The 288,358-nt window shown below is 41.5% G+C and overlaps 1 protein-coding gene and 1 non-coding gene across 2 annotated transcripts; one reads left to right on the forward strand and one right to left on the reverse strand.

Moving 5' to 3' along the window:
- The first annotated feature begins 11,818 nt into the window (after window positions 1–11,818).
- Window positions 11,819–177,003, forward strand: LOC126252177 (carcinine transporter-like). The gene is made up of 9 exons (XM_049953047.1): window positions 11,819–11,884; window positions 33,670–33,929; window positions 39,122–39,361; window positions 88,377–88,534; window positions 121,077–121,245; window positions 124,474–124,695; window positions 138,318–138,532; window positions 160,230–160,417; window positions 176,815–177,003. The coding sequence occupies exons 1-9, from the start codon at window positions 11,825–11,827 to the stop codon at window positions 177,001–177,003; spliced, it is 1,701 nt and encodes a 566-aa protein (XP_049809004.1). The 5' UTR covers window positions 11,819–11,824.
- Window positions 177,004–269,980: 92,977 nt separating this feature from the next.
- On the reverse strand, window positions 269,981–270,055 carry Trnap-cgg (transfer RNA proline (anticodon CGG)). Its single transcript has one exon. It is a non-coding gene; the product is annotated as a tRNA-Pro (tRNA).
- Between the last annotated feature and the right edge of the window lie 18,303 nt (window positions 270,056–288,358).

Consider the following 288,358-nt stretch of genomic DNA (forward strand, 5'->3'; position numbering starts at 1 on the left):
TGAAGTAATTATAAGTTTCAGAAAATAGATAGTATCAGTCAAGAACCGTTCAGTCGAGACTATTGCAATATTTTGCATTATTTAACATAGCTCAAAATTCCCCATGTATTATGAACACAGAACCACGTGTTGTCTTAGGAAGTAAATTTTGTTTATAATTCTTGGGAAGAACCAAAATGATATAATATATTTACTGAAACATTTTCATTCAAGATGATTGGTGAATGTGTAATATAATATACATTACGAAGTAATGTCGTTCATTATGGACAAAATTATTTGAGTTCCAATGTCTCTCCCGTCATGTGCCTATGTTACAAGTCCCTGACAAACATATTTAGTCTATATAACACTATATGTTTGAAGACATGACACCGGTGGTCCGGGTTTTGTGTCTCCTGACAATGGGGTGGTCAAACACGGATATCATTCTTACACATGTAAGTAGGAGTAATAATATAGAACTTGAGTTTTCGATTGGAATTATCGCGGCAGTCATCTTAATCGAAAAAAGGAAAAAAAAAAGAAGTAAATCGCATTGGCTGGGTGGTATGTTTCCTCGAGTGTCAGTTCAATTTTGTATCCAATGTGCCATCACTCTTCATCTTACATTTACAATTTGGTTGTAAAATATCTACTTATTCCCGAAATGCTAGTGATTAGCACTGTAAATGAGGAGAACGCCAGATTCGTGTACTGTACACTAGTGAGCCTGGACCAAGTGTCGATATCTATGACGACTAACCTACGGCACGATGGGGCAACTTAATCATCAGCCAATAATTACCACAGGCGAACGAATTTTTTTTAAAAAGCTTTTTTTACGTTGATAGCTGATCCTTATAGACTTTTATGAACTGAATCCAAATGTAGCCTTAGTTTCTTTGTAACATCCATAGTTTTAGAGGAATATGCTTTTTATTATATAGTACAATAATCCTATGCTATGCGATAAACAGGACCATTAATGAAGCGCTTCGTTACAACAGAAGCGTGGTTTGTATTTACAGTAAGCTACTTATAAAAATGATATGTGTTAATAGAGGTTTTACTTGTCAGCTGGAATAGGTTTGTATGTTCTTTCTTTTTTTTTTGTTTAAACTACTTGTATTGCTTTTTCTACGACGAGTCACTTGCTGAACTCATAGGTGAAGTGACCAACAGTAGCCCCGCATCATGTTTGTGTTCCAGCGGCCTTGGTAGCATTTTTCCATCACTTTATTGTCCTGGTGGAAACCCTCTCCGTGCTCCTCACTAACATCACTCATATCGTCCGGGAAGTAATCAAGGTGACTGTTCAAAAAGTGAACTTTGCGGCTCATCAAACATCCTAAGGCTTTAAACTTCTTCAACATTGTAGCTATAATGATAGAAACAGATTCTGGGTCTTTTTCATGTCGTAATAACTTTCTAATGACTAGCGTGAATGATACCCATGCTTTTTCTCATTTAAGGTCGCTGTGGATTCAAAGTTAATATCGAACATGAATTTTCTAATGTCAGGTCCTTCTTTTATTTTAGCGCTGAAAGATGTGGAAACTTTTGGCAGTGATACTTACTCCTTGGTTCATCTTAAGGCAAAGCCTTTACAAACTGTTTCATTAGGCCTAACTTTATATGTAGAGGTGGTAGGAGTAAGTTTTTTGGGTCTACAGGGTTTTTATGTAGAATGTTCTTCTCACAAGGTTTTAAAGACTCCCTCACAGTCCAGTTCTTTCTGCAACAGTGTTGATCCCTAGCCCTACTGTTCCATTCACACGAGAAACATGGAAAGTTGGTAAAGCCACCTTGCTGACCGAGGAGCATGCATGTTACCTTTAAATCACCACATATCATCCATCCATAAGCAGAACAGTCTATTTTATTTAGCACTATTTCTAGGTTTTCATAGCTGTCTTTCAAATGTGCAGAATGTCCAACAGGTATAGAGGCATACATGTTACGAATGGGTAATAAAACAGCCTTAAAACTAGTTTTGGATGAATCAATAAACAGCCTCCAGTAATCCTTTTTGTATTCAATACCAAACTTATTCATCAGACCAGGAATGTCTGAGCAGTACACTAAATCACCTTCTTGTTGAAAAAGCTTCGGAATTAGTTGCTCTCTCTTTCTATACATGTATATGCTGGTTCCAACTGCAAATAAGTTCATTTAATCTAAAGTCAAGCAATTCAGCTTTTTCTTTCGTTAGGCACAAATCGCTAACCAAATCGTTAAGCTTGTTCTGAGTAAACAATCTGGGCTCTAGACTTTCTGCATTACAATAGAATTCATCACCATCTGGTTCATTTACATCAGAAAATACTTCTGTTGGAATAGAATTTAAATAATCTGGTAGTTCAGCAACCGGCAAATCTATACCATGCCCTTCTGGTCAGATGGCAGATGAAAGGTTAGGGTAGCTTATTACCGTCTTATTTTTCAAATTATGACCAGTAATATAAACACTGCGAAAGTAGAAATCATCAGAATGATTTCTAGGCTCTCTCCACTTCATAGGAACAGCAAATCTAAAGGGCATCTTCTCAGATCTTAAACACACACATAACATACCTTATATGGCGCCCAAGATTTATCTTGATCTCGAAGTTTAGATCCAAAGTATGATAGGTAAACCTTTTTCATGAGGTCTGTAACGTTTCTTTGGTGTTTTTTAATCACAAATTCACCACAAATACAACAAAACCTGTGAGCAGAGTTTTTATAACCACAATTAAACATTGTACTGATCACATGTACAGGAAACGGGAAAGTGAGGTTAGGTTGACAGTAAACAAAACACTATCTGTTAAAAAAAATAGAATCGTTCTTTTTTTGCCAGCAGATGCTGCCAACGTCATCTACATTCATTTCACCTCTTTCTCAAATTATTTTAACTATATAAAAGCTGTTAAAATCTTTAAAAATCGCTTAATTTAATGAATGTAACTGTAAAATTTGAGGAAATGGTGGCTGATACAGGTTTTTAAGTATCATATTTGGATTTACCACCCTAAAAGACATAAGAATAAGGTATTTTCAACAAAAATTAATTAACCGTCCAGTCCATTCTTTGTCAATGTTGAATGGGTTTTTAATGCCAGATCATTAAGCCCTAATTCTTTAGGGAAATATCAGATACTACAGTTGTCACCTGCTTGTTCAGAACTACAGTCTTCCCTACAAAGCAGTTCAAAACATCAGTCAAAGGAAAATCATAAGCAGTGTTCACTTTGGCAATCTACAGTCAATTGCACACGATATCGGCCTGGAGGTTTGATGTGCAAATGAGCAACGGCTTAACCTTATAAACGTAAGAAATTATTCATCTCATCGACGACAGTATCAGTAGAGAACCATCAGCAGTTGCTTTAGGCAGTGGAGAGACAATAAACACCCGATGTCGGTAACGTGTGGATGGGTGAATGTAACATTAACAAAGCCTTAGAGAAATTCTGGAGCTGGCCTACGTTTCTATCGTACTTTTGGAGTAAACTTCACTCTGGCAGTGTCATAGTTAGCTCAGCTGTATTTCATGAAGAAACTTATGCTATAACGCTGGAAGAGGTAACAGAAAAAAGTTACTACACTGTGCTAGCTAATTTGTCTGTGATTACAGAGTTAATGCATCTGCATTCTTCAGAACGTTTGTGAAGTATCTCCATTTCAATATTAGAAAATTAAGAGATGAAGGAAGTTTTGGAAGATTCGATTCATGATACCAATGAATCAATGATATAGAATACATATTGGCTGTTGTGGAAATGACTTCAGTTACAATGTTATCTTGATTCTTGGTTTGCATCAAGTCATGGGTAATTTACAGGTTTAGGCTTGAAAGTTGAAAGTGGGGAAGCTATGTACGTGGGAAGGACTAAATTACTATTATTGCTCGATATACATAGCGAAATAAGGAGTAAATGTTTAGTGAACCGTATTTTAAAAATTATATCTATTCAAATGTCGCATATGATAATCAGTCACTTGTATAATCTTGCTTAAAACTTACATTCACAGCCTTTCTTTAGACTGTGATTTTACATTTTTACGATTTTTATGATGTCCAGTGTGGGGCCATGCACAATTTAACTAGTAGTTATTCTTGACACGAATTTCATGTTTAGATGTCCATTGGGTGCTGTTGAGAGGTACTCAGTCGTTTCATAACTAGGCAAAACTGATTCTGCATTTGTGACGCAGCAATTGTTACATCTGTTCGACGATGAGAAAATATTTAAGCTAAAATACTCGTCAGACGATATTCCATACAACTGCGTCCCTTACACTGAACCGTGCGCCGGACCCTATCGACACTTGATGACAAAGGTCGAGGACTGTGTTATTGCAGTGCGATGCGGTAAATTTCTTCACGGTTGTAACACCGCACGACGAACGGGTCAAGTTCTTCCTCGGCAGGTCTTCCACTGGAGCTCTTCTTTGGTAGACCACCTTGTGTGGCAAGACGGCAGACAAGCCAATCACTGCAGCGGACAGATAATACTGGTTGCGTACCAGGGTACGAGGCCCATTGATAAAATGGTGTTACTGAACAGTTTCGTCCGGCAGCGTTTTGCGTCGCTTACATTGAAGATTTCTGCCAGGGAAGGCTTGAAACCTGTCGGCAGGTTGCGGAGACAGTTTCAGTTGTGATTTACGGCCATCTCTACGAAGCAGGATTGTGTTGAATCTGGAATGCCTTCATTTGTTAATATGAAGCATGTCGTCCTGCTCTTGGCGAGACCTCGTTTAACTACTCGTATATTGACAATGTCAGCACTTGGGCGATAATTGAAGTATTTCTGTTGAACATAGTTTTAAGTGCCTTCCTTGCGGTGGACCAGTTTGTATTCTGGTTAGTTTCCGGAACTGTATTAACGTAAAGTACGAACCAGCTAAACATTGAATTGCGTGAACTGGTAACATTTGTGCCTTCACATTATGATGTCCACTGTGGGGCCACGCACAACTTAGCTAATAATTATACCCGGCACGAATTTCATGCGTCAATGCCCACTGGCTGGTTATTTCTGTCACTTGCCCAAGTTTATGGCATGTGTGTAACTTTCCTTTCTGAGTAACGTAGTCAAGTGACACACTGGGGCTAGTAGCTTTTGTAACTTGTAAGGCACACACATACCACCTGTTGGAGGGAGCTTATTTAGTGTCTTAATTAGGGGCTCCTGCTATAAAGGAACAGATTGTGAATTGATATTACCTATAAAACGTGTCTGTCCATCGTTCCTGCCAGTATCCATGTATTTAAAGCTGTGATTGAAACTCCTCTTGCTGTAACCTTAATGGTCATGATGTGTACTTTAATTTCCATTGACTGTTGAATCGGAGTGTTGAATTAACTGGATTCTGTGTTTAAAAAAACTTGTACCAATTTTCGTCATTGGACAACTCTGGAAAATTAAAGGGAAACTGGTATTAAAATCTTATTGTGCTGCAGCTCATTTCTTCCAATCCCCTGCTCCATGCAGGTGCTACGATGATAATTATCCTTCTCCACATAAATGGTAGCAGAGTTTGTTTGCATTATAGGAAATACAAGGGACGTTTGGCCAACATTGGAAATTAGGTTAGTTGAGTTCTATTGTTTGGTACTGTTCATTGGGTAGTGTTACAGGTTATTCTGCTGTCAAGAAAGGAGAACACGCAAGTGATTGTCATCTCCCATTCAAAAAAGGAATTTGTCTAAAATCGAAAACGAATGATGGGCCAAGTACAGTCTGGAACCGCGTGGCCGCTACGGTCGCAGGTTCGAATCCTGCCTGGGGCATGGATGTGTGTGATGTCCTTAGGTTAGTTAGGTTTAAGTAGTTCTAAGTTCTAGGGGACTGATGAGCTCAGCAGTTAAGTCCCATAGTGCTCAGAGCCATTTGACCCATTTTGACCATGGGCCAAGTCTCAGAGGGATGCTAGACGGAACTAACACAGTGTTTGTGAAGCGATTTAGACTGCCTGTTACAGTTGAGTAAACAAGACTTAAACGAGGTAGGTTCGGCTCCTCATCTATGCTCGGAACACCTTTCCACTTTGCTAGCCAGTATTGAGATGTTGCAGGACAACCGCTATTCCTGTACGCAAGTTTTGCCTATTTAAGCTCAGTTAAACCTCTTGACTAATCATGTGCAACATCTGCTTCAGATTAATACGGCGTGTGTACATATTCTCATTGGAGAAATATAGTAGGGGGGGAGAGACTGATGGAACTTCATAACTTGACTAATGGCTTGCGGGAAGTGTGGGAAAACGCTATTATCCTAAATGTAGACAGCAGGGTTCGGGAGAAAGGTGGTCATATGGGAGTGGAGCGTTGCTCTGATATGCTTCGAAACCTGACAGAGGGGAGTATGTGGTTTTTGTGGTTAACACTTAGGTCACAGCGCCAAGCTGACGTCTTTCAATTATCGCACCTCCTGACATTTCGAGTGATTTACGCTCTTGCTAGGGGTCGATGGAGCAGACTTGTTGAGTAAAGTATCCGCAAGCAGGAATCTCGGGAGAGATTGCGCAGAATGATTGTTCACTGAAACCTCTCGAGCAGATGTAAGAACGTGTGAAATAATAAGTATTATTTTAGAGTTCTGGGAAGGAAGGAAAATTTTATTCATTAGGTGGAAAATATCCATTGACCTAAGCCTGCGCTGCATTTAGGAATTATAGAAAGTGACAATGTTGGCCGAGCGGTTCTGGGCGCTACAGTCTGGAACCGCGCGACCGCTACGGTCGCAGTTTCGAATCCTGCCTCGGGCATGGATGTGTGTGATGTCCTTAGGTTGGTTAGGTTTAATTAGTTCTAAGTTCTAGCGGACTGATGACCGAAGAAGTTAAGTCCCATAGTGCTCAGAGCCATTTGAACCATTTTTTTGAAATTGACAATGTTAATAAAACTGTTAGAGGCATGCAGACAGAGGGCATCTCAAAAAGGTTTCGTGAGAATGCCAAAGAATTTTTCGGAAAGTGATCAGTCAGTAGTCTCTCTGGGAAGTTTTCGTGCAAATGTGGACAGTGGATGACAACAGAGTATGAATATTCAATGGATAGGCCAGTGAATCTGGGGTGAAACGAAGGAGGCCAGGCCCTTTTCTCACGGATAATTGCTGTCGATACAGCTTTCGGAGGCATACGACTAACGATCGTAAATTTTGCAGAAGATTTTCTAAGAACAGTCGAAGGAATCGGCAAAGCAGCGGGCCACCGAAGTGTTGTAATAAGCTTATGTTGCATCTAGCCTTCCCTTCCTTTGCGCTACGATCAATCACAAATACGTCCATAGTTTATTGCATTCGGGGAGTAGATGTTCCTTAATGGATTATCATTCGTAAAAAAGTCAAAGGTCTATTTGAAACTTCCATCTTTCGCAATCTGTTAATAAGAAATTAACATAGTGGATGACATCAGAAGAAAACCCCAATCAGACCGTCTTAAATCACAGAAGTCTCAGGATAAGTTAAATTTGTTGGATCAATTTCCTGACGTTTACTGACTAGCCGTCACAAACAAGAGTGAATATGACAGTCACTTAACCGATCGAGTGTCAGTAGGGCAGTCGCCTTGTAGTCTATCCCCGCTGGAGTTGAAGCAGATCATCAACCAGGTATTAGAGAATGAAGTCATTAAATCACGTTCTTTGCCTTATGAGCCTTATATGCTTTTATTTCCTATAGGAGAAAGCCAGGGATACTGACCAGTAGTAGGTTATCGGCTTTTGAATCAGAAAGTTATACTAGAATCAGTTGTATAGCCGGATTTACACCACTGCATTCCTTGGTTTATTTCATATTACTGCATTTGAATCAGGCTCCTTATCACACATCTATAACCGAAATATTTCCCCGAATAGCTTTCTGTACTGTCTAGTCTGTTAGAATTTACTAGACCCATTTGGCTTGACAACTGCCTCTGCTGTGCTATTCTGTTTATTGGATTCCATCTTGGGAGATTTAAAATTTATTTGGATGACGTGGTATTCTAAAGTCGGACATCTTCAGAGCATCCAACTCACTTAAGGCGGATTTTCGACCTCCTAAGCGAGGCCAGTCTCACAGTGAAGCCAACTAGCACTGATTTAGCTCGTCTGTAAATTTCTTGCCTGGGAAATTTGATTACAAAACGAGAAATTAAAATCAATAAAGAGTGAAATACACGATACAGTAGCCAAGAAAAATAAAGAGGGAGTAGCTCGATTTACCAGGATTATTAACTTCTCTCACAGATTCTTCACAAGGAGCACACAGACATCGGCACCGTCAATTATATCTGTAGGAAAGGAAAGATTTTTTGTTGGTTTGAGAGCCGTTAGGCGGCGTTTGGAAAGATAAATCTGGCTTAAATAATGTGCCAGTCGTACTGATCACAGATTTTGGGAAGGAATTTGTTCTACAAACAGAAGCATTCGGTGCCTGGGTCGCTGCAGTTCTGTTTCGGGATCAAGAGGGACAACGTCGGTCTATTGCGTATGGAGCTAGGTCCTTGTCCATTCATGAAATGCAATACTCCGTTTACGAAATGGAAGCTCTCAGTTATTTGGATTATAAAAATTTCACTTCTGTCTCGAGCATGTACGCTTTATATTTGAGAACGATAACCACGTACTATTGGGTGCTGGCGATACCCCAGAAAACAGGAACGGTAACCCATATGTTTGTTTTTGAGCTTTCAGTGAGAAAACCAAGAAGACAGTCCGTTTGTCAGCCCGCATGTTTGCATTTAAGTTTCCATTTTGGCATATAAAAGGTTCAGATAATCAAGTGGCAGATGCCTGAAGTCGTATGATCGAAATTGTACAAACAGTTACTGACGTACCGGGAAAAAGAGAACAGATATCATCGAATGTTGCGAGCCTAACAGAGATCCACTCCTTGTTCGAAAATTTATAGGAAAAACAGGATTAAGATGAGGTCTTAGGGGCATTTGGAGGCAAACGAAGGAAGGCGGCTCGTTAAGTGGATAATAGCTCATTAGAAGATTCTTGTGCAATTGCACCTGCTATAATGGAAAGCTGAAGATTTTTTTAACACAAGCAGCTTGTTGCAGCAGATTTAAGTATTTCTATCGGTCAATGTGTGGGGGACACTTACGGAACCATTACAAAAATTAAGTAGCGCCTGTTGTGGGCCACATTGAAACCTGATGTGGTACAATTAGTTGCTCAATGTTCGGAAAGTAAAGAGGCAAAGAGGAACCCTAACATCTTTAGAAGGTTCTTGAGTTCTAAGCGGGAACAGAAATCCATAGAAAAGTTGTTCGTCGATTACTTCGGTCACTTTCCCCAGACCAGGAATGGGAATCTTGGTCGTGGTAGACGCCTTTAGCCATGTTCTCCGTATTCCTCCTAACAGGGGAATAACCACTGCTAAAATTATTTCCTGTTTTAGCCCACCAATGATGCCGGTGTGGGATAACGCTCCTACATTTACTTCTAGGGAGTTCCCCAAATTTTGTATTGGCAATGTGATATGCATGTCACCACAATTCCCTACTACCCACAACCCTAGTCTGCAGAGTGGGTCAATCATAAATTAAAATCTCTACTGATCATATTACACAGAAAGCTGGGAACTGCTTGGGATATGTCTTTGCCATGCATTCGGCGGTCTATGTGACCCACAAGACTATTCCATCAAGTCTGATGTTCACGAATCCATTTAATTCTACAATAAAATGTAAGTGGAATATGTATTATACGATTCCGACGATCACTGATGCTGAAATATTAAAACAACTGGTCTAGGGCACTCAGAAACATTCGGCTTCCACTCTGGAGAGAGGCTCCATATTATAATCAGACGAGACAATCTGCCTCGGTGGTATTCGGAGATTTACTTTGGATCAAATTTCTTATGACCAAAGTAAGAGTGGCGAAAAAGTTCAAGGGAAACCACTTCCGAATATTGTTGGTTACTATTAAATTTACAAGGTCGTTACAAGTATTACCTTTGGGTGTAAAGCACGGCCGTGGGAAAGATACAAAGAGTTCATTTAAGACTAGCTAAAGATGGAAGAATTCAGACTTAGAAGACGTTTATACTGATGACCTCCCCCAGGTATCACACTAGGATGGGGAGGCTGAGCCACGCACTGGCTCCTATCGATACCTGATGAGACAAAAATGGTGTTGAAACTTCCTGGCAGATTAAAACTGTGTGCCGGACCGAGACTCGAAAGTCTGAAAGGTAGGAGACGAGGTACTGGCAAAAGTAAAGCTGTGAGAACGGGTCGTGAGTCATGCTTGGGTAGCTCAGTTGGTAGAGCATTTGCCCACGAAAGGCGAAGGTCCCGAGTTTGAGTCTCGGCCGGGGAACACAGCTTCATTCTGCCAGGAAGTTTCATATCAGCGCACACTCCGCTGCAGAGTGAAAATCTCATTCTCAAATATCGTGTTGCTGAACAAGGCATGTTGGTATTCGACGCGGTTCCATACGAGAAGCTTGAAGAGGAAAAGTGTGAATTTATTGCTGCACAAGATGGAGAGAGATGTGATGCTACCCGGGTTTTCCGCTGCAGCTGTTGTTAGCTACGCTGCCTGGTGTGAAAGACAACACAGGCGCCTCGCACTGCAGCGGAGGAGTTGTACCAGATGCTTATCGGGGTGTCATGCAGACAGAGAAATGACGTCATCGAGCAGTTTCGTGCCACAGCGCGTTGCATTGTTGCATTGAAGATTTCTGCCAGACAATTCTTCGAACTGGGCGGCAGGTTGCGGAGACCTACTAGCTGGTGATTTACAGCACTCTCAGCTGTGCAGCAGGATTGTGTTGAATTTTGTGAAGCTTCATTTGTTAATCTGGCCCAGCGCATTCTGTTCTGTAGGAGAACTGTTTGAATTTTACCGCCCCTGTCCGCATTTTGCCGATATTACAAGTATTTATGTTGAACACTAAGTGGCTTTCTTGAATGAAACCAGTTTGCAACCTGTTTACTCTCTAGAAGTTTATTAATGTAAAAAACGAGCCAACTAGGCATTGAAGTTACATAAAGTGATGGTATTTGTGTCTTCGGATTTTCAAGTATAGTGTACTTCCATGTATAGTTTAACTAGTAATTATTCTTGACACACGTTTCATGTTTAGATACCTATGAGTGGTTATGTTTTTCACGGACTGAAGTGCATAGCTTGTGTGTAACATTCTTCTCTTTATGCCGTAGTTAATGGGTCCATTGGTGATGGTGGATTTCGTAGCTAGTAAGGCAAACATGATTTCTGTTGAGAGACGAGTTTCTTTGGTGTCTTAACTAGGTACTCTTGCTACAGAGGGGCTCATTAAAACTTGCTATTGCCTTTGAAACCTGCCATCTATGAATGTTGACGCTAAACAAGTATTTTAAAGATATGAATAAAGAGCTTTACTTTGTCTTTTATTACAAAAGTGCTTCGATAATTATGATAGCGTTGATAAATCTCCAAACTTAATGGTCGTGATGTTTAAAACCATTTTCACTTAATTTCAAAGTGAATCTGATTCTCAATGCTTTGTTTAAACTGTACTAAATTAACTGGTATTTGTCATTTAAGAGACTGTGCCAAATTTCCTCTGTGAAGACCTCTGGAAAAGAAGCATTATTGTTTGAAGTGCTCACCCCACTGTCGCTCACTGCCTGTATCTCCGTACAGATACAGTTGCTACAATCGTAATTATCCTTCAGTAAATCATACACCCTGCGCATTCATACCTTATCATCCAGTCACTTACAATCACCTGGAAGAACATTTCCAACCTGTGGTTATCTACTTCTTACAAGGTTGTTAGTGTGTCAAGAGATAAAGTTCCCTCATTGTAGCTGCTTACACCACAAGGTATTCGCACGAGTCGTGCCACAGTCGTGAGTTTCTGACATGTCTTTCACTTCGGCAACTGTGAGTGATTCTCTCTGCGTCGAGCAGCACGAGATGGAGGTATGAACAAACATTAATATCAGAAACGATGTGTATTTCCCTTATTTACATATACTTCTGGCCATTAACTTTGGAATTCCACGGAGAATTTCCAGTAACCAACTGTTACTTTTTGCCAATATCCATACGACTATTTTAACGCAAAAGCAACTCTGTCTGTTACGATTTCAAGACTAAACCGCCCAACCCATTTCTTTGAAGTTTTGTGCATAGTTAGCGTGAACCCAGTTGGAGAAGACAGACCACTTTATAAAGTGTTTAGTACAACATATTTACTGCTTTGAAGAATATTGCGCCAATTAGGGATAAATATGTACGTTTTGAAAATTCCATTTTATCTGTGGAATTGGAACTTAATGATTTTGGTCAAGCTTCTTTTATCTATATGTTCTACGCAGAATGATTCGACATAAGTAGCACAATGCTTATACAGTGCCGACCGTGTTTAAACCTTGTTTCAATAGTAATATTACTAAATGGGAACGAACCGTTCTGTGTTATGTTTTCACAACTAAACCGCTGAATCCATTTTGATGAAAATTTGTATGGAGACAGATTGAAACATCAGAAGGAACTTAGGCTAGATTATAAAGTAAAGGAAAAAAATCGACCCCCGAGAGGGTCAAGTTGGGAATGGAACATTTTGTTTTAAATCAGTGAACATAACCCATGTTAAAAGGTTATTAAGTTCCTTGCATAATGCGCACATTATGTAATGTGTAGCTGCTTCAATAACTCGATGATAACTGAGCGCTGCTAACCCGCAGCCCCGCCTCCCCGCTCCCACACTATAAGTTATGCTCACCCCAGCAGGAAGAGAGGAGCTGATGTTATTGCATATGCAGTAGCTTATTTACTTACCATCACTCATCATAACGAAACTAGATATATATGAGCAAAGCGGGTAACAGCTAGTAGTAGTATAACTAGTAGGACGAAAACATTGCAGAATTTGTTGGTGGACTGAGGGTATACAGGGTGCAAAATTGCAACTGTTACCTCTGTATCTACAGATCTACATAAATTTTTCACTCGTCAATGTGTAGTTCATGGTGGAGGGTACATCGCACCGTTGTTGCGAACTTCATATCCTATTCGGTTTGCGTACTGAGCGAGGGAAGAGTGCCTGCGTAATATGTATGTAAGCGAACTAATCACTCATATCTTTTGCTCACAATCACTACAGCATGTATACGTTGGTGACACACAAATTGTAGCACATTCACAATGAAAACGTGCTTTTGAGTTATTTCAAAGTCTGTTTCTGCGGCTACTCCAAAAAAGAGAACAATATTCTAGAAGTGGTTTCACTAGCTTCATTGATGAAATTTTCTTTACAGATTCACCATACATTCCAAGAAAACGTTCGTAAGAGTCTAACTCATCCGTTCTTTGCCCTAATATTGATTTACCGGTTTCATTTCATTTCATACCACTTCCTAGTCATACAATGTGACCAGCTCAAGACGTTCACCACTTAACTATACCGTTCTTTCTCTTTGTCATAGGCGTTATGTTACACTTATCCCCCTTTATAAAGAGCTGCCATTAGTTAAATCAGGTGCAACTTCTGTCGAAGTTATCCCGCAATTCCTTACGACGGTGATAATTTTCCGGGTCACAACTCCAGTGTCACCGGTACATCAGTCTTACCGCGTGTTATACTCATATGCGAGAGTAAGATGTGCTTACATTGCGCTAAGGACAGAAAAGTATGTGTAAATGAATACATGAATGGAATCTATGATCTTTGATACTGCAAGCAATTTTACGGTCTACTCGGAGAACATATAATCGACCTTTGTGATTTGTCATATGGAATGAGCATGCATGTCTGGATGGTAAGCACTTTACCACACTAACTTGATATACACGGTGAACATTAATAAAACCAACAAGCTGCGAATCGAGTAAGAAAGGTTCTCTGAACATCTGTCGAGAAACGCATAGTTGCCACACTAGATGGAGCTTACCTACAACAGTTTGACCACGTGCCTTGGGTTCATCGCGTGATAGCGGCTATGTGACTGACACACAGTACTGCATGCTGCAGAATGGTCCGGTATTCACGTCGGGCACAAGACGAGGTGGAGTACGGCCAAGCAGATGGAAACGGTCGAGAGGCAGCATGGCTATAACAAAACAAGTACGCTCACAGACACCAGACACATCGCACAACAGTTCAAGCCTTTTTGTAGTTTGTGTGATCATGAGTCCTTTCAGACAAACGAACATGCAGGGAGATGGTGGACCGGATCTACACGATATTGAGACGAACTGTAGTAGAAGTTTCAGGCAAGTGGCCCACCAACATGGTGTAAGCTAAGGTACGATATGTGTATCCTGCATGAGAACCGCAACTATCCGTATCACCAGCAATCCCATGGAGGCCCGCCTGAACATTTGTTGTGACGTGGATGCGCTGCAGATCCCTACTGTGTTCCTCGACGATTTGTTGTTGTTGTTGCATGAACACATCCATTTGCAAACACAAGTTCGTAGGACCTTTCTTCTCTATTCCAGTCAGGAATCCATCAGTGCAGTTTGTCGTATTTATTAATGTATAAGGTGTACAGCAACAACGTTAAACATAATATGATAGGCAGAAAGCTGTATTGGAGTGTACATTCCACTTTTTACCCGACAAGCTATAAAGCAGGTGCCCAATGTTCTTGTCGCAGTGGTTAAACACGTTCCCGTCAGATCGCTGAAAATAAGCGACCTCGGTGTTGGTTAACAGCTGGAAGGGTGACCGCTTGAGTCCGTCGAGCGCTGTTGGCAAGCCAGCTGAGGATTTATTTGGTTGAGAAACAACGGCTCCGGTCTCAAAAAACTGTCAAGACCAGGAGAGCTGTGATCTGACTACTCAGCCTTCCATATCGATATCCAGTTATCGGCTGAGGATGACACGGCGGTGGAAATGTACCACTGGGCTTTCCGAGGCCCGCTGAGACGGAGTTTACATAGCATGTAAAAATAGGAAAAGGTTTCTGCAGTTTTGTAAAAACTTGTGCATACTGAAGCTTTTTTTTACATTAATCATCGTTTCTGCTGAAAGCAGAATACTGGAATACTGATTAAAGCTCGTCGTTGAAATTACGTCCAGTTTAGAAACTGAACACAATGGCCTGTAGGTAGACGGATCATTAGACAGGAATTTTATAAATAACACGGGAATTAAAAGAATTTGTAGATGCTACAATGAAGTTTGTGATAATTTTGACCCAATCCAAAACAAACGAGTACAGTGGTCCCGGTGTGGACCTTGTGCTGTACAAGCGGTCCTTTGGGGAAAGAATTGAACAGTCAGAAACTCCAGATACATCAGAATATCTGAACATATTTAAATAAACGAGAGTATGATATAGTCAGTATACATAAGGTACCGATAAACGAATGAAAAATCGATACTGTACCATGCCCATCGATAGCTAGCTGCTACACTGGATAATGGATGTTAAGTTTGAGCATGAGCAAAGGCTCATTTATCATTCTGGAAATTCTACAGGCATATATCATGCCTAGCTGCAAAATGCAACTCTCACACTTGCCACACATTACTTTAGGTCGTTGCGTGATTAGCTAACAGAAAGTAACTTCAAAGGAAGCTGCCATAATAGTAGTCAACAACGTGTAAGGACCAGCCAAGAATACCATCGAACCAGAGCAACTGGCAGAAAGCTGACTGCAAACAGTTAGGAAGAGAGAGGTTAGTGACTGAATCGATAGGGCTCACGTACATAACAAGCGGCCCTCGCAGGCTCCAAAGCATACTGAACGATGTGTTCGCGATGTCCTGTTCCAGTGGGAGCCACAATGCAGTTTTATTCGCCATCGCTCCGTAGGGATAATATGGAACAGTAGCTAATGTAACGTTCAGTTTGAGCGCGCCTTACGTGATTCGATTAGAAACCTAAAATCCGCTGCTTTCTTTCCAGGTATGGCGCCTAACCATCTGGATCGTCTAAGTGGTACAAGGCGGCAAAAAATCCTGTTAGTTGCACACAAGTAATTTATTTAAAAGTGTAGTAAAACGTATGTCAATTTTCTACAGTTTCTCCAGAAAAAATTCGGGACAATGTTTTTAGACAAGGAGAGACCATTGACCCAGATAAGACAAGACCTGTTTAAACATTCTGTCCAGTGGACTGGGAAAATTAATTAAACAGGATCGAGACACTACGGGATGCATGTCCCGCCCCCTTCCCCAGCACAGGTGCTCTTATGTAAGGAATCGATTCATATTATGCACCGCCGCGCGTATTAACATGGTGAGTATGAGTCGCCGGCACAGATGATGGTGATGTTTAGTTTGTGGGGCGCTCAACTGCGCGGTCATCAGCGTCCGTACAAAGTCCCAATATTTACAGAGTCCTACCTAACCACTGTCACAGGTAATGATGATGATGGTGATCTAATGTAAGACAAACACCCGGGCAGAGGAAGTCCCCAAATCGGCCGGGAATGCAACCAGGTATCCAGTGATCCAGCCATTAGACCACGAGATGCGGCCCTAACACATATGCAACTAGAGCCTGGGAGCATGAGTCATGGCAGTACGTCGATCGTCGACAGACTTCGAGTGACCTGTGCAGACGTTTCTACAACTCAGATAACGTTAGGATGCACAGGAGATCGCCTATCGCTGGATTAAGCGATTTTCAGTTAATTTGTCGCGAAGCAGAAAGTGTTGCGTGGGCAGCTGCACGAATTTATATAGGACGCTTCCAACACTTCGCACGATCGACATTTGTTTCTGTTTCCCAAAGTCTCTGGTTTTACTCGATTATTTTTCAATTCATTCGTTACTAAGTACAGTAGTTATCTTTATCTTTTTACATTTAATTCTGTATGCGAAATATATTGTCTATTCTGTTATGCTTTTATTTTATTATGAAATAAAATCACAATGGAATACAACTTGCGACTTCCTATAAACTCGCATACATTCAGAGATACTGACTGTTTACTGCCCCACGCAGAAGACAGAGGTGCATTACATGAAGAACATACCATGGAAGCTGAGAAAAAAATTCCGGACCGCATCACGAAAGTACCACGCACAGTCATCACCTGCCAAGTGAGTGCCTCGGACACTGTGGTTTATCGCCCTTTGAGAGAGAACTGTCTGCGGCCTTACCACTTTCAATTTATTTATTTTATTTATCGTATGGCAATACACACACATAAGAAACAAACAGACAAATCACTAATATAACAAACGTTAATAATTGCCAACCAACATTACTAATATAACAAAGTTTACGGATTACAAAGAAACATCAAGTCTATTAATAAAATCTATCGACTGGAGTTGCGAGCAGGAAGTCGTCGGGGCTCCCATTATAGGCTCTTCTGGAACACTCTTCAACAATGTGGCTGATGGTCTGACTTTCTCCGCAGTCACACTGAGGGGATGGTATTTTACCCCATTAATACAGGGAGTAAGCACATCTGCCATGACGAGTTCTAATCCTATTTAGAGTGGACCACGTTTTGCGCGGTAGGTCAAAACCAGGTGGCTTTTGTGTGATGCAAGGCATGTTATGATTTTTCCATGCGTTCCATTTTTCAGACCATGCGTTTGTGGTACTGAAACCTTCTTGTACACAGTTCCTTGCTGTTCTTGTTGGCGGGTTCCTAGATCGAAGCCTATTAGTGTTTGCAGCCTCAGTGTCTTGGTGGATTGGCAGGCCTCGATTTCCCATGATGTTTTTGTATTCACGTACAAGGGCGTCAGTACGTCGCAGGTGTGGCGGCAGGATGTGGCTTAATATTGGGAGCCATTGCGTTGGAGTGGGTTTAATTACTCCTGAAATCATCCTTAGGGTGTTATGCAACTGGACATCCACCTTTTTTACATGTGGGCTGTTGAGCCAGATCGGAGCACAGTATTCGGCAGCCGAGAATACAATTGCTAAAGCGGAGGTGCGGAGAGTGGACGCCGCTGCTCCCCAGGTAGTACCACAGAGCTTTTGAATAATGTTGTTCCTTGTCTTTAATTTTTCGGCAGTCTTTGTTAGGTGCTCTTTAAAAGATAGTGTTCTGTCCAGCGTCATGCCCAAGTACTTCGGAGTTTTGTTATGCCTGAGAACAGTGTTTTCAAATCGAATGTTGAGTTCCTTTCCAGCGAGTTTGTTGTTGAGATGGAAGCAACTAACCTCTGTTTTGGAAGCATTTGGTTGAAGTCTCCATTTACGGAAATATTCACCCATTATCTTCAGGTCTTTCGTTAGGATATCCTCAGATGCTTCCATTGAGCTACATCTTGTAGCGAGGGCCCAATCGTCAGCATACCCGAACTTTCTTGATTGTGTTTCCGGCAGTTCTGCAATATAGAGGCTAAACAGCAGTGGTGCAAGCACTGATCCTTGTGGTAAGCCATTCTTTAGTTTTTTGATGGAGCTGTAGTCAGTGCCCATACTTATTAGGAACACCCTATCTTTGATCATGCTGTCTATTAAGCGTTCTATAGATTTGCAAGGAATTACTCGTAGAATTTTGTACATGATATCTTCTCTCCACACAGTGTCGTAAGCTGCTGAGAGGTCAATAAAGGCGACTGATGTTTTCAATTTTCTCTGGAATCCCGCCTCAATGTAGGTAGTGAGTGACAACACCTGGTCAGTACAACCTCTTCCTGGCTGAAAGCCTGCCTGTTCAACTGGGATCGCCCTGAACAATTCTGGGCTAATTCTGTTATATATAAGCCTCTCTAGTAGTTTATAAATTACAGACAGCAGAGCAATTGGTCTGTAGCTTGTTAGGTTGTCAGTTGGCTTCTCAGGCTTTAGAATAGCTATTACCTTAGATCATTTGAGTTCTTGTGGGATATTGCCAGTTTGCATTATGTTTGTGAAAAATTGAGCCAGCCATACTTTTGTATACTGGCCACAGTTTATTATGAATTAAGAGTGAACGTTGTCGAAACCTGGTGCCTTTGTTGGTTTGACATCTTTCAGAGCTTTTTCTATGTCTTCGCTAGAGAAAGGGCGAGTGAGTTCAGTTTCTGTGGCTTCATGTTTTAAGATTTTGAGTTCTCTCTTCACTTGGAATGTATGAGTTTTATCCTTTGGTGTCCTAGACGTGTTAACTAGATGTGCAGCTATAGAATTTGGTCTTACAGCTGCTTTTTGTCGTTGTGCTAGTGGGCTGCTACCTAGTTTTCTCAGCAGTGACCATGCTTGCCTGCTAGATGTTTGGAAATTGAGGCTTTCTACAGTTTCCGTCCACTTCTGTCTTCTGGTGGCATCCAAGCTGTGAAGCAGTTCATCCGCTATTTCCTGGTCTCCTGATTCAAGGAAGCTCTGGTATAGTTCTTCGCAGGATTGGGACCATCCAGGGATGTATTCTTTGCGGTACCCTCTTGGTATGTGCTTCTTGGCAGTGCTTCTCATGGCACCAACAAATCTTTGGTAATTTTTGATAGTAGGTTGTATCCATCCCAAACATTTGTCCAGATCTGTGGAGAACCCAGTCCAGTTGGCTTTTTTAAAATTCCATCGTGGGCGAGGAATAGAGGTAATTAGGGGAATTTGAGTTCCTACCTCTATAATGATTGGACGGTGTTGACTGTGCGGAAAGTCGGACAGAACTCTACGCAAGGCCTTGAGAGGTTTGTCTCTGTTGTTGGACGAGACGAAACACAGGTCAGGATTGTATTCCTGTCTCCAGGCAGCTGATCTAAACGTAAATCGATCCTTAGCATCGAATGCATGGTATAAGTATTCGTCTTCTGCCCATTTTGCTAGTGCTTCTCCATTTGCATCGCTGTCTTTATACTTCCACTGTTCATGATGACTATTGAAATCCCCAACGTATGCAGCAGGATGTGGCTGAGTTTGAAGAGCGTGGGCTGGCCAAGGTGTAGCAGGTGGCTTATAAATTTTGGAGACAGTAATGCTTCCGATTTTTGTGACAACGTTATGAATGTCTTCGTTTGTGGATGTAGAAATTAGGAAAGTGTTTTCAATATCTTGTTTGACATATGTGGCCACTCCATAAGACCTATGATAGGTCGCTCCCAACATTTCATAGCCTGGTATTTTGCCCCTTTTATTTAGTTGTTGGACTGTATCACAATGAGTTCCCTGTATAGCAACCAAGTCAATGTTGTCATTTTTTTATAGTTTTGATAGAAACTGGCACTTAGAATAGCTTATGCCTTCTATGTTTATGTGACAAATTCGAACCACGGGTCCGAGTTTCCTGGTCAGAAGGACCTGAGAAGGGCCGTTTGGTCTGCCTGGTGACATAACTCTTACTGAAAGTGTCTTATAGTCAGGTGATCCTCAGATTGACTGCCAGTATGTGCTAGCTCATTTAGTGTTACCCAGGGTGCACGTGTAGTGTTGCACTACGGACGCGAACTAGCTTTCCACCCCACCACTTTCAATGCATGCAACCGTTGGAAGAGCCTAATTTCCATCCGCAACGAGGATTCTCACAGTGATTTTATTGCAAAGTGCGCAGCAGGATTTTGTAAGCAAAATACTCATCACAGATGAAGCGTGTTTCACTCGCACAGGAATAACTAATTTCCGTAATATGCCCTCATGTAATGTACACAATTAGAGAAAACACATTTTCAGCACCGCTTTTCTGAGAATATCATTTAGTGGTACAATTGTTGATTACATTATTGCGCCTCGTGTTACCTGCACGAGTGACTTGTCACAATTATCGAACATACCTAGAGACTACATTGTTATATTTTTTTTTAGAAAATATTCCGTTGTCTGTGCGTCATAACATGTGATTCCCCTATGATGATCAAAGATTATGAAGATATTTGAATAGACAATTTCCAGGACGATGAACAGGACGCTATGGACCACGTCGGCGGTCAGCACCCAGTCTTGATTAAAACCATTGGATTTTTACTTTTGGTGCAATATGAAGGATTTATTTGTCCTCATCAAGTAAGAAAACAATGGAGAAACTTACGCAGAGGATTTTCGATGTTGCCATTCAAAACAAGTGTGTATGTGTGAACTAGTGCGATGAAATTGGATTCGCCGTAAATTCGTCTCGACCCTTTGTTGTAGTATTGCCGTAAGAATAAACACAGTATTGCCTCCGTAGCGTAGCGGTAGCGTTACTGCATACCAAGCAAGGGACTGGGTGTCGTGTGTTCTTCATCATCATTTTCGTCATCATTGACTCGCAAGTCGCCGAAGTGGCGTCAACTAAAGAGGACTTGCAATACGGCGGCCGAACTCCCCCGAATGGGGCCTCCCGGCCAACAATGCCACACGAACATTTCGTTTAATATTTTTTACAAAAGGAAAATAATCTCAATTCAGTTTTGTTATGGTATGTTGTAATAAGAGAAAAATGCTGATTGTAGTTAATGTACAACGAATTACGAAGTATTTGGTTGATTTTCTGCCCCTCATGATATCAAAAACACAGCATCATACAAATGAAAATGGCTTTTGTTATATAAGATTTAAAATTAATAGGCTCGGTTGGATACTTACCGTATGTCGTCGCTACGGTAACTGACACAGTAACCGAGCGGTTCTAGGCGCTACAGTCTGGAACCGCACGACTGCTACGGTCGCAGGTTCGAATCCTGCCTCGGGCTTGGATGTGTGTGATGTCCTTAGGTTAGTTAGGTTTAAGTAGTTTTAAGTTCTAGGGGCTGATGACCTCAGCAGTTAAGTCCCATAGTGGTCAGAGCCATTTTTTGACACAGTAACAGAACCTATATCGTCACACCTAGTAGACACGTCTATACTTGAGTAATCAAAGAGAGTGACACATTAATTACTTGATGTGGAGTGTCAGACATCTGTATAACATGTTTAAGATTCAGAACCCGTGGAATAAGGCTAATTTAAAAGTTGACATTTTAACGAACACCTTTCCCAGTTTTATAGTGCTCATGAACATGTATACTGAAAAATCGTGGGCCTACTAAGCTACGGTTTGGTACACCGTACGTTACTATCGTTTACGTGAAATATTCGCCGCCAAGTGAAGCGTACTGTCTTTTGTTAAGAACATAATATTTTCGGGGCTTGGATTAGGTTTTATCATCCTGAACTTCATGCACATGTGATATTTACCTATAACTCTTTGCATCGCTCCTACTTCAGTTTCAGATGACAAGAATGAGTGTACTTTTTCAGTCACACATACACCGATCAGCCGAAGCAGTATGAGCTTGGATACAGACTGGTGGCGTCTGGGGCACGTGACGCTGTAACAAAATTCTGTAAGCTGAGCTGACAAGGACGGGGGTCACACTAGAGAGGACGTGGGTTTCAAATGGGGAAATTCATTAAGATAAGCGATTTTCACAAAGGGAAGTTTTTACTACGCAGTCTTGTGAACGAATATCTCTAAAACGGCAAAGGTGGTCGAATGTTCATCCGCTACTGTTGTAAGCATCTACGGCAAGAGGTAGAAGGACAGTGAAAATGACACTGGACATCCACGGATCTTCACTGAACGAAGGGTTTGGAAGCATATCTGCTCTGAATAGTAGGCTGAATGCTGGTCTGTGGCATCTCTGCCTAACGAGTACAATACTGGTGCACTCCCAAGTATTTCGGAGCAAACTATTTATCGAACATTGGTGAAGATGGAGCTCTGAAGCAAGCCACTCCTATGTGTTCATATGTTGACCCCAGGACACCGTCAGTTACAATTGCAGTGTGCACCGGACCATCGGGGTTCGACCGTTGATCAGCGGAAACCTGTTAACGCTTAGGGTGAATAAGATTTTTTATGCACTAGGTCGATGGTCATCAGAACAAACACCATCATCGATGTGAACGGCTGCTCGAAACGTGCAACGCGCTACAGACGCAGGCTGGTGGGAGCAATATCATGTTATGTGGGACATTCTGCTACACTTGCGTTGGACCTGTGTAAGAGTAATCGAAGACACAGGTGCTAACCATCTGATGTCTTCCCCGACGTCATCTTTCAGCAGCATGAAAGTCCATGTCTCGGAGCCAAGTGGTTTCAGCAGCATTATAGCGAAATCACGTTGATGTCTCGGTGACCCAGTTCGCCTGGTGTAAATCCTACGGAACCCATCTGGGTCGCTATCGGGTGCCATCACCGCCTACGCAAATCAGTGGCTCGTTATTTACGCGAATTATATGACCTGTGCGTAGACATCTAATGTTACATACCTACACAAACCTATCAACAAACTGTCGGATCCCTGATACGCTGAATCAGTGAAGTATTTCGTTACCAAGACTGACAAAAAACTATTAAGCAAGTGGTCATCATAATTTGGGTCATCAGTGTAGCTGTTAGTTGCGCAAGCGTTTCTCGATAATTATGAGCTACGAAAGGAGCCAATTCTGTCGCGTATTTTGTGAAAGATATAATCATAAATCCATCACAATCACGTGCCTTTTTCGCTTTCAGTTGTTTGATTGTCTTTCAATGCCTGGTGCTAATATCGATATGGCTAGTTTGAGGGTCTATGAGGCGGTCGAATATTGCTACTATAGTATTGCCTTGCATCTATATATTTTTAAAGGTGGAATCTAAAACTTACACTTGTTGTGTTTAGTTTCAACGTCTGATCGATCCACGAGATATTAAAGGAACGGTTTAATCCTATTTATTGACTTCACATACAACCTGAATTTTTTAGAACTTCTTCATTGTCGAAATTATTGTAGACTTCGTGCCTGACAGACTTCACGGTGGAATGAGCTGCTATTAACTTTCCTTCTGTCAGCATCCTTACAATATCTCTTACAGCAAGAGTATAGTAACGTCTGTTTTCAAAACATGTTCTAATCGTACCACGGAACCAGTGTGGTTCTTCACCGTCTTTTATTAAATTACGTGGAACTCACCCATGGCGTGACTTATTCTGTCTTTCCACTTTGAGCACAGTTTTTCTGAATTTACCAAATCTGTAATAAATGTTGCTATTTATGCAAAATAGTTTGATTATAAATCTCCGTCATATCGACCAAACACAAATACCGATTTCGCTCTTTTGATCAGCTTTCTCCCTTTCGCAATCATTGTTCCTATGAAAGCATCATTGTCGTTGATTTATCTTCATTTGATGATATTCTCGAAAAGGACGGTCTCTTTGTAACTGGTAAGTATAGAACATTTCTTGCACTCATGGGTTGTAGGGGACGTTGTTCAAGGCAGCTGATGGACATGACTCTATACAGATGACGTACGTACAGTTTTCCAAGTCATTGACGCACAACATAAAGTTATCACCAACTGCTGTCGTATGTACGGGGTATTTCAGTGCTCATGTGACTGCAACTCGTGTATCTAGAAACACACAATCATTAACCCAAGTGAACTCAAGTCCAAGAATCACGGCGATTCTCGTGCTTACTTATTCTAAAACGGAAATCACTAGAATTAATGCTTCTCCTTGTCGCAACAAAAATGTTTCAATTCATTAAAATGTTTCTCTATTTGGTGCTGCGACATCTTATAAAATACTTAAAAAGTTAAAATACTAAAACGAATCGACATTTCATCATTGTTGCAGTGGTCATCCTCAGGAAAGAGACTAATTTGCTGATGAGCCGGTGCTTCATTATAGCACAAACGGTGTTATTAGCCTGCCGACAATACATATGTAATACTTTACACAAGTGCATTTGTGGGTGTTAGAAGAGAGACACAGAAAGAGAGATAAGGGACTGCTGGCAGTTGGTAACTCGCAACGAATCAACAAGAAGCGCCTGCAAGCCCTGTTTTAGTAAGGTTAATTGAGCAGAAACGGAGCCGCGGTCGCTAGAGGATTTGATTTCTGAGAGCCAGGACGGAGGGATGCCGAATCAGTTTTTCTTGTGATCAGCCTGATTCAGGATTTCGATTGCCTCTACTGTTCTGCGTGCCTTCCGGTTTCCTCGGTGAAGGCGGCGCCTCACGCACACTGTATATTGTGTACGACAGCGGCGTTGGCAACATTTTCTGTATCATTAGTGGTCCCTACCGAATCCTGTATTCTGCCAACACTGTCCTAAACTTTTCTGATGCATCATTCCTACCCGATCACTGTTGCCCTTGACGTAAGGTAAGTGCACGACTAGTAGCTGATCGATTTGTTTAGAACCTCTTCTTGTTATTCTATTGCATCCGTGGCCTCAGAAACTGTTATTTACCTTTTTCAATTCTTATTTGATACAGTGTTCATTACAGATGCGGTGGGCTCGAGAGGTCAGCGTGCCATAGACTGAAAACCTCTGGGCCCGGTGGTGGCGGGTAGGTTTCCTGCAGACATTTTGTCCCACATTTCCGTTGGAAGTTCTCCAGACTTCCATGTCCAGGAATGGAACTGCATACTTACTGTTCGTTCAAGAGTGAACTTCTTCTTAGGAAAGCTCTGCTTCTTCAAGTAAATAACGGAAGTGTAATCCACATATCGCAGCCAACAGCGTTGGTGGAACCGCGCGAAGCCGAAGGCAGTTGACCCAATGCTTGCTTGAAGATGTCTTATGCAACTGGAGAGAGGAGGGATCACATATCTACTTCCCAGTTTGCACATTTATTTAGAACGTCAGGTGAAATAACTTAACTGTAAGCGTAACGGCACCGGGTGGCCGGCCGAAGTGGCCGTGCGGTTAAAGGCGCTGCAGTCTGGAACCGCAAGACCGCTACGGTCGCAGGTTCGAATCCTGCCTCGGGCATGGATGTTTGTGATGTCCTTAGGTTAGTTAGGTTTAACTAGTTCTAAGTTCTAGGGGACTAATGACCTCGGCAGTTGAGTCCCATAGTGCTCAGAGCCATTTGAGCACCGGGTGACAGATATCAGGTAGTATGCGTTCCTGAATGTATCATGACTGAGCTGACAAATGTATCAATCTGCTGCACATGCTGCTCCTGCATAGATGAAACGAAATAAGTAGGAGCCTACGCATACGATTCTGTATGCCCCATTTTGGGTCGTAATTAACCAGACACTTCTCCAGATTTCAGCTACGTTCGTCGGTCCCGTTAACAATAGGCTTGATTGGTCATCTTTCGTTATGGATCTTTGGTGGCTTAGAAATTATTGGAGACATTGCGATTGTGGTGATAAGTCTACTACTGTGTCATGAACGTTTCTGGAGTGCTAGATTAAGGTTCGCGTCTTCTTAAAAGTCTTTTCGCCGTTCGATCACTCCCACAATCTGATAAATAATTTCGCCAGATAACAACATAACCCTTATGGGACACACAAGAAATTTTGCTTCGTACTAGGTTCCGAAGTATAAAGACACACCATGTTGCACTGCATGAGTTACAGTTAAGTAAGAACGTGGGCGACATTAAGAGCAGATTCTAAAAAAAATGGACGTAGTTCGTTAACAGCCAATATCGCAGAAACTGTGTCCTTTATGCATTGTCTATAATGCATTCGTATACTTTGAAGAGACGTTAGTGCAGCTTATGCGTCGCATTTTGAGGCTTTGTTTCTCTGGAGCCGTTACCAAAGGTCCGAATATGAATCATGCCTCGACGTCTAAATTTATAGGGAAATCAATGTCATTTGTACAAATTTGCGTGACACACTAAACCGGTTAAAAATGTGGGTGACTTAGACAATGCGCTACACTCACGTTTATTCTTGTATATCTCATTGAAAAATTCAAAGTAAACTAATGCTTTATGGATATTGCATGAAGGATAAGGGGTGTGAAAGAACTTAGGCCAATTCTTTTAGAGTGTCTGTGTAATGCGTGTCACGCTCTCACTTAGCAGGCTGTACTTAGCCTACTGAAATTAGAAGAAAACTTCTGACAGTCAATGAAAATGAGAAAACGAGAGCCAACTCCCTTGTTAGCATACATAGAGAAGTCACTAATTCCTTACCGAACGAGGTGGCGAGGCTGGGCAGTGGCTAGCACACTGGACCCTCATTCGGCAGGACGACGGTTCATTCCGCTTCCGGGCATCCTGATTTAGGTTTTTTGCGATTTCCCTAAATCGCTCCATGCCAATGATGGGATGATTCCTTTGCACGGCCGACTTCCTTCCCCGTGCTTGCCTAATCCGATGAGACCGATGACCTCACTGTCTGATCTCCTCCACCAAACAACCCAACCCCAACCCAACTAATTCCTTCAAAGCAATATTCCCTCGATAGTTCAGGACTGATATGCTACTTTAACATCAGAGAAGGATAGAAGAAGATGTGAAGCACCCCTAAACATGTGAAGGGTTGCCTTACGCGAAGCCTCAGCTAACAAGGATGACGAATTCAGCGTTTGAAGAAATCTTGAATGGCCATGAGCCAGCTGAGAGGAGAAACGTGCCAGTGACATTGAGATGTGAAGAGTACATCATAATCCCCTGTAAAGGTGTGGAGAGATGGAGTAACCTGTACTGAAGAGAATCATATACTATATATCATAAAAAAATGGTGGATGCCCCCACTTCTGAGTATGTAATCTCGGCTGGACGCATGCAGTGATAGGATAAGGGTGTCATAAACCTATGAATCCTCTCCTGAGGTAAGCTGGCCCTTAGTTATTGCAACTGCCATTGATATCCTGTAGACTGAGCCTGGGACGACGATGGCTGCGACCTCGTCCCACAGATGTTCTGTCGGGGACACCTCTGATTTTGTTGGCCGCTGGAGCACCTCATAACACGCAGGCAGTTCATAGACACACTTATCACGTGTGAATGAGCATTGTTCTGTTGAAAAACGTCTCCAAGATACAGGCTCTTGGCAGTTAACACCTGGGTATGTTCGTGAAAAACAGCTGTGCCTTAGAGTTCTCCCGGTCATTATCAGTCGTGACCTAGGGTCATACCAGTTGAATCGCCACGGAGTGACCCGAGGAATAACATCGTTGTGCCTTTCTACGACATTGGAAGACTGAAACTTCTTCCCAGGTCGCTGCAATACTCTCAGGATTAGTGTAGGAAGCTGATTCATAGCTGATCAAAACACGACACCGTTCATCAGCATGTCCGTACATCCCCATCGCGGGATTACTCCTAACACGGCCATCTGACTTGTACGAGGTGCGGCTAGAAAAAAGCCGGACTGATGCTGGAAAAAACATTTATTTACAATTATTTACAATTTCATGTTATCTCCTTCAATGTACTCTCCTCCTCGGTCTCTACACCGCTCCATACGAATTTTCCACTGTTCATAGCAATGCTGCAGATCCTTTTCGGTAAGTCCATACATTACTTCCGTCGCTTTTTCTTTTACTGCTTCAACAGTCTCAAATCTAGTTCCTTTCAAAGCTGACTTGACTTTAGGGAAAAGAAAAAAGTCACAGGGGGCCAAATCAGGTGAGTAGGGTGGATGATATAAGATGGGAATGTTGTGTTTTGCCAAAAACGTCTTCACTGACAACGCACTGTGAGCTGGGGCATTGTCTTGGTGAAGGATCCATGACTTTTTTCTCCACAAATCGTTCCGTTTTCTCCGTACTCGCTCACGTAGGGTAGCCAGGACGCTAATGTAGTAATGCTGATTCACTGTTTGTCCCTCTGGTACCCAATCAATATGGACAATCCCTTTGATGTCAAAAAAAAAAAACAATCATCATTGCCTTGAATTTCGATTTTGACATTCGTGCTTTTTTTTGTCGTGGAGAACCAAGAGTTTTCCAATGCATCGATTGGCGTTTAGTTTCGGGATCGTAAGTAAAAAACCACGATTCATCGCAAGTAATAACATTTTTTAAGAAGGTGGGATCACTTTCAATGTTTTCCAGGATGTCAGAACAAATCATTCTTCGGCGTTACTTCTGTTCAATTGTGAGACACTTGGAACCATTTTTGAACACACTTTGTTCATGTTGAAACTTTCATGAAGAATCTGCCTAACACTTTCCTTGTCAACTACTGTTAACTCAGACACTGCTCTGATTGTTAAACGGCGATCTTGTCGAACAAGTTTACCGATTTTTTCAATGTTTGCATCAGTTTTTGCTGACAATGGTCTGCCAGTGCGAGTGTCATCACTGGTGTCTTCGCGGCCATCTTTAAATCGTTTAAACCACTCAAACACTTGTGTTCGCGATAAACAATCATCGCCGTACACTTGTTGTAACATTACAAACGTTTCACTTGCAGATTTTCCTAGTTTGAAACAAAATTTGATGTTAACACGCTGTTCTTTCTGTACACTCAACATTTTCCGACGCACAGACAAAACGTCAACTACTTAAAACAGACGCCACGGACAGACTGAGTGCAGGAGGCAGATGAAACTCGAGCAGTAGGCGGAGCGAGAGTCACGTGACAGGCCACGCGACTTTCAGCCTTATTGCATTCGTTTTATTGTTTCACCAGTACTAGTCCGGTTTTTTTCTAGCCACACCTCGTATTGTTATCTGTGGGTTATGGATGAGACAATAAAAAACACTAGTTCGACCAAGGGTGCGGCATGACAGGGAATGTAGCGGGAAGTTCGCTACTAGTTGTCGGTGGTGCATACTTGAACAATAGTCTTATCTTGTGGTCAGACGTGCTCGATCAGGACTTTCAGAACGACTGTGCCATCCCTCGCATTCCCATGCGGTCTAACATCAGCCCACTGCCACAATTAACTACTCGACATATTTGGATATTGTATCATTTAACCAGCCTGTCAACTAGAAACCCAGTAAATGGCTCTTTCAAACAAAACACGCTGTCTCTCACAGGTATGCGACACATACGTGTACTTCACACTCAACATCTGACGCTATTAACGCCCCGAAGAGATCTGGTGACAACACCAATAACACCAATGCACCTCTGGTGGACATTTAACTTGCCAAAGAGTGTTTCAGCTCTAATCATTCACGTATGCGTCGTTGGTTTGTATGTGAACAATATTACGTTTGAGCCGTAGTTGTGTCCGGCTCTTCGAAAAGCGCGCCAGGCACAGTGCTTTCCCTTTGCGTCTAGTGTTTGCGGGGGCGCTTTCGGTTTGGCGCGCTGTTTGGATTGCTACCGCCCTCTGGCGGGAGGTGGAGCAAGTGTACGGTCGCGTGACGATCGAGGGGTGCGTACTGGGCGGTGACCGAGAGAGGTGGTGTCGCGAGCGGGGCTCTGTTGTTGAGGGTCGTCAACTGCTCGCCACGTGCTTTGCCCGACTTCTTGGTTGTCAGGGGCTAAGTCTGCCTTACCCGCATGTACGTGGCTTACGAAGCTTAGAAGCCGTGGTGCAGGAGATCAGCGCGTGAGACCGTACGTCTTCTTATCTGCCGATGAAACCACTGGCAGCGGTTGGCTCTGACGAGCATTTGGAAGTGCAACGTGTTCGCGGCGCTGTGGAGGAGTGTGAGAAGTTGAGTACTGTTTTTATGTAAAACGGGTTTTTCAAGTTCTAGTGAAGTGTATGAGTTTCTTCACCAGTGGTTCTTTTGGGGTCTTCCCACCACAGTTTCGTTTGCCTGTCCGCGGGATTGTGGTAATTGCTTCTTTGTCGGGCCGTTTCATTCACACCTCGATTTGGTGATTTATGGTCGGTGCCGCGTGTCTCTGTGGTTCGGAGCCTGTGCAGGCACCGCCCTTGGTGCATCTTCTGGTTTTGGGTAACTCGGGGAGGTGGTGGTTTGTATTGGAAGTTTTGGGGCTGATCTGCTGTGGCCCTGTGGACCACAAATAACTATTCCGCGTATTGTGACTTGGGCCCCTTTACACGTGTCACTCCCTCACCGAGCTGCCTATAATGTGAAACTTTGTGTGCTGGCTTATTCACATTTATCTTGTAACAACTGACAGGTGTAATACAAGTTACTTAACTGTAGAGATACAACTATTTTAGCTTTAGTACAAACTAGCTACTTAAAGGTGTTTTTTAAAGGAATTGTTCTCGTCTATATATATGTGATAAGTGTAAAATCGTATTATTGGGAAGTTGTTAACGTCATACCTTGCAATATTGTTTACATAGAAAAAATTTGCCAGCTATTTAAAAGAGCTTTTTTTTAACTTTTGTCTTATATATATATATATATATGTCAAGCTTAAAATCTTATTATTGGGAAGTTGTTAACGTCATACCTTGCAATCTTCTTTTCATAAAGAAAATTTGTCAGCTATTGGAAATTGTTTTGAAATCGTTTTCTTAAAAAATGCCTGACTTTAAAATTTATTATTGAGAAAGTCTTTTAAAATAAAAGGGTATGATCAGCCGTGTGTGTTATTTCACCAGCACTTCCTGGCCCCTACTTCCACGGTAACGTTTTGGTATAACATGTGTACCTGAGTTGTTGTTTGTGAACCGCCATAATAAATGGTTCAAAGTTGATATCCCACCACGTCTGCCGGATGCTTCATTTTCATGACAGGCATTTTATGAACAGTAAATTTTGCGAGGACAGTGTTTATAGTGAGTTTAAAATAAGTTACGACTTTTACAGGGGAGCGTAGTTGCCAGCGTGTGCTGGATGCGTTAGCAGACGACCAAAATAGAATGGTAGGCCTACCCGGCACGGAATCTGGCTAACTAGCTTGACTGCGTAAACAGCAAGCCGCCCGATCTTTCTCAAGCGATGTTAGAGAAACAAGTTGGTGATAAACTTTTTTTCTCGCACATCCTATAGCTGAATTCGTTACTTTCACGATGAACCATCAATCGTTACAAATGGTTCAAATAGCTCTAAGCACTATAGGACTCAACATCTGAGGTCATCAGTCCCCTAGATTTAGAAACACTTAAACCTAACTAACCTAAGGACATAACACACATCCATGCCCGAGGCAGTATTCGAACCGGCGACCGTAGCAGCAGCGCGCTTCCGGACTGAGGCGCCTAGAACCACTCGGCCACTGCGGCCGGCGCCAATCGATTCGTAAATGGTCGTAGTTACTGTGATACTTTGATAGTAGGTAACTTCTCAGTTTGAAGTGAAAAACATGTGTCGCTTTGGATTTGTATTTCATGCGTGTTAGGTTACATGTTGCTGGGAATTAAATGTAGATAATATATTGAAGTAGTCTTTAAACTTGGAACGGTATCGCTGTCTGTTTTATGTCTCTAGAAAATGGAATTTGTGAATCCTCTCCGTCAAGAATTCGTGCGTGAGTGAAAAAACTAGGATGAAATATTCATAAATTCCTCGTCTCTCATAAATTATATGAGATATCGAGACGAGATTCTGGCTAATGATAGCGCGCCGAGACGAGAGTGTTTTGCTATATGATTAATAAGCGAAACTTCCTAATCTATAACGATGTTCAAGAGACTACAGATTTTTTCAGGTAAATAATTTAATTATTGAGGACCATCGATAGCTGTTGAAACGAGAACTGCGTCTGGTAACAATATACGTGAAGAAGTGAAGAAGTTACAAGTTTATATTTGTGCTGAGAATGTGCTGCATCATAAATTATTGACTTGACTTGCATTCAGTTCTTAGCTTAATAATGCACTGTTTTAGAATTTGGTCACAACTTTAACTGCATTAGAACATTAGGGAGATGAATAGTTCTAAGCTCTTCTATGTTTTGACAAAAGAAGCGGATTTTAACACACGAACAAGAGAAGTTACGTATTCGTCGAGACTCGTCACAGTCTACGAATCAAAGTCTTCTTAACTAAGCTGTAAGTATGGCCGACAACTCGAGACCAGTGCCGTTAAGTAACATTTGCAGTGGCGTCTTATGTCAGCATTTCAGCCTCAATGAGTGTAAACTTCTGTTTTTTTTTTTTTTTTTTTTTTTTTGTCACATTACCTTTCACTTGGGTGTATATATTCTAGGTCGGATTTAATGAGCATCATACGTAGGAAGCCTGATGAAAATATGCCCTTTACCATTAGCCAGTTCGTCGACCTGGTATAATGAAATATTGGCTTGTACAGCACTACACTTTCCATTAACATCGTCTTATACGTGCTAGGCTCAACTTCTTCTTAAGGAGTATTTCATTGTATCCAGAGCAAAATATCCGCTTTCCCGCACTGTATTGTAAGAGCTTTATGCATCACAACACAGTGACTTGGAGTTTTATCCATTACTAGATTCCGGGGAATAAAACTTTTATCCATTCTGGATTCATGTTTGGCACCAGAACGAACATTCGCACGCGCCTATTTCAGTTCCTTGGCACTGACAAGCAAGGCCCTCGGAAATGCTTAAGAGTTGCTCGGGATAGGAAGCAAATAGGGCGCGATATATCCTTATTTAAATGCAGAAATAATGAATATTGTGACGGCACAAATAGGGCCATTACTGAAAGTAAACTACTTGGAGTCTAAGTTTTGACTCAAAATCAGGCGTTATGTAATTCTAAACTACAATTTCTACGACGGGAGAAGTAAATCGAAAGTGTGTGTTGCAATTCTCGATACGTACATGGGATTCCGAATTTACTTACGTACTTCACGTATTAGGTTGCACCTGAATGAATAGAAATGTAAGGTGAAGAGGAACATTGCTAACTACAATACATTCAGAAATTTTAAACGTATATCACTGCAGATACTGATATTGACGTTAGATTTATATGGCTTTATACAACGATCTGCATAATACTGACAGACGTGTGAAACAAAATGTGAAGCTTAGTTCTAGTCCAGCAGTTCTTGGCCATTTAGTATAACGACTTTGAAACTGGTAAGTAGGAGGATAATTTTATTTCTTATTCGTATAACAGGTCACCTTCAGTGGTTGAACTGGAATAACGGAGTCTTTTAAAATGATGAGTGCAAACTCACTTCTTTCCAGTGTTTGGTGAGGCAATGGAGGTAAAGCTTGAAACTTTTTAGTCATCAGCTTTGAATATTTCTTCATGTTAGTAGTATATTTACACATTATAAAACTGACAAATATATAACTAATAAACATTATTATTGTGAGTCTATAGACGTGCTGTTTGATTACAGGAAAACGGGGAAATTTCAACCAACAGAAGAAACCCCAAAGTCGCGCCAGCATTTGAGGAAGTGCTGGACTCCATCGGGTCGAGAGGAAAATTTCAGACGAGGCTCAATATTGTTTTCAACTGCGTCGGCCCATGTCTCAATATGTTGAGTATAAATGTTTTCTTTCTAGCAATGCAGACGCCTGATCACTGGTGCCATGTTCCTGGCAGGGAACGTGCCAACCTGTCGCTGGAGGAGTGGAAGAATTTTACAATTCCGAGGTGAGACTCACTTCAAAATGTGCTTCATAGCATTATAAACACCGCATGTATCACACTCTGTACTGCAATAGTAATGGAGGTTTAACGTGCCATTCCTTCTGAGCGTACCTTCCTAAAAACACGGCTCTCATTCCTGTCTCTTTCTCATTTCTGGTAACTCCATGTATTTTCCCAAGTCGACACCTAAGCACATCAGGTAGCACATACTCATATTTTCTATATCCCTGTGACCCAGGATTAAAGAGGGAAAATGATTACCATTCTGGTCATGATCACTCTTTCCATGTGAACTGTCATATCAAAACTCCTGTAATAAGCTTTTGAACTCTTCGAGATTACGTCGTTCAGCGAGAATGGTTGGATGCAGCTACATGAACGATATTTCATAACACAAATGCCAATCAGTTCAGTAGTACCGTAGGAATTGCACCAGAACAGATCCTTCAGCACCATTCACACATAAAAGTGAGCAGGATTTGTGAAGTTCGTCTGGCTAAAATTATTCGTGATTAGTCTACTGTAGTTTTTATCACATTATTCTACTTCAAACAATTTCGCTGGTATAAATAGACGTCGAAATTCTTAAGATATTTTGCATGTATGAGATGAGACACACATGTGCGATACATTTCACTATCGAAATAACCACACAAATTCAAGCTAAAAACTACAAGCCCTCATTGGGGGAAGTTGAGATTGCTCTAGTCAAGTCTGAGGATGAGTGCCGTTTGTTGAATTTTTAAATACTTGAACTATCTTGAGAGATAGGAAATGACTGTCATCAAAATGTCAAAATTCCTCAAGAATGTAAAGACCACCACGATTAACCCTAAAAGTTCACTTAACGTCTAATCATTTTTCTCAATATTGACCATAATCTCTTTGAAACTCTTTTGTATGCCCAGTAGTAATGTAGCATGACTTCAAACTGGTGCACGGATTTAAGTAACCTCCTCCTGACCAGTTACCAGCTCTAGCGCTTCTGAGAATGGTTTATTCGACTCACATTCTCCCCTTAAATGTTGAAAATTATTTTGTAAATTGATTACCTCTTCAAAAAAAAAAAAAAAGAAAAAATGAAAAAAGACTGAAACTGAGTCTTCCCTCTCTCAACAGTAGCAAATTTCTCTTCAACAGTAGGCAGTCTGTTATAAGACTCCCCACCTAACTCTGCACTTAACCGTCTACACAGTTCAGTAAGGTTCCCCCTAAACGGCTTTGCTAGTAGACTTTAGGCTCTGTATTTGCACTTGTCTTGCACTAATACTGGATTACTGCTCCTATGAAACACTTTCGCCCCGTTCCTCCTACTTACATGTACATGCTTTCTCTTACACTCTCTTTTCTTTTGTAAATTCTTAATCGATTCATTATTACCGTTTATTAATTTTACAAATTACGCTTGTTGATTTTGCTATGAGAATGAAAGAGCATCAGTTTCTCTTGGGATATTGCTTAGTTGCATGTCACAGTCCTGCTGTTTCCCTTGAGAATAAGATAAATTTGTGCTAATAGAAATTAATGTTCCACACTAAGAAAGACTAAGGCAGAAGTCAACTGATCATGTTACACGTGTAGCGGTCTAATAAAGGAATATTGACGTCACCTAATTTCATTGTATAGGCTTCAATGTAACCATCGTAGACGATGTTTCTACCCTATTAATAATGCATCGCATTACTATCCTACAGGATTATGCTTATTTCTTCCACATGTAGTTATTTATTTACGAGGGTTGAATGAAAAGTAATGCCTCCACCTTCGTTAACTGGATATGGGTGGGAATATTTACATAAATCAAACGCAGAAATAATCCTTAGAATGTGATCTTTAATTACCAATATTCACTTTTCCACATAATCACATAATACATTTCTGCCAACGATGAACAAGTTTTTTTAAGACGTCACGGAAGAAGTCGACACTCTCTTTCCGCAACCACAGTCTCACAGTTCTCTCAGCGTCTTCGTCAGAAGCGTAGTCATGTTATCGCAGATCGTCTTTGATTATCGGGAAGAGATGGAAGTGAGACAGTGCTAGATCTGGACTGTTTGGAGGATGCCGTACAGTGGTGAGATTCAGTCTCTGAAGTTCTACTGTGGTGGCACGTGAAGTGTGTGGTTTGGCATTGTCATGCATTAGTGTGACCAACACGTTCTTGTGAAATGCCGATTGTGCTTCCAGTTTCTCTCTGAGTGATATGACGATCGTCCTGGATCAATCTGTCAACATTTTGCTTGTCAAACTTGGTGGTTGCTGTCACAGGACGTCCAACTCTTTATTTGTCATGCAGGTCCGATGTTGTTCCCTCAACATCTTTAAACTTACTCGCCCAACGACGCACAGTACCCGCATCAACACTATCACCATAAACTGCTTTCATTATCTGATGAATCTCCTTTGCGGTGTCACCTTCTGCTGTCAAGAATTCAATGACTGCACGTCGCTTAAGTCGCATTGACCGACCGTCTGCGCTGGGTACCACATTGTAACAACACAACCGTTCAATGCTAAGGCTTCACGACAACTGGAGCTGTATAGAAGAGGCTACGTAAGATGCCAGTACCTGCCACATACCAATGCTGCCAACTGTTGAAGAGTTACGAAGGTGGAGGCATTACTTTTCAGTCAACCATCGTATTTCATACTTTGATTTCATCAACTTGTTCTTCCAAATGAAAGTTTGATGAATACCTGTTATGGGATGTGGGATTCAAAGCGACGGTGCACTGCTATTCCCGACTGGCTTCAGCGGGCTAACCTGAAATTTGAGTTACCCACACCAACGTCTCACAATAACTACTACTACTATTTATTAATAATACTACTATAATTTTGAAAAAAGGATACTTATGCCATCAACTGTACAATTGTATGATTTTTCTCTAACGGATTCATTGTTACAATCATCTTCACTGGAGAAAAACTGTTCATCAGTGGTTCAAAATGAAAAATAGACATGACTGTTCCATTACTCTAGTTGTCCTACGGCACAGAAATCTTATATCGAGTGTGTTCAGACAGACCCTTACGACAGTTCGTAAATTCTACTCTAGATTGGGTGATATTTGACAAAAATGTATTTTTGACCCATTGATACACACTGCCTCTCCTGTGCGAAGATACTTGTAATAACTGTAGGTAGCGGATAAATGTACAATTGTGCGGCTGATGGCACAAATATGCTTCTCTTTTTAATTAATAGCCATAGACAGTCACCTACGAAAAGTTTAATGTCATACTTATGTTGCTTCTACTAATAACTACTTCCTGCAGGAGTGCAGCATCGAAATTATGATCATTTAAGAACTTTTCCTAAGACTTATCATTTGGATGAGGTGGTGATAACCGAGATACGATCGTAAAAAGTCTATCGATCTTTATATGTGAATTGATTTGTTATGAAGGGACTAAATTTCCAGTTCCAAAGGAAGCAATCTTTTGCTCCGCAGCCGCTTGTAGCATGTCATGAAAGTTTTGGCATAAAAATAAAAGTATGAGTTCATCATACTCTCCTTTTTATGTTTTCTGATATACGGTACAGATGTTTGCATTTCGTTTCTCAGCTTTCACTCGTTTTGAATTGTCTGTTTTGAATGCGGTAGTGTTGTTCTTTTGTAATTTGCAGTGAAGAGGTTGAAGACTGTCGTAGAGAAGTAGAGGTTTTCTTATTGCCACCATCTTCGAACGATTTTTACAGTATGGTAATTACATATGGCATTCCCAAAACAGCATGTTCTAATCTTTCTGAAATTTTATTCGCATTCATGAACGCTTCCTACAATTTCTTCATGCGCTTTCACTTTCGTACGCGCCTTCTGACGCGCCTCTTCACGTGCGTCATCAGTGATACCAAGCTTATCGATTAATTAATTGTCGGAATTATAGTCCTCCGTTCCACTCACTGGCTCTTCGGTGATAATTTCTTTAACATCTTCATCCACATGTCTCTTCCGACAGGGCTCTGATGCTCGTATCTAATGTGGGGTCAGTCAATCTTACACAACAGCTGCATATGTCGATGCTCCTGGTTAACTATGTTAAATAGGTAATTGTACAAGAAGACTATAGTTGCCATTTTTCCTCAGATAATCATCAGGATTGCTTACGGAGTATGTACGGTGTTGGTTTACACGCGCAAAATACGCCATATGACGGCATACAGTCACATTAAGAGGGAACGTACTTTTGTAATTCTACTTTAGCTATTATACTGCCACTGAACTTTCCACAAGAGACATTTTCAGACCATACTTCTTCTCTGACGCCGTAAACCTTCTCATTTAAGCTATGCACTTGCTTGGTATTTGCAGGCGGCACTTTGAGCAATCAATTACTGACAAAATTGCTACAATTAATTGCTGACTTCGGCTGGTAGCAATACTAAACATGTGTATGTTAGTAATACTGTGCTAACAGAGCCATCAGTATGATTAAATTTTGAATAATCATTAGTTTTCCTCACTATTCCCACAAACACTTGCTTCTCCGTACATTTAGCATTTACACAGTGCGCAGTATATTACATTTGGGGACCTGTCACTTCATTATTAAGCAACTTTACAGCGAGGCGAGTATACTCTCCTTTCAGAACCAAATTTTTAAATTTTTCTCCTCAAGGAAAACATGGTACTTACAGTTCACGTGACATTGCACATCAACCTAAATAGCATTCCGCAGTAAACACATGCTCGAATTCACAAAGCCACTCCCCTATTACTCGTAGAAATACTTCACTCAATTACGTCGTTCAACTCTGACAATGTACACTAACGGAAAAAAAAGTATCATCGTGGTTCATTACCCACGTTTAACTGTCGGTCTTCTACAGCTGGCTATATTAAGTCATCTCCACAGTCCGATGAAGGCAACGGCATACCGACTCCAATAGAACGATGCCTAGTAAATCACATGCAATCCAAAATGATGTACGAGCTGATGATAGTTTCGCGTTTTTTATGTTTGGTATTGTGTAACAGTTTGTACGAATTCAAAGATTCATATGTAAGTGGATTCCGTTAGCCCATAGTGGGTACTAGGAAGTTGCCTGATTCATAGAAAATATTTGTTTAGAAATTTTATGCTTGTTATCATTCACTAAAATTTCACTTTAGCTAATTTTGCTTTGACTGCAGTGTTGTTATTTTAGAGCTTTCTAGCTACTTGATTCAAAAATATCTGACCCCACACAGGGCAGGCAAGTCGTTCAGCAAGTGCCTGATGTATAACCAGAGCGATGGAGTCAACTGGAACAGTTCAGAACCCGTCAAGTGTCAGCACGGCTGGGATTATGACGACACGTGGTTCTCTCTGACTGTCCCCTCCCAGATGAATTGGGTCTGTGACAAACAGCAGTCCGCCAATGACGTCTTGTTCTACGCACAAAACATCGGAGTGGCTCTGAGCCTGCTATTCGGATACATAGGTGACATGTAAGCCATTAGTCTGTTAGATTATAGCCGTCTTATTCATTTTACCTTTGTAATGTAATATACCAGCAACGAAAAAATATTTTAAGAACATCACTTGGTGGGTATTAAGTTATTAATAATTTTCGCTGTGTTATGTGTGCCTCAGAAGTTCATGACGAAAGAATTTTATATTAACGTAAGTTATATTTTTATATAAAATAAAAGTTAGATGATATTAAATTATAGATTACGGTAACGTATTTTTCAGTCTCAGATCAAACAGATACTTCAGTAACCGGATGAAGTCATTTTAGGTATTTCTATTACGTCTGGTTCCGTAGGACCAAACAGAAGAGCATATCTCCATGTACAAGGAACGCGTCTGCACGTGTAATTAACATAAATAAGATATAATGCAGATAAACCCAATGCGGATGACAAGTTGCGAGTGTGCTGGATGTTAACTAATGTTTGGGAAATCTCTGAGGAATTGGCAGAGGACGTAAAAAGAAGCAGATATACATATGTTCAATTATTTGCATTTTATTATTTAGACACACTTATTCTGTTGTTTCATCTTTGCTTCGTTTCTGGCTTTTCAGTTTTCCAGTGCTGTTCGGCAAATGTCTCTTAGCAAAACTTTCAGCATACATCTGCCTGGCTTCAGACTCATTGCCATTCCATAGATCAGGTGCGTGCCCGTCATGTGCCGATCAGAATAAATTTTAATTACAAATATACAGTACACACCAGTCCGATAAGAATGTGGCCGAGCAGGCGTCACGCCACTGACTGAAGTCAGACTCAACACGTCGCTCTCCAGCTGAGGTCGCTAACACAGGCTTATTGGGTTGTGCGTCTCTCTGAAATAGTCCATTCGAGGACGAATAATATTCAATACACACTAAAAACTACCCAGTAATAACTACAGAGCAAGTTTACACTACTGATGCTGTTATCAATACTAAACGGATTTGCGCAATTACTTGTATCAAGGCAGCTAAGGGGAAAACATGAAAATCTCAAAACAAACAATATTTGAAAAATAGTAATAGATGTAAAAGGAAGCTAAAAGTTCGAAAACATGAAGAATACAAACGAGGCAAACGTGCAAACACGTCTCTCTCATTAAGAAAAAAGAATTGAGTATTTATCTGTATTTTTCTGCTCCACTGTAAACCATCTAGTCATTCCCACACCCAGTATACGGTCATAATCAATTAAGTAATACAGGAATTAGATAAATTTATCTAGAAACTCTCCGACAGAGGAGAAGAAGTTATCCTGAGGAAATTCTTCACATTACCATTGAATGTGCGAGGATTACTGCTAAGACTGTTTAATTCCTGTCGTAAGCTACTGAAGAGTGATGCTGCAGAATTCTGCTCGCCTGTCTGTACAAGAATCAAGGAAGTGCGACCCGAATGTAGACTGGTTTTTTGCCTAGCGTTAACTGAGTGAAAGGTACTAAATCTCGGAAAGAAGGTGTTATCGTCAACAGCAAACCACGCAAAATGAAATACATTTTGAGAGGCCAGCGTCAGAATTCCTAGACTACCGAATAGAGGTCGACAATAGCTTGAAGAACTCAAACCAAATTTTCCTCTAACTGCACTGTTTTGAGCCAAAAATCCATTTTGTCAATAGGAACTTTTACCAGGTATTATAATGCAATAAGACATAAGCGAACGATAATACGCAAAGTAAAATCTCGTGTTGCACGATCACTTACTGCAGATTATGCTCTAACGGTAAATACACAAACATTCCGTCCTTGAACAAGATCCCGAACATGGGCTTCCGTGACAGTTTACTATGTATCTGAACACCTAGAAAATTGAAATGTTCGGACTTACTAGTCATACGCCCTTTCTGTATAATGACAATGTCAGTTTTATTTAAATTGTGTGTCATAAACTGTAGAAACTGATTCCTGCCATCACTGAGCAAGAATTTATTTTCTACAAGCCATCAACGTATCTTTTGACCTTCATTATTTGATACATTGACTATGTTGCACTCACTATCATTCATCATTCACAGCCAAGCTTGTGTCACCAGAAAACAGAATTATTATGGAATCGACTGTCTTATTAGAAATCAGAACGTTTATATACAGAAGTTAGTGCCATCAGCAAACAGTATTAATTTAGAAACTAATATCATATTACAAGGCATAACATTTATATGAAAAAGAAACCGCAGCTGTCCCAGCATACTTTGTGTGCCGTCCGTTGAACAGTTCACCAATCAGATGCCACCTCATAACTGTTCTCATAAATCTGGAGAATGACGTTTTGCTGTTTGTTCTCCATGTGTGAGGAGGACTAGTTGTGAGCTACTCCTCTCATTTCACAATGATCTGTGGTAACAGTTTGTAATCCGCACTATGGAAATGAAGATGCCTACTGTACGCAACTTTTTTTCGATTTCATTCAGCGTCTAACTGATAAGAGGGTATATAGCGTGAACTGTGTTGATAAATTACGCTTCTTTATCCAGACTTTTCACATCCGTTTTCAAACACTAGTGGCATAGAAATAGGTCTAAAGTTATCTATATTATCCCTTTTTGCTTTTTTATAAAGTGTTATTGCTATTGGGTGCTTCATGAAATTGACCATTCCTAAAGGAAACAAATGCAGCTAACATATGCAACAAAGTGCTTTTCTATTCCGCTAAGTATCACGCCATACGCATGTGAGGTCTCGCTCTTCAACACCGTAATTATTGACTCAGTCTCCCCATTGCCAGTATCACAGAGTTGTGTTTCAGAGTATGGTCTAGGGCAGCCACTCTCCATGATAGCTATACGGGATCACTCACTACCTATTGCCAACAAGAATAGCTCCGAAAGTATGATAGGAGTTGAAACGTTTGTGGGACAAAAGTTGCATGGGACAATGGAGACCATAATATGGAATTTTGTTGCTAGAAGGGATCACTTCAGAGATATGAAGGTCAATTTTTTTTAATGAGATGCTGTAGTTTGGTACTTATTTTCTGAAAGCAGCTATCGAGACGATTCCAATGATGTGTAACAGTAAGGTCCTTCTAGGTCAACGAAGGTCACAAAGGAGGCATGAACGTCCATTTACAGAAGGTGTTCAAAGTGATGACCATTGGTATCAATGCAGTGCTGCAATCTCCTTATCATGGATTGAGTAGTTTTCCTTATCACATCGGCACTTATCGAAGCACATGCTCTGTAGCTGGAACGTATTTATAAACAACGTCTTTTACGAATCCCCACAAGAAGAAATCCAGAGGCTTCAAGTCTGGCGAACGAGCTGGCCACGACACATCTCCTCCGCGTCCACTCGAACGATTTGGTATTGTCTCTGTAACTCATTTCTAGCCATCAGCGAAAAATGCGCCAGATACCTGTCGTGTTGATACAACATTCTGTTCCTTGTTCCTAAAAGTATTTCTTCCAATAACACACCTAGTGTTTCTCCCAGGAATGTGGTGTTCTTCCTACGATTAAGATTTCCTTCGATGATTAGGGGCCTATAATTCTGTCCTCCAGAGTCCCACACCATACATTCACCGACCACGGTTTTTGGTGTGGAAACATGGATTTTCAGTTGCCCAATAATGCATGTTATGCAAATTAACATTTCCATGGTTCGTGAATGCAGCCTCGTCAGTAAATAAAATCAAGCTAATAAATGGGTCATCCCTCTGATTCTGAAGTTGAGCCCATCGGCAGAATTCCATGCGATGCATTTAATCCGTAGCAGTTAATTTTGGTGGAGACTGATATGGTAAGGATGATATTTCTGGTGATGCAAGACATGAACAACACTACTCTGGCTCAGTCCAGATTCCCTTGCGATTTGACGCGAACTAACACAAGGACCTTGTACCACAGTGGAAAGAGAACTAATTTCCGTTTGCTCATTGGTAACTTTCCTTGGCCGGATAGGTTTGGCTCTGATCACTATGGGACTCAACTGCTGAGGTCATAAGTCCCTTAGAACTTAGAACTACTTAAACCTAACTAACCTAAGAACAAGACCCACATCCATGCCCGAGGCAGGATTCGAACCTGCAACCGCAGCGGTCGCGCGGTTCCAGACTGTAGCGCCAGAACCACTCGGCCACCAGCGGCCGGCCCGGATAGGTTTCCGATGCGTTAAAGATCCAGTTGTTGTCAATTTATCATACACATATTTAAATGTAAGATGTGTTGGGCGGGAATGTTGAGGATATCTTTCAGCCTATAAGTCTCTAGCTCTCACTGAATGTCAGTGGCATTCTCCGAAAATGAGAAGCATTTCGACTTGTTCTTCGAAGGAATACGTCATTCATATTCGCCTGATTCGACGATACTAGTCTTGCCGATCCTATTAGTGTTGTATTGCGAAACCGTCGAATGGTGTTTACATGTCAATAGCACATTAGATAGATACGCCGTATTCGGCGAATATTTACTATTTATACGATATACGAGAGTGACTTGTCAGAGCATGTGCTTCGATAAGTACTGAAATGATATGGAATACCACTTAATCCACGGTAAGAGGACTGCTGCACAGCACTGCTACCAGTGGCCATCACTTCGCAAACCTTCTGTAAATGTACGTTCACGCCACCTTTTTAAACTTCGTTGACTTTCAAAGACCTTGCTGTTACACATCATTGGATTAGTCTCGATATCCGCTATCAGAAAATAAGTACCTAACTATAGCATCCCATTAAAAAAAAAAGTTGACCTTCATATCTCTGAAGCGACCTCACCTAGCAACAAAACACCAATGTCATATTATGGCCCCCATTGTCCCATGCAACATCTGTCCCACAAAATGTTTTAAGCTACCATCATAATTTCGGAATTTTTTCGGTGACAATAGTTAGTGAATCACCCTGTATGATTCCCTGACGAAACTAAATTTTTGTTTAATTCATCTGCTAGATTCAGAAATTTTTCATGAAATACTGTACATCCATCGGAGATATCGGTAATAAAACTAAATCTACTCCCTCTTGGCTATGTATGGTTTGATGATTTGAACATGTATCATAACATTTCGTCAACTGATAGATCAAAGCTTTTACCTCATCTGATGCTGAAATACATTTAAAACGTCGGAATGTTTCATACTAACAAGTGGTAATTGCTCAGGAAACTATTTTTATGATATGTGACTGATAAAGGCCATAAAATAATTTCTTCGTGAGCCGCTTACTGTATTCCAATTAGGCAGTATGCATTTGCTATATAAAAAGAAAAGTACAGAATAGTGGAATACAGCTACGACTCCGATACCAATTTGTAAACACATACTTATGTTTCATATTTTACTGTGTAATCATTACTTGTCTTTTACAATCGAGTCATGGTCATTTACTTTGCTCTGTCTGGAAAATCAAGCTGTTGACGTGGAAATTTCTAATCCTGAAAGAGAGATTTTCATCTGAAACAACCTTGTATATATATATTACCTATATTTCAGATAGATGTGTAGAATGTTGAATGACTGGAAAGATTTGCTGTTTTTAGACAACAATTTTAGAAAAATGATACCATGGCAATAAGGTCTTACTTGCATATATAAACGAAGTAAGAACGTTGTTGATAATTAAAAGGAAATCAAACTCCAATTAAGCATAAACAGAGCGAGAAGAACTCAATGATTATGAAGTTGTAGTTTTCCAATCGATCGGACTAAGATCTACCATGGCTTTTATGTTACGTATAGTTGATAAACGCATCAAAATTACACTTTTAGTCATATAGCAACCACATTACCTCTGAAGTGTGCTGCCTGCCGCCGTTGGATAAGCAGCTGCAGCAGCAAGTCGGATACTCTTAGCTCACTTAATTGTTACATAGGTTAATTCTTAATTTCTTTGCGTGTTTTTGGTATTTGCGTTGTTTAATTCGTAAATTTCGGGCGTATTGTAGTATTTGAGAGTTGTAGCATCGCGTTTTAGTACCTGAATAGTGTAAAATCGCGTAGTCTCCTTCCGCCGCCGAGCAATGTGTCAGCAGTGCGCAAGTAGCAGCATTACTGCATTTACTAGGCAATCTTGTATTTTAATAACCGTTTAAATTTTGTGTCGAATTGTTTGTGCTCTCTGTAGTTTAGTTCAGACGTTCTTTGCACAACAGTTTTTAGCATGGATAGGGACTGCAACTGCTGTTTTCGGATACAGGCTGAGTTGGCATCCCTTCGCTCCCAGCTTCAGGCAATGTTGGCTTCGGTCACACAGCTTGAGGCTGTTGCCAATGGGCATCACTGTGGGGGTCCGGATGGCGGTTTGCGGGGGACGGCCAGCTCGTCCCACGCATCCCCCGATCGGACTACGACTGTGGCTGCCCGGCATACTGCCCACATTGAGGCTGATCCCTCACCTGTGGTAGAGTGGGAGGTTGTCTCAAGGTGTGGCAGTGGGCGAAAGACGTTCCGGAGGGCTGAACGGAACGCCTCTCCAGTTTGTCTGACGAACCGGTTTCAGGCTCTGTCTCAGGCTGATACTGATCTTCGGCCGGACATGGCTGCTTGTCCTGTTCCAGAGGTTGCCCCTGAGTCTGCAAGATCCGGGCGGTCACAGAGGGTAGGCTTGCTGGTAGTTGGGAGCTCCAACGTCAGGCGCTTAATGGGGCCCCTTAGGGATATGGCAGCAAGAGAGGGGAAGAAAACCAATGTGCACTCCGTGTGCATACCAGGGCGAGTCATTCCAGATGTGGAAAGGGTCCTTCCGGATGCCATGAATGGTACAGGGTGCACCCATCTGCAGGTGGTCGCTCATGTCGGCACTAATGATGTATGTCGCTATGGATCGGAGGAAATCCTCTCTGGCTTCCGGCAGCTAACTGATTTGGTGAAGACTGCCAGTCTCGCTAGCGGGATGAAAGCAGAGCTCACCATCTGCAGCATCGTCGACAGGACTGACTGCGGACCTTTGGTACAGAGCCGAGTGGAGGGTCTGAATCAGAGGCTGAGACGGTTCTGCCACCATGTGGGCTGCAGATTCCTCGACTTGGGGTTTCGGGTTCCGCTGGATAGAGGTCAGGAGTCCACTACATGCAGCAAGCGGCTACACGGGTAGCAGGGGTTGTGTGGCGTGGACTGGGCGGTTATTTAGGTTAGATGGCCTCGGGCAAGTACAGAAAGGGCAGCAGCCTCAAAGGGTGCGGGGCAAAGTCCGGACATGCGGGGGCCAAGCAGCAATCGGTATTGTAATTGCAAACTGTCGAAGCTGCATTGGTAAAGTATCGGAACTTCAAGCGCTGATAGAAAGCACCAAAGCTGAAATCGTTATAGGTACAGAAAGCTGGCTGAAGCCAGAGATAAATTCTGCCGAAATTTTTACAAATGCACAGACGGTATTTAGAAAGGATAGATTGCATGCAACTGGTGGTGGTGTGTTTGTCGCAGTTAGTAGTAGTTTATCCTGTAGTGAAGTAGAAGTGGATAGTTCCTGTGAATTATTATGGGTGGAGGTTACACTCAACATCCGCGCTAGGTTAATAAATGGCTCCTTTTACCGACCTCCCGACTCAGCAGTATTAGTGGCAGAACAACTGAGAGAGAATTTGGAATACATTTCACATAAGTTTTCTCAGCATGTTATAGTATTAGGTGGAGATTTCAATTTACCAGATATAGACTGGGACACTCAAATGTTTAGGACGGGTGGTAGGGACAGAGCATCGAGTGACATTATACTGAGTGCACTATCCGAAAATTACCTCGAGCAATTAAACAGAGAACAGACTCGTGGAGATAACATCTTGGACATACTGATAACGAACAGACCCGAACTTATCGACTCTGTAAGTGCAGAACATGGAATCAGTGATCACAAGGCCATTGCAGCATCCCTGAATATGGAAGTTAATAGGAATATAAAAAAAAGGGAGGAAGGTTTATCTGTTTAGCAAGAGTAATAGAAGGCAGATTTCAGACTACCTAACAGATCAAAACGAAAATTTCTGTTCAGACACTGACAATGTTGAGTGTTCATGGAAAAAGTTCAAGGCAATCGTGAAATGCATTTTACACAGGTACGTGTCGAGTAAAACTGTGAGGGACGGGAAAAACCCACTGTGGTTCAACAACAAAGTTAGGAAACTACTGCGAAAGCAAAGAGAGCTACACTCCAAGTGTAAACGCAGCAAAAACCTCTCAGACAAACAGAAGCTAAATGATGTCAAAGTTAGCCTAAGGAAGGCTATGCGTGAAGCGTTCAGTGAATTCGAAAGTAAAATTCTATGTACCGACTTGACAGGAAATCCCAGGAAGTTCTGGTCTTACGTTAAATCAGTAAGTGGCTCGAAACAGCATATCCAGACACTCCGGGATGATGATGGCATTGAAACAGAGGATGACACGCGTAAAGCTGAAATACTCAACACCTTTTTCCAAAGCTGTTTCACAGAGGAACACCGCACTGCAGTTCCTTCTCTAAACCCTCGCACAAACGAAAAAATGGCTGACATCGAAATAAGTGTCCAAGGAATAGAAAATCAACTGGACTCACTCAACAGAGGAAAGTCCACTGGACCTCACGGGATACTAATTCGACTCTACACAGAGTACGCGAAAGAATTTGCCCCCCTTCTAACAGCCATATACCGCAAGTCTCTAGAGGAACGGAAGGTTCCAAATGATTGGAAAAGAGCACAGGTAGACCCAGTCTTCAAGAAGGGTCGTCGAGCAGATGCGCAAAACTATAGACCCATATCTCTGACGTCGATCTGTTGTAGAATTTTAGAACATGTTTTTTGCTCGCGAATCATGTCGTTTTTGGAAACCCAGAATCTACTCAGTAGGAATCAACATGGATTCCGGAAACAGCGATCGTGTGAGACCCAACTCGCTTTATTTCTTCATGAGACCCAGAAAATATTAGATACAGGCTCCCAGGTAGATACTATTTTCCTTGATTTCCGGAAGGCGTTCGATACAGTTCCGCACTGTCGCCTGATAAACAAAGTAAGAGCCTACGGAATATCAGACCAGCTGTGTGGCTGGATTGAAGAGTTTTTAGCAAACAGAACACAGCATGTTGTTATCAATGGGGAGACGTCTACAGACATTAAAGTAACCTCTGGCGTGCCACAGGGGAGTGTTATGGGACCATTACTTTTCACAATATATATAAATGAACTAGTAGATAGTGTCGGAAGCTCCATGCGGCTTTTCGCTTATGATGCTGTAGTATACAGAGAAGTTGCAGCATTAGAAAATTGTAGCGACATGCAGGAAGATCTGCCGCGGATAGGCACTTGGTGCAGGAAGTGACAACTGACCCTTAACATAGACAAATGTGATGTATTGTGAATACATAGAAAGAAGGATCCTTTATTGTATGATTATATGATAGTGGAACAAACACTGGTAGCAGTTACTTCTGTAAAATATCTGGGAATATGCGTGCGGAACGATTTGAAGTGGAATGATCATATAAAATTAATTGTTGGTAAGGCGGGTACCAGGTTGAGATTCATTGGGAGAGTCCTTAGAAAATGTAGTCCATGAACAAAGGAGGTGGCTTACAAAACACTCGTTCGACCTATACTTGAGTATTGCTCATCAGTGTGGGATCCGTACCAGATCGGGTTGACGGAGGAGATAGAGAAGATCCAAAGAAGAGCGGCGCGTTTCGTCACAGGGTTATTTGGTAACCGTGGTAGCGTTACGGAGATGTTTAGCAAACTCAAGTGGCAGACTCAGCAAGAGAGGCGCTCTGCATCGCGGTGTAGCTTGCTCGCCAGGTTTCGAGAGGGTGCGTTTCTGGATGAGGTATCGAATATATTGCTTCCCCCTACTTATACCTCCCGAGGAAATCACGAATGTAAAATTAGAGAGATTCGAGCGCGTACGGAGGCTTTCAGGCAGTCGTTCTTCCCGCGAACCTTACGCGACTGGAAAAGAAAAGGGAGGTAATTACCGTGGCACGTAAAGTGCCCTCCGCCACACACCGTTGGGTGGCTTGCGGAGTATAAATGTAGATGTAGATGTAGAAGCAGAAGATGAGAGACCAAAGTCCAAAATACTGAATTATGAAAAGTGTATCAAGCCGAAAGATCTTTGTGTCGGTCTTACACGCGAACGTCGAAATTTCAGGTAATAGAAGTTGTGGAGGAATAGAAAATCAATTAAAATCACTAACCTAAGGTATCAGTAAAAAATAATCGTTCATTTGACGTTCCTCCTTTCTGTGCCACTACCAGTTACATTTAGGTTTTTAGAACAATGCTCTCTTCAAATAGCAATGTATCTCTCTTGATTGCTTACTCAAAGATATTTCGATACCTGTCATGTTCAGAGAGCCTGATTTTATTTCTTTAGAAATGTTATACAAGATCCATTGTTGGTTAGGTGTTTTAGGCGTAGAAACTTGTTTCACCATTTGAACTGCTCACCTGAAACTACGTCGTTGTGTAAACGAAATTACAGAGATTGACTTGGTTTTGTGGGTTTATATAGCTTACCAGCACGTCATCTACAAAGTAGTATGATTACTTTGGTTAAATAGTTATTACTTTTGAATACTTTTCGAGAGGAACTGTAGTACATATTATGTACTCATTTTGTCTTCCACTTGGTATAACAATAATAAGCTGCCTTTCTTCGGTGTGATTGTTCTTCTTACCTTTCACTTCCTATCAAGAGGTGTATAATTCAGTAAGGCATTGTGGGCTTACCTGATAAACAACAGTGCCAGCAGAGGCTAAGCATCAAATACTTCCAAGCAGACGGAATTCCTTTTTGTGAACGAAAATCGGACTTAAAAATACAGCAAGTAAAATCAGCATAGTTTGCAAAAAATTGATTTTAGAACTAAGAAGCAAGGGTATTTGTAAATACGTTTCATTATGGACCACTGATGATGTTTAATTTCAGTAAAACGAAACCACATTAACTTTGAGTAAAAACGCGTCCGGTCACATTTTTTCCGTGTTTTATTATATTACACGAAGCATTTCGGGCTTGTGGGTCCACCCTGACTTGTATATCCTCCAATACACAATTTTCATTTGCCCTTGAGTGAGGTGAATTTCAGTTTCCTGTTATGAGAACGTCAGATGTTAATTTAGATGTTTTGTGAATCGAGTACGGAAATATGTCAGAAATAGTGGAGTAAACAATGGAGAACTGATGGCAAAAACAAGGAAGAATATGTTTAACCTTCTGCGGACAGCGTACATTGATTTATTGATATTGTCGTAGCACATCACGAGAGTCAAGGCCCACATTTGCTTACAACTTAAAAAAAACACTTAACTGATCTAGTTTAACGTGATGAGATCAAAGGTGAAGGTTATCAAAGAGTGTAAATTTAGGCTCTCTGATTTTGTGGAAGTATATTTCCTATTGTTCTAAGAGATGTATGATCTTTCCATAAGCTTCCCTTCATCATATTACCAAATTGCTTCCTATCTTGCTGAAAATATGTTTGGTTTCTAGAATATGAGGCGAAATACCTGATTTTTGAAAATGGTTGAGTCTGAAATTTCTGCATATTTTCCCTACATAAATCAGTTAGAACAGTTCGAAACAAGGTCTGAATCTGAGTTAAATGAACAAACAGATTGCATTAGCTATAGCTCTTTTAGTCATTTTAGAGACCTGTTTAAATTTATTCCTTGCATCTGTCAACTACTTAAAACTCAGATCTCTGACAATATGTGATAAACGTCATTTCTGCTCACTTAAGTGCAAATTAATTCTGTGAAGCGTTTGTGAAGAGCTGTAAAAATTGAGCACCTTATGGGACGACAGTGTGAATAAACAAAGTATGGTGACCGCAAAAGGTTAAGGATGTTTTCCTTGTTTTTTCGGTATAATTTTCACTGCACTATTTCTGTTTCTCTTACATTTCCGCACTCGATTCACGATATGCGTAAACTAACATCTAACATTCTCGTAACAGGAGAAAGCATTTCCTCTCAATCAAGAGCAAATTGAAATTATGTATCAGACGATTTGCATTTGCAGACGAACCCACTGGGTACAAAATGCATCGTGTAATTTCATGAAACATAGAAAAATTGTGACTGAACGTGTTTTTATTGAAACTTCCTGTGTACTGATTACTGCTACATTCGGAGCTGCAAAGTGGAGAAAATCTCCAAACCCAGCTGGGAATCGAAACCAGTCCCACTTGCATGGCAGGTGAGCACTTTACCACCCAGTTATGCAGGCAGACATATTCCTAACACATAGTAATCATGTGTGATTTAAATTATCGTACAGTATAAAAGTTATCATTGCTCGAAGATGCATTCTCTAACACAGTAAAATTACATGTAAACATCAAAATATGAAGTTCATATTATTCAGTTTCTGTGATTGATAATTAAGAAAAGATTTGTGTGAGTGAACATGCTATTCCTTCTTATTCATGATAAGAGACTTGACCTCCAGACAACATTAGCTGGTAAGGAATGTCATTTAGTATTACTACATAGTCAGTTCAGTTTCCATCACTTATTACACATTCGATAATTATCACAAGTACTTCCTTTTTATTGCAGTACAAATATTTCATTCCTCAAAGTCATACAATGTTTACATGATGATCATCAGATAGGAAATTGCAAGTAGCACAGAATGTCAGTATCGTCAGATGTCAAGTGTCAACTTGTCTTTGTGTGGAGTCAGAAATGTATGGCCATATGTAGTTCAACACTAGCAAAATAAATATCACATTCAAAAGAAATATCTTGTAAAGTAACTGATAAAGACTTCACCTTCTCCAAGATGCAACAGAAAAAAGGTTTATCCCCAAACTGTTCAGTAGCGGCTGAAGTAAATTCTTATTAACCGAAAATGAAGTAAATAACTTCTCTTGAGCTTCAGTATTGAAAGAAATCTTCAACTTACAATCATTAACTTAAGGGCTAGAATCAGCATTCCATCACTGCTGCAGCGTTACCTTCATCTCCAATCTTCATCATAAGAGAAATTCCGAAATAAAGTTTTTCAAGAAGAAAAACGGTAAAGTACTGAAGTAACTTATTTACAACATGGGTAAAAACGTATCACATAAACCTGTTTTGAGGTGTAAAGATACTATAAGCTGAAAACAAAAAGTGGTCAACATACATATATATCTACGAGTCATGGATCAATGTCTTGAGCGCGACCACGTTCTTCTGGAGTGCCTAGTTCATGGTAAAAGACCACTGCAACATTTGAATTGTTAGAATGCAATTTACTCACTACGTACTTTCCATTTTTAGCTGAAAATACCGTTTAGTTAGTACAAATGAGTACAATTCTGTGTTTTTTCAATTACATTTGCAATAAGTTAAAATTCAATTATGGTCATGATACAGACTAGACAAGTACTATAACTGCAAACAGTAATCAATTTGCTGAGACAAATTTCATTCCACAGCTTCACAAAGCTAGAAAATTCATCTCACACTTACATCACATAATTCAGCAATAGAGGACAAATCTTGGGAAAGCCTTTCATGCTCATTACTCAAGAAATATAGCCAAAAAATCACTCTCATGTCCAAGTAAGTGAAACTAACGTGTCATCTGCAGATGATTTCATACAGGTTAAAGTTTGTTATTATCTAGAGTTTGCAATGTATATAGCAGATATGATTGTTATCCAAACTGCAGTTCGTGTTCTTTCCCTGAAAGATGGCACTTAATGTCACATACACCTCGTCAGTAGCAACAAAACTTAAATAGTACAGTCCTTTAAGAAAGAATTTTACAACAAAATAAATCTATCTTAAAAATATTTTACAACAAAATAAATCTATCTTAAAAACATAACTATGACTCTATATTTGAATAAAATGAACACAAAAAGAATTTCCACATATCTAGTAAAGCTGTGGGTTGCTTCGTTTTTGGAGTGTACAGTCATTACCTTACCTTGTTCCACAGATAGCTGCAAAAATATGCTTCCTCGCTAAGTCATATGTAATGACCCATGTGTCTTCCTCTGAACAATGTATTTCAGTAATCTTCAGCATAACATCCTACATATCATAGTCCACTTCACATGATATACCATAATTTCACCACAATTCATCGTGGTAGCACCATAATAAACCATACTACCATCATAAGCCTCACATGGTAGTCTATAAGCAAAAGTCCTCATCATCTCCCATATCCATATCCCACAGTATTCCATAGATTCATCATCTGCAGGCACACAAGTCTGAAATTATCTCTCTTCAAGATAAATAGCAGAACAGGCACTATTCAGAAACTTTCCTAGTTAAACTACTGCCCATCGATATAGCTTCCTCAATTAAAAAGTTTTACACAATCTCTTATCCAAACTACAATCAGTGGTTCCCTATATCGCTAAAACTCATGACCTACTTCACAAAATTTGTACCTACAGAAAATGTCATCACATGCATTTTCGTAGAAAATAGCATGGTATTCTGTCTGGTAAAGGTAAGCAAAAGATTCACACCACAAGTTGCCAAATTACCATAAGTCACAAGGAATTTCTCCTCAGAAAGAAATGATTACCATAGAACCTCAAAATAAACTCTGCTCTGCTACACCAAGATCTGTAAAGAAAAGTTCGAAACTCATGAAATAAGAAAAAAACTGTATTACATTTCAATCACAGTTCATGAGTAAACTCAGAATAATACCAGAGGAATAGAAATTGTTTACAGATGAATTACTATTCCATGCTGACAAACTGAATAATGTGGATGCAAGGAAAATTGTCTATTTCCACTGAATTATCCCATTGATAGACTACACTTAGCAAATTTAGAATACTTTTCCTCAGATAACACAAATCATAAATCATCACTAGTCACAAAAAATTCCCTTTGAAGTAGACTGACAGTAAGAGATACATTAACAGATATATAGATTATTATCAAAAGTTGGCACACATCGTGTAGTGGAGATACTGAGTTGCTGATAGGCCAAACCAAAAGACTGTCACAAATAAAGCTTTTAGCCAGAACGGCCTTCATCAAAAACCGACCATTGACAAACACACACACACATACACACACACACACACAAATGCAAGTCACAGAAACACACGTGACTGAAGTCTCTCAGAACTGAAGAAATACTGTGATCAGCAGCACCAGTGCATGATGGGAGGGGCAGGTGGGTGCGGGTAAGGGGCTAGGGTGGGGAGGAAGAGGGATAGTAGGGTAAGCGGGGCAGAGACTGCAGTGCTGTTGGGGAGCATGCAGGAATGTGGTGGGGGAAGGCTTGGGCAGCTATGTACTGTTGGGAGGTTAGACAGAGGGCTGAGAAGAGGTGGGGAGGGGGACAGTGGCGGAAAAGGAGAGAAGTGAAAAGACTGGGTACAATAGTCGATTGAGGGCTATGTAGTGCTGGAATGGGAACAGGCAAGGGGCTGGATGGGTGAGGTCAGTGACTAACGAAGGATGAGGCCAGGAGTTCTATGAGAAAGTAGGATATAGGAAAGGCTTATTTCAATAGTGGTACAAGTCCATTTTTTTCATTGTGAGATACAGAGTCCTAAAATTAAATGAGCGCTGAAATATCTGCAGTTGACATACTAAAAACATTCAAGTATAGATGTGAATATTTCTGGTATGTGAACTGCAGATTTTTCAGCACTCATTTAACTTTAGGACACTGTAACTCAGAATGAACAAAAATGGACTTGCACCACTACAGAAATAAGCCCTTCATATTGGGTGGTGGGGGGGGAGATTTCCCAACTGTGCAAGTCAGAAAGGCTGGTGTTGTAGCGAAGGATAGGATCCATATGGCACAGGCTGTGGAGCAGTCACTGAAATGGTGTAATGTTTGGCAGCATGCTCTTCAACTATGAATGGCTACTGTGGTCTCAGCAGGACATTTCACATTTAAGGGCACAACGAGAGGTAGTCAAAACCCTGGTGGATAACGTAATTCAGTTGCTACAGTTCTGTGTGGTACTGAGTTGCGAGGGGAATGCTCCTCTCTGGCTGGACAGTAGGGCTTTGGGAGGCGGTGGGAGACTGTAACGGCAAGGCATGAGAGATTTGGTTGTGTACAGTCTGTGAAGCCTTCAGTGAGACCTTAGTATATTTCGAGACGGACTGACCATCACTGCAGATGCAATGACCATGGGTGCCTAAGATGTATAGAAGGGTGTTCTTTGAATGGTATGGGTGAATGCTGTCGAAATGGTGGTATTTCTGGTAGTTAATAAGTGGTATTGATGAAGGTACTGATGTAGCCATCATTGAGGTGTAGGTTAACATGTAGGAAGGTGGCTTGTTGGGTTGAATAGGACCAAGTGAAGCAAATGGGAGAGAAGTTTTTGAGGTTCTGTAGTGTTCTCATCCTCGATTCATTTGCTATGCTGTCATCAGTGAATCTGAACCAGGTATGGATTTCAGGATTCTGGGGTCCTAGGAAAGATTCTCTAGACAGTTCATAAATTGGTTTTCATAGGATGGTGCCTCGCAGGTGCCCATAGCCATACGTTGTATTTGTTTGTAGATATTGCCATCAAAGGAGAAATGGTGGTGGGTGAGAATACAGTGGGTCATGGCGACTACAAAGAAGGCTGTTGGTTGTTGGTTTGGAATCCCTCAGGCATGGGAAAGATAGTTTTCAATAGTGGGAAAGCCACTGAAATTAGGGATATTAGTTTAAAGGGATGTGGCATCAATAGTGATGAGCAGAGCATTGTGTGGTAAAGGGATAAGACCGAGGAGTGTCAGTGGAGGAAATAGTTGGTATCTTTAGTCTAGGAGGGTAGCTTCCAGAAAATAAGTTGAAGGTTTTGGTGTACAAGAACAGAGGTTCTCCCAGCAGGGACACAGTTACCAGCCACAATAGGGAGTCCTGGGTGATAGGGTTTATCGACTTTAGGAAGAGTGTAGAAAATAGGAGTGTGGGGAGTGTTAGCAATAAGAAGAGAGATGGACTCCTGCCAGAGTTTCTGGAATGAGCATAAGGATTTGAAGAGTGATTGGAAATCCTATCGGATTTATATGATGGAGATACTGTGAAAGGTTTGTAACCAATGTGTCTGACAGCTGGTGGAGTCTTTCTGCCAAATTATTCTTGTGGTTCAAAACAACTGTGATGGAGCCTTTGCTCACAATTAGGATTATAAGGTCGGGATCAGTTTTTAGATGGTACACTGCAGTTCTTTCCGCAGATGTAAAGTTAGTTTACATGTTGAGGCACCATCCTATGCCAAACTTCTCATGGACAATTTAGATGAATTCTTCATAAACATCCAAAATCCTAAATCCCATACCTGGTTCAGATTCATTGATGACATATTTGCGATCTGAATCAAGGAGAGGACACTAGACCTCAAAAACTTCTCCCCCATTTGCTTCACTTGCTCCTACTCAACCCAGCAAGCCACTTTCCTAGAAGTTGACCTACACCTCAGTGATGGCTCTGTCAGTACCTACATTAATGTTACCTATTAACTACTAGCAATACCTCCATTTCGATAGCTGTCACCCATTCCATACCAAGAACTACCTTCCATATAGCCTAGGCACCCATGGTCGTTGCATTTGCATTGATGAGTAGTCCTTCTCAAAATATACCGAGGTCTCACTGAAGACTTCACAAACCCTAATTATTCTCCCAACCATGTGCACAAATAAATTTCTCATGCCTTATCATTCTAGTCTCCTACCACCACCAAAAGCCCCACTGTATGGCGACAGAGGAGCGTTCCCCTGGCAACTCAGTACCACACAGAACTGGAGCAACTGAATTACATTATCCACCACGATATCAATGTCTTCTCGTTGTATCCTTCAATGAGAAATGTCCTGCCCACTCTTGTTCTAATCTCTTCCACAGTGGTATCCCGCTGCCCACCGAACCTACATAATATACTCTTCCGTCGCTATGCAACTCCTGCTCCCAACTATCGCGGCACATGGGTTCTTTTACTTATCGCTATACTAATTGAAAATAAATATCTGTTAAATACTGCAATATCATTTACTTTCTTAAATATTGTAGGCTAGCACGAGACTTTGAAATAACGAAATACCACGATAACGTATGTACGGACCTCGGCTATTCCGAAGTACATAAGGAGTAATATTTTAAACACAACACGTGACTCACCGTCCTCTAATAGATAGTTTGCGGGAGCGCTGCTATTTTGAAAAGAAAATGTGGGTGCTTTTACGCAACCTGTAATAATTAAATTGGTTTTGAGGGTGCTACTGGTCATTATGTACCAACCTCCATAAAGTAACTGAGATATTGTTATGCTCGTTGAATGGCTGACCAAATGCTGCTAAAGGAGATGTGCTCCTTGCAACATAAAATTCTGAAAATAAATTTGATAATTATAATTAATGATTAGTACCATGTGAGGTGCCCACTAAATCAATAATACACACTTTCTCATAATAACTATAATTATATTTTGCTAAAATACAGCCAAAATTACATTAAATACCAGAAGGCTGTATAGCGGCGGCCTTCATCTACACAAAACAAAATAGGAGAGAGAGTTCAATAAAACAATAGTCCCTGGTCATGTTCATTTTCATTACACAGAGATTATAAAAAAAATGTTCTTTGTTAATCACATCGCTGTTTGTGAGGTTTGGTTGTAATAGTTACACTTTATAATATTTATTATACATCGCGAAAACATACACAGTCTTGAAATAATTTATAGATCACACATCACACAAACAAATACCCTTTTCTTTTTTAAAATGTCAATTTATGTGATATATGGTCACACAGCCCCTTATCTCATGGCTCATACCCTTGCAGTAGACCTTGATGCAAGACCTGCCCCATGAATCCTTCCCGACCACCTACTCCAGTCTCATCACAGACATCACTTATGTCATCAAAGGTATTGCTGCCTGTGAAACCAGTCATGTGACCTACAGGCTAAGCTGCAACCACTGTGCTGCGTTCTATGTTGGTATGATAACCAACAGGCTGTTGGTTACTGCATTCCACATGAATGGCCACCAAGAAACTGAGACCACAAAACACGTGGATCACCCTGTAGATGAGCACGCTACCAAACATTATGTACTTCATTTCAGTGACCGCTTCACAGCCTGTGCTATATGGATCCTTCCCAACAACACCAGCTCTTCTGAAATGCGCAAGTGGGAAATTTCACTGCTATATATCCTACTTTCTCATAGGACTCCCGGCCTCACCCTACGTTAGTCATTGTCCTCACCAATCCAGCCCCTTCCCTGTTCCAATTCCAGCATTACATAGCCCTTATTTCACTATTGTGCCCAGTCTTTTCACTTCTTTTCCGCTGCTGACCACCTCCCCACCTCTTTCCAGCCCTCTTTCTTAACTTCCTGACGGCACATTGCTGCCCAACCCTCTCCCCACGTCGCCTGTGCACACTCCTCAGCATCACTGCACTGTCTGCCACCCTCACACTATTATCCCTCCCTTTCCTTTGCCCAGCCTCCTCACTATCCCCACTCAGCCTCTACGCCCATCATGCACTGGTGCTGCTGCTGTCAGTGTGGCTTCAGTTTGTCTCAGACAGCAGTCATATTCAAAATTCTTTATTAAGTTTTTACTTACTTGGACAGAAATGACTGAGAAGGTGACTCTTCTAAGATTAACTCTGAAACTGCTGAGTGAAATTGAATCAAACGAACCTGTTAAACTGCTGAGTGAAACTGCTTGTCTTTATCACTTCATATCTGACCCACAGAATTTTAACAACGGCGTTGGATACAGACCGTCCAGTAGCTTTGCCCAGCAGTTGAAAGAAACAAATTTTGAAGTAAGTTCAAAAGCGACTAGAATGTACGAAAATCCTTTCAGTGTTTTGACAAGTGGCCCCAGACGATCAACAGCATCACATTCTTCTAATCTAGTAGCAATGATAGGTAACAACGGAGCACAGGTGTAAGATAGCAGATAGTTTAGCTTTTTGACAAATTTACAAATAGACAAGACTCTCCTACTTTTCCATGTTGTTAAAATAACAAGTCATTCGAAGAATATAATAGCATATTCGTGGATCAAAATGTGAGTAGTTGAAATTAGCGTACCAGATGAGGTTCTTAACAAAATCGTCGGGAATAGAGAGTACCCATAGCTTGTCATCAACAGTGAAACGTTTCAAGAGTATGTTGTTTCTAACCAGATTATAATGATGAATCTGCGTGAGTGTTTTGTCATGGCATTTGCTTTTGATATATTTCCAAATCGGATCCTTGTTTTGTTCACAAGCGATGTCCTTTAAAAATGTAGAAACGAAGGCTACTTTTTGAATGTATAAAATACTGAAAATTTCTCAAGGTTAGCTTCTGTGTTCCTTTTCTCAAGGTCAGCCGGTGCACGTGACAGTGCGTACACAACACTGTTCTCCTTGCTGGGAATGTAGACTGGTAGCTATAGTTCCTCCCATGAAGCATGGACCTTGCCGTTGGTGGGGAGCCTTGCGTGCCTCAGCGATACAGATAGCCGTACCGTAGGTGCAACCACAACGGAGGGGTATCTGTTGAGAGGCCAGACAAACGTGTGGTTCCTGAAGAGGGGCAGCAGCCTTTTCAGTAGTTGCAAGGGCAACAGTCTGGATGATTGACTGATCTGGCCTTGTAACAATAACCAAAACGACCTTGCTGTCCTGGTACTGCGAACGGCTGAAAGCTAGGGGAAACTACAGCCGTGATTTTTCCCGAGGGCATGCAGCTTTACTGTATGATTAAATGATGATGGCGTCCTCTTAAGTAAAATATTCCAGAGGTAAAATAGTCCCCCATTCGGATCTCCAGGCGGGGACTACTCAAGAGGATGTCATTATCAGGAGAAAGAAAACTGGCGTTCTACAGGTTGGAGCGTGGAATGTCAGATCCCTTAATCGGGCAGGTAGGTTAGAAAATTTAAAAAGGGAAATGGATAGGTTGAAGTTAGATATAGTGGGAATTAGTGAAGTTCGGTGGCAGGAGGAACAAGACTTCTGGTCAGGTGACTACAGGGTTATAAACACAAAATCAAATAGGCGTAATGCAGGAGTAGGTTTAATAATGAATAGGAAAATAGGAATGCAGGTAAGCTACTACAAAAAGCATAGTGACCGCGTTATTGTGGTCAAGATTGATACGAAGCCCACACCTACTACAGTAGTACAAGTTTATATGCCAACTACCTCTGCAGATGACGAAGAAATTGAAGAAATGTATGATGAAATAAAAGAAATTATTCAGATTGTGAAGGGAGACGAAAATTTAATAGTCATGGGTGACTGGAATTCGAGTGTAGGAAAAGGGAGAGAAGGAAACATAGTAGGTGAATATGGATTGGGGCTAAGAAATGAAACAGGAAGCCGCCTGGTAGAAGTTTGCACAGAGCACAACATAATCACAGCTAACACTTGCTTTAAGAATCATGAAAGAAGGTTGTATACATGGAAGAACCCTGGAGATACTAAAAGGTATCAGATAGATTATATAATGGTAAGACAGAGATTTAGGAACCAGGTTTTAAATTGTAAGACATTTACAGGGGCAGATGTGGACTTTGACCACAATCTATTGGTTATGAGCTATAGATTAAAACTGAAGAAATTGAAAAAAGGTGGGAATTTAAGGAGATGGGACCTGGATAAACTGAAAGAACCAGAGGTTGTACAGAGTTTCAGGGAGAGCATAAGGGAACAATTGACAGGAATGGGGGAAAGAAATACAGTAGAAGAAGAATGGGTAGCTTTGAGGGATGAAGTAGCGAAGACAGCAGAGGATCACGTAGGTAAAAAGACGAGGGCTAGGAGAAATCCTTGGTTAACAGAAGAAATATTGAATTTAATTGATGAAAGGAGAGAATATAAAAATGCAGTAAATGAAGCAGGCAAAAAGGAATACAAACGTCTCAAAAATGAGATCGGCAGGAAGTGCAAAATGGCTAAGCAGGGATGGCTAGGGGGCAAATGTAAGGATGTAGAGGCGTGTCTCACTAGGGGTAAGATAGATACTGCCTACAGGAAAATTAAAGAGACCTTTGGAGATAAGAGAACGACTTGTATGAATATCAAGAGCTCAGATGAAAACCCAGTTCTAAGCAAAGAAGGGAAAGCACAAAGGTGGAAGGAGTATATAGGGGGTCTATACAAGGGCGATGTACTTGAGGACAATATTATGGAAATGGATGTAGATGAGGATGAAATGGGAGATATGATACTGCGTGAAGAGTTTGACAGAGCACTGAAAGACCTGAGTGGAAACAAGGCCCCCGGAGTAGACAACATTCCATTGGAACTACTGACGGCCTTGGCAGAGCCAGTCCTGACAAAACTCTACCATCTGGTGAGCAAGATGTATGAAACAGGCGAAATACCCTCAGACTTCAAGAAGAATATAATAATTCCAATCCCAAAGAAAGCAGGTGTTAACAGATGTGAAAATTACCGAACTATCAGTTTAATAAGTCACAGCTGCAAAATACTATCACGAATTCTTTACAGACGAATGGAAAAACTAGTAGAAGCCAACCTCGGGGAAGATCAGTTTGGATTCCGTAGAAACACTGGAACACGTGAGGCAATACTGACCTTACGACTTATCTTAGAAGAAAGATTCAGGAAAGGCAAACCTACGTTTCTAGCATTTGTAGACTTAGAGAAATCTTTTGACAATGTTGACTGGAATACTCTCTTTCAAATTCTAAAGTAGGCAGGGATAAAATACAGGGAGCGAAAGGCTATTTACAATTTGTACAGAAACCAAATGGCAGTTATAAGAGTCGAGGGGTATGAAAGGGAAGCAGTGGTTGGGAAGGGAGTGAGACAGGGTTGTAGCCTCTCCCTGATGTTATTCAATCTATATATTGAGCAAGCAGTAAAGGAAACAAAAGAAAAATTCGGCGTAGGTATTAAAATCCATGGAGAAGAAATAAAAACTTTGAGGTTCGCCGATGACATTGTAATTCTGTCAGAGACAGCAAAGGACTTGGAAGAGCAGTTGAATGGAATGGACAGTGTCTTAAAAGGAGGATATAAGATGAACATCAACAAAAGCAAAACAAGGATAATGGACTGTAGTCTAATTAAGTCGGGTGATGGTGAGGGTATTAGATTAGGAATTGAGACACTTAAAGTAGTAAAGGAGTTTTGCTATTTGGGGAGGAAAATAACTGATGATGGTCGAAGTAGAGAGGATATAAAATGTAGACTGGCAATGGCAAGGAAAGCGTTTCTAAGGAAGAGAAATTTGTTAACATCGAGTATAGATTTAAGTGTCAGGAAGTCATTTCTGAAAGTATTTGTATGGAGTGTAGCCATGTATGGAAGTGAAACATGGACGATAAATAGTTTGGACAAGAAGAGAATAGAAGCTTTCGAAATGTGGTGCTACAGAAGAATGCTAAAGATTAGATGGGTAGATTACATAATTAATGAGGAAGTATTGAATAGGATTGGGGAGAAGAGAAGTTTGTGGCACAACTTGACCAGAAGAAGGGATCGGTTGGTAGGACATGTTCTGAGGCATCAAGGGATCACCAATTTAGTATTGGAGGGCAGTGTGGAGGGTAAAAATCGTATAGGGAGACCAAGAGATGAATACACTAAGCAGATTCAGAAGGATGTAGGTTGCAGTAGGTACTGGGAGATGAAAAAGCTTGCAAAGGATAGAGTAGCATGGAGAGCTGCATCAAACCAGTCTCAGGACTGAAGGCCACAACAACAACAGCTATAGTTTCCTATTCAGTGACGGAATAATTTTTTTTTCAGATTGTGTTAGCATGCTGCTAGCAAAGCGATGGTCTTCTGAACAGTAATGTAAATTTCTATGGCTTCTTCAAATAAATGGGCAGCAAACCAACTTTAGAGGTATTTGTGCTAAGGTATAAATCTTGTGACAGATCTGGGTGAGCTAAGATTGACGCGTTAAGTAATGATTCTTTAAAAAAATCAAATTTCAACTGTGCCTGTTTGTCCCAGTTCCAAATAGTGTATTTGCCAGTGAGAGAACCAAATTTTGATGGTACAAAGATTTGCACATTCAGGAAAGAAGGGTAGAAATTCAAGCGGCCTAGGAAACTGCGAACTTGTTTTCTTGCGGATGGAGCTGGAATGGCTCTGATTGCTTCCAACTTTTCAGGATCCAGCTGAAGGCCTTCAGAAAAATTGACGTTCCCAGAAACTTCACCTTTGTCCTATCGAATTTAGATTTTTTTCAAGTAAACTGTAATACCAGATTCTGTAAAACTACATAAAGCACTGTTGATGATGCGATTATGTTGTTCACAAGAAGCTTCTGCTATTAAAACGTGTGAGGTGATGTGTCGTTTTAGGAACTCAGGTAATACGGAATTTAGCAGAAGAAATTTTCAAACCTAAAGGAATTTTCCGAAATTGATAACAAACGCCGAAACAAAGAATAACCTAATATTTCGTACATTCTGAATGAAGCTCAATTTGATAAAGCTGGATCTGCGGTCAATAGAAGACAACACTTTAACGCCATTGAAATTTGGAAGAAGTTCTTCCAACGTTTGCGGTCTGTCTGTTTCAGGAATGATTAAGGTATTTAATTGTCTCGAATCTAAGACAAGCCTGATCGATCCGTTTTTCTTCTCAGCAATGTGTAATAGATTAATATATGAGCTTACTGATGGTTCAATAATGTCCTCATGAAGCATAGATTGTATTTCTGTTCTAACTTGTTTTCTTGCGGATGGAGCTGGAATGGCTCTGATTGCTTCCAACTTTTCGGGATCTAGCTGAAGGCCTTCAGAAAAAATGATGTTCCCAGAAACTTCACCTTTGTCCTATCGAATTTAGATTTTTTGAAGTAAACTGTAATACCAGATTCTGTAAAAATACATAAAGCACTGTTGATGATGCGATTATGTTGTTCACAAGAAGCTTCTGCTATTAAAACGTGTGAGGTGATGTGTCGTTTTAGGAACTCAGGTAATACGGAATTTAGCAGAAGAAATTTTCAAACCTAAATGAATTTCCCGAAATTGATAACAAACGCCGAAACAAAGAAAAACCTTATATTTCGTACATTCTGAATGAAGCTCAATTTGATAAAGCTGGATCCGCGGTCAATAGAAGACAACACTTTAACGCCATTGAAATTTGGAAGAAGTTCTTCCAACGTTTGCGGTCTGTCTGTTTCAGGAATGATTAATGTATTTAATTGTCTCGAATCTAAGACAAGCCTGTTCGATCCGTTTTTCTTCTCAACAATGTGTAATACATTGATATATGAGCTTACTGATGGTTCAATAAGGTCCTCGTCAAGCATAGATTGTATTTCTGTTCTAACACAGTCCCTGTAATGTGCCAGAATTATGTATGATTTGCGTATAATTGAGTATGCTCAGGAACACAAAATTGGTATTGAATTCTTTTAATTGTTCCTGTTTTATAAGTGAAAACTGTGTAATGTGCTCGTAAAATGTCAAAAAGATCGTGCCTATCAATATCACTACAGCTCTTAACTGTAAGAATTTTTTTTGGAGTTACAACTTTAATATTTAATACGTCATCAATATCATATCTATCAGATCTTGCAAAGTGATTATTAGTGTCAAATTCCGTCGAAAGTTCCAAATTATGATCTACCGAACGGTAAAGCCGATTGAACACAAAATTGGTATTGAATTCTTTTAATTGTTCCTGTTTTATAAGTGAAAACTGTGTAATGTGCTCGTAAAATGTCAAAAAGATCGTGCCTATCAATATCACTACAGCTCTTAACTGTTAGAATTTTTTTTGGAGTTACAACTGTAATATTTAATACGTCATCAATATCATATCTATCAGATCTTGCAAAGTGATTATTAGTGTCAAATTCCGTCGAAAGTTCCAAATTATGATCTAACGAACGGTAAAGCCGATTGATTTCCTCGTCACAGTTTGAAGGCAATCTTCAAATTTTGAAGCTATTTACTTACCTTTTTTCTATAATGTTATTTCAGGTTCGTGAAAGCTTAAAATTGCCTTATAATCATTCAGAACGTCTACACCCAATATATACTCCTTCAACAATAATGGAACAAAACCAAAATTGATAATTCGTCTGTGGCTTTGACAGAAGAATTATAAGTTAGTTTGTTCGCATACATCTACAATTTTTCCAAAAATTGCATATTGTAATTTAATCTTATGTACAGGAAGTGTGGGACAGTCCTTCGATTTGTTGCATTTACTGAAAGCTGTTTCACTAATTACTGAGGTAGGACTGCCAGAGTCAAGTACTGCCACAAATTTAATGTCATTTGCTGTGATGTGAATTACAGGATACCCAATATTGTTCTGATTCGTGTCATGATCCTGGAGTAAGATGTCCCTAATGTCTGCCATTTTCACATAATTAATCATCACTGCAGCTACGTCAGAAGCTTCAGAAGTACGTTTTGTGGCTGCCTGGGGTGTGAGTCATTGTGTACCATCTCTTTGTTGTCACGCATCGTTACTGGGATTTGGAGGTCTAACCTCTACAATTTGAACTTACCGAGAGGGCCCTGACCTATTTGAACCACGCCAGTTCTGATTACATTCAGGTCCGTCGTCATGTTAATAGTGTCTGTCGTCATGTTCGTAGTTTCTGTAATTTCTTCCTTGTCGGCTGAGTGGTGGAGAATTTCTCTTGTAATTATAATTGTGAGGTGGACGATTGGGTCTGAAATTACTTTGTCCCCCTTGATAACATTTGGTGTGGTTCCTATATCGTCTGTTTCTACAGTTACCTCTGTCGTATTTATTACCACGGAAAGGTGATCTTCCCCAGTAACTATTATTATTTAGCCAACTATTGTCATACAGGTGGTATCTGTTTAGTTCACGATTTACGTTACAAAAATAGGCTTTTCATGCCCCGTTATTATTTCTATCGTCACGGAATAGATATTTATTGTTGTTGTTTTCCTGTTTTAACATCATTTGACTTTCTGTATCAATTTCAAATTCTTGCAACAGTCCCTGTGAAACTTCGATGTCATCTTTACAACGTCAAGCTAAAATCATATGTCTTAAATGTTTAGGCCATTTGATTAAGCAAATGCGGATGAACTCCGAGATGCTGCACAGGTTTGACAAGTACTGGATCTCGTGCAACATATCTTCAATATGAAACTTCCTGGCTGGTTCAAACTGTGTGAAGGACCAAGACTCGAACTCAGAACCATTGCCTTTCGCGGGCAAGTACTATACCAACTGAGGAACCCAAGAACGACTCACACCCCCGTCTTCACAGCTTTACCTCTGCCAGGACCTCTTCGCCTAAATTTCCAAACTTTACAGAAGCTCTCCTGCGATACCTGCGGAACTAGCACTGCTGAAAGAATGGATATTGCGGAGACATGGCTTAGCCCAGCCTGGAAGATGTTTCCAGAATGAGAATTTCACTCTGCAGCGGAGTGTGCGCTGATATGCAGAGTGAAAATCGCATTCTGGACACATCCTCCAGGCCGTGGTTAAGCCATATCTCCGCAATATCTTTTCATTCAGGAGTGCTAGTTCTGCAGGGATAGCAGGAGGGCTTCTGTAAAGTATGGAAGGTAGAAGACGAGGTACTGCCAGAAGTAAAGCTGCGAGGAGGGAGCGTGAGTCGTGCCTGGATAGCTCAGTTGGTACAGCACTTGCCCGCGAAAGGCAAAGGTCCCGAGTTCGAGTCTCGGTCTGGCACACAGTTTTAATATGCCAGGAAGTTTCATATCAGCGCACACTCTGCTCCAGAGTGAAAATCTCATTCTGTATATCTTCAAAATATTTTACCAGGTATGAAAATGCAGACTCTTTGAAATGTTTCATCTTTATAATGCTGTGTTTTCTTCGATATTGAGTAGCCTGACACGAGTATATAGAAAGGAAGGCATGGCAGAAATCTCCTTCACTGTGATAGTCGCGAATAACCGATCTCATTCCTATAGCTGGTTCCTTTTGTAAATAGCCACACATAAATTCTAATCTATGTTCTAACGACCAATTAGGAGGAAAGCAAAGAGCTAACTGATGAAGCCAAGCTTGTGGATGAATGTCATTCCAGGAATTCTTGAATGTTTTAAATTTACGCATAGTGATGAAGAGCTTATAGCCGAAATCATCATGACGGCGATTTGCAAATCGCTCATTGTTACGTTGTGTCGGCTGTTGCATCGCAAGGTTTGGTGCACCTTACAAACTCCTTTCAAAACCTCCATAATACCCAGTGGTATTACTTTGTGACCCTTCAGTATTTCCAAATCCCATTTCCTGTGTCGTAGCGCGAGTATCCTATGAAATAAATAACTCTTGTATCACGTATGCCAACTGATCTTGTACTTCCCACATTTCTCTTTTGTGTTGCGTATTGATTTATTTCTGACCTGGTTTGAATTTCCCAATTTCTTCATACTCCTCTGTATGAGAAAAGGCTACCGGTCTTGTATCATTGTATAATGAGTTATTTTCGTCCTTGTGTTTTTCTGAACCAAATTTTAGAGTGTCCATTTGTGTCGAAATCGTATCTACTGTGTCCTTTAAGTTTTCCTGATTATTTGCAAGTTGCCTAACTGTATCGGTAGATGAAACTTAGTCAGTTTTGGCCTGCAAGGTGTCGTTATTTTCGTGAACAATTATCTGCAGTTCTTTTATGGCTGCTTCATGATTCTTTAATGTGTTTTCATGTGGCAAAATATAGCCTGAAAATACTCACAAATTTGTGTTTTTACATCTTCAGAAATCTTTTGATATTTCGATTCGATTTTGAGTAGCTTAGCAGTTAAATCTTCACATGTTTGTTCAAGTGTTGTGTCTAACTTTTGAAGACGGAGTTCCGTTTGATGTATTATTTGCAATAACATTGTATTAGTGACTGAAACATGTTCCTCCATGCTTTTCAGCAGTGCATTTGCGGTGGCAATATTCGTATTTCGAAAATCAGAGAATGTGCCTTGACTTAAATGAGGAAAGTGTGATGATGCTAAACCTGAATCGATGGTATTTGCAAGATTTGGTACTGTCATTTCACATTCATGAGGCGATCTGTTACTGACCGATAGATTGACAATTCTTCCCTGTTCATTGATTGTTTCAATGTCTACACCATGATTTACTGCGTGGTGTATGTCCCTATGCTCTATTACCACATTACTGTATTGAACATTTGTTAGTCCATTACTAGGTGATGCTAACAAGCTACACTTGTCTAAACTGTCATATCTCAATTTACTTTGGAGCCTGATTTCTAGTTTTTCACACGCCATGATCATCACAGTATTTCATAAATACTCTAAAATACTCTAAAATAGCACTGAAAATAATACACAACTAATCAATTACAAAAATTACTGTGAGATACTTGGTGGAAATCCATATGCATGCCGCAACTGCATGGTTCGTTACAGTACAGTACAACAATAAAAGAGTACAACTACAGAGGAAATACTCTATACAGAATCAGAAGTTTCCAATCAGTTATCCTGGCAGGGTCACCAGGTGAGACATCTTTATTAACTTTTTGCTTACTTGTGCAAAAATAACTGGGAAGCTGAAACTTCTAAATTTAATTCTGAAACTGCTAATTGAAATTGAATCAAGTGAACCTGCTTAAACTACTGAGTGAAACTGAACATGCTGTCACCTTGCTTGTCTTTATAATTTCGTATTTGACCTACAGAATTATTCCTGACAAATCCAACTCAAACTCAATTTGACTGCTCAAAAAATTAACACATAAGAATGGCCCTGCATACGAAGAAATCCTATCAATATCCTACACATTTCATAAGCCACCTCAAAAAAAAATTCATTACATGAACTACAGAGATACAGCAAGCATCAATACAGCCAGATTCTAACTACTGTAGGCTCTAAATACTAATAGGCATGTGGCTAGCAAAGGAAAGATTTTGTTGCAGAGCAAATAATGTATTTCGCAAATCTTACCTTAATAAGGTGACATACAAATAAAAAAATTATATAATCTGTGACATCCAGTTCCAAAAAAATTAAATAATCGACCACAATCTTACATTTCCATGATGGACACACGTCCAGACCGTCCACTCGTGCTAACCCTTGAGACCTATAACCTCCACCACTGCTAACTATTAACTTCTAACCTCCATCACTGCTGACTACATACTCCCAAATGTGTGTTCGACCAGCCACAGAGAGTGTTTTACAGAGGGCGCACAGTGCTGTCATAGTTATTAATACAGTGTGAGTTGCGTTTGGGTGCAGTCATTTTATTGTGCCTATCAGCGACTCCGCATCTTACTACATGTTGAGTGGCAACTTTGCTTTCCATAATATTATTACACTGCATCTTGGATTTTACATTCTTAGATATACAGATTAGTTGCAGAGTACGAAATAGTACTGAAAGCTAAAGTAAGAACACGCACTGCAACAGCTGTGACCCGTATGCTCGCTGCTGCTTATGTTTATATAAGTACAGTACACACCCTGTGGTATTTTATGTTCGATATGTGATGAAGAACTCTTGATTTATGTGTGCATTTGCTTTCAAGTTTCAAAGTATTTGCATGCGCGATTCACCCTATGCGAAAAGGACTTTCACACGCCAAGAAAGGCTTACTACTTAAAGACTTTCCTTTGTGAGACAAACAGTGCGATCTAAGTAACTCTTTCTGACCTACTTTTAACCTCTTCATTCTTACTTGAGGGTTCTGTAGCTTCTTTCTTTTCTCTGCGGTTTTTTTGATGTTTTACAATGCTAAATAGATTACTTCAATGTGTCTTCAGTATCGTTTTGCAGGGAAGCCTATTAATTGTTTTATACGATTTGGTGGCGTTTTATACTTTCGTACAAGAAATGGAGACAAAGCTGTAGAATCATTTGTTAGTTCGTTGATGACATTTCTAAAATCCGGCAAGCGTGAATCCTAGTGTCTGTGTTGACAATAGCAATACAATCTACGAAGTTTACGTAACACTTTCATAAAGCGTTGAGAAGGGTTACAAGATGGCTTAAAGGTAGGTATAACTTTTCTATATCTCACAGCTTTTAGCCATGTATTAGAACGGAAGTGCGTGAAATTATCAGAAATTACTTTGTCAACATGTACTTCTTTCAGAAAATTATTTAAGAATGCTAAGACTTAAATTTGGCAGTTGCTTACTGTAAAAGTGTGAATGACATATTTAGAGGTAGGCTCAACAGTTACAAAAAAGTATGAATGAATATGTTTAGGTGGTTTAATAGGACCAAAAATGTCAGCAGGAGCTAGGTCTCTTAGTTTCACAGGAATGATCGGAAATAGTGGTGTACGACGAACTCGCTTTTCCATGTTGTCGAAGGAACATGTAACCCATAATTTCTGAAAATATTTCTTAGCAGCAAAGTGTCAGTAACTGAGATATGCGTACCTAATGAATTTGTTGACGAGTTCGTCTGGGATGTAAAACACCCAAATAGGAATGTCAGGACATTTACATCTGAATAAAATATTATTAAACACAAGATTAAAAATATGTTAACGCAGTATCTGATTTGTTTTGGCACTTCTCCTTTATGACTTTCCACATTTTTACCTTTCACCTGTTCATGAGCAGTACCACAAAATGAAGATGAAATAAAGTTTGCAAAGTCTACTTTTGGCACATGTAGCAAACTAAAATTATTTTCTTCGAGATCTTCCTTGTAACTCAGAACTGAACCAACAGATGCACGTGAAAGTGGATGAGCAATAATGTTTTCAGTACCCGGAATTTAAATCACAGTGAAACTAAATTACTGAAGCAACGATCCTAACGTCTTAAACTATCATGACTTAGTTTAACTGTCATAAGACACTGAAGTGCCCAAAGCATGGTATATATGTTAGTGTATTTACCTTGTAGAAGTTAAAGATGTTTATCAAATGCACAGACTGTGGCCACTGCTTCCTGATCAGTGACAGAATAGTTATGTTCAGCTTTGGTTTAGACTCATCTGGGAAAAGCTATACTTTTCTGTGTAAGAATTCCATTGTCTTTACATCTTCTTGAAAGACGTGTACAGCGAGATCATATTTTGAGCTATCAGTTGAAAGGTAAAAATCAAGAGATAAATCAGGGTGTGATAATATGGGTGCATTAAGCAGTGCAGTTTTAAGATCATTATAATTGGCGTGGGCAGAATCATTCCAGTCTCAAAGTTACTCTTACCTGTGAGTTTACAAAGGTATAGATAAGCTCTGTAAGCCAATGAAACGTCAAAAAAATTGAACAGGCCTAATAATCCTGTAAATTGTAGGTTGTTTGTAAGTACAGGCATTTCTTCAATTGCTTTCAGATACAATGAGGATTTTGTGGATACAATGTGGCCAGTAAATTTAATTTGCGTTCTAACAGATTCTCACTTTTCTAAATTGACTGTAATGCCTTGATCAAGAAATGTCTGTAATAGTTTGCTCAGTACTTCATTGTGTTCTGTTCACAAATTTTCAGCGACCAAATTGTCATCAGCACAGGTGGTGATACGGTCTTTTAAAAGGTTTGGTAAGATACTACTCAGGCCTCGGATAAATGATGAAACATTAAGGCAAAATGGTAATTTTCGAATTAGGTAGGATTTTCCAAAACAAATTGGAATTGCCAAAAGGTGGTTTGTACACTTAGAGAAGACGTTACCTTTACACCATGAAGTATCTGTAATAATTCGTCTAGTGTTTGTGTTCGATCAGTTCCTCGTTCTAATATAGTGTTTGTCTGTCTGGAATCGATAGTAAGTGTAATAGAATTATCCTTCTTTTTAACAACATTTAATAGACAATTATATGAACTCACAGGATGCTCAATTATTAGCTGATCTGGCATCGATTGTATGTTCACCATATGTCAATGGAATAATAACGTAAGGTGGTACACAAATTAATTAATTTCCTTAGCTATGAATTTATAAAGAAAATTTCGAATAATTCATGTGTGTCTGCATCAGAATCGACTTCATCTCTGATTACCTTCTTTTTAATTAACTTTTATGTTCTAATATATTGTTCAGTGTCACAGTGAAATGTTTTCATGTCGTTCATGTAACCATCAGACAATCTCAGTGAGTGTTGTGCCTTAAGTGGAATGAGAAACCTCAAACAGGTGACATCATCATCTTCCTTTGCCAATCAGTCTTGATGTTTAGGCGTTACTGTTACTGATTTATTTGGAACACTCTTTCACATCGCAAAAATTTAACACCTGTTTATATTCATGTAAGAACTCTACACTCTATATGGCTCCTGTTGACAAAAGAGGAACTATCAGAAAATTCGCAGAAAACTTATGACGCTGGCACATGAAAACTAACTAAGTCTGATTACGTGCATCTATGCTCTTTCCCTTCCATTTACTTCTAAATAGGGGCAAAGTTTAACAAACAAATGACTGAAGTTATTTACTTAATGCCGTCTCACTAATCACATTAACAAGTTCAGTGGAAAGTAGAACCTTTCCTACGGAAGTTTTTACAATGGGATGTACAGGTGTCATTTTCTTGTAACAATGTGTCTCTAATGTCATGAAAATATACGAAATTAATATGGTTTGTATGTAGACAGCCGGCAACTGTAAACGTTTCGTTTTGCTTGGAGTTGTTGCGTGGGTTGGACAGACTGATTTGTACAGTTGCCCCACGCTCAGAATTTGAATTTTTACGATAACGCCAATTCAGGTTTGGTTTGTTTAACAATTATTTCGTCTTATATCCCGGAGGGTAGGTGCACTGATTTCTACAACTTGAGCACCATGCTCGAAATCAAACTTGTGCAGTCACGCAAATTTCGATTTACTCTTTCATTACAATTGCGTCTAAAATTATCCTCAGTACCGTAACGTCTATGTCCATGAGATCCGCGATCCCTATTCCTGTACTGATAATTTCGACGGTCATGGAAATCATATGTCGAGCGCCTGTAGTCAGCAGTGTATAGGGTTGATGTCTCGTATCATGCCTGTCTTCGTCATGTCCCTCATCATTCCGTTCACGCTAAACCCGTCTATGTTTTCGGTTACGCCGCTGACGGTAATTTTATACACTTTACTTAATTACTGAATGTAGGCGTTCCACTTATGGCTGTTGAAAATATTTACTGCAATTGAACTTTTGACATTTTCAGCATAATGGAAGCAAAATTTATCTCCATATGAAGTTATCTGGCATTAAAATAAAGTAAGAGATAGTTAAAATTGAATATGTACACAGCACTTACATGGGATGTTGAAGTTCACTACACAACATTAAGTCACGACATGCTAAAACATGTTTCCAGAACCCTGAATGTATTTATGTATGGATTCATGCGACTATTATAGTTTCCGTGTATGTGATATTTATTGTCGAATTCAAGTTCTTGCAAAAGAACTTGAAAGGGTTGTAAGTCATCTTTACAACGTCCCGCCGAAACTATGTGGCGTAATCTGATAGGTAATATAGTCAAACAAATGGAAATTAACTCCGACGGACTGTACGCATTAGTTAAATATCTGTTGATGTGCATTATCTTCTCAAAGTACTGAACAGGAGTTAAGAAATTCGATTGTTCACTATTTTTCATCATAATAACGATATTGAGCTGTTTCAGACCAGTAAGCGGACAACAATCACCATACGTGTGACATTCACTTGCTATCGATTTCATTCTTGTCGCAGGTTGTCCTTCGAGATAACTGCAACTAAATTCAAGTAGGTGGCCAATTGATCAAGTTGATGATAAAGGATAGTGAAACTGTTGTAACCACTCCCTTAGGTGAATTTCATTGCTGGCACTGCGAAAAATTTTAAAATTCCGTTACTGAGTAAATGTTTGTAATTGAAATCATCGCTTTTGTGAACGGATGAGTTTTCTCTTATAACGTAACTTGCATTCCAGTCTTTTCTTTTATTTCTTTTTTTCTGAGCTATCAGTCTTCTGATTGGTTTCTCTCCTGTGCCAATCTCTGCATCTCAGAAAAGCACTTGCAGCGTGCGACTTCAATTATTCGTTGGATGTATTCCGATCTCTGTCTTCCTCTGCAGTTTCTGCACTCTACAGCTCCCCCTAGTACCACGGAAGTAATTCCTTGATATCTTAGCATATGTCCTGTCATCTTGTCGATTCTAATTGTCAATGTTTCCCACGTATACCTTTTCTCTCCGATTCTATGCAGAACCTCCTCGTCTCTTACCTTGACAGTCCATCTAATTTTCAATATTCGTCTCTAGAACTACATCTCAAATGCTTCGATTCTCTTCGGTTTTCTCACAGTCCACGTTTCATTGCCACACAACTCTGTGCTCCAAACGTACATCCTCAGAAATTTCTTCCTCAAATTAAGGCCTATGATTTATAGTAGTAGATTCTCTTAGCCAGAAATGGCCTTTTTATCAATACTAGTCTCCCTCCTCCTGGTTATTATGCTGCGTATGTAGAAGAACTCCTTAACTTCATGGACTTTTTGAAAAAAGATCCTAGTGTTAAATCTCCCGCTGTTTCCATTCCCGCTACTTATAATTACTATCGTCTTCCTTCGATTTTCTCTCCATCCGTTTTTCTTAATCTTTAGCTTATTCATTCCATCCAGCCGAAAAGTAGTTCTTCACTTCCACTCGGGATAGAAATGTAGTAAGCTAATCGTAACACTGATGTCCTTTCACACTGAATTTTAAGTCCAGTCCTGCAGGTTTGTTTTTATTTCTATCACTGCTTCTTTGATGTACAGGTTGAATAGTAGGGGCGAAAGACTACATCCCTGTGTTACACCCTTTTTAATCCGAGCTCTTCGTTCTTGGCCGTCCACTCTTAGTATTCCCTTTTGGAACTACTACTTATTCTATATCACCAGTCTCTCCCTAGAGCTTACCCCTCTTCTTCTGACAATTTCGAACATCCTGCTACATTTCGGATTGTTGAACGCTTCTTCAAGGGCGACAAGTCCTTGAAATCGTCTTGCTATTTCTTTAGTATTGCTTCCATTATCAGCTGCATTGTCAGAATTGCCTCTCTGGTACCTTTATCTTTCCTAAAGCCTAACTGATAGTCATCTACTTTATCCTCAATTTTCTATTCCGTTCTTCTGTGTATTTTTCTTGTCAGCAACCTGGAAGCATGAGCTGTTAAGCTAATTGTGCAATAATTCTCGCACTTGTCAGTCAAGTATTACTTCTTGTACCCATGGTTTCTTCGCAATTACCCTCTTTGTACCTATAGTTTTGTATCCAATTTGTGTGATTCTCCTTTGCAGCGATGCCCATTCCTCTTCAACTGCTGTGCCTACTGAGCTACGCTATATTGCAGTATCTATAGTCTTAGTTAACTTCACGCGTGTCTCACCACTCTCTAGTATTTCCGCATCACTCTTCTTTGCGTATTGATTCATCCCGAATAATCTCTTAAACAACAGCCTACTCTTCATCAATACTAAATTGTTCTCTGAGTCTCTATCTGCTGCTGGGTACGCCTTACCATTCAGTATCTGATTTCGGAATCTCTGCGTGATCCTAATGTAATCTAACTGAACTCTTCCCGCATTATCGGGCGTCTTCCAAGTATGCATCATCCTCTTTTTATTCTTTAACTTATTAATCGCTATGACAAGTTGAAATTTATTACAGAACTCATCTAGCCTCTCTCCTCTCTCACTCCTTATCCCGAGCCCATATTTTCTTGTAACCTGTCATCTACTCCTTCCCCTACAACTGCATTCCAGTCTCCCACGACGATTAAATTTCCATTCCCAACTACGTACTGTATCACGTTTTCAAATCCTCAAATATTTTCCTATATTTTCTTCTTCAGTTTGCGACGTCGGCATATATACCTGAACTATCGTTGTCTGTGCTGTTTTGCTGTCGATTCTGACAAGAGCAATCCTATTACTGAACTGTTCACAGTAATACACTCTGTTCCCTACCTTCCTATTCATAACGAATCCTACTCCGGTTATACCATTTTCTGTTGGTGTTGAAATTACCCAATACTCATCTGACTAGAAATCTTCGTCTTCTTTAAATTTCACTTCACTGACTTCTACTACATCCAGACTGAGCCTTCGCTTTTCCGTTTTCAGATCTTCTGGTTTCCCCACAGCGTTCGTGATTTTGACATTCCACGCCCCTACGTGTAGAACGTTATCCATTCGTTGCTTGTTCAATCTTTTTCTCATGGTTACCTCCCCTTGGCAGGTCCCTCCCGGAGATTCGAATGGGGGAGTATGCTGAAATTTTTTCCCAATGGAGAGATCATCATGACACATTTCCAGTTACAGGCCGCATGTCCTATGTTGTCACGTTATGTGCCTTTAATGGAGTGTTTCCATAGCCTTCTACATCCTCATACCGTTGATCATTGCTGATTTTTACGCCTTCGAGGTAGTTTCCTACCTGAAGGACAAGAATGTCCCCTGAAACTCTGTCCACTCCTCCGCCCTCTTTGACAATGCCGTTGGCAGAATAAGGGTGACTTGTTACGCAGGAAGTCTTCGGACGCCATTACTTATTATCAATCAAAATTAAAGTTGTGGCCTCGTTTCGAACACTGGAGCCAGGACCTTTCCATTTCTAATCAACGACGCTACACGTAGACTATAGTTGCTTTTTCTATGGTCGTAATGTTCATGCCCCTTATAAGAGTCGAGGGGCATGAAAGGGAAGCAGTGGTTGGGAAAGGAGTGAGACAGGGTTGTAGCCTCTCCCCGATGTTATTCAATCTATATATTGAGCAAGCAGTAAAGGAAACAAAAGAAAAATTAGGAGTAGGTATTAAAATTCATGGAGAAGAAGTAAAATCTTTGAGGTTCGCCGATGACATCGTAATTCTGTCAGAGACAGCAAAGGTCTTGGAAGAGCAGTTGAACGGAATGGACAGTGTCTTGAAAGGAGGATATAAGATGAACATCAACAAAAGCAAAACGAGGATAATGGAATGTAGTCAAATTAAATCGGGTGATGCTGAGGGGATTAGATTAGGAAATGAGACACTTAAAGTAGTAAAGGAGTTTTGCTATTTAGGGAGTGAAATAACTGATGATGGTCGAAGTAGAGAGGATATAAAATGTAGACTGGCAATGGCAAGGAAATCGTTTCTGAAGAAGAGAAATTTGTTAACATCGAGTATAGATTTAAGTGTCAGGAAGTCATTTCTGAAAGTATTTGTATGGAGTGTAGCCATGTATGGAAGTGAAACATGGACGATAACCAGTTTGGACAAGAAGAGAATAGAAGCTTTCGAAATGTGGTGCTACAGAAGAATGCTGAAGATAAGGTGGGTAGATCACGTAACTAATGAGGAGGTATAGAATAGGATTGGGGAGAAGAGAAGTTTGTGGCACAACTTGACTAGAAGAAGGGATCGGTTGGTAGGACATGTTTTGAGGCATCAAGGGATCACAAATTTAGCATTGGAGGGCAGCGTGGAGGGTAATAATCGTAGAGGGAGACCAAGAGATCAATACACTAAGCAGATTCAGAAGGATGTAGGTTGCAGTAGGTACTGGGAGATGAAGAAGCTTGCACAGGATAGAGTAGCATGGAGAGCTGCATCAAACCAGTCTCAGGACTGAAGACCACAACAACAACAATGTCCTGCAAACTTATTATGTACCCGAGAGAAGTGATCGTCATTTCCAAAATTAGTGCATTGACTGGGATTTCTAACATGATAATTATTGAACCTATTGGCATCATTATCACAAGCAATCTCTTCTTTGATATTGGCAAGGTGTTCCAGTATTTTCTCACGTTACGTTTATTTTGCTGATTAATTTTCTTCTGCCCTACTTTAAAACAGTCCAATGACTGAAATTCTTCGGTATCAGCGATGAGAACCGTCTGAGTATCGCCTGATATTTTATCTGAAACATTGTTCGTCTGCGTCTCTCTCCCGGATAAGTCTTCGACTCCTTTTGCAACAGTCATCAACGGATTTTTCGTCTTCGAAGTTTCAGAATAGTCTGTAACTGTAATGATTCTATTTTATGCACTCTGATTATTTACAGTAATGTTCAAAATATCTCTGACTACAGCACCCTGATAAGAATTTTCTACAGTACATCTCAAATTTTCCGAAACTTCATTTGGAGCTACTTCTACAGTCTTGTCTGATCCTGCCTCCGCTGTAGTTGTCATTGTCGTAGGAATGATAAAGTGACACATAATGCAAAACAGATGTCTTAACACAAACTGTTAACTGTTACTAAATAATCAAACAAATTCTGAATAAGGAAACTGTTGAAATTAAATGTTTTTAAATTAATGTTGAGTAGCGTGCAAGCAACAAAAATAATTTGCAACGACTATTGACTAACTACTATCGGATAAAACTTTGCAAATGCAGTAGCAAGACGAGGCATGTCCAACTGCGAAATCATCCAAAGAAATGATATCTTGGCAGGGTCGCCTGGTGAAACTTTATTTGGTACATTATTTGAAATTATTATTGTACTAGAGAGAGACGTGTGGAGGTGATTAAAGACCCATCTCTGAAAATATTAGTATTCCGACAGAACAAGAAACAGAAATTTAATAATCTTCCCATAAATCAAGAAAAATCAAATTCTTTGGTGTCTACCTGCGATTATACAAATATTCTGTAACATCTCGTAACAATACATTAATGCTCCTGTACACAACAGACAGTTCACTTCATCTTGCAGCTGCAGCTGCATCTAGCAACATATTGAACTAATGAAAAAGAATTACTGTGATCCATGCAGAGTACAGTGCATGCCCATAACTACTGATACAACTGCTAGCATTTCTTTGTGTAAAAAGTCAGTGATCAGGCGAGGTTTGGTCAACAAACGTTATGCAATGTAAAAACATGAAGGAAACCAAGAAAAATTTTTATTTTATTTATGCAGAAAATTTCAATTTAAGCACTGACAAACTTTACTCAGACCCTTCATTCTCTTTGGCAGATACAGTAGCAATAACTTCAATTATTCTACAATGTCTACATTGAAGAATCTCGTGTCTGATCAGAACAAAGTTACCAGTATTTCTCGCAGTGTACTCCTACACGGATGCCACAATTCCCTGCAGTGCGCAAGCAAGCAACAAGTACGTGCAACAAAATGGAAAATTTAAACTTCCTGGCAGATTAAAACTGTGTGCCGGACCGACATTCGCACTCGGGACCTTTGCCTTTCGCGGGCAAGGGCTCTACCAACTGAGCCACCCAAGCACGACTCACGCCCCGTCCTCACAGCTTCACTTCTGCCAGTACCTCGCCTCCTACCTTCCAAGCTTTACAGAAGCTCTCCTTTTTTCAGGAGTGATAGTGCTGCAAGGTTCGCAGGAGACCTTCTGTAAAGTTTGGAAGGTAGGAGGCGAGGTACAGGCAGAAGCAAAGCTTTGAGGACGGGGCGTGAGTCGTGATTGGGTACCTCAGTTGGTAGAGCTCTTGTCCGCGAAAGGCAATGGTCCCGAGTTCGAGTCTCGGTCCGGCACACAGTTTTAATCTGCCAGGACGTTTCATATCAGCGCACACTCCGCTGCAGAGTGAAAATCTCATTCTGGAAACATCCCCCAGGCTGTGGCTAAGCCATGTCTCCGCAATATTCTTTCTTTCAGGAGTGCTAGTTCTGCAAGGTTCGCAAGGAGAGCTTCTGTTAAGTCTGGAAGGTAGGAGGCGAGGTACTGGCAGAAGTAAAGCTTTCAGGACGGGGCGTGAGTCGTGCTTGCGTAACTCAGTTGGTAGAGCACTTGCCCGCAGAATACAAAGTTCCCGAGTTCGAGTCTCGGTCCGGCACACAGTTTTAATCTGACAGGAAGCTTCATATCAGCGCACACTCCGCTACAGAGTGAAAATCTCATTCTGGAAATGGAAAATTACTAAAAATCCTCAGTTATTACTAAAGTCTCCTCTGGTGCTGCTACCACAATCACAGCAGTCTGCGACCTCATCTGTCGCATGGCTTCTCTCCACCAGAGGCTGCTTTCAACTGTTAGCGACTGTTTACTCCCTACAATTCACGACATTAATATCTCAGACTGAGAGTGTACATATGCACACCACAGTAGAATCATTGGCCTACTTTCCGAAGAAGTCTTAACGTCCAACTTTCAACATTGCACCAGTGATTTTATTTCATTTTGGTCGAAAGCTGAAATACGTTTTGAAAAGTATTAACCATCTCTTTGTAGGTAATATTTTTTAAAGTTAAGGTAGATGTAATGTTCATTAGGCAATTTCTACATACTATCAATTAAATAAGTTTTTCGATGTGGTCAATTGTCCACTGCTTCACTATGCCTGTAGAAGATAAAACTTGATAAGACGTGAAAGCCACAGCAAAGCTCACGGACATTCTGAACGTGACCCTTCACAGCAGGTTTGGCGGGAGCACCGGCTGCGTGAACCGCAGATAAAGCCAGCGCCTGAACGTGATGCAGAATCCAGCGGAAATATTCGTAGCCTGTCACTAAAGTCTTTTTCTACGTGGCCAGCTAATCGCCACTAGACAGGTTGAGCACACCCACTGTGCTCTCTGTCGCCTTTGCTCGGACTGTTGTTACCAAATAAGGAGTTGCAAGTGTGTCGCGCACTCAGGTGAAGAAAGCCTCTATATGCAACTCAGACTTCCAGTTCCGATTGTTCAATGTGGAAGACCTCTCGAAATTTACTTGAATTTACAGAAATTATTTTCTGTATTTATTGTTCAGCGCTAAATACATGCGAATGTGTTGTTATTAGCGTTTATTCTCACTGTTCAATTACTTGACGACGTCTTATCCTGGGCGATATCCCCATGCCTCAGCGGCCCAATAAACGACATCCTTCTTATTAATCTTTTTATTTTGTTCACTAAAGGAATGCTATAATCTTAGATCAGCATTCTTGAAAACTGTTTACTGTAAATCACTTTTAATGTTTGCAGTACGCCCTGGTCCATCGGCTGTAGAAGTGGTGTAACATTCGGCTGCAAAAACTTCGCCATAATGTCTCCATCACATCAATCCTCAGTGCTGCCGTGGTGAGGTGGCGCGTTATCAATCAAAAAGATTACACGGGGAGACAAATTATTCTCCTTAGGAAACCGTCGAACGAAGAGAACAAACTGGCCGTAAAACCATTCTTTGAACAGCTTACCATCCATCCATGCTTTTTTATGGTTGAGATAATATACGGGCAGGCACTTCATGTTGCAGTTTTCAAAAGCTCTGGGCCTAGCAGATTTGCCGACCACCAGCATTAAAGGCTGCTTGAGATTACTAGCAGTGTTAGTGCACTCTAATAAAGTCATACGATCTGTGGACATTTTAAAACCAGGAGCATGATCTTCTGCTTTTGATGCCAGTGTTTTTGTTGGCAATGCCCTAAAATTAAGGCCAGTCTCGTCAGCATTATAAATTTGTTGGGGAGAATACTTTCGCTCTATCATCATTTTTGGCAACTCAGCCAAGTATTCCTTCGCTGCATCATGGTCTTAAGAAAGCTTCTCTCCAGTAACTGTTAGCTGACGGATTCCATGACGTTTTTTTTGAATCTGTCCAACCAACCTGTACTTTCACTAAAACTCCTCACCATTCATTAACTTGTTCAGGTAAACAACCTTCTCCTAAACCAGTGCTCCACTCAAAGGAGTTCCCCTGTCTCTTTCCTGGGTAAACACAAGGGAAAGAGCTTCATCACTTTATCGTACTGGGACTGTTTCAAAGTCTGCCGAATTTCGAGTGTTTTCCCGAAGACGTTGCACAGGACTGTTCAAGCTTCACTCGGTTCTTCTTCCAATCACAAACGGTTGCTTTTCCAACACCCAGTTCCTTCACCAGTTTAGATACATTCTCACCATTATCTATCCGCTTCGAAGCATTCAGTTTTTCTTTGTGAGTTAACGTTGTATGTTTACGTTTACTCATTACGAAAACACATACACCACTACACCTGAACGAATACAACGCTTAGCGTGCCGACGATCGGTAACTAAAATAACCAAGCGCTTTGCGAGCCAACTGGTATTGAACTGAGCTCAGACACTACAAAGGTCTCAACAATACACATCAACAAGGGCAGGGAGTGAGAGTGAGCCATTGTTCCCACACCTGTCCCATTTATTACCATGGTGTACCTACTTATCTGCTTGATATACTTGATTCTCGAAACCCGTCACCGTAATTCGCGGCTAATCCGAACAAATCGGTAATCCGAACAAGGTTCGGTCCCAATTAATTAGGATTAACGGGACGCTCTGTATTAATGTATCAGTGATTCATGCCGGCAAAACATCAGGATAAAATCCACAGTCTATTACAACGAAGCTACAGTAGTGCGTAGAGTAGTGAAGTGCGTAGAGGCACCTTCGCATTTTCCAGAAGGTTGTCGCACTTACTAAATTAATTGAAATAATTCATGCAATGCTTGATGTTATAAAATATCTCTGTCAGGAGTGAGTTTGTTCGGTTTAAACAACTTTTATAAGCTGACCCTGACATGTATCTTTCCTTTTCACTTATTTCCTGTTCACCGATATTGAAGATTATATTTTCGTGTACCACAGACAGAGTAAGACGACAAGAAGACGGATAAGAGAGGAAATGTGTCCCCCACGCGCATTAAAACGTCGAACCAATGAACCCTGTCCAGTCCAAGCGATTGGCATTAACGTCCGGCCGACACCGAGGTCATTACAGACTTAGCACAAGCTCGGATTGTGTCAAGGAAGGGAAAGGAAATCGGCCGTGCATTTGCCTGGAACGATTTAGGGAAATCACAGAAAACCTAAATCTGGATGGCTGGACCCGGATTTGAAACGTCGTCCTCCCGTACGTGAGTCCATTGTGCTAACCACTGCCCCACCTTGCTCGGTGGGAGGCTCCGAGAAACCAAAGAAGTGCGACAGTGTGTCAGTTCAGTGCACGCACTTAATACTGCCAGCTCTATCTTCACTGTTTTAGGAGTGCTAGATAACTACCTTGTTTGTCACCCGATTACTTTCTTTGGTTGCATATTGGATTTTTCTATCCACTGCTGTTGGGCTTTTTGTCATTATTGCGCCGCCGGCTTCTTTTGCGCCTCATTGCAGTTTACATTGTTTGTCCTTGTTCTACCGTGTTGGCTTGTCCGTAGTCTGTCTGTCCTGTTTCGCTGCCGGCCATTAGTTTGAGTCACTCTTCTGCGGGGCACTCTCTTCCCTGGCAGGTTCCTTCGTTTCTCCATATCTGTCGGGCTCTGACAGTCGCACCCATATCCAGGTACCTGCGGATATTGCACCAAAATGAGCACCAGAAGAGCTATGACCACTTGTTTAATAGAAGAGATGTATTTGACGGTTGCATTGATGAACACGAGCTCATAGCAAGTAAGATACGCACTCTAGAGCCACTGTTTACTAGGCTTTTCTTTATTGTTTTGGTCCTTACTACCTTCTCCCGAAAAAACGCAAAAAAAAAAAGAAAAACAGATAGGTGGAAGTAGAAGACCACTGTCAGAGATATCACAACAATTTTCATTTATTATGTAAATTAAAGGTGAGGAGGGGGGCGGGGCGCATAAAGGAAAGAAAATGGAATAAATAATAATGTCAGCTGCATCGCAACTTGATGCGTTATCGGCGGCGACGGGTGAAAATGTGTGTCCGACTAAGACTCGATTCCAGGATCTCTTGCTTAATGTGCCATCCGGACACAGTGTTTATCAGAAATACGCAGACCGTCAAGGCACGCTTCACAGACGACTCGCATTCCCACCTAGCGCCACCTATTCGGAATCCTCGTCTATGTCCTCCATGCGTACTAATTTTAGATTCCGTTCTGAAGGTTGTGAATTCATTGCTCAAGTGGAGAATCATTCATATGAATGCAGCTGATATTATTAGTTGCTCCCCTTTTTGTCATTTCAACCCTCTCCACCATAAATTTACATAATACACTACTGGCCATTAAAATTGCTACACCACGAAGATGACGTGCTACAGACGCGAAATTTAACCGACAGGAAGAAGATGCTGTGTTATGCAAATGATTAGCTTTCCAGAGCATTCAGACAAGGTTGGCGCCGGTGGCGACACCCACAACGTTCTGACATGAGGTAAGTTTCCAACCGATTTCTCATACACATACAGCAGTTGACCGGCGATGCCTGGTGAAACAGTGTTGTGGTGCCTCGTGTAAGGAGGAGAAATGCGTACGATCACATTTCCGACTTTGATAAAGATCGGATTGTAGCCTATCGCGATTGCGGTTGATCGTATCGCGACATTGCTGCTCGCGTTGGTCAAGATACAATTACTGTTAGCAGAATATGGAAACGGTGGGTTCAGGAGGGTAATCCGCAACGCCGTGCTGCATCCCACCGGCCTCGTAACACTAGCAGTCGAGATGACAGGCATAGTATCCGCATGTCTGTAACGCATAGTGCAGCCAAGTCTCCATCGCTGAGTCAACAGATGGGGACGTTTGGAAGACGACAACCATCTGCACGAACAGTTCGACGACGTTTTCAGCAGAATGGACTATCAGTTCGGAGACCATGGTTGTGGTTACCCTTGACGCTGAATCACATACAGGAGCGCCTGCGAAGGTGTACTCAACGACGAACCTGGGTGCTCGGATGGCAAAACGTCATATTTTTGGATGAATCCAGCTTCTGTTTACAGAATCATGATGGTGAAATCCGTGTTTGGCGATATCGCAGTGAACTCACATTGGAAGCGTGTATTCGTCATCGCCATACTGGTGTATCACCTGGCGTGATGGTATGGGGGCCATTGGTTACACGTCTCGGTCAACTCTTCTTCGCATTGACGGCACTTTGAACAGGGGATGTTACATTTCAGATGTGTTACGACACGTGGCTCTACCCTTCATTCGATCCCTGCGAAACCCTACATTTCATCAGGATAATGCACGACCGCATGTTGCAGGTCCTGTACGGGCCTTTCAGGATACAGAGAATGCTCGACTGCTGCTCTGGCCAGCACATTCTCCAGATCTCTCACCAATTGGAAACGTCTGGTCGATGGTGGCCGAGCAACTGGTTCGACACAATACGCTAGTCACTACTCTTGATGAACTTTGGTATCGTGTTGAAGCTGCATGGGCAGAAGTACTTGTACACGCCACCCAAGCTCTGTTTGACTCAATGCCCAGGCGTAGTAAGGCCGTTATTATTGCCAGAGGTGGTTGTTCTGGGTACTGATCTCTCAGGATCTATGCACCCAAATTGCGTCTAAATGTATTCACATTTCAGTTGTATTATAACATATTTGTCCAATGAATACCCTTTTATCATCTGCATTTCTTCTTGGTGTAGCAATTTTAATGGCCTGTAGTGTATGTATGACAGCTGCGGATATCGTGTGGTGTCTGCTCTTTTGGATAAGTCGGATAGAACAGACATCACGCATTCATATAGCTTTCACTTACATAACTTTCGAGCCTTTCATTTCCACTCTGGAGTCCCTTACCTCAAATTTATACATAGGCAGATGAGACGGAACATTATGATCAGCGGCCTACTATCGACATATAAGCCCAGGCGATAGCGACGTCACCTAGCGAGGAATGAGTGCCACATTGATCCAAGCACGGTGCATGATGAGCTTGCTGCCCGTCTGCTGAACGAGGACAGCACGCGATCCATTTGAATTTCACCAAGGGCAGGTTTTGATGGCAGAGAGACTCCACATGAACAATTGGAAAACTGCCCGACTTGACTGCTGTGATGAGTGTCTTCAATGCATGGCGAAACCAAGGTGAAACCACATCCAGACGTCGTGGAATTGAGCGGCCACCACTCATCACAGATGTCCGGCATCGTATGCTGGTCGTGGAATTGAGCGGCCACCCCTCGTCACAAATGTCCGACATCGTATGCTGGACAGACTCGCAAAACAGGTCATTCGACGGACTGGCGGAAATAACTTCAGACTTTAATGCTGGCAAAGGCTGGACAAACTGATAGGACAGGTGACGAAATGAGAGGGAACCAACATGAGACTTCAGTACTGTGCTGAGTACAATTCTGTCTGAACACACGGTACACCAAACACTCCAAACGAAGGGCCTCGCAGTTGAAGACTCATACATATACCAGTGTTAAGGCCAGGATATTTACTAATACCTTTAAATGGGCACGTGACCATCGGTACTGGACGTCAGTGCAGTGGCAGAAAGCTGTCATGGTCTGATGAATCACGATGCCTTTTTCGTCATGCCGATTGGGGTGGGGGTGGGGTGGGGAGGGGGGGGGGGCACGAATTCATTACCTTCCAGGGAAACCTGTACTGCGGGACGGAGGCAAGTTGGCGGCAGCTCCATTAAGCTCAGGGGAACATTCACGTGGAGATCCATTGGCAGCAGACCTCCTTCATGAGGATCATGTTGCCCGACGACAGAGGCACTTTTCAGCAAGATATACGTCATGTCACAAGTCGAGTGCGACGGAGTGGTTCGAGGAACACAGTGGCAGTTCCAATTGATGGGCACCCCCATCCCCCCAACTCACCGTATCAGAACTAGGTCGAACACGTCTTGGATGTGACTAAACGTGGCATCAGAGCTACAGCCCCCTTCCCAGAAGTTAAGGGAATTCTGAGACTTGTGCGTGCAGATGTGGTGCCACTTCCCTCCAGCGTCCTACCAAGACCTCACTGCTTCCATGCCACGACGCGTCGTCGCTGTTATGCGTGCCAGAGGTGGACATAATGTTCTGGCTGGTCAGTGCATATTTCTCTCCGCAATTATTTGAAAATCGTTTAATATTCAAGTAGTGAAGCATTTAAACGCACCTTTATATTTACATAAACTTTTCTCTATTTCTGAACAACGTAGGTTCATCATTGTTGTAAACATCATACTCAAGACGCACACATAATTGAATTACGGCTTAACAACACCGCTATTAAATAAATCGAACATTGTGGTTGTATGTTAAATACAAAAATGGTTACAAGCTTTCGGCTATTTTTATAAAGCACACTTTCCCAACCCTGATCAGTCTTCTGCAGCACCTCTTCTAGTATTATCTTCTTAGAATATTCGCTTCTCAACGCGGTTACCAAGTGAACGATGGGAATAATCCCGCCATTCATCGTTCTATTAATCAAAGTTAATTAACTACCTTCTATTAAAATTATCTTCAGATGACGTGTTGCAGTTGGAATTACCAAAAATGACTCTGAGCACTATGGGACTCAACTGCTGAGGTCATTAGTCCCCTAGAACTTAGAACTAGTTAAACCTAACTAACCTAAGGACATCACAAATATCCATGCCCGAGGCAGGATTCGAACCTGCGACCGTAGCGGTCTTGCGGTTCCAGACTGCAGCGCCTTTAACCGCACGGCCACTTCGGCCGGCTTGGAATTACCAATTAACTGTTATGGCATGACTGCGTGCAGGTATATAATCAAATGCTAAGCTGAAACCCGGCCGTCTGCTTTTATGTAATTCATTCTTTTTCCTTTAACAACATAGTACTCTTAGGTCATCCTTGGCACTATAGCGTTGTTAGCTCCATGCAGCACCTGCTGCGATGTATGGACGTCTACTGAGGAACTCCATCCGACGCACGCCACCCGCGGGGTACCGGTACCTCAAACAAATATTGTAACGTAACACAAACATTTAGGCATTTACAAGGTATCACCTATCAATATTTTACTGTACTATTTGATTATTATAAATGTGATAAGAAAATTAGATGTACATGGGCTTGCTCATGTAAAGATGAGGAGGATACAGAGAATTTCGCAACTGTAACGCTTATTGGACAATTTCCGAATGGAATTGAGCCAAATTCTGCAACTTCACAGTTACTGCTCTCTTTAATCTTCACTCTGCTACGCGGTTTCTACATATCAATTAATGTTAATTCAAGTCTCGCAATATCTCGCCAGTATCAGAGCAGGTTCAGCAGAACCTTATTTATCGCGACCCATTGGCCATCAGCGACTTGTGTGGTTTCGTCAAGGGGATGCTGACACGAAGCGTTAGCGTGTCGAGGTTACTTGCGAAGAGGCAAGTTACTCAGATTACTAGGCATCTCTAACCCCATAGTATGGTCCTACCTCCGTAGCTAGAATCCTTAATCGTCGATGGAGCTGCTCCTGGTGCAATACATCCTGACAGAACAGCAGAATAGTATGTTAGTTTTCCTGAATCTCTTGAGGGGATTAGTAATAACAGTATGAACGCCTTAATAAGTACGAAATTCACCCTCCTGACGCTGAGCAACGTTGTTCATTTTCGTTTATGATTCTAGGTACGGACGGCAGCTCCTGCAGTTCCTCTGCCTGGCTGCCCACGTTATCAGCAGACTGGTGCTGGTCCTCACACCAGACGTCCTGGTGCTGTTCATCCTGGCACAGTCCCTTGTATCAGCAGCGGCCGGACCTATGCATGAATCTGCCTTGTCTGTCGGTAAGTGCATCAACACACTCAGCTGCTGTCACAACAACGTTTAAGCACTATGGTTTACATACTAACTGTTCTCAGAACTTCAGGAGATAGAAATAACACCAAAAAGTCACCATAATGGCATCAGCAAATTTATGGAAGACGTATGAGGATAGGTCTTGTCAATAAATGCAGTTATATGTTATCCAATCAGCAAATTCAAAGGCAACAAAATGGAGATATCTTAGCTAGTATAAGTCTCGAAATCAAATTGCCCATGTTGTGATCCTGATGTTCACTTGGCGTTGAGTCTCACACTCAGTCCAATGCTTTATCCGTAAGTGTTTCCTAGAAGACTTGATGGGCCTTCTAAAGGGAGTAGAACATCAGGACAGGAAACAGTAGTGCCAAGACCAGGGAGCAGCTGACATAAAACGTTCCTATTACAGAATCAAGAGCCGGCCAGAGTGGCCGTGCGGTTCTAGGCCCTACAGTCTGGAGCCGAGCGACCGCTACAGTCGCAGGTTCGAATCCTGCCTCGGGCATGGGTGTGTGTGATGTCCTTAGGTTAGGTAGGTTTAATTAGTACTAAGTTCTAGGCGACTGATGATCTGAGAAGTTAAGTCGCATAGTGCTCAAAGCCATTTGACCCAACAGAAACAAGATATTTGAGATTAGAATGCCGTAGCTTCATAATTTACGGCTGTAAGATTGCAATTTTTTTTTCTGAAAAATTAATAAATCATTTACGTACCAGACTGTAATAAATGCTGTATAATTGTCAACTCTTTTGACATATGTCAGCTTCCGCGTTTATAACTCTACAGGATGCGCTATTTGGAAATATTCGAAAATGTCGAAAATGCTCAGTCATTCCTATTTAGAATAAAATTTACGTTGTACCAACACTGAGAAGTATCTGCGTTCTTTAGCGACTATCTTCGAAATGTAGGGATATCGGCAGTAGACCCTAATTAATCGTAATTAGGCATCCCTACGTAATGCGCAGTTTACGACAAGTTGTCACGAGAATCTACCTCGCCAGTATAAAAGGAGGCGGGCGTATTGTATTGGCAGTTGGAAGGCAGTAATGGGAAATGGGATTGGTCAGGATATCTCAGTGACTTCGAACATTGCCTGATTATTGGATTTATCCTATTCATCAACGTATCTGAGATATTACAAGTGATTTCAAACTGGCCACATCGACTGTTGGTGATGTGACTGTGATGCAGGAACGAGAAGAACAACCACAACTAACCCAAAATCACACCGACCTCACGTACTGACGCACAGGAGAATTGAGGATTGCGGTGGGAGGATACAAATAACCGGAAGGGAATCGCCCACGGGGTGCATGGTGCTAGCAGAAGCCCAGATAACAGAGTGAGTAGTGGGCACAGTGGTCAAACACCTCCTCATAAGCCAAAACATTTCTGCAATCAGTGCCAAGCTGAGCTTAATGTACTGTAAGGAGTGACGCCACTGGACAGCAGATGGCTGGAACCGAGTGATTTGGCGTCATTGAACAGGTGAAAATCTAATGGAAGTGTTTGGGTTTGGCAGTGCCTGGGGAACGTTACCTTATAATGACAAGAGTGAATTACGGAGGAGTGGGTGTTACAAAGTGGGTCCCCATATTATGCTTAGAAAAACGGTAACTGATTAAGATATAAGCACATTTTACTCCATATAGTACGTTAGAGGAACAGTTCAGAGACGTTGTTGGTATAAGCATGACATTCCAACCAGTCATAAAGCAGCATCTGTGAATCAACGATTTGTGACAACCAGCATTCCTGTAACGGACTGACCTGTCCAGATAACCGATTCCAACACAATGGATCACCTTTGGGATGAGACAGAACGTCGGCAAGTTGTCCTAAATTTTGAGAAAAAAGTATAAGCCATATGGTAATACGTGTATTATTAAATATGTACTCAAGTGCTCGGATTAGAAGGGTGTAAGACGAGGATGAAGTGTTTCGCTTCTATTCTTCAATTCGTACATCGAAGAAGCAATGTCGAAAGTAAATGAAAGGTTCTAGATTGGGATTAAAATTCAAGGTGAAAGGATATCATTGTTGAGATTCACTGATGACGTTGCTATCCTCACTGAAAATGAAGACGTCTAATGACTACGGAATAGTAACTGAGAGTGAACAGGAGAAAGACAAGAGTAGTTACGCATAACGTAAATGAGATCTGTGTGACACTTAAGATCAATCTTGGTGATAACGGGGTAGAGTAGACGAGGCTAAGGAATTGTGGTTTCTTGGAAGCGAATAACCTATGACGTTTGATGCAAAGGAGGACGTAAAAAAAAAAAAAAAAAAAAAAAAAAACAGATTGATGCAACGAGGATGTAGAAAACAGAGTACTACAAGCAAAAAGGTATTCCTGCCCAAAAGAAGTCTACTCGTATCACATGTAGGCCTTAATTTGAAGAAGAAATTTCTGAGAATATGTACTTGGAGCACGTGATGGCATGGTAGTCGGTCAAGGAATTTGGGAAAACGGTAAAACAAGCGGATCGAAACATTTTAGATGTCGCTCTACAGAAGCATGTTGAAAATGAAGTGGACCAGTAAGGTAAGGTCACAGGAGGTACTCTGCGTAACCGACAAACATAGGAACAGACAAGAAAAATGGACAGTATGATAGGGTGCACGGAAAACCACAGGGAAATACCTTCCACGTTATTAGATAGAACCGTAGAGGGCAAAATCTGTAGAGGAAAACAGAGATTGCAATGTACCCAACAGATAAGTATGTAGATAGCAATTGCTAAACTTAAATAAAGAGTTTGGCAAAAGGGACGAATTTGTTGGTGGCTGCATGAAACAACTCAGAGGACCAATGACTAAAAAGAGAGGCAATTGGTAGACAGACCCCATATTAATGTCCACTAATGCGTATCGCATTTTATGTTTTGGACATGTAATCAGAACACCAGAGAACAAGATAATCAGGAGAATAATAGAAAAATTGTGCAATAGTAAGTACAACATAAAGTAGATTACATAAATCAAAGATGATACGGATGAGCTACAGATAACATTGGAAGACCGAAGAAACAAACCTGATAAAACCACGAAACAAACCGGACTCCAAACGAGAAGCAACAAGCAGACAATAGAAAGGGTGATTTCCAATGAAGAAAGAGGGATAAGATCGGAAAGAATGAAGTACTTGGCTGACAGAAAACTGGAAAATTCTTTATATAAAGTTAGCTAGAGTGGCGCATTGAAGGCCAGAAAATGTAAATAAATAAAATGTCCACAAATACTTTTTATAAAGTAGTGTACATTCACACCCATTATCATCTACATATTCTTCAGCGAATTCTCCTCAGTACCCTTCTGTAACGGTCTTACCTTCATCATGATCATCAACATATATCTCAGGGCATATTCCTCAGTACTCTTCTGTCTTAGGCTAGGCGCAAATTGAGACATGTATAGCGTGTGTGGCGCCACGCAGTGAAGTGCGCATTTTTGTAACTTCACGGGTTCAAATGGGATTGGGGAAATAGCGATGCGACATGACTGGGATGCGACAAGCACCTGCAACAGATCACGCGGCGTTGGGTTTATGGCACAGTTTATCTCGCTGTGCTTTGTGCGTGCCACACTAGTACAGTGGGAAATTTGAGGTGGGGAGCGGATAAGTATCTTGAGTAGATAAAAAAATGTATGTTCTGGCTCACTAGCTCATTTTAAGAAAATAAGGATATCGTTTGTTATCCAGAACATACATTTTTTATCTAGTATCCCTTTTACATAATAATAATATGATATAATATAATATAGTAATAGCTATAAAAAATCATTTACTTTACATATATTTCCCATAGGTGAATGTAATGTAATTAGAGAATTAAGTATTATTAAAAAACCCAATTTTTTAAAAACATGTTTTATGACTTTTTCTTAGCCCCAAAAATTGTCCTATTTTTTACTTTTGTGAAAAACGTGTTTTTTAAGACTATACAAAGGAATAATATATGTAACTCATTTTTAACAACATTTTCTTAGTCCCAAAAATCGTCCTGTTTACCTTTTGTGAAAAACGTGTTTTTAAAAACTATATTATGAATAAGTATACAAAGAAGCATTTTTAGATCATTTTTGTAGCCCCCAAAAACTTGTCCTATTTATGACTTCTGTAAATAAAGTGTTTCTTAAAATTATACTAAAGAATAAGTATATAAAATTATTTTACATTGTGAACATAAGTAATGTATTAGTTATCTGAAGCAAATTTTTTACATTGAGAATTCTATATCATGAATTCCATTATTTATATTTTTACCTTTTTTCATTCCTTCATATTTTAATTTTACTTGTCCTCTTTTAATTATATCAAAATCAAAATATACTACTAATTTAGAAAATCTATTTGGTAAATTAACTTTAAAGTCATTATTAAGATCTAGACAAAGTTGTTTTCCAAATCTAGTATTTAAATATTCACAGTCAATGATATTATATAATACATTTATCTCTACCTCATTTACTTTTCTAATTTCTTTAGAAATACTTAAATTATTTAGCTTATTGATTCAAGTCGTCTCCATTTATATAGAATAAAATTTATGAGATTTATATATAGTAATTTTTATTAGATTTTCAGGAATGAGTAAGGACCATTATTGTTCCATTATATTCATCTTTCAGTTTACCAACAACTTTCTTGTTTGCTTGTGGACTATTATGTATATATTAAGTTGGATAATCACTTGTATCAAAATAATCAATCACTGATTAATTATCTTCTTAGAAATCTTCAGTTTTAATATTATAAAGATAATTATCAGTATCTTGATAAAGTAACTCAATCTTTTCTCCATATTTAGGTTTCATAACTCTGTACTGAAAATCATACATTAATTCTTTAGATAAATCAAGTATATTTCATCCAACAAATATTTTTATTAAGTATTATTTTAGTTTTATTCATATAAATAGCAGCAAGATTTTCAGTAAATGTAGTTCTATTTTTAAAGTTTGGTTTAGCTAGAAGTTTATCACATTCTATAGTATTTGAAACTAATTTTATATCTTGTCTTTCTCATATTCTCCACTGTTTTACCAAATACAGAATTATTCATTAATCTACAGAAATCTCTATCAAAATCATTTTTAGCTTAAGTTCTTAACTGTGTGTTTTGATCTATATTCTTCTTTAACCAATGAGATTGTTTAAATTTTAAAACTTTATATATTTTTGTAAGTTTCATTCTTAAAATAACTATTGTTTAAGACTTCGATAATGTACTACATAATTACACATTTTATACAAAGTAGTTATTAATTAACTTTTATTAATTAACTTTAATTTGCACCTGGAATAAATTTTGATTCAGGAGCTAGCAGTAAATCTTTACATAAAAAATGTAATTTTGTAAGATATTCTAGATCTGCTTCAAATATATAGCCATCTTGACTATTGTCTGACATTTCACTTATTCTTGTACAATTCCCATTTTAATCCATCATATGGTAAAAATTGATTCATAGCATAACCATATAAATTATTTGCCTCTAAACACATTATTTAATTAGATATTTCTTTATTATTTAATGTTTTAAATGTTTATTATTTGCTTTTACATTTCTTTAACAACATTTTGAAAGTCCACCTCTTATTCCCTTTTCAACCATAAGAAGCGTATCATAATCACATAATTATTCAGGATTTGGTTCAGTAATTTTTACAATTGCATCCCAAGATAAACCTGGTACTGCAAAATTACCAAGAACAATCTACATTTTATGTTTGTTTAAAATTTTCTAAAATATTATGTAACAATAATACATCAGTTTTAAGATATAAATCATTATATTCACAAAGATTCTTAACCGTGAATTTATCCCACACTAACTTTGAATGCTCATAATCTTCATCACTTATGTCACAATCATTTAATTCACTATGAAATGTATCTTTTTTGGTAATTGCGTTTCTTCAAATTTTTTTCAAGAATCCATGTAATCATATGAGTAAACACCTTTTCTAATTACTAAGGTATATAATTCAAGAGAAAAAAACTTCTTAATATCTTTAATTGATTTTATTCAAATTTGATGATACTTAATCAAGTGAAGTAGAAATAAATCGAAATGTATCAACAAATCTCATTTTCAGTTGTTTTGTATACTAACTAAAACTAAGGTATTGATTTTCATTATTTGGTATCAATTCTATTCCTGTATCATCATAGCTCAGATCCTTTACAAAAAGATGAGAGTCAAATCCAGATATATTTTGAAAATAAATAGGTACTAAATTAGGCTGTTTTAGTTTTTAATTAAACATACTACATAATGGAGCAATTAATTTTCCAGTTAAATGTACATTTTTTTGTATAAGGACATTTACATAGTGTACAAATTGTTGATTTCATATAAATATTATATTCATCAAGATGAAGTGGTTTCATTTCTTCAATTTCAGAATAAATTCTTCCAATTTCTTCAACTTCTTGCTTTATACATTCTATAAATTTTAATGACAATTTGGTCCTGTATAAACTAGAGGATTGTTTTTATTTCCAATAAAGTAGACCTACATGTTTTTCCTGTTTAGCTTTTGTTACTTTTAATGGATACTCTTGACAACTTTCGTCTTCATCATCACATGAATAAACATTAATACATAGAATAATTATTTTTTCTATTTTTGGAATATGATGAACCACTGCAGGAAATTCAATGTTTTCAAGTTTTTTATCAAGACCAACTTCTTTATATTTTGTTATTCTTTCAGCATTTTTTTCTACAGGAAGCAAAGGTGATTTTATGGACCACAAAAGACATTTTTTATCATTATTTTTCACAATAATATGAGCTTTTTTGTTCTTAATTACTTCAGGTAAATATAAGATGATCGACTCAGAGGAACATATTTGTTAATTGTTAATTGTAAACCAATAATTGTATTTCATGACCATCCAGATCGTTGTGCTTGAAAATTAGATATTTTTCTAAAATATGTCTTTTACCATATTTGAATATCATATTAAAATCTTCTCCTGTTAAAACAGTATTATTTGGTGTCTGTTGTCCAAATTCTTGTACTTTTCATTTATTTCATTTGTTTGTAGTTTATAATCACAATATAAATTGAAATTTACCTCTATACTATGATGCACTTTCTAATAGTCTTTAACAATCTTAAAAATTTGGTATTTACTGAATTTAAGGAACGATTAGGATCAAGAATATACATATTATTTTCTAAATTTTTAGTTTGTAACGTCTTTCCAAATGCCTTTTCAAATAAGTAATCTTAAATTGATTTTACATCATTTGGTTTTCAAAATACATTTGTATGAAATGGAAAGATTCCATTTGAAGGTTTATCTTCTTTAGTTAGAAAAACATTGTAAATATCGTTATTCACGGGCAAGTGCTCTACCATCTGAGCTACCGAAGTGCTTCGGGAGCTCAGATGGTAGAGCACTTGCCCGCGAAAGGCAGAAATACCGAGTTTGAGTATCAGTCAGGCACACAGTTTTAATCTGCAAGGTAGTTTAATATTAGTATTATTTTCACTTGCTACAGGCATAAAATTTCTAACAATATTTGGATGATTACTAATAATAATAGTACGATTAATAATAATTTTAATCTGCCAGGTAGTTTTAATAATAAATATAATTCAATCAGCTTATCATAAATTTGAAGATCCTCGTAAATTGTTTTCTTTACACAATTCACAAAGTCTTGCAACAGTATACCATTGCAATCGGTAAGCAATTTGATCTAGTTGAACAGAAATGTTATGTTCCAGTTTGCTCATCTATTTATTACAAAAAAGTTAAATAGATTTGTAAAAATTATTTTTATTAATAAAATGAGGATTATTTAATAGATGCACACAGATTATTATAAAATAAATAATTAATCAAATAGAGAATTAGTTTAGAAATAAATTAGTTTTTAATGAATTTGTTTTACTATCAGTTTGTTTATTATTTAGCTTTAAATCAATTAGTTTGTCACAATTAGTTTTTAATACAATTGGTTTCCTATTTAGTTTACTATTCAGTTTAACAATGAATTAGTTTCTAAAGAATTAGTTAGCCTTTTTATGTATTACAAAAAGTTATTAGATTAGTAAAAATTACTATTATTAATAAAATAATAGTTATTTAATGGGTGGTTAGATAATTAATCACAAAGGATTATTATTCAAAGTTAAAGCTTTCTTATTCTTAATATATTGTAAGGTACATTTCATACATTTATTATATGTTTATCTTTATGTGCTGGACTTATGTAAAAAGTATTTAAATCTTTCATATTTTGATAAAATTAGATTTCCTTTTTTCTTCAGTTATAACTTCTTCATTATTCATTGTAGATTCATTTTCTATCTTCGTATGTTCTTCACTTGGATTTCGTCTTACATCTTCCTTGAAATAATATTCAGAAACACTTTTTCCACATACACATGGAATTCAATTTTTATGTAATGTTTTACAAGATATTTATTTAAACATGACTTACATACAGTTCTATAACAATCTTTTAAGTATTTTTGGAAATTAGAATTATCAACTGTTTTCTCTGTATCACAATATTTACAAAATTTAGTATTTATAGAATAATCTTGTTCAACTTGCTCCATTTATATAGAAAAAAATTATTAAAAATATTTTAAAAATTTTAAATTTTAAATTACTCATATAAATTAGTTTAAAAAAAATTAACACCAATAATCATCATCATAATCGTTCATTGTTTTTAATAATAGTTCTACACAGAGGACTATTTTATATTTCCTTTAAGCACTCGTCAATGCATTCTTTCTGAAGAATATGATTGCAGCTTCTTTTAACAAATAGGTTATTATATTCATCACTTAAAAAATAAGACATTGAGTATCTTTTTTACATCACTCCATTAGTACATAAGTTTCTTTTACTTTAGTTCGCATTTCGTTTTGGTTCTCCTTTTATAAGAAAATAATTTTATTAGATTTATAAAGAAATTAAATCCTGTAAGTTTAGTACTGAATCTTTCAATACATTTATTACTTTAGGGATTAATTCAGATGCTTTTTGACAGTCAAAGATAAATCAATTGTACCACCTCTATCTACTCTTTTTGTAAATTCGCTGTATTCATAAAAAATATCATCTTTGAAATAATACAACAAATAATTTGTATATCTAAATGCAGAATTCATTTTTGGTGGCAATCCTGGAAATTTTCTAGTTGTAGTTCCCTGTGATTTTTATTTAAAAGTACATTCATCTAATTCTACATAGAAATACTCGTTAAAGAATAAAAATTTTATTCCTGAATAAGTGTTTATTACATTATTTAATAAAATATATTTTTACATAATCATATTGTAGTTATTTTTTTGAATTCCTTAAATTAGCTGTAATGTGTGTAAATTTACCTTATAAAAGATATCATCAACATTTATTACTATTTAACCACTTTATCTTTGATATATTCCATCTATTTTTTCTAAATCTTGTGGTAGTTATTAATTGTGGTTTATTCTCATTGTCGAATCCGACTTATGAAAAATATACAAGATTCTAATTGTAAATGGTACGGGATCACAGTTTTTTAAGTTTGCATAATGATTCAAATGGTTGAGTTGTTAGAGGTGATGTGGTAGTAGTAGTATTATTAGTTGTTTCTGTTGTTGGTGTATTTGTTTGTGTTCCATGTCTTTAACCTGTAGTTGAAGTATCAGTATCATTGATATCATGAATAAACTTAATACCATTACGTTTCTGCCATAAACTAAAATCTTTATTTGATAATTATATTACTCTTTTACTTGCTCCTTTATAATTCCATTTTATATTCTTTTTATTTCATTTATACATACTAGTTCTATAACTATCAAATAAATGTTGCACATCACATCTAGTTCCTTTCATAAAACATAACATTTCTTCACTAAATTCAGCAGTTACCTCAAGATTGTGTGTTAGTTGAAACATTAATGATTATCTTACTAATTCATCACTAACTTGGGTTATTTCAGTTTTTGGTGAAATATATAAGTAACCAAAATCAAAAAAATATTTAGCTGCCTTATTATTTTGCAGTCCAAAGCCTGGTGCGGCTACTATTATTTTCACAAACAACAACAGAGGTATATTCTGTTAAATAGAATTAAAAATAATATTATACATAAAGTTTTTTCATTTACAATTTAATTGAATCATAAATACAAACAACAAACTTGAGGTACTGTTTATTATTTGTAAAAGTAAAAACAATATTTCTCTTAAATGGAATCAATTGTAGATCTGTTCAACAACAAGATTACATACAACAACAAACAAGTTTTCATGATTAACAATTAAGAAAATAATAGTTTAAAGCAAAAGATGTTGTACAGATACTAGAGTATAAAGATACAGACGATGCAATTAGAAAACATGTTGATATCGATGAAAAGTAAAATATGAACGAGTATCTATACCCGGTAAATTACCGGGGTTAAAAGGAAATGAAAAATCTTCAATATTTATCAATGAATCTCGATTACATTCACTAATTTCACCTTCTAAAAAAGAAGAAGCTGAACAATTAACAAAATTGATTACTAATGAGAATTTACCCTCAATTAGAAAACATTGTGAATATAAGATTATAAAAAGAGATTATTCATGTGTATCAATACCAAATAAAAGACAAAGATAATTGTATACTACAACTACAAGAAATGTATAAATTAAACACAGAAATAATTTAATTAAGACATCTTAGAATTGAAATGATAGATGTTCATATTCAAAATTTGAGAGAAACAATTAATATTGCTTCAGAAATAATAGTTACAAGAAATGAAGAATAGTTCAGCACCACATGTAGTTCCTAAAACATACGATGAGGTTTAAGACCAACATTAATTCTTTTAAAATTATTTGATGATATAGATGAATATATGTTTATGTCATTACAACACAACAAAAAAAGCTTACGGAAGCAACTATATAAAACTGAACATAGACATCCAAATTATGAAGAAATGTTAGGATTGAACTATAGTCCTAATTCCATAAATCTGTATCAATGAATGAAACTAAATTTAAGTATTGTCTGTCATCTGAACTATTTCAAAATTTTGAATAACTATACACAAGATTAATTGATTAATGATTTAATTAGTCTTCATTATCAAACTGAACTTTTATAATATAACTTTATTTTTATTTACCCAACTGTTCATTTTAATTTTTTTTCAACTAAGTATACATCTGGACATTTCTTTGTTGTAGTTCTTGTTCGTAAAAATGTCCTTTTATATCATTTAATTTATATGTAATTGGATTAGAATAAATGACATCTTCAATTTCTGTTGACCAATTAGCTGCATAGCCTTTTCAAAAAGACCTTTAAATTTACTAATTATCACTTTATCACTTTTTTTAACCAAGTATCATCTGAAGCAGACTTTAGTCTCTGACTAGATACAGCGTTAATTATTTTTAAGTTTCTTTCTTTTACTACTTTTGGTTTCATTCTTATTGTAGAATGTTTTGTATTATTTTATTCAACAACTACATCTTTAATTACGTTTAAGCATTTATAGTTCCCTTGTAAAGCAAATTTCTTCCCCATTTCTTTTTTAAGTGTTCTGTTAAATAGTTCAACAAATGATAATTTTAATTCTGAAAAATTAGAATCATGATTAATGATATATTTTTCATTAATTCTTTAAATTCTTTGTTATAGAATTCTGTACCATTATCCGTTTGTAAATTAAATAGTTTTCTACCTATAACATTTTTTTGAAAAGCGTGAACTATATTTATATGTTTCCAATCTTTAATAAGAACAGCAATTGCATGTTTTGAAAAAACATCTATTATGGTCAATAAATATTTATAACCTTTGTTTGTTTAAAAAATACCTTTTAAATTACATAAAGCCATTCCAACTAAATCAGCTTACCGCAAATCATCTGTACCAAAAGAAACAACATTGTTTCTTTTAAAATTCTTTCTCAATGGTTTATGTAATTAATTAATTACATCTTCACGAATATTATTACATAATTTTTTTAACAACTTTTCTCTTTTTATTTTTTCCTATTGTACAGAGACCTTAGATATCATTTCTTTCATTTTTACTTGTTACTCCATGTGAATTATGTGTATCAGTGAACTTTTTACACTTTAAATAATAAATACGATAATCATGTGATGTAGGATTTTCCATTTATACATATAACAAAAATTTGATAAAATTAAAATTAATCTGATTTTTACATTACTTCTAGATCTTTACCTATGGTTTTGTCTAAGCTATTTTTAATTTCTGATTCTAATGATTTAACAAAACTTTATACTGAATCAATTTCATCCAATGCATTAAAAAGATTTCTTTTTGTATCCTTTATTTATTCATTATTATGTTCCAAAATACCATCTATAATACAATTTCTTTGGTTTAACTCTGAAAGAATCTTGTTATAATCTTCTTTATTAACATGGTTATTCAAAGATATTTCAATTTCCTACAAATAAATCTTAAATGTGTTGTTGTTATCATGATGAATCTGATTAATTTTTTCATTAAATTGTGTATTGTTGACATAGTTACTAAATTGGGTTAAAATGCTTGTGTATTCAGTTTTTATAGCATTTTCTATTTCTAAGTATTGTTTAATTACAGCATCTTAACCACTAATTGGAGCTTTTGAATCTACTAATCTTCTACTTTCAAAATCAACATAAGATTTAGTTACTTTAAAAACCGCATGTAATTCTTTGTTCAGTTGTTTCATAACACTTTCTATTTTGTGATCAAGTTTTGCATATAGTTGTTTGTTAATAAGACTCTCTAGTGGTCCAGTAATGTCTGACAATACATTTCCATTAACACATTAAATCTAAAATATTATTAAAATCATAATTATAATTATCACATCATAATTTTAAAACGAATAAACATAAATGACCACATATTACTTTATACATTTTTTTTCTGTATTGTAATATAGTTCACTTTTTCCTCAATAGTTAACTAATTGTTTTGGTATATTACAGCCAAATGAATCAAAAACAACATTTTTATATTTATTATTATAATAACCAATCCACTGTGTACCAGGATTATCATTTGTATCAAAATTAACTATACCACATTCAATTTTTAATTGTCTAGTTACTAATACATCAATCATATATACATCACAAAGGTGTTTAATTTTTAATTGTTTCCTAAGTTCTTCTATATCAAAATTACTTAATGCATTAGGATATTTATCAATTACTTATTGGATATTTTTATTTGTTTCTGTTATTCCATTACCAGCAGCTTTTTTCTCCATTTGTAAGTTACGTCTTTTTTGTTCTTCTAATTCTTTATCAGCTTTCTTTTATTTAATAATGTATTTGCTATAGCTGCAGATCCAACAGCTAAAAAATGAACTGTGGCTGTATATGGTAATGCAGCTAATAGTAATGGTAAACATCTGAATGCATGTTGTGTCAATCTTTTACCCTCTGTCTTTTTTTTAGATATTCAATAATTTTTTTACATCAGGAACAGCCAATGTAATAAGTAAATTTCCGTCAACTTTCTTTTCTTTATTCCTTTTTTGAAAATCTGTAAAATGGTTCAATTGCATTTAATTGTTCATTATTTAACTTTAATTTAATTCACTTTGGTATAGTTTTCCCTTTAGGTACAATGTATAATCAATTGTAAAGTTATTCATTTATAAAATTAAAAATTTAATAATGATTTTTATGTAGTTAAAATGTATAAAGATTTTTTAAATTTATAATCCCCAAACATTTTCATCAACATTAATTCCCATACCTAAATTTTGTTTTCCATGCATTATTCCTCTAACTGCTGTTGCTGCTACTTTTTCACAAAATGAAGCATCATTTGCATACATTCTTTCTTTTGCAGCTTATCGAAGTTCTTTATCAGCTATATATCCTTTTTCTAAATATTTATTTTCTCTATAAGCAATATCATGTTTTATACATGCTTCATGTAATGGATTTATACCTTTATCACCTTTAAAGTTTTAAAAGGCCAAAGGGCTTTTCTTTAAATTCTCTAAATTAAGCAAAAGACCCAAACAATCTCACACCTTAAGGGGAAAAGAATCTTACTTTAAAAATCGGCTAGAAGCCATAAAAATACAAACAACCAGAATAAATAAGACAAGGCAGTACACCCGACGGTGCTCAGAAGTTTCCGAGGGTCTGTCTGGAATGCTCGCTTAGGTGAGACAGGCAGTTGGACCAACCATTCTCGATCTGATGACATCCCAACTGATAGACAGTCATTGTACCAACCGACAAGATAACTTCTGCTCCACCCGACCAGTACACAATAGGGAGTTCAATAGAACAACATATAAAGTAATGGAGCCTACAACCAATTGTACATTGAGCTGTCAAACTACACACCATGCTGGACAGCAACAACATGATGAGGAATGTACAATGCCTGAATTTACGTCAATGGCCAACGTAGGTAATCGGAACATTAACGGCCACAAGACAGAAGATTCTGCTGGTGCAATTCAATTCAAAATAACCAAGTACAGTTAAACTCCACTGGAGGGTGGCTAAAATTTGGCAACTTGAAAACACACATTGTTGCTCCCAACAGCCGACAACGAAATCCAAACGACACATTGCGAACAATAGTGACTTGCTGGTAGATTCAGTCAAAACTCAACTTTCGTGTCCAGGATCGGTGAGCCACGGACCTCGTAGCAATGGGAACAGCACCACACGCTCTAACTGCATGTAGACGCTGCCAGTGGCCCTTGCCAAACAATGGGCAGCTGAGATTTCCTCACTGCTCCACGCCAACAGATCAACAACTCAGCCCCGGAAACGATGAAATGACCGAATATACGTCAGTGATGAGACGACCAACCGAACGACCAACTAACGGTCGTCCCGCTCCAATCTCCCTCGGTCGTCGGACCGCTCATATGTGTCATCAGCGGTCGGCGAGTACTGGCTGTCAGCGCCTCACCAGTCCTCCGTCCCCGACGTCACTGCTGCTGTGTCCCGACAGCACTGTTGGTTCATCCCAAACTGACTACCAGACACATGACGACCTGGAATTACTTTCGGTCGCTGCTGATGTGGTACGACAGTGCACTTATTGATACGCACTGATGCTGCTGCTCACAGGCAAGTAAGGCAGGAAGTTAGTGATGCCAGTAAATGGAATAAGAAAACGAGGCTGTAGTACCGCAATAGAAGGTGATAAACAATAAATGGGATACACGCGAGTAGTGCATGGCTCAATAAGGAGATACTAGAAAGGCACAGTACTAGGAGAAACATCAATAATTACTATATATCAGTGTTTGGGCATGCTGATGAGCTTGTTGTTTTCTGTGAAAATGAAGAAGAATGCCAGAACTTGAATGGAATGGTCTGCCAAGTGCAGAATGTAGTTTGAGAGTAAGCAGACAAAGATGAGATACCGAGGAGTAACAGAAATGATGGTTGTGAGGAGCTGTATGTTATCATATGTGATCACTTTGTTGCTGCAGCGAAAGCAAAACAAATATTGGCAGGCGAAACAACAACATAAAAATATGAAGAGCAAAGAGAGTGCTCCTCGCTAAAAGTTGTCTACAGTGAATAAATGTGGACCTGTTACTGAGGAATGTATTTCTAAGAATTCACCCTTAGAGGATACCATTGTTGCAACTATGTCATAGGTCGTAAAGACACCTGAAAATTGGATAATATACGTGTCTGAGATGCTGATGTTACACGAAATGGTGCATCAAATTAAATGGACTGACAAGTGTGATGAATTCCCTCCCACACTTGCGAAAGAAGAAAAATGTGGAAAACTGTAACTAGAAGGGAGTAATGAATACACTCATCAACTACTTCCATTCTGTTAGTGGATGCCACAAGGAGTATAAACTTTGGCTGCTAGTGATACCAAAGCAGTCAGGAGACGCATGACCAAATAAAAGGAACCATAAACGATCTCATATTGTAAGACTCTCAGCATCACACTACCACTAGGAAACAGACACACACACACACACACACACACACACACACACACACACACACACACACACACACACACACACACACATATATATATATATATATATATATATAGGGTGAGTCACCTAACGTTACCACTGGATATATTTTGTAAACCACATCAAATACTGACGAATCAATTCCACAGACCGAATGTGAGGAGAGGGGCTAGTGTACTTGGTTAATACAAACCATAAAAAATGCACGGAAGTATGTTTTTTAACACAAACCTACGTTTTTTTAAATGGAACCACGTTAGTTTTGTTAGTACATCTGAACATATAAACAAATACGTAATGAGTGAGGTTTGTTGCATTGTAAAATGTTAATTACATCCGGAGATATTGTAACCTGAAGTTGACTCTTGAAACCTCCGACGCTCAGTTGCGTGTTGTAACAAACACGGGCCACGGTCGGCGAGCAGCATCTGCAGGGACATGTTTACGATGACGACAGTATTTACGAGTGTGGCTGTAGTGCACTGTTGTGGTTTGGTCTTGCTGTTGCAGTGTCCGCATGTAGCGCGTGTTGCTATTGTTATTCTGCATTCGTCTCCGCACGCAGACAAACTGTAGTAAACCATGTTACCAGACGTCTGTGATAGTGTAGTGTTGTAGGAACTGTGACCATGGCGTATTTGAACTCTGAAAAGGCGGAGATGATACTCATCTATGGCGAGTGTCGACGAAATGCAGCTGACGACTGCATGGTGTATGCAGAACGGTACCCGGACAGAGAGCATCCAATGTGCCGCATATTGCAAAACATCTACCGCCAACCGTATGCACCAGGTATGGTCGTAGCACGCAAACGGGTCCGTAACAGGCCCGTCACAGGAGAAGCGGGCGAAGTTGGTGTGTTAGCTGCTGTTGCCATGAACCCACACATGAGTACACGGGACATAGCGAGAGCCGGTGGACTGAGCCAAATTAGTGACTTGCGCATACTGCATCGTCACTGCTTTCACCCGTTTCATGTGTCGCTACATCAGCAATTACATGGTGATGACTTTAATCGTCGAGTGCAATTCTGTCAATGGGCATTAATAGAGAATGCGTTGCAGTTCTACCTGTTTACCGATGAAGCGGATTTCACAAACCACGGGGCAGTGAATCTACGGAACATGCATTACTGGTCCGTGGACAATCCTCGCTGGCTCAGACAGGTAGAGCGACAGCGACCGTGGACTGTAAATGTATAGTGCAGAATCATTGGCGACCACCTCATTGGTCCTCACTTCATTGCAGGGGCCCAAACAGTTGCAACATACATCGCATTTCTACAGAATGATCTGCCAACATTGCTCGAAAATGTCCCACTGGAAACGCGTCGACGTATGTGGTATCAGCATGATGGTGCACCTGCACATTCCGCAATTAACACTAGGCTGACACTTGACAGGAAGTTCGATGGGCGTTTCATAGGACATGGAGGACGCATAAATTGGCCAGCCCGTTCTCCTGATCTTACACCTCTGGACTTCTTTCTGTGGGGTACGTTAAAGGAGAATGTGTACCGTGATGTGCCTACAACCCCAGAGGATATGAAACAACATATTGTGGCAGCCTGCGGCGACATTACACCAGATGTACTGCGGCGTGTAGCGACATTCATTACGCCAGAGATTGCAATTGTGTGCAGCAAATGATGAACATCTATTCGCCTGACATGTCGGGACACACTCTATTCCACTCCGTAATTGAAAATGGAAACCACGTGTGTACGTGTACCTAACCCCTCATGGTAATGTACATGTGCGTCAGTGAAAAAGACCAATAAAAAGGTGTTAGCATGTGGACGTAATGTGCTGTTCCAGTCTCATCTGTACCTAGGGTCCATCACCATTCCCTTTGGATCCCTACGTAATGCGGTGCTCTCTGATACACACGATCGAACAGCGGAGGAGTGGTACTCAATATCTCCACATGTAATTAACATTTTACAATGCAACAAACGGCACTGATAACGTATTTGTTTATATGTTCAGATAAGCTAACAAACCTAACAGGGTTCAATTTAAAATAAACGTAGGTTTGTGTTAAAAAACATACGTCCGTGCATTTTTTTAAGGTTTGTATTAACCAATTACACTAGCCCCTCTCCTCACGTTCGGTCTGTGGAATCGATTCATCGGTATTTGATGTGGTTTACGAAATATATCCAGCAGTAATGTTAGGTGACTCACCCTGTATATATATGTACATGTATATACCGGATGATCAAAAAGTCAGTATAAATTTGAAAACTGAATAAATCACGCAATAATGTAGACACAGAGGTACAAATTGACACTCATGCTTGTAATGAAGAGGGGTTTTATTAGAACCACAAAAATACGAATGTTCAAATAATGTCCGACAGATGGCGCTTCGTCTGATCAGGATAGCAATAATTAGCATAACAAAGTAAGACAAAGCAAAGATGATGTTCTTTACAGGAAATGGTCAATATATCCACCATCATTACTCAACAATAGCTGTAGTCAAGGAGGAATGTTGTGAACAGCACTGTAAAGCGTGTCCGGAGTTACGGTGAGGCATTGGCGTCGGATGTTGTCTTTCAGCATTCCTAGAGATGTCGGTCGATCAGGATACACTTGCCACTTCCGGTTTCCCCAAAGCCAATAATCGCACGGACCGAGGTCTGTGGACCTGTGAGGCCAAGCATGACGAAAGTGGCGGCTGAGCACACGATCATCACCAAACGACCAAACGACGCGCGCAAGAGATCTTTCACGCGTCTAGCAATATGGGGTGGCACGCCATCCTGCATAAACATCGTACGTTCCAGCAGGTGTTTATCAGCCAGGCTGTGGATGATGCGATTCTGTAACATATCGGCGTACCTCTCACCCATCACAGTAGCAGTCACTGACGTTTTGTTGTCCAGCGCCATCTGTCGGACATCTTGTGAACTTTTTTTTTGTTCTAATGGAACCTCATGTCATTCCAAGCATTTCTGTCAATTATTACCTCTCTATCTACATTATTCCGTGGTTTATTAAGTTCTACAATTTATACTGACTTTTTGATCACCCAGTATATCACGAAATAAGCGTCAAGCGAAGAAACTACTACAAAGAACGAAATTCGTCCAGCTTGAAGGGGGAAACCAGATGGCGCTATGTTTGGCCCGCTAGATGGCGCTGCCGTAGGTCAAACGGATATCAACCGATTTTTTTAAAAATAGGAACCCCCATTTTTATTACATATTCGTGTAGTACGTATGAATGTTTTCGTTGGACCACTTTTTTTGCTTTCTGATTGATGGCACTGTAATAGTCACAAACGTATAAGTACGTGGTATCACGTAACATTCCGCCAGTACGGACGGTATTTGCTTCGTGATACATTACCCGTGTTAAAATGGACCGTTTACCAACTTCAGAAAAAGTCGATATCCTGTTGAAGTCTGGCTATTGTGATCAAAACGCCCAACGGGCATATGCTATGTATGCCGCTCGGTACCCTGGACGACACCGTCCAAGTGTCCCGACCGTTCGACGGATAGTTACGTTATTTAAGGAAACAGGAAGTGTTCAGCCACGTGTGGAACGTCAACCACGACCTTCAACAAATGATGATGCAAAAGTAGGTGTTTTAGCTGCTGTCGCGGCTAATCCGCATATCAGCAGCAGACAAATTGCGCAAGAATCAGGAATCTCAAAAACGTCGTTGTTGAGAATGCTACATCAACATCGATTGCACCTGTACCATATTTCTATGCACAAGGAATGGCATGGTGACGACTTTGAACGTCGTGTACAGTTCTGCCACTGGGCACAAGAGAAATCACGGGACGATGACAGATTTTTTGCACGCGTTCTATTTAGCGACGATGAGTCATTCACCAACAGCGGTAACGTAAACCGGCATAATATGCACTATTGGGCAACGGAAAATCCTTGGTGGGTTAATGTATGGTGCGGCGTTATGGGAGGAAGGAAAATTGCCCCCATTTTATCGATGCCAATCTAAATGATGAAATGTATGCTGATTTCCTACGTAATGTTCTACCAATGTTATTACAAGATGTACTTTCAACATGATGGATGTCCGGCACATAGGTCACGTGCAGTTGAAGCAGTATTGAATAGCATATTTCATGACAGGTGGATTGGTCGTCGAAGCACCATACGATGACCCCATGTTCACTGGTTCTGACGTCCCCAGATTTCTTTCTGTGGGGAGAGTTGAAGGATATTTGCTATCGTGATCCACCGACAACGCCCGGCAACATGCGCCAGCTCGTTGTCAATGCATGTGCGATAATTACGGAAGGCGAACTACTCGCTGTTGAGAGGAATGTCGTTACAAGTATTGCCAAATGCATTGAGGTTGACGGACATCATTTTGAGCATTTATTGTAACAGCATGCGTTCTCAGAAATGATAAGCTCACAAAGGTACATGTATCACATGGGACCAACCGAAATAAAATGTTCAAACGTACCTACGTTCTGTATATTCATTTAAGAAACCTACCTGTTACCAACTGTTCGTCTAAAATTGTGAGCCATATGATTGTGACTATTACAGCGCCATCTATCACAAAGCGAAAAAAGTGGTCAAACTAAAACATTCATATTTCTTTACGTACTACACGAATATGTAATAAAAATGGGGATTCCTATTTAAATAAACGTAGCCGATATCCGTTTGACCTATGGCAGTGCCATCTAGTGGGCCAACCACAGCGCCATCTGGTTTCCCCCTTCAAGCTAGACAAGTTTCGTTCTTTGTAGTTTTTTCGTGTGACACTTACTTTTTTAGATATTTGGCCTGGTCACACTCAATGGACCACCCTGTATATTAATCTGAATCTATATCTGCTCCTAGGTGCGCCTTACAATCCAGTATCAGTTTGAATCTGTCTGATCATGACGTAATGTAACTGAAATCTTTCCAAATCACCCGGTCTGTTCCAAGTATAACTCCTCCTCTTGTGATTCTTGAACAGATTATTCGCTATAACCAGCTGTAATTTATTGCAGATCTCAATTAGTCTTTCTTCTCTCTCATTCATCGTCCCAAGCCCATATTCTCCTGTAACCCATTCTTCTACTCCTTCCCCTACAACTGCTTTCAAGTCCCCCATGACTATATGATTTTCACCTCCTGTTAAGTACCGTGTTACCATTTCAATATCCTCATATACTTTCCGTATCTCCTCGTCTTCAGGTTTCGACGTCGGCATGTACACGTGAACTGTTGTTGTTGGTGTTGGTTTGCTGTCAATTCTGATAAGAATCCCACTCCCATTGTACCATTTTCTGCTACTGCTGGCGAGAGATCCTTGTCTTCTTTCCACTTCACTTATCCCTATTATATCTAGACTGAGCGTCTACATTTCTGTTTTCAGATTTCCTAGTTTCCCTACAATGTTAAAGCCTCTGACATTCCGCGTGCCAACTCGTAGAACGTTGTCCTTTCGTTGATTATGCAATCTTTTTCTCATGGTCCCCTTGGTAGTCCCCTCCCAAAAATCCGTATACGGGACTATTGCGGAATCTTTTGCCAATGGAGAGATCATCAAGATACTTTTTCAATTACAGGCCACATGTCCTGAGGATACACGTTACGTGTCTTTAATTCAGTGGGTTCCATTTCCTTTTGCATCCTCATGCCGTTGCTCATTGCTGATTCTTCCGACCTTAGGAGCAGTTTCCCACGTCTAGGGCAGGAGAGCGCCCTGATACTGTGCCCGTCCTTCCACCCTCTTGACAAGGCCGTTAGCATAGTGAGGGTGACTTCTTATGCCTGAAGTCGTCAGCCGCCACACACACAGAGTGCCTGATACGTGTCCTCTACAGACATCCTAAGGTAAAACCATTTGCCGGCTTCAAAATTGCTTTCAAATACCGAATAGTCATACGAGCGAATACTAATAGCTGGTGACTGTGACTTCAATTTCGCGCAAAGTAGCCCTTGCTGCGTAAGTTGAAGCCGATGCTTTCCTGTTGAAATGTGTCACTACTTCGCTTACTCTTGCCCACCATACGAACACTCTTCACACACTTATTGATGTATTTTCCACGACGGTCACAAATAGAGAATGACGTACATCTCTAAATGTGCACCTAACATATGTGTCCATGATGTAATTTTAATGACGTATTCCTTAGAATGTACCACAAAGTAACAACTACTGAATAAATACACAGTCTTCGAACGCATTAAATTATCTGAACCTGCAACTGAGCCGCAAGGAATAGTTTAGGGAATGTCTTCTGTTCCTTACTAAGGCATAGACGAAGAGGGCGCGATTTTACTAAAAATGTAATCAATTATATAACAAATATGTTTCCCCACAGAAGGAAATGTAATAAGAAAACATGCACATTGGCTAACTAAGAATTAAACAGCTCATGAACCTCAGAGAAGCTGCATTAATCATGAAGGTTGCATATCTCATGCGCGACTTCAAGTCGCATTTGTAATACAAGCTTTTTTTCTCCCTGAAGCATTGGAAACATGGACTAGTTAAGCCACTATCGAAAGAGGACGTAGCCACTGCACGCTCCGATTTCTGGCGTATTTACGTTCTTCCTCCACTGTCAAAAGCCACAGAATATGTAGTGCACGACCACCTAACATACTAGCTAACTACAAACAGTCTACTAGACAAATACGGACAATATGCAGTCGACGACCACCTAACAGTCTACCTAACTAGAAACAACCTATTAGACAAATACCGATCAGGTTTCCGTAAACACGTAAGCACAACAGCAGCTTAGTGAAGGAAACGGATGACAACTGCTTCAGAGAATTCATCTAAGCCTTTGACACTGTCAACTTCCACACTTTACTTGCAGAGTTTCTTTTTTTACCCTCTACAGCTTCTTGCAATACCACGGAAGTTAATCCATCTTACCTTAACAGATGTCCTGTTATCGTGTTCCTTCTTCTTGTCGATGTTTTCCAAAAAAATGGTTCAAATGGCTCTGAGCACTATGGGACTTAACTACTGTGGTCATCAGTCCCCTGGAACTTAGAACTACTTAAACCTAACTAACCTAAGGACATCACACACATCCATGCCCGAGGCATGATTCGAACCTGCGACCGTAGCAGTCGCGCGGTTCCGGACTGCGCGCCTAGAACCGCTAGACCACCGCGGCCGGCCAATGTTTTCCATATATTCCTTTGCCCTCGGATTCTGCGCAGAACCTGCCCATTCCTTATCAACGCACCTAACTTTCAACATTCGTTTGTAAAACCACATTTCAAATGTTTCTATGCCCTTCTGTGGCGGTTTCCTCAAAGTTCATGTTTCACTACCATGCAATGCTGTGCTTCTAACGTTACTGTCTTCCTCAAATTAAGGTTTATATTTTATAGTAGTCGACTTCCTCTGGCCAGGGATGCACTTTCTTCCAGTGCTAGTCTGCTTTTGACGTCCTCTTCGCTCCATCAGTCACGGGCTATTTTACTGTCTAGGTAATAGGATTCCTCAACTTCATCTAATTCTTGACTATCAATCCTGATGTTAAGTCTCTCTTTGCGGCTGCTCACTACTTTCGTCTTTCTTCGATTGACTAAATCCTTATTCTGTTCTCATTAGGCTCATCATTCCATTCAGCATATCATGTAGTTCCCTTTCGTTTTCACTAACGATTACAATAACATCAGGTAATTGTATCACTGATATCCTTTCGAAATTTGATTCCACTCCTAAACCTTGCATTTATTTCCATCAGTGCTTCTCCGATGTACAGACACAAAACTAGGGAGGGAAAATAGCAATCTTGTCTTACACCCTTATTAATCTGAGCACTTCGTTCTCAGTCTTCCATTCTCTTGGCTCTTGTACATGTTGCATATCCCAGAATGAGATTTTCACACTGCAGCGCAGTGTGCGCTGATATGAAATATCCACGCAGATTACAACTGTGTGCCAGACCGAGACTCAAACTCGGGACCTTTGCCTTTCGAGGGCAAGCGCTCTACCATCAGAGCTACCAAAGCACGAATCACGCCCCGTTCTCACACTTACAAAGAAGGAGACAAGGTACTGGCGGAAGTAAGGCTGTGAGGAAGGGGCGTGAGTTGTGCTTGGCTAGCTCAGATGGTAGAGCACTTGCCCGCTAAAGGCAAAGGTCCCGAGTTCGAGACTCGGTCCGGCACACAGTTTTAATCTACCAGGTAGTTTCATGTTGTATATTATCCGTCTCTCCCTACAGCTGGCACCTACGTGCCACAGAATTTCAGATACCTTGCTCCATTTGACATAGTGAAACGTTTTTTACAGGCTGACAAATCGTATGAACGTGGTCTGACTTTTCTTTAGTGTTGCTCCAATTATCAACCGCAAAGCCATAATTGCCTGTCTCGCGCATTTACATTTCCTAAAGCCAAACTGAACGTCAAGTAACACATCCATAATTTTATTTTCCGTTGTTATGTACATTGCGCCGCTCAGCGGCACTGATGCATGTGCTGTTACACTGATTGAGCGATAGTTGTTGCATTTGTAACTCTTGCGGCCTTCGGAACAGAGCGAATGATAATTTTCCGAAAGTCAGGTGGTATATCGCCAGATTCATACATTCTACATAAAGTGTGTGTGTGTGTGTGTCAGAGAGAGAGAGAGAGAGAGAGAGAGAGAGAGAGAGAGTGAGTGTGAGAGCGAGAGAGAGAGGGAGAGAGAATTCCTAGGAACCAAACTGCTGAGTTCGTCGGTCCGTACACTTACACACTAGTTGAACTTAAAGTAATGTATGCTAAGAACAAAACATACACCCATGACCGAGGGAGGACTCGAACTTCCGGCGGGAGTGGCCAAGCATTCCGTGACAGGCTGCCTTTAGCAGCGCGACCACACCGCGTGGCCCGTTAGTAGTCGTTTGATGCCACTTCCCCCAATGATTTTAGAATTTCTGGTCTAATATTATATATCATTTCTGTCTTAATTGATTTTAAGTCTTCAAAGGCTGTTTTCAGTTCTAATATTGGATTCTCTAACTCTTCTAAAGCTACATTTGTATCTTATTCTATCACATGAGACATATATTTCCCCTCACAGAGACCTTCTGTGTACCCTTCTTACTTATCCGGTCTCTTTCTGTACCTAACAATGGAATTTCAACTGCACTCTTGATGTTACCAGCGTTGCTTGTAATATCACCAAAGGCTGTTCTGACTCTTGTATATGCTGAGTCGGTCCTTCCGACAAGCATTTCTTTTTCGATTTCTTTATATCTTTCATACATCCTTTTTGTCTTAGCTTCCCTACACTTCCTGTTTACTTAGTTCCTACGTGATTTGTATTTCTGTATTCCTGAATATCCGTGAATATTTTTGTACTACCTTCTTTCATCGATCAACTGAAGTATTTATTCTGTTACTCCTGGTTTCTTCGCAGTTACCTTCTTTATACGTACTCGTATTTGTTCCATTCCAGTTTCTGTGATTCTGAATGATTTCACATACAGTAGTGTCTGAAATGTTTCTTTAACGAAAGTTACCCATGACCCCAACAGTAAACACATGTATATTAAACAACAAATTTGCAGCCCTTAGCCGCGCGTCATTTGCCGAGCGGTCTGAGGCGCTACAGTCGGACTAATGACCTTAGCAGTTAAGTCTCATAAGATTTCACACCCATTTGAACTTTTATTTTTCAGCCCTGAAGCCCTGAGGCTCCTCAACACACGCATACGTTAAGTAACAAAATAATCCAGCTGTTAAGTGTAAACTGGTATTTCACAAAAGATCGTCAGATGGTAATCGGCAAATTTACACAAGGTCCTATCTTAAAATGACTTTGCGACCGCTGTATAATCTTACGTAATAGCACAACAAAACGTGACAGAGGAACAGTTCCCCTAGGCTACAGACACCTCTTTATGTCCTGTAATGATACGTTTAACAGCACTACATAAAAGAATAGTATATAATTATGTTGCATAAAATCAGTTTCTGAAGTTCGCTTTGAGCACCTGCTCTGAGGGCAATATATGCTTGCGGTAGTTAATATACAAATTACTATTGTAACTGGTTACTAATGTGTTACATCTGTGCGGAAGTGCTGCATATGGTATAAATGACTAGTATATGTTTGGCTATTTAGCTGTGCAGACACCTTTAGCATCTCGGATTTGATGTTGTTTCTGTAGGTATTCTCTTCTATATCTTGTCACTCGTTTCAGCTGTCTGTTTCTGACTTGTTTGGGCGCGTTTTCGTTATGTTTATCATTACAAAATACTGCACTGTCCAAATAACGGATATGTGTGGGTTCAGAAACGGTGTATATTACGGTATTATATGGCAGAATGAAAATGATGAATAAAAACAAATACGCCTTTACCTGTAATCGAACACTCGTCCTCCTGAACGCTAGCTCAAAACGCTATCCGCTGCACCAAATGCACAATGCTACGGGGTTGTGCTGACAGAGCTAGTAACCATAAGAGTGACTGAAGACGAAATTTTGTGAGAGACATTTTTGTGTTTTGTGTTGCTAGTATGTGAGGAATCGCGCTCCGAAGTCCGAGTACACGAAATTTCTTCGCTCTGTAAAAACAAAGAGTGTACTACAAGTGCTGATGAAGTAAAGCAACGTGTGTTGCTACAGAGTCATACGACGTCAATGCTTTCTCTCGGTTCCTGCTCCTCCCGCCAATAATAGCCCTCACATACACGTCTGCTTTAATGCTTGCGGAACAACACAATGAAATAAAATGACATCTTTAACAAACTTGAGTTAATAACTTGCAGGGAAAATGCGGAAAGTTCCACTGTAGTCCAAAAAGCCAGCTCCTAAGAAGCACGATAAGCAGTGCAAATGCTTTACTATGATACCGCGACCAATGTAAATCTCCGATACCAGAAACAGCATCCTCGGCGGCATTTCGTATCCCCTTGAACGTCATCACATCTTGGGCACATAATCCACAGTGTATGTTCCAAACAAGTTGCTGTCAAACATATACAGTACGAAGCTTCCTGGATGATTAAAACTGTGTTCCAGAACGAGACGCGAACTCGCGACCTTTGCAAAGGTCCCGAGTTCGAGCACACAGTTTTAATCTACCAGAAAGTTTCATATCAGCGCACATTCCGCTACAAAGTGAAAATCTCATTCTGGAAACATCCCCCAATCTGTGGCTAAACCATATCTCCGCAGTATCCTTTCTTCCAGGAGTTCTAGTTCTACAAGGTTCGCAGAAGAGCTTCTGTAAAGTTTTTAAGGTAGGAGACGAGGTACAGGCAAAACTGAAGATGTGACGATAGGTCGTGAGTCATGCTTTAGTAGCTCAGATGGCAGAGTACCTGCCCGCGAAAGGTAAAAACCCCGAGTTCAAGTCCGGCACACAGGTTTAATCTGCCAGGAAGTTTCATATCAGCACACTCTCCGCTGCAGATTGAAAATCTCATTCAGATACAGTACCAATTCGTCCAAAGCGCCACGGTAACTGATGTGGAGGCGCATCGTCTCTCCACCCTCCTCTCCTCGTTTCATGCTTCGCGCGCCACCTCGAGCGCGCCAACGAGACTCCTGCCAGCGAGTAGCCGCGTCCTCTGTCGGCGTCGGACACGAAACCGAATCCCGCCGGAAGTGAAGTAGCGAGCTGCGGCACAATTCCCATTTTTAAAGGTGTCCATTCCTCTTCAACTGCAATGCCTACTAAGGTATTCCAGTGTCTGCAGCCTTAGAGGAGTTCAAGCGTATCTCTTCATTCATTACTACCTCCAAATCTTCACTAGTTGATTCTTCCTGATATTGATACCTCCTGACTAATCTCTTAAAGTTCAGCATACTCTTCATCACTAAGAAATTGCCGTGTCAGGGAATATCTGCTACACTTTACACTCCAATATCTGATTTCGGTATGTCTGTCTGACCACGATGTAATTCAATTAAAATCTTCCCGTATCTCACGGCCTTTTCCAAGTATACCCCCCACACGATTGTGATTCTTGAACAGAATACTCGCTGTTCCTAGCCAAATTTGTTACAGATGTCAATTAATCTTGCTTTTCTCTCATTCCTAGTACTAAGCCCACATTCTCCCGTGACTCTCTCTCCTATTCCTCCCCCTGCAACAGCTTTGCTGTTATCATTTCCATTAGATTTTCATCTCCGTTTAGCAACTAAATTACCCATTCAGTATCCTCATATACTTCCTCTATCTCTCCAACTTCAGGTTGTGACGTCGGCATGCATATCTGAACCGTGGTAGATCGATTCTGATGACAACAACCCTACCACAGAATTGTTCACAGTAGCACTCTCTGCCCAACCTTTCTATTCGTAACGATTGTTACTGCCAATATGACATTTTCTGACGTTGTTGATATTACCCCGTACTCGTCTGACCTGAAATCCTTTTGTCTTCTTTCCATTTCACTTCACTGAGCCACACTATGTACAGATTGAGCCTTTGCATTCCCATTTTCAGATTTTCTAGCCGCCCTAACACATTCATGCTTCTCATATTCCTAGACAACACGTTCAGGCTTCTGATATTCCATGCCCCGAATTATCTTTTAGTTGGTTTTTCAGTCTTTTTCTCGTGGTCTCCTCCCTGTTGGCAGTCCCATCCCTAGATGTGACTGGGGGATGATCCCGAAATTTTTCGGCAGTTGAGGGATCATCATGACACTTCTCAACTGCAGGCCACTTGTGCTGTGAATACATATTAGTAGTCTTTAATGCAGCGGTTTCATTGTTTCGTGCCGTTAGTCATCGCTAATTCTTCCTATTAAGGGGCTGTTTACCATCCCGTGGGCAGGAACCTCTGTCTGATCCTACACCACATTCACATGGCCGTTGGCTGAATGAAGGTGACTTTTATGCCTCAGTTTTCTACAGCAAATGCTAATTATTATTCAAAATTTGAGTGGTAGATAGGTTAGAATCCAGGACAGAGGACTTTTTGGTTACCAATAAAAACCCTATTCCCAGACCACAAGTGAAGTTGGTAGCCAAGATTTCTTGCAAAGTGCAGTGCAATATTTCCGCTCTTACGTGACATCTGTCCAGCAGTGTGTCATGTCCTGCACCATTACCTCACAATGGAGACAGAGAATGAAGTCATCCCCCAGGTTTCGATATAAGGTAATATACGCTTTGATTGTAAGTCAATGATGTGTCAACGCCTTCGCAAATACCACATGTACACTGATGACCTCAAGTTATACCGACGTGCAAAATTAGTAAACTTGAGATCAGCCCAATGGCTCTAAGCACTATGGGACTTAACTTCTGAGGTCATCAGTCCCCTAGAACTACTTAAATCTAACTAACCTAAGGACATCTCACACATCCATGCCCGAGGCAGGATTCGAACCTGCGACCGTAGCGGTCGCGCGGTTCCAGAGTGTAGCGCCTAGTACCACTCGGCCGCTCTGACCGGCAGATCAGCCCAATACCGGGATGTATTCACTGTCGTAATCGTCACATGATATTGGGTTAAAGCTCAACCAATAAAAAACCTATGCGCTACTCGTCGGTCATTCTAGGATCATGCGCCCGAGTTATCGGGATTCTTCACAATCTTCAGCTCTAAATGGTATAAAAATCAACTTCTCCCCTTAATGCGTCTAGCAGGAATAGCAGACGAAAATCAGAATTTAATTGAGCACGTAACGGCAGCACGTCTCCATGCCATACAAGAATATTGAACGCGCTCTCGTCTCGACAAGAAGAAGAAGTTTGTGCAAACACTTGTACTTCCACATATTGATTAACGGAATGCTATCCCGCAGGGCCTATTTCAGAAATACACACGGCACCTGGAACTGGTTACGAGTGCCTGTTTTCTGTATATTAATGATGTTCGACTCTTTGATCACAATTCACCATCATAGGCATTGCTACCTTGGCTGCCTGCACACCAGTCCAGACGTTACCATACACTCTGTCTTCTGTACAGTCTTATATCTCTCCTCGACCTTAATGCTCTTCCTCATTACCACGAGAGAAACAACAGAGTAAAATCCGTTCTGTCTCTTTTCAACCCTCAGCAACAATCTCGTAGTATATTTCAGTAGCATTAATCTTGACTCTGGAATAACCTCCTGTATTATGTTTGAGAACCGAATAATATCTCCACCTTCAGAAGACAGCTAATGACATATCTACTTGAGCAAGAATAAAGATTACCATTGACCCCCATACATTCTTCTTTGCCACCATATCTTGTCCCAGTACTCTTAGCTGGTGCAGTCTCCTTAAATTTACTTTCCCCAAATCACCTACAGATGCTTTTTATGTCTACCACTGTTTTTGCCTTTATTACTGTCATTCTATTTGTTATTAATGCTATCATAACTTTGATTATATTTTTCTATTATTATCATTGTTAGTGGCAGCAGCAGTCGTAGTAGACGTACTACCAGTATTGACTTCTTTACTCACTTTGGAAGTATAGACATTCAGCTCTTTCTAATACTATTTATCATACTAAAATTATTATTTCTTTGGTAAGTACGACGTAAAAATGTACTGCATTCATGATTATTGATGGCCAAATCAGATCAGGTTAAGTAAATAAAGCAAGTTGATAAAATAAAATAAATCGTAAGATAGAAAATTGAATGATGGAGATTGCTTGTAAAACCCTAGTTCGACCAATAACTGAATTTAGTTCGTCTGTCTATGACCTTTACCAGGCAGCATTGACAGACTGAAAGAAGACAATAGAAAGAAGAGCTATGCCTTTCATCATATGTTCGTTTAATAAGCGATACCTCACCAGGTAGATGCTAATCCATCTCCGGTGTTAGACGACACAAGAAAGTCCATATGCATTAGCTAATGGTTTTCTCTTACTCTTCGGAGTATGTGAAACCTTCCCGTCTCCTCTATACCTCTTTTGTTAATGATAACCTTCCCTTTTACAATAACCTATGTAACCTTCCCTTAGGATGTCTATCTCTTGCTTAATAATAACAAATGAAATCTTCCCTTTAGAATGTATTCTATTTCTGAATCTTCGCATACAAATTTAAGTGCTGCTTATTAAAAGTGATTTTCTGATTATTTCGACGAAACGTAGAATGTGTCGTCGTCGTGGCCCTCAGTCGTTATCTGCAATAACCCAAAACTGTTCCTTACCTTTTTTTACTGTTACTGGATGGCCATCTGACTGCTACATCGAACTGCGACATGAATATACTTACTCTGGTTTACTATACTCTTTTAACTGCTGGTGGGCTGTCGTAATAAGTGGCTGTATTTATTACCAAAGCTGACGTTATTCTTTATTAGGAAAGCTAACGTTATTCCTTAATTAATTTGACTGAAGTTACGTAATTGATAGTTACACTTTTTCATGACAACAATAAAATTTTTGCAATGTTCTACGTTGATGGTTTTTGGGATGGATTATAATCAGCAATGCTACATTGCTGGCAAAAATTAATTATATTCTGAAAACGTTTCTTCAAATATTTACTGCTGGTAATGAAATGATTTTACAAACGTTCAAATGGGACTTACTTTTCACAATAATCTTACGACTAGCATTGCGCTAACATACCTTCAGTAGACCTGAGTTTCTCAAAAAAATAATTCAATAATGTTAGTTCCTCTAATGATAATAGTTATCTGATGTCTTTGTACATCCGTTTATTATCTCTTGTAAATCATAGCTGGTGGCTGGCAGGCACACGGCTTCTCTCAACCTCTCGCTTCAGACCTGCTACCGACTCGCTTCACTTCTCGCCTACTACTGACTTCCTACGAACGCTAAAGTGCGGCCTCTCCTGCCAACAATGCTTTCTGGTGCAGACAATCCCTGCTACCATTACAAAATGTATCAATGCGCGGTCTTTCACGCTCTTTTCTTAAAATTATATCAATTTGCGGTCTCTCTTGTCAACAATACTTTGGTGCAGACATTCCCTGCTACCACAATTTTTTCCAACATAATAAATATTAATTATTCCTACTTAATTCTATTAATAAAATATAATCATCTTACATAAATTGTGATTTGACAATAGGCAACAGAAAAATACACGTCTTAAATTTTGCGTTATTGCAGATAACGACTGAGAGCCACACGACGACGACACATTCTATGTTTAATAAGCGATAACTCACCAGTAGATGCTAATCCACCTCCGGTGTTAGATGACACAAGAAAGTCCATACGTGTTAGCTAATGGTTTGCTCTTACTGTTCGGAGTATGTATGTTTCCCAGAGGGGTGAACCACTATATGGCATCTTCTTACATTTAACTAGCAAAAAGACATTGATGGCTAAATCAGATTGATACAGTTCCGGCCGTATTCTTAGCAAGAATATCCCATCCATCACACCATTCAGAAGAGAACGGCGAGTGCAGTGGAACGCGAAGTCGTCCTTCGCCGCTCCTCCGCCCTCCCCCTCTCCCCCCTCCCCGCCACCCTGGCACATTAAACGCTGCAAGATGGTTTGTGGAGAAAAGAGGCAGATGTAGATATAGCATGTATGATTTATGAAAACCATTTCCTTAACACATGCTACTTCTTTATTAGATAAAAACAAATTCAATTAAAATTTTATGTTGTTCCTTTGTGCTTCAGGTTTGGAACTGGCAGACGTCAGACATCGCACGACCCTGAACTACTTCTCAAGCTTTTGCTTGGGGGCTGGCGTTATGGCTACTGGCCTCTTAGGTTGGGGTCTGCGCAACTGGAATTACTCAATGTATTGTACTGCAGCGCTTTTCATCGCACTGATTTCATTTTTCAGGTAATATGAACAGTGGAAATATTACGGAAACCGTTATGTATTCCAAATACACTTTATAGTGAAGATTATATACTTGCAGTTTCACTTCTTAATCTCACATTCCATTAGGAAACTTCTAGGTTTCGTCATATATATCTCTTATGTCTCATGAATTATTAATACTATTATTAGAGTGTAATTTTCTCTCTTTATATGTCCTATAGAAAACATGTAGTGCTCTTCACATCCTTCAATCGACAAAACAATATAGGAAACTACTATTTTGAAGACATTGAGGCATATACAGCTGTATGTAATATATAGATGGATAATAATGTTGGAAAATGTTTGATTTCGTATTTTTCGCTATTTTCAACTTATGTTTTTGACAATGGCAACACAAAAATTATTTAGAAAAATTTTAGCCCAAAAGGATTCGTCGGGCTGTGTCTTTTCTTCCATATGTTTTCGTTGGCGGGAGAGAACGTGAAATTAATCTCATTCGCATAGCATGAAACTTATTTATTTTGTCTTTTTACAGTCGATACGTCGTGTTTTCCTTTCGGGAGCACAGATGAATAATTTTTATGGTCGTTCAACACAAAACTGGTTCAAATGGCTCTGAGCACTATGCGACTTAACTTCTGAGGTCATCAGTCGCCTAGAACTTAGAACTAATTAAACCTAACTAACCTAAGGACATCACACACATCCATGCCCGAAGCATGATTCGAATCTGCGACCGTAGCGGTCTCTCGGCTCCAGACTGCAGCGCCTAGAACCGCAAGGCCACTCCGGCCGGCAGTTCAGCACATGAACACGCTACGCATAGCTGTCCATCCGGCAACACAACCCTTTTAAACTTACTTCGCAACAATGGAAAGTGTTACCTTGCCATTTATGCATGACATTGGAATATAATATCATTTAATGCTGAATTGCACGATAGCTAAATGAAGCTGAATTCATGTTGTGACTTCTGACTAACATTTTTCTCTTCCGGGTACAGTTTTCGTTTGTGTGAGGTTGTTCAGAAGTCTTCTCAGAGGGCACTCTGGAAACATTAACGAATTTACGAGATTTGTTGGGAAGTTCACGTTTTTGTCTTCGTTCCAATTGTGTCAATGAATTTAAATATTTTTCTTCCCCTGTATCATATTGCGTATTCGCTAATTTCTTGATAGAACCACGACATTCTTTATTGCTAAAATTGCTCTCTCTCATATCCTCTGTTCGTCTACATCTAGATACATCACGGTACGTCGCGAAGGTTACCTCGAACCACTACTAGTCAGTGCCTTCGTTGTTCCACTCGCAAATGAGGGAAAGCGGCTGCCTGTGTGCTTCGTACTAACCACAGTTTCCCTTATCAGCGGGGAAAAGTGAGCCCTTGTTTCCAGTATCATATCTTCACAATGGAAATATACAGACGTTTGCGAGTGGCACAGGAGAGCTAATGATTATTTGTGGTACACCTTACCACCCGCGATGCACAATGTGTTAGCTTGCAGATTACATGTGTAGATATATGTGTGTAAAGGTTGTGTGAGAGAGCAACGCGCTGACTAGCATTGCAGTGCGCCACGTATATTTTTAATAAACAATATGTAGTAGCTCAGTACTTGTTGATGCCAATCTAAATTACAATGCTGGAAAAAATAGCAACAACAAAAAGTAATTTCGTAGAGTAATATAATTTCGGGAATACCTTTTTGTTGGTTAAATATTTAAGGGATTAACATTCCAAGATTACGGTTAATGTAAGCACGATAAGCTATTGCAAATGTGAAGTACTGGTACGTTAAAAGCAGGTGTAACTGTCGGAATGTTTAAGGCAAGAAAGGGTTTAAGGCAAGAAAGGAAAAGAGAATGCATTGTATTCTACAGGTGCCAGATGTCAGTTTGTGGGATAGATATCCATGTTTGTGGCGTGTGGTCGATCAATACAGGGACGGTTAATGCTGCTCGTAGATGATGCTAGAGTTGTTATTCGATGATGTCCCATATGTACTCTACTGGAGACAGATATGGTAATAGAGCAGGCCAAGCCAACGTGTCGAAACATGATGGGTTACATCAGTAGAATGCGGGTGAGCGTTATATTGTTGGGAACACCGCCTGGAATGCTTTCAGCAAGTCCAGTCACCTAACTTGACACAGAGTAGCAGTCAGGGTGCGTCGGGAAACTAGGAGAGTGCTCCTGCTGCCTTACTGAATAGAACCTCAGACCATAACTCCACGTGTAGTCCAGTGTGTCTAGCACGCAGACAGGTTGGTTGGATGCACTCTGATGGCATCCTTCTAATCAATAGACGGGCGTCAATGGGACCGAGCCAAAACAAGCTATAATCAGAAGACACAACAACCCTCTACCTTGCCTCAAGTGAGCTCTTGCTCGACACCACTTAAGTCGCAGGTGATGGTCGTTTGGCTGTGTACACGCTATAGGACGCCTGTCTTGGAGCTGTCCTTGAAGTAAGCGAAATGTAACAGTTCGTTGTGTCACTGCGGTGCCAACAGCTGGTCAAATCGCTGCTGTAGATGCAGGACGATGCGCCAGAGCCTCAGGACCTCTCGATAGTGCCACGTGACCGTCCGGAATCCGGTCTCCTTCCGGCCTTACATTATCGTAACCTCCGCTGCCAGGAATCATGTACAGTGGCTACATTCCTCACAAGGTCCTCTGCAGTATCGCAGAAGGAACGTCCAGCACCTCGTAGTCTTATTACACTACATCGTTAAAACTCACTGGGATGTTGATAATGAGGTCTTTTTCGCCTTAAAGACATCAAAGCACCACGTCCAGTCTCAAAGGTAAATAACGCTGACGACTGTTACAACGTGTATTTGCATCCTAGTAGTGGCACTACTAGCGCCACTATTATGTAATAGTCGCAAAATTTGAAAAGATTTTGTTTTCAGATGTCGAATCACACCTACCAACTTTTATTAGTCACACATCTCCTCCTTGGTATTGCAACTGTTTTCCTCAGTGTGTATGACGCCCTCGTAGCAACGTGTGTACCATTGAGTCTATATACTGATATGACGGTTGGCGATAAAATTCTACCTTCTCCTACTGTGAAATAACGATATGAAAACTGATCGATAAGGTTGACTGTTGTATGACCATGAATTATTTCCTGTTCCATATGACCGACTGTATTCACAACTTCTTTAGCAAACGTAAGACCGAGACGATCTCTTCCATGGAGAAAATTTTCGAATGACTGACACTGTTGCTCGCAGGTGGTTCCCGGAGTCTCCTCGGTGGTTGGCGTGCAGAGGTCGCGAGGAGGACGCCCTGAGGCTGCTGAGACGCATCGCCACCACCAACGGCGGACGGCTGCCTCCGTTCGCTCCGCGGGTGATGCGGACCGTGGCCAAGGCCCAGAGGGACAGGAAGGGCTTCCTCAGCCTCTTCTCCAGCTGGAACGTCTTCAAGAATACGGTGCTGCTCATAACTGCCAGGTATGTGAGGACGGGAAAAATGCATTCAGAGAACTTCTTCGACGTACATGCATAGCCGCGCAGTGGTATTGTTGACAGTGCTCTCCTCTTGCTATTGGAACAGAAGTTGAGCTGGTAACACGAATTCACTGTAGTGAAAAATTTTACGGTTCACTGAATCAATTCCCTTATATCTTAGGTATATGGACGAAGTACAAATGAAGGATTTCGAGTTGTACACTACCGGCCATTAAAATTGCTACACCAAGAAGAAATGCAGATGATAAACGAGTATTCATTGGACGAATATATTATACTAGAACTGACATGTGATTACATTTTCACGCAGTTTAGGTGCATATATCCTGAGAAATCAGTGCACAGAACAACCACCTCTGGCCGTAATAACGGCCTTGATACGCCTGGGCATTGAGTCAAACAGAGCTTGGATGGCGTGTACAGGTATAGCTGCCCATGCACCTTCAACACGATACCACAGTTCATCAGGAATAGTGACTGGCGTATTGTGACGAGCTAGTTGCTCGGCCACCATTTACCAGACGTTTTCAATTAGTGAGAGATCTGGATAATGTGCTGTCCAGGGCAGCAGTCGAAAATTTTCTCTATCCAGATAGGCCCGTACAGGACCCGCAGCATGCCGTCCTCCATTATCCTGCTGAAATGTAGGGTTTTGCAGGGATCGAATTAAGGATAGAGCCACGGGTCGTAACACATCTGATGTGTAACGTTCCCTGTTCAAAGTGACTTCAATGCGAACAACAGGTGACCGAGACGTGTAACCAATGGCACCCCAAACCATCACTCCGGGTAATACGCCAGTATGGCGATGACGAATACACGCTTCCAATGTGCGTTCACCGCGATGTCGCCAAACACGGATGCGACCATTATTATGCTGTAAACTGAACCTGGATTCATCCGAAATAAATGACGTTTTGCCATTCGTGCACCCAGGTTCGTCGTTGAGTACACCATCGTAGACGCTCCTGTCTGTGATGCAGCGTCAAGGGTAACCACACCAATGGTCACCGAGCTGATGGTCCATGTTGCCGCAAACGTCATCGAACTGTTCGTGCAGATGGTTGTTGTCTTGCAAACGTCCCCTTCTGAGACGAGGCTGCACGATCCGTTACAGTCATGCAGATAAGACGCCTGTCATCTCGACTGTTAGTGATACGAGGCCGTTGGGATCCAGCACGGCGTTCCATATTCTGCTAATAGTCATTGGATCTCGACCAACGCGAGCAGCAATGTCGCGATATGATAAACCGCAATCGCTATTGTCTACAATCAGACCTTTATCAAAGTGATGGTACGCATTTCTCCTCCTTACACGAGGCATCACAACAACGTTTCACTAGGCAACGCCGGTCACCTACTGTTTGTGTATGAGAAATCGGTTGGAAACTTTCCCCATGTCAGGGCGTTGTAGGCGTCGCCACCGGCGCCAACCTTGTGTGAATGCTCTGAAACGCTAATCATTTGCATCATCTTCCTGTGGGTTAAATTTCGCGTCTCTAGCACATCTTCGTGGTGTAGCAATTTTAATGCCCTGTAGTGTATTTGGTAATGCTGTGAATGAAATCAAACAATTCTACTGGTCGCATTTTGCAAAATGTACAGTAGACACCTCTACTCTTGTGTTCCGTACATGTATCCAACAATCAGTTTTAATGGAATCTGGAGATCGTTTGTACAGGGATGTTTCAACAGCAGAATAGCTTTCAGAAACGTTTAAAAAATATTTCTTCACTGCTGGCAAGAAATGCTCGCCCTAATGTTGTGGTGAAAAGAAGAGTGCGTTTCCAATCAAAAAGGACACGGGAGGCAATGTGGTGGCAACTGCTAATACTGAAACAAAGTAGATTGACATAAATAGTCCTCTACGTTAAAAATTAAGAATCACTTTTTATTTCTCTCTGGCGAAAGTCGTTGTTAAATTTCTCCGTCAGAACATTGCAGGCATTTGAGTGTAATTAAATTTCAATGTCCAATATTATAATTTCGACTTTGAGGCCTGTCTCAAAGTGCAATACTTCGTCCCTCAGGATACGTTAAAGATGATACACACAAAGGTGCAAACATATGTCGTCATTAGATATAAGCTACCTGAAATGTTTTCCTCATAAGGCGCAGTAGTGTAAAAACAAGACTGACGTATGTGAGCGAAAATGCTCAGGCAAGAAATAACAAATGTCTGCATCCATATTGCGCAAGCACCTTAGGATGTGTGGTCTAGGCCGTCATTTATTAAGCTTAGGATGTGGCTTCCTGTTTCAGTCGGGAATACTTCGCGGGTGGAATGATTGCTGATAGTCATTCCTTTTTTTTTTCTTTTTTGGTCATCAGTCTCCCGCTACGAATTCCTCACCTGTGCCAACCTCTTCATCTCAGAGTAACACCTCCAACCTACGTCTTCAATTATTTGCAGATTTGCAGGATGTATTCCAGTCTCTGTCTTCCTCTACAGTTTTTGCGCTTCGAAGTCATTCCCTCATGATTTAAACGATGTTCTATCATTCCTGCTGCTACTTCTTGTCAGTGTTATCCACATATTCCTTTCCTCTCCGATTCTGTGCAGAATCCCCTCATTCCTTACCATATCAGTAACTCCAATTTCAACATTCGCCATATCTCAAATGTTTCCATTCCTTTCTGTTCGATTTTCCCACAGTCCATGTTTCACTTCCATATAGTACTTTACTCCAAACGTACATTCTGAGAAATTTCTTCTTCAAATTAAGCCTGTGTTTGATACCAGTAAACCCCCTTGGCCAGGAATGTCCTTTTTGCCATTGGTACTCTGCATTTGATGTCCTCCTTGCTCTATCTGTCATTAATTATTTTTCTTCATAGGTAACAGAATTCCTTCATTTCATCTACTTTCCTCGCTCTTCTTATTTCTGCTACTTCTCATTACTTTCGTCTTGTATTTACTCTCAGACCAAATCTTGTACTCAATCCCTTCGGCACAGCATTAACTCTTCTTTACTTTCTCTCAGGATAGCACCGTTATCGCCAAATCGTATTATTGATATCCTTCAACCTTGAATTTTAATCCAGCTCTTAAACCTTTATTTTTTTTTTAATTTCCATCATTGGTCCTCCGGTATACAGATTGAACAGTAGGGTGGAAGATAACTTCCCTGTCTTACACCCTCTTTAATCTCAGCGCTTTGTTGTTGGCCGCCAATTCTTATTATCTCTCTTGACTCCTCTCTCCCTATAGCTTACTCCGATATTTCTCAGAATTTCGATAATCTTGCACCATTTTTCACTGTCGAATGCATTATCTAGGCGGACAAATCGTATGAATGTATCTTGATTTTCCTTTAGTCTTGCTTCCATTACCAACATCAGCGTCAGAATTGCTTGTCTCGTAAATTTACCTTTCCTAAATCCAAACTGATCGCCATCTAACATATCATCAACTTTCCTTTCCGTTTTCCTGTACATTATTCTTGTCACCAACCTGGATACATGAACTGTGTAGCTTTGTGAGCGATGACTCCTGCACTTATCAGCTCTTGTACACTTCGGTGCTGTGTGAATGATATTTTGGCGAAAGTCATATGGTATGTCGCCAGAGTCGTACATTCTGCACAACGTGAACAGTCGTTTTGTTGCCACTTCCCCCCCCCCCTACCCCCTTCCATGATTAAAAACTTCTGATGGAATGTTATCAATCCCTTCTGCCTTATTTGATCTTAAGTCCTCCAAAACTCTTTCAAATTCCATCTCTTCTAAATCGATTCCTGTTTCTTCTTCTGTCACATCAGACAAATCTTCGCCCTCATAGATGCCTTATATGTAATCTCACCATGTACCCGCTCTTTGCTCTGCATTTAACAGTGGAATTTTCTTTGCACTATTAATGTTAACATCCTTGCTTTTAATTTCACCGAAGGTTGTTTTGACTTTCTTATATGCTGAGTCAGTCCTTTACGACCACAATTTTTTTAGATTTCTTCACATTTTTCGCTTATAGATTTCGTCCTAGCTTCTCTGCACTTCCTGTTTATTTCATTTCTCGGAAACTTGTATTTCTGAACTCCTGACTTTTCCTATACATTTTTTTACCTCCTTCTTTCATCGAACAACGGAAGTATTCGTAGTAATCTTCTTTGCACATACGTTTTGCTTTGCAGCTTCTGTGATTGCCCTTTCTAGAGACGTCTACTCCACTTCAGCTGTACTGCCTACTTAGCTATTCCTTATCGCTGTATTTATATTCTTCGAGTTCAAGCGTATCTCGTCATTCCTTAACACTTCTATACCTCCTCCTCCTCCTCCTGTGGTTTTTCAACAGAGTTTTCGCAACTACTAGCTGAAATTTATTACAGAACTCAATTAGTCTTTCTCCTCTTTCATTATCCCCAGTCCATATTCTCCTGTAACCATTTCTTGCTCTCCTTCCGCTACAACTGCATTCCCGTCTCTCATGTCCATGTCTATTAGTTTTTCGTTTCCCTTTACGTACTGTATTACCCTATCAATACCTTCATATATTTTCTCTACCTCTTCATCTTCACCTTGCGATGTTGGCATATATACCTGAGCTATAGCTGCTGGTGTTGGTTTGCTGTCGATTCTGATAAGAACAAAGTTATCACTAAACGGTTCACAGTAGCACACTCTCTTCCCTACCTTCCTATTCATAAGGAGTCCTACATCCGTTATACTATTTTCTGCTGTTGTTGATATTACTCATCTGACCAGAAATCTTTGTCTTCTTTCCATTTCACTTCACTGACCCCTCCTATATCTAGATTGAGCCTTTGCATTTCCCTTTTCAGGTTTGTTAGCTTCGCTACAACGTTAAAGCTTCTGACGCTCCACTCCACCACTCGTAGGACGTTAACCTTCCTTTCGTTATTCAATCTTCTTCTCATGGTCCCCCTTGGCAGATCCCTCCCGGAGATACAAATGACGGACTATATCAGTGCCTCTCGCCAATGGAGTGGTCGCCGTGACGCTTTTTCAATTACAGGCCACGTGTCCTGTGGATACACGTTATGTATGTCTAATGCAGTGGTTTCCATTTCCTTCATCATCTTCATGTCATTGATCATTGATAATTCTTCCGCCTGTAGGGGCCGTTCCCCACCTAAACCTCAAAACATCTCTCAAAAATCATTGTACACGGCATCAACCTGGTAGCTTTCTGGGTCACGTGGACTAACAGAGAGAGCTCAAATTCGCCGGCTGGGGTGGCCGAGCGGTTCTAGGCGCTACAGTCTGGAGCCGCGCGACCGCTGCGGTGGCAGGTTCGAATCCTGCCTTGGGCGTGGATGTGTGTGATGTCCTTAGGTTGGTTAAGGTTTAAATAGTTCTAAGTTCTAGGGGACTGATGACCACAGTAGTTAAGTCCCATAGTGCTCAGAGCCATTTGAACCATTTTTTTAAAACTATATTCCAAAATACTACAACTGACCGACGTCAGGAGTATATGTACCAGGGTCATTTTTGAAGTAAGAAAACGATTTGTAATGGAGTAAAAGGAATTTGTACATTGTATCACAGGCTACAACATGCATACTTTGTTCACTTTTCAACGTAGACAAGATGAAAATTTAAACATTTGCCAAGTCGTGGCACCAGCTTTTGGATCACAGCTTCAAATAATTTTGTGACTGACCTATAACGAATTATTAAAAGTTTCTTTCAACATTTTATCATTTTCACCAAGAAATTCCTTGAGTTTAGGAAGGAGATGAAAATCTGACGATGCTAAGCCAGAGGTGCAAGGCCAATGACCCAGTAATTCCCAATGATACTTGTCCATTTACGTCCTTGTTTTTCGCGCAATGTGAGGCCGAGCATTCTCACGAAGCACAACGACGCCGCTAGAGAGCTGTCCCCGCAGGCGATTTTGAATAGCGCTTATGAGCTCTAGTACCTCTCACCATTTACTATCATTCCCCTGGGCAAAAAGGCTCTCATAAGAACGCCTTTCGTCCCAAAACACCGATTTTCCGTGTTGAAGGTTCGTGTTTGAGTTTTGGTGGTTTCGTCCGGGACTTTGAATGATGTCACTCACTCGACGCAATCTACGTTACATCACTGGTCAGTATGTGACTCAAGAATGAGTCACCATTCTTGTGACGCCGCGCCAAAACGGACAACGATTGTGACATTCGCTTTGTTTTGTGTTCTTCATTCAACATTTTCGGCACCCATCTCGAACATAACTTTTATAGTGAAGTTTTCCAGTAACAATGGCGAAAACTACTGATCTTGAAGCTTGTGGAAATTTTTCATGCAGATCGTCAATAGTGAAGCGGCCGGTTTTGGGAATTACCTCATCATCCTTTTCTGCCAAGTCTTCATTCAGGAAAGTAGGCCATCCAAGTCGTTCTTCGTCATGAACATTTGTCTATCCTTCGTCAAACAGCCTACATCATTTATGCACATTTCCATCATACATTAACCTGAACGTAAACATCAACACGCAGATGTGAATTTCAGTACGACGAACTTGTTTCGCATTTAAGAACGGATTAACGAGGGCACTTCACAAACGGCGGGTTTACTGATCGACATGGCGACAAACGAAGCAGTGTAACCATACAGCCAACACCGGCAGAGAGGTGAAATGTAATGGCGACGTAGGGAGAGTCTGGCCAAGAGTGGCCGATCGTGAACGGACGTCACTTGACAGGATGTGAACGGATGTCACGTCACACAATGCGCCGGCAAGGTGCGCTATGGGTTACTGCTTTAGAAATGACCCTCGTGTATAGTCTTATGCGTCTGCTCGAGGAACCTTCTTGGACACTGGTATGACCCGGGCTTTTTTCCAGTCACTAGGAGCGCTTCGCTTCTCCAGCGTCCGATGTGCTCTACAAAGATCAAGAAAAACGATGCCAATCTTCTCCGTTTGAGGTATCGCGAATTAATCTGAGTCCGTTATGTTCAAAAATATACGTAAAGCCCTTGAAGCGTTGGTGCAAAATGTGGAGTCTCGGACGACAAGGTAAGCATGGCAGAAGTTCTCTCTCGCTCGGAGGCGCAATAGCTCAGGCCCATGAAAGGGGTCTGCTGAACCACTGCAGTACAGGAAATGTGGAACTTGTTTCAGGATAGTGTAGGTGACATTTTTAACTGATTAATATACTCGGAGATATCAAGATGATCCCATTGCGAAGAGGCACACCAACCAGTGGAAACAAGACGGACGGTTCACCCACGCTGAAAAGGCGAGGACTCACACATCATATGCCAAAGGCGTTTGCTCGTAAGACAAACGGAGACCAACGAACGACAGCTAACCTCTCCGTTGACCGAAATTTGCTTATTGTGTACGGGCGACAAATTGGAACCAACGAAGCGGTTGGCCTTCGTTGCAGTTCGGTCTACTGGCGATAACATCAAATAACTGGCGTTTGGATGGCCTTGTGCCTTTTGTCTTTTTACTGTATGTGCCAAGTCGAATGTTCGTTGGTTCAGTAGCGATTTGCTGTTTCTCTGGAACGAGTGTGTACTTATGATTTTGAGGACAGCCAACAGGTGCGGTTCATTTGATTTATTCCACTGTTTCGCTCTTAAATTTGACAAGACCATCATCAGAAACTCTACAGCTTACGTGTTAAACTACAGTAGTTGACTGTTAAATTACAGAGCCAACCGGTCAATAAAACATTCAGTTCGATTTGTGCCTCTCATGAGAAACTCAATTTCAGCCGTTTCTGTTTACCCTGTACGCAATGCCTGCTCTCGCTAAGAGTGTGTGTGTTTCCTGTGATGAAAAATAATGAATTATGGAGTGGATTATGGAGAGAGCGTTGACGTTGATATAGTTTTATCGTGAACGGTCACTTGTGTGGTCCTCTACGAACAGTTATTAAGCAAGGAAATGGAAAACATCAAACACTTGGAGGGGAGCAAGTGAACCGTAAGAAATAAACGTGCAGGACGTGAGAAAGAAGATTATATCTTTATTTACATCTTGTCGCAGTGAACGACAGAGAGAAACGAACAAAATCTGGAGTGACCGTTAATGTTTGTGCAGCAGGTACATCTCTCCTAAAACAGGAGTCAAGTTTGGAAATTTTACGGCCAACACAATTCAATCACAATTTGAAATCTGTAGCTTCCCTTCGGAAAAAAAAAAACTTATGAAGTAGGCTAATTCCGATTTAGCATTCAGGTAGACATTAATTTTGACCCACCACACTGCTCCCTGCTTTAAGAAGAGTGATCGTCCACCAGTGTCGTTTCTTCTTCTACATTTCTTCTGATGATGAGCTTCTTGCACTGAAATTAATGCTGCAGATGTAACTGCTATTCCTACAACTCCCTTATAACATCTGCCGTTGGAATTGTAACTAAAACGCTGCTTTATAACAATAACGACAGCTACGTCAGCCACATGGCTGAATCCCTTGGCCCAAAGACCTTTGATTTGGTGAGGATGAGAAGCCGAACGCCAATGCACTGGCGACTAAGTTTCGACGAAACCTTGTGTCTGTCATTTGTTGGGCTTCGTTGGCCTGGAGCGGACGTAACATAGTTTTTGGGAATCTCTTGATCTGATGGTAGCAGGTTATGTTCATGAGGGGCACACCATCACAAGTGCATACTATGGAAATCTGGTGACAGTGTTATTGGAGACTGTCAAGAGATAGCTGTGAGATGATCTGTCCCTGAAGGTTTTGCTGCCATACAACGCCATAGCTCGTTCTACATAGGACACGATTGTATATGCTGGGAATGCAGAATAGACAGGTGAAAATGCATAGGAATACACTGAAGTGATTTAAGTTATGTGATAGGGATACGCACATATACAGATGGCGGTAGTATCGCGTACATCAGGTATAAAAGGGCAGTGCATTTGCGGAGCTGTCATTTCTACTCACGTGAAAAGGTTTCCGAAATGATGTTAGTCGTACAACGGGAATCCACACACTTTCAACGAGGAATGGTTGTTAGAGTGGGAAGCATGGGACAATCCATTTCGGATACCATTTAGGAAATCGTTAGGGAATTGAGTATTCAGAGTTCTACATTATCAGGAATTTGCCGAGAATACCACATTTCAGGCAGTGCCCCTCATCACCTACAAAGCAAAAGCCGACGGCCTTCACTTAAGGACCGAGAGCAGCGGCGTTCGCGTAGAGTTGTCAGTGGTAACAGGCAAGAAAATTGCTTGGAAGAAACACAGAAATCAATCTGGAACGTATAACGAACGTATTCATAAGGAGAGTGCCGCGCAGTTTAACGGTAATGGGCTATGGCAACTGACGACCGTGAAGACTGCCTTTGCTAACAGCACAACACATCTGCAGGTGGTCGCTCATGTCGGCACCAATGATGTGTGTCGCTATGGATCGGAGGAAATCCTCTCTGGCTTCCGACGGCTATCTGATTTGGTGAAGACTGCCAGTCTCGCTAGCGGGATGAAAGCAGAGCTCACCATCTGCAGCATCGTCGACAGGACTGATTGCGGACCTTTGGTACAGAGCCGAGTGGAGGGTCTGAATCAGAGGCTGAGACGGTTGTGCGACCATGTGGGCTGCAGATTCCTCGACTTGCGCCATAGGGTGGTGGGGTTTCGGGTTCCGCTGGATAGGTCAGGAGTCCACTACACGCAGCAAGCGGCTACACGGGTAGCAGGGGTTGTGTGGCATGGACTGGGCGGTTTTTTAGGTTAGACGGCCTCGGGCAAGTACAGAAAGGGCAACAGCCTCAAAGGATGCGGAGCAAAGTCAGGACATGCGGGGACCAAGCAGCAATCGGTATTGTAATTGTAAACTGTCGAAGCTGCGTTGGTAAAGTACCGGAACTTCAAGCGCTGATAGAAAGCACCGAAGCTGAAATCGTTATAGGTACAGAGAGCTGGCTTAAGCCAGAGATAAATTCTGCCGAAATTTTTACAGAGGTACAGACGGTGTTTAGGAAGGATAGATTGCATGCAACCGGTGGTGGAGTGTTTGTCGCTGTTAGTAGTAGTTTATCCTGTAGTGAAGTAGAAGTGGATAGTTCCTGTGAATTATTATGGGTGGAGGTTACACTCAACAACCGAGCTGGGTTAATAATTGGCTCCTTTTACCGACCTCCCGACTCAGCAGCGTTGGTGGCAGAACAACTGAGAGAAAATTTGGAATACATTTCGCATAAATTTCCTCAGCATGTTATAGTCTTAGGTGGAGATTTCAATTTACCAGATATAGACTGGGACACTCAGATGTTTAGGACGGGTGGTAGGGACAGAGCATCGAGTGACATTATACTGAGTGCACTATCCGAAAATTACCTCGAGCAATTAAAGAGAGAACCGACTCGTGGAGATAACATCTAGGACCTACTGATAACAAACAGACCCGAACTTTTCGACTCTGTAAGTGCAGAACATGGAATCAGTGATCATAAGGCCGTTGTAGCATCCCTGAATATGGAAGTTAATAGGAATATAAAAAAAGGGAGGAAGGTTTATCTGTTTAGCAAGAGTAATAGAAGGCAGATTTCAGACCACCTAACAGATCAAAACGAAAATTTCTGTTCCGACACTGACAATGTTGAGTGTTTCTGGAAAAAGTTCAAGGCAATCGTAAAATGCGTTTTAGACAGGTACGTGCCGAGTAAAACTGTGAGGGACGGGAAAAACCCACCGTGGTACAACAACAAAGTTAGGAAACTACTGCGAAAGCAAAGAGAGCTTCACTCCAAGTTTAAACGCAGCCAAAACCTCTCAGACAAACAGAAGCTAAGCGATGTCAAAGTTAGCGTAAGGAGGGCTATGCGAGAAGCGTTCAGTGAATTCGAAAGTAAAATTGTATGTACAGACTTGACAGAAAATCCTAGGAAGTTCTGGTCTTACGTTAAATCAGTAAGTAGCTCGAAACAGCATATCCAGTCACTCCGGGATGATGATGGCATTGAAACAGAGGATGACACGCGTAAAGCTGAAATACTAAACACCTTTTTCCAAAGCTGTTTCACAGAGGAATACCGCACTGCAGTTCCTTCTCTAAATCCTCGCACAAACGAAAAAATGGCTGACATCGAAATAAGTGTCCAAGGAATAGAAAAGCAACTGGAATCACACAACAGAGGAAAGTCCACTGGACCTGACGGGATACCAATTCGATTCTACACAGAGTACGCGAAAGAACTTGCCCCCCTTCTAACAGCCGTGTACCGCAAGTCTCTAGAGGAACGGAGGGTTCCAAATGATTGGAAAAGAGCACAGGTAGTCCCAGTCTTCAAGAAGGGTCGTCGAGCAGATGCGCAAAACTATAGACCTATATCTCTGACGTCGATCTGTTGTAGAATTTTAGAACATGTTTTTTGCTCGAGTATCACGTCGTTTTTGGAAACCCAGAATCTACTTTGTAGGAATCAACATGGATTCCGGAAACAGCGATCATGTGAGACCTAACTCGCGTTATTTGTTCATGAGACCCAGAAAATATTAGATACAGGCTCCCAGGTAGATGCTATTTTTCTTGACTTCCGGAAGGTGTTCGATACAGTTCCGCACTGTCGCCTGATAAACAAAGTAAGAGCCTACGGAATATCAGACCAGCTGTGTGGCTGGATTGAAGATTTTTTAGCAAACAGAACGCAGCATGTTGTTATCAATGGAGAGACGTCTACAGACGTTAAGGTAACCTCTGGCGTGCCACAGGGGAGTGTTATGGGCCATTGCTTTTCACAATATATATAAATGACCTAGTAGATAGTGTCGGAAGTTCCATGCGGCTTTTCGCGGATGATGCTGTAGTATACAGAGAAGTTGCAGCATTAGAAAATTGTAGCGAAATGCAGGAAGATCTGCAGCGGATAGGCACTTGGTGCAGGGAGTGGCAACTGTCCCTTAACATAGACAAATGTAATGTATTGCGAATACATAGAAAGAAGGATCCTTTATTGTATGATTATATGATAGCGGAACAAACACTGGTAGCAGTTACTTCTGTAAAATATCTGGGAGTATGCGTGCGGAACGATTTGAAGTGGAATGATCATATAAAATTAATTGTTGGTAAGGCGGGTACCAGGTTGAGATTCATTGGGAGAGTGCTTAGAAAATGTAGTCCAGCAACAAAGGAGGTGGCTTACAAAACACTCGTTCGACCTATACTTGAGTATTGCTCATCAGTGTGGGATCCGTACCAGATCGGGTTGACGGAGGAGATAGAGAAGATCCTAAGAAGAGCGGCGCGTTTCGTTACAGGGTTATTTGGTAACCGTGATAGCGTTACGGAGATGTTTAATAAACTCAAGTGGCAGACTCTGCAAGAGAGGCGCTCTGCATCGCGGTGTAGCTTGCTCGCCAGGTTTCGAGAGGATGCGTTTCTGGATGAGGTATCGAGTATATTGCTTCCCCCTACTTATACCTCCCGAGGAGATCACGAATGTAAAATTAGAGAGATTAGAGCGCGCACGGAGGCTTTCAGACAGTCGTTCTTCCCGCGAACCATACGCGACTGGAACAGGAAAGGGAGGTAGTGGCACGTAAAGTGCCCTCCGCCACACACCGTTGGGTGGCTTGCGGAGTATGAATGTAGATGTAGATGTAGATCTACAGCACCTCTCTAGTGCTTGTGACCATGTCGGTTGGACCCTGTTCGACGAGGGAACCTGCTCAGATGTGTCCCGATTTCGGTTGGTAAGAGCTGATGAGAGAGTGAGACGCAGAACCCACGAAACCTTGGACCCCGGTTGTCAAAAAGACATTACGAGTATTCAGGCTGAGGGTGGATACACAATAGTGAGTGCTGTGTTTACATGAAATTTAGTGGATCCTCTGGTCCAAGTTAACCAATCATTGACTGGAAATTGTTATGTTTGGATACTTGCGCACCATTTGCTGCTATTCATGGACTTCATGTTCCCAAACAACGAGGAAGATTTTACTCATCCTTGCCACTGGGCAACAATTGTTCCCGATTGGTTTGAAGAACATTCAGGATGATTCGAGCAAATTATATTTGCACCCAGATCGCTTGACATCAATCCCATCGAACATTTGTGGGACATAAGCTGGAGGTCAGTTTGTGCTCAAAATCCTGTACCGGGAACATATTCACAGTTATGGAGGGCTACGGAGCATCGCAGAACACTTCTGCCGGTTATTTCCAACGTAGTGGCACGTAAATTTGCTGCCCTACGAGCAAAAGGAGGTGCAACACATAATTAGGAGGTATCACGTGACATTTGTCACCTCTGTGCAAAATAATAATTCTTTTATTGAGATGAGAATTAAGTTCAAATGGTTCAAATGGCTCTGAGCACTATGGTACCTAACTTCTGAGGTCATCAGTCCCCTAGAACTTAGAACTACTTAAACCTAGCTAACCTAAGGACATTACACACATCCATGCCCGAGGCAGGATTCGAACCTGCGACCGTAGCGGTCGCGCGGTTCCAGACTGTAGTGCCTAGAACCACTCGGCCATCCCGGGCGGCTGAGAATTAAGTCTTTCTTTCTAACCCTGGTACTAAGAAATTAAATCTTCTTAACTATAGTGCAAAAGACAGTCAAGTACATAGATATTACACAGAAAAATTGTAACACAATTGAAATTCATATGATAGCTAGAGATGGAAGATATGACCAGGAGAGCATGCAGACGACTTACTATTTACCTCAAATTGTTTACTGCTTCGAGCAGGTCTGCGCACGTACTGACACAGTTCTCGCTGGTGTTGCTGGCTGGTGGTGTGGGCGTGAATCCCTTCCTGGCGCTGGTGGCGCAGGGCGCGGTCCAGCTGCCCTCTGTCTGCGCCGTCCACGTGTGTGCGGCGCGCTTCGGCCGCCGCTGGATCGGTGTGGGCTGTGCTCTGCTGGCAGGGGTCACCTGCGCAGCCACCGTCTGCATGCTGAATGGTAAGCCGTAGGTAGACTGTACACATTCTTCTGGAAGCTCTGTTGTGTCGTGCAGTATTTCACCCACGTTGTATGACATTCCGCGTTCCCTTCCTGTCACTTAGCTGTTCTTTCGTAATCGTTGAAGCCACTCATTAGCATCTCATACTTTATCGGAAGCATAGCGTACTGAATTTCAGAACGATAAGTTTAGAACTGCGACTCTGTTAGTCTCGTTCTGGTGTCGTAAAGCGCCTGTGCTTAAACCTGTAACCAACACAAATTCAACGAAAGAATTCACTTCAGTGCAAACTCTGATGCGTTGTACCCCACCCTGCTTTCGGGATGTATCAGTCACTGAATTCTTGGAGTGATTAATGAAAGTGATATGGATGAAATTGACTGACTGTACCACAATCAGGCCATTTCCAAGAGCCAAAATGTAGGTGGATAAAAGATATGTATGTGCACTTAATGTTAACATGTAGAGCTACATTTTGACAGAAATCAAATGAAATCGTATTTATCATCAGATTTCACAACCTGAAAAACATCGGCGTAGAAAGACAGTGACAAAACGAATACCTTCTGGCACTCAAACACTCACAGATCGATCTGAACATTAGAGGGAAAACTTCAGCAATTAGAAGTTAAGCATTTCTTCAGTAATATTTTATTCACTAACCAAATATCCGAATTATGTCTTCAGTTCCAAATGTACTGAAATTTCAACGATTTTGTTGACAATCTGCAGGTGGCACATTGTGTGTAATAACAATGGCATTATATAGTGATGTATAGTCTTGCAGGTGTGACGCAGGAAATGGTAACTGCGGAAAGTGGCTTAGGACTGTATGGGTGTAGTTGCTCAACAAATTTGAAACACATTTATTAATGACATAATGCAACAAAACAGAGAGCATGAGAAAAATTATTATACAAGAAAGGTGACCAGCACCCAATGCAAGAAATACACTTTACGACAGTCTTGTCTGTATGCAGGTCCACCTCCTCGATAAATTATCTGAAACTGCCCATCATTCGAATCGATCAGCCTACAACAGACAAGGTTTTCATCTGAGAAAAAAATACACATTAACTTAATATGTAACAAAATAATCCAAGCCAGTAAAATTCTTGCTCCTCAGACAGACGTAGTTTTACAATAACAGACAACACTGACAACAAGAAGCACTGAAAACAAGCTAGAATTAATGCCAGGAAAAGCATAATAACTGAGTAGACACCATATTCAAGAAAATAAAGCCCCAAACTACTAGAGATTCTTCTAATTAACAATAAACAATAGGCGTTAGAGAAACAGGACACTTGGAGACAGCCTACTCTTATACTGACAAAAGGACCACATAAATCCGACCAGTAATTCGAACTAGGCCTGCTATTATGTATCCGAAAATAAATCAGTTAAACAAAATCGAAAAGAGTGAGGGCTGGCCGGAGTGGCCGAGCGGTTCTAGGCGCTACAGTCTGGAACAGCGCGACCGCTACGGTCGCAAGTTCGAATCCTGCCCCGGGCATGGATGTGTGCGATGTCTTTAGGTTAGTTAGGTTTAAGTAGTTCTAAGTTATAGGGGACTGATGACCTCAGAAGTTGAGTCCCATAGTGCTCAGAGCCATTTTTGAAAAAAGTGAGGTACGCTCTGGGATACAATTCACCTAGAATCCTTTACTGAAACTTATTTTCGATACTAGTAATAGGCATTGCAGTGATCCCTTCTTAATGATAATACAACAGTGACACACAAACTCTGAAACAGAACCTGACACAATCACCTGCACGTAGGTGTTTTTTTTTTTTTCAACCACAACCAGTTCACCTCTCGCGCAACACTGATAAAGAGCGCATGGCACATTTCACCTCAAGTTATGTCTCGTCAGCATGACATTTCCTCGTGCCAGAACAAGAGATGATGCCTCGTATTTTAACAAGTCCCAGCTGACTCTAGCCCATACTCTTTTACTTTTTTGTTTCATTTGCCACTTTCTTTCAATCTGCATAAAAGAACAGACTGAATGTTGCACACGAATTGGCATGAATATTGCACTTATGATTTGGGTACTTTCAAATGTGATAGTTGTAACTAAACGTAATGTTATTTAAGAGGGAATATCTACATAGTGAAATGTCATAACAAAGTGAGAAAAGAAAATCTCTATGTGCTATCATTTGGCCATCTGGTGCACAGATATCTGTTTACCCGAAATCCGGAAGGTATCGGCTACTGGTCCGTATTCTGGACTTCACTACATCACACAGCAATACACTAAACAACATTACAATGCACTTGGTATCAGAACCAAACTGCATATCTGTCGGGATGGTTAGCCCCAGGTGCACTGAGACAGGTTTCTCAGGGCTGTGCTGCTGTGCCATATAAAGTGACGAGATTGCGAGATGGCATCAGGGTCTCATGAAGTCCTTCCAGGTCCTTCCAAAGGCTCGTCTTCTCACTGCTTCCTGAACATTAAGTGGATGTCAGGCAATGTTTGGTCTATTCGTCGTTTTGTCCCAGCCATGTAGGCTTGTAGTTCATTATTATTTTATATGTCTGCGGTTTCAGGTTGTGCCACAGTTAGTTATTCCTTATTATATAATGAAGAGCAAAAGATACTAGTACATCTGCCCAGTATCGTAGATGGCCCATACGAGCACGCCGAAGTGCCGCAACACGATGTGACATGAACTTAAAATGTCTCACGTAGTGCTGGGGGGTATTTACACAACGATCCTTCAAAGCTGTCCATAAATCAGTTTGAGGGCGTGGAGATCTCTTCTGAACAGCACGCTGCAAGGCATTCCAAACATGCTCAATAACGCTCATGTCCGCCGACTTTGGTGGCCAGCGGATGTTTTTAAACTCAGAAGAATGTTCTTGCAGCCACACTGTAGCAATTCTGGACGTGCTGGGCACCGCATTGTCCTGCTGGAGTTGCCCAAGTCCGTCTGAATACACAATGGACACGAATGGATGCAGGAGATCAGACAGGATACTTATGTACGTGTCACCTGTCAGAGCCGTATTTAAACATGTCAGGTGACCCATATCCCTCCAAACGCACACGTCCGACACTGTTATAAACCATCCACCAGTTTCAACAGTCCCATGCTGACTTGCAGGGTCCATGGATTCATGAGGTTGTCTCCATACTTGTACACGTTCATCCGCTCGATACAATTTGAAACGAGGCTCGTCCGACTATGCAACTCGTTTCCAGTCACCAACAGTCCAATGTCGGTGTCGAGGGGCCCAGGTGACGCGTAAAGCTTTGTGTCGTGCTGTCATCAATGGTATACGGCTGGGCCTCCAACTCCGAAAGCCCATATCGATGATATTCCGTAGAATGGTTCGCACGCTAACACTTTCTGATGGTCCAGCATTTAAATTGGCTGCAATTTGCGGAAGGGTTGCGCTTCTGTCACGGTTGAACGATTCTCTTCAGTCGTCGGTGTTCCGGTTCTTGCAGGATCTTTTTCCGTTCGCATGTCAGAGATTAGATGTATTATCGGATTCCTGATATTCATGGTACACTGGTGAAATGGTCGTAAGGGAAAATGCCCACTTCATCGCTACCACGGAGATACTGAGTCCCATCGCTCATGCGCCGACTGTAAACACTACGCTGAAACTTACTTACATCTTGATAACCTGCAATTCTAGCGCAGTAACCGATCTAACTACTCCGCCAGGCACTTGTTTTCTTGTGGAGGTCTTGCCGAACGCTGTGCCATACTCTGCTTGTTTACATCTCTTTGTAATTGAATACGCAAGCCTATACCAGTTTCTTTGGCGCATTACAGACTGGTGTACTAGCTCCTGATCTGATTTGTATCATCTTGTGCATTGGCACATCTCCAGACGATGTGTTCCAGGGTGCCGATTGCTCCACATTCACAAGTGTCTGTATTTTTAAGTATCTGGGATACGGACCATGACCTGACAGGTAGCGTACAGCACCCTTGGTTAGATGCAAGTATGTCATTCTTGTTTCTTTACGTTAAGTGAAACTTCTTTGTGTTTACTTAAACTGCAGACTGCAACAGAACCTATTGTCTCGTTACTTATTTTCATCATTTCAACACTGACCAATGGAATTTTCCCTGACAAAGACAACACAAACTTAACCTATTTATTTATTACCCACAATATTCAAGCCGAACGCAATCTGACTGCTCTCCAATGACAACATGACTTCAATTAATGAACAGAAAAGAATGGCCCTGAATTGGAAGAAATCCTAACAATAACCCATACTTTTCGTAAGTCACTTACCTAACAGAAATCTTCATAACACGAACTAAGAAATTACAGCAAGCAACAACTACAGCCATTTAAATAAAAGGATTCAAACTACTATATGCTCAAACTGAAAGGAGGCGTATGATTAGCACAGGAAAGATTCTGTTGAAGAGAAAACAATGTCTTTAGCAGATTTTACCATATTCATGCGACATCCAGTTCCAAAAATTATATAGTCGGCAATAATTCCACTACCCAAACATTGCCATCTACATCCGTCATTATATTACCATTCATCTCCTACCAACGCTGAGTCTCCACGAAGGACGCATGTCATTGCCGTCTGTTCGCTAGGTGCTGACTGCTAGTCCGTCCAACTACAGGGTCTATTACCGAGGGCGGAGAGCGCTGTCAGCGATACTAATTACAGTCTATAGCGCTGCCAACATGCAACCATATAAACAGGCTACTTACATACTGAGCCGTGCGCTTTGGCTTCTCTATCAGAGTAATGCCTCTCTGGTTACCGATGGTCGTCCATAGTTTAGTCTTCCGATCAGAGACGCTGGTCTGAGGGTCTTTGACTGGAAGACTGTTTAATCGTGCGCAGCGAGTCGCTTGCTCTCGAGTCCTTCAAGCTTTTCCCGTAGTGGTTTCGAAGATACTCCGCGAAGTGTCGGGTCACGCGCCTGCTAGCAGAGTGATGGAGCGTGCGCACGGTGCATTGAGTGGTGTGTTGTCCGCTGTGCTCATGCGGAGCCGGTGTGGTCGCTGAGTGTGAGTCCGATGAGAGCGCTGTACTCGAGCCTGAGAGAACCAATTTGCACTATGTTTACAAACAGCGGTGTCCGTTTGTTTCTTTTGTTGGTTTGGTGGCTAAACGGCAGTTTAAAACATTTATGCGTCCCACAGCCTGGTTACAGCAGAAGTACGAGTACAGTTACGCTATTATATGTTGTTTTGGAAAAACTAACACTAATAGTGTGGCGCCACGCCCCCCCCCCCCCCCCCCCCGTCACCAAAGTTGCCAATGGACTTGCAAAAATTGTATTTGTGTATCTGTTGTCTAATTGATTGTCTTGAGTAATTTCTCGAGTCAAACGTTTGTTTTAAGAAGGAAAAAACATACTTAAAGATTCTTGGGATCATTTCTACATATTGTTTATTGTCAGTATTACTCTACTATCAGCAGTCGGATTTGCAAAGCTAACAATGTTCCTTAATGTTTGTTATCAGAGTTTGCTTAAAGTTTTCTGAACTGACGGTCTGTGTTCTGAAGAGCCAACAATAAATCTGTTTTCAAGGTACGTTTGTAAAGTGGCTTCGCACCTTACGATTCCCCTCGCGCTCCTACGATTCGAGTTAGGAAGGAACTGGTAGTTTCTTATCCCTGTGTTTCCCCAGTACCAGATAGCTTGGCATAATCTATTAATGTGTGCTTTTATTTCCTTATTCGAACGGCTCTTGTGCCCAGTATCTCCTGTACCTTATCATAGCCATTGTTTACCTCTTTTGCTTAGTTCTGTGTCTAGAGCTAGAAAACCCAATATCAGCTCCTCAGTCAATGTTGTTCCATACCCGCCTGTCAGGCGTAAGTGTACACTTATCTGTGCTCGCCGTAGAGCCTGTGCTGTCCTTACTTTTCTTGATGTATGAGTTCAACACTCGACCAGTAGCACACAATAGCAAACATGATTGCGATGTGGTATCTTCTTGTGCCACTTAGTGGCAGCTAAACAGTTTTTCGGCTAGTTGTTGCTATGTCAATTGGAATTTTAATGCCTCTCTGTTACACAATTTCTACATTTGCATGAAAATTTTGCTTTTCTTCGATGTTAATTCCAGAGATACCTAAATACTGCTTTTTTTTTTTAAAGGTTGGTCATTTATTCTGATTTCGGGCTTTTTCATTGTTCATAATGTTCGTTTTAGTAACACACAAACTGCTTCATGAGATGCTATCGTTAGTTTATCTTCCACGAACCAGTTATTCAAGCTTTCAAGAACTACTCCAGTATTTCCTCTAATTTAGCATGTGTATTAGCTAATACTAGGCAACGGCCTTGCCGCAGTGGCTACACCGGTTCCCGTGAGATCACCGAAGTTAAGCGCTGTCGGGCGTGGCCGGCGCTTGGATGGGTCACCATCCCGCCGCCATGTGCTGTTGCCATTTTTCGGGGTGCACTCAGCCTCGTGATGCCAATTGAGGAGCTACTCGACCGATTAGTAGCGGCTTCGGTCAAAGAATACCGTCCTAACGGTCGGGAGTGCGGTGTGCTGACCACACGCCCCTCCTTATCCGCATCCTCCTCGGAAGATGACACGGCGGCCGGACGGTCCCGGAAGGGCCACTTGTGGCCTAAAGACGGAGCTTTTTTTTTTTTTTTTTTTTTTTTATTAGCTAATACTATAATGAGCATATCGTCAGCGTAAGCGATGCTGCCTCTATAGTTTATTATACTCTGAAGATGGTTCAGTTATGACCCTATTCCAACATCCCACAACTCTGGACCACGTACAGAGCCCTGTGGTCAGCGTTTTGTGATATCTTTCACAATTTTCTGTCCAGTAATTTCTAACTGCTCGTGCCTCTCTGTGCAGTAATCTCGTACACTGATACAGAGACATCTGAGACAGTATATGTGTTTCACTCTCTTAAAAAGACCACATCGCCGTAAATAATCAAACGGCCCAGCTATATCATTCGATAAGCCTATAACTTGCTTGTCATCTGACGTGTTCCCAATATTCATTGCATGATTTATCGCATCCTCTGCGGATTTCCCTTACCTGAAGCGGTACTGCAGGGGTTCATGCCTACTAACTCTCTGTGGCCCCTCAGGAGGCAGCACATAACTTTTTTCCTCTTCTTTGGCTAAATCATTCACCGAACTAATGGGGCTGGAAGTTTTCGGTTCCTTTGGATCTGGCCTTCCCGTTTTTACTAGTACAATAGTACAGGAGGTTTTCCAGATTATGGGCACCTGACACTGCAAAATATATTCTGTTAATAACACTCTTATATATGACACAATTTGGTCCACTAGCTGAAGCAGTACTTATGCCAGTATTGTATCAGATCCTGGTGCTTTTTTTTTAACTTCATTATAGCCATTCTCACTTCCTCCAAGGATAATAGAACACTGTCAGTCACACGCGGATCTAGTAATTCAGAGCTAAGATGCTGATGGTACTCAGTGTTCCATAATTGTGTCGTCCAGCACCCATGTACTTAGTTGGAACTGCCAAAATGTCTTCGAGTCTTTCGTCATCGTGTCGTCGGTTACTCTCAGGGGTGGCCCAGACTCCATCAGGCTAACACCACTGAATGCCGATTGAACTTGCTTCTCTGTCTTCGCAGCTGACTTTGCTCTCAATTACTCGCTTGTCGTGCTTCCCCTACGACTTTCTGCAGGCTCTGTGTGTCTTTTCGCTTCCACCCTCCATGATGGCAGCGATCGCCCAAGCCTCCAGACACACAGAGCCACTATCATTATCTACTAGCAGCTACTCTCTATCTACATTCGCAGGAGGAGACAACTCCCTGAACGTGCCGCTTTGGGCAATGAAGACGGTCAAATGGCACGCCATCCACGTCCCAGTGCTCTTCACACTCTCACGCCACTCCTGTCGAAGCCCCCCTGCGCTGTCTCTGAGTTGTTCATGATTCTGTGCGGCACACCAGACTGCTTAGAGTCTTCACGGCTGTCACTCACAGCCAATCCTCCCATTGTCGTGCTTCCTGTTGTGCAAAGCCATGCACGCTCTGTTGGGCCAGGGACGCATCATCACACTGCTGCCGGCCGAATTGGCCGTGCGGTTAAAGGCGCTGTAGTCTGGAACCGCAAGACCGCTACGGTCGCAGGTTCGAATCCTGCCTCGGGCATGGATGTTTGTGATGTCCTTAGGTTAGTTAGGTTTAACTAGTTCTAAGATCTAGGGGACTAATGACCTCAGCAGTTGAGTCCCATAGTGCTCAGAGCCATTTGAACCATTTGAATCAGTACTGCTGCTAAACTGCTAAGTAGGGCAATAATTCCGCTGCGCTCTCGGTCACTGTTTCATTGGGCGCGTATATATCGCTGCTTTGCTTGACGAAATCTGTATTACGTCAACATAAATTTCTTGTCTGAAAAATATTTTTTTCTTTCATACTGCTTCTGTTAAGAGATTTTCAAGGTGCATTAAGTGTAACATTAATTGCTCTCTTGGATGCTTTAGTTAAAACATTTCATGAGCACCATCTTCTCACATCCTCCACTGACTACTATCCAGTAGCTACTCATCCCTTAATCAAGAAACCATCTGTAACGCCAGAGTTTCTACAACACTGACATCTCTGTTAACTAGTTGTAAGAGGTGTTCTAAAGATATAGTTCGAGATAATAGATTAGTAGAAAACTTGTGGACCACTCTCTGTATGTTGCTCAATAAAGTGGTAAATGCTCAAACGTTATTATGTCCTTTTGTCGACCTGCTCGTATGATCGTACACAAAGCTATGTAAAAATTAAACTAAAAATTAAACCGGTACTAAAAAACTCTTGAAAACGAAAAATTAAAAAAAATACCTGTTGTCCCTTTAGTATAAGTAGTAATATTTTGGTCTTAGCGTCGTATCGTCGGTGAAACGCTATATAAATTTAAAAAATAACAAGTTAACAGCATTTACCCTTTCTAGAAGTACATACCGTCACTACTGCTGGGTATAAGCCTCTTCTATTTGAGTTTTTGTGTATCCATCTTTGATTGCGATTGGAGGTTTGAGGAGTTCGGCCGTTCACTTATGTAATAAAATGAAACACCTACAGCCTTCCATACGACGTTATTTATTATACAGCTACCATCTTCAATGCACCATCTTCAGACCATAACTGACGCTGAGGGCGTTAACTCTAATCATATACACGATTCCATCAGTGGTAAACAACATTTATGAACTGGTTTCAGTAGACTGTAACAATGATGTTTTGTCATGGAGACACAACATCGTTGTTACAGTCCACAGAAACCAGTTCATAGATTTTGGCCATTGATGGCCAGTTAATGCCTGAAAACTGTCTACTGAATCACCGAAACTGGTTGCCATATAATAAATGGCATCGAAATGGGGGCTGTAGGTTATTACATATTCTGTTTGACGTCATCTCTTCCAGTCCTGCGTGCCCCGCACCCAAACCTCAAAATAGCTAGTGAACTTATAATTACTTATTATACAAAACATGAAAACTAATCTGTCTTTAACTAGCCTAAAATTGTTCAATAATAGAGCTACCTATTTATTTTACATCACATTTTTATATAATTACATAAGAACTTAGAGTAATGCGTTAATCTGTCTTACAAGGCCAACATCCTGCAGTGACTTGATGGTGGTTTTCTAACTCACGCTTCAAACTACGAGCGCGAGTCGCGTGGCGCGCGGTATGCAGCGAGCTGTGTAGTGGAAGGGGGGGGGGGGAGGAGACTTAACAAATGTGGCGACCCGAACGGGCAGTTGCGGGAGGACAGGTATCGCTGACGGTAGTGTCCTTATTTCGTAATAGATTAAGTAAGACTTAGACTCAACGATTTGATATTGTTTTCTCAATATTTACCTACGTTGCCGAGGTAGATTACTTGTATTAAAATTTCAAATTTTATCAGTTTTAGATGTAGTCGATTTTTAATCTATATATTTAGTGGTCCCCTGACGCGATGATGCTTTAATCGAAATATTACGACTTACACTGAATTTAAAGGGCAATACGTATTATTTTTTCACTTTTCATTGTTTTTGTATCGGCTTTCTTTCATTTATACTTTATTTCATGCTTTTTCATCTGTATTGTTTACTAGTAGACACGGTACGAACGACATTGTATCGTCGTATTCACACAAATAAATGGGGTGAAACACGAAATGGCGACGAGCATTCTTTTTCACTTACGCGATTTCAATGTTTCCTTTTTAATTCACACAGTCACTCATTAAATACGTTTTATGTATATTTAGCTTGTTTAGATAACATAACAAAAGGAAGTATCGATAATATTACACCAACTAGGAAGAAAGTGTGCTTCCACTGCGCTCTCTTGTTATGGGCTGCCTAAACTATTAAGGTAAAACCATTTGTTTTAATACTGAATTGTGGACGTCAGAAAGGAATAGAAAAATGCCCGCAAACTCATGCGTTTATCTTTAACAGCTAAGTCACAATCTCCATTCTTCTGCTCTGTGGGTACTGAAAGGGCAACTTTAAAAGACCAAAATCAACAATGTGTCAAGCGATGAAGGTTAACGGATGTTCTCGTGGTCTGTTATTTAGATCTCTTTGAGCTCTACAATCTGATACCACTAACTTAGACGTAGCTCTTGTGTATTATGCAGCGTATACCAGCGTATACCAAGCGCGCTGGCAGAAAACAATTCTACTTAAATTAACTGATGAAATCCGAACGGCTAACTAGACCTTCATGGAACATTGACAAGATCCATTACGATTCAACCAACTTTCAAGTAAATAATTAAATAAATAAAAACAGCATTAAAATCAGAAATTTTAAACATTGTTATAGGTTGAAGTCCAGCAACCGTGCGTTAATTACTGAATATACCTGTTGCCACCTCGGCTGCATAAAATTGTTGTCAAATTGACCATGGTTTCTACAGCTCTAAGACTTCTTCATCAGAATAAAAATTGCATAGAATTACCTAGAAAATATAACGACATGGGTCAAAAATAAAATACAGAGGTGTCCGACAAAATGTATCCACTGTTTAAAAGTCCATAACTATCAAACTAGTTGACGGAATTGTCTAATTTTTGGTGAAAGTGTAGCTTAAAGTAAAACTTAAAGATATTACTATAGGTGTTCGAAATGGTCACCATTAACATCCACACACAAACGATGCCGCCGAACTGCAGCACGAACAACTGACTGCAACGTGTTCAGTTTGATATTTGCACATGAATGTACGATGGATTCTCGAAGTTCATCCAATGTGCATGGCTTTTGTCGATAAACGACGTCCTTTTGTGTTGCCCACAGGTAAAAGTCCAGAGGAGTTAGGCCTGGGAGAACGTGGTGGATACTCCACAGCACCTATTTGGCCTATACATCTTCCTGGTAGATTTTCGTCGAGATACGCCCTAACACGTTTTCGGTAATGGGCTGGGGCACCATCTTGTTGAAAGTAAACCCTTTTGTCTCCATAGATGTCTCGGATGGCAGGCAAAATGAATGTCTGAAGCTTCTGAAGGTACACCTCACGAGTAACTGTGCCGTCAAAGAAGAATGGCCCAATCATGCCCCGGTAAGACAACCCACACCACACATTTACTGCTGGCAAATTGAAGGCTTTGTCTACATGGACGTTCGGATTTCCCGCGGCCCAGTAAATGAAACTGTACCGATTTACTGTACCGTTGAGTTGGAACTGTGCCTAAACAGACCACCAATTATCTCTGCAAACTCTTCATCGTTGCGCACCATGTTAGTAAACCACTCGCAGTACTACGATCTGGGTAGTCCTCGTTCATTGCGTGTAGCAATCGTGTAGCACTTCCACTTTGCTGTCTTCAAAATTCGCCGAACACTTTCACGGGCACATTTTCTCACAGACCTCTGTGGTGAGCGAGTGAATTGTTGTAACACACGACGGGAGTTCGCTAGACTTGTTACTATTGCAGGTCGTCCAGGTCGTCGTTTGTGTACATCTTTCACACACCCTTCGGCTTCAAATTTGTCTCGAATGCGACAAATCGTTAAACCTGTCGGTGGCTCTGTTTAATACTCATTTCGCCATTGCCGTTGAACCTCATTGATGTTTTCTTACTTAAAATACCGCTTCAAAACTGACTTCCTTTCATCGAATGTAAGCCTTGCGCCAGCCATGTTTACTCGAGTAACTAGGTGCAACTAAGAACAAAACACTGACTATCTGGCGACTGTCATCTGACAAAACAAAATAAAGCAATACACTACCAATGATGAGACAACTCCGTCAGTGAGTTTGCCAGTTCCGGACTTTTAAACAGTAGATACGTTTTTTGGACCCCACTGTATAATTAATAACATGAATCCATATACTGTTACAGTGTACTTAGATGTAATCACATCATCGGTGAAAAACATCTGAGCAAAAATGCCCTTGTCAAACTGAAGTAATCACAAGAATAAAAATTAAACTGTAAAAATATGACATGTTTGTCAATTGGAATAAAATGTTCCATCGAATTACAGTGGCAATCCCGAGGTCGCTTAGAGCGAAACAACTGCATCAAACTGCCGCTACCGTCAGACTAGACGGCTAAGAGGCCAACGCAGCCACGAGTTGGACACGAAAACAGATTCACGCCGTTTAGCAGGATCTGATCGAATTACAGACAAGTGCAAATTGACTGTGTGGAGAATTTAAGATTACAGGCAACAACAGGAATCGGTAGACGAAAATTACAGCTTACCGTAAAAGGTCTTATCTTATAAATGAAATATAGTTCAAATGTACATAAAAAATGTAAAATTGGAAAGGAAACCGAAGTTTAAGAGTCTACATTGAGGAGACTATCTCTATTCAGACCATTTTTAACTATCGTCTCTATACCTTGAAAAATATTTTAATTGCGTAATTGCAGCTGTTCGTTCAATATGAGATCGTCCTTCAGAGATAGATGTTGAAAAATCTCTAGCTCTTCCAAGAAGTTAAGCCTAGAGCCTTTTTTTCCGAGTACAAGATCTGGACGTCTTTCACATCTTTAGGATTATGTACCGTGATTAACCAATTGTTAGCGAAAGTTGAACTGGGAACATTGGTGCCTTTTTTGCCGAGAAGGTGTTCCTTAAATCTTGTCGAAATAGCTCGGCCTCTTTCGCCTGTGTAATACGCAGGACAATTGACGCAAATAATTTTATAGACACCAGAATTATGCAGAGTGGAAAGCATAGATATGAAGCTATGTATGATGTTACTTTTTAAAGAATTATAAGAGGAGAAGGCTCATTTTTTAAGGCTGATTATAATATTCAAGTTGATGAATTTCGTAGTAAGAAAATTCAGAATCGCATACGATGTTTGTCACAGAGTGAACAATTTACTGCGGCAGAAGCACAATACTCGTACACATCCCACTTATAAGGGGACCAGTTAAGGTCAATTTAACACCTCTCGAGGACAGCAAATCACTTCGGAAACATGTTATTGTGGAAATATGCATCCAATTAGAATGGCGAAAACCACAAGAAAAGAAGAAACAAACATTTCCGAAAGTAATAGACGCCGGGAAAGTGGAAGCAAAATCACACACCAAAAAACAATTTGAAACGCTAATAAACAACGCGCAACTACAGGAAGCAACGGAAGGACTGGTATAAGTCCTAAGACAAGCTAAAAACCCTAGTAATAAAAGAAGAAAGAAACAATTAGTGTGTAGCCGGCCTAAGTGGCCGTGCGGTTAAAGGCGCTGCAGTCTGGAACCGCAAGACCGCTACGGTCGCAGGTTCGAATCCTGCCTAGGGCATGGATGTTTGTGATGTCCTTAGGTTAGTTAGGTTTAACTAGTTCTAAGTTCTAGGGGACTAATGACCTCAGCAGTTGAGTCCCATAGTGCTCAGAGCCATTTGAACCATTTTTTGAATGAGTGTGTATCACACATCAAAAAGACGTACTAGGTGTAGCGATGCATGGGGCATCAAATTTGTTATCAAAATCAGTAAATTACTCAACGGACAGTACTTTTCAGTATAGGTATTTCATTCATTCCAAGCAAATATCGATTCGTGACGTCATTGTCTAGAAACTAGTTGACCGTAATCTGAATCCGTTTTAGCAAACTAATCGTTTCTTTCAGGTGATAAAATTTTATTGATTATAAAATACAAGATTTTGAAGTTTATTCGGAATGGAAAATGTTAATCAGTAATTGCCGGCATAATTTATCTGTTTAATATAAAGGTGTTTTGAATTTTGTGAGCATGAAAAAGCATGAATTTATGCGCTGCTTTTACTCTGAGACGAGGTATCACTTAGAGTGCTAAAAGTGCGCATATACAGTTTGCTGACCTGTGCGGTGAATTTTACTTTTTGTTGTTTTGACCCGAATGGAAACAAGTCCAGTTTCATTTAGACTTTACGTGAGTTTACAAAAGAGTCGTTTAGCCCATTAGGGAAAACTGAAACCTGGGCGCTCAATTTGAAATACGTTACACGCTAGTACGTGATCGAGCTGCCCATTGAATTGCGTGCGATAGTTGCAAACGCGCTCTGACTTAATGCACGAAGTTAGAAATTAATTTTGCCGGCCGAAGTGGCCGTGCGGTTAAAGGCGCTGCAGTCTGGAACCGCAAGACCGCTACGGTCGCAGGTTCGAATCCTGCCTCGGGCATGGTTGTTTGTGATGTCCTTAGGTTAGTTAGGTTTAACTAGTTCTAAGTTCTAGGGGACTAATGACCTCAGCAGTTGAGTCCCATAGTGCTCAGAGCCATTTAGAAATTAATTTTGACGCAAGTGCTGATTTGAACGAAATGAACCGAAAGTTTATTCAAAATATCGAGGTTCTGTTTTAGTTGAGACACACATCACCTTGTTGATCACGTTGCATAGCAACATCGTGATGCAGATTAACTTATTCATTAGAACGATTTGCGACGTAGTAAATCCCATTACACATATAAAATGTTACACGAAATTTGCTGTCCGCATGGGAGTATGAGAGTGATTTTATTTCCAGACCTGCCAATAAACCAGTGGTTTCAAAAGTTAAATTGCTAACTGTTGTGTAGCTTCATTGATTGTCCCAAGCCACTATTGAACGTTTTGTATCGTGTCTCTTCACGAGAAATCTCAAGAAGCCGGGATAAATAATTAAAAAGAAGAAGACTAAAGAAGAGGCATCGGTACATAGGAACACAACACGAACTAAAGAAGTTGTGTTGGAAAACCTACATTTCTCCGAATTTAAGCGTACAATCGATATATCTACCGAAAAACCCTAAAAGAATATAAGAGAATATTCTGGGACAGAGAAGGAGAGAAACTAGTGGAAGAAGCCACAAACGTTGGGGCACGCTCATGAAATGCACCACTAAATCGTATGAAAGAATGGGAGACACACTTAGAAAATATACTTAAAAAAGTGGCACTAAAAGGCTACCAGTAGGGAAAAAAGAAGGCAACATTTGCTATAGAGGACGTCAAGTATCCCATTAACAGCACCAAGAACATGACAGCCGTAGGCCTTGAAAGCTTGTATAGCGAGCGTATTAGAGACGCACGAATAATGTCACCATCGTGAACAGAACTGTAGAGTAAGTGCACAGAAATAGCCTCCAATTCAGGACACTGGAGACAATAATAAACGTGCTATATGAAGGGAAAGGAGACCCCAGAGACCTCACAAAATACAGAGGCATAGCAATGGAATACTTGCCTTTAAAAATACTCCACAACTGTGAGTAATAGCGTAAAAAATGAAGGAAATAATCAACGAACGCCTCCCCAGAAACCAAACTGGATTCAGGACTAGTAGATCTTGTCTGATCGCAGTAGAATTCCTGCTAAAGTGTATATGGGAATTTCCTGAAGAGAGAGAAAATTTCACTTAGTATTTATAGACTTCAGAAGCCTTTGAGCTTATATACATAAAGCTAGTGATAAAAAATTAAAGGAAGCCCTATACAAAATCAAGATAAAACACGAATCATAAGTGCAGTACAATGATGAAAGGAAATACGAAGCTAAGAAAAGTAATCAAACGGAGCCAGAGGAATAAATTGTATAATCCAAAAGGATGGGCGTAATCTCGCACGGATTTTCAGGCGATATTGTGATACGCTCAAAAGATATTACAAGGCTACAAGAAGTAATAAACGATACGGAAAGTCTATGCGTTGAATGTGACTTCGAAATAAGCACAGTAACAACAGAACCAAATGGTTCAAATGGCTCTGAGCACTATGGGACTCAACTGCTGAGGTCATTAGTCCCCTAGAACTTAGAACTAGTTAAACCTAACTAACCTAAGGACATCACAAACATCCATGCCCGAGGCAGGATTCGAACCTGCGACCGTAGCGGTCTTGCGGTTCCAGACTGCAGCGCCTTTAACCGCACGGCCACTTCGGCCGGCTAACAACAGAACCGATTGGGCTCATAAATGTAGGAGAAACACTTGCAGCGGCAATGATCTTCGTACGGGAGGGAGCAAACGTTGGTGTCACGATACAAAAGAAGTGCCAAATGTTTCACGAAATATTTAAAAGGGAAAGCACTGCAAGCAGTAATGATCGTTCACGGAATTCAGCATATCAGATTCCTTTGCCAAGAGCCAAAATCTTGCAGTGCTGTTGTACGGTATTCAAATTGGCGGACCACTTCTCACAGTCAAAAAACTAACATCACAAGAGAAAGACGACCCATATAATGGAAGCAATCACGTGTCCAAAACCATGCATTCCAGTCTCATATAATTCTTCTTTGAAGACCTACGGACAAACATAATACTATCCAATACCAACAATTCGGAAACATTTTCAAAAATAATTAAGGAAAAAAGGGAAGATAGTCCAAGAGAACATTATGGCACAGGGGCGATGGTTGACCGATCAATGACGAAGGAAAACTTAACGATGAGACACCTCATCACCAGAATGGCAGTCTATGGTTTCCGCCACCTTGTCTGCTACAACACAGCATATCAGGAACCTAGAGCAACGTGTGCGTCTAAACAGAGTAACGTAATAGGCGAGCGTTACCACATACCGTAGAACCCTGCACCTAAGAACATACGCTGAGTATGCGGCTGTGTAAACCACAATCCGTAATATTTCCATTTTATTGTGTTTTCTTTCCTCATGTTGGCATTCTGTTTCCTATTGGTTTATTTATCAGTTGTCACATTTGTGTTTGAAGTTCACTTTTGCTATTTAAATTTACATATTACCATTTAGAAGTGATGAGTGCAGCAGTGAGGGCTACAAATTAGCGTGCCGGGTTGAGAAATCGATAGATTTCTGTACTTTTCTGTTTGGCATCAATAGATGAGTGACAGCAGTGCAGATAGTCACCGACATTTGCGCCGTGTATGATTATAATGCCATTGGGCAGAGCATGACATGAAAATGTTACCCCATTTTTAAGGAGGATCGTTTTGGTTTTCGTGACTCTCCATGTTCAGAACCACCTTCAGGGTTCGGTAAGGAACGTTTGAATGCATTAATCCACAACGATCCGTGTCAGTGTACTCGAGAGCTGTCAAATGTGAGGAACTACGATCGTTCGACCATCTGTATCATTGAATTCATATTGTCCTCAGTTAATTGTGTACTGAAGGTAGCGGTACTTCTTTGTGTCTGCCTGATACGTTCTTTTCATCCATCACTGAACGGTCGCCCAGTTCGCTCAATACAACGTGAAGTGACATATTGAATTCTGCAGACAACATAACCTGTTAACTGGTTGGTTGTACCGGTGTTGTGTCGGATTCTCCTTCGGAACGTGTTGTGTGTTTTAACACTGATACGTACGGTATATTTCTTGAACAATTCTACGGTTTTGACTGGGACTGCCCCCGAGTAGGATAAATTGGCGATCTTAGACTCATTGTACTTCAAACTTTCTCTTTTTAATGTAACTTCATCAGTTATAACTCCTATGAGTGTTTTACCTGTGTGACCAGTTATTTTTATGACGGTTCCGCTATGAAACCGTTTGTGGCAGCCGCTTCTAGTAAGATCTCTAATTCTTTCTAAATTTCATCGTCTTGTAGTGACATGTCCTTATGGTTTCGTATCACATAGGCTCGCTTGTGGCACTTGGACAGCAGGAATCATTAGTGATTGTACAGTCTGTAGTAGTCGGATTATGAAGTAGGTAGAGGTGTGGGATATTTATGTAACTGATATTTCTTTCATGAATTTGATGTTAGATGTAAGAAGAAGCTTCTGAGAAGAAACAAGTCAATGATACTGATTCAACACTTAAACTTCTGCACTTATTGCGTGAAAGTAGGATTAAGAACTTTCTTGAAGAAACTGACATTTACAGTTACCTCAATCGTCTATACGATCTGCTTGATGGTGAGATTTCAGAGATTCATTTAGAAAGTTCTGCTATTCTAAATGCAAAAAGTAACAGGCATGGCCATCCACAATTAGTCCCATTTGACATAGATTTCCTGAATTAACAATTTCTACAGATATGCATGTATCTTGGTTTCATAATGTTTACGTGCCTTCATGAGCCACGATTAGCAGCCCGATGTACCCAGTGCGCTCAACTGCTGCCAACACAGCCTCGCACGCGACCACCTTCAAGCAAACAGAGTAGACATTGCACTTCCGTTACCTAATGGGTTCCATTACACTCCTAACGATGGAATTCATAATTACAGCTAATTCTACTCTCTGCACTTTATTAGACCTGCCAGGATGATCGGAACCATTGCCTGCTGAATATGCAACCTGTGCTGGCACAGATGGACCTTCAGCTGCTACTGATTCCTGCAACCTGCTTTTAATGCGTAAGTGGATGACCCAAAAAGTAGTACCCAGTTTTACCTTTCGCCCAAAAACGGGCATACGCCACTCATCGCTACAAACCGTCAGGTGTGTGTCGATTGGCAAGGACGAGCAAATATGCAGGCACTGCGACATCAGACAACCCACTCGACAGTTTAGGCACTGGTCTCAGGTCTCAGGTGCCCCAAAGGCTGAAGAACGCCGTCTGTTGTAATCACAGATTGCTACTGTTCAGAGGCAGTGGCCAAGGTTCCCCTCAGTTTGTACACAACAGGTGCTGTGAAATCAATGATCATTCAAACCAAAAGGAGTATAACGGTGACCTAAATAGTCTCTGGACTCAGTAGAAGAGTTGTTTCGAATTCTCTCTTCACTTAATTCAAACAATGAAAGAGTAGCAAATTTTACGGAAAAACTGACAGTAAGGTAGCACACATGAGTAACAGAGTGAAATACACATAAGTAAGTCAGTATTTGACAGGAGGCCCTGAGAGCAAAAACTAAATTGAATCCTGTATAAAAACGATATACTGTTGCTAACGCTATTGGTCTACTAGGTTGCCCAGTTTCGGTTATCAGTAATATTATTATAATTAATTCTGTAGATCTAATTATAATTAACGTTTCGTGCTCCATACTTCTTCGTTACATGAGTCACCTATAAAGATTCAACGTACATAGTAAAATGAATCTACACTGATCACTGAGAAACTATGTCCATAAAGCCTCGCTGTCACTCTAAAATAGCATAACTTGGAAATTATTAGAGGATCGTCGTTCTTTGCAAAACGTATAACAGATCTCAACGTTTTTCACCTTCATCCTTTGCTGCATGACTTGGGTAACAACGGAGTGGTGACAGACCAGAACAAGATGCACTGTGACAGGGTATACATAATCCAAATCATTAACAACATACTGCGGAACTATAGATACCAGTCTGGGAGGACATTGTGAAAGGAAGCATAATGGTTTGAACAGTTACTCCTGCCACAGATTGAGAGGCTACATTCGCCCATCATCTGACAACACGATGGAGTACATTCAGTTCCACCGCGGTATGTGCCGAATGACATTTACACCGAAGAGGCTGGGTCTTCATGGCCTCATTACAAGCTGGTAGACCTATGTTGCGGGGCTATGTTACCGACCGCCTGTACACCACACTTTGCTACGTACTTGCGCGAATCAATAAGTATTCATCACTACTGATGCTGCAGTGCTGACATCTACAAGGGCAGATCGACACCACCTTGATTTCTACGACCGCCGAGTGAGGCAAGGCTGAACTTTTTTACTTTTATTTTTTTGGCTCTCTTACACGAGGTATCTTCATAAGGACGAAATTACGATATTCTTTGCCTGGAAACATATGTTAAGTTTCAACATTCCTTACTATCTATAACAGTTGTGAATACGTTTCTTATCTGAATACATTTTACCAACACCTGTTATTGCATAGCGGTTTCTTCGGTATGTAGGATAATGCTTTTTGTGTTGCCTCTTGGTAATCATTGTAGAAGGTGTACCTGACCAGCTGAGTCACCGACGCAAGGTCTTCAGGTACAATGGGTATAAAAGTCACCAAATAAATTAAATGATGTCGAGTGAGAATCTTAATAACACCACAGAAGATAACAACGAAAATTACTTTGATTTTTGGGCGTTCTGCTGCTCCGAGATGAATAAGATAAGCGGCCTGCTGGAAAGATGGGAAGTAAAATCGATCTTCAGACTTCCGTCAAAAATTTCACAATAAATGAGACCCAAGAAAGATGCGGCAGTTCTTAGAGCACCTAAGTTATACAAAACGTCTTATGAGGGTTGCCAGACTTACGTTCTACAAACATTTCGTACTGTAGAACAATACGTTATAGGTTCTATCGCAAACGGTACACCGGAATATTCTATTTCATTGGGCATGATCTTGTAAGTGGTCAGCGAACCGAACATGATGAATCTTCTATTGCGGATTACACTAAAAGCCGCTTGGAGAGTGTAAATAAGAAAGCCATAGAAATAAAATATCATTACCAACTGGTTCAGTAGTAACGGAAGGACGCCCTCAGCAGGGCAGATGCCTACAACTCTGTGCTGCGTGGCATCCATCCATCTTGAAAAGGGGTGCATCGATCGAGGAGTCAACCTGTTGCAATATACAAAGATAAAGTGGGCACCAGTGACGTCATAGTGTAAGATCCCATTGGCAGTCATTTCACTTGTCAGTGGCCAAGGGGCACTTGGTCAAAAGTTCGTGGCATGTCAACGCGGTTGTAAGGCGGAGAATATTTTAAAAAGCGTTATCTCAGCGGGACTCTGTGTTCTTATCCAACATGATCACTTGCGGTGATCCTGTGCGGCGGTCAGCGCGTATGGGAACATTGTCTGTGCGATTCTGGAGATACAGGAATAACATGTCGATCTCATGAGGCTTTAATTCATGTCCAATATCTCATATAGTATAAACAACTCGTCTCGCAGCGATGGTCATCCCATAGTAAAAAGTAGTTTAAACATCGTGATCAAATGGTTCAAATGGCTCTGAGCACTATGGGACTTAACTACTGTGGTCATCAGTCCCCTAGAACTGAGAACTACTTAAACCTAACTAACCTAAGGACATCACACACATCCATGCCCGAGGCAGGATTCGAACCTGCGACCGTAGCGGTCGCGCGGTTCCAGACTGTAGCGCCTATAACCGCACGGCCACGCCGGCCGGCAAATATCGTGATCACTGCACCCCCTCCCGTAACAGGCTCTTCAGACGCTGATCCCATGGTCACACCAAACGCGACACTTGGCTGTCATAAACGGTAAATAAAAAAATGGGACAGCCATTCATATCACTTTTGGCCGCTCAGCTGACATAATGAACGATAACATATGGGTTATAGTGTGCGTGTGTCCTACTGTCATTATCTAACTATTTCTCGTAACTGCTGTGATACATGTTTTGATTCAGCTGGCATCATCGGACTGCCTATCCCGGTGGCGGCTGTGATAACGCAGTTCTTTTCGACGGGCACAATCTCCATGGCCAACCTGCAGAGTGTGGAGGTGCACCCCACATGTCTGCGCCAGATCGCGGCCTGCGTCGAGTGGACCGCAGCTGCCATCGTCATGTCTGCTCTGCCATACGTGGCCCTCATGGTAAGCAAAGGGAAATGACCGTGGAATCTATACGCCTATTTTCATTGTCTGTTACATGAGTGACTCCCAAATGATGTCAGTTATCAATATGCTATCGAAAGACACAGTAGGAGAAGAGTGAGGCGTACAGGAAAAGAAGGGAAACGAGAGTAAGAACAACACAACCTAGAACGATTTACCAGGTTTTCCTGAGCAAATATTTCACGAAAACCGTACTTACTGCGTACCTCTCTGTTATTTAAAGTCTTTTATACTGATATCGTGTCATACTTGTTGCATTTTTGCGCTTCTGTTTCGACCTTCCTGCTACGGTGGTAGTCAGTTGCCATAGGAATGTATCAGCAAGAATGAAGAAACAGTGGTTCATAAGACGCTACGGGTATCCGACGGAAACATCTCAGCCACAAAAGCTTACATTCTTATGCTCATCAACCCTCTATGTCCTCTGCATTACTTACTCCCAATAAATCGGGCGTTGTTTTCTAGAGATATCAGAAAACACGTGCGTTCCTCCAGTAATAGGTCAGGAGTAATACTGAAGTGAAAGTCCCATATCAGCTAACACTGAAGACAGAGTCATTTTACGTAAATTAAATGTAAAGTATCATACATACAAGTGATGCCAGATATTCCCTCTTATCATTCCCCCTCCTTGCCACTGTCACAGTTCTTTAGGGAAACCTCTTCCTTATTTCGTGGCTTCGTAGAGAACCAGTGACGATGAAACTTCCTGGCAGATTAAAACTGTGTGCCGGACCGAGACTCGAACTCCCGACCTTAGCCTTTCGCGGGGAAGTGCTCTACAAACTGAGCTACCCAAGCACGACTTCTGTAAAGTTTGAAAGGTAGGAGACGAGGTACTGGCAGAAGTAAATCTGTGAGGACGGGGCGTGAGTCGTGCTTGGGTAGCTCAGTTGGTAGAGCACTTGCCCGCGGAAGGCAAAGTTCCCGAGTTCGAGTCTCGCTCCGGCACGCCGTTTTAATCTTCCAGAAAGTTTCATATCAGCGCACACTCCGCTGCAGAGTGAAAATCTCACTCTGGAACCAGTGACGAGTTGATAATAAAAACCACAATGCATACGATCGAACCCACTGCCCCAACCTGGAAGGAACTTACATTAGAGAAAGAAGACATCGAAACGTCTCTAAGGCTGCAATAAATGTTCTCTATAAGCTCGCAGAGTTAATTCTATGAAATAATCTGCTGTTTCGATGAGTTCGTCAGAAAAAGCAATGACTGACTGAGAAGTACCTTAACCATTATGACGTTAACGATGTGTTAGTGTTCACTACGAACAACGATTACATCTGAACCAGCGAAGTAAGTCTCTAGTGCTTAGTTTCCATAAATGTGTATACTGGGATACTGTCTGAGCATTTCGGTATAAGGTTGTCACCGTCGCAAAATGCCCTTGATCTCTGTATGTGGGTCGCACTGGTGAGATCTGCAAATATCGGAGATAAGCGTTGCGTGTCTAGTTTGGAAACAAACTTGTTCCCTTCACCCATAGTAGATGATGTTGAAACCAGGAACGCCCACTTTACATTTCGTTCTTAAGCTCTCATTCAGTACTCTCCAGTTCAATCACGGGTTTGTTTTTCTGGTGGGATTACTTTCCCATTAACAGCGATACACAGGAGTGTGGATAGATTTACTGATTACGACTTGGCGAGTACGCACTTAGAGTATGACGTCAAACAACACAATGGACGAGCCAACCATGACACTATGCGGAACGTTCCCAAAAGTTACGGGGTCACATCACAGTACTCTCGCGTCAGTCCAAGAGTGTCACACTGTGTTGTACGTATTACCGACTGGTTGCAATAGGCTTACTCTCTGTTGTGCGGGTAGTTTCACAGAAACAAAGGAAAGTAGGTTAACAAATTGATGAAATCATTGCATCATTATCACTCTGGAACCAGCCACCGGTGACTTCAGAACCCATACACCATAATACTGAACAATATCCCTGAACAACGCGAGAAATTTTGGCAGTGTGACTTGGGGTCTCTTTGTACTAAGTACCCGTTTCCACGCGTATCTGAATGCGTTCCCTACATCTCTATTCATGTTGTTGATACACATTCAATTCCCAAAGATTCATTGACTATACTCGTATAATCCCAGCAGTTCTAACCACGGTATACAATCCGTGTCAGCTCTGGTATGATCTTGTGCTTATTCGTATGTTTTTAGTTTGGAACAGAACGTATTTCTATTTTTGGTATACCATTATGTTCCTTTCAACGGAGGAGGAGGAGGAGATTAATGTTTAACGTCCCTGCGACAACGAGGTCATTAGACACCGAGAACAAGCTTTGATTAGGAAGGAATGGTGAAGGTCTTGCCCTTTAGAAGGAAGCATCCTAGCACTCGCCTTAAGGGATTTAGGAAAATAACGGAAGACCTAAACCTGTATGGCCGGACGTGGGTTTGCACCGTTGTCATCCCGAAAGCGAGTCCAGTGTGCTAACCACCGCCCTACCCCGTTCAGTTCGTTACAGCATTACATAGAGCTAAAACTGTCTTCTTTTTTCTTCTTTTCTTCTTCTTCTCCTTCTTCATATCAAAGAGTTCACTTATAGCCTGTTCCGTCTTCACAAAAACCACCTTAGCCTATATCTTTCCGTATTACTCTTTCCATAATGTTAGTCGTCTATGACATGTCTGTTTACGCTCTCTGCTTAATTTGCTATCAATACGCTTCTTCCATTTTGTTATCTCGTATTCTATTCTTGCATTCATGAAAAATATAAGTCATTCTTTCCTTATTTCAAAATCTTTTTCTTGATCTCTCACAGAACATTTTTTTGCGTTCCTTGAAAATTTCACTTAAGCTGACTGTATCCTTATTTGTTCTTTCTTAGTTATTGTCCAGCTCTCACTTCCGGATGTGAGCACAGGTGTTGCTAATACTTTGTAGACTTTGGTCTTTCTATGTTTCCTGGATTTATTGGCTTATGTGCTGTGTATAGTGCAACATATCATTTCAGTTTTCTTTAACTTATTGTCGATACCGATACCATATTCGCAATTATATAATAGCCTAATACCTAAAATTGAGACACCTGTTCAGCTTATTTTCCATATATTATTGTGTTAGAAAGTACTGGACATTTTCCTGTAAAATCTACAAATTTGCACTTATTTTTTGTGAACCATCCCCAAACTTTTTCGAGATTATTTGGTCTAGCAAAGAGTACAGTATTTGAGTGTGTGTAATTAATTTTATTTCTCGCATACATTCTTGTTTCCATAGTGTCTTCCATGTATATGTTAAATCAGGTGGGTTAGCGACTGCACTCTTCTCGTACTTATATTTCAAATCTTACTCAACTATTATGAGAAAACACTGTCTTTGAGCCCAAAGCAATAATATCATCAATTCAAAGTTGCTACTCAAGCTCGATAACTGTTTCTGACAAAAAGTTTAAAATGCCGGAGGCTATTTCAAGATGCTTGTGGTATCCTTTAAATAAATTCATAACAACAAAGTGACACCTCGTCCGCGTAGTGGGGCCTGCTGTTTTTCTCCAGCCCAAGTAATGAAGATTATGGCTGGTAACCACGGTGCAACAGTTTTATACTTGACATGGCCAAACTTTGGCATGCAGTAGTGTAGTGTCATTCGCTTCTGAAGAAGGCCAAATTATTTTGGCTAAACCCTGGGTAAAGGTTGGTTTCTATTTGCAACTGAGGCCGACGTGTTACTTGTTCAAAACGCTTTTCTTTGTCGTCATCACTGAGCTTCTGTACTAGCTCCAACTTGAATGGTTTCATAGACATATTCTGTCGCAGAACTTTCCGTAGTGTCATTGAAGCCATTTCTAGTTCACGGATGCAGGACGCACTGAATTATTTGGACTCCTTATGAATGTCTCTCGTACAGGCTCCAAATTCACTTCACTCATACTGTTACGTCCGCTTCTCTTTGCCGGGCACAAGCAACCCGTCGTAAGGAATTTTTTCTTGTGCCGGTGGTAAATGGCCTTCCTTGTTAGTGGCTTCTTACCGTACTTGGTTCTAAATATCCGTTACCAGCAGTAGCACACTGGTTTCTGTCGAACTCCAACATACAGAAAGCTCGTTCCTCACCTTAACTCGTCATGTTTGAGACTAGCGCTGACTATCGGCAAATTACCAAACTACGCTGAGGCAGTATAGGTGAAAAAAAAAAACTTCCAGAGCTTCTCTTCAAAATGACATATGTACGATATCTGTACGATGTTTCATCCTTGTGCAATAAATAATTGAATGTGTTCCCAGACTTAATGTACACCCGTATAATAAGGAACGAGGAACTGCAGAGCAAACCGAACTCTCTCGCAACTATTGTATCATCTTAAGAACTGAAAGCTTACATGCCAGAGAGACAAACAGAAAGAGGCCTTACATCATGACAACGCGAAATACTCACCTGCAACGACCTTCAGGAAACAGGGAGCTAATGTGCCTTGGGGAGTGCCAGGGAGGACTTCCTGAGATCCTAACAGCTATGTCCCAGTCTCTAAGCCCTGGGTGACACAGCAGCGCAGACCCTGCAAGTTCTGAATTGCACTTCAGCACGCAGGTACTAACCATCCTGACAAATGAGAGATCCAGTTTGGTTCTAATACCGAGTGTGGTGTAGAGTTGTGTTGTGTAGTACAGCGTTGACGAAGTGTAGTCCAGAATTATAAATTACGAAATTTGTTAAAAAATGTTTCAAATGGCTCTGAGCACTATGGGACTTAACATCTGCGGGCATGTCCCCTAGAACTTAGAACTACTTAAACCTAACTAACCTAAGGACATCACATAACACCCAGTCATCACGAGGCAGAGAAATACGAAATTTGTGATCTACCAATGCTGTATACTGTAAATGGCCAGTGACGTGTGCCTTCTGATACGTTTGTGACGGATGGAGAAATGGTAGTACGCTGACTTTTTTTCAAGTTTTTATTATTTTATTTAAATTAAGTTATTTTATGTAGGTTTTCCGCCTTAAATAGCATAATTCTTATTCACTGCTAACACATTCGAAAGTGTGTTAAAATATTATCTGATTTAGTCATGGAAATTCATGTCAAGGTTAGGTCCCTTGTTTTATGTAGATAGGGGACTAAAGAAGTAGCAAATATACAAACAACACCAGTGACGTCAAATGGACCGCATTTACCTCATGTATCACACAATGGAATATCAGGAATACCGCCGACATGTGGAGATATTATGGTTAATAAACTAATATCGACGTCAGAGAGTAGTAAATGAGATTTTGGATCCTAAGGAACAAATTGGATGTATGACTGCTAAAGCAGAAACAAAAAAGAAGTAATTGTCAAATGTGAGTTGCGTGAGTTAGTAGAATTATCCGTTGATTCATGGCTAAAAATGTACGAAGGTGCCCATTTCTTCAGTTTTGTTTCCGTGTTAATGAATATAATTTTCAGTTTTTTGTGTTCGGAACACAGAAATGAAATGCTTACTGCGTAGCATCGAATAATTAGTAGGCTTTACTAACAAAATGACCATCTGGATTTTTCCAGAAAGACTTTTCATCAGGAAATTCTATATATCCTTTCGCTGATCAAATATTAAATGCGCTGAATAACCGAACATGAATTGCATTAAAGATATTACTCATTACTGGTATCGACGAGATGTCAAACGGAATCTTTGTTCCTTTTATGTGGGCGAAGATGCTTCTGTGGAAGTTTCTTTGCAACAAATGCTTAAATCCTTTCACAAAGATTTTCCAAGAGATGGTTTGACAGTAAATAATGGGCTCATGAACTCTCGAAATTACTTATAACCCGAATAAATAATGTAACGGTATAAATTCGAAAAATTCAGCCTCACTGTTACGATCGATTATATCCGGCCTTTCCAGGATATTTATTTATAGCTGTACCCGTGACGTCGTATACGTGGGATTTTTTTTTTCCTTGTATAGCTTTATGTGACTGAGTAAAAGATGAAGCACTTGTCTGCTTCACTAACATGGAAGAGAACCATGCAGAGCTGGGCACTGCGAACCGCAACTGACACTGAGGTCCATGCAGCACCTGGTCTGTGCTTCGTTTACGGTCTTATGCGCTCACCTGCAATTACACACTCTTAAAACGATATGGTAAATTGTGAGGAATACGTTGTATTCCGCCAGGCCACATCGCGTCGCAATTTCGTCTTCTTTGCAGTTATGTTGGAGGGAAGTGACTTTCATCCTCTGTTAGTGAATTGTTCTCATCTGTGAGATAATGGATGACGTTCTCGATTACAGTTACGGCACAGCTCGCTTTCGCCAGGAGTTTCCACAGAGCCAGTTAAAGCCTGATGTTCTGGAGCTGCAGCAACCCTGCCTCACGATCTTCCTTGGATTCTAGAGATCGCAGAGTTCTCAGTACCTTAGCCGTTGTGATTTATTCAAAAACCCAATCAACTTCAAGGCGCTTTTACTCCTAAACAAAAGAAAATCAGTATGTAATGAGTAGGCACCCAAATAACAAAGAAAACTTGATATATCTGTTTGCTTAGCAAAGAAAATAAATAAAAACCTAACAAAAGAAGAAAAGCAATGTTATGAGTTACTTATATACAAAGCGAAACCAATAAATCCGTATGGAGAAATAAATTTAGCACTCTTGTATTTATACGAAAATGCCTCTGTCCCAGAGACAAATAAACTGTTGTAGAAAGTTAGTCAAATGTTACTACACTACTGGACATTAATATTGCTACACCTGGAAGAAATGCAGATGATAAACGGGTATTCATTGGACAGATATATTATACTAGAACTGGCACGTGATTTCATTTTCACGCAATTTGGGTTCATAGATCCTGAGAAATCAGTACCCAGAACAACCACCTATGGCCGTAATAACGGCCTTGATACGCCGAGGCATTGAGTCAAACAGAGCTTGAATGGCGTGTACAGGTACACCTGACCATGCAGCTTCAACACGATACCACAGTTCATCAAGAGTAGTAACTGGCGTATTGTGACGAGCCAGTTGCTCAGCCACCATTGACCAGACGTTTTCAGTTGGTGAGAGATCTGGGGAATGTGCTGGCCAGAGCAGCAGTCGAACATTTTCTGTATCCAGAAAGACCTGTACCGAACCTGCAACATGCGGTCGTGCATTTGCCTGCTGAAATGTAGGGTTTCGCAGGGATCGAATGAAGGGTAGAGCCACGGGTCGTAACTCATCTGAAACGTAACGTCCATTATTCAAAGTGCCGTCAATGCGAACAACAGGTGACTGAGACGTGTAACCAATGGCATCCCATACCATCAAGCCAGTATGGCGATGACGAATACACGCTTCCAATGTGCGTTCACTGCCATGTCGCAAAGCACGGATGGGACCATCATGATGCTGTAAACAGAACTCGGATTCATCCGAAAAAATTACGTTTTGCCATTCGTGCGCCCAGGTTCGTCGTTGAGTACACCATCGCCGGCGCTCTGTCTGTGATGCAGCGTCAAGGATAACCGCTGCCATGGTCTCCGACCTGATAGTCCATGCTGCTGCAAACGTCGTGAACTGTTCGTGCACATGGTTGTTGTCTTAGAAACGTCCCCATCTGTTGACTCAGGGATCGAGACGTGGCTGCACGATCCGTCACATCTCGAATGCTAGTGATACGAGGCCGTTGGCATCCAGCACGGCGTTCCGTGTTACCCTCGTGAACCCACCTACTCCATATTCAGATAACAGTCATTGGATCTATACCAACGTGCGTAGAAAAGTCGCGATACGATAACCCGCAATCGTGATAGGCTATGATCCGACCTTTATCAAAGTCGGAAACGTGATGGTACACATTTCTCCTCCTTACACGAGGAATCACAACAACATCTCACCAGGCAACGTCGGTCAACTGCTGTTTGTGTATGAGAAATCGGTTGGAAACTTTCCTCATGTCAGCACGTTGTAGGTGTCACTACCTGCGCCGTCCTTGTGTGAATGCTCTGAAAAGCTAATCATTAGCATATCACAGCATCTTCTTCCTGTCGGTTTAATTTCGCGTCTGTGCACGTCATCCTCCTTTTTTCTTCCTTAATTGATTTTCAATTCCCCTGAAGGGGGCGGGCTGGCAGCAGCTTAGTACGCTGCTCTACAGCCTACAGACTTTTAATTTAAAAAACGGAAGAAGAAAAGAAACAAGAAAAACAGGCGATAAAACGATGACGTCAAGTGTAAAATGGAGGAAAAATGCGGAAAGTTAAAACAGAAAGCAGAATGGGTTAGCAACGTTAATAAAAGACACAGGCATCAGACAAGTAACATAGTACACACACGATTAAAGAAACACGGCGACAGTCTGGTTTCTGTTCCCAAGAGATAAAAGGCACACGCAGCGACAGTATGATGGCCGTTCGCAACACTTCCCAAAAAACACAACACGGAACACTCACTGTAAAACACTCACTGTATAACACTCACTGTAGAACACTCAATGTAGAACACTGCATGAAAGTGGCGGCACAAAGATGACACTCCCGAGCCAAAGGCAGATGGGGGGAAGGGACCTGGAGGAGAGGGAAGAACAAGGAGGGAGGGAGGAAAAAAACGAAAAAGAGGGGGGGACCAAGGAGGGAGAGGACTAATAAAGGGGGAGAAGGGCAGACGCGAGTGGGAATGAGAGGAGGCAGAGGAGGGAAATGTAAAAGGACTTGGGGGAGAGAAGGGGGCAAAGAGAGGGGACGTGGGGAAGAAAGAGGATGGAAGGGGGGGCGGGAAAAGGACAGAGGAAAGGAGGGGGAGTGAGGATCAGAGTTGAGAGGAGGGATAAATGGAGGGAGAGAGGGCATCATCCGGGAGGGGAAGTTGATGGAAGCCACCTTGGGAAAGGAGATGTAGGGTGTAGAGATGGAAGGTAGGGAGGACACAATTGTGAAGACGTGGCAGTGGGCGGGGATTTTCGAGGAATAGGAGCAGATGGGGGAAAGGAATGAGATCATAGAGGTTCTGCGTGGGGGACGGGAGGCGTATACTGAAGGCGAGGCGGAGTGCATGACACTCAAGGATCTGGAGGGACTTTTACAATATCCATGCAGATATCCATGCAGATATCCATGCAGGACTGGCATAACAGAGGTTGGGACGGATTAAGGATTTGTAAGTGTGGAGGATGGTAGATGGGTGCAACCCCCATATCCGGCCAGAGAGGAGTTTGAGGAGTTGGAGGCAGTTGTGGGCTTTGGATTGGATGGAGCAGAGATGAGGGATCGAGATGAGGTGATGGTCAATGGTGAGGCCAAGGTAGGTGAGGGTGGGGGTGAGGCGGACGGGATGGGCACAGACAGTAAGGGAGAAATCCAGGAGCCGGAAGGAGCGAGTGGTACGACCTACGATGATTGCCTGGGTCTTCGAAGGATTGAGTTTCAGGAGCCATTGGTTACACCATGCAGCAAACAGGTCAAGGTGATTCTAGAGAAGGCGTTGGGACCGTTGGAGGGTAGGAGCGAGGGCGAGGAATGCGGTGTCATCAGCATATTGCAAGAGGTGTACTGGAAGGGGGGGGGGGGGTTGGGGCATATCTGCCATGTACAGGAGGTAAAGGAGAGGGGAGAGGACAAATCCCTGGGGCACACCTGCAGGGGGTAGAAGGTGTGGGAATTGGCATTATGGATGGTGACATAGGAGGGGCAGTGGGAGAGGAAGGAGGCCATCAGACGGATGTAGTTGATAGGAAGGGCGTAGGTTTGAAGTTTAAACAGGAGAGCGGGATGCCGTATATGGTCGTAGGCCTTTTCGAGGTCAAGGGAGACAAAAATGGCGGAGTAACTGGAGTTAAGCTGGAGGGAGAGGAGATGAGTGAGTCGGAGGAGTTGGTCATCCGCAGAGAAGGAAGGTTGAAAGCCACATTGGGTGTTTGGGAGGAGGTGGTTTTGGCGGAGTTGGTGATGGATGCGCCGGGAAACGATGGATTCCAAGAGCTTGCTGAACACTGATGTGAGACAGATAGGACGAAAGGAAGAGGAATCAGATGGAGGCTTGTTGGGTTAGGAGAACATCAGGATACGGGAGGTTTTCCACAGGTCGGGATAGAAGCCAGTGGCAAGGATGACATTGTAGAGGGTGGCAAGGATTGAAAGGAAGGAGGGAGGGCAGTGTTTGAGGTGGTGGTAGGTAAAACAGTCGTGGCCAGGAGCAGTGTTGGGTTTAGTGCAGGGTGTGAGGCTGATGTACTGTGTAGTGATGTGAGTGTTAAGTTCAGATGGTGGTGTGGGGCCCAAGTACTGGAAGCTAGGAACAAGGGGAGGAACAGAGGTATTTGTACGGTCCATGACGTCAGGAAGAGGGAATAATCAAAGTGGGGATCATTTGGGATGGAAAAAACATCAGAGAGGTGAGAGTCAAAGTGGTTGGCCTTACTGAGGTTGTCAGGAAAGGGACGGTCATTAACGAGGAGAGGGTACTGGGGGTGGGGCGGTTCCCAATAAGGCGGTGGAAAGCAGACCAATACTTGGAAGAGTTTATGGGGAGCATGGTGTTGAGTTGTGTACATGTCTGGCGTCAGGCACGGCGTTTCTTCGCAGTAAGCAGGTTGCGGATGTGTCGTTGTAATTGCCGGTGGCGGGTAAGTGTATCCCGGTCACGAGTGCGGAGAAAAGAGTGGTAGAGGCGGCAGGACTCTCGAAGGAGGAGGATGGCCTGTGGAGGAAGGGCTGTGCAGTGAGGGTGGATGGCTTTGGTGGGTATATGGGTGGCGACGGCGTGAGACAAGGTCTGGTGCAGGAAGGCAGCAGTGCGAGAGATGTCATTAGGAGATTGGAGGGTAAGGTCTTGGCTGTCAACCTGGGTGTGAATGGAGTCCCAGTAGGCATCCCAGTTGGCACGGGAGTAATCATGGACATGTTTAGGAGGGACGTTAGGGTGAGGAGCGTTGCGGGGATGGCGACCATCAGAGATAGTGAGGAGAACAGGAGCACGGTCACTGCCAATGAGTTCGAGGACATCTGCGGTGATGCGCCCAAAGGGGTTGGGAGAGGCAAGGACCACATCAGGAGTTGTGTTGGATTTGGGTCAGGTGTGCTGAGGCGGGGGAACCAGGTCTCCCTGGAGGGTGGTGAGAAACTGATGCCACCGCTGGAGGTCAGCAGGATCATGGCTGTGGATATTGAGGTCGGCGGCAATCACGTAGGTGGAAAAGGTGCGGTCAATGTGGGCCAGGAAATCGTACGGGATGGGGTTGTGAGGGCGGACATAAATGGTGCCACAGGTGCTGGTAAGGGTGGGGAAGAAGTGGCTGAGGGTGAGATGCTCGGCAGGATTGTTAAGGAGAGGCTGGGACCAGACAGGGAGGTGCTCGATGTAGCCTATAGCAACTCTGCCACGCACCAGAGGGTACAGGTTATCGGTGCATTGAAGGGTGTAAGGCGCCGTGGAGATGGAGATACGGGGTTGAAGGAAGGTTTCATTTAGGAAGAAAGCATCCACGCAGTGCTGACGGAGGGTGTGGAGGAAGAGGAGTTTGTGGGTGGGCAGGGAGCGAATGATGTGGTACAGGAGAGGGTAGGGTTGTTGTACCATGGGAGGGGAGAGTTAGATAAGGGTGGTGAGGGGGGTGAAGGTGAAGTGGGCCTGGTTGTGGGAGTATGTGGCATAGGTGGTAAAATGGAAGATGGAACGGGCAGCAAGGGCGATTTGGGAAAGAGTGTGGGAGCGCTGGAAGGGGTGGATATTTTGGAGCACAATTGTGATGAAACGGATGATGTCCTCGGCAGTGGGGTGGATGGGGTCATCAACAAGACGGACAGGGACGGTGAGCTCAGGGGTGACTAGTCAAAGTTTCGCTTTACACATTGAGGAGTAGGTTGGATGTGGTACGTTGCAAGTGTTGCAGGAGCGTGGAGAGGTGAGGTTGGGGAAATTCTTGAGGAAGTGTGAAGCTTTGCAGTGGGGAGAAGTAGGGGGGTTCTTGCAGGCAGAGGTAACGTGATCGTTGTATGTGAGACAGCGTTGGCAGCGGTAGGATTGGACTGGGGAACGGGAGGGGTCCACCTTATGACGGCAATTGTAGATGAGGGCTCCCTCGGTGAGGAGGCGGTCAATGGAGGAGGAGGATTTGGTGAATATGCGCATGAGAAAAGTCAGCCCAGCATCATTCAAGATGAGACGGGAAGTGGATTTCAATGTCGGGCCAGTAGTTGAGTTCCGCCAACACCTCAGCCTCCGTGATCACGGGGCTAAGCTTCGTGATCACAGCGGTGAAGATTGGCGGACGTCGGGGAGGTTGAGGCTGACGAGGAGAGGACGGGGTGTGGTAGGGGGTGAGGGTTGCCCATTGGCCAAATTGGATACGGGGGATGCGGGAGAGGAAATCGGTGTGGAAGGAAGCATTATGGGATTTAATGAGGACCGAGTCCTTGCGAGGAATGAGAATGGAGATGGGGGCATTGGGGTAGTATTTCCGGATGGCGAGGTTGAGGGAGCGAGCATCAAGGAATTGAGGGTCAGGATTGGAGAGAACAAAGGTGTGGGTGGCTGGCGTGGCGGGGGTTGGGGTCGGGGTCACGTCAATGGGGGTGGGTGGGTCACGGGGATTGGAGGTTTTTTTGGAGGTGATTTCGGGGGAAGGGTCCACATTCGGGCACTTTGAAGGTTTTGTGGTCACGACCGGGTGGAGAGGGGGCTGGGGGACGGGTTTCAGGGGGAGATCGCGGGGGGCAGGACCACCCTGAGCAGCGGATGACACAGACGGAGGGGCCGTCGGCACGTCATCCTCATGGTGTAGCAATTTTAATAGCCAGTAGTTTATAACCTATCGAAAGAAGAAAGCGATGTCGTTATGTTTCTGACACGCTAGGCGAAATCAATAAGTCTGTATGTCGTATGCAAGTAAATTTGCTGTTCATTAATATTCATAAAGGTAAGAATGGGGTGCTTAATACAGTCACTGTCGTAAACTTCCGAAAATACATTTGTCACTCAGTCAGAAACAGCTACCAGCCCCATCTGTTGGCTATTAAACTAATAGCGCTATCTATCAGTTATTTAAAGTTGTCCACAAGGATTAAACGTTTGAACTACCAAGCTGAGAGGAGTGTTTTAGGTAAAACTTCGAAGTAAGATACCTTTCCTCCATGATCCGATTTTTTTTTTTTTTTTGTAATTAGTGGTTTCAGGCAGACAAACAGACACAATAGATTGACGCAAATTTTTCCATTTCAGTGTCTTTCTTCTCCTTGATCCAACTTTGATGAAATAAGACCTATACGTTGCCCCAAGCTACACTCAAGTTACCTATAAATATCCCATGAAACTACCTCTATCGGTTCTGGAATTAGCGTGTTCAAATAGACAAGACACGCATGTCTGTTTTTACAGTTTTATAATTAGTCTAGATATAGCACGTGTATGTCTAAAGGGAAAAAAACCATTTTCATTTTACGTTACCTAACTAAAATTCAGTTTTTGCTATTTCTCTACAGTTATTGTAAATGGCGGAATTAACGTGTGCACTATATGATTTTACGTTTTCGTTGCTAATCTCAGTCGGTAATTCGCAGCTGCAAATCGTGATAAGCACGTTTTCTGTTTGTACGTTTCACCTGTCCTGAATATGAATAAGAGTGGAAAATTTTCACTGACACTACACCACAAATAATCCACTAGTAGCTCTGTAGCTAGGTCATTTTACTCTTGCGTACGTTGTATAGTTGTTGTTATTGTGGTCTTCAGCCCTGAGACTGGTTTGATGCAACTCTCCAAGCTACTCTATCCTGTGCAAGCTTCTTCATCTCCCAGTACCTACTGCAACTTACATCCTTCTGCATCTGTTTAGTGTATTCATCTCTTCATCTCCCTCTACGATTTTTACCCGCCACGCTGCCCTCCAATACCACATTGGTGATCCCTTGATGCCTCAGAACATGTCCTACCAACCGATCCCTTCTTCTAGTCAAGTTGTGCCACAAACTTCTCTTCTCCCCAATCCTACTCAGTACCTCCACATTAGTTAAATGATCTACCCATATAATCTTCAGCATTCATCTGTAGCACCACATTTCGAAATCTTCAATTCTCTACTTGTCCAAACTAGTTATCGTCCATGTTTCACTTCCATACATGGCTACACTCCATACAAATACTTTCAGAAACGACTCCCTGACACTTAAATCTATACTCTATGTTAACAAATTTCTCTTCTGCAGATATGCTTTCCTTGCCTTTGCCAGTCTACATTATATATCCTCTCTACTTCGACCATCATCAGTTATTTTGCTCCACAAATAGCAAAACTTCTTTACTACTTTAAGTGTCTCATTTTCTAATCTATTTCCCTCAGCATCACCCGACTTAATTCGACTACATTCCATTCTCCTAGTTTCGATTTTGTTGATTTTCATCTTATATCCTCCTTTCAAGCACTGAACGTTGCCTTCAACTGCTCTTGCAAGTCCTTTGCTGTCTCTGACAGAATTACAATCTCCTCAGCGAACCTCAAAGTTTTAATTTCTTCCCCATGTATTTTAATACTTACTCTGTATTTTTCTTTTGTTACCTTTACTGCTTGCTCAATTATACAGATTGAATAACATCGGGGGGAGAGGCTACATCACTGTCTCACTCCCTTCCCAACCACTGCTTCCCTTATCATGACCCTCGACTCTTATAACTGCCGTCTGGTTTCGGTACAAATTGTAAATGGCCTTTCGCTCCCTGTATTTTACCCTTTCCAACTTAAGAATTTGAAACAGAATATTTTAGTCACCATTATCAGAAGCTTTCTCTAAGGCTACAATTGCTAGAAACGTAGTTTTGCGTTTCCTTAATCTATTTTCTGAGATAAGTAGCAGGGTCAGTTCTGTCTTACGTGTTCCAATATTTCTACGGAATCCAAACTGATCTTCGCCGACGTCGGCTTCCACCAGTTTTTCCATTCGTCTGTAAAAAAAACGTGTTAATATTTTCCAGCTGCGAATTATTAAACTGATAGTTCGGTAATTTTATCTGTCAACACCTGCTTTCCTTGGGATTGGAATTATTATATTCTTCTTGATGTCTGAGGGTGTTTTGCCTGTCTCATACAACTTGCTCACCAGATAGTAGAGTTTGGTCAGGACTGGCTCTCCCAAGGCTGTCAGTAATTCTAATGGAATGTTGTCTACTGCCGGCCTATGTGGGCGAGCGGTTCTAGGCGCTTCAGTCTGGAATTGCGCGACCGCTACGGTCGAAGGTTCGAATCCTGCCTCGGGCATGGATGTGTGAGATATCCTTAGGTTCGTTACGTTTAAGTAGTTCTAAGTTCTGTGGGACTAATGACCTCAGAAGTTGAGTCCCATAGTGCTCAGAGCCATTTTTGAAAAAAGTATAGGATAGAATGTTATCTGTATATAGTCTATAGCCAAAAATACGATAATTTTGATTTCGACATATTAAATAAATGCGAATGTTTTCGTAATATCTTCTTGAATGTTCATACATTTCACATGTGATTTACAGACACGTGTATAAACATCAAGTTTAAAACATATGTGTTCATTCATTGAGACAGTATGTAAGAAGTAAATCTAGCAATATTTTTGAGAGACCAAGAATGGTTCATGGTAATCTCATAACATGTACTGAGAAACCGCCAACGGCCTTGCGGCAGTTGCAACCCCCATTCCGGTCTCATCACAGAAGTCAAGCCCTGTAGGCTTGTCTGGCAGTTGGATGGGTGACCATCCGGTCCCCCGAGCGCCGTTGGCTAGCGGCGTGCACTGAGCCCTTGTGAGGTCAAATGAGAAGCTACCTGGTGAGGAAGTAGAGGCTCCACTCACGGAAACTGACAACTGCGGTGTGCTGACCACATGCTCTACCATATTCGCATCGAGTGTCGACGGCGGTGACACAGCGATCGGTCGGTACCGTTGGGTCTTCCAGGTCTGTTCGTACCATGATTAGTTTTATATAGTGAGAGGTCAATGATTATTCCATAGAATTCGTAAAACGATTTGTATGAACATAAAACCTACCTCCGTTTCCTTTCGTGCATCCAACATCAAAAACTTATTCTGACAGGATTTAAAACTTCACCTATGCAGAGACATAACCGGGTATATTACCTTTTGGAAGACAAGTGACAAATTTCAAATCATGGTCCGACTGTCGTTCTTTGTCAGTCGAAAAGTTTTTAACTGCTTACATCCCCCTGCAGAGTGGAAGATCAGTTACAGAATTTCAGAATTGTCACTTTTTAATATAGAAAAACAGTAAAGACAATTAATATTAGAGCACAGCACTGTAGACATTCGTGACAGAACTGATAGTTAATGTTACGAAATTGGAAATGTTTCAGAGTCTGATCTTGTCCAAGTAAACAAGTTTTTTTTCTTTTTCTGTCCTTGTTATGAGTATTGTCTTGACTCGAAACTATGATTTGCTTCGCTAACGCTCTTCCTCTTTTTCAGAGTGATAGACGCACACCCTACGCCATTCTCGCAGCTCTAAACTTGGGGACAGCGTTTGCAGTATCGTTCCTTCCAGAATCGGCGTTGCAGAGGCTACCAGAGTCATTACAGGATGCTGCCGTCTTCGGAAAAGACCAGAAGTATTGGAGCTGGAAGCCAAAACCAGCTCCACAGTATGCCATGGAGTAAACCCATTTAGGGAGTTCGTTAAACGAATCTGTCGTTTATATACTTTTTCTGAAGAAAAGTGCAAATTTTTACCCTGTTTGTTAGCATAGCTGAAGACTACGCCAACATAGTGGAAGAATGTGGGAAGACAGTTGTTCTTTAGACTGCAACCATGCTTCAAAATTTCACGTATAAGGTGTTACTGAGAAAAATAGTTACTAGTTTTAGCAAATACGTAGTGTCAGTCAAGAACAGTTCCAGTTGAGAATATTGCAATTGTTTTGCGAAATTTTGAATAGCTCGAAGTGTCCCCTGTGTTCTGAAATGCAGAACCACGTGTTGTCTTAGGAAGTAAAGTTTATTTATAATACTTGGGAGGAAACAGAGTGATATAACGTATTTATTGAAACGTTTTCATTCAAGATTATTGGTGAATATGTCACATAATATACGATTACGAAAGAATGTCGTTCATTATGTACAAAACTATTTGAGATCCAACGTCACTCCCCTCAAGTGTTATGTTAAAATTCCCTGCCAAATATATTTAGTCTACACAACACTTTAAATTTGAAGACATGATATCGATGGTCCAGGTTTTGTGTCTCCTTATTTTGGTATTTATTATTTATTTTATTATTTACACGAATTGGCCAACTAAGGACAGCGTTAAAAATTCTACTTCATTTCTACTTTTTTCTTTCTCTTCTCTCGGGCTGCTGTTCTGCCTGCTGCCATTTTTTATAGATGTTCTGCTGTTAGTTTCCTGTTGGTCTTCGGTTTTGGAGCCTCCAGCAAAACCTCGAATTCAGTTGTTGCCTTTCTTTACTTGTCCCTGTTCATTGCGTCCATTTCTGTAAGTCCAAGTTCTCCGATGTCTTTCTTTATTCTTTGCAACCAAGAGTAGGCTGTTTTCCTCTGTTGAATTATACTAAAGATTTTCTTCGTTAATTTGCCATCATCCATTCTCACCAGATGACGAAAGAACATCAGCCTTCTCTTTCTAATTTCCGTTGTGACTGATTTAATAGATTGGTTTTCATGGCTCATCTTTACCCATTCTTCAACAATTCTTTGTGTCCACCAACAATCTTCCTCATAATTAATCTTACCTTCTTCTTGAGCTCATCTATTAGTCCTTTGTTCTTGAGGGAGAGTGTTTCTTCAGCATTTTGAACTTGTGTTCTCGTCACTGTATTGCAGTGTAATAACTTTGCATTTCGGGACAGGCATTTTCTGTTGTACAGCTTCTGTGTTAAAATGTATGCCCTCCTAAGTTTAGGTACTCAAAGTTTGACACCTTTTCTATGCCACTATCGGTTGTTGTTTCTCCCACATATTTAAAGTATTAGACCTTTCTATATATCCAGAAATTGTGTGCAATTCTTTGATTTACTTATGTTTGTAAGACATGAATTTAGTTTTTTCTTGTGACATCTGTAAACCAAATTTGACTGCACGCTTTGCCAAGATTTCTATTTGCTTACTTGAATCTGCTAAATTTTGTGGATAGATGAACAATGTCATCTGCAAAAACTAGTGCATGTATAGTAAGGTTTTTGACTGATCCTCCAAAGAATCCCTTAGTTTTTGTTGTGTGTATTACTCCAACGTCTCCCTCATAATCTTTTCCAAATATGTTGAATATAATTGGGGAGAGTGCATCCCCTTGTCTCAAACCCGTTTGGATTTTAAAAGGTTCAGAAATCTTGCCTCGAAAATTGACTTTGGACTTGGTATCTGTCAGTGTTCACTTTAGTACCCTTTAGTTTTACTGTCAATTGCAAATTCCGCCAGAGTTCTAATGAGGCTTTCTCTGTCTATGGAGTCATGCGCTTTTCTAAAATCAATAAACGTCGTAACATGTGGTTGATCGGCACGTGTTCTAATTATATTTTTTAAGTTTAATAATTTGCTCCGAACAGCTCCTCCCTTTTGTAAACCGACCTTGGTATTCTCCTACCTGTGCATCGAGAACTGGTTCAATACTATTTAGTAATATCGTGGAAAGGACATTGTATGGAACGGATAGAAGGAAAATTCCCCTGTATTTGTTCACTTCTGATCTGTCACCCTTTTGTGAAGTGTAGGTATAACTGCCATCCTCCAATCTTCTTGATCTTCTCGGTTCTCCAAACTTCCTTAATGATTGTACCGAGCTGCAGTGCTACGTTTCGCTCAGCTAGTCTAAAAAATTCAGCTGTGATTCCATCTACACCAGATGATTTGTTATTCTTGAGGGATTTTATAGCTTGCCGGACTTAATTTAGATGTGATTCTGCAGGGATTTCTTCTGGAGTTTTGAATTCCGGTTTCTCGGGAGGCGCTTCACAGATGAGAAGGTCTTCGAAATAATATGCTAAAATGTTGCAGTTTTCTTGTTCATTAGTAATTAATTTCCCTGATTTGTCACGAAAATTTCACATTGGTGGTGTGTAACATTTCAGGTATCTTCTGAAAGATTCGTAATAGTCTCTGGATTTGTTTTGAGTGAAGTACACATGTATTTGTTGAAGGGATAGTCTTTAATACACTCTCTTGTCGTTTCTGATTGTGTAGAAGGCTATTTTTCTACCTTCTGTGAACCTTTTGATGCTGTTTTGTCTTGCATTTGATTTAAATTTTTTCCAAACCATTTGTCTGTTTTTGCAAAGCTTCATTGCACTTTTCATTCTTCTGTTTGGTTTTGGTTGGAAGAGATTTTTCTGCAGCGTTCATTATTTGAGACTCCATTTCTTCCCATGTCTCACCTCACTATTTCGATTTGAAATAATTTTTACTATCTGCCGCAAGATTCCTGGTTTCAAAATGCTTTCTCATATGATTATTATTATTTCTTCCAGAATTTGGGTGAATTTAATTTTTTACTTAACAAGATAGTAATCCGTATGTATTTTTTGTACCTTAATATTTTGAATTGTCTTAAATTCTCTTCTATAAATGGCTATGTGGTCAATTTGGAACTCTCCAAGGAGTTGATTTGTTGCTTTCCAAGTCGTCATCTTCTTAGGATGATTCTTGAAGTGTGTAGTCATAATTTTGACTTTGAAGATTTGGCAGAGGTCCACAAGTTTTATTTCATTCCTGTTTGATCCCTTATGCACTGGGTATTCTCCTATGACGTTTTTGTATTCCTTTTCCTTGCGAGCTGTGCATTAAAATACCCGTGCAGAATAATGACATATTCCTTTGAAATCTTCTGAATCGTGTGGTCTAGTTCTTCCCAGAAAGTCTGTACATTGTTAGGATTTTTTTGCTATCAATATTTGTTGGAGCATGGGCATTCATTAGCGTATACATTTGGTTTTTACACTTGATCTTCAATTTTGAGAGCCTGTTGGACGTAGAGCTGAAGTTTGTTATGGGCTCCGTTATATTTCTTCTTTTCCAAAGATATACTCTGCTGGTTTTCCTGTACAAATTCTGTAATTGCCCGTTTGAAAAGAATTTTCATGAGTACAGCGAGTTCCTTATAGTGCCAGAAGTTGGATATTGTGGCGGTCAAGTGCTTGAGTCAGTTCTTGATGTTTTCCTATTTTGATCAGTGAATTAATGTTCAGTGTTCCTATATTATATTTCTCCTTGAATTTCAGTTTTTCAGATTCTTTCGATAAAACAAGAGCGGAAAGTGCAGCCTCCCCAGAATCCGAAATGCCTGCTTGCGACCTGAGGTTGAGAGAATTTACTCCCTCGGTAATTTGTTTTCCACTTATAATCGATTAAATTTTGTAAGGTTGGAGTGATGGAGTTTTCCGTAGATTGCTCGAGATACAACTGGAGTCTTAGTCCAAAGGGTTTTTGTTTGGTCCGCGACAGCTATTATTATTTCGCTCAACTCCGCTGGCAGACCAGTGAGGGCCAACCCCTCCCTCCCCCCCCCCCCCAACACACACACACATCCCCACCCCATTGGCCACGTCATTGTTGCACCTCTCCGCCCGTTACAACAGCGTAACAGCTTCATGGGATTTCGATGCTTAGTGTCACTGAAAAAGATTCTGTAGACCACAGGATAGTCAGACATGGAGCACATTCTTACACAGGTAGGTAGGAGTAACAATATCTAACTTGAGTTTTCAATTGGAATTGTCGAGGCAGTCGTCTTAACTGAAAAAAGGAGAAAAAAAGAACTACTTCGCAATTGCTGGGTGGTATGTTTCTTTCGAGAGTTAGTTCAATTTTGAATCCAATGTGCCACCACCTTTGTTCTTAGATTTACAAGAGATTAATTTGCTTGAAAATTCTCTATTTATTCCCGAAATTTCAGTGATTAGTATTGTAAACGATCAGGAGAACGCCTGTTTTGTGTACTTTACACTAGTGAGACTGGACCAAGAGTCGATATCCACGACGACTGTCTTACGGCACGTATGGAAACTTCGTCATCAGCCAATAATTACCTTCGTGCAACACCATTTAGTAATAAATAGTACATATTCTATAAAGTTCTTTAAGCTGCTGTAAGAGATAAAAACCTGAAACACGTAATTAAATGTCTATTTTATTTGTTGACGATGTTATGATATTTTAAAGCTAGATCATTAAGCCACAATTCTATAAGGAAATTTCGGATACTTCAATTGTCGCCTGTATCTGCGAAGAAACGTATGCTACAACGCTGGAACAGGTAACAGATAAAGAATACAACATTGTGCTGGCTAATATGTATGTGATTACATCTGCATTCAATAAAAGAAAATTCGAGAGATGAGGGAAGTTGCTTAAGATTCGATTCATGATACCAATGAATAAATGATAAAGAAAACATACTGTCTGTTGTGTATATGACTTCATTTACAATGTTATCGTGGTTCTTGGTTTGCATCAAGCCGCGTAGAGGTCTAGGACTTAAAGCTGAACGTGGGGGAACTATGTACATGGGAAGGACTAAATTTCTGTAATTGCTCAATATGCAAAGCGAAATAAGGAACAAACGTTTAGTGAACCGTATTTTAAAAGTCATAGGCTAAATACAGGCTGTGAATGTAAGTTCTAAGCAAGATGACACAAGTGACTTAATATGATACACGACAAGTTAATTTCCATAGAAGTTAATGTACGTAATATTACGCTGTCTATCTTTGATATTAAATTACGCTATTTGTCTATGACACATCTACTCCATCAACTAAGACATCCATTCACGTTTTTGTAAATTATCGGATCACGCTTCTACTGATAAGAACACAACAATAATATTATCGTTATCTGTAAGTGATATAGAATAAAATCAACGTACTTACTTAAATTGATTTGGTATCCTACATCTCGAGTTAGGATCTAATCAAATGATGTAAGCTGTGGTAAATGGCCGGCCGCAGTGGCCGTGCGGTTCTAGGCGCTACAGTCTGGAGCCGAGCGACCGCTACGGCCGCAGGTTCGAATCCTGCCTCGGGCATGGATGTGTGTGATGTCCTTATGTTAGTTAGGTTTAATTAGTTCTAAGTTCTAGGTGACTGATGACCTCAGAAGTTAAGTCGCATAGTGCTCAGAGCCATTTGAACCATTTTTGTTGTAAATGAGATGCTACTGCTGTAAAACTGAAGGTTTCTGGTAGCTACCGAAACTGATAATGATAGTGGTTATTGTCTGATGTTGATATATGAAAGTACCTTCCAAATATGTTAGCCTTATGTTCTCTCAGTGATAGATGAGAAACTATACTAGATACTGTATTGTGGATTGTCCTGTTATATAGGATGAGTCATTAACGATTGCCACCAAGAGTAACTCCGAAAGTATGATATGAGCTGAAACGTTTGTGCGACACAGTTGCATGAGACAACGATGTCCATAATATAACGTCGGTTTTTTGTTGCTAGGTGGGGTCGCTTCAGAGATATGGTGTTTAACATTGTTTTTTTTATTAGGATGCTGTAAGTCGGTCCTTATTTTCTGATAGCGGCTATCGAGACAAATCCAATCATGTGTAACAATAAGGTCTCTGGATGTCAAAGAAGGTCGAAAAGGTGGCATGAACGTCTAGTTTCAGAGGGTGTTCGAAGTGATGACAATTAGTATCAATGCAGTGCTGCAATCTTCTTATCATGGAGTGAATGGTATTCCTTATCAAACTGGTACTTACCGAAACACATTCTCTGACAATTCTCTCTCGTATATCGTGCCAATAGTAAATATTCATCGTTGTTGAAGGAAAATGGAAGAAATATCAGAGATCGATCTGACAAACGGACGTACATGCTAGCCATAGGGCTAGCACAAGTGAAGTTCGCGATTTAGATTTCAAAAAGTAAGCTATAAGTGAACTGTGACTGTTTGCTAACATTACTTATTTCGAAAGGTACTGGATGACTCTCCACACTCTAAGTAATTCAGTAACGTAATTGAAATAATACAGCTAGCGAGGAGCTCAGAGTAATACAGCGCCTGGCTATAATAGCGAATCAATTTACCCTGAAACGATAATTAATCAAAAATTTTCTGCACAGTTCTTATGAAATTCTTATGAGACGTGAAAATGGACGAATTCAAGTAAATGAAAGAAAATTATCAATCAATCATTAATACTGAAAAGTAAAACAAGTTTCACTGATGTTTCAAAACGTGGCATTGCTTCGTTTATCTGTCAACTTAATTCCAACAATAATTAATCCCTTACTAGAACACACAGAAAACTGGCAGTCCCCCACATGCAAATGAGTCTGAGAAGTGGTCAAAGTACCGTCTTTGACCCACAGAAGTCAGGGCACCCTTGCCGCTGTATGGGAAAATGCAATATTGGAGAGCTGCAGCGTTGATATGTTGACAATCGATAAGCCTCCGAAAATATTTCGAGCGTGTATTCCAAACAACAGTACATCAATAGCCAACACAGTTCACAGTGGCTAGCTCAGAATTTTCTTAAAATCTACAAGCCGCGTTCGTCACCAAGACAGCCCAACAGGAATCAGTGACTATGATTCAGTTATTCCACTTTGCCCGTATGTTCTATACCCACAAAACATGCCAATTGCCTCTGCAGTTGACGAAGAGATTGAAGAAATATAAAATGTTCAAATAGTTAAATGAGGCGAAAAATTAAATCAGGTGTGGGACTAGAATTCGATAGTATGGAAGGAAAAAGGAGGAAAAGTGGTAGTTGAATCTGGAGTTGGAGAATGAGAAAGGAATGAGAGAGGAAGTCGTCTGATAGAGTTTTGCACAGGGCATAATCAAATTATTGTTAACAGTAGGTTTAAAGGAATATGAAAGTAGGTTGTATGCGTGGAGGAGACCTGATTAAAGTGGATTGCTTCAGACTGCTTATATAATGAAAAGACATGGATTTCGGAACCATATTATAAATTTTAAGACATTACCATGGGCAGATGTGGACTCCACCCACTATTTGCTGCTTACAAAATGTAGATTAAAACTGAAGAATTAGCAAGAAGGTAGGAAATTAAGGATATGGAGCCTAGGTAATTTAAAAGCGCCAGAAGTTGCTGAGAGTCGAAGAAAGATCATTAGGCAACGGTTGACTAGAAGAGTAGCGTTAAGAGATGAAATAGTGAAGACAACAGAGGTAAAGGCAAGGCCTAAGCAGACGTTCTTGCATAGCATGGGAGATATAAAATCTGATTATGGGAAGAAGGAAATACAAAAATATGTAGGAGGAATTACATTTCAGACAGAGAAATAAAAACTTTCATGTTTTCCGATGTCATAGCAATTTTGTCAGAGACAACAAAAATATTTGAAAGCGCATATCAACGGACTGGATGGCATCTTAAAAAGGGGGTACAAGAGAAACATCATCAAAAGCAAATCAAGGATAATGGAATGTAATCGAACGAAATCTAGTGATACGAAGGAAAAGTGGAATTGGAAAAGAGACATTTAAAGTAGCTGATGATTTTTGCAGTTGGGCATCAAAATAACTGATTATCGCTGAAGTAGAGAGGATACAACGTATTTGTTGGCACTAGCAAGAAAATTGTTTCTCAAGAAGAGAAATCTGTTAATACTGGCTTAAGTATTAGGATGTCCTTCCTGGGAGTATTTATCTGGAGTGTAACCTTGTATGAAAGTCGAGGGTGGACGATAAAGAGTTTAGACAAGAAGAGAATAGAAACTTTTTGAAAAATGGTGCTAGAGATGAATGCTGAAGACTAGATTGGCAGATCAAGTAGCTAAAGAGAAGGTACTGAATAGGGGGGACAAGTCATTCGGGGTACAACATGACTGGAAGAAGGGGCGGTTGATAAGGCGCATTTTGAGACATCAGGGGTTGTGTAAGTAGTGAGTCAAGGTGGTTGACATCATCCAATATGGCGGCATGTAGAGTTGGCAAAAGCGGATGACTTCATCAAAGATGGCTGCTTTTGGCAGGAAAATAGGTCAATAGTGCAACGTCCACTAACCTAACCTCGAGAAAAAATGGCGTGAATTTTGAATTTTGGCGGGAAAACAGACCAATTGTGCGATGTCCAAGAACCTAAGCCTCAACAAGAGAAAATGGCAGGAAGTTTGAATTCCAACAGGATAATGCATGCACAAACCGCACTTATCATTATTATTATTGATTATCAATTACTAACATTCATTATCATTTATTATAATTTATTATCATTTATTATTATTTATTATCATTTATTATTATTGACCTGCCTCCAATAGAAAATTCCCTCTACACTCAAATTCCAACACGATAATGGCTGCGAAACCTTACTTTTGTTTATTATTATTCATTATTATTCATTATCATTTATTAACATTCATTATCATTCATTGTCATTTATGATCATTCATTATCATTTATTATCATTCATTATCATTAATTATTATTATTATTATTATTTATTATTATAGGCCTGCCTCCACTAGAAAATTGCGCCAAATTCAAATTCCAACACGATAATGTCTCGAAAACTGTAAATCTATTTATTATTATCATTTATTATTTATTCAAGATGTCCGATTTTCTCGGCGAGAGCTATTTTCCTTACAACCATAACAAAAATCTATCACAAGTTCAAATTCCAACACCATAATTGATCACACATACGAACTTTCTCCGTCACTTATCTTTTTTCACTGGTAGCCTATCATAATCACGTCAAATAATAAACTGCACTTATAGTAACGTAAGTCACGTCCTTTGATTTTGTAGGGGGGAAGGTACTAAAGACTTTATTTCAAGCAGTACAGTCATCACTTGTTCTCCAACACAGCCAGCACACACATCTTTGATATCGTAGTGTAGTCGCCACGACATCCGCGCTCCAACTGAATTAGTTCAAATCCTCGCCACCCCCTGGCCAGCACGCGGAGACACTGCCAACGCCTGTCACGTGAGGCAGCCAGCCACTCACGCTTGACTGCCAGTATGCTGGGGGCGAGCCCAGCGATCGCTCCCACGTCATAAACATGTTTTCGCTGGACACGCTGGAACTTACCGAGTTTGACGTCACAGCGGTCCCTCGTCGGCTCACCACGTGTATTTGTCGCCTTCGCACGTTTCCCGTCAAAAATGTTTGCCTCGGAGCTGAACCACACAACTGTCGGCCGTTCCCTGCCACACTTTTGGCGCCATAGTTGTTTTCCTGTGCACCTTCAAACCTGTCGATGCCGACGGCTCACCCTCCACCACGTGTCCTTGTGTGAGCAAGAACACAGTGCGGCAAAGTTTGCTCGACAGTGGAATCCGCCATGACTATATAACAGCACGTTTGGTCCGCACTAGAACGCTCGCTAATTGACTCTCTCTTACGCGTACGTAATAACTGTACCCTGCCGCCTTGCTTACGTCGCACACCCTCCATACACACGACAGTCATTGTCTCCTGTAAATACCTAAGTACTTAATTCAATTTCGTTTTAATCATATTAAATAATTCAATTTACAATTTCATATACGTATGTAAAGGTGTTCAACTGCCTAATTTCAACTACTTTTTGAGGACCAGACAGCCAACTCTTCCTAGGAACAAGCGCCGAGTTTGAATTCTGGCAGTAAAGAAAGGTCACTTCCGCTTTCTCTACCAAACTAACAAAATTATTGGAAAGAAAGGGCACTTGTACTAACTTCAGCCATCCGACCGCCACTTCCTCCTATGAACCAGCGCCGAGTTTGAAATCTGCCAGTAAACAAAGCTCACTTGCACTCCTACCACCAACCTAAGAAAATTGTTGCAAATGAAGCTCATCACCACTAAACTAAGCCACCAGCACTCAACCTCTTCCTACACCTTTCGGGGAAAAGGGCTCACACTGCACTAGGCCCATAGCTGGAGGAACCAATTTACTTTATTTAGGAATGGAGTGTATCTATCACACCGACATTTTCCACTCCATACAGACCTGCAAATCAATTCTACATAACTATTTATAAAGCTCTAGACACACGCTTGCTAATTGTAAACAGTTAAAAATGACTCAGAGCACAGCCTACAGACATGCGAACCGCTCGTAAATAATGCAAAACCTTTATGTCCAAATAGCCAAACAACACATAATTTTCGGAAATAATTTCAGTCCATAGGCTGATGGAAGGTGGAAAGAGTGTACTTTATTTATTTGGGACATATCTTTTTGAACCTTTTGTATCTCATATGTTTCGATATGTAAGGCTGACATAAGGAAGTTTCGGAACCCCAGTAGTGCACTACACGTGGCAACACAACTGCACCCACCAAGATATTCATTCCAATCCAGACCTCTAACTCCTCTGCAGATAAATTTCTCCAGTTACTTGTTGACTCACTCACAGTCTGGCCAGATTGCAATTTTGGCGCAAAAACCACTCAGACTGCGCTGTGCTGCTCGGAAAAGTAAGGAAGGGCTGCACTCTATTTATTTGGAGCCCTGTTATTTAGTCGTGGAGTTTATTCGTCACAAAACACCCACACTGATCCGACTGTGGTCACCTGACACAGGCCACAAACAAGTAAACAATTCCTAATTTCACCACACAATTGCAAACAGCTCTCAAATAATGCAGTAGACAATATCAGCAGACGAGCTCTGTACTCTTAAACTTTCCAAATAAAGCACCGCATAGTGCTCCAAAAGCAGTCCAAGAGATGCGCCCAAATACCCCCAGCTGCCAAACCGACCCAAAGTCTCGGCTCGGCCTCCCCCAAACATGACCTCAACACAGTAGCATTCGCACCTGCCACCAGAGAAATTGATATCGCCTATGCGCCTTAGATTATGGTCCAAGGCAGGCCGCACACACGCGTCCGGTCGGCGGGGAAGGGGGTTCCTGAGTCTCCAGCCAAGTTCAGCTTCCGAGCGCTCGTGACAGATCACCAGAAAGGGCACTCTCGTCTGACACGTGTGAAATCTGCATTGTTCTTCTCATGTATACCGCCGGCGTCTCGGGTCTGGACCTGCCTTTACGTCTATTGTCAGAATAGCGCATAGCTTGTAGACACACATGATTAACGCGGCCGAGAAAACATTTACTACTCATATGCACACCTCGCGGACGGCTCCCAGGACTCGGTCCCATCAGCTGGTAGACCAAATATCTAGCATAGAATACTTCTCCGGATGTAACGCGTGGTTGGTCCATCCGCGAACCCTATCACGGATGCTGCATATGGTGGATGTGCCTCTTGGACACAGCTCCGTATATATAGTACGTAGCAGATCCACACTCGAATGCTAACTCGGGTTTTGTATACTGTGGATCTGCATTCGAATACAGCTTCCTATCTTGCGAGAGGTGGATCCACCTTCAAACACTACCCCGTGCGCGGCGTATTGTGGATCCGCATCTGAACACCGCTTTCGATAACTCGTAGCGGATCCACATTAGATGGTTAACCCTACTCTACCAACGGTTCTGGGAACCGTCTGCGAGGCGTGCATGTACATAGAGATACAGAAAAGAGAGCAAGCGCTCTACAAATGTGGAGGTGACTGGATACGCCTTGGTCCATTTAGAGGCAATTTTAGAACACAGAACGATAACTTATGTCGCGGTCGCTTGGATGGATCTGACATAAGATCGAAAGAAATGCGAAAACATAAGCGCATAGATATAAACTAAGCTAATATACACCGAAATGCGGTGAAAATGAGAACTTACTTGCCTATCTTCTAGTTCGCAGGGGGGATTTGAACATGGAGTCAAGTATGCGGCAACAAGAGGAATTCAGGAAAACGATGGCATCGAAGCGAGCGGAATAAGGAAGGCAGTCAATTATTCTCATTGAGTTCGTATTATAGTGTATGTCTACTGAGGTAGCAGTGATACACCCTCGAGCTGAATACTGTATTTGATGCTTTTTAGGTGGACAGAGAATCATTCACGTCTAAACTTACTCACATCTGTGTTAAATGGTTCAAATGGCTCTGAGCACTATGGGACTTAACATCTATGGTCATCAGTCCCCTAGAACTTAGAACTACTTAAACCTAACTAACCTAAGGACATCACACAACACCCAGCCATCACGAGGCAGAGAAAATCCCTGACCCCGCCGGGAATCGAACCCGGGAACCCGGGCGTGGGAAGCGAGAACGCTACCACACGACCACGAGATGCGGGCCTGTGTTAAATGATAACAGGGGATGTACGGGATGATCGTTTGAGACAGAGCTGCAACTAGGTACGATTCAAAAGTTGACTCATTTATTCTAGAGAAGGATAAGTTGCTGAAGGTAGATTTTTTTTTCAGTATTCTATTTGGATGCTTTAGTCACGTATTGTAGCCAGCGTTCTAGTCGTATGCGGCTACGTGTTCGGTATGTGGTTTAAAGCACTGTCTACTAGCGATCGTTAACGGTGAACCTGTCGGTCATCAGAGGACTTCCATCTCATGTGTGATGAAAGTTGACACATTCGTCTAAACGCACTTTGATTTACACGATCCCCACCCTGTCGCATGCCTGGTGTAAAATCGAGACTTAAGCGTCATAACTAAGTTAGCTGTGGGTATTTGTGAGGGGCTGTAATCATTGTGTACACACTTACCCGATAGACGGGTGTTTACAGAGTTGGTGACGGGATGACTTGCAATTTTCACATGGTTCGAAAAAATGGTTCAAATGGCTCTGAGCACTATGGGACTTAACTTCTGAGGTCATCAGTCCCCTAGACCTTAGAACTACTTAAACCTAACTAACCTAAGGAAACTACACACATCCATGCCCGAGGCAGGATTCGAGCCTGCGACCGTAGCGGTCGCGCGGTTCCGGACTGTAGCGCCTAGAACCGCTCGGCCACTCCGACCGGCAATTTTCACATGTTGGACGATGCTGTTATGCGTATCTGTTTGCTTGTAGGATGTACCGGCTGCTAATAACTATCATTTTTATATAGACCTGATGGAGTAATAGTATTATTTGTGACTCGTGATCTGGTGTGATCGTTGGGCACTAGACGTGTCCACAGGGCTATATTGGGCTCGTATCATAGAAAGGAAAAGTTTTACGATTGGGGTAGAGACAGCTCAGTGTAGGGTGACCGGGGAGAAGGATGTATTTCTGACAGGACGGAAAAGTAAGCGATCTAAGGTTATTGCCCGTTTTTAAGTGTTGAACGTTCTAGTCTTAGGAGTGTGTGTTTATGTTCTCTCTCTCTCTCCTCTCTCTCTCTCTCTCTCTCTCCTCTCCCCTACCGGAACCTTCGATGCACCGATCATGGACTCTAGAACAATACTTTACACATGATAGATTGGATGATTTACTTAAAAATGTATCAAACTACGCTGTCTATAAATATCACTCCGTTATTGTTCTTTTTAACTGTATGCTATTAAATTAAGGCACTTTGAGATCTGTACTATAGATCTATATGGTGTGCTAAGCCCAAAGACTTGGTTACATTTCGAGAAATGTGGTGCACTTGGAGGCGTTATGACTAGGAAAGCTCTATTCAGTCAAGAGAGGTGGAGTGTAGCTGTATTCGTCTGCTCGGTTGAGGAATAATTGGGTAGCGATGTTGCGGGGTAGGAAAGTCAATGCCGAGGTGAGGATGGTCTTTTAACGTAAGAGGACTAGATATCTCTGTGACCGCCATACGCAGAGAGATTGATCGAGTACTATGCGCGAGGTCTTAGAAATATGTATAGCGTTGTCTGGTATAATTTGATCGTCTTTATGTGTTGGAGAATAAAGTGTGAATGGGCGTGCTGAGCAGTCATCTATGAATGGTCGCAACGATACTTGCAAAGTAGAGGATGTATGGTTTAGCTATGATACTGAAATTAAGAAAACAAGCTGTCACATGATTGGCCAGTGTTGGACTTACTGTAAAACTTTTCGCGATATCAGCTGTGATGGATAATTTAACAGTAGATCGGTGGTGTCTTATCCATCGCATCTGTGCATTGGGTATGACATAATGAATGACTGACAATGCTTGCTTGAGTTGGGTGACAAATTTTGGTTGATGGACCGCAACTTCCGGGGTTGCTAGACCGAAAACGGTGATCCCGTACTTATGAGCAAAAATGACCAATCACTAAAAGTGGAATGCAGAGTTATAAACTATTGGGTCACTGAGACATGAGTTTAAATGTAGAGGTGGTCAATCACTTTCGATGGAAGTCGCTACAACGCCACAAGGCTCTTCTAGTTTCCTTGTGTTGTGGCTGTCCTTTATTTAAAATCATTCAATGCTATGCTATCGACTGTAAGAATATGATTTACAAGGTGCAAGGTATAGTTTCCTGTGAGAGGCCGTGCATCAGTCCGTGTTAATGTCTGTTTAGAATCAGACACTGACTTCGAAGTCGCGGCAGAAAGATGAAATGCTCGGCAGTGTGCAAAAGCGTGTTAGAAAACACTGTTTGAAGAAGGGCCAGAGGCAGCTTCTCATTCGCTTTGAGAATGGGTGATCAAACTTTAAAAGGGTCTCTGCAGCGTGTGTATATTTAACATGATCTTGTTCATATAGGCATCTGTAGTTTGAGATATCGGTCTGTTAGGAATTCTTGGATGGTCGCACTTTGAGTTATTCGGGGGGAGTATTGTAAATTCTGTTTGTCCGCGCTGGAGGTGGATTGCATTGGTCCCTTCGTGCCTTTTTAACTATTTGATGGTAGAGGATAAAGATGATAGGGTGTTGAGGATCTGTTGTACTTGTACCTAATTTGAGGCGTACAAGATTGCGCGCATTTTCGGCCTGTTTATAGACAGGTTGCAGGAGGTAACAGATATGTCTTTCTCCGACTTAAATTGCAGAGATCAGATGGGTGAAGATAAATGCATACTCATATATGCTTAGAAAGGGAGAATGCTTTTTTATTATTAAGTGAATTTTGGCAGGAGTGAATATGGTTTTATATCTGTGAGTGTTTAAGATTTGTGAGTGGAAATTGTCAGCGAAGGGTGAGACACAGTTTACATGTCCTGTAGGAGATGCAAAAGCCCACTTCAGCATTCTCGTTCTGGGGCTGAGTGGATGGCTGTTTTGATGGACAGCTATGTGGCTTTGACATGCCGCCGGCGGCGGTCGGACACTCGCTTTGTATGGCGCTATTGGATTAGTTTGAGCATTTGGTACTTGTTTCGGTGGTTATTGGATTAAGAACTGTAATATTGAAGGTCATGTCCTTTGCGGGAGCGCTGTGTAATTTAGTAAGTTTGTTTACGTATTTGAACATATGTTTTGCGAATGGTGATGTTAAGTTGATGGCGCAATTTAGCTACTACTGTAAAAAAATAGCTGTCTGCTGCTGAAACAAAGAAAGAAAGAGAGAAAGGGGTGACTTTGCCCCCAGACCTGATGGATGAGTTATTAGATAAGAGCAAGTTGAATGATGCTATGTGTTCAGGTATAGGAGTCTCTAAACGGCGAGGCGAGATTTTCTTTTGTGTGGACATTTATGCTATTTATAGATAGTGATATTCGACCGCTAGTGACAACAGTTAAGAGCGGAAAAATAGGTACAAATCGAGCGCTGGCAGAATGTTGCGGCAAGGGTAATAATATTTAATTCAAGGTGGAGGTGGTAAATATGGACCACGCTTTCAATATTGGTGTGAATGTCGTATGTGCTTGACGCTCTGTATTGAAGTTTGACTCTTTAATTGCGTTTGGTATTTCTGGGTGCGTGTATTAAAATTAATTTTACTGTTGAAAGTGCGAGAAAAGAGGGGATGAGAATGGTAAATTGATTGATGGGCATGGTTTGTGGGGTGATGTATGAGTGTCAAGATAGGGTTGAGGACGTTTGCGTATGTTGATGGCGGGACGGGTGTGAGGTTACGTGCGATGGGAGGTGTAAATTAGGTCTTATTTTTTTTTTTAAATGTTGTAAAGTAAGAATAATATTGAGAAGGTTTTTAGATGTCTGGTCACGTGACGAGGTAAGAGCAGGGATGTGTAGTTATTTTTTGTTAAAGGGCCATGTAATGTCGTGTGAGGAGCAATGTGCAGTGTGCTACAGTGTCATAGGAGGTAAATACATGTGCTGCTATGATGTGTCTAGCGTATGGAGGCTGCACTTTGGCATTATGCTACGTTTATATAAAGTTGACTTTCACCCGCGTTCGGTGGTGGCGGCTCGGGATTGTGACGGATCGCGGTACTGGATGGACGTATGTGTGTGCTTTGACCGCTGACGAGCGCGTTGACCGCGAAAACTCACGCTTACGGAAGCCAAACAGGGGCTGTGAGAGGTCTGATATCAGACGGATGGGTGACTTCACGATCCTGTGGACAGGGTGCGGAGTAGGGGGTACCTGCGCACGTCTGCTGAGTTATTTTGCGAGCCGATCTGCAGGCTCTGCTATGCGTTATTAGGATAGTTTACGAGTACTGAACGTATTTAAACATCTGTGTGAGGTATTATTTAGTAGCAGTTTGCTGTATTGTGTACTGAAATTATGATAGGGTACGTGTCTGTGGGCTGTGCAAAACGGCCCAGGGCACATCTGGGTGGGTGTTTTATGATAGTAAGGTATGTATACTGTATGGTCAAATAAGTTGTTCGAAAAAATAAATAGATTGTTCTCAATGATTGCAGGCACCTGCAGCACAGAAAAAATTGATTGGTTTTCCGTCACCATCTCGCTTGCATGCGAGTAGTAAATGTTTTTCCGGCTGCGTTAGTCGTGTGTGTCAAAGAGCTATGAGCTATTCTAACAATAGACGAGAAGGCCGGTGCAGACCTGAGACGCCGGCGGTATACATGAGAAGAACATAGCAGCTTTCACATGTGTCAGTCGAGAGTGCCCTTCCCGGTCATCTGTCACGAGCGCTCGGAAGCTGAACTTGGCTGGAGACACTGGAACCCTTTTCCCCGCCGACCGCACGCGCGCACGCGGCCTGCCTTGGATCGTAGTCTATGGCGCATAGGCGATATCAATTTCTCTGGTGTTAGGTGCGAATGCGACTGTGTTGAGGTCATGTTTGGGGCTGGCCGAGCAGAGACTTTTGGTCGGTTCGGCAGCTGGAGGTGTTTGGGCTCGTCTGTTGCACTATTTTGCGAGCATGCCTGTGCACTGTGCGGTGCTTTATTTGGAGAGTTTAAGAGTACAGAGCTCATCTGCTGATATTGTTTCCTGAATTATTTAAGAACTGTTTGCTATTGTGTGGTGAAATTAGTTGTTAACGTATTTGTGGCCTGTGTCAGATGACCACAGTCGGATCAGTGCAGGTGTTTTGTGACGAATATACTCCACGACTAAATAACAGGGCTCCAAATAAATAGAGTGCACCCCTTCCTTACTTCCCTGAGCAGCACAGCGCAGTCTGAGTGGTTTTTGCGCAAAAACTGCAATCTGGTCAGACTGTGAGTGAGTCAAAAAATAACTTGACAAATTTTTCTATAGAGGAGTTAGAGGTCTGGATTGGAATGAATATCTTGGTGGGTGCAGTTGTGTTGCCAGGTGTAGAGCACTACTGGAGTTCAGAAACTGCCTTATGTCAGCCTTACATATCGAAACCTATGAGATGCAAAAGGTTAAAAAGATATGTCCCAAATAAATAAAGTAGACTCTTTCCACCTTCCATTAGCCTATGGACTGAAATTATTTCCGAAAATTAGGAGTTGTTTGACTATTTGGACGTAAATGTTTTGCATTATTTACGAGCGGTTCACATGTCTGTAGGCTGTGCTATGGGTTATTTTTAACTGTTTACAATTAGCAAGCGTGTGTCTAGAGCACTGTAAATGAGTTATGTAGGAATGTTTTGCAGGTCTGGCTGGTGTGGAACATGTCTGTGAGATACATACACTCCATTCCTAAATAAAGTAAATTGGTTCCTACATCCACGGCCTAGTGCGGGGTAAGTCCTTTTACCCTAAACGTGTAGGAAGAGGTTGAGTGCTGGTGGCTTAGTTTAGTGGTGATGAGCTTCGTTTCCAACAATTTTCTTAGGTTGGCGGCTGGAGCGCAAGTGAGCTTTGTTTACTGGCAGATTTCAAACTTGGCGCTGGTTCCTAGGAGGAAGTGGCGGTCAGGTGGCTTAGGTTAGTACAAGTGCACTTTTTTTCCAACAATTTTGTTAGGTTGGTAGAGATAGCGGAAGTGACCTTTCTTTACTGCCATAATTCAAACTCGGCGCTGGTTCCTAGGAAGAGGTGGCTGTCTGGTCCTCAAAAAGTAGTTGAAATTGGGTAGTTGAACACCTTTACATACGTATATGACATTGTAAATTGAATTATTTTATATGATTAAAAACGAAATTGAATTAAGTACTTCGGTATTTACAGAAGACTATGTCCATGGAATGTATGGAGGGTGTGTGACGTAAGCGGGGCGGCGGCGCAACTATTGTACGTGTTCTTTTCGTGTAGACATCGCCTGTCTGTTTTCTAATCTGAAGATGACCGATTAAGAGGTTGAAAATAGAAATCACTGATTTGAACATTGTGATCAGGCTAAACAAATGTTTTAGTAAGAAACTGTAAAGTACACAAGATGTCTCTCACCATGCTGTCAGTGTCAGGTGTAGTGAGCATGTCTGTTGTAGCCAAACTGTTTGTAGCGATTGGGATTTCATTGTTCGGCTGGAAAGAATTGTTTTATCAGGTAGGGATTAAAGCCATAATTAATACCCAAACCTTTCTCTTTTCGTGTCAAAAGCCAGTGGCCTAAGCAAATGCAGTCTAAATCGGAATTTGGGACAATGTTTTTTATTCTAACTTGGCATAACTTGGCACCCTGCGATCCCTGTTGCTCTTAGAATTCCAAAGAATTGTTTTATGAGTACTAGTTTTCGACTAAATCAGCATTACTCCCTTCCATCCAGTGTGGTATCAAGGCCAGTCATTAAGAAAGTACCTCTTTTGAGTTCTATGCAGTTTGGAAGTAAGATCTCAGAGAGTAAACAACTTTTTGGAAACTGCGTATGAATTAACAATTGTAGCTTTAATTAACAAATATTGAATCATAACGTTCAACATAAGAAAAATCTACGTATATTTAAGTAATGAATGTATCAAAGTAAATTACATTTCGTATGGACATACAAAATGATTTCTTGTTAAATGACATATTTGTGTGCACCTACAGAATTAAGAACACGTTTGGCCATCTGTTTACTGTTTCCCATTTTTTATCTTTTAATTTATTGTTAATACGTTTAGTAATTGAAGGAACACGTATTTTTTTCAAATTATGGTTCACTATACAAGATTTTTGCTCTAAGCACATTTTTTCACATTATCATATATTGTTACTTAATTTTATTCAGAACAATAGATTAAGAGTAAAGTTTCATTTCCATACTAAAATGACACCAAATTAATTTAACTCTGTAAATCAATAAGAAGCATATTTCAAAGCTTTTTTTCTCTTCTGTCTACTTATGCATAAAAAACTATTGTTTCATATAAAAGTTTCTCCCTAATGGGCTCTTAACTGACCATAGACCCAGCTTTTGTCGTTTAACATAATAGACTTAGAGGGATGTGTACACAGCAGTGCTAGGAATCGTTCCATTCTTCAAACGCTGATTTTTACATTATTTTGAGAAGTACATCGTGCTCTTACAGGAAACTGGGGTCATGATGTTCCCAAATAAGATCGAGAAAGGGGCAGTAGCTATAAAATCACTAGGTTCAGAAGTAATGTTATGGTATCTGTTTATAAATCATCCCAGACCTCAAGCATCTTGCGGTAAACTCTCACTAGCACCTATCTGAAGCCACGTCTTAGAGGTTACAACTCTGGACTTTATTTACGTATCTCAAAACGTTTCACTATCGCAGTTGCGCACCGCACGAAAACCCTGATGCATCATTTAATCTTTCATGTAATCCCACCTCATCATTCAATAGATCAACGTGTTTTGTTACACGTTTTCACAAACCGTTGACTGTTTTCTGCTAACAGCAGCTACCGACAGTTTGCTGACTGTCTTCTACCGACAGTTCTAACTTCTGGCTGTAACATTTCATCGGTGTCGCCAATACATCCCGTCTTCATGAACCGAAATCATTTATACACGTTTTAAATCGTTGTCCTTTTTATCATACGAATTGGGCGTTGTTTGTGTTGTGGTTCCTCCAACGCCTCGGCCTTTTACATCAAAGCCACTTGGTTACTGCACACGCCAAGTGTCCTGCTTGCCATCACATCTAGTGGCAGTCCGTAAGCAATAATACTGAATCCATGGCGCACAGTCGCCTTCCAGTAGAATGTGCACCGGCCAGCGGATCCTCAGCTGCTCGTACCATGGCCCACACATGTCAACAAAGCCAACGTACCCAATCTGACTTGCTCCTTTCGTCAAACACATCTGGCTTATCATCATCAATGCTCATCAAATTTCCTATACAACACTATGATTTTTCCTTCAAACACTGAAGCCACATTGTAGGCCCATGGCCAAAGTACCATCCATCGCATGTCTTACGAAAAATATTCTCCCAGAAAACTGACGGCAATTTACTCAAAAATATTACCAAACCTTAGGTCAAAACAGTTGCATCACACACCTTCCCTTTGTCCTCGTGCATGCTGAAAACAATGGGGAAGTTACCCATAGTGCTGACACCTATTCCTTCAAGCCGCTGAAACGAATACGAACTTGTACTTTGGGATCGTCCCCACTGCATTGTTCTGCCATCTAGAACTGATGAGCAGCTTTACTTCGCCAGCTGAAACTAGTAATGGTTTAACTGCCACAGTGTTATTGCCAAGATTTGAGCAAGTTATGGAATGTGTTTATGGATTGTACATAAGTCAGTGACTGATGCTGAAAATTTAATCAGAATTATTGTGTGTCATACAGTAAATTTTATATGTGTGAATTTCTCCAATAAATTTGTAATTTTTTAAATACAGAATCATCAGTCCAGTACGAGAACATAAGAAATAAGCTATTATTAGTAACAGCTGACCTTTAATGTAATTAAACACCACTCGATACAATTGTCTACTACTTAGAAAGCGAATTTATTTTAGGTAACGACCAAAAGTTGATAACTGTTTCTCAAAAGACTTAAACTCAATGTAAAACAATTATAATAAGCTATACTCTTTGTATACAAAGAGTACTTAAACACAGGCTTGCATGTTAACAATGGAAGTTCGTTGTGTCAGTGTTATGATTAAATATATAAGGGGCGTTCAAAAAGAAACGAGGTGGAGTCTAGAATGCGCAAACCGGTGACAGGAGGGTAATATCGTGGCGTGTGGAAGCCATAGCCGCTGAGGTAGGATTGAGGGTCAGTAGTGTTCACACCATCGTGAAGGAACGATTGCACATGCGCAAAGTGTGTGCCCAATGGATGCCCCACAGTATTCAACCACACCAGGAAGCATGCCGAATGGCCTACTGTCTTGCTCATCTGCAGCACTATGCTCGGGAAGGGAATGCGTTACTGGCACGAGTGGTGGCTGGAGATGAGTCATGGTGTCATTACTTCGAACCAGAATCAAAACGACAAAGTCTCCGTGGAAACATCCAGGGTCAATACCACAAATGAAAAAAAAAAGAGCCAAGGCCATCCACACGAGGGCAGGAAAGGTTATGCTGACGTTTCTCTTTGACCAATATGGCACCCTCCTGATTCACTTCCTGCAGCATGGGACAACAGTGAATGCCCAGCGTCACTCTCAAACCTTGACCACCGTTCGCAAAGCGAACAAATCAAAACGAGCAGGCAATCTCACCCAAGGGTCATTCCACTCCACGACAGCTCAAAGCCTCATACGGTCAACACAGTTGCGACACTTCTGCAGAACATCAACCCTCCACACATTCTGGATCTCCCTTCCTGTGGTTACTCCATTTTCGAGCAAAAAACCAGGCTTAAAAAGGCTATGAGGGGCAAACGATTCGCCTCGGACGACGACGTCCAGCTGTACGCGCGGAACTGGTTATCATCGCAGCCCCAGGAATTTTATGAGACAACCATTGACCGCCTTGTGTCACAGTGGGACAAGTGTCTCGACAGCCAGGGACAATACTTCTAACAGATAGGTACTGGTTTCTGTAATTATATCTCCGTCTCGTTTCTTTTTGAACATTCCTTATATTACTACTGATAATAATCTGACGGATTGAAATCATGACAAGAACTTCCCTAAATTCAACCAAAATCACATGTCAGCACTAATACACTGCAAATGGGCAATATTACAAGCGAGCAACGTACATATTGAAAAGAGAGACAGTTTCAAAAATTATTAAAGGTAAAATTAACTATTGATAATTAGCTTTATTTCAACGGAAGTTTGCAAATAATTAAATCATTTACAGAACTTTCAGATGAAAATACTTTTGAATGTGTAATCACAAGACTGCTATAGACACATATGTATCATTGTGACTTCGTGAAAATCGTTTATTTTTTGTGTTAGTAATCTGGCAGCTTACTGGCTACATGCCTTGGACTTGGTGTCAAACTCATTACTGCGAAAGAAACAATTCCATACGCCTGACTAAAGAAGGCTAGGCTACTCTTTTTATACGTGCCCGAAATCATAACAGGTTTATAGAATATGATAAGGGTGTTTACCGTGTCATAGAAACGTAAAAATGACGTGGAAATTTACAGTTAAATATAATTTAAATTGTAAAACATGTTTCAGGGAATGGAAAGAAAGTATTTTTATGACAATGTGATACGTATTAAAGTATAATAAGACTTATATCTTCGAAAATGATTCTACATAGTACTTGGTTTTTCAATAACATGGAAAGGAAATAAAACATTTTATTATTTTATTACCACTGCCAGAATGAAGCCCTACAGAAAGGCCGATCAGGCATTTGCTTATATCTCCAAATTTTCTCTCCGTACTGTTTCCGGTGCACTACGCAACTCCGACAAGTGTTCTCTTACTAATACAAACGAAAACATACGTCTGAAAAGTTGAACAAAAACACAGGAGTGAAGCTTCTAACACGCCACATACAACCTCCAACCATTCAAGTTCTTTGTCGTGCTACTCGAAATATGGTTTTAATACGTATTTTTCACTCTCCTTTTGTTTCAGGCCGTTTTTATCACTAGTCGACAGATAATTGACATTTTACGTTCATTATCAATATTATTGCTCCAGACGTTGGTTATCGTGTACTGTGTAAATATTTGCAAGCTTTATTTGTAGTCATAATCTAAAGAAAAACGTTATTGGCTATGACATATTTCTAACGTCACGTAATCTTCAGATTGCCTAATGTTATGTTCAGAGTCATGCTACGAGAGATGACGCTGATGTCGGAATCAGGCGTATCTGATTTGCGATTGTAATTACTACTTTTACAAACATCTCTGCACCGCAGATACATTCCTTATCTCAAAATTGATTAAAATATGTAGTTATTTGTAGTCAAAGTCTGTCTTGGAAATAAGTTCTGCGTCTATATCCGAGTTCAACAGCCGATAGTGCCAAGAACAGTTCCTTGGAGGAAGGGCTTAGGAGGGAATCACTTACCTTAATGACGCCAATTCAGGAGCTGCTGAAGCGAGAAGTAGAGCCGACAAAGTCTGAGGGCACTGGGGAGCATGCTGACCATGTGCTCCTCCACACAACTTCTCAAGGACGCCACTGGCAGGGGAAGACTCAGCACTCGGGTGTCACCAATTGCACCATAATGGACGCATCGCGTAGCGGGCGGCTACGCAGTCAAAAAGGCAACCGTCCTGTGAATCACAATATCAAAATATAAATTTTGCTACACCAAAGATCACATACTAAGCTGAATATGATCATACTCAACATATATGTTCTATGTATAGGGTAAGTACTCAACGTTAGACCACTTTCAGCATTTTTCTACGAGTGAGCGTCGAAAAGTTTCTAACCCAACAGATTAAGAATGACAGAGCGGGCATGCTGAGATAACTTCTGGCAAACCATTTAAATCAAAGGTCTCCGACTTCGAGCCCTACCAAGCGTTCACAGCACTAATCACTACGTCATCCTCGTCAAATCGTCGTCCTTTGAGGTCTTTTTTTAGGTTTGGGTACAGAAGAAATCTGATGGAGCCAAATCTGGATGCATAACAATTTGGACTCGCAGTCACACACAGTTTCCAGTGATGCGAGGGCTTTGTGCGCCGTCGCGTTGTCCTAGTGCAACAGAACTCCGCGCGCCAATTTTCCGCTCCTTTTCTTCTTTATCTGCTCTCTCAAATGGCACAGGATGGTGCAATAGTATGATGCATTGTTAGTTACGCCCTTGTGATAGTAATCTACCATAATTACCCCTTCTGCATGCCAGAATACCGATGCCATCACCTTGCAGGCGGATTTTTGCACCCGGAATTTTTTTGGGGTAGCGGATGCAGTATGTTTCCATTGTTGTGACTGTTGTTTTTTCTCAGGATCAAAGTCGTAAACACACGTTTAGTCCATTGTCATTGATCTTGCAAGAAAGCCGTCCTTATCCGCATCAAATGGCGGACGATTTCTTCACAACAATGCACACGCTCCCGTCTCTGATCTGCAATCAAACCTTTCAGGACCCACCGAGATGAAACTCTCCGCATTCCAAAAATATCAACAACAATGTCATGAGCAAGCCTATGGGAGATTCCAAATGTGGTTTCAATGTGCTGCATCGTTGTTCAACGATCCTGCGAAATCTTATCTTGAATTGCGGTCAATGTTTCATGAGTGGCAACAGTGACAGGTCTTCCGCTCCTTGACGCATGTTCCACACTCGTTCTTCCATGTTTGTAGACCCTCACCCAGTATTCAATGTTGTATAACACGGAGCACTGTCCTTAAGTGTTTTCCGGATGTCCTCCGCAATTTCCTTCGGCGTCATTCCCTTCAAATGAAGATATTTCTCGATATTCGCCATTTTGCTTACACTAGCGGCAAAACTAACGAGCGGAGCAGCGAAATTTGACTTGCGTACACACTATGGGTCACAGTAAAAATATGTGGTGTTGTTTGTTCGAGACATTACGGTAACTATCTCGGGCTATAAACTTTTCGACCCCGTCGTAATTTGATTGAAATCTAATACATAATATGTAAATATAGTACTAATGCGTAGTTCATACTCTCATATACACTCACCAAATATTTCGATAATACATTTTGTGCACTTAGAAAGATACAACACAATAGGTGGAGAGGTGCAAAGTGGTACTGTTTATAAGCTGGTCTTCTAAATAGCACCGTTCGTATTATAAATTGTGTAAAAAAATATTATCTCAACTATAGGTAGAAATATAGATGTTTGGTGAGTATGACTAATATTTACTTTAATTTTTATGACATTTAGTAGTAAAATAATGGAACTTCTTGTGGCTGTAGTCTGTGAGTGTCGTGTGGAGACAGTCAATGAATGATTAAAACGTCACCTCTAGCTTAAGGTATAAAATGTACATTTTTATATGTGTGGCATGTGCGTCTAATATTACGGACACCTTTCTGTTTGACCCACATCTTTTAGTTTCCGTGAAATGAGCAAATAATTCACTAGTCAGCCAGACACTGTCTGATACAGAATGTATGGTGCCACATGGAGCTCCAGTATTTTAATCGTCGCAAAATTGTTGCAATGAACCCACATACGGGCCAGTAACACTGAAGTAACAAGTTCATATGGTATCTGCCGCCCTTTATGGACTACTTATAACCTCCATGTTCTTTTTGATGTTTATGCAGTCTAGATAGGCTACTCTCGTTCCTACTGAATACCTGCAAAACTTGAAAACCATGTTTGTTCATTAAATCAGAAACAACTATAAAAATATGATAACGCTTTTTTCTGAATCCAAATGCTGTACCTTCCGAAGCAGCTTCTGGCTGGTGCAGAGAAAATGCAGTATGCAGAGTTATCAAGCTGTAATACCACATTTGTCTGCCATCCCATTTTTAAATTACTGAGTATATCAGTTTGTTCAGACAAATTAAAAGCTAGCATTTGCAAGTCAGCTCAATGAAATCCAGGCATGTGACATTTATCTAGCAGATTGTGGTCCACCACTTCGCCCCCGAGGCTCTGGTAAGTAAAGGTCACATTTTTACTCCTGCTAAAAACGATCAATATCCTCTGCAGTGCCAACTAGCATGTCTTGTCATAACGTGCGTTAGTAAAACCATGCAGCATATGAAGTGTGTAGTACATTATTTCAGTTATATATTTAAGATAACCTATTTCATTACGTTGTTAAATAAAGGAAAATAATAAAATTGAAGAAGTTAATACTTCCAAACATATCCCATAAATATGCCATATGTATTTACTTTATTACAATTGACAATACATGTAGCTTTACAATCATTAGAACGAACCAATTGTTAGAACATGCAGAATGAAAATTACTTTAAAAGCTACGACTACAACCTATAAGAATGGTGGTGGTACAGTTTATAAGAGGACGTCAATCTTTTTAAACTTACTTTTTTGTTGCACAGACGATAACGCGACTTTAAATGTTTCTACACCATATCATCACTCAATAAGCATATATATACACAATGTAATTTTTAAATAGACTTCATGCACCTGTAAGGACACACATGTTTATTTTCAAAAACAAATATTTACTTGTTGTGACTCTTCATGCTTTACCGGCGGATGTGTTGTACAAAATATTTACAAAATATATCATTTAATATCTATTGGTATAAGACTGCTAAAAATAGAAAACGATTAAATGCCTAGAGATGAATTCTTCCTCAATCTGAGGTAAGTTTATAACAGGGAAACGACGAGAAACCATTTGTCCTCGTTTTCCTCCATAAGCACTGGCAGCCATAAAAGGACATACTGTGAGTATTTTCAACATTTCAACTGACGTTGTCATACTAAACTAACAAGTTTATTTGTTCAGAATGAGTTAAAAACAGAGAGGCGGCAGAATTCGAACCAGATAACCATCGATTACTAAATCACTGTAGTATCTATTCCACTATCTTCCCACTTGTATGAAATGCTGTTACAGGTTTGTGTGGTGTAAAGTGTGAGGCGACACAGTTAACTAATATACTATAGCTAGAGCAACACGACTTGCATCACAATGTGAACATAAATTTTTCGTTTAATGTCTAACAAGGTTTCATTATTATTATTGGGTAGGCAAAATACATTTAATCATCACCGTAAGCAATACTCACAAGGAACTAATTTATTAAATCTGTTTTCAAAGTATGTAATTGGAATGACTTTGACTTCTGAGGCAAAGGAAGTGCTCTCCACCTTGCAGCCCAATTCGTTTCCTATGTCCTCACTTGAGAAACGTCACAGCTCAAGGAATTTCATTAAGATCGCATTCATGTTCTTTATGAAAATGAATACTGTATCAGCATCGTTTCGCGTGTCTTAGGATAGATGAATTCTACGACTCATCTCTAGCTGAAGAGGATGGTGGACGAAAGCCCCATCAACCGTTGTCGTCGCCCTGGACGTCCACGGGCTACCACGGAGTATACAGAGAGTAGTATACTCTATTGCAGTGATGAAGACCCTTTCAGGGCTATCACAGAAATGAACATCCCACAAGTTAATGTGAACAGGTCGACCATTCATCGTCGTTTCAACGAGAAAGGAAGGTATGGACGAAAATCAACGGTTAAAGAAATCTTAAAAAGGCAAGATAAAGGTGCCCAATTAAACTTCCCATTGATGCGACAAAGGGAAACGTTTATTTAGTGGGAACAAGGTATATTTACGGTCGAATAGGTGTTTTCTACTTCACTAAATACATCAGCTCATCGACATCAACAAAGTAGAGCGAGATACGATTGCAAATATGTCTATCAGATGCATAGGTGCTGTCACCGTTTGGGGATGGATATCGGCAAGTGGTTGCAGCGGTCTGTGGCAACTGGACTTTCCGTTTTCTAGTCATTATACTTCATATTAGTGTAAATATAATGCTTCCTTCTGAGATTTTGAGGAGGTAGACTAATGTTCCTACATGGCCATTCTCCTCTCTGTACAGAGAACTGTGTAAAACACTGGCTTCAGATGAAGGAAGGCTTTGAGGTGGTGTGCTGCCCTCCCAAAGGTGCTGACTGCAGTACCATAGAAATCTAACAAATTATTATACTGACAACTATGCCATTGGTGTTCGAAGTAGTTCATTACACGTGGGAAGAGTTGCCACACAACAAAAGATTCATCCGGAAACTTGTTGCCTGTATTCCCCGTGTGTTGTGTTATTGCGATGATGTGCAAACCGTGCTTCAAATGCGATACATTATGTGAAATTAAAAGTAAAGTAAATATCTTCTCTCTGCATTTTCACATCACCAATGAGATAACATTCACTATTTCGATTCCTTAGTGTCTGAGTGACAGTAATAACGTAGCCATACCCTCAAATCTCGCAGGAATAGTATATCTAAAATCAGACTTTTTCTCATCCTTAATCCATACAGAACGAAACGAATTTAAGTAACCGATTCCTACGAAACGAATAAGCCTGTACTGCAGTGGTGCGTAGGTCATAAAGCAGTTTTACATAGTCGTCAGTTGACTATTGGCATGTGGAGAACTTCAAAAATTCAGATACGTTAATTAATAGATGATTCTCTGTCGCTTATTTTCACAACTTTTCGAATAATGGACCTGGAAGAATGGAAAGATTGCATGATCACCATACTGAATATCCGTATCTATCTCAAGTATTTCTCTTCAGAGCAAAGGCAGAGTATCCAGTCATAAAAGATAATAGGAAGGTGGTTAATTTAGGATTAAATATTCCTTCGGTATCATAATTTATGAATCATCCATTGTGTGTGTGGGTGTGTATGTGTGTGTGTGTGTTTTGTGACGACCTTCGTAGCGACAACACTTCGCTGTAGAAACGGCCTACGAAGTCACCGCCACACTTTCAATAGCGGGCCGCCGGTCCGCTGGAACAGTGAACAGAAAGATGAAAACCCAAACAGTCTGATTAAATAAAAGTCGGTACTTATCTTTATTAACGAAGATACAGGAACACAGTAGTGAACTCCGTGTCTACAGAAATCTGTCTAGTTCGAGTCGGTGCGGCTAGGTCAGCGTCGGCTGACGACAAACAACAACTCTGCTGCGATGAACACACAACTGACTAGCAGGTACACAATTCGGTGGCGAGTATACAACTGAGCGGCGAATCCAGAACTGTCCTAGCGCTCGCGACTCCAGCGCTTAAGAAGCCAGAAGCCAGCGGTGGCGCGCGCAGACTTGCGGCGATTTCCTGTATCGCTGGCGCTGCTTATGCGGACGGCGTCCGGACTTTGATGCTGCCAACCTTTTTGGCAGCGGGCTCGGTTGGCATTACTGGCTAGGATATAACAGTGTGTGTGTGTCGGGTGGGGGGAGGAACTGAGCGTGAACGATTGTGTGGTGGACCATAACACATGTTTATCGCCACGATAATAGGGTGACAGGTGACAGTCCTGCCATATAAATTAAGTCGTTGACAGCAACATGCGAGCTCAAGGTATTTTGCAGTGATTAACTGGCGTATACAGGGACTGTGTTGTGTGTAGGATGAGGGGTTAGTGGGCTTGATAATATTCACCCGCTGTTGAGCAATTCTCTGACAGGTAGAAATTCAGTAAGGCCCATCATCTTATGTATAGAAATTAAAGTGTGACCTACTACCTTTTGTAGAGGAAGTTTGGTTTTATGAGTCAGCAGTATACGGATACTCTCCACAAATTCTAGAACCATCAGAGCACCAGTGCTGCAGCGATACAACTGGATAATTCTCCTATGACTACTGTGGCAGCCTAGAGGCATCATTAATATTAAAACGTAAGGGGGTAAGTTAACAACGCTCTACACAAGCAAGGTATAGAATAAGTGTAGAATAATTATAAATCACCACGCTCAACTAAATGAACCTGCCGTCATTTCGGGTTCTCTCTGTCTTCAGCATACTGCACGTTGAATAGCTCTTCAACATAAGCGTCTTTAGCTGTTATTGACAAAGTGTCAGCAACCGATACTTTTTAATCATAGCAAATAGTTGATAATTATCTATCGTTTAGTATTTGTGGACTGAATGACAGTTTTACTGCCGGCCGATGTGACCGAACGGTTCTAGGCGTTAGAGTCTGGAACCGCGTGACCGCTACGGTCTTAGGTTCGAATCCTGACTTGGGCATGGATGGTGTGTGATGTCCTTAGGTTAGTTAGCATTAAGTAGTTCTAAGTTTTAGGCGACTGATGACCTGTGATCTTAAGTCCCATAGTGCTCAGAGCCATTTGAATTTGAACAGTTTTACTCAAGGATATTACTGTCAATGTTTCGTGTTCCTTGTTCCACTTTCTGATAACATCTGCTTTCTCCTTTACCGTCAGCAGAAGCTGGAATCGAAGTTACGCGGCATATTGTTGCCAGTTTATTTTACAACGGAGCTTTCAGCTTGCATTTTCTGTCATTTCTTGTGTTTTCCGGGATAGTAGTCTTTCTTGATTAGGGACTTCATGTTATTCGTAGCTTAAGAAGTCCCTCTGTGGATGTTACGTTTTGCATTCCATGCTGTTCTATGGTCTCTTTTTTGTACACCTGTCTTTCATGGGTAGTGCCAAAGACATCATTCCCAAGAAAAATATTTTCCAGTTATATTATTATAAAAAATGTGTTGCCTACTCATAAAGTTTATACCATAACTACTGGAGACGTGAGCGATGGTTGGCGTTGAGCTCTTTACTTTCAGTACACTTAAGGCAGAAAAACGCAAATCATGTAACAGTTAATGATCTGTGTCGTTCAGTTTGCAGTCGTTACATCTCAGTGTTATTAGCGACGACGCTCTAGTCCCTAAATCCAGTTACAGAAGAGAAAGAAATTCACTGAGATATATATTGGCTATTTCGACGGTCAGCCGCCACGTCTACATCTTCATCTAGATCTGCATGGTTACTCTGCAATTCACACTTAAGTGTCTGGCAAATGGTTCATCGAACCATTTTCATACTACTTCTTTACCATTCCACCCTCGACTGGCGCGTGGGAGAAAAGGAAAACCGAAATCTTTCCGTTCGACCTCTGATTTGTCTTATGATGATCGTTTCTCCCTGCGTAGGTGGGTTCAACAAAATATTTTCGCATTCGGAAGAGAAAGTTGGTGATTGAAATTTCGTGAATAGATCTCGCCGCAAAAAAAAAACCGCTTTAGTGACTGCCACCTCAACTCGCGTATCATGTCAGTGAATGTCTCACCACTATTGCGCGGTAACAGGAAACTAGCTGCCCTTCATTGCAGTCTTTCGATGTCCTCCGTCAATCCTACCTGGTAAGGATCCCATACAGCGCAGCAATATTCCAGCAGAGGACGGACAAGTCTAATGTAGGCTGTCTCTTCAGTGGGTTTGTCGCATCTTCTAAGTGTTCGGCCTACAAAACGCAGTCTCTGTTTCGCCTTCCCCACAATATTATCTATGTGGTCTTTCCAATTGAAGTTGGTCGTTATTTTAATTCCTAAGTATTAAGTCGAATTGACAGCCGCTAGATTTGTGCGATTTATCGTATACCCAAAATTTATAGGATTTCTTTTAGTACCCATGTGGATGACCTCGCTCTTTTCTTTGTTTAGTGCCAGTTGCCACTTTTCGCACCATACAGAAATTCTCTCTAGATCATTTTGTAATTGGAATTGATCGTCTGATGATTTTACTAAACGGTAAATTACAGTGTCATCTGCAAAAACTCTAAGGGGGTCTGCCAGGATTATTACCTAGATCATTTATGTAAACCAGGAACAGCAGAGGGCCTATGACACTGCTTTGTGGAACGCCAGATATCACTTCTGTTCTACTCGATGATTTACCGTCTATCACTAGGAACTGTGACCTCTCTGAGAGGAAATCACGAATCCAGTCACACAACTGAGACTATACTCCATATGCACGCAATTTGATTAATAGTCGCTCGTGAGGAAAGGTATCAAAAGCCTTCTGGAAATCAAGGAATATGGAACAGATCTGAGATCCCTCGTCGACAGCAGTCATTAATTCATTGGAATAAAGAGCTAGCTGTGTTTCACAGTAACGATATTTTCTGAATCCGTTTTGGTTATGTATCAATAAGTCTTTTCTTCAAGGTGATTCATAATGTTCGAGTACAGAATATGCTCCAAAATCCTACTGCAAATTGAGGTCAGTGATATGGGTCTGTAATTCAGTGGGTTGCTCCTATTTCCTTTCTTGAATATTGATGTGACCGGTGCTACTTTCCAGTCTTTAGGAACAGGCCTTTCGTCTAGTGAGCGATTTATAAAATTGCTAAGAAAGGTGCTATTGTGTGTGCATACTCTGAAAAGAATCTGCTTGGTATAAAATCTGGACCGGAAGACTAGCCTTACTTAAGTCATTTTAGTTGTTCCGCAACACCTAAGATATCTAATATTATGTCACTCATGCTAACAGCTGTTCTGGTTTCGAATTCTGGAATATTTACTTCGTATTCTTTCGTGAAGAAATTACCGAAAACTTTTTTTAGTAACTCCGCTTTACTGGTACCATCTTTGAGACTTGAATTCTAGTCACTTTCTAAACCTCTTATACTCTGATTTTCTTCCTGCTGGAAGTATAATTGAAGCCTGACGATATTGTGGATATGTTTGGCAACCCTGTGACCGACACGTTCTTCCTGAATGACACAGTTTTTTTTTTTGACTCATCAGGCTTCTGACTGGTTTGATGCGGCCAGCCACTAATTCTTCTCCTGTGCAGACCTCTTCATCTCAGAGTAGCACTTGCAACCTACGTACTCAGTTACTTGCTGGACGTACTCCAGACTCTGACCTTCTATACAGTCTTAGGTCTTAGCCCTCCATATGTCCCTCTAGAACTATGGAAGCCATTCCTTAACATCTTAACAGATGTCCTATCATAATACCTCTTGTCCTTGTCAGTGTTTTCCACAAATTCCTTTCCTCTCAGATTCTGCACAGAAACTGCTCATTCGCCACCTTTTCAGTCCATCTCATTGTCAACATCCGTCCGTAGAACCACATGTCAAATGATTCGATTTTCTTCAGTACAAACATAATTAGTTTACAAAAATCACTTGTTATTTTCGTATCATTTCTGTTAAGTAATCTCAATGATTTTCACATAAGGTATGAAATAAATTTGCCAATTTTTGGTTTTGAATCCAGGAAGGTCATTCGACGTCGAAATAGCACTTAATCTCGTCATTTACATTGCAAGTTTATCTGTCGTAGGCAGCACTCCAGCAATAAGGGACAGCCCACTGCTGCCATACTCTGCTAGCTGTGAGGTAATGTGGTGACTCCTAAAGTGAGGGCCGCTTTGACTTCGGTTCCAGCGTCGTTCAAGGGTACATTTTTTGCAGTTTCGTGACAGAGCTACTAGCTGTTAGGTCGAATATCAATAGTCATGTTTTATTTATTTTATTCATGAAATGCCACATTTCCTACCACTTGATTGGGGCACAGGACAGCAAGTAAACACAGATTAATTCGAAGTTCTGAATGCGTAATACCTTACTGTATCATGCTGGAATAGGCACGCACCTGCTGCAGATACTTTATGTGTTTTTAAAAAAAAACTTTTGTCGTAAAGATATCGTGCTAATCTCAATTTCATTTGAATGAGGAAGGTGCATATTTTAACAGTGTTGTGCATTATTTTATTGAACACATCAGTAATCATCAGAGAGAATAAATCATCAACAATACATTATCTCACACTATCAAATTCAGTCCGACACGCTCAATAGATTACTCATCCCACGCCTGTATAAATCTACTGGATCTCAGTTAACGATGTCCTGATTTTTCTCCAGAGACGAATTTTCTTGACTATTTTTCTGAATGATGTCGAAAAGTAAAAAAAAAAAATTGTGGGCATAGGATCAGAAGAAAAATTGCGTGCTGGATAGTTTTGTTGTTGAAATCGGCAGAATGCATGATCGTGTAGTATCAATATGCGGTGAAGTACTGAAGGTCGTTTCTCTTACACTGCGATCGATACTGGTTTAATAAACTGGTAGATCTTCTCATTGCTCGTCATTACCCATTTTTCGTAAATTTTTTGTGTCCACCAAGAATCTTCCTCAGAATTACTCTTCGCTTCTTAGTAATTGACAAAACATACTAGAAGCGGTATATTCTCCCTTGGATATGTTTCCGTAAAGCATAACACTGTTTTTGAGCCATCAGAGCAAAATATTAAGTTCCTAACGCCCTTTGCTCGAGTATATGTCTTTTGTTAGGACTCAGGCATTAATTCCTCTTCAGAAGTAGATCTACAGACATCGTAGCTGGACACCAGTAGGTGTACAGCACTGTAATTCTCAAATTGCGTTATTAGCCACTTTGATCTAGCCGTAGGTGACAGCACAATCACTGGAAGCCCTATTTATGCACTACTGTCGTTAGGTGAGCGGACTACATGGAGTGTGATCGTGAAGGACGGCACTGGATAACTTGGTTTCTGTAAAAAGGATGGGGTGAAAACTGTGGTTATTCAGAGGCAATTGGTAGCAGATTGTTTAGAATGTCAACAACCACGGCGCCTCTGGTCCCCATACTAGTGGGAAAACGACGGCTACCTTTGCTGCAATATGGTTCCAGATACTGCCACACGAATTGTATCCTCCTGAATTCGTCCCTTCTGATAACCAGATATTCGGGACAACGCGAAACCCTTGCGAGCACATCATTTCACAGACTTCCATGTACTGCCGGAAGCTGCTCCATGGTGGGTGCGATAGACTTCTGAGCAGGAGTTCGAGGAGGACCTACAGAAATTAAAGAGATCATGTCAGGAGCATGCCACTGGTGTTGCAGTACCTGGAATTTCATTTAAGCAGTTGGCAGCCGCGGTTTTCCGACTCGTAAGGGACGAGAATTGTCCTGTAGCAAAAGCACATTTAGTGACGCGCACACGCTGTACACTCTTCCACCAATTGCCTTATAGTATCTAAAGTGTTTACACACCTCCAACACAGAAACTACGTCTCTCAGCACTATTCTTGATGGTCACAGTCCATGTTGTCCACGTAATAACAATAGTTGAAGAAGTATCTAAAGTGTTTACACACCCCCAACACAGAAACTACGTCTCTCAGCACTATTCTTGATGGTCACAGTCCATGTTGTCCTCTCACGTAACAACAATAGTTGAAGAAGTGGGTGGTACTATAAAGTGATTAGACTTGTAGTGATGCCCTGCCTCAGTAAGACCAAAATACTGCATCCCGCCAACTGTAATGCGGAGTTAACTTGTGGGAAAAACTATAGTCTAAATAAATATGAAATGACTCTCGTAACGGCATGTATCTAGTTTTCATTCCCAAATTTGATTGTTAATGTGTCGAGCACATTCCAAAATGGGGGACAAAGCGCTGCAGAATTCTTTTCTGTGGTATATAAGGTTACTTGAAGTTCATGGAAACTGAAATATTGAGTCCAACCTTACGCACATATAGTTTGTTATTTTTATAGGTTTCTTGTTTTCTATGTTCTACTAAATACCATTAAGTCAACGTTCCTTATCAGATATGATTGGAACGTGAGAAGATTCGCTTTGGTACGTGGGATCTGTCACACCTCGCATTTGTACAATGACTTTCAGATAAGTGTATCTTGCGATATCTTCTAGTGATACGGGTCTTGAGATTAGATAGATTGTTTCATATCGAATAAAATGCAGTGACGTATTGCAAAAGATGGTAACTGCTTTATGGAACATAAATTTCGATAATAATAATGATTGCATTGTATATTTCGAACGTCTGTAAGCGTATTAAGTGCCATAACGTATCGTCTCTTTCCCGTCTGTACAGTTGGAACCAGAAAATTGTGAGATAAAGGCCGAGCCTAATGCCTTCGAAGAATTTCCATTGTATTCCGTGTCACTCCAGTCTACAGTAGAAAATAAATCGGTAACTAATTACTAATAGAATTAGTACGATCAGTCTGAAAGACTGAGCCTCTATCCGTTCATTTACTGGAAGTAGATTGAATCGGAAGAAACGTGGACATAAGATGTGAGTCCGCATGTGGAACGATGTTTTAAGTGGTGGTTAGGGAGAGCTTGCTCATCTCGTCCCCGTCGTCCGTTGATGATGCATTCCCACTCGTCCTTCTTCTAATGAACGTCGCAATACGTTGTCTCTTGCCTAGGCAGACCAGCTTTCCGAAAATCTGCTCCGTGCTGAGCTAACAAGATAAAGTACGTTACGGCACTCTAATAATAATATAACAAAATATTTTTCTAAAACACATCACCCTCCCTTTACTTATTCTCATAGCGTACATCTGGTGTAACGATCATATTTTCAGACACAAATTTTTGTTACTCTAGCGCCATTCACTCTCTTTGTTTCAAATTACATATGCTGAAAAGCGCCTCATACAACCAATGATTTTCTGTGATGTCACACATTCTCAAATGCGTTAACAAAAACAGTGATGCTCTGGAAAAGGTTTGTAGCCCCAAGAATACTTTTTTTTCCTATTTTGTACAATGAAACGAAAGGAATACATCTCAGTGGATCCCTTATAAGTACAAACAGCGTGGAAAACCTGAAGAACTTTATTCCTATTGCATTAATATACAGACTAGATAAACTACAACCGTATATCACTACAGGCTAACATTTAACGCTCTATGTAACGTATCCAGTACACAATGACGTTAATTGCATGCAATATGCTTAGGACAGATCAGTCACAGATCAACTAGCAACGACAATTAAAATCTGTTATGAACAAAAACACATACAACATTGTATGGTGTTCTACAACATTTATTATTTATTTCAAACCGGTTCACGCCTTCGTCAGGTGAAATAATAAGTATGTGGTGCAGTAAAATTTTGTTGGAACAAGGATTTTAAGCTATTGCATCTAAAGAATACCTCCGTTTCTAGAGATGAGGAACGTTAATGCTAGATTTAGGAGTAAGCGATAATGGACAATTTCTTTGTAAATGCAATGTAGGATTATTTAGCTGAGGTAAAATATGTGTCACATCAAGTAATGAACTACATCGAAATTACAACAGCTGTCTAAAGAAAGAAGTAAATTGAACAGTAAACTTTCGCGACATGTTCCAGTGGTGTGGCTGAACAAAATAATTTTGTCTTCAATAGGACCAAACTGATAATATTTACTAGTGGAACTAAGCAGGTTACATAAAGTAAAATTTTTTAACGGAACAAGATAAATTGTAGTAACATTAACGAAGGAAAATGGGGCATTTATGTGACAGGGGTAATTTACAACGTGGTCTGGATAGGATTATGAATAGTAGGCTATCTGAAGTAAGAACTCGTGAATGAGGGAACTATGTCTCATCACTCAGTAGTACGTTATGGCCTGTTTAGAGTGGCTCATAGCTACAAAGTGAAACATGAAGTATTACATCACATCCATAAGGAAATAAAGATAATTTACTTGAAAAAATTGAAATTAAAAACTGTTGTTCACCAACCAAGCACAGTACTGAATGACAAGACGCAATTCCCTTAGTCGCTAACACCTACTACTTATTCTACTCGTAATCCAATACAGATCATGTAAAATTATCCCTCTTACTCACATGCCTCATTTTCCTTTATTACAGTTAGACGCTATAAGTTCTGCTGTTGCGTTAAAAAAAATTTACTTTCTATAATTACAGCTGCTTCATCTATTTGCTTAATCTTCTCCAGCGTAATTTAGGACGTATTAAAGATAGGATTATTTTGTTCAACCACACCATTGGAACCTGTAACCAAAGATTTTGTTGAATTTAATTTCTTCTATGAACTCTGTTGTAATTATTATACATTTCAGTGGTTTGTGTATCACATATTTCATCCTGGATAAATAATTTCACATCACATTTACACTGAAATAATCCCTCTCGTATTTTTCATCTCTGGAAATGGGAGATGCCCCGTAGATGCCCTCGTTTAAAATCTTTGAGCAAGTAAAATTTCACGGCACCATATACTTACTGCGTGCCTGATGATGGCGTATCAGCCGAAAACCAGATTGTGAAATAAATAATAAATACTGTAGAACTTTACACCATTGTTGTGTCTGTCTTCATTCATAATGTATGCAATACTGTACCAATATCCGACGGAACAGCCAATCAGAACATTTAAAATCTGGATATATATGCATTATTCGTAAATACATCGTAGGCAGCATATAAACTGTTTCCATAAAACTAGAAAATTAATCTCTAAATTCGAAATTAAATGTTGTTACTAGCTGTTCTATTACATATCAGTGAGCAAGCCGTAAAAGTATCATACAAAGTTAGTAACTACAATTCGATCGGGATATAGCTTATACACAGTTAGATTTGAAGGTAGAGTGCTAGTCTATCAAGAGAGAAAGATGTGCTATCGTGATAGAGAAATGTAAAAGATAGAATATACGGGAGAATGGGCTACAGTAACATTGAAGAATTCAGTCCAAAATAGCGGAAACATTGAGATGAAGTAGTACAGTGGATGACTGGTTGTTCCATAATACACTTTAAGATAAAAAAAAAAAATATGTAGCATGGATTAATTATCCCAGCTGGACGGAAATCGGTAGACGCAATGTACATTTACAGGCAAACAAATGATTACAGCTTGAGAAGAACTGAACGATTTATTCCAGGGAAAATGTTTCGGTGATTGAGAAAGTCAATAATGCGGTGGTCCTCCTCTGGCCCCATATGTAACCAGTTATTCGACTTGACATTGAATGACAGAGTTGTTGGACATCCTCCTGACGAAAATCATGCCAAATTCCGTCCAATTAGCGCGGTAGACTGTCGAAACCCGAAGATGGTGGGAGGGCCCTGCCTTAAAGCCGTCAACGTTCCCAATTGTGGGGAGATATCTGTCGACCTAGCTGGTCTGTTTGGCAAGCACGAAGGCAAGCAGTAGAAACCCTCACAGTGTGTGGGCTCTTGCTGAAATGTAAGCCCAAGATGGCTTGTCATTAAGGACATAAAAACGGGTGTAGAACGTCGTCGACATACCGCTGTACTGTAAGCCTCCTGCGAGTGACAACCAAAGGGGTCCTGCTGTGAGCAGAAGTAGCACCACAGACCATCATTCGGAAGCGGATTACACCCAGTGTGGTATCCCACTGCCGACCAGGGCGTCCCCAGACACTTTTCTGCGTGGAATACCACTTCAGTACAATTGTCTTCAGTGGTGAGTCTCGATTCGAATTGAGCCCCGATGACAAGAGGAAACGTATTTGGAGATGCCCTGTACAGCAGTGCGAACTGACTGGCGAAGAACATATGGACGTACAGCTAGGAGCTATGGACTGGGGTACCATTTCATTTCATAGCGGCACTTCTTTGATTGTTATCCCCAACACCCTTACAGCAAAGCAGTAAGATGAAGATGTTCTACGTCCCGTTTTGTTGACCTTCACGGCAAACCGTTGTGGTCTGCCCGCACCCGGGAGAGCTTTTACTGCTTGTGTTCGCGTTTGTCAAACAATTGGGCAGCACAGGAGGCCATCCATTGACTCTACCATTCAATGCCATGCAGAATAACTACTTGCATATGGGCCACATATGGAACAACGCATTACAGATTTGGTCAAACAGTGAAGCTCTTCCTCTTAAATAGATCGTCCAGTTGTTCTGAAATTCTAATCAATTGTTTGTCTGTACACATATGTCACATCTTTCTATTTCCGTCCCACTCTCATAATTTCTTCGTAGTGCGTTGTTTCTTATATCTTAAGGTGTATGTGCCGCGTTTACTCTACGGAATACGATAAAAACGTCTTAATGTTGCTGGGCTCATCTTAATGAATTTTAAGAGAAGGCCTTTTTGTTGATTACAGTGCAGATAGTAGAGTACGTCATGCGCTAACGCTAACGCTGACTAAACAAAGCAGTGGGAACAGCGCTGTTACTTTTTGAGATTTTCTTCAACGTCTTTTAATTCAGCTATGCACCGCCATATATTACTAATCTACCACTGAATCTACCTTAATATATTCAGTTGGGACATCTGTAGAAGACTGGTGGACGTATCTCATCGCAGTAATGTGGAGTCCAGTATTACATTTTGCTTTTTGCACGGTAGTTACATATAGCTTTTATTGTCTTCGAGATTTCCTACACAAGCACCAATTATCTAATGATGACGTCTATGTGTATGTAACTCTGCCGCTACCGACTCCCCCAGGTGCAGAATTTTATCATACCTGTTGCTAGCGCGTCCGACTGTATTTCGATTTCTTCCAACTCTTGTTGTTCTGAAATTCTAATCAATTGTTTGTCTGTACACGTATGTCACATCTTTCAATTTCCGTCCCACTCTCACAATTTCTTCGTAGTGCGTTGTTTCTTATATCTTAAGGTGTATGTGCCGCGTTTACTCTACGGAATACGATAAAAAACGTCTTAATGTTGCTTGGCTCATCTTAATGAAATTAAGAGAAGGTCTTTTTGTTGATTACAGTGCAGATAGTAGAGTACGTCATGCGCTAACGCTAACGCTGACTAAACAAAGCAGTGGGAACAGCGCTGTTACTTTTTGAGATTTTCTTCAACGTCTTTTAATTCAGCTATGCACCGCCATATATTACTAATCTACCACTGAATCTACCTTAATATATTCAGTTGGGACATCTGTAGAAGACTGGTGGACGTATCTCATCGCAGTAATGTGGAGTCCAGTATTACATTTTGCTTTTTGCACGGTAGTTACATATAGCTTTTATTGTCTTCGAGATTTCCTACACAAGCACCAATTTTCTAATGATGACGTCTATGTGTATATAACTCTGCCGCTACCGACTCCCCCAGGTACAGAATTCTATCATACCTGTTGCTAGCGCGTCCGACTGTATTTCGATTTCTTCCAACTCTCATAGTTGTGAAAAATAAATGGAATTTGCTTTCCCGAAAATCGTAAGATTGTCACATACCTCATTTTGTATTATGTAAGCTTGTACTATTTACAACGTGCGGACCTGAATAAATCGCTTACTGGAAACTCATAATTAGAAAGTACGTTCTGGATAAGGATTTGAACCTGCAATTTCGTCTTACTCGGACAGTTCACAAACCGACAAGACACGTGCCACCTCCTTACATTTTGGCTTAACAGAAATCGAGAAAAATTGCATAAAAATGAACTCTTTTTTCCACAGCACTCTGAATTTGTCGAATAAAAATGTTAATAATGGTCTCGCTGGACTGGTGTGCGTGAAGTTCATTTTTCGACTTGTTGATGTGTTATTAAAAAGAGTCGTAAAACCAGGCGAAAATGGATATTCCGTATTCAATCATCGGTCGATATAAGTAAAGCAAGGCAGCCTGTTTTTCCTCGGAATGCTGTTTTAAATTAAATACTTAACTGCTATTGCTGCATGCTGTCGCTGCCATTTTCGTAACTATTCCGCTACTTCTAGCTTTGCTACTCACTACTATGTAGAATATGTTTTAGCTTCACTTCCGTGAAAATTTTTATTTTAGTACGTTTTGACCATTGGAGTCATTGCTACAAAACTGCTGCATAACTTGAGCCAACTTCCGTGACTCCCTTGGAATTATTGCACTTCTACCTGATTGTAAGGCGGCCAAATCTTCATTTTGTCACCAGTCTTCCAACCAATTTCATGCAGCCCTCCAAGAAATCTGTCTTTCTATTCTTCATCTGAAAGTGGCACTTCTACACAACTTCCTCCATTATATGTGGGGTATATTCGAACGGCTGCCTTCCCCGTACAGTATTTATTCTCCACACTTCACAATACTGAACGAGGTGGCGCAGTGGTTAGCACACCGGACTCGCATTTGGGAGACGATGGTTCATACCCGCGTCCGGCCATTCTGAATTAGCTTTTCCGTGATTTCCGCAAATCGCTTCCTTCCCCATCCTTCCCTAATCCGATGAGACCGATGAGCTCGCAGTTTGGTCTCCTCCCCAAATCAGCACAACCCAACCCTCACGAATGTACCATGGAAGTTTTCTACTGTCGGTCTTTCTTATCTTCTTCTCGAGCGTTTCCACAAGTTCTTCTCTTCGTAAATTCGGAGCCATTCATAAATCCGACCATACGTTTGGGGGAGGCAGGGGGGGAGGGGGTCAATAAAGTGAGGAAATGTGTGCCAAGGGGGGAGGGCGCAGTCATAAGCTTCTTGACGTTAGGTTTATAAAGTTTTGTCTTGGTTTGCATTACAACTTTAAATTTTAACTCTAACCAAACTGCAAAACAATACCAATTGTCTCATTATTACTTACTAAGGTGTAAATATCTTTGTACCAATTTGGGCACGTGGCGCTGCGCGATGTGCTCGTTATTCATGCACATGGTTCCTATAGTATCGAACATCGGCTACATCTCACATACGCCGAAATTCCAAATACCACTTTTGAAGCTTTGACAAAACCACCACCGCTCTAATTTCCTCTGTGTTGATTTGTTTACATCATTCAGTCGAAATTTGACTTCTGTTGAATTATGCATATGTTTTCCTTGTTTTTACTATTTCGTAATTTTTCAGTTTAACTATCAAATTTAAAATGAATAAAACAAATTGATTTAGTTATTCCTTGCAGCAAACTGTATGAAATATACAGTATAGCAAATGCTGATAAAAAGAAACAAAATATACAAGACGAATTTAACACTTTATGGCGAAGTTTGAAAAACTGAAGGTGAAGTGAATTCGAAAATCAAAGAACTGCAAATAAAACTGACAAAAAAGAAACCGATATTTAAAATTTTTTCCAAAATTTCGTCGTCACCAAAAGTACCAAACCAACTAGAGCCCATGGGCAGTGTTAACAACATTGTCACACGTAATTTGACTAACTAAATTTAAAAATATGCTAGAAATCAGCCAGATAAAATTATAGTATGAAGAACACGCTTTCTTTATGTACTTCAGCTAACCATCTTTCAAAATCTGCTGCTTACATATATATTTTTTCTGAACGATTTCTCGTAGGTTTCGAAAGTTAGCAAGCCGAAATCGATTTGACAGAGTTGGCAACATTCCTCATGGGCTCGACTGTTATGGTGGTTTGACAACGAAGAAATACCTGTTTCTTAAATGCACACCTGTTCGTGTATTTGTATAATATTTCTTTCTCCTAGACTACAAAAACTTAAAAGTTCCACGTCACGATAATATTTTTCATAATTATAACACGTGAATTTTTAATGGAGTCCTTCACCCCATCATAAAAAACAGGTATTTCATGGTCATTCACTTCTTCTTTCACGAACTGTGTTATTGTTGGGAGTCCTGAGTTGTCAGTGTTACCACCACTACTCTTGCCTTAGGCTTGAGTGGTACCTATGAAACAAACAATTTTAATTTTGTGAAGTATGGTAATGTAAAAAACTTGCAGAATTTACTAATATAAATGTAGCCGGTTGCTCATTTATATCGAGACTTACCTGTTTTTTCCAGAACCACATGTTGAAACTGGAAATTGTGACAGCACATTTGGAAGTACCGAAGGCCAGTACGAACTTTCAAAATGCAATTTAGGATGGCGCTTCCCATCCGTATACGAATTTTCCGCAATATTTATTTCAGTATATCTCTACCTCTGCATTTGACCAAGGCAGCACTAGAAGCATTTTTGTTCAAATTTCAGAGATCACTAAAAGGCTTTAATTGCATCCGCATATTTTGATAATCAGACCAAAATCCAACTTTGTTGGACACATTCTTCTCCAACTCCAAAAACTTGATTTTCTGCCATTGGAGTTCTGCTTTTAGGAAGGATGAATAACGATATGATGTCGTCCTTTAGACTTCCAAAACAGTTCCCTGCCGTTATGGATGACAACGTTCGGAGCATTTCAACATTATTCGGGAGGCGGGATTGGAGCTGACTGACAAGACGGAAATAAAGTTCATGCAAATTTTCCGAATTCCCATTTCAGTATCCACAGTTATTCTTCCGCTGTTACGCAAAATTCTTACTTACTTTTAAAAAGTGGGAAACCAATGTGGCTTGGTATGAAGAAAATTCTCAACCTTTAGAAAAAGCAGATCCCCCTGGCACGCTCTTACCTCTTACACTATCATTTTTGAAAGTTTCCTGCATAAAATAGAGAGATCTCGCAGCTACTTGGTGGGGTCGGCAGATCTAGACTGGAGTGCCTTCGAAACTACGTTGCACTCTTGTGGAACTAATTGTAGGTATACGCAGTTAGTTCTTGGTGTCTTTATATATTGTATGTAGAGTCCGATCGGTACAGTCTTTTTGATTCACTGATTTTGTCCTGGGTACTCTCTTACGATCTCCCACTAGTTAAGTACGCATCCACAGACGGGCTCAATTGAAATCCATCGTGTTCCAGCGGTTTGTTGTATCGCCAAAAGATTCTCATCAGTGATACTGATAATTGTAGGTATTTTGTCTTATCGAGGAGCGGTGAAAGAAGTTGTGTGTTTATTAAAACATGAACTGCAAAGGGGCTGATAATTAGTCACAAGAATGAGAGAGTGTAAAATTGATGGAGTGACAAGAACATGGTATGAGGATTAGGTGTCGAATTTTTCGCTTACAAAGAGCATAAACTTTGTTGTATTTGCCGACCGTAAAATGCGTTATCTGCATGAATAGCACGCATTTTCTTCAAATTGAGTTCAATGTGATCTAATATAGCTTTCACACCTTCAAAAATTGTTTTTGCATTACTTGAGTGAGTCTCTAAATGTTTCAGAAATGTTGAAACTACACACCCTTTATTTTCTGTGAAGTATGAAATACAAATACCTGAAGTACAAAGTACAAACACATGAAATACAAAACACACACACGTAGTTTTTTCGTAATAGTAACAGAAGTGCTGTCCTCTACATGCATGCTGTACGAACTATCACAAAAATCGTGTTTCAACAAAAATTTAATTTAAGGACATATTATATTTTGTACTAATTCGCTGCATTTTGTGTGATGTGTTGTCAGATCATTTCTTTGGAAACAACATTTGTTCAGCTTACTGAGATAATCAGCACACTGTATAGCACCATGCGTACTCACAAATTATGCCATCTCGGATTCGGCTCTGTTTATTCTGACGCATAGAATTTTAGGTTGAAAGTTGAGCTTAGAATATCTCGCACACGAAAATGGTTAAGCCGATTTCACATGCTTGGCGGATTTAGATTGACCTGTAGTCCTGGTTAGTTGAATATGATATGGCATTGCCAAAAACGATATTGCACGTTTGTTTTATCTGTCGGCATCTTTTAAATCCAATCTTTTAACTTCTTCTATGTATTGGATTTCTAACATACTGGATTAACTGCAGGACAGTAACCAGTTCAGTGTAGAACCAGTTACAGCTGTTGGGTTCAGTTTTCATTTAACTGATGACTAGTTTCTAGTTACCTGAACCTATGGCAGAGAAAGTGGTATTTTCCGAAACAGAATATATGTCTGTATTATACATATAGGTATATAACAACGTCAAGTTTAACCATGAACAGAGACAGAACAAATATATGTCTGTTATCTCAGTGTTCATGGTTAAAACTGACTTTCATATGTGTATATATACAATCTTGTTTCTTCCCGCGACACCCTTTGAATCTAGTCTTTTAATACTTCATCTGTTAATCATTCTTCTCCAGTGTTAGTTCTGCAGTGATGTTCATGGTTACACTTTACTTTCTTACACGTATACGTACAATCTTGACGTGGTTCACGTGCTATTTCGGAGGATACCATTTTGTCTGCTTGGATGATTTCAAAATGAGTTCATGTAACCCAAAATTAGTCATTAATTAAGTGAAAAGTGAATTTTGCAAATTTGTCTTTTTCTGTATCGAACTTCTCATATTCAACTAATCGTGACTGACAGGTCATTCCAAATCTGACAAATATGAGAAAACTGCTTAACTATTTTCTTGTGCTAGACAGTCTAAACAGAGTTTTCAGACTAAAATTCTATCAGTCACAAGAATAGGGCCGAGGAGGGAATAAAATCATCTGTAAGTACGCATTGCGTTATACAGAGTGCTGATTATCTCAGCGAGCTGAACAAATGCTGTTTCTAAGGAAATGACCTGAAAATACATAGCCCAAAATGCAGTGAAGTGGTACTATCGGCATTTTTTAACCACCTACACACGTCTAAGAAAACATAGTGCTTATTCAAAGCGAAAATTCTTATACACTCCTGGAAATGGAAGAAAGAACACATTGACACCGGTGTGTCAGACCCACCATACTTGCTCCGGACACTGCGAGAGGGCTGTACAAGCAATGATCACACGCACGGCACAGCGGACACACCAGGAACCGCGGTGTTGGCCGTCGAATGGCGCTAGCTGCGCAGCATTTGTGCACCGCCGCCGTCAGTGTCAGCCAGTTTGCCGTGGCATACGGAGCTCCATCGCAGTCTTTAACACTGGTAGCATGCCGCGACAGCGTGGACGTGAACCGTATGTGCAGTTGACGGACTTTGAGCGAGGGCGTATAGTGGGCATGCGGGAGGCCGGGTGGACGTACCGCCGAATTGCTCAACACGTGGGGCGTGAGGTCTCCACAGTACATCGATGTTGTCGCCAGTGGTCGGCGGAAGGTTCACGTGCCCGTCGACCTGGGACCGGACCGCAGCGACGCACGGATGCACGCCAAGACCGTAGGATCCTACGCAGTGCCGTAGGGGACCGCACCGCCACTTCCCAGCAAATTAGGGACACTGTTGCTCCTGGGGTATCGGCGAGGACCATTCGCAACCGTCTCCATGAAGCTGGGCTATGGTCCCGCACACCGTTAGGCCGTCTTCCGCTCACGCCCCAACATCGTGCAGCCCGCCTCCAGTGGTGTCGCGACAGGCGTGAATGGAGGGACGAATGGAGACGTGTCGTCTTCGGCGATGAGAGTCGCTTCTGCCTTGGTGCCAATGATGGTCGTATGCGTGTTTGGCGCCGTGCAGGTGAGCGCCACAATCAGGACTGCATACGACCGAGGCACACAGGGCCAACACCCGGCATCATGGTGTGGGGAGCGATCTCCTACACTGGCCGTACACCACTGGTGATCGTCGAGGGGACACTGAATAGTGCACGGTACATCCAAACCGTCATCGAACCCATCGTTCTACCATTCCTAGACCGGCGAGGGAACTTGCTGTTCCAACAGGACAATGCACGTCCCATGTATCCCGTGCCACCCAACGTGCTCTAGAAGGTGTAAGTCAACTACCCTGGCCAGCAAGATCTCCGGATCTGTCCCCCATTGAGCATGTTTGGGACTGGATGAAGCGTCGTCTCACGCGGTCTGCACGTCCAGCACGAACGCTGGTCCAACTGAGGCGCCAGGTGGAAATGGCATGGCAAGCCGTTCCACAGGACTACATCCAGCATCTCTACGATCGTCTCCATGGGAGAATAGCAGCCTGCATTGCTGCGAAAGGTGGATATACACTGTACTAGTGCCGACATTGTGCATGCTCTGTTGCCTGTGTCTATGTGCCTGTGGTTCTGTCAGTGTGATCATGTGATGTATCTGACCCCAGGAATGTGTCAATAAAGTTTCCCCTTCCTGGGACAATGAATTCACGGTGTTCTTATTTCAATTTCCAGGAGTGTATAAAGGCACTGAAAACGATTAGAGTCTGCCAGCAGTGTATTGTTAATAAAGGGAATGGCTATAATGGCGCTGCTGACTGTACAGTAGCTAGTGAAAATATGTTTTAAAGCAACCCATTGTGGCGCCACCACAGTCTGTTACTGCGTAGGACGTCACTCAGAGGCAATAACGTACAGAATACTGATCGTTAAACAACGTGTTGAGCTTTCTATTCTAAAAGTAAATACAGAATGCTAATTACATTATCAACTCAATGGAATCACCTGTTTTTTCGACTGTATCTTCGTAACAATGTGAAATAAGTTAATTACAGTAATTAATTGTGTTTCATTTATTAATACAGAGCAAAAAGAGAAATCTGAGAGATTTCCAGCTGTCGGGTGAGAATAATATTTTCTGGCTTTAAAAATACAAATATGCCAGAATCAGCCGAAAATCGGTTGGGTTGATAACACCGTCCCTGGGCGTAAAAGTATGTTTGTGTTTTATATTGTTATAACTTATCGTTCTCCACCTCTAAAACTACATCTAATGTTGTGTGGCAAACTGGAAAAACAAACGACTCAGTCATTTACTTCAGCTGTCTTTCACTATGTAGTATAAAGCAGGTTTCTATCTGACAGTAATCTCAGAAGGTACAGGGGTTGATTTCAGTGCAGTTCTCATTTTGTATAACTGCGTTCTTTAGCACATATATATATATATATATATATATATATATATATATATATAGTGAGAAAGGCTCATTTTCAATATTTCACATGTTTACCACTAATTTCAGAAGAAGCCAAAGAGGATATATCAGAAGACACTAAATATATTACAATGCAACCAAGTGGAAGCCAGTTGTCTCACAAACAGTTCCTAAATCAACGCCTCGGCAAAACACTTCTAAGAACAAAATTCTGTTACTAGAAGCTGGGTTCAATAGCTTGCTGTTAGCACGTGATGTTTCCGTTTTCACATGAAGCAACTAAAAGGATAACAGTACTAAGATAAGCTATTCAACAGGAAAGATGTACTGAAGTGAAAGATAAGCGCAGCCAAACGACAGAAAAAACTTAGTGACTCCAAAAACAAAAATCTATAAATTTTTTGAAAGTAAACCCATATCAGCAGCAGATCGTAAAATTCAAAATACTGTTGTTCGGCCTAGGGTAGAAGAAAATCAATACGGTTCATCCCATCTAAAAAGGAGATTGTAGTTTCTGTGTAGCTGACCGAAGATGCACTGAAATTGTGCTGCTAACATTCGACGAATTACAAGCCGATCTACGTAAAGAAGGCTCTACACTATCAATCGATCAGGCTTACATTTAACACTCCTTTACAGACGAATCAATATAGAGAAACGAAAAAAAAATAACACATGGTAACTATCCCTGTTAAATCATGCAAATCAGGTTCTACGCTTCGTGTAAAGCACTGTATGAAACCTTGAAGCATCATCTTCAATTTTGGGCCCCGGTCATGTATTCTTTTTACCTGTGCATTACAAAGTACTTGTGCCATTAGTTATTACAGAAGCAAATGCACAATCACAAATATTAATGAAACTTAACAACTGTGTAAAATTACCCGATGATGAATTAGTGGTAGATGAAAAACGCAAATCTCGTGAAACAGATGTACGTGGACTTTCTGAATTATCACCTTCCGAAAAATTAAACAGAATCTGAGATGGTTTCCTAAGACATATGTTTATATTCAGTTGCGATTGTGGTCCAGACGAAAATCGACGATACGAGTGACGCATAGTTTGAGCTGTACAACGTTTTTAACGATTTTGACTTTGGTGCTACTTTTCTTTGAGTTATCAGTCTCCTTCCTGACTGCTTTGATGTGGCCCACCACATATTCCTCTCCCGTGCCAACCTCTGTATTTCAGAGTAGCACTTGCAACCAAAGTACTCAATTATCTGTTGGATGTGTTCCAATCTCTGTCTTCGTCTACATTTTCTGCCCTCTACAACTCCCTCTAGTATCATGGACGACATTCCCAAATGTCTGCCAGCCGGGGTGGCTGAGCGGTTCTAGGCGCATCAGTCTGGAACCGCGCGACCGCTACGGTCGCAGATTCGAATCCTGCCTCGGGCATGGATGTGTGTGATGTCCTTAGGTCAGTTACGTTTAAGTAGTTCTAAGTTCTAGGGGACTGATGATCTCTGCAGTTAAGTCCCATAGTGCTCAGAGGCATTTGAACCATTTGAACACAAATGTCTTAAGAGATGTCCTATCACCCTGTCCCTTCTCCTTGTAAGTGTTTTACACATATTCCTTTCACCTCCGATTCTGTGCAGGTCCTCCTCATTCCTTACCTCATCAGTGCACCTAACTTTCAACATTCGCTTGTAGCACCATATCTCAAATGCTTCGACTCTATTTTGTTCCGGTTTCCCCACAGTCCATGTTTTACTACCACTGTGTTCCAAATGTACATTCGCAGAATTTTCTTAAATTAAGGCCTATGTCTGATACTTGTAGACTTTTCTTGGCCAGGAACGCCCTGTTTGCCAGTGGTGGTCTGCTTTTGATGTCCACCTTGCTCCGTCCGTCATTGGCTATTTTCCTGCGCAGATAGCAGAATTCCTTAGTTTCATCTACCTCGTGATAATTAATCCTGGTGTTAAGTTTCTGATTGTTCTCATTTCTGCTGCTCCTCATTACTTTTGTGTTTATTCGATTTACTCTCAATCCATATTCTGTACCCATTAGGCCGTTCACTCCATCCAGCATATCTTGTAATTCTTCGTCACTTTCACTGAGGACAGCAATGCCATCAGCGAATCAAATCATTGATATCCTTTCGTTTAAATTTTAATTCCACTCCTGCTACTTTCTTCTATTTCCATCATGTATAGATTGAGCAGTAAGGGCGGAAGGCTACATCCCTGTTATACACGTTTTTTAATCCGAGCATTCAGTTCTTGATCGTCCAATTTTATTATTCCCTCTTGTCTATTGTAAATATTGTATCACCCGTCTTTCACTAAGGATTACCACTATTTTCCACAGAATTTGGAGAATCTCGCACCATTTCACATTGTGGAACGCATTTTCCAGGTCGGCAAATCCTAGGATCGACTCTTGATTTTTCTTTAGTTTTGCTTCCATTATCAACCGCAGCGTCGGAATTGCCTCTTTGGTTCCTTTCACCGATGAGTGTCGCATATTCCTTCAACCAGACAATCATCTGTCAGACGGAACGCCTTAGACACACTGTCCAGCGAGTGCACCAAGATGGATGTTCCCTGATTTTTTAGGTGACATTATGTCGGGCTGACGTACGCCGTTGGTCGTCGTGGAATACGCCATAACGGCTATTCTACACGTGAATGCTATCCTCCAACCGGTAGTGCTACCATATCGGCAGCATATTGGCGAGGCATTCGTCTTCATGAACGACAATTCGCGCTCCCCGTCGTACACACCTTGTGAATGACTTCTTTCAAGATCACGACATCGCTCGAGTAGTGGCCAGAATGTTCTCCAGACATGAACATTATCCAACATGCCTGGGATGGATTGAAAAGGGCTGTTTACGGACGACGTGACCCACCAACCACTCTAAGGGATCTACAACGAATCGCCGTCGACGACTGGGACAATCTGAATCAACAGCACCTTGATGAACTTATGGATAGTATGCCACGACGAATACAGACATTCATCAATGCAAGAGGACGGGCAACTGGGTATTAGAGGTACTGGTGTGCACAGCAATCTGGACCACCACCTCTGAAGATCTCGCTGTATGGTGGTACAACATACAACATGTGGTTTTCATGAGCAATAGAAAGGGCGGCAGTGATGTTTATGTTGATCTGTATTCCAATTTTCTGTACAGGTTCCGGAACTCTCGGAAAGGAGGTGATGTAAAACTGTTTTTGATGTGTGTATTATCGTAAATTCTATAGTTTCACTGTTGACAACTTTTGATACATTGTCGTGACGAACGTTGAAGGCTTGCCTGAACAGCGCTACCCGAACGTTCGACGTTTCGGTAATTCAGACTGTTGTTCCACAAGCAGGAACTGAATATCATGGTTGAATCTTGAAATGTTTACGAAAGGACGTTGCACGAGTATGGCAGATTCATAGTTCATCTACTTCCCCGACAGGGACCCTGTGTATCTATTGTTAAGAACCAGCTGCTATCACAGCTCTTGTTCCGTCAGCACCGTCGAGCCACGACGCTGCTGCCCATGCAACCCTCCACAGATAGCGAAGACAGAACAAGAAATGAAGACATAGGAAGTGATCTGGAAGTTCAAGCATTAACTGAAAAGTAATCAATCCAAAGACAGCAGGTTAGGAAAGAGCATGTATTGCTGGACAGGCAATGGAATAAAATCGAATCGGAAGAAAGAGCGTGGAGAGACGAGGAAGAAATGAGGAGGCCGGAACAGGCCACAAGGCTTCATCCTGGATTGGTAGGAGAAGAAGAAGAAGAAGAAGAAGAAGAACACCGTTCTCAATCTTAAAAGTTGTGTGAGGTTACTGGAACTCATTTTTTACTCCGAATTGTCTTTGTAATCACACCTAAAGGAGTTGATGGCAAGGGCCCAGAAGGCACTGAATTTCTTGACGTGTCATAACCACAGATCTTGACGAGTGGATAGGGCTCGTCTACTCCGGATTAATGCGATCGCCCCTGGACTATGGGTGCACAGTCTACAGAGCAGTGCGGCCATTATTCCTGCAGATCATTGACACCATACACCAGGAGGGTTCAGGGTGGCCATGGATGTTTACAGGACCAACTCTATACAGAAGCTCTGTGTTGAAGCTGGTGATCCGCCGCTTACATTCCGACGGCGTCTCTTCATTGTGCGTCACGCGTGTAAGTTCGTCGGTACACCAGTATACCTCATCTTTGCTCTTGCAGAGATGGAACGCCTTCTTACCAATCATCGATAGACAACGAGGCTGTTTAGGATCCATGCTGATCACTTGCCACCCAAGTCCTGCATTTTAACCTCCTGCCACTCTGGTTACTATACATGTCGAGAAAAACATCTGATTTAGTGTAGCACAGGAGAGGTTACATTCCTGCAGCTGTTTTTAATACATTCTCTTAAAAAATTTTAACTTAGGACCTCAACTCTAGAGCTGTATTTACAAATGGGTCAAAACAGCTGTTGTTTTTTCCTGATCGTGGCTTCACGGTCCGACACCCTGTAGACTTTACTGTCTCCGAGATGGACGTATGATCGATCGAACTGCACTGAAGCGGAAATGTTTCCAGTGCTAAACTTCTTGTATATTCCGATTCTCTGAGTGCCTTTCACTCTCTGTAACTCTTGTATCCAGCAAGTGAAGTAGTTCAGAATATCCAGAACGTCCTCCTCCAACTAAGGGACTGGAGAAGTTCTGCTGGATGTCAAGATACGTGCGTACTGCGGGGTACGAAAGTGTGCATGTGGCCAATAATAACACACGTCACTATCCTCATTTAGTTCAGTTTTCCATTCCCTCCTGCAAGCTATTGCCTCGTTGTAGACCTCCAGATCCGCACGCAGGTGTGCCGCGCAGGTGAGATGAGGTTCTTCTCACTCGCCATCGTATAGAGCACAGAGTTTTGTCTAATGTCCTCTTGTTCCGGCGAGAGGACGCTACCATGTGTGGTGCGTACGGCGTACAGATCGCTGTGGACCAGACGGCAGCATTTGCTGACAGACCCGCTCTCTGTTTTACGAGGGCAGTTCAATAAGTAATGCAACACATTTTTTTCTGAAACAGGGGTTGTTTTATTCAGCATTGAAATACACCAGGTTATTCCCCAATCTTTTAGCTACACAACACTATTTTTCAACGTAATCTCAATTCAATGCTACGGCCTTACGCCACCTTGAAATGAGGGCCTGTATGCCTGCACGGTACCATTCCACTGGTCGATGTCGGAGCCAACGTCGTACTGCATCAATAACTTCTTCATCATCCGCGTAGTGCCTCGCACGGATTGCGTCCTTCATTGGGCCAAACTTATGGAAATCCGACGGTGCGAGATCGGGGCTGTAGGGTGCATGAGGAAGAACAGTCCACTGAAGTTTTGTGACCTCCTCTCGGGTGCGAAGACTTGTGTGAGGTCTTGCTTTGTCATGAAGAAGGAGAAGTTCGTTCAGATTTTTGTGCCTACGAACACGCTGAAGTCGTTTCTTCAATTTCTGAAGAGTAGCACAATACACTTCAGAGTTGATCGTTTGACCATGGGGAAGGACATCGAACAGAATAACCCCTTCAGCGTCCCAGAAGACTGTAACCATGACTTTACCGGCTGAGGGTATGGCTTTAAACTTTTTCTTGGTAGGGGAGTGGGTGTGGCGCCACTCCATTGATTGCCGTTTTGTTTCAGGTTCGAAGTGATGAACCCATGTTTCATCGCCTGTAAGAATCTTTGACAAGAAATTGTCACCCTCAGCCACATGACGAGCAAGCAATTCCGCACAGATGGTTCTCCTTTGCTTTTATGGTGTTCGGTTAGACAACGAGGGACCCAGCGGGAACAAACCTTTGAATATCCCAACTGGTGAACAATTGTGACAGCACTACCAACAGAGATGTCAAGTTGAGCACTGAGTTGTTTGATGGTGATCTGTCGATCATCTCGAACGAGTGTGTTCGCACGCTCTGCCATTGCAGGAGTCACAGCTGTGCACGGCCGGCCAGCACGCGGGAGATCAGACAGTCTTGCTTGACCTTGCGGCGATGATGACACACGCTTTGCCCAACGACTCACCGTGCTTTTGTCCACTGCCAGATCACCGTAGACATTCTGCAAGCGCCTATGAATATCTGAGGTGCCCTGGTTTTCGCCAAAAGAAACTCGATCACTGCCCGTTGTTTGCAACGCACATCCGTTACAGACGCCATTTTAACAGCTCCGTACAGCGCTGCCACCTGTCAGAAGTCAATGAAACTATACGAGACGAAGCGGGAATGTTTGAAAATATTCCACAAGAAATTTCCGGTTTTTTCAACCAAAATTGGCCGAGAAAAGAAATGTGTTGCATTACTTATTGAACTGCCCTCATAAGTGACATTCAAAACGAATTTGGTTAGAAGTTTAAGGTTTAATGATATGTTTCCTAAAGTTTTAGGATATGTTTCTAATGTGTTCACACTGTGAATGGCTCACCCACATTTCCCTACAACTACTAATATATCTCCTCCCTCGTTTTTCCTGTTTTTCTTTCAGTTTTAGCACCTTTAGCGTATTTTTCAGACTGGCTCAACCTCGTTTGTGTAAGTTTGCAGCATGTCTCATTTCCCTATGCTGTAACTTTAAGTCCTTTTTTTTACTGTTGTGTAAAGCTTGTGAGATACAGTGATTGTGTGAGTCAAAGTGAGTGAGTTGTGAGTATATGAGTGAATGTCATTTTGTACTTTTATTCATCACTATGTGTCATCATTTCAGCCACCACATTCGTTTCCTTTAATATTTGTTCAAATGGCTGTAAGCGCTATGGGACTTAACATCTGAGGTCATCAGTCCCCTTAACTTAGAGATACTTAAACCTAACTAACATAAGGCACCACACACCTCCATGCCCGAGGCAGGATTCGATCATACGACCGCAGCAGCAGCGCGGTTTTAGACTGAAGCGCCTAGAACCGCTCGGCCACAGCGGCCTGCTTTTAATATTTCTAACAGTGCTCTTAACCATTCCGTAGACCGCCGGTAAACTCGAGATTCACACACACACACACACACACACACACACACACACACACACACACACAATTTGTTGTTTGGGCAGCTCAGTGATACGTTTCTTCTGCTTGTAGTTTTCATCATTATGCAAACCCTAAAATTTAGTGACACCTATCGATGTGTTACATCGTTACATCAACGCTTGATCTGTCAAATGTGGTGAGATTTCTTCTAATACAGCTAGAGTGCATTCTCAGAAGAGCAATTAACAATTCTTAAAAATATATCATCAACAACTTATAATGTTGCTTCCGATCTGTTGGGATTTATTGAAACACTAATAAAGTCTGCAAAATTGTTAGCTCCGTGCGATGAATGTTACATATCTAAGGATTATGAGGGAACAAAAAGCTGAAAATTTTAAAACTCTGTACATAATGTTTGTTCCCAAACCACTAACAACAGTTTCTCTCCTGTTGCTATCAGTTTTTTAGTATTACTGAGATCAGTTCTTTGTAAAGCGATAAGTTCAAAAAAAAATTAAGTTCTTCCAACAGAGTAACATCATCTACACAAAATGGTTCAAATGGCTCTGAGCACTATGGGACTTAACATCTATGGTCATCAGCTCCCTAGAACTTAGAACTACTTAAACCTAACTAAGGACGTCACACAACACCCAGTCATCACGAGGCAGAGAAACATGATCTACACAATCAAACGCCTTGGATAATCACAAAATTCATCTACTGGCCGTATCATATTATTTAAAGCTTATAATATTATGGAAGTGACTGTACCAATAGCACGCACAGTCTCATGTCCAAAATGAGATGTACTAAGTAGATTACCGAGCGAAGTGGCGCAGTGGTTAGCACACTGAACTAGCATTAGGTTCAAATGGTTCTAAGCAGTTTGGGACTTAAGATCTGAGGTCATCAGTCCCCTAGACTGAGAACTACTTAAACCTAACTAACCTAAGGCCATCACACACATCCATCCCCGAGGCAGGATTCGAACCTGCGAACGTAGCAGCAGCGCGGTTCCGGACTAAAGCGCCTAGAACCGCTTGGACACAACAGCCGTCTCGAATTCTGGAGGACGACGGTTCAAACCCGCGTCCGGCCATTCTGATTTGTTTTCCGTGATTTCTCTAAACCCGTTTTACGGAAATGCTGGGATGGTTCCCTTCAAAGGTCACAGCCGATTTCCATCCACATCCTTTCCTAATCCGATATGACCGATGACCTCACTGTTTGGTCTACTCCTCCAAACCAACCAACTAAGTAGATTATTTCTACCTAAATGTGAGGCTATTCTTAAGTACGTTACCTCTTCCATTATTTCAGAAAATGATGTCGGTAAAAAGAAGCTGGTTGACAGTTATTTTAGTCTGGCTTAACACTGGTACGTTACAATCTGTTTAGGAAAATTCCGTGATGCTTTACGCTAGATCAGAGATCACTTAGCACAACTATTCAGAATTCTGTTTAAAATTTCATCATCACAACATGACATCTTGTTTTGAGAACCTGTAAAACATCCATCGATTTCAGAGGGTGATGTTGATGGTCCCTCTAGTTTTCCGGAATGACGCTTTAACATGTACCATTGCTCATCGATGAAACTATTGAATCCTTTCTTTTTCCTGCCACACTTAGAAAGTTATAGATAAATATACACGAAACTAGCGAATTATCAGTCACAGAAGTACCTATCATTCTAATTACGTATGTTATCTTTTGCATTGGCTGTTCTGTCTCTAGCTTCAGATTGCCCCATAGAGCTTTAATTTCTTTACTTTTTTATTAATTTATATCATGATGTTTATTCTTCTGGACATTTTTAGGATTTCTTCAAAGTGATACAGCACTTTTTTTATGATGCAAGTACCACCGTGTCCTGAATTTTTTGACTATGTTAAATATTCTTAACTCTTGCGCGGCATTTCGATATTGTTTGTTATACCTTTTGATGGACTTTCTCGATAACATTTTAAGAAATCCGCCTTTGAATACTGCACAGCGATAAAAGCTACAGAAATACCGTTCGTGAGCCTTATGCTACGTCATGTGATGTCAGTCCATATTTTACTTATTTATCGTCAGATGATACAGAGCTTGGATCAAATACATAATTTTAGGAGTATAGAGTGTAAGAAATGACAAGTAAAATACAGGTAGAGAATAAAATGTCCGAAGTATTATGCTGAATTATGTACACATCACACAAGTTACTAGATTTCTAAGTCCAATCTGTTGATCCAGTTCATCCCTTCAGTTGATGCATTGTGGATGTCAGTTATTGAGCCCCCGAAGGCTCGTTTCAGGCGTTCACCAACTATATGATTTATTGTTTGCAGGGCAGCTCCACTGTCAAAATCTGGAGATGTTTCCCAGCCCCATTTGTGCTTTAGATATCCGCAGTTCGCTTGTCCTGTTCGGAAGCGGTAGATGGTTCTCCACTGACGTCTGGGGAGTGTGAAACCTGGAACTCGCATGGAAGGCTTTTCAACCAGATGACCGTTGAACACTAACGAATCTTCCCACTGACTTCTCCATACTTAATTGATGTTAAAGTCGGAGGCACAACACACCCGGCGCATTCTCTCATAGGTGTTACCACAGTACAGAACTCCCCATATTTGTTCTCAGGATGCAGAATGTGTAGGAACTATTTTTGCTCCGCTGCGTCTAGAAATTACACGGAGTTTCAGAGACAGTTCGTGCATCTGTCAAGTTTTACAGATGTCTTTCTCCCTGTGGAGAAGAAGCCCTCAGGTCAAGACTCCATAGATCTTTGAGAGTAGGCTAAATCTCACTATTCTACTCAATGAATTGGATGCCAGTTGTTATTAATTGGCGAAAAACGTAACAGATAAAACCATTAACTGCTCTAGCGAGTTATCAAGCGTATGCCGATAATGTGTTACGTAACTGTTGAAGTCCTTGTGCATTGTGTACATGCTACAGGCGCCTATTATGTCCTGCAACCTAAGCATTGTTTTATTTCTTTATTTATTTATTCCTTTAACCTGATCTGATAAGGGCCAGAAGGCTCCCTCTTATATAGGATCAGGATTGCACACATACTGTGCCATTTTTACATCATAGTTACCTAAAGAATAACAATTTTCATGTGATAACTGGTTTTAAAATAATTTGTGTGTCTCAACTTGCAGTGTGAGTTAGTTATACTGACTATGAGCTACTAAATTTAATGCTGGGAGTACTTGAACTACTACAGCTGCTATCACTGATAGTGATAATAATAATTTTTATTATTATTACAATAATAATGACTACAATTCTGACATAACAATGTACAAGGATTGGCACTTAAATAGAGGCAACTATTTATTCACAACCGATGCAAAAGAGTTACATGTTTGCATCTGTTACTGTCCTCAAAGTAGTCACCAGCGTTGTGTAGAACCCGTTGCCAGCGATTTGGAAGGCGTAGTAGACCTTTAGCACAGCGTGTGCGGATGGAGCGGTCTACTGCCTGTCGAATCTCTGGAACAGTTCTGAAACGAATGCCACCAATTGGTTCCTTCATCTTCGGAATCAAATCAAAGTCACAAGGACTTACGTCCGAGGAGTTTGGTGGATGGTACAATACTTCCCAGTCCAGCCGTCCGAACAGAGCAGCCACAGCTTGCACTATATTCGCCGGCGCATTGTCGTGCCGAATGATGAGTGGGCTGCGCAGAAAGTGTCGCCACTTCTATCGCAAAACTGGTCATTTTTGGAGTATCATCTGCGACCAGCTTTGCGAAAGAAGCGACGACACTTTCTGCGCAACCGACCCATCATTTGGCACGACAATGCGCGGGCGCATACAGCGCAAGCTATGGCTGCTCCGTTCGGTCGATGGGACTGGGAAGTACGGTGCCATCCACCATACTCCACGAACTTAAGTCCTTGTGATTTTGATTTGATTCCGAAGATGAAGGAACCACTTCGTGGCATTTGCTTCAGAATTATTCCAGAGATTCGACAGGCAGTAGACCGCTCCATTCGCACCATCAACAGAACAGGCTCTGCTAACAGTATACTAGCCCCAGTGTTATGCAGTGCACAGCTAGCGCATCACAGCTTCATCGAAAAGCTTAGCGTTTATTTACTTTCAGGAAGAGAGTCAATAATGGATAAAAAAATGTTCTCAAGTCATATAAAATGAAAGAAGTTAGTTTTCATGGAATCAATGCGGTTTAATATTACTTCACAAAGCGTAATATCATCACAGTAGTTCTAAGGGGTGTAGGACGTGGCGATTGATTTCGTTAGCATATTAGTTTTGTGGTGTCACCGCTAGACACCACACTTGCTAGGTGGTAACTTAAATCGGCCGCGGTCCTGTAGTACATGTCGGACCCGCGTGACGCCACTGTGTAATCGCAAACCTTGCGCCACCACATGGCAGGTCACAAGACACGGACATGACCTCGCCCAGTTGTACGGAAGACATAGCTTGCGACCAGACGTACCAAGTCTTCCTCTCATTTGCCGAGAGACAGATTGAATAGCCTTCAGCTTAGTCCATAGCTACTACCTAGCAAGGCGCCATTTGTATCAGTGCTTATAGCTTACTACTATTCAAGAGATGTATTCCAACAAGAGAATAAAAGTTAAGTAACATCTACGTACTTTTCTTCTTATTCATTAATAAGTCTCATGTTCCAGAACTTCAAGCCCGTCTGCGTTAGTTTAGCGTGCACCTAGCTACCTCATTGTGTCTATGCTGTAGGAAATAGACACAACATTATTTGGCGACGAGTAAAAGAGTTTGTATTAATTCGTTTGTGTCATGGCTTCGCCACAATCTCCAGATGTACTGTCCGAATTTTTTCGCTTGCAGAATCAGCAGACGCAGGCGTTATTGGAAGCCCTTGGACAGCTCGTCCAGGGTCAACGTGCGCTGCAAAACGATGCGGCAGCCGCCGCTTCATCGCTACCGCAGCCACACAACGCTGTCGCACCGCCATTTAGGCCCTTTGAGGCCAAGTGCGAAACCTGGCATGAGTGGTCTCGCCAGTTCAACTTTCACCTAGCAGCCTACAGAATTCAAGGTAAAGAGCGGCAGCCGTTTTTGCTTTCTTGTGTCGGTGTGTCTACCTACCGTGTGATAGTGAAATTGTTTCCCCGACGCGACGTAGCAACTCTGACCTACGAAGAAATTTTGTCTGCTTTAGATGCCTATTTCAAAGAAACAGTAAATGTAGTTGCAAAACGGTATACGTTCTTTCGTACAAAACGTACGGCCGGTCAGACTAATAGGGAGTGGGTAGCAACTTTGCAAGGACTTACTAGGGAGTGTGCCTTTGAATGTGACTGTGGACTTCCTTATTCAGGCACTATGGTGCGTGATGCAATAGCACAGAACGTTTCTGATGTTCGCATAAGGGAACAGATTTTGAAACTAGTTAATCCCTCCCTTCAACAAGTAATAGACATATTGGATAGGCAAGACACACTTGACTTTGCTCAGGCATCGTTTGAAACTTCGCCAGCAGTGTGTCACATTCACCGGCCCGCCGGCCGCGCTGCCCGGGACGCTACACGGCCCTCGCGCCCGTCCGCACAGCAGCGGCAGCCTAGCTCGCAAACACGTGCGCCGCGTAAGCAAGCAACTGCTGTGAAATCATGCCCGAGGTGTGCAACTAGACATTCGCGTGAAAATTGCCCGTCACGCCAAGCTATTTGCTTTTACTGTCAAAAGAAAGGACATGTTCAAAGTGTTTGCCAGAAAAAGCTTCGATCAGACAATCACACAAATTCCAGGCCTTTTGCTTCGCGCCGGAGTCGAATCCAGGACAATCAGGCTCGTGGACCTTCGCCCATGGACATTCATGTAGTTCATTCCCACCCGTCCAGTGACACTTTAGCTAACAGTGACTGTGTTCGTCCCACCAAAAGTGTGCGTCGACGTCGCCGGAATTCCCGTAAAGTCGCAAGTGCTTCTGTACCTGTATCAGTTCAAATTGCACGTGACAGTCGCTCTTGTCGTCAGCAGGACAATAAACTTTTTGTGGACTTAGACTTTGAAGGCAAAGTGATACCATTCCAGCTCGATACCGGAGCTGCAGTTTCATTGATTAATCACGACACGTACAATCAACTGGGCAAACCGCCATTGCGTGCCGCAAATGTTAAGTTAACTAGTTACTCAGGACAGCATATCCCTGTGTTAGGACAGTGCAGCCTTCTTGCCACATACAAGGGACAAACAAAACTTGTATCATTTTACGTTCTTCGTTCTACTACTGCAGTGAACTTGTTTGGTTTAGATTTGTTTCAATTGTTTAATTTGTCTATAGTAAATCAGGTCCTATCAGTGAATCAGACTGTGCCTTCCGCCAGTGTTTCTAGTCTTTGTGAAGAATTTGCAGACATTTTTGCACCGGGCCTTGGTTGCGCTAAGAACTATGAAGCACATTTGGAATTGAAAGACAACGCGCAACCGAAATTTTTCAGAGCGCGCAATGTTCCCCACGCATTGCGTGATGAGGTCGCAAGAACATTGCACGATTTAGAATCTCAAGGTGTAATTGAACGTGTGCAGGCTTCTCTCTGGGCCTCACCCTTAGTAATTTTGCCAAAACCTTCCGGAAAACTGAGACTTTGTGTGGACTTCAAGGCAACTGTGAATCCACAACTTGTGACTGCAACTTTTCCTTTGCCCCGCCCGGAAGATCTTTTTGACAAACTGTGCCCGGGAAAATACTTTTCAAAATTGGACCTCGCAGATGCGTACTTGCAAATACCTGTGGACGAAGAATCCCAGCGCGTCTTGGTGGTAAACACGCATCTTGGCTTGTATCGCTTCAAACGACTGCCATTCGGGTGTGCATCCGCCCCTGCATTGTTTCAGCAATATTTACAAACTATTTGTGCGTCGGTCCCTACTGCTGCGAACTATCTGGACGATATTGTGATCTCAGGAAAGACAGAAGCCGAACATTTGCAAAATCTCCGAACATTATTTCAGGTCTTGCGTCAAAATGGTCTTCGCTTGAGGAAGGACAAATGTGTTTTTTTTGCTCGGGACTTACCCTACCTGGGGCATGTCATAAATGCCCAAGGTATACATCCGAGTCCAGAGCACCTCCGTGCCATACAGGATTTACCTGCACCGCAGAACTTGAAACAGCTACAAAGTGTGTTGGGTAAAATAAATTATTATCATAAATTTTTGCGCAGTGCTTCTTCCATTTCAGCTCCGCTTCATCGCTTACGCCGTAAAGGTGTTCCGTTCGTCTGGACGACGGAATGCGAACGCGCCTTTCGCCAGTTGAAATCGGCGTTACTTTCAGATACTTGCCTTACGCCATTCGATCCCCGAAAACCCCTTTTGTTGATGGTAGATGCATCGGATTTCGGGATCGGTGCTGTGCTTGCGCACAAAGATGGCTCGCATGATCGCCCTATTGCCTTTGCGTCCAAATTGCTCTCATCTGCGCAAAGAAATTATTCACAGATAGAGAAAGAAGCTTTAGCTCTCGTGTTTGGTGTTACCAAGTTCCATGACTTCTTGTATGGTCGTCAATTTACCATCATCACAGACCACAAACCGTTGACATCGCTTTTTCATCCGAACAAGCCTGTACCTCCACGTACAGCGCAGAAATTCATTCGCTGGTCACTTTTTCTCTCGCCGTACCGCTACGATATCTTGTATCGGTCCACTGCTAAGCACGGAAACGCTGATGCGTTGTCCCGTTTGCCTGTTGCTGAGGATAAAGCATTCGATTCTTCCGAACTTGCTTGCATGTTCATTGATTCGGAAGCCGATGACGTGGTCGAATCGTTTCCGATTGATTTTCGTCGTGTAGCTACAGCCACAGCTGCTGACCCTGTCCTTGCTACTGTCTTGCGTTTTGTTGCTACGCAATGGCCCTTGTCAAAGTCACGGATCGAAGATCCTTTGGTTCGCCGTTTTTTTGCTCACAAGGAGAGACTTTTTGTACGACGTGGTGTTTTGTTGTTGCGTTCCGATAATGATCAATCCAGAGTCGTGGTCCCACGTTCGTTACAGTCATCTGTCTTAAAGCTTCTCCACCAAGGACATTGGGGTATAGTGCGTACGAAACAACTTGCTCGTCAGCACTGTACTTGGTTCGGAATCGATGCTGCGATTACGAATATGTGCTCCTCTTGCGTGGCGTGTGCCGAACAACAATCCGCACCGCCGCGGAAATTCTTTGCATGGCCGAAAGCCACTTCCCCTTGGCAACGCTTGCACATCGATTTTGCTGGTCCATTCTGGAATGCTCGATGGTTGGTTGTGGTCGATGCTTTCAGTAATTTTCCTTTTGTTGTCCGGATGTCTTCCACGACGTCTTCTGCCACACTCCAAGCCTTGTCTGCTATCTTTTGCATTGAGGGTCTTCCGCAGACTATTGTTTCCGACAATGGCCCACAATTCATGTCCGCCGAATTTCAGTCATTCTGCAAGGCCAATGGTATTCAACATCTGACATCCGCGCCGTTTTCGCCTCAGTCCAACGGTGCCGCTGAAAGATTGGTCCGGACTTTCAAGTCACAGATGTTGAAATTGAAAGAATCGCATTCTCGGGAGGACGCTTTGTTACTCTTTTTGTCATCGTATCGCTCTCAGCCCCGCGATGGTCGCTCGCCGGCTGAATTGCTCCATGGTCGATCTCATCGCACCCTGATGTCTTTGCTGCATCCGCCGCATCAGGTTCCTGTGCAGCGGCAGACTCCTGCTTTTGCTCCTGGCGACGTTGTCTATTATCGCAACTATCGCGGTTCACAGCGCTGGCTCGCAGGGCGCATTCTTCGCTGCCTCGGCCGCGCGATGTATTTGGTCTTGGGGGCCTCTGGTGAGGTGCGTCGGCATCTCAATCAGCTGCGCCTCTGTCGTCGCCTGGGTTCTGCCGCTCCCCGTCTGCTTTCAGCGACGGAGCCGGCCGGTCAGCGCCCTGGGGACCCATCTACTGGCTCGCCTCATCCCCAGGTGTTACCGACGCTGCCTTCCATTTTGCCCCATGGCGTCGCGCCGCCGCCGCAGCCGCCGAAGCAGCCGCCGCAGCCGCCGCCGGCGCCGCCCGCAGTGGACGCGTCGCTGCAACCGCCTGGCGCCTCCCTGGGTCACGCGCCGCCGCTCGCTTCCCGTGACCAGCCGTCCTCCGCCATGGACCTCTTGCCCGCTCCAGACCAGATGTCGTCTTCGCCCGTCGGGTGCTCCGACCACATGGAGGTCGACCCTTCGGCCCCTCTTGTCTCATTACGTGCGCATACACCTCATGTTGACGTGCACCCTGGACTAGGTTTGCAGGCGTTTCCTAGCTCCCCTCGGACCGAATGGCCGGGTGCGGGTGGCACAGCCTCGCCTGTTGTTAGGCTCCCCACCTCACCACATACGTCAACATGGGGTCCTCCCCACGGCGGGCGGAAGCCTTATCTCACGACCGTTCGCCGATTTGCGGGGGAGGAATGTGGTGTCACCGCTAGACACCACACTTGCTAGGTGGTAACTTAAATCGGCCGCGGTCCTGTAGTACATGTCGGACCCGCGTGTCGCCACTGTGTAATCGCAAACCTTGCGCCACCACATGGCAGGTCACAAGACACGGACATGACCTCGCCCAGTTGTACGGAAGACATAGCTTGCGACCAGACGTACCAAGTCTTCCTCTCATTTGCCGAGAGACAGATTGAATAGCCTTCAGCTTAGTCCATAGCTACTACCTAGCAAGGCGCCATTTGTATCAGTGCTTATAGCTTACTACTATTCAAGAGATGTATTCCAACAAGAGAATAAAAGTTAAGTAACATCTACGTACTTTTCTTCTTATTCATTAATAAGTCTCATGTTCCAGAACTTCAAGCCCGTCTGCGTTAGTTTAGCGTGCACCTAGCTACCTCATTGTGTCTATGCTGTAGGAAATAGACACAACAAGTTTCACAATACTTTGAGATCCATATGCGTGGAAGGAACTACGTTTCTTGCGTGAAAATACTGAAAGAACGCCATGCTCCATGCGCAGGAGTGGAGCTACGTCAGCAGTTTACCTAAATTATGTTTTATAATTGGAACCCATCATACTTCGCTCTTTGACACAGTCGAAACATGGCTAGTGAAAAAGCGCTGAACGTGAATGGACACTTATTTTGTCGACACCCAGTAGCTTCCTATAAAATCACAGTCAAATTTTTTACGCTATTTTATCAATTAGCTCGCATAGACTTAAATAGAGGCAATCAGTAGCGTAGCGTGGAATTTTTGTTCTCCGTGCCCAGATTCAGTTTTATGATGTAGTTGCAGAAACACGAATAAAACTCACTAGCGTATACTAGATATTTCTGCTCGAAGTCAACCCATTGGTAGCCGGCGATGCCACATCTTCGAAGGGAGATCTTCGCCTTAGCCAGCCACCTCAAGAAACACATTGGTTGAGGAAACTTCTACTGCCTGCCGCTAGTTCAACCTTGTAGAATATGTTTGGCAACAATCTGACCGTCGATTTCCATCCTGGATCTGATAGAAATTATCCCGATATTTTCACTAGATATTTTCTTGTCACTTGGATAAATCTTCTCAATTATTTCCACTTAAGGGATGACACAAAGGTAGACAACTTCTGTTTTCGAGTCCAGGAAGCTCGCTGTAACAGGCATTGCTACTTACTTCGCCGTTTACATCGCAATGAATTCTCGGCATTAGACATCATTTGGACAACAATAGAGGGCTGACTGCCACAGGTATGTGCTAGCTAAGCGGTAATGTGTTTGCTCTTCAAGCGCAATTATAATGTTGTGTACCTTCAGGTACTAACAGTATTGTCCAAATAGCTTTAATATATTTCTCAATACTTAAACATGTAGTACGCGAGGTATATACAAATTTGGCGCGAAACAGTATTTTATGTCAAACAACAACAAAATCTATAAGTAATGGTGGAAATTACTTATAGCGATGTGTAGTGCGCATGCCTTCGTGTGAGTCTAATCACTCCTTAGACTGAATTACCGACCAAAACACATCATGGGTACCTAGCGGCATTTTCCTCCAGGTCCTACAGCCACTCCTAATGTTAACGTTCCAAGAGCGTATGTTACTAGCAGATTTTCAGAAAATATTACTTCCTCCTGCGTATATTTTCGAGAAGTCTGTTGTTGTTGTGGTCTTCAGTCCAGAGACTGGTTTGATGGAACTTTCCACGCTACTCTATCCTGTGCAAGTCTCTTCGAGTAACTACTGGAGCTTACATCCTTCAGATTCTGCTAAGTGTACTCATCTCTTGGTCTCGCTCTACGATTTTTACCCTGTATGTTTCCCTCCAGTACTAAATTTGTGATCCCTTGATGTCTCAGAACGTGTCCTAGCAACAGATCCCTCCTTCTAGTCAAGTTGTGCTACAAACTTCTCTTCTCCCTAATTCTATTCATTACCTCCTCATTAGTTACGTCATGTACCCATCTAATCTTCAGTATTATTCTGTAGTACCGCATTTCGAAAACTTCTATTCTCTTCTTGTCTAAACTATTTATCGTCCATGTTTCACTTCCGTACATGGCTACACACCATACAAATAATTTCAGAGAAGACTTCCTGGCACTTAAATCTATACTCGATGTTAACAAATTTCTCTTTTTCAGAAACCTTTTCCCTGCCGTAGCAAATCTACATTTTATATGCTCTCTACTTCCACCTTCAACAGTCATTTTGCTGCACAAGTAGCAAAACTCATCTACTACTGAAAGTGTGTCATTTCCTAATCAAGTTAGCTCAGCATCACCTGATGTAATTCGGCTACATTCCATTATCCTCGTTTTGCCTTTGTCGATGTTCATCTTATATCCTCCTTTCAAGACACTTTCCATTCTGTTCATGTGCTCTTCCAGGTCCTTTCCCGTCACTGACGGAATTAAAATCTCATCGGCAAACCTCGAAGTTTTTATTTCTTCTCCATGGGTTACATCCCCTACTTACAACTTTTCTTCTGCTTCCTTTACTGCTTTCTCAGCGTACAGATTGAATAACATCGGAGATGGCGACAAACCTGTCTCACTCCCTACTCAACCACTGCTTCCCTTTCATGCTGCTCGACTCTTATAACTGCAGTCTGGTTTCTGTAAGAACTGTAAATAGCCTTTCGCTCCATGTATTTTACCTCTTCCACCTTAATAATTTTTGAGATTTCTCTAAGTCTACAAACGCTAGAAATGCAGATTTACCTTTCCTTAATCTATCTTCTAAGATAAGTCGTAGGTAAGAATTTCCTCGCGTGTTCCAAAGTTTCTATGGAATCCTAACTGATCTTCTCCGAGGTCAGCTTCCACCAGATTTCCATTCGTCTTTAAAGAATTCCTGTTAGTATTTTGCAGTCATGACTTGTTAAACTGATAGATCGATAATTTTCATACCTGTCGACATCAGCTTTCTTTTGGGATTGGAATTTCGCATTCTTATGCATCTTGCTCACCAGATGGCTGGCTTCCCCAAGGCTGTCAGTAGTTCTAGTGGTATGTTGCCCGTCCCGGGGCCTGTCAAATTCTTCACACAGTATCATATTTCCCATTTCACCTTGATCTACGTCCTCTTCCATTTCCATATTATTGCCGTCAAGTATGTCGCCGTTGTATAGACCCTCTACATATTCCACTCTTCTGCTTTCCCTTCTTAGCTTAGGATTTGTTTGCCATCTGAGCTTTTGATATTCATACAGAAGGTTCCCTTTTCTGCAAAGGTCTCCTTCATTTTCCTGTAGGCAGTATCTATCTTACCCCCACATCCTTACATTTGTCCTCTAGCCATCCTCGCTCAGCTATTTTGCACTTCCTGTCGATCTCATTTTTGAGACGTTTATATTCCTTTTCGCCCGCTTCATTGACTGCATTTTCATATATTCTCGTTTCATCAATTAAATTCAGTATCTCTTCTTTTACCCAAGGATTTCTACTAGCCCACGTCTTTTTACCTAATTGATCCTCTTCTGCATTCACTATTTCATCTTTCAAAGCTACCCATTCTTCGTCTACTGTATTTATTTCACCTAATGCTCTCTCTGGAATTCTCTACAACCTCTGGTTCTTTCAGTTAATCCTGGTTCCATCTAGTGAAAATCCTACCTTTTTGGAGTTTCATCAGTTTTAATCTACATCTCATAACCAATAAATTGTGGCCAGACTCCACATATGCACGTGGAAATGCCTTACAGTTTAAAACTTGGCTCCTAACTCAGTGTTACCATTATATAAACTAACTGAAATATTACAGTGTCTCCAGACCTTTTCCACGTGTACAACCTTCTTTCGTGATTCTTAAACCAAATGGTAGCTATGACTAAGTTATAATCTGCGCGAAATTCTATCAGGAGGCTTCCTCTTTCATCCTTAATCCCTCGTCCAGATTGACCTACTACTTTTCCTTCTGTTCGTTTCGCTACTACAGAATTCCAGTCCCCCATGGCTATTAAATTTTCGTCTCTCTTAACATTCTGAATAATTTCTTCTGTCGTATCATATATTTCTTCAATCTCGTCGTCAGTCTGAGCAGACTATAAAGGTACAATTTCAATAATTTGAGCTCACAGGGAGGCTAACAAACAATCGTTCTCCCCACACATCAGCCGCCAGTGGAACAGGGGAATGTTACAGTGTCTTCTTCCGAATGATATAAGGTTGCTTGCATAGTAAAAATTTGCATTACGACGGTTTGCAGAAGCATGGCTCTTTTGATGTAGACGGGATGTAGATATACACATACAAAATTTTTTTTGCATCACTCCAGTTCTCAGAGCTTCTGAAGATGGATGTTGACTGTGGATATTGTTTCACAGACACAGTGCCCTTGACTGTTCAGAGATGTCACTAAACACGCCCAAAGATATAAAACATCAAGCAAGAGCAGCGCATATTAGACGGAGGGGGTCACACAGCAGGTCAGTTGCAGTCATTCCATCAGGAAGGAAGTACACGACTCGTGTTGTCTGTATTTCAACCATGCCCAGACGGCCAGTACCGCGGTTCGATCGCGTCCCTGTTGTTACGTTGTGCTAGGAAACGCTCTCAACAAGGGAAGCACCCAGGCGTCTCGGAGTGGACCATCGTATTTTTCTTCCGACGTGGAGGAGTTACAGAAAGACAGAAACTGTCGATGACCGCCCAAGGGCTTCTACTGCAGTGGATGACCGCTATCTACGGACTATGGCTCGGAGGAACCCACACAGCAACGCCACCATGTTGAATAATGCTTTTCGTGCAGCCAAACGACGTCATGTTACGAGACAAACTGTGAGCAATAGGCTGCATGATGCGCAGCTTCACACACCCCGTCCATGGCAGAGTCCACCTTTGCAAGCACGACAGCATGCAGCGCGACAATGATGGGCCCAACAACATGCAGAATGGACTGCTCAGAATTGGCATTACTTTCTCTTCACCGATGAGTGTCGCATACGCCTTCAACTAGACAATCGTTGGAGATCTGTTGGGAGGCAACCCGGTAAGGCTGAATGCCTTAGACACATTGTCAAGCGAGTGCAGCAAGGTTCCCTGCTGTTTTGTGGTGCCATTGTGCGGGGTCGACTTACGCCGCTGGTAGTCATGGAAGGCGCCGTAACGGCTGTACGGTACGTGAATTCCATCCTCAGACCGATAGAGCAAACCATATCGGCAGGATATTGGCGAAGCATTCGTCTTCATTGACGAAAATTCGCGCCCCCATCGTACACATCTTGTGAATTACTTACTTTAGTATAATGACATCGCTCGACTAGAGTGGCCAACATGTTCTCCAGACATCAACTCTTTCGAACGTGCCTGGGACAGATTGAAAATCGCTGTTTATGGACGACTCTGTGGGATCTACGCCGAATAGCCGTTGAGTAGTGGGACAATTTGGACCAACAACGCCTTGATGAATGTCTGGATATTAAGCCACGACGAATACAGGCAAGAGGACGTTCTGTGGTGGTCCTGATTGCTGTACACACAGGTAACTCTAACACTCTATTAGAGGTACCGGCGTGAACAGCAATCTGGACCACCACCTCTGAAGTTCTCGCAGTATAGTGGTACAACATGAAATGTGCGGCTTTCATGAGTAATAAAAAGGGCCGAAATGACGTTTATGTCGATCTCTATTCCTATTTTCAGTACAGTATACGGAACTCTCGGAACCGAGGTGGCGCCAAACATTTTTTGCTATGTGTAGATCGATGCATTATCAGAAGATAGACGGTCTTCACGTATTAGTGTGAATATTATTTATACCATATTCTCTCTATCCTTAAAAATTATGCCAAATAGGTCCATGGCAGCTGAAGCTATCTGGAGTGAAAATTATACAGTGTGCATAATAAGAACGGCAAACATGATTTCACAGGGGTTTTGACAGTTTCGTAACAAACTGACAGCCTTTATGAGCAAAAGTAGAATGTATAATAGAACAGCATTAGCATTAGAGTTTCGTAGAGTGCTGCCAGCAACGTAGATATGTTACACGGTCCAGTCACGTTAATTTGACCACCTGTCAATAGCCTGAATCAATAATTTCTGCAGCGCGGACGTCCAGGGGGAGTCAGTAAGGTTGAGTTAACAGGGTTCTGGAAGGAGCCGACAGGGATCTAGAGCCTGCCAACACCAGTGTCGCGGCCTGTTGAGCTAGGTGTCTCGGTTTAAGATGCAATGCGCAAACAGCACGATCGCTGTGGTCCAATGGGTTGTTGGCTGGGTTTAAAGGCGGGGAGTCTGGTGACCACCGGAGTAAGGTAAACCATACTGGGCACTTTTCACACCACGCACGTACACTGCGAGCTGTGAGACACGTAGCATTGTCCTGCTGGTAGAAGCGTCTGTGACGACGGAAAAGTGTTGATTCACTCTGTGCCGTCCTGAACGACGAGATCACCCAGGGCATGCTGCAAAAGCTTTCCACTGTCCATTACGCTTCCTCCTCCACCATGGACTCTTCCGACGAATATTGATTTATCTAAAATACAACTCAGTGAAATTCCAGTTGTGGTGTTGGCGTCCATATCCTAGCCTTCGTCGCCAATGAGCGGCATTCAGAATAGGGGCATGAAGAGTGTGCCTGTTGTGGAGGGCCATACGCAGCAACCACGGCGACACGTGAACGGTTTACAAACTTAGCCGTTTCAGTAAAGTTTTGGCTGTTGGCCTGAAATCCAATAGTCATGCTCTTCTGGACGTTAGAAGAATCACTCCGATTCTGCCTTACGACAAAAAATGCTCTCTTTCCCGCCCTTCATCGCCAGACGTGTTTTATACGCCTTCCACCCTACTGCTGCCACTCGCCGCCTATGAGCCGTTAGTATACGTTGCAGTCGAAATAAGCAGTGGTAACATAAGTGTTTTTGGACCGTGTGTTAGTGATTATTTCAATGTTATTAAAAGTGGCATAGAGTTGTCATAAGGTGACTGTATGTTATAATTAGCAAATTGTCAATTTGTGGCGTTGCAGAACCAATATGTACTGGAAAAACCAAACGTCTGTTTCCCTTCTGAGGAAGGAATAATTTATTGTTGTGAAGAGGTTGATATTCAGGTACCTAAGCACTAGTGCCATTACGCTTGTTAACTACCAAGTTATTCTGTTTGTCAATTACGTTTCTGGAATGTATTTTCTTACAGGAAAAACTTGTAGTAGGCAGATCCACGGATAGCGTTTGGGTAGGGTGAGCAAGTGGCCATGTCTTTTCTCTTTGATGGTTCATGTAATAGTCTTCCCTACATGTTTTTCATAGTTTGTGCTATTATGGTGTAATTTGTGTAGGAAATCGATCATCAGCACTGTTGCCGTAATAAATAATGTGAACTGCTGCCGGGGATGCATAATATTACCAGCCAAAGTTATAGTGCTGCAAGAACTGTACCAACATTGCATAAAGAACAGTTCCTGAAGACAGAAAATATTGCGCGTCTCGTTAATCAAAATAATATGACGCTTGAGGATGATATGAAAGCAGATTTGCACCATATTATCCACTGCACTGCGACTTAAAAGGCCAAGTCACTGAAAGTTATTTCGCACTTTGTTTTGCCACATGAGAGATAGAACTCTTTTTTAAAAAAGCAAGTGTGATGATTGTGTTCTTTGGAATAATACAGCAATAATTGGTTGCAGCAAATCTGTTACACTCTGTTTCCAAATACCTTATATTTACTTTGTTTAAATCGTGTTGAAATATTTTACTTGTAGATAGGAAACAAAGCTGCTGTTAATTTTAAACTTCTGTGGTACATTTACATTAGGATGCGGAGAAATGTAAATATTATGGATAGCATTGAAACAGTGTTTGATTACCGTAAGTTTCTTAGCTTGTCGAACCAAAAGTAAATTTAAAGACATAATAATAAGTAACTGCACTTCCAACTGAAAAATTACCGTTCCTTCGATAAAAAGATCGGTATTAAACGTCTTATTTGCTTTCTACGTCAGCATGTACTAAACACGAAAGCTGCATCTATTCATGATTAATTTGTTCACTGTTTCGAGGTAAATGAACAGAATTATGCCGGCCGAAGTGGCCGTGCGGTTAAAGGCGCTGCAGTCTGGAACCGCAAGACCGCTACGGTCGCATGTTCGAATCCTGCCTCGGGCATGGATGTTTGTGATGTCCTTAGGTTAGTTAGGTTTAACTAGTTCTAAGTTCTAGGGGACTAATGACCTCAGCAGTTGAGTCCCATAGTGCTCACAGCCATTTGAACCATTTGAACAGAATTATTTGTATATAAAGAACGGATACCAATTATGACCATGCAACTTCTATAGAAAGAAATGATAATTAATCAAAATCCTCAGCTGCCAACAGGTGTTGTTGATATACCTCAATGGGGACAGCTTAAAATGTGTGCACCGATCGGGACTCGAACCGGGGATCTGCTTGCATGGCAGACACTCTATCCATCTTTTTCTTTTCTTTTTTAATCTCATTTTGTCCGTTTTCGTTCGTTGCATCTGCTCGGGGCGGACGTAGTAAGACATCCGTATAAGTTCATTGTTGATCGATTAATTCAGTTTTTTTATTACAGAGGGCTGCTAACCCTCTGACCGAACCCGCTGAGCTACCGTGCCGGCGCAGCCACCGAAAGCACAGAGAATAGCGCAACTGCAGGGGACTTACCCCTTGCACGCTTCCCTTGAGACACACGTTCCCAACTGTCCACAACTTACATTCGTAACCTTCCTAAAATATGTTTGCCCAATCACTCATTACTCGCGACAACTAAGGTGACGATTCCCGTAAGAGTGCGGGCAAAGTGTGCGCATTCGCACAGAAGAATGTCAATGGCCGGGTAGCCTTTAACTATATGAAGATACTAACTGTTCCGAAAGAACAGATGCCAATGATGACCATGCAGCTTCTCTAGAAAGAAATGATAAATAATCGAAACCCTCAGCTGCCATAGGTGTTGTTGGTATACCTCAATGGGGACAGCTGAAAATGTGTGCCCCGACCGGGACTCGAACCCGGGATCTCCTGCTTACATGGCTGGCGCTCTATCCATCTGAGCGACCGAGGGCACAGAGGATAGCGCGACTGAAGGGTTTTATCCCTTCCAGCATTTGCTCTTTAGTAGTGGTGACTGAATTTAGAAGTCTGAATTCCTTATTTTCAGGACAAAAATACTTAACGTGAGTTTCTGTTGGTTCCTCGTTCTATTATTGCCCGGTATTTTATTGGGATAATCTAGTTATCATATTGATAATTATGGTAAAAGTGAAGTGCTAAATGTTGTTTCTGATGAGAACGACCACCTTAAATTTCCACTAAATGTTCCAAAATAATTGCAATACGCTTAAAAATAGCCAAACGCATTGGTTCACGTTTATCATTTGTACGAGAGTTCAGTTTAAGAAAAGACTTTTCTCGAAGTGGAAACTGTATTATTGTTTGTAAGTCTATAGACGCTACGACTGCCACCCATGCGTGACCAATCACTCGTGATAAATAACGATAAATGCACAAAGTATTAAATAGTAGAAGAGAGGTAAGTAGAGTCGCTAGTTGCAGCGCACAAAATTCTAGCTGACAATGTTTTTGTGGAATAGTTATAGCCAAAAATCAGATAATGTGGATCTCTGTAAGGAAGTTGCTATATTAATGAATATGCGATATCGAATGAAGTTTAACTCTAGGCATTTAAGAATGCTTCAATTTTCCGAACTTTAATCAGGGGTCTGAAAAATCCCTTTTAGTGTGAACAATAAAATTTTCATTAACTGTCCATCTTTCCTTTATTGTATTGCAGCTAATCATATGGTGAGTGCGTGACCACAGACAATCCTACGTGTTTTATTTTATGTGTCTCATTTCGGAAACTCAGTGGCTGTACCTCGGAAAAGCGTCATTCAGGTCGCTGTTTTAGTGGCGGTTGTAAAATTTCGTCCAAATTGGCAGTGTAGAACGAGTTTTGAATGTCGTTCTGTTGGTCGTAAACTGATCGTTCACCTGCAATGAGCGATATTTGAAACCGATGGATGCGGTAACGCCACAAGAAGTGTGGGCATATGTGTGCTAATTTTACCTGCATACCTGGATTCGGTTTCAATAGAAAACAATGTAGCCATATCGTAAATCGACAAATAGAATGTAAGCCAGTTGATGCACGGAATTCTCCCTCGCTAGAATGACAAAAGCAGGGCACACCATTCTTTGTTCCTTTGTAAACATATGCTTCTACAGAACAAACAGAAGTATTCGTCACGTGACAGCTGTAGTCCATAGCCAGTTTTTGAACATAATATTAATGTATCTGGAACAATAGGCACGTTGCTATATGTGTAATTAATACAGAACGGCCACCTAGAACCGATTGCTGTTGAGATACTCCGGGTTAAATCAGTGGCTGATAATAAGTGTTGTCTTCCTAGTGACACTTTGATTAAATATAAACAACTTTAAGCTATTATAAAACGAACAAAGTGGACGTATTTGAATCGTAATTGTTATTAACTAACCCTTATAGACCCAACATCGTATCTTCACTTATTGAATGAAATATGAATTCGAATTTCATCATCTTTTAGTGTTTCTTGATCCCATCAGCAAAATTATTTAATACACATTCCCTGTTTCAAAATTATGTCTTCGTACCGAATGTGGAAAAATATAGTTTGGTAAAGTGTATATAAGTAAATTCGGAAATGAATTTTCAGATAATGGAGTCACATCTAAAGCTCGTTGAAATTATACAACAAATGACGAAATCATAAACAGCGTCCTTCACACAAAAAATATACTTTCCTAAAAGTGGCTACACTGGAATTGTTCATTCTCCTTGCATCTCTCATACGAATCCTAAAATGACTGGCTCTGAGCACTATGGGACTCAACTGCTGAGGTCATTAGTCCCCTAGAATTTAGAACTAGTTAAACCTAACTAACCTAAGGACATCACAAACATCCATGCCCGAGGCAGGATTCGAACCTGCGACCGTAGCGGTCTTGCGGTTCCAGACTGCAGCGCCTGTAACCGCACGGCCACTTCGGCCGGCTGAATCCTAAAACATAACATATTGATGTTATTTTAATTTCTATGAGGCTTAAGACTATTTCACATGTTAATGCGGATTTCAGGTAATAGGCCGGCCGGTGTGGCCGAGCGGTTCTATGTGCTTCAGTCTGGAACCGCGCGACCGCTACGGTCGCAGGTTCGATTCCTGCCTCGGGCATGGATGTGTGTGATGTCCTTAGGTTAGTTAGGTTTAAGTACTTCTAAGTTCTAGGGGACTGATGACCTCAAAGTTAAGTCCCATAGTACTCAGAGCCATCTGAACCATTTTTTGAAAAATCAAATCAAGACTCGTTCATAGGATTTGTCCACCTGTATAAAGCATTCTACAATGTCGAAACGTGCAAGATGTTCAAAATTTTAAGAAAAATACTGCTAGTAAGAGACGGGCAATACACATTATGTACAAGAGCCAAGAGAGAACAACAAGAGTGAAAGACAAAGAATGGAGTGCTCCGCTTAAGAAGAGTCTAAGACACGAATGTAACCTTTCGCCCCTACTGTTGAATCTGTTCATCGAAGAAGCAGTGACGTGACGGAAATGAAAGGAAGCTTCAGGTGAAAGAATACGATAAGATTAGGTGATGACTTAGCTTTCTTCATTGAAAGTGAAGAAGAACTACAGGGTCTGTTTTAAGAAATGAACAGGTGACTACAGAATACTGATTATGAGTAAATCGAAGAAAGATGCAAGCAATGAAAAGTAGGAAAAATGAGAACAGCCAGAAACTTCGCATCAGGACTGGTGAACACGAAATAGATAATGTTAAGGAATTCTGTTATCTATCCAGCAAAATAACCCATTAGAGACGGAGCAAGGATGATGTAAATATCTCTTCATTGTCAGCTTTCTACGTCAGCATGTCTACCTAAATTATCGTCAGTTTGATGTCTACTGTAACGAGAAGAATCCTATCAGTGAATTATGTCAATAAGTCATTCTCTGCCCTATCTTCGTATTCATAACATATCCTCCTCACTTTATACTATTTTCTGATGCTGTTAATATTATTTTAACTCGTGTGACCAGAAACCTTTGTCTTCTTTCTTTCACTTCACTGAACCCCACTAAATCTAGACTGAGCCCTAGCATTTCCCTTTTCAGATTTTGTACCTTCTCAACCGTGTTCAAACTTCCGACATTCTATGCCATGACTCGTAGAACTTTTGGCTTTTCATTGTTCATTCAATTTTTTTCTCGTAGTCACCTCCCACTTGGCAGTCCCTTCCCAGAAATCCGAATGGGTGACTAGTCTGGCATCTTTTGAAAATGCTGAGAAAATCACTACACGTTTCAATTCCAGGCTACATGTGCTGTGGAAGCACAGTTTGTGTCTTTATCGCAGTGGCTTCCATTGACTTCTGTATCCTCATGCCGTTGATCATTGCTGCTTCTTCCACCTTTACAGACAGTTTCCCGCACCAAGGACCAGAGAATTCCCTTAACCTCCGTTCACACCTTCGCCCTCTTCGAGAAGGTCGTTGGCAGAATGAGGGTGACTTCTTACGCGAGAAGTTTTCGGCCGCCTTTCCTCATGATCTGTAATCAAAAAGTAACCCGTCGTGGGTTTAGAACCTTGTACCGGTATCGTTACTAAAAATAGGCTACCCCAAGTTTTTCCAAAGGAACCTTCCTCGACCCAAAGGGGAGGCTGGGTGGGGGCAAAAGTGGGCCGGAGTCATAAGCCGAGGCCTGGCCACCATGTCCGTTTCTCTCCCCCCTGCGAACTGAGGAAAGGGTGGGGAACATGGAATGTAGGTACAATGAAAATCGGTGACGTTTTTATTTGTTATTATTTAGGAAACATTAATACCCCGAAAAGAGCAGGAAGCCGACGTCGCGAAGAGGAGGGCGCAGTAAGACGTCAGACTCAGTGACACTATCGACGCATTTATTTTGGGAGAAGGTCATTCTGATGAACAGAGAACATAGCAGTTTGAAGGGGCGGGGATCAGCTAATCATGGCAGGACCGTGGTAGCTCTGGGGTGGATTAAGGGATTGGGATTGGTGACAATTGCACAACGGCGTTCATCAAGAGTCAAATATCAATGGAACAAGTGTACCATACGGCTGTTTAGCCAAAAGTCCTGTTGTCTCTGCTATACTCCACGTCTTCCATGTAAGAATATTTGCATCTGGGAAAGCTTCAAGGCCACCATAATCACAATGATTGCCCCACACAACTGCAAGTGTAAGCCATGTACTACCTCCAAACACGGCTTGTACATCACATGTAAAATTCAAACGTAGTCCACGAAATACGTTTGGGCCTCCAATTAGTTGTTGTTTATTAAACTGTCCAGCAAGATCAATGTCTATCGCCTTCAAAGAACGATAAACAGGAACGCTGCGCCGCCAGCGACGACGGTAACCACGTCGCCCAGGCATTGCTGTGGCACGTTAATACAGCTAAACATAGCAAGCCAACGCCCAGCGCGACACCCAGAGCTAAGCGTCCGCACTCCTCGACGTTCGCAGAGCGAATGACGCTCCGTGCTGCGGCGCAGCTGCAGCCGGCGGCGGGCCTTATCATGACGTCAACGTCCGGTCTGCGCCAGCGCGCCTTATCAGACGGTTGCGCAAGCGACCGGAAGTGAGTTTTCCAGCAATACGGGCCTAGTAATACTAGGGCCCGTGTCCCCCCGATTTGAATGCGCGTGAGCAAACAAGTAGTGAACTGCTTATCCACAAATCCCCATAGTTCATCCTCGCTTGCGGGAAAAATTCCGTGTATGGAAAGAAAAGCAGTTGAGTAGGTATCACACGGCTAATTAGGGCCAGCATCTCTCGCACCAGTAACCAGACCCCTATTACCGATCCGCGCACCAGACGAAGCTCGTCCGTGTGCAGAACATCACAGGCGACACGCAACTGGATGTCTACGAGGTGAATACAGTGAAGGTGGAGCCGGCATAGTTGCTTTCCATTGACAGGAAGGTATCATGCTGTTAACCACATTCGGTGAATTGTGCTGCTGAAGAAAGCCATAGATCGCCTTCCTGTATGTTAAGTGCGGTTGCATTATCGTAGAACGGATGTAGCTTAGCTCCGGAAAAATGTGGCGGAAGTAAAAGAACAGGACACTCGACAAAGGGATAGGTGCTGAGAGAGTGCGTTGTGCAAGAGCCTTCAGCAATACGCTGCTCAGACACGTAGGACGATGGCGCAACACTATCATGTGACAGCTGACTAGAAGGGCTATCGCTCTGTCAGGAACACGATACAGATCCAAACAGCCCCTGTGCAGCGGGAGTGTGAGCGTATCGTACTTTATCTTGAACAGCAAGTGTTGAGAAACGTATGAACACAATTCTGCCAGCACGTGGCAGGACATGGACCGGGAATTGACTGTTCCTCGTGGGGACGCGTGGAACTTAGTATATTTTTACATATTGAGTCCGTTGCAGAAATGGAATGCTCGTTAACGGTGATATAAGGACCCAGCAGGTAGTCGGGACTGATGGCGTATGCAGTGGAGGGTAATCGTGCGCCACAGATCACATTTGAAATCGCGTCATAATAATCGGATAGTATCAGCTACACGCAAAGGAGCAGCGGTGTCCCCAGGAAGCCCCAAACCGATAGCCACTGAGCTCTGTTTACGGACGTTAAGGCAACTACAAGAAGCCCTGTGACTCCCTGTGACTCCCTGACCGGATCATCGCTACGAAGAAAGATGACGAGGTCGTCTGCATAAGCAGTGCAGCTGAATACATGTTCACCGAGAGACATCCTAGACTGACGTTGACGGAGGCCGCAGAGCAACTGTTCCATGTCAAAAGCATACAACAGTGCAGAGAGCGGGAAGCCATGACGCACTGATTAACGGATAGAGATGGGAGGACTGAGACAGCCATTGTAGAGCGTACGGAACGTGGCTCCAACAAGGAGACGCATTACGGTGTCCCACATGGCAGAGCACCCCTATCATATAGTCGTGACAGACCCGAACGAACGCATAGTTGAAGTCAAGAGTTGCCAAAAGTCCAGGCATACGAAGACCGTGAGCGAGAGCGATTAAGTCCCGATAGCGATACAGGGCAGTGCGGAAGTTTAATCAGGCGATACCACGTACCGAGCCGTCTGTTTAAGCCTCGCAGCCAACAGCCAGGTAAAGATCTTCCTGTCACTGTTGAGCAACATCAAGGGGAAGTAATCGCATATCCGTGAGGTAACCAGAGGCTTGTGGATGCGAATGAGGAAAGTGTTGAGGAAACCATATGGGATCGGCATGAGAGGTAACATGAGGTTCTGACCAATATGTGTCCACGCTGGCGCCAGAAAGGGACGAAATGTTCCATAAAACTCCAGTGGGAAGCCGACAGGACCAGGCGGTCTGTTCGTAGAACCCAAATCTTTGACTGCGTTCTACGTTACGTTAGCAAGCAGATCCATTGTTTCATCTCCAGGAACCGAGCCGAAGGAGAGACCATCATAACTTTGGTTCAATGGTGACGTTGTTCACAGTACAGCGTAATAAAATGTGCTAGGAGGGCAGGCACTGTATCCTGTTGGGTGTCGAAACACCGTCCACCAACGGCCGTAAGATCTTTAATCAATGTCCTCCGGCGGTGGCGCCATTCCGCTATCAAATGATACATAGATGGACGCTCCTGCACTAAACTGTCGTGTCTGCGCGCCCTGACTGTTCCCTCCTTCAAGGTGTAGGTGAGACAGGGATGTGAGCAATGCCTAGATTCAGCATCGCCTGGCACTCTGGAGAAAACGGAATCATAGTAAATTTCCAGAGAACCGTGAAGTAGAAATCCCCGGTTCTTACCTGCCACGCTGATATCTGCCATCCGTAACTTATCAAGGCCTTGCCTAGGGCAGGCTTTCCGCAGGGCATCCACCATGACAGGCTAGACGATAGGCATCACGTTATCGACGACAAGCTGTCCACGTGGTCTCTATGAGCTACCGGCAGGCGGGTGTACCGTGGATCGTGTTCAGTTTCCAGGCTTGATCCGTGCACACCCTTTTGCGATAGAGATTGATGGCGCAGTTATGTGTGTAATCGTAAGAAAACGTAACTTGTCAGGCTACAGCAGGCTGAACCCCACTGATAATATCGCGGGTGATGTAGACACGATCGAGAAGGCTGGAAGAATGGCTAGTCAAAAGCGTACACATCTGGATGCTCACCAAGGACACATTTCCAAGAATCCTCAAGACTGAGAAGCTGAATTGTCGCCAGCTCCGCGTACTGAAAGTGAGGTGGTAGTTGGTCTTTGGGTGCCTGGACAAGTTAAAATTGCCTCCCCTGATCAAAGCATACTGCCGACCATGGAAAAGAGGCGTGACTGTCTGAGAAGAAGGCAGAACGTTCACGGTGGCTACCCAAACCAGATTGCGCATACGCACTGACAATCCCAACGCCTCTAAAACAATAATGCGTGAGGAGTTAAAGTTGGAACTTAACACGTCCAAAAAGACAACAAAGATGTGTGCTTTGTACTGACCCGGTGTCTTCAAGTAGCTGTCCCAGAAAGTGGAAGCGACGTGTGTCATCTTGTTCAACTACTGTTGGATGAGAAGGATTGCTACTATACATGACTGATCTTAAGACTCTGGAGACCTGTTATGTGACTTATTGACTATTTCAAATCGGATTACAGTCGTTGATTAGAATAAAATGACCACCAGCATAACACGCCCTGTGCTCATATCGACATGCGATCTACAAAATCCACACGCAAATTCTATAGATGTCACAAAAAATATTCCATTCTCTCTTGAAAAATGCAAAAAAACATTCCTACTATGAAACTGCTCGAAGACGTGTGCCACGAAATACATCTCTCTACAGTTAAGCGACCGAATATGAAATATGTCTCGACCGACAGTACTCAACTAATCCTACTGCCTGCTAACTTGGGCTCCATCCACGGCCATTGTCGATCACTCTCACAGGACATCATTTGTAACAAGAGGTCAACGCACGAAGTTATCCGGGCTACTCAAAACTTTGCCAAGGTCTAAAATGTCACCATCAGGCTACTTCCAATAATAGTGTATAATGACTACATTGAAGAGAGATCAACTATACTTATCCACACACATATTTAGATTTTATTGAACCAAGAATAAGGCAATTCAGCTTTTAATGCACATGCAGCATCTCAGTAACCAATCCGAGTGCAGAATCGTTCTGCTCGTGCCACATTAGCTAAGTGGAGACTCTCACAAATCTGTGGTACAGCCTTACCATATAATTACTGCACTTGTCCTCCCGTTGACGTTACCAGTACACAAGTACAGTGTGACTAAGAAACGCTATTTGGTGTGGCCAAGGGGATCTTTGGGGTGATGTCACAAGTGCAGAACTGCTATCCAAATAGCCCTCCAATTTTTTGTATAGCTTTATGTGCAGTGGTTAGCACACTGGACTCGCATTCGGGAGGACGACGGTTCAATCCCGCGTCCGGCCATCCTGATTTAGGTTTTCCGTGATTTCCCTAAATCGCTCCAGGCAAATGCCGAGATGGTTCCTTTGAAAGGGCACGGCCGACTTCCTTCCCCGTTCCTTCCCCGTCCTTCCCTAAACCGATGAGACCGATGACCTCGCAGTTAGGTCTCTTCCCTCAAAACAGCCCAGCCCAGCCCCAGCTTTATGTTTCAGATACTTATTTTAACGAATATTTGAGATAATGTTTACTCCATAAATCATTTATTATGGGACTTTCATCATCCCAGCATTTCTTGTGTCGTTATTGCTGCGAGCGGTCGTATGTGTGCGTCGTGCATCGGAGTCTCTTAGGTGTGTTTACATTCCGTGGCGAGCAGTTGCGGTTGTAGTGGTTTCCAAAATTTAGGTACTGATGAGTTATTTGGGAGCTGTAGTCAGTTATTAAATTTAGTAGTTTTCAACCGGCGTTTCTTGCTGTTTTTGTCGTAAGGAGAAGGAGATATTTGGACAGTTGCACTTTGTATGTTACCAACAGATTTAACCAACTGTCACCCTGGTGGAGGGGAACCACTTGAAGCTATAGGTGTAGGAATCAGGCAGAGCACCTCAGCGGCTATGGAGCCCGTCAGTTGCTAATTCTAACAGAAAGAAGAAGATTCTACTCTTAATTAGTTGTCATTGAGACACGCGCACCTCCCTCCAATATTTCAACAAAGGCTTAATCAATTTTATATCAAACAATTAAATATTGTATGTGGAGATAGTAAATCACGGGAACAACTCAAATAGCGCATCACTTCACTGCAATTTGCATTTATTGTAACGCTTGATAAGAGATCAAGAAAATGTCATGTGTTACACTTGACAGATAATAGCACTAAAACAATAATAAACATCTGATTCAGTTTTCTGCACTTTACTTAAAGTTCAACAGGCGCACACAATTTAAGTTCTCCCATAAATATAAATATGGGTGTAAGCGCGTTAAAGAACTGGTTATGAAACAGTCACTTAAAAGATCAAGTTAGGCATACTCCATATAAGCACGATTAAAAACTGATGGGAAAAGACTAAATTGGAAATTGACCAATCTTTATTCAAAGGAGCCGCACTACGTCTAAACACCCTACAAATCTAAAAATGGCAACCTGATTGCTATGTAGAGTAATAAAATAAAGAATAGCATTCTTATAGGTTGACTAGAATAAATGAATAAATAACACATACACAGCTTCTGACGGCCGACAAACTGTTTTGGGCTATTGAACAGCGATTAACTAGCCACATCATACGGCGCATTTAAAGACAAGCGTCGAGCAAGAGTCCTGGACACAAGGTAATAGAACCAGTACTAATTTACAACTAACTACAGCATTGAATTCAACTGATGCAGGTTGACCATTACCGATGTGGCGTACGATAGATATCAGTAGACTGAAACCCAATTTTAATGCTGAAGGGCGAAACGCCCAGCCCAAAAGCATGTTTAGCGCAAACACCTAGTTTGAGAACAAAGCAACCAGGAAACAACAGGATGATATTGCACCTTACTGTACAAATGCCAGAGCCCGAATATAGCCTTAACCGAAGGCAGGACTAAAGCTCATTAGTTTCTCTTTCAATTAAAGTTTCCAAAACAATCAAAACTGGCCGTATTCCCTTACACGGCGGACTTGCCAACACTTCCATTCATACCCCAGAATCGACCAGCGCAACATAGATCATTGACACATTTCGGAAAATATTTTAAAACGACTTACTTAAATACTTTTGCTTACCACAAGCCTTCATTACTTAACAGGCTAGGCTCTGTTATTTATGTCACGCAAATGAGATAGCAAATTCTACTTTGCCATTTAACAAGCGTCGTGACGAGGAAAGCAAGAATCAAGCTAATAAATTGAAAGTCACTACTTGGATTCAGTATTTGACGATGGGCTTAAAATCAACAGACAAAGGTGAGCGTCAAGTTCACACTCGCTAGCAGCACTCACAGAACACGAGCACAAGATGAGCTTTAAATAAACTGCTCCTTTTCAATCATTTACACACCGACGAAGAAAATAATCTTCGCCGAATTACTGCAGACGCCGGAACCCCCATTTGCTTGGAAATGACCCAAATAAAGGTCAAAACGTCTTACTTTAAATCTGATGTCATCCGTAGGATGGGAGATTCACTGGACAACCAGGCCTCATCCCCTTGGATCCACCACCAGCAAAACGGCGTGGCCTCCTGTACACTCCCAGACGTCCGCAATCAGAGCTCTCCTCCCGACCGACGCTCACCCGCAAACACGGCAGGCATCCGGCCGCAGCAACGCTCTGTCAGAGCGCGAAGCGGGAATTTAAAAAGGAGCGAGCTACAGACAAGAAGGAAACGTAGAGAACCAACCGTGACATTACGTCATAGTTCAGTCATGACAGAGGTGTAAGCCAGCAGTTGCTGGAAGTGTTGGGGAATAAGTACTAGGTCACCAGCACTGTTAAGTCTAGTGTAGGTTTCGCTCAGGTACCTCTTAACATAAGGGAGTTATGTAGGAGTTTTAAAAAAGAGGCTAAAGCCGTCGGCACACGGACCGTGCTGCCGAACGTTAACGTTGAGCGTGCCCAGTTCAACGTGCTGCTCAACGCTCAGGAACGATGCGACTTGTGCATACGGTACGTGGACCCCAACGGGGTATACGCGATCGCAACGCACTCAAGCGACAGTTGAGGGATGTTTCTAGTTCGTTAATCACACTGTTTACTCAACGGGCGCGTAAAATTCCCACGTTAGCTCTATTAAAATGCACATTTCTTCCATCGTCCACGAAAAGGAAAGTACCATGTCCAATCAATAAGGACACAGGCTTATAAAAGTTCCATTACAAGCAGTGCGTTACAAAATTGGAATACTTTCCGCATGAGATAAACATTATTTCATCATTCCCACCTTTTTTAAAACCCCAAGGTCAGTCTTACTTGATCACTGTTCGTACCCAGTAGCAGAATCTTTGCAACATGTCAATTACGAAGCGTAAAAGAAAAAGGAGAAAAAATACCTTTATACAAGTAGCGTAAGCTGTCCTTTAGATTAAGCCAATCGAACAAAGTCACCCCTCAAAAAAAGGTGAACTTGTATTTACATAAAATCAAACATTACAGTCTATACTTATATTAAACTAATAATAAAGTATCAGAACCTAATAAAAACGCGAATGTTAGGAAAAAAAAATTGTCGTGACAGGACGCGAACCACCGCCCCAACAAAAAAAACCTCATTAGAATACAATGATGCTATTCATTACGCTATACCAACATCACATCTGCTGTATCTAATGATAGTACCTTACCTCTTGCCAGAAACTTTAATCGTAGATATTTTACTAATTGAAATTTAGTTATAACACATTGTACCAAGAACAATGCGTTTTGGGTGGATCTTCAGTGTGTCGCTGCCTTCAAATAGCCTACTCTCATTATACGCAAGTTACAATAATTATTTTGCCGCGAATATGATGTTTCTCATTATTTTATTGGAACGAATCACACAGTTAACAATGCGTTTTGCAGTGATTCTCAATTTGATGGTGCTCGGAACGGCATATATACGTATAGGCTTGAAATGAATGACAATATGGCGCGTCAGAACTCTGTACTGAAGGGAGACGGCGTGCGTGTGACGTAGGTGGCGTTGTGCCATGTCATTGGTCAACGCTCAGACGCACGCTGAGAATATCTGACATGCCAGATATTGCTCTGCACGGTCGGAAAGACTCCCGAGCGTGCTATTCCATGCTGTGACGTCAGAAACTCGGCACGCTCAACGCTCAACGTTCGGATGCACGGTCCGTGTGCCGACGGCTTAAGGTAGTGGTTGTGGATGGAGCTAGGAATAGTCTACATAGGGATGGGGAGGATGTCATAGGTTTTAAACATGGCTGCTTGGTTCAGTGACCGTTTATAAATTGAAAATGAAACAAATGAGCCCTCGGTCACAATTTTGTTTCAACACGTCTAAGAGTGCCTTTATCTGAATTGAGACATACGAAGTGGTTTGTAACATAACTACAAATTTGTGCAAGAAATATTTTTATATATATTAAAAATGTGTAAGTACTGTCTGTTACTGTTAGTACTTACACTGTCCGCAGCTCGTGGTCTTGCGGTAGCGTTCTCGCTTCCCGCGAACGGGGTCCCGGGTTCGATTCCCGGCGGGGTCAGGTATTTTCTCTGCCTCGTGATGACTGGGTGTTGTGTGTCTTTCATCATCATTTCATTTTCATTGACTCGCAAGTCGCCGAAGTGGCGTCAACTAAAAAGGACTTGCAATACGGCGGCCGAACTTCCCCACATGGGGCCTCCCGGCCAACAATGTCATACGATCATTTCATTCATTTCAGCACTTACACTTATATATATATATATATATATATATAAAATTTTCTTCCATAATTTTGTAATTATGTCATAAATGTCATATAGATGATGATGATGATGATGACATAAACCACTTTGTATGTCTAAATTCTGATGAAGGCACTCTTAGAAATGTTGAAACCTGGTCAATAAGACTAAAAATTATGACCTAGGGCTCATTTGTTTCATTTTCGATGGCATAAGAGGTGATCAGGAAAAAGATAGCTACTGAAACTGGTAGCAAAAATGTGAATTTGGTGCAGCTCTTTCAGACTCATGATCGGGCTCATCATAATACAACTTGAAAGTTTTTTGTTTTACTATCAAAAATTGGTGAACATTGTAGGTTCCAACTATCAAAAAATTTGATTATTGTTATTAGCCTCGTGAAAGACACACGAAAATGTGTGGAGCTCTATCTTTGCCAATACTATACTTTTCTTTGAAAGTTGCTAGACATTATAGTGAAACTTTATTATTGTTATCATAAAATCTGATATGTAGCTGTACAATTTGGATTATGAAAACTCTTATTCTGACATCTCAGAATTCTAACATTTTCTGAAACCTTCCACTATCGGACATGTCAGTATTCCGATAGCGAGCGAAAATACAAATTACTTGCTCTTCCAACAAATCACGAAAATGGAATTTCTAGCATCTAAATGCGAGTTTCAAAATGTTCTCTAACGTTTCCTAACAATTATACTACAGTTACTCTGTACACAACAAACAACTTACTTTGTCTTGCCACTGCAGCTGTGTGACCAAAAGAATGCTAAAATAATTCAAAAGAAATACTGCGATTCATGCAGAGTGTAATACACAGTAACAACTACTCATGAAACCGCTCCTATGTTTTTCATATAGAAATTTAGTCATTAGGAGGGGTTCAGTGAACAAACCTTAAGAGGTGTAAAACAATGAAAGGAATCAATAAAATATTTTAATTTACTAAATCCTGGAAATGAAGATTCATACATTGACAAACTTCACTCAGACCTTTCTTTACCTTGAAGAGTTCGAAGAGTTTCAAAACTTGAATTATTCCATAAGGGCAGACGCTTTAACTTGAGGCTTGAGAAGGAACTCGTTGCGAAGGGAATAGCTCGCATTACAGTAGTGTCAGTTGATTCTATCAGCAGTGCGGGTTTCACTAGGCCTGGCTTGCACTTGTTTGTTAAGAGGAGGTTGGGAAAGCCTCTATATGACGGCGTAGTGGAGGCTGGTGGGATCACTCATGCGAAAATTCGTGTGTTAGTTGGTGTCAGAGATGCACCTGTTTTACACTGAAGTCAAGTGATTGGTATTCTTGCTTAAGGGAAGTCTCTCTAAGAAGGAAACCGTTTTCCATAACAGTTAGATATCCAAGTAACGAAGGAATTAGCATATTTCTACAGTTTCCACAAGGTATCACAGATAAAGTTAGTGAGCTGCTTATAAACGTTTATTCCAACATTGATGGTATTTTAGAGCACTCCTCAAATAATGTGATGATTCGGGGCTTCCTCTAGCAGTATTCCGGTAAGCGGGCTGTTTTTCTAGGAGTTCTTTGCCGTGTGGGCGTGTGGCCACGTGCATTATAAACGGTATTTCATTTGAGTTCGTTGATGTTTGAAACCACCGCACGGGACGGGTATCCGGATGTTGTTCAGGTGTGGCTCAATTTAGTGGAACTAAACTTCGCATTGTTGTTAGTTATAGGTCCGCTGTTTCTGGCTTCAGAACTATTCTGCTCAAGCTAGAGAGGGTACTTGGTTCAAGAAGAATGAACTGTGAGTCTTCAGTATTAATTGTGTGAGCGAGTGTGCAACAAAGATAATGCTGCCAGATCTCCTTAATTCATATCATCTGATGCAAACTGCATTTTTTCCAACGAGAATGCAGTGGAACAGTAGCACAAGCATGGCCAAAATGCCTGTTCATTCTTCATTAGTAGAAGGGCATTGTGTTAACAAGGAGGTTTGTGACCTTTCAGACCATTATGCACCAATGTTAACGCTAACAGATATTTTTGCTCAATCACATGTTAAATAGAATTATGAAGCTGTTTAGAAATACTATTGTAGTTGCAATAAACACCTTCTTCATCCTCTTTCGGGAACAAGAGTGGCAGGATGTTTATGGTGCTGATAACATAGACGATAAATGTAATGCTGTCCTCAACACATTTCTCAAGCTATTTGAATAATGAGGTTTCCATTATAAAGTTCAAAACAGTGTAGTTGCACTAACAGGCAGCTTGGATGGCTGACTAGAGCGATAGAACAAAATGAGAATTATATCAAAATGTTAGAAGCAGCTGCAATCGAGCCATTGCAGCCCATTACGAACAGTAATCTACAGTGCTTAAAATGTTATTAGGAAGGCAAAAAGTATGTGTTTCGCAAATAGAATAACTAATTCTGAGGATAAAAATTAAAAAAATATTGTCAGGCGTGAAAGAAGTGTCTGGTCAGCAGCACCAGTTGAAGATAAAAAGTCAGTGCATGGCAGAAGTAATTGAGCTCCTGAGATTATAATTAAAGTTAATCTTTCAGAACGCTGATGAAATAAAACTACTGGTCAGTATGATGCCAAATTGCAACGGAATATTATCGGAGAAGGCGGAAAACATATGGGAGAATAAAAAAAATTCGAGAAACACTGTGAAAATTAATCAATAGGTGGTGCTGTATGTGTCAGAATTCGTAAATGAAAACAACTGTCATCCGTACGACCCATTGAAGTTGGTATAAACACACCGGGTACACGGCTTTTCCACCTTTCACGACTGATACGTTCACCATGGCTGTCTCAATGGAGAATCTCGCTCTGCTAGTAAAGCTGTATTATAAAAATGATGAATGTGCACACGTCACTCTGCAGAACTAACGTACTTTGAAGGGCATTGGTCGGATGGCTGCCGTGGGTCTGGAGAAAATGATGCGGAAATTCGAAAAGATGGGTTCTTTTGGTGTGCAACCTGGCAGAGGGAGGAAACGAATTGATTCGACGTCAGTGGAAGCAGTGGCCACAGCAACGCGGGAGGACACGAGTGGTGTTGTGCAAATGTGTAGTGCACGGGGAATTGCCCGAACATTGGACAAAACCGCGAGCACGGTGCGTAAAATCCTATGAAACTTCCTTCTTTTCTATCCATTCAGAATTACCCATGTGCACGAGTTGCTTCCTGTTGACCTGCCAGCAAGATAGACCTTTGCGTTAGAATTTCCTGCTCGCATGGAAGTCGACAATCATTGGCCGTGGATGCTTCTGTGGAGAGAATTCACAGAATTGTCGAATCAACCAATACCACTTCATCCTTGGTGGTGCGAGTTTACGGCATCATTTATCATAGGGCCATATTTTCTCTGTTACCTGTACCATCACTGGTAAGCGCTATGAGTCTCTTTTGGGCAACCATGTCATTCCAGCTCTCCAACAGCGTGGATGTGTGAATGAGAAGATTTTTATCAAGATGGTGCACCTCCGCACTTTTTAAATGCAGTTAAGCAGCTGTTAAAGGGCCATTTCGGAAATGCTAGAATGATCAGCCACCATTTTCATACAGCCTTGTTTTTCCAATCACCCGATCTTAATCCGTGTGACTTCTGACTGTGGAAGTATCTGAAAGATGTGTTCCGTGTTCCGATTCCAAACTTAGCTGCATTGAAGGCAAGCATTGCGCAACATATTCTGAACGTGAGCCCGGAAACACTTCGATCAGTTGTGGAACATGCTGTTTCTCGATTTCAACTTCTTGCGGAAAACAGTGGACAGCATGTTGAACATGTTTTTCGCCAGTCACAAGGAAATTAATAATTCTATTTGATTCTTACTGACGCTTCTTATGCAGATTTTGGCCTCAGGACAGTTAAAAACAAGTGTGATTGATGCTTGTTATGTAGTTTTTGGCCTCCGAACAGTGAAAAACTGATGTGACTCATTCTTATTATGCGGTTTTTGGCCTCAGGACAATTAAAAACCTATATTTCCCATCCGATGTGACCCGACCTTGCCGTGCTTGATGGGTTTAAGTAACTAACAGTATCTCACCTGTGCACCCATGCACACTGAGTAGTGCAGTATGTTTAATGTCAAACTTACACCGTAAACATTGTGGTATGATTCATTTGTCATTTGTAGTTGACCACTATTAATTACGATGCTTACAGCACCAGCTATTGTTATGTTTTGTAACTATTTATTTTTCTTCCACCATACGTCCCCCCCCCCACCCGCCCCCCCCTCCCACCTTTCCCCAATAATATTCCGTTGAACTTTGACATCATTCTGACCAGTGGTGTTATTTCTACAGCGACTTGAAAATTTAACTTTAATTATTATCACACTATGTATACATATATTATTTGTAAGGTGTCAGGCAAATCCAACACCTTCCATGAAAACCCTGACATGATAGCAAATCCGGCAAAGTGTCACATAGCTCCGAATAAATCCTGACATTAAATTAACCAAAGTAATACGATCAACGAGTGAGCAAATGGAATACCACAGACTAACACAAGAACGACTAAATGCATGTCAGACCTTCCCACAGTGAAACAGACGCAGTTCCGAGGGCAGAAACGAGAACAGAAGCCGAGAGCAGAGACGTGTAGGCTAGAAGGCGCTATGATAAGGAACACCCACATCGCTGGCCGACCGCCAAGAGCAGCCCCCAGCCCATGTTAAAAGATAGAACCCTCCAGAAGAACAGTATAGATCTTACGATAACACTAAAAGGGCCACACCAGCTGCCAGTTTTAGCGTGAGACTATACGTCTCTCTGTTATGTAGCAAATATTAAAAACATTGCCCCACCACGAAATGTATAACGTTTCTCATTGGATAAACAGAATTTTTGTAGGCAGAGCTTAAGGTTAACATTGAGACACAAATTAATCAGTTGAAAACACAGCCAGATACCTTTTTCTGAAACCAACTTCATTAAATTATAGTAAGGAGAAGTTCGAGAGGGTTGCTACCAAGATGGCGAGGTGTGTGGAGCTGCGCCGCCCGCTGCCACCCTGGTGCTGCCTAACCAACGACAAGGTAATGAACGCACGCGATGCCGCATAAGAGCGCATAAGGCGTCACTCAGAACTGCAGAAGTCTCATCTGTTACATCCCCTTTTACGTAATAATAGCGTCGATCGTCAATTATACGTCGTCGTATTCACATTTGCTACTTGAATTTAAAATATGAAACGCGATGATTTTTCTGTTATATAATTACTGAGAAGCCACATCAGCCACTGAAATTTACGACAAGTTAAATAAGTAATTATAGAGTAACTGTAGACCATTTTTGACACTGTTCTCTTTTATGAAACTAAATTTAAACCTAGATTATAGATGTGATATGGCTTAGGTCAGCCTTCGATCCATTGTAGAACTTGGAAACCCATTCAGGGAATATTCATTCACATTTTTGTTGAACGCAGTTGGTTTTTATCATCCTGCATTAAAATTTTTCTTTTATCAATAGTGCAATTTATAAACAATGTTTTGTGACTAGAATAAAAATTCCAGTGGTAAACTTAACTGCTTTTTCGACGTTATTTTACCGTTATTTTACCAGCTAACTAAAAATAGGAAAGCCTTGAACCCCTTGCACTAAATTTAGTAAGTATTAAGATTCTTTTACAGGGAGTGCAGTGGAGCTGACGCTGAAATCAATAAGTATTTGATTATATCATCATTAGTTACACTGAACTCTTCTGAACTCTACATGTCATGTGTGGTCTGGCATCTCGCTACCAGCAACAGGTCCCAGGTTCAAATTAGTCAATTCCCTAAAAAAACACGCTCAGAGCGTCGTTGCGCGAAAGTGGTAGGGAGACACGACTTAGAACAAACAGACACCACGCAGAATGTTAGAAAAATGGAGGCATTCGCAACGTGCTTGCTTCCAGCCTGCAACGCATTCTACAGTGCTTTCGTGTCCATACGGCTCACACCTCAAACTAATGCTGAATGACGTAGTTTCGAAAGGAATGAAATTTAATCATCCAGTACCTCATTCAGTGCTCGTTATGTGATGAACTTCTCCGCAATGTTCTCATTATTATTGTAAGGGATAATTTAGATACATAAGCAGACATATTGAAGGTCTGTGAGTTCTTTAGCTATGGACCATGTTATAACTCTCGTTCTTCAGAAAATATAGCTACTACTTAATTAATGAAAGTTCCTGGCAGATTAAAACTGTGTGCCCGACCGAGACTCGAACTCGGGACCTTTGCCTTCCGCGGGCAAGTGCTCTACCAACTGAGCTACCGAAGCACGACTCACGGCCGGTACTCACAGCTTTACTTGTGCCAGTACCTCGTCTCCTACCTTCCAAACTTTACAGAAGCTCTCCTGCGATCCTTGCAGAACTAGCACTCCTGAAAGAAAGGATATTGCGGAGACATGGCTTAGCCACAGCCTGGGGGATGTTTCCAGAATGAGATATTCACTCTGCAGCGGAGTGTGCGCTGATATGAAACTTCCTGGCAGATTAAAACTGTGTGCCCGACCGAGACTCGAACTCGGGACCTTTACCTTTCGCGGGCAAGTGCTCTACCATCTGAGCTACCGGAGCACGACTCACGCCCGGTACTCACAGTTTTACTCCTGCCAGTACCTCGTTTCCTACCTTCCTAACTTTACATTCTACTTAATTAATGTTTCCCAGTGTGCGGAGGTTGGGGAAGTGGGTGGAGGAATGGAAAGAGGAATACATGTAGACTGTACAAAAGTGTAACATGTTAGACACTAATGTTGAGAAAACATGTCATTTATGCATGCTCGTGTCAAAATATGATACGGCACTGCATGTGAAAGTTAGGTAAGTTATTTCAACAAAATCTCCACAGTTCAGAATGAGTTAAAACGATGATTTTTCGCCCCATTGTGTAACCATAGATATTTTACTTACTATTTTAATAATAAAATGTGTTGTGTACTGTTTCATACACAATGATAAGGAGAGGTGGGCCACAGAGTGGTGAAGCAGCTGTCTTCGTAATGAAGCTGGACAAGAGCAGAAATGATCAGTGATTGTGTAAATGCAATAATTAGAAGTTTTACTTAACTTACAGCTTTGTCCCAGCTTTGCGAAGAAACTTTCCAAAAGAACAGACACCAAAAAAGTCCAGTTATTACAAGAAACAAGCTGAAGATCGTCTTGCAAAAAAATGGCTTTGACCGCTATGCGACTTAACTTCTGATCCCAGTCGCCTAGAACTCATAACTAATTAAACCTAACTAACCTAAGGACATCACACACATCCATGCCCGAGGCAGGATTCGAACCTGTGACTGTAGCAGTCGCTCCGCTCCAGACTGTAGCGCCTAGAACCGCATGGCCACTCCAGCCGGCATCGTCTTGCAGCTTGAGGCTTCCGCTACTTACGCACGAGTGAATTGTTGGAGGCTGACTAAGACTGAAGACTGGTGAAGACTACGACAAAGAACGGGGCGTGTAGCTACGGTAGAGGGAGTTCACAGTCGGAGCCGGTGAAGGCACGGCCCAGTGGGTGCACTTCACTGGATCCGCCAGATCGCCGAGCGAAAGGTGTAGCAGTGTGTTGGAAACATGTGCTTCCGTTGCGATGCTGGTGGGGACGGGGGGGGGGGGGGGGGTGATGTCTACCTACGTTGCCACAAAAACCAATCAAGATTGTGATAAATGTTTTGTGTTTCGTTCTTGTAACTGGTTTTAGGCCCAAATGTCCACCTTCAGACCAGTCGCTCCTGATGACGTGAGGAGCCAGTTCACGGAGCTGCTGTGTAACACCTACTAGTGCCTGCTAGTCACACACTGCTCTTAGCACTTGTTGGAAGGGCACTCGAATGCTACGAAGAGGGTAAGAAGTACAGTACACTTGCAACAACCGGAATGAACGAAATAGATGTGTTTGGCAGCTATTGCTAACACTCCACATCTGAGCTCCGGAGGAACTGCGAGTGTTTTTGGAGTAAGTCATCCCAGAAATATTGCACTTTGCATGCAAACCGCTTCTAACATTATAGTGTGTCACGTCACCAGCGGGCTGACAGCGAGATTGCACCAGACGAATGGACTTCTGCTTCTGGTTTCTGATACGACTTCAGTATAATAGGTTTCTTCATCAAATAATTCACTTTATTTCTGAAGCCATGTTATCGTACCAGAAAAAGCTGAATTGCAGGAATATGCATTATTGGGCTTCTCGGAATCCGCACTGGAACAGGCAAGTTGAATTTCAGATGCAGTAGAGTGTATACGTTGGAGGAGGTATTACGGTGACCGGAAACAGACAAGTCTGCGAACTAGTTCAGAACTAGCGGTGTCCACAGCGAGTGATCAGAGAACAAAAGGTAGACAACACGAAGAGAATGATAGACAACGAAGACTGCACAGCAGAGTCGCATGTCCAAAGGGCAAAGCTAAATCGAATACTAATACGTAAAGAATTCAGTACAAAGACAACGATGTGTAGCGTGAGTTATTCGGCAATGCAGAGAAATCAGAACTAATTGACAGAGCGGCCGCGCGGCTTGATTTATTAGCGCAGCCGCGAGCCATGATTGGCCGGTCGGACAGACGTGGCTTACAGCAGCGCCTACATCGGCGACCGCAGCGACCGCGACTGCTGCAGTGCCGCCTAGCGGCCCTCATCGATATCCAGCGGCTAGAGACACGGGTCACACGAGAGATTTATTGCAGACTTCGTAATTCGTCATTATTTTAGAATCGTTAACAGGTAAAAGGTAAGTATTATTTCCTTCATTACCGCACTCTCCTTGAGGAAAGTACCACATGAAATGCGTAGATGGACACCTTGCTCACTATTCGTTTGTGGCTGAGAAAGCGACAGCTCCTTCTTGGTCACCAGACAGATCAAGAAGGTGTTTTCTATTGACTTGCTTGTTGTTGACTTGCTTATTGCTTGCTAGTTCCTCGTAGTCAGCGCGTACACAACTTTCCCACTAGAGCGCTCCCTGCTAAGCACAACAGCGGAGGCGCAGAGCTCGTCCATCTCCGCACTACGAGATGGCTCTGCCTTAGAGACGGACCAAATTCTGCTTCCGCCGATTCGCGTATTAATATGTAACGCAGCCAATGAGATTGCTGCTAACGTAGAACCTTTTCTCCTCACGGATCACACTCGCGCAGTGATACATTAACGCGCGAGGTATTATAACGAGTGTACAGACCTCCGATCAGTGAGTCTGCATTTTTCTGCACCAGTCTGTACCAGTCTACATTAGTCTGTACCAGTCTATAGTCAAGTTTCAGTCTGCGACTAATAAGATTATCATATTCCTGTACTTAGCCATGAAGATAAATGTATAGACACATTGTCAAGTGTCAGAGATATGTGAGAATAAGATTAACGTACCAAGACCAAAGGAAATTCAGATTGTCAATTGTAAATAGCATCCAGAATCAAGTTAAGTAAGGTTTGTGCTTGTTATTATTTTAATAAATGTGTCTGAAAATGAATCAAGTTCTGTTTAAAGTTTATCACCGTCAATCTGCTACTCTAAGCGTGCAAGTGGCATTTCTATCGTTTGACCTAACGGCAGAAGATAAACACGCCACGATAAGACCACGAGACGTATTGCTGACACTCGCCTACTTCGTTAGAGCGACAAGTCAAATAATCTGATGGTGTGTGTACCGAAGGTCTTACAGTACGCACACCACACTTGTCATCCACATTTGATACCGATGGACTCTTATCCCTTTGATGAACCTAAAGAAGAAACCTAAGTACAAGAGACGGTGGCCCAATAGGATTTAAGACATCAAGTATTTCCAGAAAATGCCCTGATAGTTGATAACGAAGAAATCACTCCATCTCTGCAGAAGTTCTTGCAACGGGGACCGCGAACCTATAATGCAGTATACAAGGGGCATTTCGAAAAATCGATGAGATAATTCCAATGTTAAGGAAGTGCTTATGACCGTATCCTTTTGTATTATCCTTTTTTTGCCGTTGCTGGTATAACTTTTTCTTGATATTCAACTCATGACGAGTGCTTATTATTTAACGATGTTTATACCTCGACTCTCCATTTCACAACTCATTTAACGTATGAGAAGCAACTTTCTATCAAGTCTCTGGCATAAACAGTAGGTCGGTTAACGTGGTTGATTGGTGAATCATCCTTGGACGCCACATTTACACCCTATCGGCTTACGTTTCGTCAAGTGTCAAGTGTCTCATGACAAGTTCACTCGCCGGCGGCAGTGGCCGTGCGGTTCTAGGCGCTACAGTCTGGAACCGAGCGACCGCTACGGGCATGGATGTGCGTGATGTCCTTAGGTTAGTTAGGTTTAATTAGTTCTAAGTTCTAGGCGATTGATGACCTCAGAAGTTAAGTCGCATAGTGCTCAGAGCCATTTGGACCAACCCAAGTTCCCTCTATCCATGGCTTTGATTTATCCTGCTTGCAATATTCCAATGCCTTGTGTTATTCTGATTACGCTGCAAAGTTCTTTTGGACATGCATACATGTACAAAGGAACAGTCACTGCGACGACCACAGCCGCTACGAAACACATCAAATGAACTGGCTATAGCGAATAAGGACTACTATCAGCTGATGGTGGTCCTCATTCGCAGTTGCGAATTCATCTGATGTGTTATCCTGACAGGTTAGGTCTCCGATCACCAACAGCCCCTACGTACTTCGAAGCACCTTCTAAGAGCAATCAATCTAAGTGAACACTACGTACAGTGGAGTAAAAATATGCATCCACTAGTAATTTATCTATTTCATTTAGCGAGCTCTGAACTTGGATACTCTTAGTAGTTATATGACTTCGTACTCACTGTGGGGAGAAAACAGAACTACAGCGAATACTAAAAATATTATCTGCCACAGAACCGATAGCCCTTTCGGGGAGAAAATGTCTGTCGCTTTGAGGAAAAATTTTCACACACAAGAAAGACTGTTCCTTTTCTATATAAAACGCCAACCGAGCAATCGGACTTATAAATTCACTTGTATGAAGTGAGCTACGAATCACGTATCAGGAAATGCAGTAAGTCACTGGCGACATAACTTTATTCTTATACACATATCGCGCCGTAATTCACTGGCTGTCAGTAATCAACATTATTTCAATTCCAATTCCAGTCAAACAAGTTTGGTGCGCCACGTACATGCAATGCATCTTTCATGACAAGACAGTTCAAGACTGTCTTGTAAAAATAGCATTAAATATTTCGGTCATCAAAGGGCGTAGTCGGGCGTTTTCTGACAAATGCTACATCATCACTTTGCTGTTGTTCTGCTTCCTACCAAGGACCAGTTACTTTCACCTCACCGGTAGCTTCAGTGACAGCATATTGTTTCAAGAAACAGTTTTAATCCACTTCAACGCAGAAAATCCACCACGCTGGTAATTATCGGCCTCTCAGCAGTGGTCTTATTCAAAACACCTCAGAACTAGATCCCGTAATCTAACATTAAAGTGGGTCATGATAGTCGACACAAGCGATCTGTCACTAACTTCTCTCCATTGTTCCCATCTTGCGAGAATACTCTTAGCTGCGTCAAGCTAGGCTGGACCATCGACGTGTCTTCCCCATCAGACAGCAATCTGTTTCATGTTGGAAACTAATAAATTCTAAATTCTAAACATTGTTATTTCTCCAAAATTACTTATCGGATTTTAATGTGTGATAGGACGTTACATCGCCTCTTTTATAGCAACGACACATGCAACAGGAATTGCGTAATAAAGGTATTTAGGAAATGACGCAGTATGTCATTTAGTTAGGACTTTTTCATAAATAAGGCGAGTGAATGTAAAATTTTGTATCTTACTAGCTTCATGAAGTATCTCACGTCGAAAGCTTTGCTGAAACATGCTGTATAGCTGACTTATAATGACTTAAATGATGTCCTTACGTGACTTGTAACGAAAAAACATTTTACTACCTTACAACTAAGTTACTGTATGTGATATGAAAGGTGTTACATATCTTAAAAATCACGTACTGCGATATTTTCTTCCACAGTGTGCGGTACGAAGAAAACAAAAATGATGATGAAAGGAGGTTGTTACAATGTCTTACTTGTGTGTCAGTTATATCACAAGTTTTAACTTTATTGGGCTGTAGAGGATGTGTGATCTTAAAGCAACTAAAAATTTGTCGCTATGATGCAGTACTGTTTAGCAAAATAGAAATTTCTCTTTGAAACGTTGTTGACGTACAGAAGTAATACGGTGACGGTTTTAAAGAATGTGGATATTGAGCGAGCGATTTTCTAGACTCAGCCTCCTTTCGTTTCTCAATAACAAATTGACCTATATTGGTGCTTCATATTTCTTAACTTGCTCAGAAAGGTACTTTGGGTAGACGTCTATGAATATGGTAGTAGTGCCTGCAGCTCGTGGTCTTGCGATAGCGTTCTTGCTTCCCGCACACGGGGTCCCGGGTTGGATTCCTGGCGTGGTCAGGGATTTTCGCTCCCTCGTGATGACTGGGTGTTTTTTGTCTTTCATCATCATTGACTCGCAAGTCGCCGAAGTGGCGTCAGCTAAAAAGGACTCGCACTTTCGGCGGCCGAACACCCCGCATGGGGTCTCCCGGCCAACAATGCCGTACGATCATTTCATTTCATTATAATGCTACTCTGAAAATGAAATCAAATGATCGTATGGCATTGTAGGCTGGAGGCCCCATGAGGGGAAGTTCGGCCGCCATATTGCAAGTCCTTTTTAGTTGACGCCACTTCGGTAACTTACGATGATGAAATGATGATGAAAGACAGACAACACCCAACACACGCCGAAAGTGCAAGTCCTTTTTAGCTGACGCCTCTTCGGCGACTTGCGAGTCAATGATGATGAAAGACACAAAACACCCAGTCATCTCGAGGCACAGAAAATCCCTGACCCAGCCGGGAATCGAACACAGGACCCCGTGCTGGGGAAGCCAGAACGCTACCGCAAGACCACGAGCTGCGGACACAGTAGCAATACATGTTTTCCAGAGCATACACCGCTACCAAAATTAGATATTGACATTGACAAATAAGAGCGAAGGGAATACGGAGAATGGTAGTATTCTGTAGAGTTGTTCCAGGCTTATACAATTCATTATTATTAGGACAGAGTAATACTTAAACAGAGAATCGCTCCAAGCAGATGATAATGTGAAGAGGAAAGGCATAATTTCCTTTCTGAATTAACTCAACGTGTTCTGTATATTTTTTATAGTGAGTGAGATAGTTTTCATTACTAACCAAATTCGTTTTTATTTGGGACAGTTAAGTTTATATTTACATGAAACAGCAACCAAGCTAACAAACATCGGATAAAATAAATAGCAAATAAATACTCCAGTCTCCTGAATTCCTTGGAGTATTATTAAATGTAAGTTACGGAAAATGTAGTTATCCGACAACTCACGAACTTGTCAAGAGTCTGGAATGCACCATATGAATGTAGAATAGCTTTATGTCATTGCTGAATAACTTCGTGATATTTTTTGAGCACGACGTTATATCTATGAATGACCAAACCGGTTTCAGAGAGTGTCCCGCGACCACTATGGGATTGGACGACATTAGAGTAGGGTTCACAAACAGAAATGCTGCGTAATGGTGCAAACAAGATACTGGGAGATAGTTGGAAATACGGGTAAGAGAGAGCAGTATAGAATCCAGATAAAAACAGCCATATTTCATGTACTTCAATCTGCTGGTCGTTCAGTAATGATCATTTCGAAGGCTGGTTACTTTTTCAGTTACACATACAGGATGAACGTAGAGTCTGGCTGTGGTGAATTAAACACTTTATGCATAACATCAGAGCAAACAAATTAAGGAAGGGTTTCCGTCTGTTAAAAGTGGTGGTCATGATGTTGCACTGTTACTACCGTTTTTCAGGAAAAGTTTCATTCAAGAACTTGCGAACAAATAACCCACTGCTTGGCTATCTATGATCCTGTTAAAACATGGTTTAAGTCATGTGGCTAAGAAGCAAAATTATGTTACAAATTGACCAAATAAAGTGTCATCGTAATGGTAGGCTCTGTTAAGAAGAACGGTCCAGTAATTATGTTGTGTATTGAGTCTCACCGCATATCAGCTCTCGGGTCTATCCCGTACCTGTTGTACCGCTTCATCGAAAAACAAACTTTCTTAACGTAGTCTTTGACTGCATTTGTTACAGCATATTACTAGGACAATCAGCATGTATGTGCCTATCATCTGTCTGGAGTTTGTGTGCACGGAGATGCACACAAATCACAGTGTTGTGAGGAATGCCTGTTCTCACGAAACACGGCGACTGTTTCCTCGAACTTCATTGACGTACGGTATGTACTTAATCAACAATGTCGCACCTCACTCCACTTCTACCTCTACCTGCGTTGTCGTCAACAGTGTCAGTCTCTTTAAACAAGTCGCTCCAACCTTAGATGCCCTTCACGTTTGGCGGATCTCGAGTATGGCTACCTCTGAATTGCTGCTGAACTGTCATAGGCGATTGTGTTCCATCAACCTCAAAAGTCATTGCTCTTTCTTCCGCATACACTCCACTTTAACGTTAGCAATCCTGGATTAATCTGTGGGCAATGTAATAGGCATAGGGCATTGGAGTGTGATTTCAAGTAAGGAGTAGAAGAAAGGGTTAAGGGGGAATATGGGCTTGGTACTAGGAATGAGAGAGGAGAAACTGAGATCTACAATAAATGTCAGCTAGTAATAGCAAATACTGTGTTCAAGCATCACAAATAGAGGTGGCATATTTAAAAAGACCGTGAGGTATGGGAAGACATTCGGATATCAGATTCCAGAATCTAAAGCGTATTCTGGAGCGAATACAGATTCAGATAACAATTTAGTATTGATGACGAACTGGCTGAAGATTGAGAAACTAGTCAAGAACAAACATTGCGCACAGGAATGGGATACGGAAGTATTAAGGAATGAAGAGGTACGCTTGAAATTCTCGGCGGCTTTAGATATTGCAATGAGGAACAGCACAGAAGGCAGATCATCCATAGAGAAAATCTCTAAAAGGAGCAATCACAAAAGACGGAAAGAAAACCGTCGGCACAAAGAAAATAGCTGCGAAGAAACCATGAGTAACAGGAGAAATGTTTCAGTTAATCGACGAAAGAAGGAAGTTGATAAGTGTTTTGGAAAATTCAAGAGTACAGTAGTGCTAATAGCTCAGGAATGACGTGACCAGGAAGTTCGGGGAAGCTAAGGTGGAATGGCTGCATGAAAAACGTGAGGAAAACGAATAATTGTAGGAAGGACTGACTCAGCATACAGAAATGGGAAAACTACCTTCGTTGAAACTAAGGGAAGCCGGATGTAATCGGATTTCGACTGCTATGTACAGACAAGAGAACGGATATGTGGAAAGAGTCCAAGAATACATTGGACTTGTCTGATAGCGCGATAGAAGAAACAGGAATCAATATGGAAGATATATTGGATACATTAGTATAATTGGAATTTGAAAGACTTTTGGAGGACTTAAATTAAAACTAGGCAGAAATAGATGACATTCCATCATAATTTTTAAAGTCAGTGGGGGAAGCGGCAACAAAAGGACTAATCACATTGGCGTACAGTATGTATGAGTCTAGCGACCTACCATCTGACTTCTGGAAAAACGTCATAAGCACAATTCTCAGGATTCCAAGACCCGACAAGTGCGAGAATTATCGCACACCTACCTTAACAACTCATGCATACAGGCTACTAACGAGAATAACCTACAGAAGAATAGAAAACAGAATGGAGGGTGTGTTAGATGACGATCACGTTACCTTGAGAGAAGGTAAAGGCACCAGGGACGCAGTTCTGACGTTGCGGTTGATAATGAAAGAAAGACTAAGTAAAAATGAAGAGTTTCCCATAGCTTTGTAGAACTGGAAAAAGTGTTCGACAAGGTCCAATGCTGTAAAATGTTCGAAATTCTGAGGAAAATAGAAAAAAACGCAATAGTGAAAGACGTTAATACACAATATGTACAGGACCTAAGAAGTAACAATAAGACTGGAACATCATGAACGAAGTAATGAAGTTGAAAAGGGTGTAAGGCAGGGATGTAATCTTTCACCCATACTGTTCGGTCTATACACTGAAGAAGCAATGACGGAAATAAAAGGAAGGTTCAAGAGTGGAATTAAATTTTAAGGTGACATTTTATCAATTATACGATTAGCTGCCAGCTGGGATGGCCGAGTGGTTAGAGGCGCTACAGTCTGGAACCGCGCGACAGCTACGGTCGCGGGTTCGAATCCTGCCTCGGGCATGGATGTGTGTCAGGTTAGTTAGGTTTAAGTAGTTCTAAGTTCCAGGGGACTGATGACCTCAGAAGTTAAGTCACATAGTGCTCAGAGCCATTTGAACCATCTGAACGATTAGCTGACGCCATTGTTATCCTAAGTGAAAGAGAAGAAAATTCACAGGATTTGCTAAATGGAATGAACACTCTATTAAGAACAAAATATGGGTGGATAGTAAACCGAAGAAAAGTGAAAGTAATCAGATGTAGCAGAAATGAGAACAGCGACAAACTTATGGTTTGACGACGGACAGAGCAAGGAGGACATCAAAAGAAGACTAGCACTGGGTAAAAGGGGATTCCTGGCCAAGAAAAATCTACTAGTATCAAACATATTCCTTAATTTGAGGAAGAAATTTCGGAGACAACACGTGTAGAGCACAGCATTGTATGGCAGTGAAACATGGACAGTAAGGAAACTGGATACGAAGAGAATCGTAGCATTTGAGATGTATTACTACAGAACAATGTTGAAAATTGGGTGGAGTGATAAGGTAAAGAATGAGGAGGTTCTCTTCAGAATCGGCGAGGAAAGAAATATACGGAAAACATTAAAAAAAGAAGGGACAGAATGGTACTACATCTTTTAAGACACGAGGGAGTAGCTTCCAATGTCTAGAGGGAGAGAGGGAGCTGTAAAGGGTAAAAACTATAGAGTAGACAGAAATTGAAATACATCCAGCAAATAATTGACGATGTAGGTTGCAAGCGATACTCCGAGATGAAAATGTTGGCACAGGAGAAGCATTCGTGGCGGGCCACATCAAACGAGCCAAAAGACAGGTGACGAAAGAAAAGAAAAAAGAACCTCAGAGGCTGTCAGATCACATGCAGAAGTGTTTAAACACTTCAAACGTGAAGTTATCAACTATAAATAAATGCACAGACATGTGGCGGAGAATTACATGACTTAATTTGTCATTTGATGTATCTACCACGTCTGTTTAAACAATATTTTTTAACTAGGAAGATCTTCATGTTGACCTAATACCTTAATTTAATCTGATACTGATCTTTGCATCAGCTGTATGGCAAAACATTGCTGCTAGGTAGAGTATTAAGGCCAAGAAGGTTTCGCAATGCATGGCGGATTCTGCAAGAATTACCGGTAAGGTTTCTTATTTTCTACAAATATTGGAAATTTTTGTCAAAGGAGATCCGTGATCATTATATGTCTACAATGGTTTCTGTTTATATATAAAGACTAAATGTAGCCCATTAAGTGATTTATTTGACTATGTTTGTTCATTACACGCAATCATCCACAGCCATTGAGGGTCCTTTTCGCAACACATTGTAGCCACTATGAAGAAGACTGCTTCAGGTGTGTGACAAATATTTATCTCTGATCCAACTAGTTTCATGACGTTAGAACCACATCTTCAGGGACACAGGTGTATGTAAACGACAGTAGAACGAATAAGTATCCTGTTTCGATTAAAACGTAATGGCACTATACAAGAAGCGATATATCTGAAAATTATTTTCTCAGAGTTAAAATTTGTTGGAAACGATAAGCAGTAGATGACCCAACAATCTTTGTCCCATTATGACAATAATAGAGGATAATTAGAATAAGAATAAAGTGAGAAACCAAATGGCATTGCAAGATTCGTGTATCACTATTTAAGTATTTGCTATTTCTAAGGAATTTTATTGATAAAGTGCTACATAATTCCTTTTATTTTACAATTTTATTACACTATGCATGGTAAGCACACTTGTTTTTAAAAACAAATAAAACAAAAGTTGTATTTTAGGTTCTTCTATATTTCGCATATAAAATTACTTGTAAAGATGCTATCAGACTTTCTCTATCACTGTTTGCGATTCTATTTCCTTGTCGCCTTCCCGTTGCGTACGCTTTTAAGCGCAACGGCCCGTTATCCTTCTTGAAGTAGGCACCGGTTTAGCTGAGTTCTTCTAGGCGGTACTGCGGACCGTGTTCTCACGACGATGTTAGTCCTTGGGTATGTCTATACGAGATTTTATATTTTTCATTTTCCAGTCGTTTTATTTAGATAGCACTTTATTTTTATGCAATATTTTATCGGAACTTGGCTTGTCGTACAATCAGACAAGCTCTGCTATGAGATTTATTTTAGCTTGCCAGTGTCCTATCATCACCTACCATATATTTGCTTTACTATTTTAATCTTATTCTAGTTTTTCTGTAACGGGATGATGCTCCCTACATTCCGCATTATTTTAAACTGTGCTACCGACCTCTTGACTGCTAAACAGTTCAAAATGGGGCAATGAATATTGGGTGATTTACTGATTATCGTTTGGAATAAAATGTAAATGTGAGTACGTAATTCGTCCTATAGAGCTTCGTGTACAGTCAGTTACATTTTAATCGGAACAGGATCTTTATTACGTTTTACTTTTACTTACATACAGCTGTCTCAATGAAAAGGTGGCTGTGACTCTGTGAAACTAGCTGGATCAGAAATGAAGATTTGTGATACCCCTGAGGAGATCTTCATCACGGTCCAGTTCTACAGCTATGGATACTCACAATACAAAATTTGCTGGAACACATTATAGGTTTATAACACCGCTGGGTACCATCACAACAATTTCTTGTTATTTACATTTGGTTGATGAGGGTGACAAGCGGAGCTTTAACCTTCTAACTGGGGCGATGAATATCGATGCAATTTTTCGAAAATCTGAATGGCTAACTCTATGTATAGCACTGTCCACCGTCAGTCTATCCTGGCAGTAGAACAATTTGTCAGTGACTAAATAGCTTTTACTGGTCTAATAACATGACGGGGTGGTGCTGGTTAGTTACTAAGTCGATGTTAACTTTTTCTCTGTAGCCATTACAAATCAGAATGTGTAATATACGAGACACGGAAATCGGTCATTTCTGGAAAAGATGGTGACACCAGATTGTTAAATAAAACCATTACTCGTACTTTCTGCTACGAAATTCAAAATATTTTCTGATCTGTGACTTCGTTTACTGTCCGCATGTGGTGTTTTACAGCCAGTTACTAGATACAGCCGCTCTATACGTCGTGGGTGAGCGAAGCAACGTTTTACTCTTCCGCAGGCAGGAAAATGGTAGAATGATTTGACAGCGATTTGCGTGCGGCCCTCGTGGCGTCGCTCGTGGGAAAAATGTGTCCACTGGAGTGGGCGTGGCTGCCGGCGACGTCTGTGACTGACGCTTTGCTGCTAACGACATCGAGAGAGATGGATGGCGCTATTATTCCACTTCTCGTCACCGCGAAACGGCACATAAAACGGCCATTCGTCTGACGCATCAACAGCTCTCTCTGCCTGATTCACACTAGACTAGCGGCCTACAAAGAGGTAAGAAGTAAAATGGTGTGTCACTTTTCCCAGTAACAGTGGAAAGGTAAATGATAGACCATATGGAAATTAGGTGATCATATCGTGAGAATTATTTACTATAATTACGGTCAACACAGTATGTATTAGACTTTTATAAAAAGATGATATTTAATTTGGAAGTTATTGATTACATACGGCTACAACTGTTTAACATAGAACGTTACATCGATAATAATTACTTATAGCTAAAAAGAGAGTTTTTTATGCATGTGCCTACTTTACAGAGTTTTAATACAATTTCCTTTGGACTCCCGGACAACATGTGAACGATAGTCAATTACAAATCATACTTTCAGAAACATGCTATGCAGCTCTGTCTGCCACGAGGGGACATGCCCAAAGCGTTTCACATAATAAAATTAAATCTATAGGTTCTGGGTCCAAAATTCAAGGTTTCATAAAGCAGAACTCAGCGTCCGCATCCGCAGTACGACGAATCCAACGGCTTCGACATATCAACGCACATGCAATGCTCCTTTTTCACGTTTCTGCCGCCGCAATCGAACTTTTGAGCTTGCAGTTGTTACCGACGTATCACCTTGCATTACATAATTATAGCCATTTGTAGTAGCTATATCCATTTTGAATTGACTTTGTAGCGTCCCTGTGTTAATGAACATTGAATGTGGAACCAAACACCAGGGAAAATAAAATACACTCCTGGAAATGGAAAAAAGAACACATTGACACCGGTGTGACAGACCCACCATACTTGCTCCGGACACTGCGAGAGGGCTGTACAAGCAATGATCAACCGCACGGCACAACGGACACACCAGGAACCGCGGTGTTGGCCGTCGAATGGCGCTAGCTGCGCAGCATTTGTGCACCGCCGCCGTCAGTGTCAGCCAGTTTGCCGTGGCATACGGAGCTCCACCGCAGTCTTTAACACTGGTAGCATGCCGCGACAGCGTGGACGTGAACCGTATGTGCAGTTGACGGACTTTGAGCGAGGGCGTATAGTGGGCATGCGGGAGGCCGGCTGGACATACCGCCGAATTGCTCAACACGTGGGGCGTGAGGTCTCCACAGTACATCGTGGTTTCGCCAGTGGTCGGCGGAAGGTGCACGTGCCCGTCGACCTGGGACCGGACCGCAGCGACGCACGGATGCACGCCAAGACCGTAGGATCCTACGCAGTGCCGTAGGGGACCGCACCGCCACTTCCCAGCAAATTAGGGACACTGTTGCTCCTGGGGTATCGGCGAGGACCATTCGCAACCGTCTCCATGAAGCTGGGCTACGGTCCGCACACCGTTAGGCCGTCTTCCGCTCACGCCCCAACATCGTGCAGCCCGCCTCCAGTGGTGTCGCGACAGGCGTGAATGGAGGGACGAATGGAGACGTGTCGTCTTCAGCGAAGAGAGTCGCTTCTGCCTTGGTGCCAATGATGGTCGTATGCGTGTTTGGCGCCGTGCAGGTGAGCGCCACAATCAGGACTGCATACGACCGAGGCACACAGGGCCAACACCCGGCATCATGGTGTGGGGAGCGATCTCCTACACTGGCCGTACACCACTGGTGATCGACGAGGGGACACTGAGTAGTGCACGGTACATCCAAACCGTCATCGAACCCATCGTTCTACCATTCCTAGACCGGCAAGGGAACTTGCTGTTCCAACAGGACAATGCACGTCCGCATGTATCCCGTGCCACCCAACGTGCTCTAGAAGGTGTAAGTCCACTACCCTGGCCAGCAAGATCTCCGGATCTGTCCCCCATTGAGCATGTTTGGGACTGGATGAAGCGTCGTCTCACGCGGTCTGCACGTCCAGCACGAACGCTGGTCCAACTGAGGCGCCAGGTGGAAATGGCATGGCAAGCCGTTCCACAGGACTACATCCAGCATCTCTACGATCGTCTCCATGGGAGAATAGCAGCCTGCATTGCTGCGAAAGGTGGATATGCACTGTACTAGTGCCGACATTGTGCATGCTCTGTTGCCTGTGTCTATGTGCCTGTGGTTCTGTCAGTGTGATCATGTGATGTATCTGACCCCAGGAATGTGTCAATAAAGTTTCCCCTTCCTGGGACAATGAATTCACGGTGTTCTTATTTCAATTTCCAGGAGTGTATGTAGAGACGATTCACTATTTATTGTTCATTTACGTTAGTAAAAGGTGTAAAAAGTTATTTTTATTGAATAAAGGGATATTCATTACGGGTATTAGAATAAAGAGTTTCCTTTAACCGCCAAACAGGAGTATTTTTAATGGATGATCTGTTCTCGTATTTCCTGTAAGAATGTACAAGGATTACTCTTTCTCTCTGATCGAATTTAGTTGCACCGTACACGAACTGTTGTGTCAAGGTCTGTAATTTACAAAATATTGCGATATATGTGTTAAATGTTCGCCTTGTATTCTTTAAGGAAGGCATCTTGCTCCATATCAAACATGTACATCTTTCCAGATTTTCAGCATAGCAACAGCCGCTAACACTAGCATCGTTGGTGTCGTGCATTCTGAGCGTAATATTACGCCGCCACGACGTATCCAGTTTAAATGACCTTACATATTAAAAGAAGCGCACACTGTCTGTGAAATAAATGTAGTAATTAGTATTTGCGCTAACGTTTCGAATAATAGTTAAGCAGTTTAAGTCGATTTTCCAGGTTATCAATGGCTGTACTCACAAAAGGCTTTGGCCTGCACCGAATTAACAAGAAAATATTCACGATATACAGGGTGTTTCAAAAATGACCGGTATATTTGAAACGGCAATAAAAACTAAACGAGCAGCGATAGAAATACACCGTTTGTTGCAATATGCTTGGGACAACAGTACATTTTCAGGCGGACAAACTTTCGAAATTACAGTAGTTACAATTTTCAACAACAGATGGCGCTGCAAGTGATGTGAAAGATATAGAAGACAACGCAGTCTGTGGGTGCGCCATTCTGTACGTCGTCTTTCTGCTGTAAGCGTGTGCTGTTCACAACGTGCAAGTGTGCTGTAGACAACATGGTTTATTCCTTAGAACAGAGGATTTTTCTGGTGTTGGAATTCCACCGCCTAGAACACAGTGTTGTTGCAACAAGACGAAGTGTTCAACGGAGGTTTAATGTAACCAAAGGACCGAAAAGCGATACAATAAAGGATCTGTTTGAAAAATTTCAACGGACCGGGAACGTGACGGATGAACGTGCTGGAAAGGTAGGGCGACCGCGTACGGCAACCACAGAGGGCAACGCGCAGCTAGTGCAGCAGGTGATCCAACAGCGGCCTCGGGTTTCCGTTCGCCGTGTTGCAGCTGCTGTCCAAATGACGCCAACGTCCACGTATCATCTCATGCGCCAGAGTTTACACCTCTATCCATACAAAATTCAAACGCAGCAACCCCTCGGCGCCGCTACCATTGCTACACGAGAGACATTCGCTAACGATATAGTGCACAGGATTGATGACGGCGATATGCATGTGGGCAGCATTTCGTTTACTGACGAAGCTTATTTTTACCTGGACGGCTTCGTCAATAAACAGAACTGGCGCATATGGGGAACCGAAAAGCCCCATGTTGCAGTCCCATCGTCTCTGCATCCTCAAAAAGTACTGGTCTGGGCCGCCATTTCTTCCAAAGGAATCATTGGCCCATTTTTCAGATCCGAAACGATTACTGCATCACGCTATCTGGACATTCTTCGTCAATTTGTGGCGGTACAAACTGCCTTAGACGACACTGCGAACACCTCGTGGTTTATGCAAGATGGTGCCCGGCCACATCGCACGGCCGACGTCTTTAATTTCCTGAATGAATATTTCGATGATCGTGTGATTGCTTTGGGCTATCCGAAACATACAGGAGGCGGCGTGGATTGGCCTCCCTATTCGCCAGACATGAACCCCTGTGACTTCTTTCTGTGGGGACACTTGAAAGACCAGGTGTACCGCCAGAATCCAGAAACAATTGAACAGCTGAAGCAGTACATCTCATCTGCATGTGAAGCCATTCCGCCAGACACGTTGTCAAAGGTTTCGGGTAATTTCATTCGGAGACTACGTCATATTATTGCTACGCATGGTGGATATGTGGAAAATATCGTACTATAGAGTTTCCCAGACCGCAGCGCCATCTGTTGTTGAAAATTGTAACTACTGTAATCTCGAAAGTTTGTCTGCCTGAAAATGTACTGTTGTCCCAAGCATATCGCAACAAACGGTGTTATTCTATCGCTGCTCCTTTAGTTTTTATTGCCGTTTCAAATATACAGGTCATTTTTGAAACACCCTGTAAGTTTTCAGTTACCAAAGTACTCGCTGCACGGAAATTTTGAGAGAAGATAATTAATTTAAATTCAGAGATATTGTCTCAGAACTGTCTTTCAGAGCTCTGTTAAATTATTATCTTGGTATCGTATGACCCTTGCCTTTCCAAAATACTACTATCATGTTTATTTTCTTTGTTAGCCTATTCTACATAATTCTTCCACCTTTCAGTCTACCCTCGTTCAGTTAGTACTGTCTTGCCAACTGCTGTGACATTCAGAGCGCTGCTTCCCACTCCTCCAAAGCCTTCATTAGATTTTTAAAGGGAGCGTCTATATCGTTCCTAGTCCTTCACACTTTTGGAAATAATCTGCAGTATATAACAGTTATTTTATTGGGTTTTTGATCCCTCTCTCTCCTTTTTTATTTTCATTGTTTTCTTATAACCGTTGCTATCAACTATCACATTTTTCTATATCACTTTCTACATACACCTTACATCTGTTAATTCTTGGTCCCTGTCTAGCATAAAGGACACCATCACCCGTTGTGTCATGATGGTGTGCCGAGTTGCAGATGTCACCCACTCCACCACAAGAACCCGGTGTTTGCGTGCAGCAAGTGGGCTGAGATTTCCTCCAGAATTCAGCCCCAGCTGTCTGCCCCCCCCCCCCCCCCCGCCCCCCTCACCATCTCTCACTGTCACTCTCTC

This window comes from Schistocerca nitens, chromosome 4, assembly GCF_023898315.1.
Source record: "Schistocerca nitens isolate TAMUIC-IGC-003100 chromosome 4, iqSchNite1.1, whole genome shotgun sequence".
NCBI lineage: Eukaryota > Metazoa > Arthropoda > Insecta > Orthoptera > Acrididae > Schistocerca > Schistocerca nitens.

Bases quoted from the DNA above. Each gene is read 5' to 3' on its own strand.
- LOC126252177 (XM_049953047.1), top strand. From the start codon at position 11,825: ATGTCTTTCACTTCGGCAACTGTGAGTGATTCTCTCTGCGTCGAGCAG. The intron at 11,885-33,669 runs GTATGAACAAAC...GTTTGATTACAG, and splicing joins TCGAGCAGCACGAGATGGAG to GAAAACGGGGAAATTTCAAC. The intron at 160,418-176,814 runs GTAAGCAAAGGG...CCTCTTTTTCAG, and splicing joins TGCCATACGTGGCCCTCATG to AGTGATAGACGCACACCCTA.